The 288358-nt window shown below is 43.9% G+C and overlaps 5 protein-coding genes and 4 long non-coding RNA genes across 14 annotated transcripts; 4 read left to right on the top strand and 5 right to left on the bottom strand.

The window, feature by feature from the left end:
* The first annotated feature begins 15031 nt into the window (after positions 1 to 15031).
* LOC309514752 lies at positions 15032 to 24297 on the top strand. Its single transcript, XR_014212169.1, has 4 exons — positions 15032 to 15151; positions 15804 to 15862; positions 20851 to 20891; positions 24185 to 24297. It is a non-coding gene; the product is annotated as an uncharacterized lncRNA (long non-coding RNA).
* Positions 24298 to 101274: 76977 nt separating this feature from the next.
* Positions 101275 to 126798, top strand: LOC309514746. Its single transcript, XR_014212164.1, has 4 exons — positions 101275 to 102711; positions 112255 to 112406; positions 122114 to 122159; positions 123981 to 126798. It is a non-coding gene; the product is annotated as an uncharacterized lncRNA (long non-coding RNA).
* ENC1 (ectodermal-neural cortex 1) lies at positions 126546 to 140726 on the bottom strand. Its single transcript, XM_082191949.1, has 3 exons — positions 140246 to 140726; positions 131914 to 133715; positions 126546 to 127851 (listed from the first exon to the last, which is right to left on the bottom strand). Exon 2 carries the CDS (start codon positions 133701 to 133703, stop codon positions 131934 to 131936), a length of 1770 nt encoding a protein of 589 aa, XP_082048075.1. The 5' UTR covers positions 133704 to 133715; positions 140246 to 140726; the 3' UTR covers positions 126546 to 127851; positions 131914 to 131933.
* A 28574-nt stretch (positions 140727 to 169300) lies between these two features.
* HEXB (hexosaminidase subunit beta) lies at positions 169301 to 196576 on the top strand. The gene is made up of 14 exons (XM_082191953.1): positions 169301 to 169633; positions 174098 to 174249; positions 178078 to 178143; positions 178734 to 178780; positions 179390 to 179500; positions 180720 to 180821; positions 182400 to 182529; positions 184711 to 184891; positions 193124 to 193210; positions 193457 to 193529; positions 194489 to 194663; positions 195241 to 195331; positions 196100 to 196204; positions 196330 to 196576. Exons 1-14 carry the CDS (start codon positions 169347 to 169349, stop codon positions 196391 to 196393), a joined length of 1671 nt encoding a protein of 556 aa, XP_082048079.1. The 5' UTR covers positions 169301 to 169346; the 3' UTR covers positions 196394 to 196576.
* On the bottom strand, positions 180866 to 217387 carry GFM2 (GTP dependent ribosome recycling factor mitochondrial 2). 3 transcript variants are annotated; one of them, XM_082191908.1, is made up of 21 exons: positions 216888 to 217387; positions 215806 to 215893; positions 215302 to 215347; positions 214675 to 214772; positions 213489 to 213614; positions 211174 to 211262; positions 209283 to 209371; positions 207306 to 207366; positions 206966 to 207151; positions 206264 to 206344; positions 204881 to 205029; positions 204316 to 204456; positions 204126 to 204225; positions 203472 to 203661; positions 201908 to 201984; positions 200664 to 200802; positions 200379 to 200564; positions 199353 to 199468; positions 198330 to 198512; positions 197688 to 197866; positions 180866 to 181169 (listed from the first exon to the last, which is right to left on the bottom strand). In XM_082191908.1, the coding sequence occupies exons 1-20, from the start codon at positions 216948 to 216950 to the stop codon at positions 197741 to 197743; spliced, it is 2334 nt and encodes a 777-aa protein (XP_082048034.1). In that variant the 5' UTR covers positions 216951 to 217387; the 3' UTR covers positions 180866 to 181169; positions 197688 to 197740. The 3 variants fall into 3 exon arrangements, with proteins under 3 accessions (XP_082048034.1, XP_082048033.1, XP_082048035.1); XM_082191907.1 differs by lacking the exon at positions 180866 to 181169 and adding an exon at positions 196259 to 196488; XM_082191909.1 differs by lacking the exon at positions 180866 to 181169 and adding an exon at positions 196259 to 196488 and having other exon boundaries at positions 216906 to 217387.
* LOC309514764 lies at positions 197950 to 198310 on the bottom strand. Its single transcript, XR_014212184.1, has 2 exons — positions 198073 to 198310; positions 197950 to 198030 (listed from the first exon to the last, which is right to left on the bottom strand). It is a non-coding gene; the product is annotated as an uncharacterized lncRNA (long non-coding RNA).
* A 131-nt stretch (positions 217388 to 217518) lies between the features above and the next one.
* Positions 217519 to 222732, top strand: NSA2 (NSA2 ribosome biogenesis factor). The gene is made up of 6 exons (XM_082192034.1): positions 217519 to 217665; positions 219021 to 219208; positions 219599 to 219749; positions 220673 to 220852; positions 221217 to 221409; positions 222475 to 222732. The coding sequence occupies exons 1-6, from the start codon at positions 217663 to 217665 to the stop codon at positions 222540 to 222542; spliced, it is 783 nt and encodes a 260-aa protein (XP_082048160.1). The 5' UTR covers positions 217519 to 217662; the 3' UTR covers positions 222543 to 222732.
* Positions 222733 to 222872: 140 nt separating this feature from the next.
* On the bottom strand, positions 222873 to 228022 carry LOC309514731. Its single transcript, XR_014212143.1, has 3 exons — positions 226378 to 228022; positions 224756 to 226142; positions 222873 to 224059 (listed from the first exon to the last, which is right to left on the bottom strand). It is a non-coding gene; the product is annotated as an uncharacterized lncRNA (long non-coding RNA).
* A 1480-nt stretch (positions 228023 to 229502) lies between these two features.
* On the bottom strand, positions 229503 to 267452 carry FAM169A (family with sequence similarity 169 member A). 4 transcript variants are annotated; one of them, XM_082191925.1, is made up of 14 exons: positions 266467 to 267452; positions 261478 to 261513; positions 247019 to 247156; positions 246220 to 246319; positions 244118 to 244203; positions 243159 to 243330; positions 241335 to 241514; positions 238115 to 238243; positions 237862 to 237971; positions 235527 to 235581; positions 233932 to 234064; positions 232771 to 232933; positions 231766 to 231981; positions 229503 to 231416 (listed from the first exon to the last, which is right to left on the bottom strand). In XM_082191925.1, the coding sequence occupies exons 3-14, from the start codon at positions 247151 to 247153 to the stop codon at positions 230913 to 230915; spliced, it is 1983 nt and encodes a 660-aa protein (XP_082048051.1). In that variant the 5' UTR covers positions 247154 to 247156; positions 261478 to 261513; positions 266467 to 267452; the 3' UTR covers positions 229503 to 230912. The 4 variants fall into 4 exon arrangements, with proteins under 4 accessions (XP_082048051.1, XP_082048048.1, XP_082048050.1 ...); XM_082191922.1 differs by having other exon boundaries at positions 266379 to 267450; XM_082191924.1 differs by lacking the exon at positions 266467 to 267452 and adding an exon at positions 266147 to 266359.
* Between the last annotated feature and the right edge of the window lie 20906 nt (positions 267453 to 288358).

Genomic DNA, 288358 nt, shown 5'->3' with positions numbered 1-288358 from the left:
GCCAGGGCAACCCAGTCAGATGAGTGGCATTTATTATTATTATTATTATTATTATTATTATTATTATTATTATTATTATTATTATATTTACCATTGTGGGGCCAAGTCTTGCTCATTATATGGCTCTCCTCCAGTTGTCACACTTGCGTATCTTACTCCTGTTTATGCAAAAACTGTTTTGAATTCTCAAGATGAGTAGCAAAGGTCTCATTAATTGATAAGGGATATGAGCTTCAGAGAAGCACCCTAACAGATGATGAAATTTAAATCAAAGCACCATTGTAAAGGGAAATATAAATAAAGATAGCTAGGAAAGGGGGGGAATTTCAAAACTGAAAATACAGTTATGACAATTGAGATGATATGACATTTTGCTTACACAAACGCTTTGCATGGAATAAATTGTATACATCAAAACCCTTTAGTTAGGTCATGAAGTATTAACATTTTACAATATACAAAATCCTCATTATCTACTTCTATAACTCTTGCTCTCTGTAGCCTTTTTTATTTTTGCATTGGGTCACTTAGTGAGTAAACACTGGGGCTTAAGAAGAGGCCCAAGATATTGTAATTAAAACTATTATTTGGCAAGACTCTATAGAGGACAAGCAGGAAATCTACCCAGACTAATCCGTCTCCAGCCCCACATGGAACTATTACCCTTGTCTGGCAGTCTGAGTGCCTGGAATGAAAAAAAGCAAGAATATGTTTTTTAAAAAACAAAACAAAACAAAACAAAAATAATAATAAACCCCGGTAGCAGAACATAATTCACTTATAGTCTTATGGGCATCAAATTGGAAGGTGACCTTTTCTTAGCCTTTTGTTCAGCTAGCAGCTAAAGAGGTTTCTTCAGCACACTAATGGCTCTGAGTTCCTTGCTGGCTCAATGGCTTTTGAGAGATGGAGGTGTTGTGTAATGCCCCAAAGGCCTGAGATGAGGAAAGGCCACGCAACTCAGGACATGATTCATGCCCTCAGAAAAGCACTCGGCTTAAGCTGGCCACCTATTTATTTAATAAATGTATTAGCCAACAACCAAAATACAGTATTTTCCCATGCTGGGTTATGACATTTAAAACCATATAAAACATGAACACTATAATCACTGTCATAATACCAGCAGTAAAAAACAAAACAAAACCCCGTTTCAAATCCTTATTCATCATTTGATTTCTTTCCATATAGAGTGGGTTACCATGAAACGCTAGGCCATAACGATGACTCAGCTTGAATCCCTGAGTTTGTCAGCTCCGCATCTTCCTCCAGCTGCTATGCTGCCTTGAGCTAAGCTACCGATTGACACAGAACAAGGGCGGGGAACTGGATCAGGCCAGTGGGACAGATCCTTCCCTTCCCTAAATCTTGCAGCCCAAATTTGATTGGTGAGTGGGGCTGCCCACCTGTTATCGCATGGCATCAAAATGATATTGGGATTTGAGACCTCCCCACAGGGCTTGCCAAGAGTGCCTTCAAAGTGCCTCTGATCAGCTGAGGCTTGAAGCTGCTGCTTATACAGTGTTACATACGCTTCAGGTTACGCACTCTGCTAACCCAGAAATAGTGCTTCAGGTTAAGAACTTTGCTTCAGGATGAGAACAGAAATCGTGCTCCGGTGCCGCCACAGCAGCAGGAGGCCCCATTAGCTAAAGTGGTGCTTCAGGTTAAGAACAGTTTCAGGTTAAGAACGGACCTCCGGAACGAATTAAGTACTTAACCTGAGGTACCACTGTACAGCCACAGGAATAGTTTGGTCCCTCCCCCCCCCCCCCGAAAACAAACATCCCAGGAGTCAAAGGCTGGAGTAAAGAGTCATTCACATACACACACACTATAGTGAAGGTTCCAGACCCCTGTGAGGAGGGGATTTCAAAACTCCCCTGGTAGCTCAGTCGGTAGGGCATGAGACTCTTAATCTCAGGGTCTTGGGTTCAAGCCCCACGTTGGGCAAAATATTCTTGCATTACAGAGGGTTGGACTAGGTAGTCCCTTCCAGCTCTACAATTCTATGATTCTATGAACTCCCACAATCTCTGACCATTGGTCATGACTGATGGGACTGACCTAGGAAGTTCTCTCTGTGTGAACAGTCTAGGTTATGGCTATTACACATATCTGGCTAAGTAATACAGCACACACTCCTGGTGCTCTTAATATTACCACACCATGCAACAGCTTGGTTGCTTGTGAAGTCAGACTAGTCCTGCTTCCGTAAGATATCCAAGTGTCCTCATCGCTGGGGGTAAGCAAGGCTGTCAGCTTGGGGAAGGACTTGCAGGAGCAAAGGTATCGACATATAATAATAAGCAGGCTGCTGTTGACACAGGAACATTATTTAACCTGTCACTGGAGTTTTAAATCTTGGCTTTGGGTGTGACTGGGAACAAGTGCACACTCCCCAAACAGCACAGTTCCTCTATGCTGAAATGCTAAAGGTATCATGAAAAGAACAAATATCCACGCACACACAAACTCGTGTCGGCTGGGAACAACAGCGCACTATGGAAACAATGATGTCAACAGTATTGACTAAGAGTAGCAACAGCCGGAGGTGCAGTTTAAAAAACAGTCAAGCACTCAACGGTTTGGAAATATTGCAGTGCACTAAGAAGTACAGTGAAGAGGTGGGGATGCCAATAGCATGAGATGGAGAATTGGAGACGGGGGAGATCTGCTCTTGAAAATTCCACAGGGGTTGGAGGGAGGAGGCAAAGGCTTCCCCCCCTTTCCCCTGTTTCCCCCCACTTCCTTAAATTAAAATTAATAGATGTTTCATGCACCAGCAAAAATTGCATTTCCCAGAAGCAACAGATCATTCATTTATCCCCATGTACCCCAAATTAGGGGACTCGGGTGGCGCTGTGGGTTAAACCACAGAGCCCAGGACTTGCCAATCAGAAAGTCGGCGGTTCAAATCCCCACGACAGGGTGAGCTCCCGTTGCTCAGTCCCTGCTCCTGCCACCCTAGCAGTTCGAAAGCATGTCAAAGTGCAAGTAGATAAATAGGTACCGCTCCGACGGGAAGGTAAACAGCGTTTCCGTGCGCGGCTCTGGTTCGCCAGAAGCAGCTTAGTCATGCTGGCCACATGACCCAGAAGCTGTATGCCGGCTCCCTCGGCCAATAAAGCAAGATGAGCGCCGTGGACCTAACGGTCAGGGGTCCCTTTACCTTTACCCCAAATTAGAAAGCTTTCCATATCTTGTAGCACATGCAAACTCACTTGCCCCTCTGCCCAATCTTGATATTGCCTTGGATATATGCATGTAATTAAAGCCCAAAGCTCCCTCCTAGGTAGCAGTAAGATGGGGTGGGAAACCTCCAGCCCACAGTTTGCCGGAAGTTTGAATTTCACCCACTAGGATATTTTCCCCAAACCATGCTCTCCTATCAATCAACTGATGCCACTCTGAGGGGCAGGTGCCATCAACTAATGGGTAGGGGCAGGGTTCAATTCTGTTCCACAGGGAACTGGCACATACAGCCAAAGCAGCAGGATTTAACCCTAGGATTTAACCCCACCCACCCACTTTCTTATCAGTTGAGTGGGTAGTTTAATCCTACTCAGACCCTTGCGGAAATCAGGACTGAACTATCTGCTCATCTGCAGAGAGTTTAATCCTGCTTAGTGTTGCTTCGCCCCTGTGGGTGGCAGGTGGGTGGCACTGACCTGTCACATAGTATAATTATCATATCAGATGATTGACAGAAGTGTGGCCCCACCCATCTGTCAAAGCTGACCCACAGAGGTGGGAGGAAATGAAGATCTGGCTCACTAGGCCAAAAAAGTTTGCCAACAATAAGATGTGATTGCTTCTCTTTTGAATACCCCCCCCCCAAAAAACCCTCATCATAACTAAAGCAATACTACCCCTGAAGAAGAGTCACCCAGTTTTAAAAGCAGAGGAGTCTTTTTTTAACAAACAAATCTAAAACATGGTCCTATTTAATCGTCTATTATAACAGTTGTCGAAAGCATAGAACTAATGAGCTCAACAGAGATGGAGGTAAAGACCCAAAGATCCACGAGATTAAGGACAACAGTTGCTGATGCTCTTCTACAAGCATATACAAGTTCCTGGAATGCTATAATAGCAGGTTCTATAGCAGATTTAGATTCCGTTCTGCCTTTCTCGCACGGCAGAGAATCTTACATCCAAGTAGCTATGCTTTCAACTGGGCTGAAAATACTGAATCTGCTGCCACGAAATGTCAAGATCTAAAGAGGCCACTCCAGGCTGTCCACATGCCCGACTAAGTGCACGCACCTGAATCAATTTACTGTGTGTAAGTGGAGTGTATTTTACAGCTCGCTGAGTTCACATGCAATTCCTACCGAAGGAATTTCTGATGATTCATTTTAATTTAATCGGACCACATGCCGGAGTAATTGTGCACCTGTCAAGACATTCAGGCACTTGTCGGAATATCTGTTGATAGTCAAGTTTAATGACTTGCCACTCAAAGAAATGGCAAGGTAGAAAAAAGCAGCCTCCACTGGCATTTAACCGCAGCACCAGACTATCCAAAGTATTTATGATGTGTACCTAATTAAGCAGGGTGGAAAGTAAGTTTTCCCCCATGTCTTATGTGTTATGCAATCGCCCACTCACTTGGGAGCTATGTGCAAAACAACTGAAATTTGCACTGCTGATTTAACAGTGCAGTGCAAAGGGATCTCTCGTCCCTTTCAGAGTCTCAGTGTGCTATTTGGATCAGCTACTCTCCTACAGGAGTAGGGAACCTTTTGGGCTTGAGAGGCCACACACCCTTCCTTATCTGGAACCAACCACCATGGGCCACTTTTGACAAGTGGGCAGGCCACCCTACCTGTCAATCACCTGACATCCCACCCACCTGTCAAAGTCCAATGCGAAAAGCTTCGCAGGCATGTGACAGCCGGTTGCCGGGGGCTATGGGGCTTTGTTGCTCCAGTAGCACCAAGTGGTTTCCATTGAAATAGCTGCTAAAACTGAGCTTTCCCCCTTCATTTTCACAGCTGTTTCAATGGGAAACACTACTGGTGCAAGGCACACTTCCCTCAACCATCAGCTGATGCGCTAGGGAGAGCACACCTTGATCCAGGAAAAGAACAATCAGGAGCTCACTTTAAGCTCCCCTCTGCTCCTTTGTACCCATGTCAGTATCTGCCTGACATGACATATATGACATCAGGTGGGCATCGTGTAGGGGAAATGTCCTTGAAGGCCAAATGGGGAGGTCTGGTGGGCCAAAATAGGCCTATAGGCTGAGGTAAAAGGTAGACACAGGTGGCACTGTGGTCTAAACCACTGAGCCTCTTGGGTTTGCCGATCGGAAGGTCAGCAGTTCGAATCTGCGTGACGGGGTAAGCTCCCATTGCTTTATCCCAGCTTCTGCCAACCTAGCAGTTTGAAAGCACGCCAGTGCAAGTAGATAAATAGGCACCACTGCAGCATGAAGGTAAACAGCGTTTCCATGTGTTCTGGTTTCCATCACGGTGTTCCATTGTGCCAGAAGCGGTTTAGTCATGCTGGTCACATGACCCAGAAAGCTGTCTGGGGACAAACACTGGCTCTCTTGGCCTGAAGCGAGATGAGCGCCACAACCCCATAGTCACCTTTGACTGGACTTAACCATCCAGGGGTCATTTACCATTTACCTTTTACCTTATAGGCTGAGGATACCCAACCCTACTGTACTATGTTTGTTTGTTCATCTATTTATTTATTGAATTTCTATCCCATCATTTCTCCAGTAGGAGCCCAAGGCAGCAAATATCAAGTGTATGGAGCTGGGCATATTGATAATTGTAACAGAGTCAGGGACAGCTCTGTCTCTAGGTAGATGGAGGCACAAGGGGAAGGCGGCGAGGTGCCCGATGACTGATCTCTGTGTGCCTCATGGCCTGCCTTGTACCCTCTAAGCTAACCTCCTGCCATCAAATGTGGTGGAAGGCATTGTCCCATTTCCTGTCGGCTTCTCTGCATGAAATGTGTGGGAGAGGTGAGGGTGGGATCTTGCCTCAGGCAGCAGAATTTCCTGGCCCCGCTCTGGCCAGAGTAGTGATAATATTCTACAATTCCTCTTCTGCTGATGGTGCATCATCTAGATGTGGAGCTCAAAGGCACTTTGATCTCAGAGAAAAAAGAAGCCAAGTGTTTTGATGAGATGCAGGGGGCGGGGACGAAGGGTGAAAAGGTGGAATATATCGGATAAAATTAAATACTGACTTTCTCCAGTCTGAATCCCCTTCGGGGCAGCAGATCAATTTCTCTTCTCATCAAAACTCACCTTTATTGGCTGATCCTTTTCTTCTATTGGATTGCTGCCAGCACAGGGAGCACGGCCTTGATTTGAATTTCAGAGGCAAGATTTGCAGAGAGTGGAAAAGTCATCGGCAAAGTAATGATAGGAGGAAAAGGGGAGGGGAGGGAAGCAGCCAAGAGGTTGAGCTGGATTCAGTATTGAGCAAGCTGCCCAGCTGCTGGCCACCAAGGATGCAAAAGCAGCATGGCAAAATATTTGCTGAGAATTCTAATCTGGAGAAGCAAAGAGGACACTAGAATAAACAGTACAGGGGAATCTGCAAAGGCCACTGATGAAGGAAAAGACTTTGGCATATATTCTAAAGAAGAGAAAATAATATTCCCACCCAGGGAGGCCCTGCCCTCTGCCTGCCCTTCGGAGCCGGCGCATCATGAGGACTGGGCCTCAGTGGCAACAGCCTCTCCTTCTCCTTTCCCACAAGCTGCCCAAGGGAGGAGGCCAGCAGTAGTGGCCATGGAGAGGCACCATGGTCTTCCTTTGCCACTGCAGCCGCCGCTCAGGAAAAGCCCTGGCTCATCTTCCTGCCTAACCTTGGTGGTGGCAGCACTGGCAGGGGAAACAGGGACTTTCTGGGATCAAATCAAATTTCGTAATTCTGGGACTGTCCCTGGAAAACTGGGACACTTGGAAGGTATGCTGCAATTGTAGGCGGAGAACATAGCCCTTGTGTCTTAAGCCATTGACCATCTTATCTTCCACAAATTTGCCTAACCCTCCTGTAATGCCCTTACAAGTTGGTAGCCATCATAAGAACAAATACCACAGTCCACCCACCAGATATGCCCGCCCTACTTTCAGGCCTGCTGGAATCCACGCATGGAATAAATATTTACACAGTGTCTGCACAAATAAAGCTCATCATACATAGGCCTAACTCAGGCATGCATTAACCTACATAACGTCCAGGAAACAGCTTTTCATGCATAGGCCCCAATGCAAATGTTATGTTATGAATAGGTATGCATGCTCAGTCTGGCTTTCTCACTGCGCATAATCATGGCCTATAGGCTATACATGGGTTGACAAAATACCTCCTCTTTCGTTATATCTGGAAGTATGCATAGTGTTTTAGAGAATAATAATAATAAGTTTTGATGTTAGAGGGTTTTTTCTAGGTCACTTTCTGACCAGAATAAAATTCAACCAAAAATATTACTTACAAAATTTTAAGACAACGAAACCTTAATATTTTAAAGAAGACTAAAAGTCAAATACATCTGTGTTCCTGCCACAAATGTCAGAGAGCAAGAGCAATTGGGGGGGTAGCGCCTCTTTAATTTTATTTAATTCATAAAATGTATACAATGCTTAACAGTACAAAACTGCAAGGCATTTTACAAAAAGAATAAAACAATAAAATTACTGATAAAAACAGTTAAAACAACTATTTAAAACATAAAAAACAATGATTAAAAACATTAAAAACACACACCAACATGCTACATATCTGGATAGGCTTGGCTAAACAAAAATGTTTCTTGTTGTTTTTTAGTTGTTTAGTCGTGTCCGACTCTTGGTGACCCCATGGACCAGAGCACGCCAGGCACTCCTGTCTTCCACTGCCTCTCGCAGTTTGGTCAAACTCATGCTGGTAGCTTCGAGAACACTATCCAACCATCTCATCCTCTGTCGTCCCCTTCTCCTTGTGCCCTCCATCTTTCCCAACATCAGGGTCTTTTCCAGGGAGTCTTCTCTTCTCATTAGGTGGCCAAAGTATTGGAGCCTCAGTTTCACTATCTGTGCTTCCAGTGAGCACTCAGGGCTGATTTCCTTCAGAATGGAGAGGTTTTATCTTCTTGCAGTCCATGGGACTCTCAAGAGTCTCCTCCAGCACCATAATTCAAAAGCATCAATTCTTTGGTGATCAGCCTTCTTTATGGTCCAGCTCTCACTTCCATACATCACTACTGGGGAAACCATAGCTTTAACTATATGGACCTTTGTTGGCAAAGTGATGTCTCTGCTTTTTAAGATGCTGTCTAGCAGGTAGCAAAAAGAGTACAGTGAAGGCATCTGCCTGATATCAATAGGCAGGGAGTTCCAACATGTAGGTGCTGCCACACTAAAAGACTGATTTCCTGCTAATATTCTTTCTTACAAGGGTCTCATGGGTGTTGTGGGGCAGGGCAGATGGAACACTTTGCCCATTGATAATCCAGCACAGTATCTTGCCTGTGGCAAATTATATGGACGATGGCAGAAAGGGAGAGGAGAAGCAATGGGCTATGTGAAAAGTAGAATCAACAGGGCGGATTTATACTACTTGATGCGCAATCACAGTCTGTTCCTATATCTGTCACTCTCATGAGTGTATTTATTTATCCTGACAGCATCACAGAAAGTAAGGAACTGCTTTTATCCTGTTTTTTTGAGGTGCAGACCTAAAGAAACTCAATGAGTCACCCAAGCTGATCACAGACAGCCTGTGCCAAATCAGGAAACGAACAGGAAAGTAAGTAAGCGCAAGTTACAAGCTTGAAACCGAGACATTTTTATTTGGCTTTGATCTTACAAAGTAAAAACCTCAGGGCTACAAACCCCTCGGGGGCAGATGCTGCTCGTAATTCGGATATAATGTTGGCACTTGTGAGCAACACAGGAACAGAACATTCAAGGACATGGAGAGATAATTTGCCTCCGGTGGGTCCCAAAAGCAAAGTGGAAAGTCCGCAGTGGCATCTATCTATCTAGACAGAGAATACAGGAGGACCGGAATGAGGGCAGATGGCCAGACAGAAATATGCTCCAAGCAATTAGAACCAAACCGCACAACATGCACAAAAAGACAGGAAATGGAGTAAGCATCAGCGGCAGACATGGCTTAAATTAAGCCAGCAATGCCATTGTGCAGAGAAGTTCAAGGTTCCTCTCTTTGCATCTAAAAACCATTCAGGAGGTTTTAAACACAAGGGGTAGATTGCTTTGCTTTGCTGCAGTGCATCCCCCAGGTTGGGCTTCTTCCTGTTAGTTAAAGTAAAGATGTCTTCGACTTTCCCCCTCCAAAGAACAGGAGATACACTCAACATCCTGTGCCGATGCAGAACTGAGAATGCATTATCCATTGATGAGAACAGGATGAACTTTGTGTTCTGAGCAGAAAAGCAACAAGCAGAGCCAATCACGGGTGCCCTCGAGGAAGGTTATTTGGCAACTGCTGAAGAGATCAAATGGATGCCGCTCTGCGGTGTCATAGCCCAGGGATGCGGAACGGAATAAAAATGATTTTAAAATATGAAACTATCAGGCTGTGAAAGGGAGCACGCCCTTTTCTTTACCGTCCCCCCTTTTTTTCCTTTACTCTGCCTTATCTTATCATCCTGTAGGTATGGTAATCTAATTTCTCATCTTTCCATAGCATTTCCCAGCATGATGTCTGACGAGGCCATTTCTGATAAAAGGTATAGATATAGCAAAGGAGCGGCTGTAAGCGGTAGGAGAGAGAGAATAATCCCATAACATTGTAGATATGAACATCCCCGTGGAACCTCTGCTGTTAACTCACTTTGTGATGATCTGTGGCCTTTCAAAAATAATTGCATTTGCCGGTATCTTTAAAGGCCGCTGAAGAGAAATCTGGAATTAATTAGGCCAGGTGAGCCATTTGTAAGTTACCCAGATACAGGAGCTAAAAATAAGCTTCTGAAGTTAGAGAATAAGAGTTAAGTTACAGGGGAAATGAGACACGCAAAAGTCATGCAACAAAGTATGTCGCAGTCCACAAAAGTTTGTGTGCCAAACCCTCCAAGTGTCCCTATTTTCCAGGGACAGTCCTGGATTTCAGAAGCCATCCCAATTTCTGATTTGATCCCGGAATGTCCTTTTCCTTAGGACATCTCTATTTTCACTGGAGAAATGTTGGAGTGTATGAGGTACCACAAGATGCTTTTTTATATTACTTCCGGGTTTTCGGCGTTCAGGAACCAAAGCGTATGAGTACCAAGGCATTCAAGAACCAAGGTGCGACTGTAAATCCTGAGTGTGAGAAATGAGATGGGTCAGAACATACCGAGCTGAAATAAATTCAGGTGGCTTTATTTATTTAACAAATTGTTTGTTCCCCTACTTCATTTTTCAACCCTCAAGAGGTCCCCAAGGCAGTTTGCAATACAGTCATACCTCATGTTACATTTGCTTCATGTTACATTCTTTCAGGTTACATCCCACGGTGACCCAGAAGTACTGGAAAGGGTTACTTCTGCGTTTCGCCACTCGCACATGCGCAGAAGTGCTAAATCATACTTCGCACCTGCGCACAGGCGCCAAATCGTGCCACGCACCTGCGCAGATACAGTGCTTCTGGTTGCACTCTTTTCCTATTGCGAATGGGCCTCCAGAATGGATCCCATTCGCAACCAAAGGTACCACTGTATGCATTAACACATAACAATTGAGCTGTATACACACCATACTTTTGAAGCATGTGGGAAATGTAGTGTATCCCTCACAGAGCTAGTGTTCCCAGACCCTTTAAAAGCTTCAATTCCCAGGATTCTTTGGGGGAATGTTATGTACATGGTGCATGGTATGTACACAAAGTACACAGTAACTGATAAATAGAAACAGAGAGCTAATACTAAATCCAACTCTATGAGGGAAAGAGGTTTACATACCTTCCAACATTTCCCCAATGAAAATAGGGACGTCCTATTCAATTGTTGTTGTTGTTGTTTAGCCGTTTAGTCATGTCCGACTCTTCGTGACCACATGGACCAGAGCACGCCAGGCATTTCTGTCTTCCACTACCTCCCGCAGTTTGGTCAAACTCATGCTGGTAGCTTCAAGAACACTATCCAACCATCTCATCATCTGTCATCCCCTTCTCCTTGTGCCCTCCATCTTTCCCAGCATCAGGGTCTTTTCCAGGGAGTCTTCTCTTCTCATGAGGTGGCCAAAGTATTGGAGCCTCAGCTTCACGATTTGTCCTTCCAGTGAGCACTCGGCTGATTTCCTTAAGAATGGATAGGTTTGATCTTCTTGCAGTCCATGGGACTCTCAAGAGTCTCCTCCAGCACCATAATTCAAAAGCATCAATTCTTCGGTGATCGGCCTTCTTTATGGTCCAGCTCTCACTTCCATACATCACTACTGGGAAAACCATAGCTTAAACTATACGGACCTTTGTTGGCAAGGTGATGTCTTTGCTGTTTAGGATGCTGTCTAGATTTGCCAATTGAAAGTACTTAACCTAAAATGGCTCAGGACTGCAATACCTCAAGGACTGCCTCTCCCCATATGAACCAACCCAGACCCTGTGATCATCATCTGAGGCCCTACTTCACGTGCCTCCTCTGTGAGAGGTCTGGAGGGTGGCAACCTGAGAACGGGTCTTTTCTGTGTTGGCTCCTGGTGCCTTCATTACATAACTTTAGGTCCCAGAGGAAAAAAAACATTCCTCTTCACCGAGGCCTTTCACTAATTAAACTATTATGGAGGACTTTGGGCTGTGCCCAACGAAATGCGCTCACCTCTTCGCTGGCTTGCTTTGCCACAAGACCACAGAAATATCAGCTCCCAACTGCAAATGGTATGGCAATTGACCCTGCCAAGGACACCCGTCCCTGAGTTTAGCAATTAGCCAAAGCTGCAAACATTATCCAAACATTCTAAAGAGGAATTTTAAACATTCCTTTGCCCTTTGAAGTTTGGGTGCCCCCTCCAAATGCTTCCCCACCCACCTACATTTCTTGCTGAATGACAATGCTTGTGGAAGATGAATATAGAGAGGGATTGTGTTGTGGATACAGGAGGCTGCATTCGTTTCCCCCTTTGATCACTCTCTGGATGGAAAAATTCAGATTCCCAGGCTTGAACAAATCGCACAGGCTAGCCAAAGCGTGGTTTTTCTGACAGCTAAACAAGCAACTTCTTGTCTGTCTTCCTGGCTACAGGGCTAAGGGCTAAGAAAAAGCCAACTCTGTGTTAATGAGAAGGAAAATAGAGGGTTATTAAACGAGTGTTTCATTTTTCAAAAGGTTTAAACTGAATTGCTTGGATTTAATCAAACTGTAGAAACTCCTAAATATAAGAGCTGCAGTGTGCCCTTTCCTGAAATGTCCCCATCCCCCAATTTCCCAGGCTAAATAAGTAAAGAACCTATTTGCAAACCATTTTGCAAATTTGAACTTCATTGACAGATGTCTGATATGTGAAAATGGAAGCTAATGCTTTTAAAAAAATACTTAGAAAATCATTCTTTGTTTTTGTGTTCTAAAACCCCTGCAGCACTTCCAAGAGTTAGGGCCAAACAACAGGTTACATTATTAATGCTTTATTTTTTTATTTTTTAAAAAAGCATGTAGAGTTGGAATGTGCCCTGAGGATCATCTAGTCCAACCCCCTGCAATGTAGGAATATGCAGCTGGATCGAACCTGGAACCTTGGCATTGTCCGCACCATGCTCTAACCAGCTAAGCTATCCAGATGTCCAGCTGGCTGCTTTGAAGAAAAAGCTGCCATGAGGCCCCTATCCAGAAAGTGATCTTGCTCCAAATCAGGTCCAGCATTGGCTTCCTGCTGGGTTTTCTCTGTACACGACTATTTGCCCTTGAATACGCTGCCAGCCACAGGACAATTTCCTGCAGGAAACGGGCATGGGCTCCCAACACATTATGGATCAGGACCCCATGCCTGCTTTTTATTCAAAATGCAAGTGACCAGTTTAGACACACTTTTTTAAAAATAAAATAAAAAGAAACAATGGATGATGTCAGTATGTAATTTCACCCTAAGGTATTGCTGTAAGAAGAAAATGCCCTGTTTGCTTACCTGAGCAGGCAGCAGATAACCACAGCATATAACTATAATGCTCAAGTCAGAGAATTCAGAATTAATCCCAACCCCACCCATCTAGCTCTGCCTTTATCCTTATATACCACAGCCTTTTCTTTGTCAGCTTTGCTGTACAGTTCAAGGAGTGCCGCCACCTTTTGGCAGGTATAACTTGCCTGCATGCTCCAGCAAGGTGAGATCTGGGCACAGAAGCATCCTTCTGCATAAAAAGCCAGGGCTAGGTGTGTCTTTGGATGGACTTGGACATGCATGTGAGACTTGAGGGCCACCAACGGTTAACTGCAACCAGAGCAGAAGCAGGATTCTGTGCCTTTAACAGGCCCACGTGGCAAGCAGAAGCCTCACACCTGCTAGAGATGCAATGCTAAGGAAAGCCTTTTCTGTCAACTTGATTCGCCGTTCTTAAAATCACTGGAGCCCTATTAGTGGTGGGTAGGTGTGAGATGAATGATCTATCATTTAATTCCCTGCTCCTGCCAGCCTAGCAGTTCGAAAGCACATCAAAGTGCAAGTAGATAAATAGGTACCATTCTGGCGGGAAGGTAAACGGCGTTTCCATGCACTGCTCTGGTTTGCCAGAAGCGGCTTAGTCATGCATGCCACATGACCCAGAAGCTGTACGCCGGCTCCCTCGGCCAATAAAGCAAGATGAGCGCTGCAACCCCAGTCGGCTACGACTGGACCTTATGGTCAGGGGTCCTTTTACCTTTACCTTTACCCCTCAACTGCCCCAACTAAATCGGGACATCTTGTTTTGGCGCACTGTGGCCTCGTGCGGGAGCACGGCCAGGAAGATGCACGTCCCAGTTTTCGGTCTGAACTGGTTGGAGGACATCATGGCATGGCATCTAACACAAGAGTGTTCCCAGATATTTTTGTCTTCAAAAGAAGTCGGGGTGCAGGAAGGTGGTAACAGGGCCACCCACTGGTCATGCACTGTCCAGTTTCCAGTGGAGAGGTTTAATATCAAACGGATGCATGAAGGGTGGGGGAAAGGTAAAGGGACCCCTGACCATTAGGTCCAGTCGTGGCCGACTCTGGGGTTGCAGCGCTCATCTCGCTTTATTGGCCAAGGGAGCTGGCATACAGCTTCTGGGTTTTCTGGCCAGCATGACTAAGCCGCTTCTGGCGAACCAGAGCAGCGCATGGAAACGGCATTTACCTTCCCGCTGGAGTGGTACCTATTTATCTACTTGCACTTTGACGTGCTTTCAAACTGCTAGGTTGGCAGGAGCTGGGACCAAGCAACAGGAGCTCACCCTGTTGCGGGGATTCGAACCACCAACCTTCTGATTGGCAAGTCCTAGGCTCTGTTGATTAACCCACAGTGCCACCCGCGTCCCAGAGGTTTAATATCAAACGGATGCACGAGAGGTGGGGGTAAACAGGTGCAAAAAAAGCTATTTCATGTGATAATATTGTGTGAAGCGTGTGCAACGCCCATAATGTGGAAGCACCAAAAAAGTGCCGCCTTATGCACACCAGCTTTGGGTTTTCAGTCCCTTAAACACAGTGGGGATTGTTTCATGCTTAGGATCATGCTGCAAGCAGAGGTGCAAAAGCTCCAGATTTTGCTGCTCTACAGTGCCCATCATCCCTAATGCTGCTACCTGGGACTGATAGGAGTTGGGGGGTTAGCAATATGGGGAGGCACAGCCCTCCATAAGGTATGTTACCCATAATCTCACCCCTCCATAAGGTATGTTACCCATAATCTGCATACTAGGATACATTTGAGGAGGATCCAGCAATTGCAGCAATTGTTTTATATATTGTTTTAGAGGTACACAAGCAGCTGCTAGGAGCACATTCCCCAGCGGTATGTGGAGTGAACATTTCAACAAAAGACAAAGACAAACGACAGATAAAGTGGGCCAGTTCAGTGGCTGTCCTTCCAAAGAATCTAAAGTATGTAACTGCTTTGAATGTGCTGCCTAGACCAGTGGAATTGGCAGGAACTCATCAATGCTTCTGGCATCAACTGCAGAGTTTGCTTGGTCCACTTAGAGAAAGCTGCTGTCCTTTTTCCCACTCCGTGCTGGCAAAGGGCAGGTGAGTATAGTATTAGCTTTTGACATTATCTTCCTCCTACCTGTACTTCAGGTTCTGTGTAGTCAGAAGCATCAGATGTCAGTGGGAGACCAGCATTTAGCAAAATTTTCAGCTGCCACCTCTTTCTTTTGTCTCTCATTTGTCACCAGGTCTACTGGGTTCTTGAAGTACAAACTACTGTGAACTCCTTTCTCCTAATATAGGGAGGTGGTGGGTTCCCCCTCTATATGACCAGTCAGTTCACAGCTGAGTACCTGCATGAACCAGGCCCACCAACAAAAGACTGAGCTAAAAGCCAGCAAGAGGAGAAGGGCATTTGGAGGTTTCTGCTTCTGGGTAACACACTTTGATACACAAAGGGAATGACATGAACACACATTCAAGTACACAGGCAGCTGGAGAATGTGATTCTCCCCCATCACCCCTCCGCCTCCCTAGCCCTTAAAAATATTAACTCTGTCTGGTTTAACTGACAGATGTTATAAATGTAGCCAATTTCTGTCACACACCCATCTTTCATTATTTCATCTGATCCATTTTTAAAGACAGCTAAGCCTAAAAGCCATCATCATATCTTGTGTCGGTGCCAATGAATTCCATAAATTAATCCATGGATTGTGTGAAGAAGTTCTGTCTTTTGTCTGTTCTGCAGGGATGTTGCTAGATGTTTAGAAGACATGAGGCACCGTCCCAGATGACATACATTTACAGGTATATGTACAGATGTCAATTTAAGTTGAATTAAGTTGACAAACTCTAGCCCTTGTTGCCAGGGGTTACTCTGAGCTATGGGATGCCAGCAGGATTTTCTGGGTACACTGCCAAAAAACTGCTACTTATATGTATATTAAAACTAAAAATTTCAACATAAAACATTATCTTTCTATCTATCACATTTATATCCTGCCTATCCCATGGCATACATGTTTCTCTTCCTCCCCATTAACAACCCTGTGAGATAGGTTAGACTGAGAAACCAGCCCAAGCTCACCCAGTGATCTTCATGGCCGAACAGGGGTTTGAATCCTGATCTCCCAGGTCCCATTCCAAGACTCCAACCACTACATCTCACTTACTTTTTATAACCACCCTATCCTGCAATTGCAGGTCCTTAGTAGGCCTGGGTGATGTATCGATACATCCACCCAGGACTGATTTGAGCACCAGCGCACGATGGCGCCTTCACCCGGCGGTATATCAGGGATGAAACATCTGCTGCTCCTGAGAAGTGGCTTCAGTTTCACCCGCAATGTATCACCAGGTGAAGGCACCATTGCGCTCTGGTCCTCAAACCAAGGGAGCAACAAGCTGAGAGACGCCGTGGCCCATGGAGCTTGTTTGTCCCTTGTAGTGCCAGGCCTCCATCCACCGCTAGCACCCAGCCTGCCAAGGAACAAACTAGCTCCATTAGGCCCAGCCCCATGAGGCACCGGGGTGAAACCACCACCATTCCTGCCAAGGGAGTGATGTTTGGCTAGTGATACATCATGATGTTGAATAGCACATATTGCCCAGCCCTAGTCAGTACCATCCAGGGGACAAGGGTGGCACTGTAGTCTAAACCACTGAGCCTCTTGGACTTGCCGATCAGAAGGTTGGTGGTTCGAATCCCCACAATGGGGTGAGCTCCCGTTGCTCTGTCCCAGTTTCTGCCAACCTAGCAGTTCAAAAGCACATCAGTGCAAGTAGATAAATAGGTACCGCTGCAGCGGGAAGGTAAACAGCGTTTCCGTGCGCTCTGGTTTCCATCACGGTGTTTCGTTGCGCCAGAAGCAGTTTAGTCATGCTGGCCATATGACCCGGAAAGCTGTCTGTGGACAAATGCTGGCTCCCTCGGTCTGAAAAGCAAGATGAGCGCCACAACCCCATAGTCACATTTGACTAGACTTAACTGTCCGGGGGGGACGTGGGTGGCACTGTGGGTTAAACCACAGAGCCTAGGACTTGCTGATCAGAAGGTTGGTGGTTCGAATCCCTGCGACGGGGTGAGCTCCTGTTGTTCAGTCCCAGCTCCTGCCCACCTAGCAGTTCGAAAGCACATCAAAGTGCAAGTAGATAAATAGGTACAACTCCAGCAGGAAGGTAAATGGTGTTTCCGTGCGCTGCTCTGGTTCGCCAGAAGAGGCTTAGTCATACTGGCTACAGGACCCGGAAGCTGTACGCCGGCTCCCTCGACCAATAAAGCGAGATGAGCGCCGCAACCCCAGAGTCGGCCACGACTGGACCTAATGGTCAGGGGTCCCTTTACCTTTACCTAACTGTCCAGGGGTGCTTTGACTACCATCCACACAAGATCTGTAGCAACTACAGACCAACACAATCTGTGCTACATCTAGAACACAATTTAAGGCGGTGAGCATGGCATACTGAAAAAACAACAGATGTTGCAGTGCCTCTCTAATATGGAAAAGACCTTCTGTGTATTCCCAGAAACACACACACACACACCACACTGTGGTTGCTGCTTCATGCATTCCAGAGCAATTGGGACTGAGTGGTGTAGCAGTTAGAACAAGCATTGAGGAGTCCTTGGTTTCATCCACCTCCAGCCATTAAGCTATTGAGTGACCTTGGGCCTGCACAATCCATCTCACATATTGGGGAAATAAAATGGAGGGGGGGAGAGTTAAGGTCCTTGGAGGAAGGTTGGGATAAAAATGTAATAAACAAGACGGCTGAAATTAAGCCCCAAGCACAGATGATTCCATGAATTTTGGTATTGGGAGATGAGGATTGCAAGACGATCAGGCCTCGTTTTATCTCTCTCGCTGCCGCTATGTAATCGTCTAGTGCAGTCCCTCTGGGCTGTACCTGATGCCACAGGAAGCCGCTTAGTTAGCTACACTCTTAGCCTGCCAAAGAGAAGAAACCTCAGAACAAATCTGTTTTGTCTAACCCTATTCCCTTGAGTGCCGCCACTCTCCACACGCTCGCCTCCCAGACATGCCGTTTCCAATTAGGTTTAATTCTACATGAAATAAAATGCATTACATGTCGCAAGCTATTGCCAGTGCGGAGCTAAGGTTTCTTTCTGTCTCCCCACCTCTCAAGGGTATGTGAACCAAAGCACATGATCTAGTAGCAGCTCCAGGGGTCTCCTGACTGCCTTTAAGATGTCACGGAGTCCAGGAGCTTAGCAAGGTTTTTAAAAAGAAAGAAAAAGACAGATAGGTGGTGTGGACTGGATAATGAACACACCCAGCGTTTGATAGAAGGATTACTATCGAAGTTTGCAGCTGATCTCATATATTCTTGATCAGTTTGGGCCACACCATATATTTAAAACACTTTGATACCAGTTTAAAGGATAGCCACAGATGCCTAGTTTCATTTTCTGCAATAAGATTCTGAAACATTTGATGTTCTCCCGGTCAAATGGAGAAAGGAGACTGCTAATGTGCTATTTATTCTCTCAATTGGAATGGAAAGCACATACTACTCATCTCTGGAAATGTGTCACTGCAGAGTATGGAAAATAACAGGGTATCTTCAGCAGCAGGCTAGCTTATGGGCTCAGGTTGGGGGACTGTTGCTCGTTCCTGTCATGCCTCAGCCTGGGGACTCCTCATCAAAGGAGAAGTAGGAGGTTAAGTCCTGGGTCAGGCCCCATTTGGGGGTGAAGTGTCAGGATCCTGGGAGGAGGCTGAGAAGATGCTGATTGGAACAGTCTGTGTGAACTAACTCTGTCCAAGAGGATTGGCTGACTGACTCTTGTTTGGCCCTTGCTTGCTTGGGCCAGATAGTGCTCTGGTTACTGTTCCATGGGTGTGGCTGCTGGCAAAATAGCACAAGTCCTCACATTGGCTCTCTTAAATTATATTTTTAATCACACTGGCAGTCCTCTCATGGCACAAGATCCGAGAACTGTGGCGTCTCCCTCTCTGCTACAGCAGAATGGAAGAGAGTGACAGCAGGGTGTTAAAGCCACTTCCGGCCTGGCCAGGAGGTGGGGTTGCGGGCTTCACGCCCACCCCCCATGTGAGCGGGGGCTGTTTTCAGCCCCCACGAGAACAGGGGAATCCCGGCCGTGTCTGCCCCCCCCAGCCAGCCAATCGGCTGGCTGGGGGCGTGGCCTGCCCTATTTAGGGCCGGCGCAGAGGGGGCTCGTCCTCTTTTCGCCGGCTAGCCCCCACGTTTTCCCACCCTCCCTCCCTTTGGGTAGGCTTTAGGTAGGTCTCTGACTTTGCTGTGGACTTCGGTCTGTTGCCGCAAGGGCCATGGTAGGAATTTTTCCCAATTGGCAATTTGCAGCCATTTGGTTTTTCGCCTACCTCGTAGCAACTCGTCACAACTCTTCGGCATTGGCGGTAGGCATTGGTAAGAAGGGGTTAAGAGGATGTGGGGGGGAGGAACACCATCACCTCCCCCCCAGTGAGCGAAGGGTGGTCCGTTAAAGGACTCCGGGGGGCGTGGCCCTGTCCGAAGCCTATGGAGGTGTGGGCCAAAGGCACACCCCCGAGCGGTGACCCGGGGGAGCTCCTAGTTGACGTGCCTCAGCAGGAGTCTCCCCTCCTATGGTGTTAACCCTTCCCGTGTCTCCAGCAAATGGGCTGGAGCCGGATAGTCGTTAGGACCAGTGCCTAAGCCAATGCCTCTCATTCCTGAATTCAATAAAGTTGCGGCCTAATTCGCCCATTTAACCTTAAACTATGGTGTCTCGTGTCTTTATTTATCCTGGTGGGGGGGCGGGAACTCGCCACGCAAATAGGTTTGGGTGGACAAACAGATCCCACTCATGTAATGCTGTCTCTTCTGTCTGGAGAGGGATGAAGGCTGTTTCCTTGCCCTCCTTTATTTCCTCCTGATATCAAACCAATTCCTCAGTTGTCCTCAGATTAGTACAGTACTTAAATCCATTTAATTACCATGATGAATGACACAGCTGCCATTGATCTCCTTGTTCTTACTCGCCCTGAGTACTAATGGGATGTTAATTTTGCCTTTTAAAAGTACAAAGTCTGATGTGGATTTTCTATTTATGCATGTTAATAGCTCTGTCAAAAGGAATCCAGAACTGGCAGTACATGACTAATTGGCCAGTTTGTTTTACTGTCCTCCTTGGTGAGGCTGATCGCATTTCCCCGCCCTCTGGCAGAATGCAAATCAAATCTGCTATCAGCAGAAAAGGAAGGTCTGAATACTATTTAGCAGGGGCAGGGGTGGGGGGGAGACGAGGAAGAAGATATAAGGGTTCCAACAGGAGCAGGAAAGCTGCTCCTATTATTGTCTGCAAGCAGTTCAGTCATTTGGGGTGGGGGGGGGGAGAGCTTAACAGGGGAGGGGCAGAGAAGGGATTTAATGAGCTGTGTTGAGCAGCGAAAGAATTACTGTGTAATTAACTCCCAGAAGATCTTATTGATGCTTCAGCAGTGAACCTGCAAGGGGGAGATGCTTCCATCTCCATCTGAATTAAACTTTAATTTGGTGTCAAAGGGCAATGGAAAGCCCTGAATTATAAAGCAAAGAAATCAATGAACTGTGTGAGGGAAAGGGTCACACAGCTCCCCACCTCAGCCCCCTTCCTGGCTCCTTTCCGCAGAGGTTGCCGATGGCCAATTTGGAGATAGAACTAGGCTTTTATGTTCATACTCGGAGGCCCTTTGCCGGAAGTATTGACTTCTGCAGAAGCTTTGAATCGCCTAATTTACCATATGCTTCTTCTCTCCTGCATTCCTCGTTCATGTTGCCTCCCCATTCAGACTCCTGATAGCTCCAGCCAAGTCCTCTCCTGCCATCCTAGGTAAGAATGCATGTTTGTACTTTACCCTAATGAGCATCCTTCGATCCCGAAATGTGAATCTAAACTGACTGGGCCAAGGGGGCCTGAAGGATTGCCATCTACCTCATGTAGCTAGAGTGGCATTGTGCCCAGCTTCATAGGGGAACAGTCCAACTGGTTCAAGTCCATTTGAAAAATAAAGTACGCTAAGGGGGGAGAGCAGCAGGGGCCTTGCCCATCAACAGTTAGCACCGGGCAGACAACACAGGGTCTTTACCCATTTAGGTGAAAAGTATTATATTTCTATTTAAATTATGGAAATTATTTTGAAATCTGAAACTATCCACACGAATTAACTTATGCCCATTGTATACAAATATGTGCCGCTTTTTGACCTGCATAAATGGCAATCATAGCCTGATTTGGAGTTCTCACTACTTGGGATCACTTGCTGGAGGCAACTAGGGGGGATATGTGTCAGCAGTGGATGTCAGGAATAAATCACATGGAGTAAGTGAAATGAACTCTTTATTGGACGGAAGCAAGGTCAGCTCAAGAGTGCCAGGCCTAATGGGCACAGCAACTCTTCTCAGTAGGTTTTGCCTTTATGAAGCAGTTGTGGAGGCTGAAGGTTACCACCTTCCCATAGCGGCCTTAATCTTTTTCTCCTCCCCGGGTACTTCCCAAGCAATCTGAGACTTCACCAGTGCAACTACCTGTGCTCCTCCCTCTTCACACTTCTTCTGGGGGGGACTAGAGGGAAGGGGAGCTTGTCGCAGCAGCAGCAGGAGGAGGAGTCCCTCTGGCTTCTTCACCAGCCTGACTCATCCCTGCCTCTTGGCCTCCCTCCTCTTCTGCTTCAGCTTCTGATTCTGGACTTCTCTCTGCCAGAAACTCTCCCTACTCACTAAAATCTGTTACCTCTTCAGCTTCCCCCACACCCTCCTCCCAGGCTTCTCCCTCTGACCACCAATCCCTGGGCTCTGAGCCTTCTTCCCTTGAGGATTCCCCAGCTGGTACCTCCTACCATTCTTCTGTGTCCAGCCAGTCCATGACAACGAGATGCTATAGTCCAAAACATCTAGAGGACACCATTCTCCCCTTCTCTGCGTTCTAGAATTCATTCTTGTAAATTGGGTTCTTCCAGCTAATAAGAGAATAATTTGTGGTGGCCTTGGAGTGTGAACTCTTTTGAGAATGGGAGGTGACTGAAAGGGAGCCATTTTCCATTTCAGAAACCATTTCAGACAGTGCTAGTGAGCATAAATTAGAGTCCTCTTCAATGAATATCTATTAGAGGAACGTTGAGTTTCCAGCTCAGCTAGCGAGAAGTGCCAATGGGTTTAGTATTAAGATCGGGAAGCAAATTAATGTGAATGCACACAGAATTCAGCCAGCAGCAAGAAGATACATAACTGTATTTCCAAAGCGTTTACTTTAAGCAATCAAGCACATTTGAAGATGTTTCCATTTGACAGGCCTTTTTAATTGCTCTTTTACTGAATGTGTCCGCGTAGGGTGAAGGAAGGTTACAAAGCATTGTTCACAACAAACATTTCCCCACAGTTTACAGTCATCACTGTTTATCTACGGAGGTCGACACAACCCTACTGGGTTTTTTTTGTACCCATTTACAAACACAAATCTTATGGTAATGAAACCAGGACGGAAGCCCAAATGTTATGCCCCCACATATTTGTTTCAGGGATGGTTTCAGCTGCTTTGGAAAGTTTGGATTTGAAAGTTATCTAGTGAGAGACACACCACAACTTCACGTCTGTGCATTGCTGCTGGTAATACCTAACAAGATGGGTCATTGTGAGTGCATGGAAGTAATTGTGTGCAGCTGGGACGGGGGGTGGGGGAGCAAAGAATCGCACTAAAAAGCAAATTAGTGTAGCATGTTCACCATTTCTGTGTGGCCAATTGTAAACTTCCAGAAAACCACATGCAGCTTTTCCCAGATGCCAAATGAAGAGGAACTAGAAGTGGGCATTATAATACAACTCAATTCCTGTTGTTACTTAGTGACCTGCTGAATGGCCAGCAAAGAATTGCAACCTGATCCTAACCATATACATTCAGTGGAAAGTCCCATTGATTTCGGTGAGTTTAATCTCTCAAGTTAATATACTGCATTGAGAATCTCAACCTTGCCAACCAATGCCACCTCTGGAGGGTTTTGCTCAGCTTCACATATTGCTTCCAATAACTTGGGGAGGGTCGATAATAACCAAGTTTGAATTCCTTGTAGGCTTCCTTTTCTTTACAAACTAATATACAGGGACATCAAAAAATTTCCAGACAGTATTGTGACAACCTTATTCAGGATATTCCCAAGGCGATATAGACCAGCTGGAATGTAATGGGGCACTGACAGCAATTTGAAGCTGCCCTATGGCAGGCCTCCTACAGATAATTGTTGGCTTCCCTGAAGGCATGAGTTGCCATTGAATGCTGTTCTCTCCACTGGCATGGAGGGGTGCAGTTTGCACTGCAGCTGCCCCACTCCAAGCCAATTAATTCTATTCTTCCCTTTACAGGCATGGCAAACTCAGCGAGGTTTGGAATTAAAATGGGTTTCATGCGAGGCACTGTTAATGCTTTAGCTTGTTTCTAGAACAGCAGAAAAGAGCACACACAAAACTCTGCAAGGGATTTAGGGCGATAGCCAGTGTTGCATGAGATGACTTACCCTTCTGCCCCTCCACCCACCTGCAGCAGTAGAACCACTGGGACTGGAAAACAGGACACATGTCCTGGTCCCCACCACCCTCTGGTCACCTCCAAATGGCAGTGCACCGACTGCAACCATCTGCAACAAACTGCAACCTCCTGCAACTCTTTCAAAAAAAAACAAGACCAGAACTTGCCAGTTCTGTCTGTCAACTGTGGAGACTAGGGGGCCTGGTCTGCCTCCCAGCTCTCCAAAAGCGTTGTGTCTCCCACTCTGGGCTCTCCCAAGTGGCAGTGACCAGGTCACACTGAAGGACAGCCTGTACATGCTTCCATTTCATTCTCCCCCTCCCTCCTCCGTGTGTGTGTGTGTGTGTGTGTGAGAGAGAGAGAGAGAGAGAGAGAGAGAGCAGGAGTAGAGAGAGGGTATTGATCAGGCATAGGCAAACTCCGGCCCTCCAGATGTTTGGGACTACAGTTCCCATTATCCCTGACCACTGGTCCTGTTAGCTAGGGATGATGGGAATTGTAGTATCAAACATCTGGAGGGCCAGAGTTTGCCTATGCCTGGTATTGATGAAGACATGAAGAACTTTGTTGATGATGATGATGATGCAGTGCCTCTCCGTCCTCCCAAGGTCTGAAGATGTGGTGGGTGGACTAGACAACAGGATGAAAGCCAGAGAGCAAGGAGAGAGAATGTGGCAGGACCTGCTGCAAAGAAAGCAGGCAAGAGTAGAAGAAAGGAGCTGATCTTAGTGGGTGGCACAGGAGAAAGAAGCATGCATAAGAGTGCACTGCAAAAACTGTTATTTGTTTATTTGTTACATTTATACAGTGCCCTGCTTTTCTTTCAGTGAGCCAAGGACAGTGCACCAGGTCCTTCCCCCACCCGGCGCCTGCCTACTTTATACCTTCACAACAGCCCTGTAAGGTAGGTTGGGATAAACATAGCGAGTGAACAAAAGGAGTGAGTATTTGAACCCAGATCTCCCAATCCTAGACCAACACTCTAGCCATTATGCCACACTGGTTCCCGTCCATCCCTCTGTCCCTCTGTGAGTTACAGTTCTGGGCACTCCTCTGTCACGGGCAGAGGATTCTGTAAGTTTTTAAGAGGACTTAGGAATTTGTGGCTGGAGTGCAGGAGGGCATAACACCAGAAGTGCCATAGAAAAAACGTTCAGTGCAGCACATCAGGAATTAAGCTCAAGCAAGGTTTATTATGGATCAGGTAAACAGTCTGAACAGATGTGCTGGTCTGAATTCATTCAAATTGCTCTTTAAAGTGTTGCTGCTGCTGTTGCTTTTTTCCCAACATGGTAGATATTGGTGCTTCGTGTGTATTCAGTCAGAAGACACTCCGGCTGTTAGGACAGGAGCGAGTTCAAAAGGCTGGCACATTAAGCCATAGGTATCCTCAGAGCATGAATGTTCCACGCCACCCTCAAAAAACCCTGGCATTTCTCCTTCTTCTCTTGTGTGGGCACATCCCCACCACGTGAAGAGTCTGTGCTGTAGGATCCTGCCTTCACCATACCTTCTGCTTTCTAGACTCTGGCTGGTTCAGACGCCAGTCCTTTCAAAGGCTAGATCTCCCCGATAATCTTTGTTTTGGCTCCTCATCCTTTTGACATATCCTTTGGATTTGGCTTCAGGCACCTGACGCATGATCTCCTGCTTTCCTGCCTGGCATCGTCGTTCCTGTTTTAGTGTTGGCTGTTCCAAGTGCCTCTGCCTTTCTCATTCTGGCATTGGGTCTGAAAGGTGTGTCAAACCCTGGTGCTCACCCTAATCCTCCCCCTCCATTTTGTTGTGACCTACTTTTTGCCTTGGCGGCTCAGGCAAGCCAATGAGGACTTGCATTTCTCTGTATGTTGTCTACATATGTGTTGGATCACCTCTTTCTCCTCAGTAGCTTTATCTGTCTAGGCAGAACAGGTACTTTTGAAAAACTGAGAAGAGAGAAGGAAGCTTCAATATTTCACCTCAGAGAAAACCCCCCAAATGCCAATCTGTTTCTTATTGCAATTGTTAAATGTGTGTCCTGTCTTTTTACCAAATTGTGCTCAGAAAATGCAGTGGGCTTGGGATTCAGGCTTGGCTGCCTTGCTCAGATAAAGTGGCAACCCACCCTGATTTCCTATGAGATAAAATGATGTTATACTGCACTAGGTTTGGGCTCTATCTGAATAAGACTGTGGGGGGAGAAGGAAGATGCCAGAGGCATGTAGTCTATTGCAAAGGCAGGAAATCTTTTCCATCAGGCCAGATCCTTATCTTCTCACCCCCTACAGGGCCAAATTTGACAGGTGTTCAGGGCTACCCACCTCTCGATCACCTGATGTCATTGTGGTGTAAGGTGATGTTGTGCTTTGAAGCCCCGACTGCTGGGTCTTCAAAGGGCAGCATAAAGCTGTCTGAAGGCCCTTTTGAAATGTGGAGGTTTGAAGAGTAGCACAAGGTTGTTTGCAAAAGGGCTTTCAAACAGCTTCACATTGAGCTTTGGCTGTGCATGTCTGTTTTCAACAGGGAAACAGGTCTGCACAGCCAAACTGAGCAGGATTTAACCCCGCCACACATTGACTGATGAGCAGTGGTTAAATCCTGCTGCTTTGGCTGCATACATCATTTCCCAGCAGAGGAACTGGTGCATGCAGCCAATGCAGAATCAACCCCTCCGCCTTCCCACCAGCTGATGTCAGCCTCCCCCATTGGAGTGAGGTCAGCTGACTGACAGGTGGGTGTAGGGTGCGATTTTGGCTTTTTGAATGGCCTCCTGGGCCTAATTTGACCTCCTTGTGGTCCAAGATTAGCCCATGGGGTGAAGATTGGCACCCGTATAGCAAGAAGGGAATAAGGAAGGGGATATAGAGTAAATAAGTGAAGTATGAAGCAAGTGTAAAAGTAAAGGGACCCCTGACCATTAGGTCCAGTCGTGGCCGACTCTGGGGTTGTGGCGCTCATCTTGCTTTACTGGCCAAGGGAGTTGGCGTACAGCTTCTGGGTCATGTGGCCAGCAAGACTAAGCTGCTTCTGGTGAACCAGAGCAGCGCACGGAAACGCTGTTTACCTTCCCGCCGGAGCAGTACCTATTTATCTACTTGCACTTTGACGTGCTTTCAAACTGCTAGGTTGGCGGGAGCAGGGACTTCGCAATGGGAGCTCACCCCGTCGCGGGGATTCAAACCGCCGACCTTCTGATCGGCAAGTCCTAGGCTCTGTGGTTTAACCCACAAATCTGTGTAAAGGAAAGCTATAGCAGGACCCCCTGGAAAGCTCAGAGAAAGGGCTTGCATGATGCAGTGGTTAGAGTGTCAGACTAGCACTGGGGAAATCTATCCCCAGCCATCTTTTAGCTTGACTTACCTTGCTGGGTGTTTGTGAAGACAAAAAGGAGAAACACAACGTATGCCACCTTGAACTTCTTGGATAAAAGGCAGGATATAAATAAATGAAGAGGAGTAATCAGAGATCAAGGGAGAGTAGGGGCAGAGGCCTTAGGGGACAGGTAGAATCATAGAATTGTAGAGTTGGGAAGAAGTCTGGGGATCCTCTAGTCCAATTCAGGAATCTCAGCTGAAGCAACTATAGGCATCCCCAACATTTGACAAGCCTTTCACTGGCCGCAAATGAAATTACTGGGGGTTCTTTGTTCTGCCCGCAGTTCCATCCCCAAGAAAATTAATAAGCTCCAAAGCTTTTCACTCGGTGCCTGTCAAGATATTGAAAAACAGCCAACATTGTCGAGCCAGAAAACCCCTCCCAAATAGTTTCAGTTCGAAACAATTAACATCTCGAGTTTATCTTCTCTTTCAGAAAATGGCTAAAAAGGTATTTAAAGCCAACAATGCCACATTCATCAACAAGAGCTCATCTGGACTCATCAGGAGCCTTTGCCGGTACACGTTCTTTCGGTTGATGGCAACAGTAGCAAGGCACCGAGTCCTGGGATGAGAAAGCATTCAGCAGTTCTTGCATAAAAATAGTCAATGGAAGGAGGTTGTCATTGCAAAGAGAAAGGGAATAATCCTGGCTCCAGCAGCATTTGCCCAAAGCCTATTATTCAGTGGGTCAATGCCACCCAAGAAAGACAGGTTCTCTTTCTTCCAAAATGTGTGGTTAATCATCCTTGCGCTTGAATGTTTAGTACAAGAGAAGCAGGAGGAAGATGTTTGCATGTGTACTGGATCATGCAGAAATGCCCTTGAAAGTGAAAAGAGGCTGAACAAGTCAAAGTTGAGCACATTCATGCAGCGGTGGCTGGCTGCCTTGGATGCAGTGGCACTCTCCCAGCACTGGCACTTCCCGGGAGAAGGAAAGAGCGCAAGATAAGGAATGTGCAACAGACGCATAGAGATTCCTCAATAAATAAATCTGTGTCCCCAATGTTCCTGAGCCAGGAAACAAGAATGTGTCCCTTGCAGGGCTGACTAGATCAGTTAGTTGTGTTCAACCCTTTTAAGCTCAGGATTGCCATTGTCGTGCCAGCACCGGAGGAGGAAAAACTTAAACATGTAGCAGAGTTCCCCAAAAATAGACCAGAGGCAATTGTACTTCATCCAGGAGAGCTTTACTTGCTACTGAAGGCAAGTGAGCAGAATGGTCACAAAGGCAGCGCGTTCAGGATTGGCATAGTCCATAAAAATCCAGTAGCAGCACTTACAATAAAACTTACAAACATATAACAAGACTAAAGCTTAACACTAAGCATACTATGTACAAAACACCACACCAGACAAAGAGACAGAAAGAGAAATTAAAACCCAGGCTCCTTCCGGCCTATACAGTGGTACCTCAGGTTAAGTACTTAATTCGTTCTGGAGGTCCATACTTAACCTGAAACTGTTCTTAACCTGAAGCACCACTTTAGCTAATGGGGCCTCCTGCTGCTGCCACGCCGCCAGAGCATGATTTCTTTTCTCATTCTGAAGCAAAGTTCTTAACCTGAAGCACTATTTCTGGGTTAGTGGAGTGTGTAACCTGAAGCGTATGTAACCCGAGGTACCACTGTATTTATAGTAAGCATGACCTTGCAGAAAGAGATAAGAGAACCAATTTAAGCCAGCTGCACACAGCTTCTCTGAAGGTATAACCCAAACAATCATGAAGCGTCTTTCACACAGAGAAGCTTTCAGAAACTTCCAGAAACCCCTTGAATGAATTAGAATAGGAAAGATATCTACACATTAAATCAATATTTTCTGTACTAAGAAATGCAAACTGACAGCTTTCTACCAAGCAAACTACACTTTTGTACCTTCAGGGTCCCATTGGGGATGATGCTGATGTTTGTTTTGTGTTTGCTACCAGTGTTGATTGGCTGTTTGTCATGGGGTGGGCAGTGGTCCCACATACACTGCCAATCCAAAGCTGCCACCACGCCAACCTTGCTGGCCATTGCCCCCCCCCATATCTCTCCCCTGGCACTGCTGCTGTGAGCGTGTCACTCACCCCATTCCTACCCCCTCTCACACTACCTCTGCATCCCATTTTTGGCTCTGACCAAAAGGGAGTGGTCTCTGACTCCCTTTTCTGTGGGTCAATGTCCCATCTTAGTTCTTCCACCCTTCCATGTTTCCACAGCCAGGAAACATGGGCGGCATTTTTGAAGATGAGGGTTCTTCAAGCAACACATAGGGCATGGAATTATGAACAGTGCTGGCAGATTTCAGCAGACTGTTTCAGTTGCTGTCATGAAGGAGTCAGAATGAATAGTCCTCTCCGGTAATGAATCTAAATCAGGAATGTATGAAAAATATGTTACCTCTTTTGTCTCAAGGAAATATGCTAACTCACCACACAAGGAAAGCAAGAGACATCTGCCAACCACCTGGGGGGGGAAGAATCATTAGCATATAAACAGGCCTAAGTCTAACGAGGACATCTTCTGAAAGGTATTATGGAAAGCAGGAAGTGTGCTGGAAGCCTATAACACACCTATCTGCATTCAAAGGGAATCTTTGAAGTTCTGCATATTAATTGAAAGGAAATTGGAAAGCTTACATCAAGGAATGCTGGGCTTTATTATATCTTGGCCACAATAACTAATTATGTAGAAATAGGAAAGGAAGCTTATTCAAAAGTATTATTGTTATTTAATTTCATAGTAATTAACAGCAGGACTAGAGTTTGGTGGTGCAACACGTGCAGGAGGCCTCAAGTTTAATCCTTGCTTCTTCCAGTTCAGAAGATCTTATGGTAGTGGCCAACTACGTTTTACTCAAAGCAGAGCCATTGAAATTAAAGAACACAACTAAGGTTCATTGAGGTCAATGGGTTTATGCTCTCAGAAAAAATTACTTGAATGATACCCATGGGTTGCAAAAGATAAGGGAACATTGCTGCTGTTCGGAATAGACCATCCTTCTCCACCTGGCTCCCCTCCAAATGTTTTGGACCTCAGTGGTTGGAGACAGACAGTGTCACAAGCAGGCGAGCAATATATCACACTGGTGTCAGCAAGTTAACTATTCAAGGAAACAAGGTTGACTCAGGAGGCCAAGTCTGATGAGCACAGCAACTTGTCCTGGTAGATCTTGCTCCTAGGAGGCAGTTGTGGGGTCTGAAGGTCCCCACCTTCCCACAGTTCCCTACATCATCTCCTCCCCTGAGAGGAGTCTCAGATCCCTAAGCAATATGAGACTTTGTTGTCGTTCCTGTCTTTGCTCCTCCCTCTTCATACAACCACACACTAAAAACAAAAACAAAACACCTTGATCCACCATGGTCATGCTGGCTAGGGAGAATGGGAGGTATAGTTTGAAACAAGTGAGGACCATAGGTTGGGAAAAGCTGGGATAAACAATGCTGCACTAAATGAGCCAGTGTAACTTTATGGTGAAAAACATGGAACGGCTCTGGTTTAAACTGGCCTCTTAATTAGGAGCTCAACTGATTACAGAGTAGTTAGATTGACCAAAAATATATATGATGCAATGGAAAATTAGGTTGTTTACAAGATTCTTTGGACTGAGCAGGCAATTCTGGCTTAAGGAATGCTTGCTTGATCTTCTTGGAGATAATTATAGAGAGGATAACGAGTACTGATAAAATACAATGAACTGGAAGACCATGCTTAGTGCTTAGGGCTTTGGGGTCAAAAATCATTTTGAATGTGTGAGAGAGAGCAACGCCCCCATAGCATCAAAAACATCAATTGTCCTGAATGCACATTGATTAATTAATTTTTATTTATTATTATTACATTTCTATATGGACCTTCACGCAAGGATCACAGGGCAGTTTACAATATAAAAACACCAAAATACATACCATAATAACAAATAAGAACAATACCTCGCCCCCTACCCCTCCCCCCCCCAGTTTAAAAGGCTATAGATTGTTTAATTAGCCAAAGGCATGGGAGAAGAGGAATGTTTTTGCCGGGCGCTTAAAGATACATAATGAAGGCTGAGCCTCCTTAGGGAGAGCATTCCACAAATGGGGAGCCACCACAGAAAAGGCCCGTTCTCATGTTGCCACTTTCTAGAGGAGGCACACGATGAAGGGCCTCAGGTGATGATTTCAGGGTCCAGGTTGGTTCACATGGAGAGAGGTGGTTCTTGAGGTCTTGCAGTCCTGGGCCATTAAAAGCTTTACAGGTCAGAACCAGCATTTTGAATTGGGCCTGGAAACTAATTGGCAGCCAATGCAGTTGAGCCAGGATTAGCGTTATTTGCCCAAACCATCTTGCCCCGGTGAGCAACCTGGCCGCTGAATTCTGCTCCAGCCACAGTTTCCAAACTATCTTCAGAGACAGCCCTGTGTGCTTGCCTAGAGGTGCTCTTTTTCCAGTCAGCAGGGCTGTGTACAGCGAGACTGTGTACACCTCATACATTTAAAGCACATTCCTTTGCCAAAGAATCCTGGGAGCTGTCGTTTGCTAAGGATGTTGGTAGTGGTAGTTCTGGGAGGGATACACTAGAATTCCCAGGATTCTTTGCAGGAAGTCATGTGTGTTAAATGTATGGTGTGAACACAGGCTGGATGCAACTCTCAGGCTTCCCCTCCTGTGGATGTTAGGGATTGAACCTGGGACCATTTCCATGCAATGAATACACTCTACCATTATGCTTTGGAGGAGTGGGTGGTACTGTGGTCTAAACCACTGAGCTTCTTGGGCTTGCTGATTGGAAGGTCGGCGGTTCAAATCCCCGTGATGGAGTGAGCTCCCGTTGCTCTGTCCCAGCTCCTGCCAACTTAGCAGTTCGAAAGCACACCAGTGCAAGTAGATAAATGGGTACCACTGTGGTGGGAAGCTAAACGGTGTTTCCGTGCACTCTGGTTTCCGTCACGGTGTTCTGTTGCATCAGAAGTGGTTTAGTTATGCTGGCCACATGTCCCAGAAAGCTGTCTGTGGACAAACGCCGGCTCCCTCGGCCTGAAAGCGATATGAGCGCCGCAACCCCATAGTCGCCTTTGACTGGACTTAACCGTCTAGGAGTCCTTTACCTTTACCTTTTTACTATTATGCTATGGCTCTTTCCATCCCCTTATACAGCCATCTCCCCATTTTGCCCCAACCAACACCTGGTACTCTGATCTATGCAGCCTCTGGGTAGGGAGATTCCATTTAAGGGTGGCACCTCACAGCTTGTGCAACAGGCAAACGGTGTGATCCAGGTTGTGTATTTATGTCTGTTTAGCCTGATGCTGCTGATACCATGTAGTCATTTTACAGAAAAGAAAAACACCCAGGCTCTTGCATATGATTTAAGTGACCGGCACCAGTCTGGCCTTTTTATCATGCCGAAGCCGGGTTTCTCCCCTGCAACTAGTGATAGTGCTGCTGGAAGGCAGAAGAGAAAGAAGTGATTGTAATCATCATCATTATTTTTTTAAGTAGACCCAGAGGACAAGAATAGTCATGTAACTCTGAAATTGCTGTTTACCAGGGAATGGAAAGTAAAACAATGCGAGGAATGCTGAAAGCATAAAAAATATGTGTGGCCTGATCCGCTTCTCATAGCCAGAACAAAAGAAAGACTCTGGATGGCTCCGAGAGTGGCCGCATACACACCATACATTTAAAGAGCACGTGAAACCTGAGGTGCCAAGCATTCACCCACCTCATATACAAAAGGTATAATAATGGCGGACTACTCTCAGTGTTTGTAGCTCTCTTCCAGGTGTGGCTACTTTTTGGTTCATGCTCCTGAATCCAGAGCAATGAGCACAGCCATGTGCATTTTCTCTTCAAGATCTCGGCTCACATGCTAGGTGGGTGGCGTGTCTCCCATGAGACAGCCCTCTCTGGCATCGGCTGGAGAGTTTGGCCCCTGTAGCAATAGTTCCATTCATTATGCACACTCCTTCGAACCATGCAATTTTACACACCCTTTTATGGAGTAATAAAGCATCCAGAAACAGCGAATGTGCATGCACCCTAAACGTTTATAAGGAGAATCCATGATAACAAATTGCTAGGAAGCCCTGAGGCTGACACTGTAAATTATTTCTGTATCTATGCTCCTATAATCAGGCTGTAACTGTAAAATTCTGGGGGAAATTAAGATACCGAACTTCTGTGTATAACACACTGGAAGCAGGCAGTTAAGACTACCTAGCACAATTGCTATTGAGCTATCTTCTCAATGCAAGTCTTTTTTTTTTTTTTTAAGGCAGTTTTCCAAAAAGAAAGAAATTCCTGCTGCCAGGCAGTACAATCTTATACCCACAGTTTGGCCACCCGAGTAAACAGCTGGCAAGGAAAGAGTTAAGCACCCCTTTCAGTCCCCCTTCTTCACTCAAGAACCCTGCCTCCCAAGGGTGCTTTTTCCTGGGTGAGGGGAAATGTTGGGGGTGGGGGAAGCACCCAGCTCTACATGCACACCCTCCCAGTGTCCCAATTTTTCAGGACTGCTCCCAGAATTATGAAAGTCATCCCGGCTTCTGATTTGATCCTGGAATGTCCCTATTTCCCTCTCCAGTGCTGCTACTGCCAGGCTCGGGGAGGAGGGTGAGCTGGCACTTGTCCCAAACAATGGCGGTGGTGGCTATGAGGAAGAATCTCATTGCATCTCCATGGCTGCCGCCACTGCTGGCCTCCTCCCTTGGTAGCTCTTGGTGGCTGCTGGAGAGTGGGCGAGGAGGAGAGGCTTACAAGGCCCAGCCCTGAGTGATGTGCCGCCTCTGAGAGGGCAGGGCCGCCCTGGTGGGAAGAAAGGGGGAGCAGAGCACAAAGAGTCTTGTGTTTGGTTTTTGGCTTTTTTTAAAAATTGCTCTGTGTGTCCGCGTCTTGCCCTTTCCAAAATTTATTTATTGGTGAAGAAGAAGAGTTTGGATTTGATCTCCTGCTTTATCACTACCCTAAGGAGTCGGTTAACAATCTCTTTTCCCTTCCTCCCCCACAACAAACACTCTGTGAGGTGAGTGGGGCTGAGAGACTTCAGAGAAGTGTGACTGGCCCAAGGTCACCCAGCAGCTGCATGTGGAGGAGCGGAGACGCGAACCTGGTTCACCAGATTACGAGACTACCGCTCTTAACCACTACACCACACTGGCTCTCACTGGTGTATGTTTTTATTTTTGTGAATCTACCAAAGAATAAACTAAAATTGGGATTAAGGAGTTTTCTCAGGATGGTGTTGGGTGGGTGTGCTGTGTTCCATTGGTGAATTGGTGGTGTCACTCACCTTTCTTTTGATAGGAAATGCTCTGTGGGTGAGGGACAAAAAAAGGGGGGGAGTTGAGTAGGTTCAGTTGGTGGGCAAGTGAGAAATGTCCCATTTTCATCTGATAAATGTTGGAGGGTATTTACATGTAACATATACTTGACCCTGAATGCACATGACTCAAGCTATGTAGAAGCTGGGGTGTAGACAGAACCAACTAAAAACATGTTTTCCTTCCTTCAAAAGATATAGTTTGCTGATTGCGACATTTTAAGCATTTCTTCGGGGCTTTGTGAAATAGCCGGAATTCTTCAAAAGCCTCCTCAGATCCTGTCTTTCCTATTGTTTGCCCACATAGTTGGCTGTTACGGCACTTATTTTACTGCCAGCAAGAGATTCCCAGGCCATTGCATCGTGAGGTGGGGTGTTTGTGTGGAAGCATTCTGAAGGAGGCGATGATAAATCTTCACAGCTTTGCGAATTCCACTCTGGTAACAATGGACTGTCTGCAAACAAAACAATTTCTTCCTATGGCTGCAATGCTGTGCCAGGGTCCTAGATTCTATAAAAAAAGAGGGTTGAAAACTAATGATGGATTCTGTTGCTGAATTAGCCAGGCAGGGGCCTGTAGTTGCCGCCTAAGGAAGGTCATTAGTATAACAAAGGAGGTTGTTCTGTGCCAGAAGACACCTGTGAGAAGGACACTAGTCAGACGGGAGTGAATGAGTGAGTGCTGGGCTGGAAGCAGGCAGAAGCTTGAGTGGGAAAGCCATGCTTGATTTCTGCTGGAATCCAGGGCTTGACTATATGTTGGAAGCTGCCCCAGCCACTCAGAACAGCTTCCAACATACACTCATACCTTGGTTTTCAAACAGCTTAGTTCTCGGACGTTTTGGCTCCCGAACACCGCAAACCCAGAATTCCAGTTTGTGAACTATTTTTGGAACCTGAATGTCCAACGAGGCTTCCACGGCTTCCAATTGGCTGCAGGAAGTTCCTGCAGCCAATCCAAAGCCACGCTTTGGTTTCCGAACGTTTTGGAAGTCAAATGGACTTCCGGAATGGATTCTGTTCGACTTTCAAGGTACATCTGTATATAAAAACATAATAAAACAATAAACTTTTTTTTAAAAAAAACCCATTTCCCTATACAAGGTTGCCTTCAAATGGCTAGGAGTCAGATAACTCCATACCTTCCAACATTTCTCGAATGAAAATAGGAATGTCGTACAGAAAAGCGGGACATTCTGGGATCAAATCAGAAACCATAACAACTTCTGTAAATCCAGGACTGTTCCTAGAAAATATGGACACTTGGAGGGTCTTACTGAGCCCTACTGCCTCCAAGTGTGAAGGTAGAATGAAGCTAGTGGCAGGAGCTGCTGTTTCTGTCAATGCTCTGGCTTCTGCTTCTTGCAGGATTTGCACACGCTGCCTGGCTGGTGTTCTTCTTCAACAAGGCAGCCTTTGCTTCTTCACTTGTTACGACAGCAGCTTTTCTTGGAAGCTCTCGAGTGAGCATCGGCAAGCAAAACACAACTGCCTGAAAGCGACTCGCACTTTGCCAGATCGGCTGCCCAAACCCAAATCACAATCATAAGCTTCCAATGCGGAATTGTTATCACACACGCAGTGTGTTCTTTGGCAGGGATGACACAGCTGGACAGAGTTGCAGCATTCTGCCAATGAAAACAGAGAAGCAAGAAAAACCCTAAAACTATACATAGCGGCAAAAGGGAACGGAAAGCCACACCGTGAGTACTGCCATTGTGATCTATGACTGAACGTTTGCAGTTCATTCGCTTGCTGAACAGACCTGTGTAAAATGGAATTCAGAGGCCTGGCGTGTCATGGGCAGAGCACTGGATTTAGCTACTCTGTTCCGCTAGCAGAATCCATTCTTGAGGATCAAGAAAACCCCCAGAACAGCACACAGGGAGAGGAGAGCGGAAATGATTCTGCCAGACAAGCAGAAGGCCTGCATTGAAGGAACAATATCCTTAGAGCTATGTTGAATTCAACATGGAGTGACAAACCAGGACTAGAGAGAGCCAGGTTCAAATCCCCACTCAGCCACTCACTGGGCATCGTTGGGCCACTCCTGAAGCCTTAGTCTAACCTCCCTCACAGGGCTGTTGTGATAAAATGGAGAAGAGGCCCATGGGTGCTGCTTTAAGCTTTTGGGAGAAAGAGTGAGATATACACCTACTAAATAAATGTACCTTAGGGTACAGCTCCCTATTGCAAATGCTTTGACAGGTGCAGCCTTGGCCATGCTGTCTAAGCCTATCCTTGCCTCCATTGTAGCCTGCAAAAAGTCACCTGCTGCATTCCTTTAGAATAGGTTTCCAGAAGAGGAAACCTAAACAACTATACATATCCTCAGTCGCAGTCCAACCAGTACAAAGCAAGACTCAATTTTGCAATGTGTTTTAGAGTTTCTAATAACTTTAAAAGCTCAAGCAATAACTTTGAAAACTTCAAAACCTCAAGCTGTAATCAAGTAAGCAACACTGACTTGAATGGGACTTGCCTTTGAATGAAAGTGCACAGAAACAGACTGAGCAGATCACTTCACGTGCGGCATTAGCACGCACACCCAAGTACCTAGCTATGTGCATTGAAATGTCCCGTGTCACCCTATCTATAACATGCACCACTTTTATCCTCACAACAACCCTGGGAGGTAGCTCAGGCTAAGAGATAGTGACTGGCCAAAGGTTGCACAATGAGCTTCATGCCTGAGTGGGGCCTCGAACCCTAGTCCCCCAGGTCCTAGTCCAACACTCCAACCACTGCACCACACTGTATCTATGAGTGTTGTGGTGTGTGTGGCCCTTTTCCATACTCTGGTCCTTCTTCCTTTCTTTCTGCACATACAAGAAAAGGGGCAGTGAATTCCCAGGAATGCATCTCCATGTGTGGCCTTACCCTACAATTCTAGAATGCATATAATAATAATAATAATAATAATAATAATAATAATAATAATAATTTGTTATTTGTACCCCGCCCATCTGGCTGGGCTTCCCCAGCCACTCTGGGTGGCTTCCCAAAAAAATATTAAAATCCTCTAATACATCAAACATTAAAAGCTTCCCTAAACAGGGCTGCCTTCAGTTGTCTTCTAAAAGTCTGGTAGTTGTTGTTCTCTTTGACATCTGGTGGGAGGGCGTTCCACAGGGCGGGTGCTACTACCCTTCATACTGTATGAAAGCTCCAATAAGTCTTAAAAGTAATGGAATCTTCCCATTGCATCCATAGATCATAGATAGATAGATAGATAGATAGATAGATAGATAGATAGATAGATGATAGATAGATGATAGATAGATGATAGATAGATAGATAGATAGATAGATGATGATAGATGATAGATAGATAGATAGATAGATAGATAGATAGATGATAGATAGATGATAGATAGATAGATAGATAGATAGATAGATAGATAGATAGATAGATAGATAGATAGATGATAGATAGATAATTTCTTTCCAACTAGAATTGTTGTTATAACCAACACTGGTTGGTTTTTTTTTTTAAATGATACAGATAGCTTAACACAAAGCTGATGGCATAGCTATCAAATCCAGGAATTATCCAGGAACCCATGTGTGATGATGGAAATGGACAAAGTATTGCAGAAAAAGTATTGTGAATGAATGATATGGTTGTTCCTGATGAGCTTGGTTGGAGAAAAATGCACTTTTTTGTCCTGGAAGACTCACTATAATGAAATACAGCTGGAAGGACACATCTTTGGAAAAATATTTTAAAATGGAAGAACCACATTAAAGGCAAACATATAAAAAAACTCAGCTCCCCTAATTACACTTGAAATACCTATTTAAATGTGATATAGACACCAGGTACAGGCTGGGATGGGAAGGTGTTCCAGCCCAGTACAATGCCGCTGTTTTGTTATTTTGCAAAAGTTCAGATGTTCTGTACAAATATGCTGATTATATAATAGCAGCCTGAGAACAGGACCAATATTTAATTCAGGGAGAACGGCTGCAGAGGAATTGCTTGGAGATTTGCCAGAAGGTCTTAACAGCTGGAAGTTGAAAAGTGATTAAAGCTGACAGCAATAAACGCTTCATGTTCATAAGTAATTAGGTTTAGATTTCTGTACGAATTAACATTTTATTATCCAAATTCAGAGCACTTTAATACGAACCTTCGCTGTCTGAATTTTCTTTCTCCCCACTCCCTCCATTTGCTAGAAGTCTCATTGTTGTTTTTAGTCTGAAATAGGACAGGGCCTTGGGCGAGGTGCTCGAAATCATGTGTACAGTGACAAACAACAAGGTTTCAGCACATTCAGGGCCAGCCTAAGACATTTTACTTGCTGAGACCAAGAACAAGATGGTGCCTTCGCCAAAGGCTGACTAGACTGATGATGGGAGAGAGTCCCGCACTCCCCTTGAGAGCAGCAAACTAGGTTACAGGGGACAGGGGAGGTTGCATGGCAGAAGGTTGGGTCTCTCTACCCTTCACCATTTGCCACCTGAGTTGGCTGCCTAATTTTGCTTCATGAAAGGGCCCAAGCACAGGGCAATTAAAAGTCAGAAGTATTTTGGTATACATACAACCAGTGCTTTTTTTCTGGGGGGACGCAGGGGTACACATACCCCTAAACATTTTGTGAATCTAAAAAAAAATAGTTTCTTCTCTAGCACAGTGAATTGTCAGTTCCATTGCCACCCCCAATGGCGGCCTCATTTCATGTCATGGTGTTTTCTGAGTCTCAGGCAGAAGCGAGCGTTTAATGTGTGAAGTAGTGTGGAATGTAGATGTGTGGTATTTTACCGATGAAAGTTTGGCCTCATTGAGTGGCAGTATTTCTTGAGTCAAAATGAGAGTACCCCTAAAAAAATTTTAGGGAAAAAGGACTGCATACAACGCTCTGAGATGCGTAACCTTCCAAGTGTCCTGATTTTCCAGGGACTGTCCCAGAATTATGAAAGCCATCCTGGTTTCTTATTTGATCCCAAAATGTCCCTGTTTTCCCTGCCAGTGCTGAGCTCAGGGAGGAAGAGGAATTAGCACATGTCCTCAGCAGCAGCAACAGTGATGGCAGTGAGGGAGCGTTCCATTGCTTCTCCATGGCCTCCCTATGGCCACCACCAGCATCTTCCCTTGGGCAGATTGCAGCAGTGGCTGGAGAGCAGGCGAGGAGGAGGGGAGGTTGCCACCGCCAAGGCCCAGCCCTGTGTGATGCGCTCAGTGGCTCTAAGGGTCAGGCAAAGGGCAGGGCTGGCCTGGGCAGGAAGAAAGGAGGAGCAAGCCATCTTGATTTTTTGAAAAAATGCATCCATATCTAATTTTGCACCTTTCTAAAAAATAAAAAAAGTACAGTGGACACTCAGGTTGAGAACATGATCCGTGCAGGATGCACATTCGCAACCTGCAGCGTTCGCAACCCAGAGTGGCACATCTGCACACGCGCGGGTTGCAATTTAGCGCTTCTGCGCATGCGCAACCGCCAAAACCTGGAAGTAACTCATTCCAGTACTTCCGGGTTTCGGCGGGTCCATAACCCAAAAAACACACAACCTGAAGCCTCTGTAACCCGATGTATGACTGCATTGGTGTGTGTTTTTCTTTTTGCAAATACACCAAAGAATAAAATAAAATAAATTCAGGATTAAGTGGTTTTCTCAGGACGGCGGAGGGTATGTGTGCTGTGTCCCATTGGTGTAGTGCTGCTGATGCTCTGCGGGGGCGGGGGGCAGGGGGCGGGTTGACCAAAATGGGGGTCAAGGAGGGTCAGATGGGTGGAGTGAGAAATGTCCCATCTGACAAATGTTGGAGGGTATGTGAGATGTTGCCATGATAGACCAGGAGGTGTGCTTTTTTGGCCCAGTCTATCCCAGAATTGGCACCAAGCCCACAGACTACTCCGGCCTCCACTCCCTCTAGTGTTCTTACAGTCCCGTAAATCAAGGCTCTTTCTTTGCTGAGTCATTAAGTATCACAATATGATCCTGCCCATAGAAGCGCCTGGGTTTGTATAAACTGGTGGAGGTTACATACAGGTAAGCAGTTCCAGGACTGGATAATCAGCCAACAACAAAGAAAGCTGGAAGAAATTACCGAGGAGGTGCTGATTAAAAGCTCTGTTTTGTGTGTGTGTGTCTGGCTTCAAAAGTGGGATTAGTATCGCATTCCCGAGTTCGCAATCAATTAACTCCTTGCAAATCTGCAGAGTGTTTTCTGTGCCGTGCATTAATAATATATACGAAGCAACCCCAGTCAGCAAAGATAACATTTGCATTTCAATAGGAGTTCAAAATGTGATTCTGGAACAAGCAGCAGCCTGCATGTGCAGAGGACTCCAAATGCCTGGGGTTATGACAGAAGACATTAAAAAGTTCCCTAATACACAGGATCGTGAAATATAACTGCTGGGCACAGACAAAAAAAATTTAAAACACACAAACAAATGAGTCACGGCCAGCATCAGCAGTCAGCATCCTTGAGTTTCTCATAGAATCGGAAGAGACTATGAGGGTCATGTAACCCACCCTCTGCAGGAATCTTTTTGTCTAACATGGGGCTCAAACCCACAACCCTGAGATTAATACTTTTAATACTAGCTTGCAGACTTTCTTAAAGGATGTTTTTCTTGTCTTCTTTTTATCTTGACACTTTGCTCCGTGAACAGCAGTCAAATCAAGGAAACTGCCCACGCAGCTATTTCCAATATTGGAAACGTATGCATTCATTAGCAGTTTTATGAAGAGATTTTTCTTTTTCTGCCCTTCTGCTTTCCCGACCAATATTTTGCTGCGTTGGGTTTCAGCTTTGTTTTTCACAGTTTGGAATCGTAATCTTTGTGCATTTCTCATACATACTGGAATGCATGGGTTTTTCCCATCTTAACTATACACTGAAACTGAGCAATTGCACCTGTGCACTCGTAAAATCTATGCAATGTGCCAAAAATAGCATACAGAGGTGGGAAGGGATCTTGAGTCAGAATTAGGTGGTCTGGAGGATTGTGAGGTGTCCTAGTGTAGATTCTACTAAAAGAAATGAATGACACAAGAGTCCAGGCAGCCTAATGCAGAGTAGATGAATACAACTGATTATGCATTTGTTTCTCTTCCATCTGCCTTTAAAAACTATGATGCCTTTGCATGTGGATAATTAACTCAGCCCATGTTCACTGCATGTGGCAGGCAATATAAAACAAAGAACATTTGCAGGATAGAGGCATATTCCATAGGACGGACTTTGCTTCTTAGATTGTTTCCCCAAATGGAGTTTTGTACTTTTCCATCAGAAGCCATTAATAGCCAGTATAAACCAGGCTCAACATCAGAGCCTTCAGCAATTGTTTGTTTATATACCACATAATGTCAAAATAGCTTCACAGCTATTATCATGTATATAAACCAGCTACACAAGAATTTAAATTTAAACATCTGTCATTAAAATGCCCAATAAAAAAATCCCATTAAAACAAAACAGCATTTTTTTCAGTTCATATAAACTTCCTTTTAAAAAATTTTATTTATACTTTTCATTTTACAACAAACACAAAACATAAATTTGATTTATTCCACATCATATTTAGACTCCCCTACCTCCTTTCTGCATTTCTTACATTTATACTTTTTTTAAAACTGCATTCCAAGTTAACCCTATTTATTGTTCATCCCAAATAGTCAATATATGTTTTCTGTTACTGCACATTTTTACTTTAATACTTCTAATGTCTTTGTTTATAATAGTTTTGTAAATATTTAATTTTCAATTCTACATTCAGGTTTCCATTCTGCATTAAAAAAATTATTGTCTTGATTTCTTATTCTTCCAGTAAGTTTAGCCATTTCTAAGTATTCTAACAACTTCTGTTGCCATTCTTCTTTAGTTTGAACGGCAGTGGTCGCATACATAAATAATTTTTTATATTGTCTAGGTAACTCTAGTTCCATAATTCCCAAAAGCAAAGCCTCTGATTTCTTAATAAAAGTTAACTTAAACCTTTTTTCAATTCATTATATATTATTTCCCAGTAAGCTTTTACCTTATTACAAGTCCACCATGTATGGGAAAAGGTACCTTATTTATCTTTACATTTCCAGTAGGTATTTGATTCATATTTATACATTTTTGCTAATCTAGGTAAAGGTAAAGGAACCCCTGACCATTAGGTCCCATCGTGGCCGACTCTGGGGTTGTGGTGCTCATCTTGCTTTACTGGCCGAGGGAGCCGGTGTACAGCTTCCGGGTCATGTGGCCAGCATGACAAAGCCGCTTCTGGCGAACCAGAACAGCGCACGGAAACACCGTTTACCTTCCTGCTGGAGCGCTACCTATTTATCTACTTGCACTTTGATGTGCTTTCGAACTGCTAAGTTGGCAGGAGCAGGGACTGAGCAACAGGAGCTCACCCCGTCGTGGGGATTCAAACTGCCGACCTTCAGATTGGCAAGTCCTTAGTCTCTGTGGTTTAACCCACAGTGCCATCCGCGTCCCTTTTGCAACTCTATTGGGTGTCAAATACCATCTATGCATCATTTTCATGTAGTTTTCCCTCAAACCATAACTTGCTGTATACTGTTGAGATTTCAATATTATAACCAATATCCATTGCCCAATGTAATATTGAGGAATTCACCGCAAATTAAAACAGAATCGTCAGGTCAAGATATCAAGGGAATGCCTGTAAAAATGAAGGAGACATCCAGGTATAATGCCAAACCATTGCATTCAGGTACCAAAATTGAAATGGAAGCTTCCAGTGTCAATGTCATCCTTGTGGCCAAGGGAGGCGTGGCGGGGGGATGGATTTCACGAGCCTAAAGCTTACCCAGGCTCATACATGTAATGCTGAGCCATTGCTTATCATTTGTTACATTACTTACATTCAAACAAGGCCTGTGTGTCACAAATGCACAGTAATTGTTATCTTCACCTGTGAAATATTGAAAGGTATGCTTGAAAGAAAACCAGAAAGCAGACACAGCAAGACAGAAACAGTGGGTGTGGGCTGGTAAATTGGGCTAGTAAGATGTGTCAAGCCATTTATTCCTTAATCTTACCAACTGCTATTTTTCTAGAAAAAGAGGTATCGGACCTCTCCACAAATGCCTCCATTGTTCTCTTATAATGGGAATGGCACCCACTTGAGAGGTGCTGGAACTGAGTTCTGGTGAGTTCCAGCTGAAAAAAAGCCCTGATCTTACCTATTCATCTTACCACAGCTAAGATGAGGGAAAGATTCTTAAACGTAAACCTACCATGTGCACAGTTAAACCTGTTATGTCTAAACCTACCAGGTGCACTTTCCCCTTAAATATCAGCATTGATAGCATAAACCCAGAAACCCCTGTATGCTGTTAAATCTTCCACTGAAAGCAGAGAATCCAGATTGTAATCTTAGTTCCTGAGGACCACACTTCAGGGTGCAATAAAAATGAAAAGCAAACACAATGAATAATGCATGTAATCAAACAGGTGGATTTAGAAAAGCAGAAAGCACCACACACGCATGACCTGTGGCTATGCAAGACCCAGGAAAAGCAGCGTGGCAACATGGATAGTTCTGTTCTCTGCGGTGCTGCCGTGCCTCTTGCACCTGGATCTAGCTAATAAAATGGAAGGAAGTATAATTATCATCACCTATAAACAGCCTGATTATGTGCAGTTGCTTGGGAATTATTTGGGTTACGGAGGCTGCTGCATTGTGTACAAGGCCACCCTGAAACATGGCAGCGTGAAGCGTGATTATCCTTGAAGAACTGGAAATACACTGGGCGAACTGGGCTAAACTGTCTTCTTAGAAGCCCCGAGCTCAAAAAAAGCAGCCATTTGTTTTCACAAATGCCAATTAACAGGACAGAGCATTTGGTCTCAGAGGAAGCTTGGAGCATGGCTTTAGATCATGTTTATATATAACTGAAAGGCTGGCACTGGAAACAACATTGGGGGCAGAATGGAACCCTGCAGGACCCCACAAGGCTGAGTAGAAAATGAGTCCTGCCTAGTTGCTCTGCCTCACCTCTGCTCAGGTGTTAGCTCGGGAAGTTATAGAAGTCTGCTCCAGTGATCTTCCTTTCCTCTCTCTGTAGCAGATGTTGTCAACCTCTCTGCTCTGGTGATCTTCCTTTTCCTCCTTGCTTCAGTGTTGTCTGAATTCCAGACAATATCTTATTATTAATCTGAGATATGCATGAGTCTTTTGCTCGGGCAACCAACCCCTTTGTCCTCCCTTTGCATGAGATACAATTAAACCAGGATGTCTCTAGTTGGGAAACTACACTTAACAGCTTCAGAACATGTCGGGATATTAAAGTGTGGTGGAATCTTCTGGCTTGTTCCAAAGCTGGTAACCTATGGGCCTGTCCACAATGGACCAAAATGTGGACCTCATCCCAGTGTTTTCCTAGACCTTTTACCCTTTAAATGGGCTTTTTGGATTTCCCAAGGATTTAAAAACCCTGCAGTTAAAGGCAGAAAAGTCTGGTTTAACACTGGGCTGGGCGTCATGTGAAGCTCTTGTATTAATGGGGAGGCAGACTGGGCAAGCCTTAGTTTGCTGGTTCAGATGCAATGCGGGACTATGGCTAATTAGAGATCTGGTTTGACTGCTGTAGACCACAGAGAGACGAGCAAAGGGGCAAAAGGCTCATGCATATCAAGTCTTTTGAAGCTATGTTTACTCAGACATGGCCACTACTTGTCAGAACTGACAATACTTGGCCAGTTGGAGAAACCGTTGACCTGGTTTGACGCAGCTTCCTACGTAAAGCAACGCACAGGCCCAAGATCCCAGCACCCTGCAGTTCTTCCTGTCACATTTCAATAACTGCCATTGGGCTAAGGGCTGGGGACACAGACTCTTAGCCCATTGATTTGTGATGACGTCTGCAGAGCCGAGGCAATATATTATGCAATGCTGTCCACTTGGATAAAACGACACTCACTCACCATCTGCTTGCAAGTCCCATTTCATAGAACGGTAGCCTCCTTAACTCCTCCGTGGCTGTTTTGTCTTCCTTTGCTGCCAATGCCTCCTCGTGGGGAGGAGGAGAGGTTATGGGAATATGAGAGAGGGGACTGAGCATGGACCACGAGGCTAACCATGCACCCATCTAGAAAGGTGCCTGAACGGTGGGGTTTTTACTGGGCCCTATCTTTGTACTCAGAAGCGTCAACGTCACCCAGTCCATTCCTGCCCAACTTGTTCCTAATAGGAAGGGACTGCTGCTGCATTACAAAGCAGCATGACAGCTATTGCTTCTGTCACTTTCATTCATCCATAGGTTCCATTGCGTGGGCTTATTATATGCATGCCTGTAAACTCAGCTTGTTTTAAAATGGCACTAAAACACTACGAATATTTTAAGAAAAGCAGACCAAAAACTTCAGGGAAAAAACTCTCTCTCTCTCTCTCTCTCTCTGTGTGTGTGTGAATGTGTAGTATGAAGTTAAAGGTCCTTACTGTTTAATGGTGTGGCACCTCCTTTTGGTACTTTATAGACTCAACCAGGTTCAAAATAGCTCCATGCCTTCTTGCATACAGTGGGTGCTGAATGCATTTATCCACCCGCAGCCAGAGTCTAATCAGTATGAGATATAAAAATTCATTCATGGTCTTGACGGTTTCTCCATTCTTATCACTTCTTTCTATTATCGGCTTCCTTCATCACATGAGACAATGAAGGCACAGAATTTATTCATAGTCTATTTGAATAAAATTGATTAAAGAAATGATTTCCTACTCATTGCGGCCTGGCTGGAAATGTATTATGTACAAGCAGACTTGCACCTAGTTCCTGTAGCTCTTGGGAGAATATTGAAGAGTCCAAACTGAAAACTGCTTTTAAATGCCATACCTCTGCAGCTGTGCATATTGGTGTGTCCTGCCCTCCCCCTTTCCTATTCCGTTTCTCACCATATTGGGGTTTAGACGCATTAATTCCTGCCGTCCTGGGTGGCTATCAAAATTCTTTTCTTTATTGCTGGGTTAAAATTCAGCTGCACATTTATTTATTTCCTCCAAAGGAAGGAAGCCACACAAAGATGTAATATGGTGTAGGTGCGCCCATTCACTCCTGGACCCTGCCCCCATCCCAAATGTTAAAAGTTACATACATACATCCATTTATTTGTATGCTGCCTTTCCGTAGTTAAAACAAAGCTCAAGGCAGCTGAACAGCATGAAAAAAATTACATAATACTGGTCCTGTAAAGAAGGATAGATTATGCCTTTAACTGTCTAAACAGAGGACATAATGTAAGCAGTGACTCAGGTCAGTGTGGAAGTTCTACAGGAAGAGAAATTCAGACCACAAAAGGGAAATGGTACAACACAATGAAGTACAAAGCAACACCATTTCCATACAAGAATTCAGGCATTTGCTACAGGCATCATTCGCAACAGTTGTTGGTCAAGGGTATTCTGTTCGTCATTGTTTTCCTTTTCTTTTGGTGCATCTCCACCCCATCACACACCACCAGGTTCATAAGCAGGATGAAGACAAGTGAATTAGCAATACAGTAACATAAACCTTAGGGATGCGGGTGGCGCTGTGGGTTAAACCACAGAGCCTAGGACTTGCCAATCAGAAGGTCGGCGGTTCGAATCCCCGCGACGGGGTGAGTTCGCATTGCTCGGTTCCTGCTCCTGCCAACCTAGCAGTTTGAAAGCACGTCAAAGTGCAAGTAGATAAATAGGTACCACTCTGGCGGGAAGGTAAACGGCGTTTCTGTGCGCTGCTCTGGTTCGCCAGAAGCGGCTTAGTCATGCTGGCCACATGACCCGGAAGCTGTACGCCGGCTCCCTCGGCCAATAAAGCAGGATGAGCGCCGCAACCCCAGAGTCAGCTACAACTGGACCTAATGGTCAGGGGTCCCCCTTTACCTTTACCTTTAACATAAAGCTTGAACAGTCATACTACTGTAAGAAACAGGAAGCCTCAGAGATCTAGCTTGCTACTGGAAATTAGGAAGCTGAAATATCTTGCTGGAGGTGTGGGGGGGGCAACCTATCTCAAATTAAGCAGAAGGCCTTTTACTGACATTCTCTGGCTCACAGATAATACCTATTTGTTGCTCCCTGGACAGTGCGGTTTTAAAATGTTTTCTTTTTAAACTCCGGCGGGAGTCACGGCTCCATTCACTTTCAGAAATTTTCACCATTCTTGCCCCATTCATTTTAATGGTTAGCATTAAAGAGAGTGCTTCGATCAGTTATTTCTGTCTTTCATTTGGGTGTTTGTTTTTCAATCAAAAAACTCATTAGGGCGGTGAGCGAGCTGTGCTTAGGGAAAGTAATCAGAAGATAATCAGACTGGATTTGAATAATTTTGTCACAGCCTATCTCCAGTGTGCTTTTTTCACGATCTAAGGGATGAGATTAGATTCTCATTATGAACTCCTTATAACTATAATTCAGATGGATGGGAAAGTAATTTGGAGAATTTGGAGCCTGGTAATGAGTGCTCTTTGAAGTTTGGGAGCGCTCTCTCTCTCTCTCTCTCTCTCTCTCTCTCTCTCTGTGTGTGTGTAACAGATTTGTAAATAATCACAGCTTGTCCGCAAGGAGTCAGGCAGCTGGTGGCGTTTCAACTTGTTATTAATTAAAGATTGGCTTTCTCCACCTCATAAAGGTGAAGGAAGGGAAATTACCATACTAGCCCTCCTTCTCAAATTGAAGAGAAACAGCTTGCACATTCCACCAGACAAATGGCAGAACCACTAAGATGCTTTACTGCAGTTCTGCAACCAGCCAGATATGGAATTAGAAAAGTGGTTCTGCTCCATGTTTAACATAGCATTATTTTCTCATTAAAACCTATCATGTTTAACCACATGGTAAGGGGGGAAATGGCTACTTTGAGAACATAATGGTGGAGGCATAGATTTCTTGAATGTCTAGGGAGAAGGGGCTAAGAGCACAATACCTCTCTATTTCACCCACAGAAATTTTAAAATAGAAATGTTTAGCAACAATACAGCCCAAAGGAAATTGTTTGTGTCTCTCCCAACTTTTTAATTTAGAGATAACTGCTTTCACAGCTCAATTTCTTTTATTTTGCAAGGGTACTAATGGGTTTTAACTGAACATTAATCTTGCTGGCTGCTTTTATTTTATTTAGTTTTTAGTGGTTTTACTGGGTTCTGTTTTGATTGAAAGAGGATTGTGTTTTTATGGTGGTGAAACCACCTTGGAAGGCCTTTATGGAAGCCAGAAGGTAATGTACACAGGTTTCCATGAATATAATAAATAAGATTCTGTGCATATGTATGTTTATTGAGATATTTATTGCCTCCAGTGGGAAAGCTGGAGCTGATCAGCAGTGCAAGCTAGGCAGTACAAGTAAGTGTCAGCCAACCACCATCCTCCTCCCTTCCCGAGGCAAATGAACTATTGTAACACGCCACCCCCAATCTCTGTCAAGCAGTAGCAAGATTCCAGGGGGTCCCAGGCAGTTGAAGATAAAAATGGAATGGTGTCCTTAAGTCACATTGACACACTCTTAGCCCCATGCCTGTTGACCTTATCAGTTTAGCATTTATGTCATGTACCCTTCGTGTGTGTGTGTGTGTGTGTGTGTAAAGGACCCCTGGACAGTTCAGTCAAAGGCTACTATGGGCTGCGGCGCTCATCTTGCTTTCAGGGCGAGGGAGCCAGGGTTTGTCCACAGACAGCTTTTCCAGGTCATGACTAAACCGCTTCTGGTACAAGGGAACACTTTGATGAGTGCCCAGAGCTCACAGAAACACTGTTTACCTTTCCGCTACAGCAGTACCTATTTATCTACTTGATCTGGTATGCTTTTAACTGCTAGGTTGCCAGGAGCTGAGACAGAGCAACGGGAGCTCACCCCATCATATGGATTTGAATCGCCAACCTTCTGATCGGCAAGCCCAAGAGGCTCAGTGGTTTAGACCAAAGCGCCACCCAAATCACAATGTAAGATGCAAGCAGAATATGCATCTTTACTTCAAAACATGCACCTCACAGGCACACACAGCAGAAAGCTGCTGTTGAACCTGCAGTCCTTCCTGTGTGTACACAATCAGTGTGTACACACCCATCAGCCTTCAGACATTATCACAGAATACATCATGGACTTACACGTCGTCCATTCTGATTCTGAGAGAAGCCCAACGTCATGTTCTTTTGTCATGGCTCATTTGGCAGTCATTTCTGCAGACAAGCCCAAGCCCACATTGGGTTTTCACTGCAAGTTACATTCTTCAATGCACATCTGTGAGCTGACCTGTTTTGACTGCAGTTGAAATATGTGTGGGTGTGTGGGAATGCTTGATTCGTGGAAAGAGGTTCTGTGACTCAAATCTGTCTGAAAGCCTTATCCTCCATACCTCACTCTGTGGGGTCTGATTGCAGTTACCTGATGGTGAGAGGAAAGAAAATTTTGGAATCATTGTATTGTTACTTTTCAAAGTCCAAATTCATGCTCTAAACCTCAACATTAGGTTCTGGGACTAAGTCCTGGGGAAACAACATAAACTGGGCAATGTGGTGCTTTTCTGCTATGGTTAAAGTTGTTCTACATTTGCAACCTTCTTGGGAAAAGGAGCTTTTTTCCCTTTTTCTTTTTTGCTTATGTTACTCCATAAGATGTGCTGGAGGCAGCAATAACAAATCAAAGAAGAGCAAATTTATCTACTGTAACCATGTTTTCTATTTCTGGTCTCATACATTAAAATGTTCTTAACATCAGGTTATCACCAGATTTATCACCAGATTTAAAAACAGTAAATAGGCATGGATATGTTCTTTGGAATATTATGGTGTGATTCACCCACTTGCTACAAGATAAATTGACATTTGAAATCAGCTTAAAAGTGAGATTATCTGACAGAGTAAACCAAATTAACCACAATAACATAATAGTCCCTCTCCTTTTCCTGTTTACTCATAAAGCAAACTGCTAGTATCCTCTTGGGATTGAACATTTAGGTTTTGGCAGCTGAAACAAGACAGAATTTCCAAAGACACTTTACACATAAAGAAGTTGCTATTAAATGCAAAAATGGTTTATAATCAATTGACCTTGGCATTTAAAAAAATCAAGAAATGTCATGTTTGTGACTTGATAGCTTTAGAGGAAATATATATCTGAAAGAAAGATCTGTCTTGAGTGATCAAGTTATCCTCTCTTTAAAGGCGGAACAGATGTATAAGCAGAAGTGATGGTGTCACTGAGAATCAGTTACATATCCTATGGGGGGAAACTTCATTTATTGGATGAGGACAATATGCTGCACTGCACAGGGATATGCACACATATTTAATCCATTCTTCCTGTACCGGAAGCATATGTGGCAGCTGTTTCCAGTTTACAAATAAAGTGACATGTTGTGTCTAAAATGTTATCTGAGATTTTTTTTTCCCCTGGTACATAGGCATAATGCAAAATGTACTGAAATTGTTAGTCCTTCCCTTAAATTAATAATTCTCAGCTTTCCAGAGGCTTGGGCAATTCTCCCTCCCCCCCCCCCCAAAAAAAGGTCATTACATCTTTCTATTTCTTACCCTCACCCCTTGTTATAGGAGGAGTGACTAAACTTTGGACCTCCAAATGACATTGTACTCCAACTCCCATCAGTGCTCTCACAGGAAAAAAGAGAATGTCCCAGTTTTTCTGGGGCAGTTGACAGGTATGCTAGTACCTTTTGTGATGAAGAAAGCCCTTTATAATTGCAAAGCATTTACACTGATAGGAGGAGGTGAAGGTCACGCCATTTCACTGTATTCTTTGTAAACACTGTTGTCTCCTGGGAATCCGATGCAAAACGGCCAAGAGATCGTCCCCACATCTACTCCTAATATTTATAGACTTTGGCCCCTCCTTCGAATTGGCAACACACAAAATCCCCAGCAACCCAATTAACCCTTTAGCTGTTTGGGTTCCAAATTTGCCTAGTCATGACCCGGTGGCCTGTTCCTCCAACCGCAACACGTGCTCTCTGTTAAGGAGAACACGCTTTCCCAAGAGCAGGCTGCTGGGAGCAGGAATGTTTGCCTGCTTGGCGTAAGGTGTCAGCCAGACAGGTGCAGCTTCCCTCCTGTTTGCTAAGCAGCTACTTTAAAGAAGAGGAAGAAAGGGAGCTGGGCTCATTTCCTTACACCAGGCAAAAACAAATCATGTATTTTGTGCAGGTTGTGCCACAGCCAGAGTGCAGGAGGATGTTGACGACAGTTTAGACAGCCTTCTAACCAGCTAAGCCTTTCATAATTAAATAAAAGGTTTGGGCCCAGGCAAGGTCTTTTTTACCACAGACATAAGAAAGCAAAGTGTGTGTGTTTTTTTTAGAAAGACAGGAAAGGGAGGAACTATCGAGAGAAAATACTTAGTGTTCCTTTGCCATCTTGTTAGCAATGGAACATGTTGCAGCATCGAGACTGATAGCCAGCAACTTCAGTTTTGGGTAATAAAAGACAGCCTTAGAAACATACCCACAGCTGGCCTACACATGGAGGCCTGGCATCAACAGGCAGCTCCCAAGACCCTACTCCCCTGGTGGGGCTGTCCAGTGTTGTCTGACCTGGGTTCCCTTTTAATAATATTTTTCAATGGTGCTGCAATAAACACCAAGCTGGATGGGACTAAGAGCCACCATTTTAATTTCCCACAAAGCCCTGGAGAGACACCACAGCAGAGACAATACAGGAAATTAATATGCTGGCTTTGCAGACCAGCTGCCCAACGTTCATCTGAGTGTGGCGGAGCTCCTGCTAGCTACAGCTGCCATTACCATCATCATTGGGTGAGCCCTGGGGTCAGCAAACTTTTTCAGCAGGGGGCCGGTCCACTGTCCCTCAGACCTTGTGGGGGGCCAGACTCTATTTTGGGAAGGAAAAAAATGGATGAATTCCTATGCCCCACAAATAACCCAGAAATGCATTTTAAATAAAAGGACACATTCTACACATGTAAAAGCATGCTGATTCCTGGACCGTCTGCAAGCTAGATTTAGAAGGTGATTGGGCCGGATCCAGCACCCGGGCCTTAGTTTGCCTACCCATGGGTAAGCCCTTACAGAATGAGCAGAGTGCCTTTTCAATTTATGGAGTTGACTTTTCTATTTAAGCATGTCTTTTGCCATCATATCATTCCATTGCGGGCCAACAGGAAGAAGACATTTGAAGCAGAGATTCAAACGGTGATCTCATCGTTGGAGTACTGCTTAGGTTTTCACACAGCTGGGGCACTGCCACTGCAGTTTGAGTGACTGAGAGCAAAGCTACAACACTCTCGGGGACGTGGGCAGTTATTTTTCCCTGGTCTGTGAATTGTCCTTTTGCAACAAGTATACTTGTAGAGATTCTTTTCTCTTTATTGAACAAAGGAATATTTGGACGTAACTTTGGCTTTGAGACACATGAATTGAACCTACAACTGAATGGGCGACTGCATCATAATGCCATGGATAATATTTTTGCTTTCCCTCAGGATGACAACCTGAGGGCATGATTTGCCCAGCTTTCTGAACTTTGAAATGCTGCCTGTATCGTATTTTTCGCCCTATAGGACACACTTTTTCCCCTCCAAAAATGAAGGGGAAATGTGTGTGCGTCCTATGGGGCGAATGCAGGCTTTCGCTGAAGCCTGGAGAGCGAGAGGGGTCGGTGCGCACCGACCCCTCTCGCTCTCCAGGCTTCAGGAAGCCATCCGCAAGCCGTGGGAGCCTGCGGGAGTTCCCCCCGGGCTCCCACGGCTTGCACAGTGCTGCCTGCACCCCAAAGCCCCGGCGTGCTGAGGCTCCCCCGGCGTGCTGAGGCTCCCCCGGCGCGCTGAGGCTTCCCCGGCTTGCGCAAGCGCTGCCTCTTATCCCAAAGCCCCGGCGCGCTGAGCAGTCACGCCGGGGCTTCAGGTAGCTCTGCGCAAGCCGCGGGAGGGCTCCCACGGCTTGCGGAGAGCAGCCTGTTCTTGGGGCTGGGGTCGGGGGAAGCTCGGGCTTCCCCCGCCCCAGCCTAGTGCCTTGGGGGTGGAATTTTTTCCCCCCTTTATTCCCCCCAAAAAACTAGGTGCATCTTATGGGCCGGTGCGCCCTATGGAGCGAAAAATGCGGTATTTCATTTACTCTTGGTCCCCCCCCCCTTTCTGTATTTATTCAATTTTGCCTGTAGCCAGGACACCAGCATGATAATTTCCTTTCAATTGCCTTGGACCTGCAGTGGAGCATGACCCATATGTCACTGATTGAACCCATTGCACTTCTTTATTTCTCAGAACAATGTACACACCTTACTACCCAAAAAAGGTTTGGATTTATGCTACCATATGGTTGATGTGCTTCGAACATGCGGCCATCTGGAGTATGCCGGCTAGTGCCCTGAAGAGGACATGGACATAAACCAATTTATGTTAAGGCTCAGACTCCAGCCATACGGTCTTCAGTTTCACCATACAGCTGACCCCTCGCCTTATTAATCAAGAAGCTGTGGATTATTTTAAACCACAACTTAATGGGAGAGGAGAGAGAAAGAAGGATGCGGGAAACCACACAGGTACAAGATTAAGAAGCATGTTACAAAGCATGAAATCTCTAAACAAATAGAAGTTAAAACAAAACTCAGGATCAGCTAAAATAAAATTCTCCCATTTTAAGTGCAAAACAAAATGGGACAGGCTGCCGCTGGCAATACGTGTTTCCATTTAAATTACATTAATTGTTTCTAAATTTAAATTTATGCATATAAATAAGCATATGCAACATTTATGCAAATCAATGCCCCTTTTGGGGGGTGTCCTCTTTTGGTTTCCTCTTTTTTAGCAACGCATAAGTGCCCACCCTGTTCAGAGCACTCATGCTATAAAACCGTCTCAGAATACCACTGGCTCTACAGTGAGCCAAACTCCGTGGCTCTCTGCTCTGACAGAGATAATACCCTACTGAAATAATTTCCTTTTTTACACTTGCAGTAGAGGAGTCTTCTGTAGGGAACGACACAACTTAAGCCTTTAATGTGGATGAAATTAATATAATTTCAGTTATTTGGGGCCTCACATCCTTACGATCCGAAAATCTTTCAAATAAGGAAACTTTCTCTCATTACTAAGTTATTATGGCTCAAACTCAGCTTGCCTTTTTTTTTATCTGAGGCACTCTGCTTTAGTTGTAGCCTGCACATGAAATTGCCACCCCACAAAATATTAGTCTGCTGCCGAGTTTTAACGCAGGGTAATAAAATGAAAATGCTGATGTAACATAAAAAAGAGGGGAGTGGAATTGGGACAGAGACAGCAAGAGGAAATGGAACTGTCAGGAAATATGAGTCTTCATATATAGCTCAGGACATGAGCTCTAGTTGTATATAGGATTTTCCCTTCACACAGCAGCAGTATGAAGAGAAAAGGAACTACTGACCTTCCAAATAAAATACAGTAGGGTATCAGAATCATAAATGTGAAGGGGATTTGGAAGCCACAGAGGAAATTGTGAAAAGAAAAAGAAAAAGCTATATTTATGACCCAAGATAAGGCAGACAGGTTTATAAAAATTGCCTTCTACCATCAAGGGAGAGATGTCTTTATCTGCTTACCGCAAGAAACAAATTCTGGGCTCTTAAATCCATGCAGCCCCATTAACTTCCACAGAAATTCAGACATTTTTCCTGAGTGTGATTTAGCTGTAACTCCATAGCCCAGCAAACATTACCAGAGGCTTACTAGCATGGAAGTCAGGAATGCTTCTGCCTGTAGATTAGCGGTGCCAAATTTGACCTTTAAGGAGAGTTCCATCACTACATTTCTATGTTCACACCTTAAAGGTGAGGTTTCCAAGGGAAGACCAAGATGGAGGAGAATTTTTATTCCATGTGTATTTAAAGGCCAACCCACCAAACTTGCACTTTTTAACTGGCATCCTTCAAAATTTGCACAATGACAAATTTTACAACACAGTTCTCCAGCCATGTAATGTGCTACCAAAATGCATATACTACAGTAAAGTGTGCATGAAAATGCATGTGACAATAATACAAAAGTGTTTTGTATTTGGGGAAATTGTTTTGAAAAATGGTATATATTAGGGGGAATGTGCATGAAGATACTTATGAATCTTCCATTAAAGGTAAAGGTAAAGAGACCCCTGACCATTAGGTCCAGTCGTGGCCGACTCTGGGGTTGCGGCAGTTATCTCGCTTTATTGGCCGAGGGAGCCGGCATACAGCTTCCGGGTCATGTGGCCAGCATGACTAAGCTGCTTCTGGCAAACCAGAGCAGCACACGCAAACGGCATTTACCTTCCCTCCGGAGCGGTACCTATTTATCTACTTGCACGTTGTGCTTTCGAACTGCTAGGTTGGCAGGAACAGGGACCGAACAACGGGAGCTCACTCCATCACGGGGATTCGAACTGCCGACTTTCTGATCGGCAAGCCCTAGGCTCTGTGGTTTAACCCACAGCGCCACCCGCATCCCCCTGAATCTTCCATTAGGACTTTTTAAAAAAAGGAACTTGCAAACTTATGTGGAAATGTGGAGAACTGAACTTAAGAATGGAAAAATTGGAAACCGAGGGAAACTGAAATTGACTGAGTAGCCTGTCCCTGGGATAAAGTGCTTTCCTCTCTTTTTCCTCATAGATAGCCACATGGTGCACACATGGCCTGAGTCCTGTTTATTCAAGTGGTACCTGTGTCTTGCCTGCTTGGTTCTTCAGCTTCCTCTCTGTGCTATAGCTCGTAGCTATGCCCATTCTCTCCACACCATTTTTTCATTTGTTTTCAGCCTGTTTCCCCTAAAGATCCTGCACAAAGTCACAGCCAGCTCCCTTGCCTGCCCACTCTCTGCAAGCAGCTCGGTTTATCATTTCTCCACACGCGCCCATCTGCAATGGGGAAAGAATGCTAAACTGTGCTTAGAAAGGCCTTGGTACATTATTTTTCCATCTTCCTGACCACCTCCATGCTGTCCTTTATTCAGTCTCCCTTGGATTGTCTGCCGTCCCCCTTCTGCATGCTAATAGAGTGCTGCTCATGCTCTCAACACGTCCTGTCTCTCCTTTTTTAATCCGTTCATTTTCATGCCGACTGCAAGCATGGCGCCTTTTGTTGCGGTGGGGGGTGGGGGGGTTTCACAGCAGGGAATCCACTAAATGGCTTGTACTGCTGAAGCGCCCAGAGGTTCAGGGGAGCAGCGCAGAGTTTACATATCAGCTCATCTCAGCAAATCTTCTCCCTTCTTAAGTGCCGCACCGGAAAATTGCTTCCAGCTCTTAAAATAAAGGTCACATCATTTCAAAAACAACCATCTGCCAAAGGGTACCATTTTACACAGAGTCAGTAAGCAAATTGTTCCAAAAATTAATTGGGCATCATTACCTTTCTGGAAAATATCGTGAGCCGTTGATCAGTCTCATCTAATGATGTTGAAGTCAGGAAACATATTTGCTGAAACTAGGAAAGCAGCAACTTTTCCGACAGCAATTTGGAACTCCCTATTGATATTTAGATTGCTTTTATATTTGTTGGGAGCTGTTCAGAGTGTCAGGGGCAACCCAGTCAGATGGACACAGTACAAATAAAATTAGTACTAGTAGTAGCAGTAAGGTAAAGGTAAATGACCCCTGAATGGTTAAGTCCAGTCAAAGTTGACTTTGGGTTGCGGCGCTCATCGGAGCTGGTATTTGTTCACAGACAGCTTTCCAGATCATGTGACCAGCATGACTAAACTACTTCTGGTGCAACAGAACACTGTGATGGAAGCCAGAGCGCATGGAAACAATGTTTACCTTCCCACCACAGCAGTATCTACCGTATTTTTCGCCCTATAAGACGCACTTTTTCCCCTCCAAAAATGAAGGGGAAATGTGGGTGCGTCTTATGGGGTGAATGCAGGCTTTCGCTGAAGCCTGGAGAGCGAGGGGGGTCGGTACGCACCGACCCTCTCACTCTCCAGGCTTCAGGAAGCTATCCGCTAGCTGTGGGAGACCCAGCTCTCCCAGGGCTAGCGGAGAGCTTGCCTGCACCCAGAAGCTTGGGGCGCGCTGAGCTCCGCACGCCCCAAGCTTCGGGATTAGCGCAGTGCTCTGCTAGCCCTGGGAGAGCCGCGTGGCTCTCCCAAGGCTAGCGGACTGCTTGCGCGCACCCAGAAGCTTGGGGCGCGCTGAGCTCAGCACGCCCCAAGCTTCTGGTGTAGCGCAGCAATCCGCTAGCCCTGGGAGAGCTCCGCGGCTCTCCCAGGGCTAGCGGACTGCTTGCTGGCACCCAGAAGCTTGGGGCGCGTTGAGCTCCGCACGCCCCAAGCTTCAGGATTAGCGCAACTGTCCGCTAGTCCTGGGAGAGGCGCCCGGCTCTCCCACGCTAGCGGAGACCTTGCCGGCACCCAGAAGCTTGGGGCGTGCTGAGCTCCGCACGCCCCAAGCTTCGGGATTAGCGCAGCGCACCTGGGGGGGAAATAAAAAATTTTTTCCTTTATTTCCCCCCAAAAAAACTAGGTGCGTCTTATGGGCCGGTGCGTCTTATGGGGCGAAAAATACGGTATTTATCTGCTTGCACTGGTGTATTTTCAAACTGCTAGGTTGGCAGAAGCTGGGATAAAGCAACGGGAGCTCACCCTGTCACGCGTATTCGAACTGCCGACCTTCCGACCAGCAAGCGGCTCAGTGGACCAGCAAGAGGCTCAGTGGTTTAGTATTACTATTAGTATTATCCTGCTGAAAATATTTTTATTTTGGTAAGCCTACACAGACATGCATTCATTTTAGATGGTTTACTGGTTTTATCTGTGTTTTAATTATTATTTTGTTTGTGTGTTTAATTTCTTTGTGGATTTTAGCGCTATTTTAACTACAATTTTATCTGCCCACCACTTAGAGAATCCTTTGATTTAAAGTCTTCTGACCTGGGGGTTCCCAAACTGAGGTCTGCAGACCAGCAGCAGTCCATGAGCTTCATTCAGGTGGTCCATGGCTGGTAAAAATAACAATTAGAAATCTTACAGCATCTAGCACAGTGCATTGCAATTGCAACAATGGGCAGAAAGATAATTAAGTTGCCCACCAAAACCCACAGCAATGTTCCCATGGCGGGAGGGAGTTTGCAAACCACTGTTCTAAATAAACCAAGTCTGTCACAGATACAAATAGACCATAAGCATAAATCTCTGTGGGCAAGATCAGGTGAATTTGTGAGGCTTGGGAGTTGGACAGTGGCCACAATCCTACACAACCCAGTCAGTAGAGCATGAGACTCTTTATTGCAAGGTCATGGGTTCGAGCCCCGCAGATGAAAGATTCCTGCAGTGAAGGAGATTTTGGGCTAGATGACCCTCACGGTCCGTTCCAACTCTACCGTTCTATGAGTTTGTGAAAGGCAGTAAGCAAGGATATTTTTGGAGGGTAACATTTTGACCTCCTCTGAAGCACTATGCTGTTTTTTTGTTTCTGTTTTTTATTAAAGATTTTCTTGATTTACAAAAGTGTGTGCAATGTCTCTCTCTCGTATTTTTTCCCCCATGTAACATTTTTACAAATCAGTTTCATTTGTTGAGACATTAGGAAGAAAAGGGGGGAAGAGGTGGAAGGGGAGATGGGGGTGGGGTCGGGTGGCGATGTTTCTATTTTACTTACTATATGTAGGGTTTGGTGTCAGTGTTGCTTCTGCAGGTTCTTTGCTGATCACTTGTGTTCCTTTGGTGGCGAGAGAGGTTGGGGTTGGCCTAGGGTGTGGTTGTTCATTGTGCTTGGCTATGGTGGTCTTTGTTTTCATGTGTGAGTGGGGGGGGGTCTTTTTGGATCAGCTTAGCCATATTGATTTGTATGCTGTTGGTGGGTTTTTGTCGCTGTCTTGTTGGGCTGTGTATGTGATAAAGGGGAGCCATACCGGGGTGAAGGCGTCTTCTTTTATTTGTCCCTGTGTCAGTTTCAGTTTATTGGTTAATTTTTCTAGCAGGGCTGTTTCCCATACTATTTGGTACCATTGGTCCATGCTTACTCCTGACAGGTCTCTCCAGTGTCTGGCTATGATGTGAAGCACTATATTGTTAAAGAAAAAATGAGCAAACATTTATTAGAGCCCTAGTTTTTACAGGGTCTAACCCAAGCCATAAGCAAATCTAACAAATACGAGACCACATGCCTAGCCCAGAAAGGTAAGTAAACAGAACTTAGGTTTTATATTCACCCTCCCCTTCACTCTTGTGATGAATTTTATCCTGAGGCAAATAAGATGCCCCAGTGTTCTTCGCAGAAACAAGCTGTAACAGCAATTGCACAACCAGTGATCGAGGCACTGCACTGGGAAGTAATGCTATAAATTAAGAAGCATGTTTACTTAATGCAAAATGAAGGCACTTAGTCACAGGAGGGTGTTATCAATCTAATCCAGGTGACCTACTCGGCACAGTTCATTTCACCCCATCAGTTTACGTGCCTGGCTGCAAACAAGTGAATGTGAACCTATTCAGCCCTCTTCTCATTTGACTAAATTTTTTGAATACATCACAGCAAGCAGCGCACCTGTTTTAATTGCACCGAGAGAAGCGTGAGGGTTTTCGGTTGTGTAGGCGTCAGGAGAACAAGCAAGCAAGATGGCAGAAGGGATCCGTCAACAGTACGGAACATTTCAACATGAAAACAAACTCCATCCAAAAAAAGCAATCCCTTCTAGGATGTGTTTATCAGATGCCAAAAACAACCTGCCTGTTGTTGTTCCAGGTGTGAACTTTTCCACTGCCAGCACCTATTAAAAAACAAAACAAAACCCTCATACACAGAGTTACTTTTGGGGCTGGAGGGAGCTGGAATAAGTGCAGGGTTGTATATGGAGTTGAGCAAAACCGGAGAATTATAAAGGTAACTATCACAGTGTATGGAACATACTGGTAAGCGATAGGAACGGCCCATTTATAAAGTGGGGCAGAATACAGAGAATATAGAAGGTGCTGCCTTATAAAATGGAATTTCCAACCCAGATTGTTAAGTAAAAGGTGGGCGTTTGCAGCACACCATTCTGATGTTGATTTCAGAGATGTCTCCTGCCACCTATAGCATGAATTTCACCCTTCAGCTCTGAGACATTTTTACCAATGTTAAAAAATAAATAAATCCATTGATCCTTGGCTTAGGTCTGACAACACTTCCTATGCCTAAATTGCTATATTTTTCACAAATTTCCATTTCATTTAATGCACAGCCTACTTGTGCTACCTGCACAATGCAGAGTTTAGCATAGTCTCTGGTCAAGTACATTCCCAGCCACCCTCGTGCTTCCATTTGGGGGGAGCAAATGGCTCTCCAAATCTTGTTGAACTACAACTCCCATCAGCTTTGTATATTGGTCATGCTGGCTGGGGGTTGATGGAAGATGTAGTTCATCAACATCTGGAGAGCCAAAGTTTCCCCACATCACACACACATACCCCCCCAAAAGGTAGATTTGCATATATATATTCATATCATGCATATGGATGGAAATTGAAACACAGCTACTGTAATTTAAAAATAAATGCATCACAGTGTATTGGAGAAGACTTTGATCTGTACACCCGCTCAGTCTATCATTTAGATGCTAACTGGAGAATGTAAAGGACCCTGCTCTATATCTTTAAACTGAACTTGGACCAGAAAGCCCTCCAAATACAAGACACTTTCAAACAGAAGCTGGTCGTCTGACAAATACAGGATTGTGCTCTATAAAATAGGACACATAACACACCTTAGCGTCCATTGGGCACTAAACTGCCTTTGAATACTAGGACTCTGTTATCAGGGATGTCAGGTGTGAGAGATTCCCATGCAACCTTCCCTTTTTCTTTCTTGGTTAGTATTTTCAGGAATACAGTATCTGCATCACACTTGGCTTTAAGCTATCCCCTTTCTGCTTTAGAGAGTTTTTCTTTATCACACTGGTTGAGAATACAGATTAGGATAACTCTAGCATGATTCTTTTGTCTCTGTGAGCTGGAGAGAGAGAGAGAGAGAGAGAGAGAGAGAGAGAGAGAGAGAGAGAGGGAGGGAGAGAATATTTTCAAGAATACTGATATATAAAGATCTAAGCAAGTCTGAACTTCACAGTGCAGGGATTTCTCTTGCACAAGTTTTACTGACATGAATGGGAACTGTATGAGAGCATCTTTGTACCTGATCTTGTGCAATTTCTTTCCTCAGGGCTTCCACAGGGCAGCTGGAGTAGCCTGCACTTATGACCCTGAAAAGATTCTAATGAAATTGGGCCATGATTTGCTGCATCAACAGAAATATAGTGTCTTGATCGAGGGAGGTAGTAGTTCCACTTTATTCTGCCTTAGTCAGGCTACACCTGGAATACTGTGTCCAGTTCTGGACACAATTTACAAAGCTGGACAAGCTGGAATGTGTGCAGAAGACAGCAGCCAAGAAAATGAAGGGTCTGGAAACCAAGCCTTGTGAGGAACAGTTGAGGAAGTTGGGTATGTAGCTTGGTAAAGAGGAGACTGAGAGGAGATATGATAGCCATCTTCAAACATCTAAAGCACTGTCACATGGAAGATGGAGCAAGCTTGCTTTCTCCTTCTCTGGAGGGTTGCACCCAAACCAATGCCTTCAAGTTAAAAGAAAGGAGATTCTGACTAAACATCAGGAAGAACATTCTGACAGTGAGACCTGTTTGGCCCTGGAGCAGACTCCCTAGGGAGGTGGTGGACTCTCCTTCCTTGGAGGTTTCAAAGTAGAGGTTGGATGGCCCTCTGCCATGCATGCTTTAACTGAGATTCCTGCGTTGCAGGGGAATGGACTAGATGACCCTTAGGGTGCCTTCCAATTCTAACATTCTTGGATCAGAACTTAATTGAGACTGCCCCCTTTTCACACAATCTGTTGTTGCTAGAATTAACCTGTGCTGCTCTTACCGTGTTGCCTGTTCTTGTCTCCATTAATCCCTCTCTTCTGGATTGTTTTGCAACCCACAGCTCCTCTTTAAAGAGGCATTGCACCACCTTACAAGCTCCATTGAGTTATCAATCACAGGGCTCTGAGGAAAATGATTTCTTCCTTCTTCCCACCCCACCCCTTCCTTCCCTTTCCATACTATCGCCCGTCTTCCCCTGTGTGAAAAGCAGGGAAGGGAAGATCTCCCAGGGTGAGAGAATGGGAGCAGAAAGGAAAGCTCCCGGGTGAGAGCTGGGAGCATCCTCCACTTTCTGTGCATGACAAAGGTTAAGTCCAGGAGTCAGCAAACTTTTTCACCAGGGGGGCAGTCCACTGTCCCTCAGACCTTGAGGGGGGCCGGACTACCGGTATATTTGGGGAGGGGGGAATAACGAATTCCTATGCCCCACAAATATCCCAGAGATTCGTTGTAAATAAAAGGGCACATTATACTCATGTAAAACCATGCTGATTCTCAGACTGTCTGCGGGCCGGATTGAGAAGGCAATCCTTTAGAAGGCACCTGGCCCCTGGGCCTTAGTTTGCCTACCCATGGGTTAAGAGCTACTTTTGAGAGAAGACTCTGTGTTTTCTTTCTTTCTTTCTTTCTTTCTTTCTTTCTTTCTTTCTTTCTTTCTCTCTCTCTCTCTCTCTCTTTCTTTTGTTTTTATTTAGATTACGGTAGTTTCTTTTATCTTATTGTATTATGAAAAAGCTTTAATAAAACCTTACAGAGGGCGCAGGTGGCGCTGTGGGTAAAAGCCTCAGCGCCTAGGGCTTGCCGATCGAAAGGTCGGCGGTTCGAATCCCCGCGGCGGGGTGCGCTCCCGCTGCTCGGTCCCAGCGCCTGCCAACCTAGCAGTTCGAAAGCACCCCCGGGTGCAAGTAGATAAATAGGTACCGCTTACCAGTGGGAAGGTAAACGGCGTTCCGTGTGCTGCGCTGGCTCGCCAGATGCAGCTTTGTCACGCTGGCCACGTGACCCGGAAGTGTCTCCGGACAGCGCTGGCCCCCGGCCTCTTGAGTGAGATGGGCGCACAAACCCCAGAGTCTGTCAAGACTGGCCCGTTCGGGCAGGGGTACCTTTACCTTTATTATGAAAAAGCTTTAATAAAACCTTACAGAGGGAAAAACTCACTATCTCCCATCTTTCCATCTCCATGCTTCTTAGGTTAGTATTCAGGTAAGCGTGCCCATGTGTGTGTGTGTTGCCAAAATCCTAAAAACCCTCTCTCCTTTCGTTTTGAACCCTTTGGATGTTTTGTAGAAGATCAGCCAAATACCATTACTCCCCCATGGACAACGTGATGGAAATCAGCCAGAATGTTTCATATTTTTACCTGGCTGATTTAGCACAATGGTGCCTTTGTACAAAGAGAACAAGATTTAAGTTTTTAAAAGGAGAATGCAAACGATCTGGTGGTAGTGGTGGAGAGAGGCAGTCTAGATTCTGTACTCGCCATGGGTGCCATGGTCCTTGTGTTGAGCTGTCTGTATTATTTATCATAACTTGTCGCATGAGTCAAGGCAAGCACGGAGGATAAAGGTATCAATGGCTACTAGCCACAATGGCTGTGCTCTGCTTCCACTTTCAGATGCTCTATTTCCACTGTCAGAGCAGGCATTTGGTAAGATGCCACAGAAAGAAAATAGAAATGGTGGTCCACAGGTTCCTCTTCCACTCAATACATCCAATATTTGTTGGATGTATTCAACCATGCTTTGATCAGGGCAGATCCAAAGAAATCAATGAATATGACTTAGTTAGGCCCATCAATTTCAATGGAGTAAAATTTAGTTGAATACCACCCATTATATTTAATCCAGACTTCAATTCCACTGAAACCAGTGGGGCAAGTTAGCCATGGTAAAGGTAAAGGGACCCCTGACCATTAGGTCCAGTCATGACCGAATCTGGGGTTGTGGTGCTCATCTCGCTTTATTGGCCGAGGAAGCCGGTGTACAGCTTGACTAAGCCACTTCTGGCGAACCAGAGCAGCGCACGGAAATGCCGTTTACCTTCCCGCCAGAGTGGTACCTATTTATCTACTTGCACTTTGACATCCTTTCAAACTGCTAGGTTGACAGGAGCAGGGACCGAGCAACGGGAGCTCACCCCGTCGTGGGGATTTGAACTGCCAACTTTCTGATCGGCAAACCCTAGGCTCTGTGGTTTAACCCAGTGTTTCCCAACCTTGGGCCTCCAGCTGTTTTTGGACTACAATTCCCATCATCCCTGACCACTGGTCTTGCTAGCTAGGGATGATGGGAGTTGTAGTCCAAAAACAGCTGGAGGCCCAAGGTTGGGAAACACTGGTAACCCACAGCGCCACCAACTCCAATTGATTTCCATGGGAACCAAGTTCTGGATCCAACTCATTCTCTTCAGCTGCTATAGAAAGCACACTTATCACAAAGTAATGTGTGCTGAACTCTGTGCTTAAGTTCAAACAAACCCATTTAGGACGAGGTGTTAGCGTCATAGGCACTGATTCTGCCTTTATTGTTGTTGCAGTTCAGGCGAAACTTGGATAAGGAAAGAGACGAAGAGATTAGCTCACGATCTCTTTCTCATTTCTCCAGCACTAGCTCGGCACCAGCCACCTAATTAATCCCGAGTTAAAGAGGAAAGAGTTTGCCTTGATATTTTTATACATTGATTCTTGCTCAATGTTAGATTTGCACAGCAACAGGCTTGCCAAAATCACTTTGCTCCTTGCTCCATATTTCATTTGTTAATTACACAGGCTGAACCTGCCAGGGGGATCCAGTTTGAAAAGCAAGAGTGCCTTGCGGCCACCTTGGCATTTGCAATATCAAGCCTCCAGGAAAAGGCTGGAAGGTAGCTGGGGAAAATGCAATCAAGCCCCTCCTGGGCAGAAGACTAATTACTTGGTGCCAGTAGTTCTGGCCTGTTTCATTTCCATAAATGAGATGCAGCTGAAAACACTGTTGTAGCAGAAAATCGGCTGAGGTATGGCAAGCTCTTTCATTGCGCAGTGTTTCACATTAGCATGAGTAATGAACATGAGGCGAGCTCGGTGGAGATGCTTTTTCTCATTCATGTTCAAGGAGCCATAACAAAGCAGGCAAGGCTTCTTCTTTTAAAAAAATTCCTGCTTCCTTTTGCAGGTGAAATATACTCAGAGTCGAGAGTGGATTTCATGCTCTTTATTCAGCTCATAGTGGTGAGGAGGGAATGAAAGTCCCCTCAAAGTATCTGCTTTATATACATTATTTACACAATGGGCTGCACGTGATTGGCTAATTCCGGAATTCTCCTGTAGGCCAATCAGGTTGTGGATTCACTTCTATCTGGAGCTGGATTGGGTGGCTCCTGCCAACCAATCATACTGCTGCATTGTTCTAGGACCAATCAGACTGCTGCATTCTGAATCCTATTGTGCTAGGACCAATCAGACTGCTGCAGTTTGGATCCTATTCAACACAGTATATAACAGCAGGGTTGCTGACAGAGACATGGACTAATGGGGCCACTATGACAGTGTGCTTCTGAATACCAGTTAATGGGAGTCGCAGGTAAGGAGAGCACTGTTGTGCTCAGCTTTTGCCTGAGGGCTTTCCATGGGCGTTGGTCGGTCAGTGTGAGAACAGCGTGCTGGACTAGACGGACCTTTGTCCTAATCCATCTTATTCTGGGTTTACAGAAGAACACTTCTGCACTGCTGGAATGAACAATTTAGGGCCAAACTATCCACGATACGCGGGTGGCGTTGTGGGTTAAACCACAGAGCCTAGGTCTTGCCGATCAGAAGGTCGGCAGTTCGAATCCCCGCGACGGGGTGAGCTCCCGTTGTTCGGTCCCAGCTCCTGCCAACCTAGCAGTTCGAAAGCACTTCAAAGTGCAAGTAGATAAATAGGTACCACTCCGGTGGGAAGGTAAACAGCGTTTCTGTGCGCTGCTCTGGTTTGCCAGAAGCGGCTTAGTCATGCTGGCCACATGACCTGGAAGCTGTACACTGCTCCCTCGGCCAATAAAGCGAGATAAGCGCCGCAACCCCAGAGTCGGTCATGACTGGACCTAAAGGTCAGGGGTCCCTTTACCTTTAATAGGATCTAATGCTTTGTTATTCTTCTGTCCTACAGACATGAACTGCTGTCTCAGAATACTCTTTCTGTTGTAGTAACCAAATAACCGAGATTTGAGACTGACAGGAACGCTGCATAATTTTCTTTCCATCAAACTGAGTTGTGGTAAAATTTGGATATCATGCTTCAGTACAATTCCTAACTACTGATACTTCTGAAAGATGAAAGGAGAAGTTGGTTTAAATGCAACTCAGTCCTCAAAGTTGCTTGAGAACATAATCCTAAAGAAGACAGATCTAAATCACTACTGCATGAGCCCTAGATCTGGCCTTGAATCAAAGCCTCTAAACATTAACTCTGAGGGAGACTGAGGTCAACCTTATGTTACTAGATGGAGAGGCATTTCTATTAATCGTTATCTGCATTTCATTAACAGGTAGAAAAACACCATTAAATGGGGAATTTTGGCCATAGTCAAGATAATATGATTTTCAACACTATAATTTTTAAAAGTTTAAGCAACTTCTATCAAGCCATTTATGAGTTCCTCCTTAATGCTCAAACATAAGAACAAGACCAAAAGAAGAATGATAATCTTCATATTATCATTTTATACTCAAATGTTGTGCATTATCACAGTTCTGCGATGTTCCTTATGTTAGAAACCTTGATTCTGCAGTCCAGGATGAAGCAGTTTGGACTGGCTCCACCTGAAAGAATTAACAACATTTTCGTACGGTAATAAACATAGTAGAACTCTCACAATTGGCCCATGTACTAGTAAACCCTGAGGGATTAACAAAAGTTTGTGCAATGGCCAAAGCTCTTAGCTTTCACAGAGAGGCTTTATTTTTCTAGTCATTCAGAATACAAATAGCTCCACACAGAAATGTCATGAATTGCACGGCTGAGTTCATTTCTGGTGGTGTAACAAGTTACAGAGCAAGACATTGGATTAGGAATAATCGTTCCGTATCTGCAGAAACTGATATGCCAGTGTCAAGCAGCTGCTACATGTGACAATTCAAATTAGATTTAATATATGGAACTGTTCATATTTCAGTCATTAAACTAAAGTGATTTAGAAACAATATACTACAATAACAGAATGCCAGATGGGCATTATCTGTAATATAGCTAACGTAATGGAACAACTATTGCCCCTCATCCGCCTCCTTGGGATCAGAGGTATTTTGATCTTTATATGGTCATAAAACCAATAGTTATGCAGCCATTTGTTCTCCTTCCTGTAAAATGCAGAGAACACGAAAAACGAAACCTCATTCATTTGTACATTCATTCAGATATCTAGCCAATTGATTTGTGGAAGGCCATGTGGGTTACAATTTTTCAATATATTTCCCTTCCTAGGATAGATGGTAATATTTTACTCACAGAGGTGATTAGTGAGGTCGCTGAGCAAACATTGTTTAACACTGGGGTCCCACCTAACTCAACAGTACAGTGCTATATGTATGTTTTATTGGAAGGAGGTACCACTGAGTTGAGTGGAATTTACTCCTAGCAGGGCCAGCTCAAGGCATTTTGGCACCTGAGGCAAACCACAAAATGGTGCCCCCGCCCTCCACACCAGGGAAGAAAGGGCTAGTGAAGATCTACATTAGGAACAAGGGTAGGGGGAGGCCAGGAGTGCCTCCTACTCACCAAGAGGCCACTGTAGAGGCAGCATTGGAGGGGAGGAGGTTGCGGAGGAGACGTCAGAACCAGCATCCAAGGAACGTGCCACAGCTGTCACTGCCATGGCGGCAGCATACATTCCTTAGAAACTGGATCTGCTGCCTCTGTGGATCCTGCCACCCGAAGCAGTCACCTTATCTTACCTCATGGGTGTGCTGGCCCTGATTCTCAGGTAAGTATGCAGCATTGCAACAAAAAATCATCTCACCCGTCAATCGCTGTGCTCTGCAGGTAAGAGCATTTTGCAGATATCCTATTATGAGATCCATTTTGGACAATACAGTGGTACCTTGGGTTAAGAACTTAATTCGTTCAGGAGGTCCGTTCTTAACCTGAAACTGTTCTTAACCTGAAGCACCACTTTAGCTAATGGGGCCTCCTGCTGCCGCCGTGCTGCCACTGTACAATTTCTGTTCTCATCCTGAAGCAAAGTTCTTAACCCAAGGTACTATTTCTGGGTTCACAGAGTCTGTAACCTGAAGCGATGGTAACCTGAAGCATCTGTAACCTGAGGTACCACTGTATAGGAATCAGGCCTTTAGTGTTGTGGCACTTCCCCTGTGGAATTCATTCTCATACAATACTTGACAGGTGCTGTCTCTGTGATCTTTTTGGCACCTATTGAATGCCCAGGGCTTTTGTCTTCATCAGGAACTCACCCAAACTCAGTTCCAGCACCTCATAGGTGAGCACCATTGTGATTGTAAGAGAGCAAAGGAGCCATTCATGGTGAGTTCCCACATCTCTTTTTCCTGAAAAATAGTACTGTGGAGACCCTTCTTTTCCAAAAAGCCCTTTAGGTAGAATTCTTTCCTGGTATGCATGCATACTGGAATTGTTTTCAGGTGTTTTTATTTTACCTAATTGTTTTATTGTTTCTGTGTTTGCCACCCTGGGCTCCTTTGGGAGTAAGTGTGGGATATAGACTTAATAAATTAATAAAATAACCCTGGTGTATCTGAATACGACAAATGTTTTTGCAGATATGACCCTGGAATACTGCTGGTTATAATACTGTTGCTCAAGAGTTAACTATCTCGGTTGTATATGTGATGAAGGTTTGAAAGGATGCCTATGTGAGAGAGGGGGTGGTATTGCATTGATCAAACGTGTAGGACATATATTGGCAGTATTTTTCATGCAATCACCACCACTTGCATTAGGCAGCTAGGATCCAGACAGGTAGTCTGAACTTATAGATTCAACCCACTCAATAGCCATTGTATTTCTTCTCTTTGATGTCGCTGTTCCATCCCGTTTGACAGCTATGGAAATATTTCTTGGCCCAGGATTGATTGCCCCAATCAGATTTTCTTAGTCTCCTTGCATCATCTGCACACACTAGGACTCCAAAACGAGTGTTCAGTTAGTTCTAATATGCATTTTGTTTTCAGTCTTTATTTACATGATCTGTGGGTGACATATATTTGTTTCTTGCTTTGGGGGTTTACTCCTCTTCTGCTGTATCTAAACACTTTTACCTATGAGAAGCCTTTTGCCTCATCTATAGCACCATCGGGGGTTTTGCCATTGACATAGTTAAGTCCTCCAAGCTTCCACAGGTTCTGAAATCATTTCAGATAGGGATGCAACAAGCTGCTCAGGGAAATCCTTGCATAAGCATATGTAATTGCACCTTTCATAAGTGCTGCACAGCGGTTGATAAGAGAGGTTGCTGCATGTCCAAACTGGAAAGACTGTAGTCACAGTACAAATTAGGTTTCCAAAATCAGGAACAATGTGCCATGGGACAACTCAGCAAGCATCAAACGTGCTCCTGTGACACATTTCAGACTCTGCCATTATAATTGCACCAAGAATCAAACTCGCTTGCAGTGCAAATTTCAAGGGTGAGTAGAGCATTGGAGGCCCCCAGCATAAACTCGTCCACACATTTTCAGTGCTACATGCAAGTGACCCTAATGATGTACTTTTTAGTTTTAGAGAAGTGCAATGAGAAGCATTTATTTTTCATTTAGTTGAAAGTCTACTTAAAAATGATGAATTAACACTAATTATCTGATGGGCACCCATTTTATATATATATAAACAAGCACAATTTCAAAGATGTACATAATGAGTTGTCCACCACCATCTTACTGTGTAGAGAAACTTGTCACTCAAACATGTCAATGTAAGTAAAATGTGTATCCATTATTATTATTAATAATAATAATAATAATAATAATAATAATAATGATAATTCCCCGCCCATCTGGGCAGCTTACAGCATATATCAAAACATAATAAAACATCAAACATTAAAAACTTCCCAATACAGGGCTGCCTTCAATTGTCTGCTAAAGGTTGTGTAGTTCTTTATCTCCTGGACATGTGAAGGGAGGGTGTCCTATAGGGAGGGCTCCACTACTGAGAAGGCCCTCTGCCTGGTTCCCTGTAACTTCGCTTCTCACAGTGAGGGAACCAGCAGAAGACCCCCGGAGGAGGACCTCAGTGTTTGGGCTGAACGATGGAGGTGGAGACGCTCTCTTACATTAGAAAATGCACCAGGTGGCATTGTTAAGAATATGAAAAAGCTGTCAGCCCAAAATGCAGTGTGGGGTGTTGAAACCTCATCACATGGGTTGAACTCAGATAGCTAGGAGCTATACCACAGCCGCCTATTTTTCAGTTTTTTCAACTGTATTACAATACACTTGCAACTGTGTAGCTGAGCCAAATGTTACCATTTGTTGCCATCCAGGGAAATGGGAAGGTAAAATAATAAGGCAGGGTTTAACCACATGCCTGCTCTTCAAAGCATCATGTTTCCAGAGTAGCTTATGTACTTGCAGTAATAATAGATTTAAAAAGCTACAAAAAATGAAAAAATGAAAAACTGAAACTGCAAAAGACACAGAAACATAAGAACACCAGGAAGCTGGCAAAGTGCATACAGTTAAATGTGCATTTAAAGCACATGCATTCTCCCAAAGAATCCTGGAAACTCTGGTTTGTTAAGAGTGTTGGGAATTTTAGCTGTTTGAGGGGGTAAACTACAATTTCTGAGGCACTTTATAGGTCAAAACAAGTGCTTTGAATTTAATATTCCTTTTATGTCAGCAGTAACATGTATTACGGCCCGGGTCCACTGACCACAACAGATCCCTTCACAGCTCAGCCGCTGTGCAGCTCCAAATCCTTCGTGAGTAAAGTAATAGACCATTTTATGCCTATTGCCATATTCACTTTCTTTCATTCATAATAGGGTGGTCATGTGTCCTATCTTACAGAAGCAGTCCTCTGTTTGAAGGGTTCCTTTCTTTGAAGATCTCACTGATCCAAATCCAGCTGAATAAATAAACCATAGGAAGGAAAAGCAGGAAGGACTGCAGTTGCCCATTACCTGTCTGAGCAGACAGGTAGATCAGCTGCCTGCAGGTGGTTTGTATTTCCATTTAAGTTATAGCAAATGTTTCTAAATTTGCATCTGTACATGCAAATTAGAGCATGCAAATTTCGTGCAAATCCGTTTCCTCCTTTGTCCTCCTTTTTTGGGCGATTTCGAAGTGGCCAGACTAATTCATTAGAAAAAGGAAACGAGATTAATAGCAACAGGCTATTGAATCTATAATGCATTGTAAGAGAAATGAAACCAGTGATGAAAGCATCTGTTTGGTCTACTCTAGTCAGTCAGACTAATTACAGGAATCCCTAATCACACACATTACCCACAGCTATAAACATAGAGCTTTCCTAACATCAAGGCAGTAGGAATTGTGCCAAGTTCCTCTCAAATAGTCTTCATTTTTGCCTACACTCTACCAGGGACATAAGAGTAGTATTTATGTATGATTTTTCACTAAAGCCATTCCTTAGCCCTTTACTTGATGACAAAAAAGGTCTCTCTGTAGCTAAGGGCCAGGCCCATTCCAGCTTCCAGTTGCTCGAGAATAGCATTTGCCAACTTGGTCCCCTCCGGATGTTCTGGATGACAACCCTCAGCTGTGCTGGCTGGAGCTGAGGAGCACCAGATTGACAAAGGCCTGTGTATTGTAGTGGTCAGAGTGTTGGACTAGGACCTGAGAGACCAAGGCTCAAATCCTCGCTCCGCCAGGAAATAATACACTGAGTCACCTTGTGCCAGTCACAGAGTCTCTCAGGCTAAACTGCCTCACAGGATTATTGTGAGAATAAAGTGGGGAGGAAGAGGACCACGTAAAGCCATATCGAGCTCCTTGAAGGGAAGATAGGATATAAACACATTAAATCATAATAGCATGAGAAACATGAAAATTCAACACAAAGGCCTGACCTTAGCTTTTCAGTGGCTCTCAGCAATTAATGCCCACGTATACACAAGTGTGTTCAGGTAAATGTAGAAAATACAGTCTCAGCTGACTCTATCGGGCACTAAATACAGTGGTACCTCAGGTTAAGTACCGTATTTTTCGCTCTATAAGACGCATCAGACCACAAGATGCACCTAGTTTTTGGAGGAGGAAAACAAGAAAAAAATTGTTCTGAATCTCAGAAGCCAGAACAGCAAGAGGGATCACTGCGCAGTGAAAGCAGCAATCCCTCTTGCTGTTCTGGCTTCTGGGATAGCTGCGCAGCCTGCATTCGCTCCATAAGATGCACACACATTTCCCCTTACTTTTTAGGAGGGAAAAAGTAAGTCTTATAGAGCAAAAAATACGGTACTTAATTCGTTCCGGAGGTCCATTCTTAACCTGAAACTGTTCTTAACCTGAAGCACCACTTTAGCTAATGGGGCCTCCTGCTGCTGCTGCCGCGCCGCCAGAGCACGATTTCTGTTCTCATCCTGAAGCAAAGTTCTTAACCCGAGGTACTATTTCTGGGTTAGCGCAGTCTGTATCCTGAAGTGTCTGTAACCTGAATCTTATGTAACCCGAGGTACCACTGTAGTTCCAAATCCTAAATCCGTTTCTAGCAATGATCTCTTATTCTTCCTTTAAGGAAGTAAATGAAATCCTTCTCACACATATACACACATCTTTCATGGTATTTTCTTTGGAGAAAGAACCCCATTCTTTTTCTTTTTTAAAAAAAAAATATATTATTTATTTTGCAGTATCTGTTGCTGATGATAACCATAAGCACCGAAAGCTTCAAACCAACAACCAGCACGGCTCAATTCTTCATAGAATTAGAGAAAACCAAGCCTGCCTTTGATTTGCATATGGCTGTTTTCATACACAAGTTTTTATGCACATGAAAACACTCAATTATTTTCCCAGAAAGCCTCCACACTCTGCTCCTGGCCAAAGCCATGCAAGTTGTATTCCTGGCAGACCCCACCTTCAGACAGCCTGACCCCTCTGCTGCTTTGGTCTGATCTCTCCAGTCAGTGGAAAGCCGCCAACCCCAAGGCTTCCCTTGGTGCCAGACTCTGTCAGCCAGATGCTTGTTTGCAAATTCTGAGTCTCTTCCTCAGCTGGAATAAACTGCATTTATGAAATAACACATTTAGGCAACCATTCTCCTTATGTTGGAAAAGTGCCATTAAATTCAGACTGCACTGGTCTGGGGTAAGTAACCTGAACTGCAGTTCAATGGATTAGTTGCTGCGGCTATTAGTAAATTGCTGTTTAGTGAGTTGTTACCAAGTTGTTGTTTTTAAGAACTGCACTGTTTTATTGAGTTGTTATGATGCTAACGACCGTCTCATTTTATGGATTATTTTCTATCTTATTTGACTTCCTCGTAAACTGCCCTGAGCAAAAGTGACCCTGATATTTAGTCTGGTGGCCCTGATTTAGTCAACAACACAGCAAGAGGTAAAGTTCAGGCAAAACAAATGTGGGTGGCTTGTTTAGCAGATCACCTTTGTCAGGGTTTCCCAAACCTGAGTCTCCACCTGTATTTGGACTACGATTCCCATCATCCCTGACCACTGGGTCCTGCTAGCTAGGGATGATGCTGGGAGCTGAAGTTCAAAAGCAGCTGGAGACCGAAGGCCAACCCATTAGAATGAGAAGTGAAAAAAGGATGCGTGCTCCAAGAACAAACTTAGCAAAACCATACTACGGGAACATAAACACACATAAGATATAATCCCAGAGAATAGCTCTTATACTGACCATTAAGTCCAGTCATGAACGACTCTGGGTTTGCGGCGCTCATCTCGCTTTATTGGCCGAAGGAGCCGACGTACAGCTTCCGGGTCATGTGGCCAGCAGGACTAAGCCGCTTCTGGTGAACCAGAGCAGCGCACGGAAATGCTGTTTACCTTCCCGCTGGAGCGGTATCTATTTATCTACTTGCACTTTGACGTGCTTTCAAACTGCTAGGTTGGCAGGAGCAGGGCCTGAACAACGAGAGCTCACCCCATCGCGGGGATTCGAACCGCCAACCTTCTGATTGGCAAGTCCTAGGCTCTGTGGTTTAACCCACAGTGCCACCCGCATCCTATACTCCTAGTGGATGCAAAAGCCAGGATGAAGCACATTCTTCGTTGCACCAGTTGGAGGAGCTGACAATGCTGGACCAGCCAAAGAACAATGCTGAGGCTCACACCTCCCTTGGCTGCATCAGTCATAAGCAAACCACTTCCTTTGCTACAGCTCAGGCTTCATATGATTTCTTGCATATGTTATTTGTAGAATAATATTAGTGTTTTATTTGCTTGGACAGTAAGTTTTATTTATTTGGGATGGAGTATTGGTTTTGTTTGACAGATTTAAATGCTTATAAAGCTACTGGTTAAAAAAAATAATAGTGAAGAAGCTCCAGCAGTTTCTTACCCTATAGCTCAAGATAATTAAATCCATCTCCTCAAAGCACATTCTCTGTTCAGCTATGTCATATTGCTATTGGCTAAAGATTTGGAGTTTGCATATTAAGTACCCAAGACAAAGTGTTTCCTGGAATGATTAATCTTAGCCTGAGAGAAGGGAAAATATTATATCATTTAACCAAATTAGATCTTTTTTTAATTATTATTTCTTGCTCTCTCTCTATTCCAATACAAATATTGCATACCCCAGGATATGCAGGCTTTCCACCAAAGATAAACAACAATTTGTGCCAAGAGCTACGCGATAAAATATTGTAACAAAACGAATTCTAGGTGATAATGAATACCTTAAGGACACTATTAAAATGTATTAGACCAAATAATCGTTGATGCAATACAATGAAATTCCATACAAATTAAACTGTGGATGAACCTTCACTGGTGTATTAAAGTAAGTTTATTATTGTGTTAAGTCCTTACATCCTGATGAGGTTTGTTTTTTCTAATTTCATCAGCACCCATTAGTGTCTTAGGCCTGTGACAGAACTGTGGGTAGAGAGAAAACAGGGTTTGGTTATCATGAAAACAAAGAGGAACTTGCAAGAGAGATTCTGGTTACCTGTAAGTGGGGAGTTCTACCTACTTTTAGGTAGATCCAGTTATAATTAGGGGTGACTGGTTTACTCTGCCAGAAAGCATCCCCAAGTCATTAGAACATGCCAAAGAGGGCCTTGAGCGTTATGTGTGTGTGTATAATCTGCTTGGAATTTAATGCTGGGCTGTATTTTGGAGAATCCTTGATTGCTCATTAATTAAATAAGTGCTTCCTATTATGAACCCTTTGGAGATCAGACAGAATTCTCAACTTTCAGCTCTCATAGGGTTGGATTCAGAGGGGATCAGGATCCAGACTTTGTTCTTGTCAGGTGGAGACAACTGCAGATCAATATGGGTTGAGTGGGGTCACTTGAGTGATCTGGGGATGTCAGGGGCAGGGTGTTGAGCAGGAGGAAGAGGCAAACTTTGGGCTGGAAGAAGAATAAGGTTGGGCAGGGAGAAGGAAGCAGCGAAAAGGCCTAGGAGGAGAGGAGAGAGAGCTAGCTGACCAGCTGCTGAACAGAGGATTTGATCCTGTGGAATGTAGGGTGTTCCTTCACAAGCACTTTCCCTACAGGTAAACTATATCAATCCTTGTCCTATTTGGGTTGAAACTGGACCCTAAGCAGTCTTCTTGATCACATACCACTGCCTGGAAGTGCTCCTCAAACCCAAGCATGCAGCTTTAGGTCTGATCTTCTATTTTATTTTATTTTATTATTTTATTTTATTTTATTTTATTTTATTTTATTTTATTTTATTTTATTTATTAGTACTTCGGTACATAGGACACATATGTGTTTGTACTGGGAGATACGTATGGACACTAAAGGGAGAATCAGCATCAGTTCCAAGAAATTGAGGCATAAAAGCGCTGCAAATACTGGTTGATAGTTATGTGTTTGGGGCTCATCATATGAAGTATTGCATGAAATATACGGAGCTATGGAGAGAGACCACAGCTCAGTAGCAGAACACTTGCTTTGCATGTGGAAGATCCCAGGTTCCATCTTTGCTATCTTCTGGCTGGAGGTGATGAGAAAGACTTTTACCTAGGGATAGGCACCATGGTATCCTCCAAATGTTGTTGGATTACAGTTCCTATCAACCCAAGCTAGTATGGACAATGGTCATGGACATTGGGATCTGTAGTCCAAGAACATCTAAAGGATACCATGTTGAAGACCATGGCCTAGACCAGGCATAGGCAAACTAGGCCCTTCAGATGTTTTGGGACTACAAATCCCATCATCCCTAGCTAACAGGACCAGTGGCCAGGGATGATGGGAGTTGTAGTCCCAAAACATCTGGAGGGCTGAGTTTGCCTATGCCTGGCCTAGACCATGGAAACCTACTGCCTATCAGAGTATATAATATTAGGCAAGATGGACAAACAGTTTGACCTGGTATGAGGCAGCTTCCTGAGCTGCCACCAAGAGTTGCATAAGATTAAAAGTAGAACCCTAACATAGGGAACCTCCATCTTAACAACCTGAATCGCATTGTGAGATGCTACAAATATTATTCCCCCATGCAGCACTACCACATGGACTTTTTATGGTCCTCATGTTAGGTCCTTAACGTTTCGTGCAGCAGAGCAACTTTCAGTCTAGAAAGCCTCATGCAAGCCTGAGGTTTGTCATACTAGACAGAGTGGGGGAAAGGCTTCCTTAAATCAAGTGTACATTATCATCAATCTAGAATGGTTCACAATATGTGCAAAGAAGAAGCATACCAATCCCTCTAACGCAACATGGATACATTGTGCATATCTATTTATGTTGGCAGAAAATCTACCATTTTTAAAGGGTGGGGAGGAATCACTGGAGGGACCTAGGGGCATCACACGCTTCAGTGAATACATGGGTCACGTGGCAATGTCATGTACACAACCCATTATTTTATACATTCAAATTGTGGACATCAGAAATGCAAGTATCAATATATGCTTCTACTACCTGGCATGTTCCTAATTCCAGTGGTTTTTTACCTCCTTCCACCCTGCTTCTGGTCCTTCTTCTGTCTGCTTTCTCTCCAGGCTCTAAACTCTTGGCTTACCAGCTCAGTATGGACTTCTGACCTCAACTTTTGCCTGATCCCCTAGGATTCTTGCGTACGCTCCCATTCTCCTAGCTCTTGACCTGGCATGGCTCCTCAGCATTGACTATGATCTTTCTCACGATTCCTGACCTTTTGGTCCCTGACCTGGCTTGACCCTGATTAAAGCCTTGACCTGGGCTTCTGGCAGTCATGCCACAGGTCAGTGGCTGAGTTGAGAAAAACGACAAGCCCTATTCAGGCTCAAGTCAATTATCTGTTTACACCGAACCAGATTGCTCTTTGCATGCTTCCAGCCTTCCTCCCAATGTGTTTATGAAGCTGGGCCACCAAATGGCAGTGAAAATCGTTTTGATCCTCCCTCCATAAAGTTTCAAATAGCAATATCGAACAACGAACACCTCCAGCAGGTGAAATTTCACTACTTGGACCATCCTTTTATTGGATGAAGTCTTTTGGGAATCTGGGTTACATATGCAAAACGTAAGACATGTTGTACGTCTATACTGAATTTATTTTATTGAATCTCTTCCAACAACCCCTCCTTAGCCATTGCAAATGATGGGCTGAGATCTGGGTTAAATGCATCTGTATAATATCACATCCAACATCAGCACCCAGAATCCTCAGGCAGTTGTTGGAACTGTGTGCATCTACCTCTATGTGAATCCACCCTGTAAGCAGTGGCTGAAGAACCCTCTCCGGCACCAGGGGCGGGGCAGCCCGTATGAAGTGTGCATGTGTGGCATCCCGTACAGACTGTGCATGCGCAGCATCTCGTGCGTGTGCACTCCGCACGGAATGCCGCACATGCACACTCCGTACGGGCCACCGCTTGAACGGCGACTGTACGGGCTGCCGCGCGAGTGGCATACTGTATGAACTGCGCATGTACGGCAACCATACAAGATGCCGCACATGCGCACTCTGTACTGGCATACGGAGTGCGCACACGTGGCAGCCCATATGGATGCCGCGTGAGAGCGGCGCCCATATGGACGCCCTCAGCCTCTCTACAGCTAGGGGGAGGCAGGAGCCATCTTGTCACACCCCCCCAGAGTGGCACCCGGGGCGGCCCACCCCCTCCCCCCCACTTCATACGCCCCTGCCTGTAAAGGAGCATAAAGCACCACCCCACCTTCCACTTTTCCATAATCCTGCCACCACCCTGCTTATGAGCCTCTGTGATAATGGGACACACACAGCCTTCAGCCACTTGCCCTGGGAACTGGGGAACTGCCAACAGATTCTCTTCAGGTGCCACTGGACATGAGAGTCAGCCAATCATTTTTCTAATTCCCTGTTAGGCCAAAATGTGGGTCACATTTTCAGATCAGCCCAGCTCACAGGAGATAAACCATAGTGATCTAAAGCAGCCAGCCTCCAGTATTCCAAAACAGTAAAGAGTTTATTTTAAAGATAACAAGTAAGGAAGGGGAAGAGAGGAAAGAGGAAGAGAGATAAGCAGAGTACAGTGCAAAATAAAACAAAAACATAACATCTAGCTAGCCTAACACCAAGCAAGCTGCAAGGTTCGGCTTACATGGTTCTTCAAGATGTACCGATAAAGACCAAAACTAATAAATATTCTTTTATCTATATCTTGGCTGGCAGAGGAATGGGTGGAGGACCCCAAGCAATGTGGAGGGGACTTGGGCCAAGTGCCAGAAACCTTTGAGGTTTCGTGCTTGCAGCAGTTCTCACTTTGCCCAGAGAGGGGAAGAAGTGACGAGTGGGAGGGTTCCTGTCAGGCAAAATTAGCTAAAGAGAAAGCGCTATTGTTTGGGGGGGGGGGAGATGCTCAAAATGTACCTATCCAGTTTTTGAGTGATGGAGTCTTAGATCCAAAGGTTGTGGTGGATGGACAGGCAGGGGTTGGCGCAGGCCATTATGACACATGCACCCCAGCTGATGCAGGCCTTGGGTCATCCTGGAAGCTGACTGTATCATATTAAGTTTCCCACAATGCCCCAGGACACCTGCATCACTCCACTGTGGGAAATTAAAGAGAGCGGCTAGGGATCATTATGAAGAAATTCTTGCCAAGGCTCCCTCAGACTTATGTAGTATAATAGCTAAGAAACTGAACCGCAATGATGGGTGTAGCCAAGAGGGGAGAGGGGGGACTTCTGCCACCCCAAAATAAAAAAAAAAAACCAATACAAATCTGAGGTTCTGCCCCCCAATCAAAAGCCTGCCCCCCCCAACAAAAATCCTGGCTATGCTGATGGCCGCAATCCAGAAATCCCTAATTCAGTGTTTCCCAACCGGTGTTCCGCGGCACACTAGTGTGCCGCGAGACGTTGCCTGGTGTGCCGTGGGAGGGAGGCGGGCGAGTCGGGCGGCGAGAGGCGGGGCGGCGGCGGTGAGGAGAGGCCGCCCAGCGCGGGGCTCTCACCGTCTGCCTGCCTGGCTGCCTGCGTGGCGCTGACGTCACGGGGCTGTAACGTGCCCCACATAGGCACACGCGGGGCGGCGAGCGAGCTCCCTCCCACATCCCATCGCTGGCTCTGCACCAGGCGGTAGAGCTCGGCGAAGTCGCCGCGCTGGAAGGCCAGCAGCGCGCACACCTTGGCCAGGCTCTCGCCCGCCTGTGCCTCCAGGCACGGCGCCTCGGTGTCGGGCGGCAGCGAGCCCAGGAAGCGGCCCAGCCGTCCGGGGTCGCCCGCCTGCAGCAGCGCCTCGCACACGCACGAGACCTGCTCCGCCGAGAAGCGCGGCGAGCGCAAAGTTTGGGGGGCTCGGCGGGACCCGTGGGGAAGGAGGCCATGTTCGCGGCGCGCGGGATCGCGGCCCCCCTCGCCCGCCTCCGGCCCGCTCCCCTCCCCCTGCGCGCTGCCCTAGCCGTGCGGGTCTCCTCCCCCTGCGCCGCCGTCCCCTTTCCACATCCTAGGAGCCGCGGTCCGCCTACCGCCCCCCAGCCGCGGCGCGGCTCCCAGCCCGGGCTGGCCTCCGCCTCCTGGGACGCGCGCCCACCCCCGCGGCCCCCCAAACTTCGGAGCAACTCTCCAGACGCTTCTCCCCCACCTCGGTCTCCCTCCTTTCCACTTCTCTTCCCCCCTTCCTTCCCTCTTTCTTTCTCTTTCTCTCCCACCCGCCTTTCCTTCTATTAACTTTCCTTTCCCCTCCCTTCGTCCTTCCTACTTTTACTCCTGGGCTCCTCCCCCCTTTGCGCAGCCACAAATCAATCTCTCTCTCTTTTCCCCCCTCTCTCTCTTCTTTGCTCAGACGCAAAAAAGCGCCGCTTTTTGGAAATCCGGACTGCTGTCCCCGCTGAAACGATACCTTAAAAAAGGAAGAACCCACTGGCTCTTATTTCTGTTTAAAGCAGTAGATCCCGAACTCTTTTGGCCCACTGCCCCCTTGGTTCCACATCCCCCAGTGTCCCCTATGCTTACTCTATAGAAAGCATTACAGGGGTTAACGCGGCTCGCTAAGGAAGATATTAATAGAATTCTGCATTTGGGGGGAGACCCTAACAGTCATCTACCATTACCTTCTATGCTGTTACTATTTTTTTATTTTTTTTTACATAAGTAAAAAGTGACCTTTCCCCATCTGGCATGGTGGTGTGCCTCGAGATTTTTTTCATGAAACAAGTGTGCCTTTGCCCAAAAAAGGTTGGGAAACACTGCCCTAATTTAATCCTTGTTTCTGCCTGAACAGCTTGCACATCTGAATGCACTGAAATTCCATGTTAGTCTCTCACAGCAAAACCAACAGAGTCCCGTGGCACCTTAAAATCTAACAAATTTTGTATGGCATGGGCTATTTCTTTTTTATTTTATTGCTAAAATGAACTCCACATCATTTTTTGAGGAAATCCTCCACAAAGCATCTTTAAAACACCTTGTCACCAACCTAGCAACCTCCCTGTCCGCTACAGTCGTGCATCTGAGGAACAGGATCGTGGTTAATTATTTTGTGGGGGGTCATTTTCCAAGAGAGCAATTGCCACTTCTTTCCTCGCTCACCTGTGGCATGTGCAGGAAGGGAAAGGTGTGGATAACCTAATCAAGGGGTTTTCAAATGAGTATCAAGTAACTACACACACCCTTGTGGACAGCAGGATCTAGAATCAATCTAGATTGAAAGCAGCATGTTGAAAATGAGTATGAACGATTCTAAATTAAGAAAAGCTGCATTTTCTTGCTACAAACAGGTTAATAATAATAATAATAATAATAATAATAATAATAATAATAATAGATTATTTATACCCCGCCCATCTGGCTGGGTTTCCCTAGCCACTCTGGGCGGCTTCCAACAAAATATTAAAATACAATAGTCTGTTAAACATTAAAAGCTTCCCTAAACAGGGCTGCCTTCAGAGGTCTTCTAAAAGTCTGGTAGTTGTTTTTCTCTTTGACATCTGGTGGGAGGGCATGCCACAGGGCGGGGGCCACTACCAAGAAGGCCCGCTGCCTGGTTCCCTGTAACCTCACTTCTCGCAATAAGGGAACCACCAGAAGGCCCTCTGCACTGGAGGTTGGTGTATATGCAGCTGAAATCCCCATGCGCATGTTCTCCCACTACATTTCCTTGCATAATGTCCAGTGTTTGAAAGAGAAACACGATCCATCCCTATAAGTTCATTAACCCCAATGGAAACAGAGCTAATGAATAACCAACTCCTCAAACACCCAAGACAACCATTTATGTTTGAACGCGCAAATGGGTCTAACACCAGCTGCCTCTCGGCAGACGATTCCTGTCATTCACATCTTTGTGGCTTCCCCCCGTCCTGCCCCCCCCCATCCTTGAGGAGCATTTTTTCTTTTACCAACTCCTGATTTTGTTCTTATGGGCCAGCCTTTAAGACCACTGGCGGGGTTGGGGGAAGGAGTCTTCAGCAGGGAACAAAAGAACGCAAGAAGCTTTTGCTGGCAGGAGGTTAGGCGCACAAATGGCAATTTTACTCTGTATGGCCTGAATACAATCACTTTAGGCAGTGTCATGACCTATGTCAGCTCCCTGCCCTGCCAAGTATCCCAACAATAGCGCACGGTGGCTGCATTCAGAGACAGAATCTTCCCTGGAGGAATAATCTCACAAAAGCCTAAAGCATAATAGGTGAAGAAGCCCTGCTGCACGACAAAGCGCTTCTCTTGCCCCCAGTCGGCAGAAGCAACTGAGACTGGATGGTTGACATTTGAAAATGGCTAGGAATTATTACTGTGGTCATAATGTGCACTCGTGCTACTTTCAGGCTATAGTAACACACTACACCATTTAACCTTAAGATGGCAAGAACAAAAACATTGAAGGTTAGTTCAGCAGAACCTGACAATCCATCTTTCTTCTTGAGCTTCACAAGTCATCCACAGTTCTTAGCTTTCCAAAGACAGCCCATATATACTCTGCATCCTGCTTTTCCTGCAAGAGCACGGCGGCCATTTTGGGCACCATGACCTTGCACTGAGATCTCGTGCAGTGCCCCCAAACATGTATTTTTGGGTGCCGTGAGAGGACAACACCCCCCCAAGTGCATATTTTGGGGTCCATGATCTCGTGTGGGTTGCATGACTCATGCAAGAACACGAATGGGAAGACACGCATCCTGGTTTTGGAACTCAACATGTTCCAAACATTTGAATATGCCAAAATTATCTACAGTTGGGGTGGGCATGCATCCTACTTTCAGTCCTCCATTTGGAGGACTGTCTGGGGATAGAACTGTCCATTCCAAGTCCAGGTTAATCAACCCCTGAATAGCAGACTGAGCAGGCATTCCGCTGTTGGCATCTGTCTGTCTCAAGAGACAATGGAGTGCACCTCCGGGGGTGACACCAAACTACTGGAGAATCACAGCACCCACTGTAGCTGCAAAGGCCGGTTACTTGTAACTGCCTCTCACATAGTTTTTGCTGCAATAGTGGCACTGAAGTGACCTCTCAGGGGCACAAACCTGGGCAGTATGTACGGAGATCCTGGGCTGCCCAGATGACAAGACTGCCTTCTTGGCCTTGCTGATGTGGTCCAAAGGAAAGCAGAGCAATACATTTGGAACCAGCTTGACTGCAAGAGTTGCCTGAAGGAGGCATGCAAGATGCCATCCAACTGTCTTAAGGACTCCTCTCTGGATCCGTGTAAGGTTTACTTCTTTGACTTTCCAAATTGCTCCTCAGGGTTTATTCCTGAAGCCTTTCTCATGAATGAGTATAGCTGCAAGGCAGCAGAGGTTTAGGTTCTGAGTTTTCCTTGACTTAGATGGGCTACCTTTCCAGGCTGACAAGCCCATCTGACCCACATTTCCCTCTACAGCACATGTAGTAACTGCCTTCTTGACCATTGGACCCATGATTGGTCTCATTCACTCAAGCCACTGGAGCCTGTCTTTGCATGCAGAGGAAATCCCTAACTCACTGAGGGTTTGAGATCCATCAGCTACCCTCACCTGGCTTAGCTGGCTAGTCAATGTGGTTTTCTGGAGTGTGGCCCCTGTCACATGCTGACAGCTTCTAGGAGTCACAGGTGGGAGTTGAGTGCAGGATGGGGACCAAAGGTGGGCAAACTAACCCAGAAGGAGGTCATACCAGAGGTACTATCCTTTCCCTAACACCCCATACACTCAAGCATTCGGCTACATTTCTAAATGTTCACCTGTAGACATAAATTAGCACATGCAGATCAGAACACGCAAATCTCTGTGCCTCTTTGGAGGGGGTGTTGAGTGATGCTGCACAAGTGCCTACCCTAACTACAGCTCGGGAAAACAAGTCAAGTGGGAGGGACCTGTTTCTCTAAGCGGAAAAAGGGGCAAATTCTGTACAGAAGAGCTTTATCAAAGTTATTTTAGAATAATGGGAAAAAAGAGGTCTTTCTGCAGAACAAGGGTTTAATTCATCCCAAAAGCTGATAAACTGCCCAGTTCCTCTGGATGTTTCAGCATGGGCATTTCTGCCTTCATGTGGCAAAGCATCAGCACTGGGTAGCATTCCTTCAAATCTAGTGGCTGGAATTCAATGCACAAGCAGCCTAGAGCCAATTTATGGTTAACAGGTAAGATTTGTGTTTTGTCTGCTTCGCTGCCAGTACAATGCAATGGCTTCCCTGCAGTTTGGAATCTTTCTTTTGATGCTATATTGTCTACACATTGTTTGTTTAGATATCTATCCCTATTCCCAGTGCTCTTTATCTAGAAAAAGAGGTGCCGGAACGCACCATGAATGCCTCCCTTGTTCTCTTATACAGTGGTACCTCGGGTTAAGTATTTAATTCATTCCGGAGGTCCGTACTTAACCTGAAACTGTTCTTAACCTGAAGCACCACTTTAGCTAATGGGGCCTCCTGCTGCTGCCGTGCCGCCGGAACACGATTTCTGTTCTCATCCTGAAGCAAAGTTCTTAACCTGAAGCACTATTTCTGGGTTAGTGGAGTCTGTAACCTGAAGCATATGTAACCTGAGGTACCACTGTAATGACAATGGTGCCCACTTAAGAGGTGCTGGAACTCACTGGAGCATGATTTCTGTTCTCATCCTGAAGCAAAGTTCTTAACCTGAAGCACTATTTCTGGGTTAGTGGAGTTTGTAACCTGAAGCGTATGAAACCTGAGGTACCACTGTAATGACAATGGTGCCCACTTAAGAGGTGCTGGAACTGAGTTCCGGAGAGTTTTGGCTGAAAAAAGCCCTACCTATCCCTCTTCATATTATTCATAATAAATAATTTTCTATATAATAAAAACGTAACAATGTCACCACACAGCTCCCATTGGAGGATTTATAGTACCTCGTCACAATCCCAGATTGTGTCAGGCACGGTAGAGGAGCAAAAATGAAAGCCGGTTGGACAACAGCAGTAGCCGTGACATGGAAGTGAGAAGGGAAGAGACACTGAGAGGAGGAAAGTGGTGATTTAAAACCACAATTTTCTTCAGCTTCATGTTAGTGGTGGCTCATTTGGTTATTTCTAAACACTGGATTTTTTTGTGGCAGGGTGGTGTCACCCTAGGAACATGGTATATAGACATAAAAATGTAGTTTATTGCTACCTCATCAAATCCAAATCTCTAAAGACCAAGCATAAGTGGACATGTTTTATGAGGTGTGGCAAACTGTTATTATGTACACAAATAGTGAGGCCTCAGGTCATTCACTGTACTTTGTGCAAAGAGGGCTAATGTGCACTTTGTTGGGTGGGGGCAAAACTGTGGTTAATAGTGTTCTGATAAGTTTGTTCCAGAGCAACATCTTCAGGTAAGGCTGGGAGAGACCCCCATTTGAAACCCCAGAGAGCCACTACCAATCAGTGCACACAGTTCTGAGCTAGATGGTCAGACTCCTATATTTCCAAATCACAGAGTGTTTCAAGCCCATAGATCACAATGAACTGCATTCAGTGTGATGGTCAATCCGAGGGAAAACCAACAACTTGACATGTAACAACTGCGCAAATGTTGTGTTCACCCCTCTGGGGAGTTGCTAACACGCAGGCATGCGTGGAATGACCAATTTCTTGCTGATAGGATTGTTTTTAGGAGTTTCAAAAGGCTTTCCTTGTTAATGCTTATTTTTGTGATTGTTTCTTTGATCCTTTTAATTCCCGTGAAACCACAGTCGCAATGAAAGCCTATCCCTCCCAAGTGTGTCCTCAAGGGAGTCAATCTCATTTGCCTTTCATATAAAACTTCTATTACCTAAAACGCAGAGTAGTCATTCTGTGAATTCTCCAAAGCATTCCCCATCCCATGGGGGCAAATTCATCCCTGATGAAACTTCATTGACCTCCAGGGAGGGATTAACTCCCAGTGAGGTTAATGGGGGTTGCATGCTTTCCTGCATGCAACTTAAAAGAGGAAATTACCCATAAGTTATCCAGAGATGCTACAATTACTCCAATACTGCAGAAAAGTGAAAATAAACAGCAGTGATTCCCCTCACCTCCGCTAATGTCCCTATAAATCTGATTGTTGTTCTTTGAAAATAGACTGTTAAAGATTTCTGTGATTGGGTCTTTTGACAGAAATAGCACAACTTCAATCTCCCAGAAAGAAACAAGTCTGTTACTAAACATATTTGCAGTAACTGCATTCACAGAACAAAAGTGGATTTATATTTTTAAAGGAAGCCGGCCCTAGGAGTAAAAATATAAAGGATCATTTCCTGCCAGAAACTCATTTGGGCTATTGCTGGTTTCAACAGCTCTCTCTCTCCTCTAATCCAAGAAAAACTTTCTCCGGTTTCCTCACTCCTGAAACATTTGTTAACTGTAAATAAATGGTACCTTTTCTGCATTAATATCAGAGAGAGAATAAATGTTAAGCACTGTTCTGGTTGCATAGCAAAAACTCAGATATTCAAAAGCTGCAGTTGAGTCTCTGTCTTTAACCGGCTCCACTTGAGAAACAAAAACACTCACCAAGACCCAGTGAGTTATTCTGGGTCACCATGAAGTGTCAGTTTCCTGGCTTTTGTCAGTTTATGTCAAAACATTTGCTTTAGCTAAACATCAGCTTCTTTCCTGCATGAGAAGCAGCCTTGAAATAAGGTTCAGAGTTACAGTGGCGGTCACTTCAAAGGATCTTCACTTGTAAATGAAATCATGAAGCAAAATGTATAAGGGAATTAAGGCTTCCCTAAAACACATATTCACAGTGCAGTCCTATGCATGTCTACATAGTAGTGAGGCTCATTTTGTTTAACAGGGCTGACTCCAGTTCAGTGTGCTCATAGGGTTGCAACCAAAACTATGGACCCATCCAAAACAGTCAACAAAAAGAGTAAATGATGTAGAAATGCTCACATAATTATTATTATTTCCAATCTTCATATGCTAAATGCCATCACATTCGTTCTTTGAAAACTGCCCCATAAATATGAAAGACCTTAAAATAAAACTAAATGGAAATTATGGGTTTCCAGATGGGCCCAGGGCAAATTGAGATGTACCCCTTTGACTCACTTTTAGAACTGCCTTGTCAGCGGCACTTAAAATCAGCTATAACACAGATTTTCTTCCCTGGGTTTACCTGGCTATAGCATTACCTTCCCAAGAATAAATCAACAGACTACAGAAACCCCATAGTGGCAATCTTGATGGACTGTGCATCCCTTTGCACATCTACTCAGATGTAAGTCGCCTTGAGCTCAGTGGGGCTTACACGCAGGTAAGGTACAGAATCCGACCCCATGTAACTGTCCTGGGAAAATTGTTTTTTTTCAAGCGAGAACACACAGGCCATTTTGGGCGTTGTGGTCTCTAACCACAATCTCGCCCCACCCCCAAGCCTCAAAAGAGGTGACTGGCAATTAAAATTGATGGAATACGCAGAGATGGCGAAACTTACTCGAAGATTAAGAGGTCAAGATGAAAGACTTTTTGTAACAGAATGGAGGGAATTTATTGAATATATGAAAACAATTTGTAAACAATTAAAAACATTAGCAGGATTGATACAAACAAGCAGTAAGAAATATAAAGGAATTATAAGGATAAATTTGGATATGCAGTAAGAAAACGATAGAAAAATTAGAAACCACAAAAGGGGAGGGAGGAAAGTCACAGAAAACATTATTTGATTTGTGTAGATTTATATTCATTGTTGAATGCTGTAAAATGGAAAAATGGAAAATAAAATATTTTTAAAGAGAACTTCCGCTGTTGCAACAGGGCTTCCTCCCTTTCCTGCCCCTGTGTGCCTGCGCGTGTGCCCCAAGCAGCATGCAGGGGGGAAGAGAGAGAGGAGATGTGCTTGCACTGACAGAGCCATCTCCTTAGCTCTATGCCCTTAGTCATTAATGAAAAGTGCAAAAAGGTGAATGAAAACTTTCAATATCAGTTATTACACTTTATGGTGTTTTGATTCACCATTTTTGAACCGGCGGATTTAACTAGCTGTTGTCATAGTATCCAAGCTTATAAAGGTAAAGGTAAAGGTACCCCTGCCCGAACGGGCCAGTCTTGACAGACTCTGGGGTTTGTGCGCCCATCTCACATCTATAGGCCGGGGGCCAGCGCTGTCCGGAGACACTTCCGGGTCACGTGGCCAGCGTGACAAAGCTGCATCTGGCGAGCCAGCGCAGCACACGGAACGCCGTTTACCTTCCCGCTGGTAAGCAGTACCTATTTATCTACTTGCACCCAGGGGTGCTTTCGAACTGCTAGGTTGGCAGGCGCTGGGACCGAGCAGCGGGAGCGCACCCCGCCGCGGGGATTCGAACCGCCGACCTTTCGATCGGCAAGCCCTAGGCGCTGAGGCTTTTACCCACAGCGCCACCCGCGTCCCGCATCCAAGCTTATAGTACTGATGAAAACTATGTGATTTTCTAATACATATTAATCTCCACTGAAAAGAGGAATGTTGTTGTTCTTAAATAAAATCAAGGGGGTTGATGTGCAGGATTGTTTACCATATGATGGTAGAAAAAGAGTGGAACAAATCAATTGGTGGATTTTTTCTTTTGCATGTTGCTTTCTTGTTTTGTTTTTTATGTAACGATAAAGACTAATAAAGAGGCCTCACCACATAGGCTTTCTAAATTAACCAGTGGCTCTAAGGTGCAGCATCTCAGCGTATGGTGTCAGTCAGCGGAGTTGCGAACCACCCCCTAAAATATAAAGTGCCTCCTAAGGAACCTGCTGACTTAGCAATCAGCCACCCTATGGCAAGGCAAAATGAATGGGTTGCTCTGAAATCATTCATTCATTTGAGAGGAGGTGTTTTCCCCCCCTTTGTCAGCCTGCCTTTTGTACTGCTCACAACTCCTACATGCTACTTTGTGCCAAAGTATTAGCCACCCTTTGGAGAAGGCCCTTAGAGCCCGTTTCCTATATCAGATGGAATTTACCTTCATGTAATTTATTTGTTCTGCGGGGGCTTTGATCTTCACTTCCCTTGCAAACTGCCATGTACTCACACTTTGAACTACAAACAAGGGTACCAATTTAAAGGGCCTTGCTGCAAACACCCCTAATGCTTAATCCTAACAATAAGGTGTTAATTGGTCCCTTGGCTATTCAAGTGACAGTCCCAAAAGGCTTTTGTATTTGTTTACAGCCTCTGGATTTCCTCCTGACCAACATGAAGGAGAATGTTAGAACCAATCCTTCTTTTGTGACACCTTAATTCTACACACACACAAACACACACACACACACACACACAGTCCCTTTCTCAATTGTGTTATAATTTGGAATAGAGAAAGGGAATATGGGCATAAAGGATTTAACTCAACAGGTATACAAATAAGGAAGTGAATAATCAGAGCTACACATTTGATGCTATGCATTCAAGCAGAACAGGTAAGCAATTCGCATCTCTCAAAGAAATATTCAACAGCATATAGTGCTGAGCTACCTTGAATTTGTGTCTGAAAAGTACGTTGTTATAACAGATGGTGGATGGATAGATAGATAGATAGACAGATTTCAAATTTAAATCTCCCTTTCCCACATCAAAACTCACCCCACCCCTTTATTAAAACATATAACAATATCATAATATAGATATTGTAAAGGTAAAGGAACCCCTGACCATTAGGTCCAATTGTGACCGACTCTGGGGTTGCGGCGCTCATCTCGCTCTAAAGGCCGAGGGAGCCGGCGTTTGTCCGCAGACAGCTTCTGTGTCATGTGGCCAGCATGACTAAGCCGCTTCTGGCGAACCAGAGCAGCGCACGGAAACGCCGTTTAACTTCCCGCCAGAGTGGTACCTATTTATCTACTTGCACTTTGACGTGCTTTCGAACTGCTAGGTTGACAGGAGCAGAGACCGAGCAATGGGAGCTCACCCCGTCGCGGGGATTCAAACCGCTGACCTTCTGATCGGCAAGCCCTAGGCTCTGTGGTTTAACCCACAGGGTTGCTCAAAAGTTATTGAGCTTTATTTAGGAAGACCCCAAAAATGTTGAGCTTTTTTTAAACAAAAACACCAAAATTGAGCGTAGGTTTTAAAATCTGCATTGGGTGACATCCAGTGTTGGCCATCTATCTGCTCAATGGATTGCTGCTTGTAATCATAAGAGCTTGCTGGATCAGGAGAATGGTCCAGCATCCTGTTCTCACAGCAGCCAACCAAGTGACTGCGGGAAGCCTGCAAGCATGGCAGGAACACAACAGCCCTCTGCTCACCTGGCCTTCAGAGGGATGCTGCCTCCAGACAGTGGAGGTAGAACATAGTCATCATGGTTAGCAGCCATTGATAGTCTAGCTCTCCCCTCCATGTCTGTGGATTTGTGGTTGAAGACAAGAGATGGCGCATTCACTGCATTCAATGTTCATATTTATTTTTAATAATAATTTATTATTTATACCCCGCCCATCTGGCTGGGTTTTCCCAGCCACTCTGGGCGGCTTTCAGCAAAATATTAAAATACAACAATTCATCAAATACTCAAAGCTTCCCTAGACAGGGCTGCCTTCAGATGTCTTCTAAAAGTCAGATAGTTGTTTATTTCCTTGACATCTGATGGGAGGGCGTTCCACAGGGAGGACGCCACTACCGAGAAGGCCCTCTGCCTGGTTCCCTGTAACTTGGCTTCTCGCAGTGAGGGAACCGCCAGAAGGCCCTCGGCGCTGGACCTCAGTGTCCGGGTAGAACGATGGAGGTGGAGACACTCCTTCAGGTATACAGGACCAAGGCCGTTTAGGGCTTTAAAGGTCAGCTCCAACACTTTGAATTGTACCTGGAAACGTACTGGGAACCAATGTAGGTCTTTCAGGACCGGTGTTATGTGGTCTCGGCGGCCGCTCCCAGTCACCAATCTAACTGCCGCATTCTGGATTAGTTGTCGTTTCCAGGTCACCTTCAAAAGTAGCCCCACGTAGAGCACATTGCAGTAGTCCAAGCAGGAGATAACCAGGGCATGCACCACTCTGGCAAGACAGTCCGCGGGCACGTAGGGTCTCATGTGATATATTGCACTCCATTGTGTCACCATTTGAATTCTATGAAATTCAAGTTGCAACAAACTAAAAGAAATAAAAAGCAATAAAAATACAATTAAATATCACACACATCCAGCACAGGGCATTACAATTGCTACGACAAGCACACACACACAAATCATTAAGTAGTACACGAAAACGCTCAGCAATTTTCAAGTGGTGTGGGGAGGGAGTTTATCACATGAAGAAGCAAGATGCCTGAGGAGAGCATTTGTGTTTTTACATCCATCAGTTTGTTTCACTTGCTGCAGCAGATGGAGGAATCTGAAGGAAGTGGGAAGAAGTGGTTACTTATTTCACAATCCAGGAAGTCACAGCGATAGCATTATTGGTTCTAACATTTATACCTCTGAGTCTTGGCTCTGAAAGCTTTTCAGCAGTGTGACTTGGCTCTGTTTCAATATTATTTTGAGACTCTGCTTTTAAAAAAATACTTAAGCATCATTCTGAAGCAGAAAAAATATTGCAGTGTTTTTATGTCCTGTCCCCCACATTTTTCCTCTTTTACACTTTGGAAGAAACAGATGTGATTCTTTGCTCCCCCCCCCCTCCAAAATAAAGGTTTCCATTCCTCACCCACCCAACATTTCACATTTATAAGCAGATTTACGGTTGAAATTGTTTATTTTATAAAGGGGAGCCATTTTGTCCCTCTATAACAGTTCCCTTCTGCCACTTAATACTGTCCATAGTTTTAATAATTACATGGGTATTTATACCATCTGCAAAGGAGCACGCCCATGATCTGTGCATCTGCTTATTGCTCATTATGAACAGCTCCAGTCTGAAAAGGGAAATATGTAAAAATTCTGGACTTTCAAGTCCTCTGCTTATTCATGAGGAGGAAGTATTCAGGGAACACCAACATAAGATTTCTCACATAGCTCTTTTAAGTTAGCCAAGTCAATTTTGGGTGATCACCTAGAAAATTACCAGTAAACTTGCAAAGTTTGCATGCAACAAGTAGAGCAGGCAAGCTTCAAAACCAGAGAAAAGGGATGGGACACACGCAGCCCCAGCACAGCCCGCAGGCTGGATGCAACCCTCAGTGGAATGTCATCAAGCCCTCTGGGCCTCCTCTGGGCTATAAGCTGGAAGGTAAAGGGTCTTTGATGCTTTCCAGTTGCAGCTACTTCCTCAGCAAGGGTATCTGTTGTAAGACAAACCGGTAGACATGCGTTCCTTGAAAGTATGCAAAAAGTCACCCATACGCTTTGCAATTGCACATGTGCAATTTGAGGAATGCAATTGCATTCTGAAGTTTGAGTCTTTACATACCTCTAAGGCAGGACTTGTAGCTCAGCTTTGCATTGGTTTTGTTTGCATTCTTGGGGGGGGTATTACGGCGTTCTTTTTGCCTTTTACGCAGGACAGCTAAAGGGTATTGGAGAATTGGAGGAGGGGCCTGGGAAAGTGAATCTTGAGTGCAGTTACTAAGAATTAAAGCTATGGCTGTTTCGTGTGCGTGCGTGTGCGTGTGTGTGTGTGTGTGTTTGTGTGTGTACACACTAAGGGTGTCTGATTATGTGCCAGACTCACCCAATCCTCTGCTGGAGTCTGGCTCTCAACAGCTTTCCACTGAGATAATATGGCCCTCAGTTTAAAAAGGGTTCCCCATTTGTGCCAAAAAATAGGCTGGTGTTTCATTTTCATTTTTCCATTGCTTAAAGCATTGTTCACAAACTCTGTACTAATATCACCAGATAATTTGAAATGTGATGGTGCTATCACATGCTCCAGGAAGCTTGGCTCCAGGGAGTTATGCTATTAATGAAGAATGAATGCCTGATTCTTGTGAAGCAGGATGTGGGATATACGAGATGCATTCTTGCATTGGGTCTGTTAGAAAAACCAAAACCATTAGTCCTTCCAAATAAATTGTCATTTATTCTGTAGGTCATATGCACTGGGGGGATGTGTTTGTTTGTTTTAACATAAACATGATAAGCATTGTTTTTCTCCCCATGAAGTGATATAAAGCTTAACCCTGAAGGAAAACATGGTAAAGGAAATGTAGAAGCTAGGTTGCAAATTATACTTTAAATAATTCCACATGAGCCTTTTTATACAGCTGCTCACAGACCTTTCTTTGAATTTTGCACTGAGATAGGAAAAATTCAGCCCTATCAGGTAGTCAGTGCTGGGACATGAATAAGCACATACAATGAACAGGGTAGGCAGGGCAGGGCAGGGCCGGCCCTACGATGAGGCAAAGTGAGGCAGTTGCCTCAGGTGACAAATGCTGAGGTGCAGGGAGTAGACAGAGCTGTGAGTGTTGTGTGGCCTGCCCTTACTACCTACACTAGCCTGCTGCCCTCAAGTGCAGTGGAAGATTCTATCTTTTCACCAGTATTGGAGTAAGAGTCAACTACCAGTCTAATTGGCTTCTATATGTGCCTTTGCTCCGATTGTCCCAATATCTGATATACTGGCAATCCATTTAGTTCTCACAGCTAATAGTCATTGATTAACTTATCCTCCATAAATTCATCTCATATATTTTTTAAGCCGTCTTCCCACTTTAAATCAGAATCTGTGATCCTCCAGATGTTTTAAGACTTTAACTCCCTGATCAATGGCTATGCAGTTTGGGGCAGATGGAAGTTGGAAGTCCAACCACATCTGGAGTGCATCTGATCTAACTGATAACAACACACAGCCCTAATAATAATTTGTTAGTCTTTGAGGTACTGCAAGACTCCTTGTTTTTGCCACACCAAAAGACCAACAAGGTTGTATTTCGGGTAGCCATAAAAAAATAACACCCTGATACAGTCCAATGACTATTCAATAAAATAAATATGTTTGGCATATTTTGTATTTTCTAAGATAAGTATCTGATTTTGTAAGATAAATGTTATGTAGGTTCATTTCATTACAACAGCTGTTGGCCATGAGGTGACGGAATGAAAGGCTGGGATTTCCCCCCACATGTTGATAAGGTTTACGGTTCAGGCAGTTCTCATGAGGAGGAACTAAAAGTCACAATGAAGGTTGTTAGTTCTCACAGACTTGTTTTGAATCTGTGCCTCCTTTCCCGGGTCTGCCCCCTATTATGTACTCTGATTTCTTCACTTTTGATCGCTTGCCAGCAGATAAGTAAACAGTGTGATAGATAAAGAGTGATTCTCTTTTAAGCTTTTTCCCTCCCTGTTCTCACCAAAACCAGAAAGTTGTTTGGGCCATTTTTGTAAATTAATATCACAATGCCTCTCCTCATTATATCCAGCCAACAGGTTTTTTTTATATTTTTGGCAAAAACAATGGCTTTTTTGATGACAGTAATAGGATAGCACAAATACTATGAAATCTTGCGTAAGGATTGTCAAGGTTTCGCTCATAGCAAAGCTGTCGCAAAAATAAAGGTGATATGTCCACTGATGTCATAATCTGCTTTCCATGATTCTAATAAGTATTTCACCTTCTGCCCTAGATTAGGCCTGCATGACAGGTCTATCGTGTCCCCTTTCCCATTTGCAGTCCCCTGGGAGAATTCCAAACACACCTTGTGTATGATCCTATCCCACATCTTCCCACATCCTCTAAGGCCTGGCTATACCCATCTAAAGCGTGGATGGGTCAATGCCTGCATCCTATATGTCTGCGGCTCCTCTTCTCCTTGGATTCAGGCTTGGTCTATCCATGGAAGGAATGCAGTGGCAAGCGTTTTAGAATGGATCATACCACTTCAGAGAGCAGGTAGGGGATTCCCGGTCTCCAAGATGCATGGAGTTGGCATCAGTGTTCCCAGTTTCAACCTGCCAGCCAACCTCTCTAGGTACTCCACCTATATCTGAGAGTCCTTCATGGGTGTGCACTGACAGGAGAATGAAAGCCACATGCGCTGTTGCCACCAAACTCAATGACAAGGGATGGACATAATGTGAGAGTGGCAGAAGCAGAACAAAAATAGTGAAGGAAAAGGGAGGAAGCTGGAAAAAAGATGTATGAGATGAGCAAGTAGGAAAAATAGGAGTTAAAGAGATGGGGTGTACAGAGACTGGTTGGAGTACAGAGAGAAAAGGGCATGCTATGGGATACAGACAGAGAAAGGAGATAACATGATTGTGGGTAGCCTAGGAGGCCCATAACTTGAGCCCTTTGCTGTAGGCCCTGGCTCTTCTGCGTTTTACCCCCTTTGTAAACTTCATTTTTGAAAACCATCACGCTTACAGAGTGGCTAGGCACATAACACAATGTGGTGCGCAGTCCCAACCACGTAGCACCTTAACTTGCCCAGAGGTTCATGTAGAAGCTGGAGGAGGTGGGAAAGGAAATGGGTGGGTTAACTGTGAGAGAGGGAGGGAGGGAGAGAAGTCAACTTCATGCTGGAGAAGATCTGTTTTACTTTTAATATATACATCATCATCCATTCTTGCATACGCTCCAACATTTCTCTGACGAAAACAGGAACGTCCTAAGGAAAAGCGGGACATTCTGAGATCAAATCAGAAACCGGGACGGCTTCTATAAATCCAGGAGTGTCCCTGGAAAATAGGGACACGTGGAGGGTCTGTCTGTTCTTGTCAATAGATGGTGAGTGGAGTGAGGTTTGTGAAGCGACAAATCCATAAAAAGGTAAAGGTAAAGGTACCCCTGCCCGAACGGGCCAGTCTTGACAGACTCTGGGGTTTGTGCGCCCATCTCACATCTATTGGCCGGGGGCCAGCGCTGTCCGAAGACACTTCCGGGTCACATGGCCAGCGTGACAACGCTGCTCTGGCGAGCCAGAGCCGCACACGGAACGCCGTTTACCTTCCCGCTGGTAAGCGGTACCTATTTATCTACTTGCCCCCGGGGGTGCTTTCGAACTGCTAGGTTGGCAGGCGCTGGGACCGAGCAGCGGGAGCGCACCCCACCGCGGGGATTCGAACCGCCGACCTTTCGATCGGCAAGCCCTAGGCGCTGAGGCTTTAGCCCACAGCGCCACCCGCGTCCCTTGTGACAAATCCATAATGGCCCCAAAAAACCTGTTGTTACCCCGTAGCTCAGAACAAGTCCTGACAGCAAGAACAAGAGTTTGGTTCTTAAAGTTCTTGTACAGATGCACCTATACATATCTAAACTATATGTTTGTGTGGATATCAGGGGGCACTGCTAGGTACTTAAAAGAATCAGGGCACAGCACAACACTGACAACCCCATTAATTTCAATGGGTGTCAGGGTAACTAATTGTCCCTATATTAGGGTAGATTTCTATGAAGTTTTTCCCTGTTGCAATTGACAGGAGATTATGGAACGTCCATTTTAACCCTCTTTGCTTCACAACCCATTGCTGAGAACAATGCAAGGGAGGAAACAGAAACTCATTAATGAGATCCAAATTTTTCGCTTGGTTCCCTGGGTGTCTTCTTTCCTTGAGCAAGAGGAAGTGTCTATGCTCTTCATGGGTATATAATTCCCTCATTAAACAGGCCTTTGAAATGAGCCAACTGGGTATTCAGGAAATAACTCCTGTACCTGTGAAGTTATTACCTGCCAAAATGCAATTTGTCTGAGAAAAAAATGTCATCCAGCATTACTGATTTTAGCAGCAGCAACCAAACACACACACACACACACAAAATCAAAAAGAAGTCTAGAAGCAGAAGGGTTCATGCCTGAATCATTTCCTTTCAAAAGTCTTTTAAAATTAACTTATTATCTCAACTGTAGCTTGTAACTGTGGCAGGAATTGCCCAGGGCACATTGCTCTGCTTAGACATTTCCCCTCTCTCATCGAGGGCTTGCCCAATTCAACTAAATTGGTTTAACCCTCCCTTTTTTACACAGTAATTAAATGAGTCTTAGAAGCCAGGGCAGGATCAGTGTAAACTGGTGCTTAGCATTTCCTGTTGCTGTCAGAAATGGAGACGTTTGATTCTCGAAGCTGTTGATGTTTCTCTACAATTGTCTCTCTGTGAGTAGGGAGAAAATAGCAAGGTTAAGGAGAATCAGGGGTGATAGTCATATCTAGAGAAGAAAAACCTTTAAACCGAAATGAAAGAAGAGTCTGAGTTAAGTCACAAATACGGTAAGTAAGAAGCCTAAACCAGAGGGCAGATGCAGAAAGAAAAGCACAGATCAAGGAAGACAATATTGTTATTGGACCAGCTAAAATTCAACACATTGCAAGTGAGCGCCCAAGACTCTGACCCTATGCTTGCTTCCTTGGGAGTAAGTCCCACTTCTGAGTACGCACGTAAACATCAATACTGTAAACATCAATACAGTATTGTAAGTCACAAAGAAATCTTGGGACACTGAAAGCAAAAAAAAATATTTAAAATTTTAAAAAGATGACGGGTATTCTTACCCTGCTGAAAATTTGGTGCCACCAAAAACACTCTAACCACTTCACCATACTGGCTCTCGTGACAGGCACATATGTGTCAACCACCTATTATGAAAGGGGCTCCAGACTACCCAAGCACGAAGATTCAGAAATGCGAATAGCTTGATACTAGTATTTTCACTAGGCTCTTGCTGGTGGAATGGGTCAGCAGAAAGGGCTTGTGCAGCTGCAGGGCCTATGATGCTAGTTGATTCATTTTATTTATTTATTGCTTCGTTTCAATATCCCCCTTTAATCCAGGAGGTCAGGGCAGTTGCTTAAGAAGCAGAAGCAGAAAGCCCTTCTATAAATATTGAATGTTAGAAGGACTTAAACCAAATATATTTCACCCAGCCGTGTACAATAAGGTAGGACTGTTTGCACCAAAATGCAATGCAAGAAGCATTAGGGAAGACTAACCCTTTCTGTTCCATTTGTTTATCATTATGCTCTGAATGCTACATGTTTAGGGTTTGGGTCCCAAGGTCAAGCTGAAAAATGTCCGCTGAACTTGTTTCATTTTAAAACATAGACTTAAAAGACTTGAGATGATTGATACAATTGTGTTGCTAGGGAAAGTCATATTACAAGTTAAAGCAGAACAGATTTTTGCTCAGAACAATTCGGTGGAAAACTGAAATCAAATACAGTAGCAAAGCAATCTGTCAAAGAAAACCTGCTTCATTTCTGTAGCGGGACACACTTTTACGCCCATAATTCACCCAGGTATGGAATAAATAAACGACATTTTCATTTCATTTCATTTTTTTTTCATTCCTCCTGTCACAGGGACATTGGATCCGGTGTATAAAATCTAAGTTTATAAATCAGTAGAGTTATTGAGTAAATGACAAGGCGTATTGATTTTAGAGCCAGAGAAACAAAGGGTTCTGTCACCAAAAGTCCCACAAGAGTCAGTAGCCCCAGTCTAGGTGCAGTCATTTCTAACTAGGGTAGTTATGCAGAAGCTGTTAGTTCCCCAGGGAACATCCTCCTCCACCCACTTCAAGAGATCCAAATGAGCAGCATCCTTTCATTTATGTTCCATTCAGAGTTTGCATAAGGGCTATTGTGGCTTGCTGCAGGTGTGGAATCTTGCCTTGCACACAAACCTTTCCTGATGGATTAGAACAGATCTCTATAGTCCCACACCAAGACAGATGCATTTACATCCATTGGCATAAGTGCCTTCAATTCTGTGATGGATTCTAGTTAGTTATGTGTATGTACTTTATAATATTTACCTTTTGTCTTTTCAAAAAGCTCAAGTTGGCCAACAATATATTTTTAAAAATATTATCAAGAGGGAAAAGCCATTAAACCACCATTGTTTAAAAGAAGAAACAGAGCAGCAAAACTTAGAAAGATAAAAGCTTAGGAACACCGATAAAAAAACTCATCCATCACAAGCTTACAAAAATCACAGACAACTAAAGACCTTCCAGAAAAGAAAGATTTTTACACTGCAGCAGAAGACTTTTAGGGAAGAGGCAAAGCAGATCTCTCTGAGCATGAAATCCTATGGCCACTGAATGTGGTTTATGCCAGCAGAACATTCTGAGTATAATGGGCATATCCAGTCAAAGTTATGTACAGTTTATTCCAACAGGAGTGATTTAGGCATATACACACTTTCCAGGTAAGCCCCACTGAATTCGAGTGCACTGAACATGTGGGGTGGGTGGGGGTTGCTTAGGGAAGAGATATGCTCATCTGGCCTTGCATGACTGCTGCCTCAAATGTTCACATTACTGCATACTCTGCATCAAATTCACACGTCAGATTAAAGCTGGTTGGAGAAAAAAAATGCAGCCAAAGGCAGTGTTTGTCAAGAAACTACAGAATCAATATGAATTGTGGCTAACATCAATGGGACTTTAAATATCAGCAGTGGGAGCACACTGGGTGCAGATGTGGCAGTGTGAACATACCCCAAGAAATGTGTGCAATAAATTAACACAGATCCAACCTCACTTGTTTGTAAGGTTCTGATGAAAACAGTTCACACTGACATTTGTGAAGGCCTTGTAAGAGTCATCATGATTCAACTGAGCACACCACTGCTCAGAGACATCTGAACAAAGCTGGTGCCCATATCAATATAACAATGGCAATGGACATATTCATATACAAAATAATTAGCCACGTACAAACCTGGTCAGCAAATTAAGCAAAAGGGGGAAGAAATGGTCCCAATGATTATTCGTTCATCCTCTGGCTTCTCTGAATTGGGCTGGGTTGTTTTAGTAAAATCTTGAGTTTCTTTTCGTTGTTATCAAACGCTACCGAGCAAACATTGGGAAAGAGAGTTGTTGTCATTTGTGTGGACATTTTAAATTTATCAACTCCACATAGATTTCTTTTTTATCTTGAGTATTATCAAGGATTTTATCCTAGGCAAAAGTTCCATCTGGGAATTACAAATCATTAATCAAATGCAAACTTCTTTTCTTTTCTTTTCTTTTTTAAATGTGGCTTTAAAGCTGTCTAGCATTTAAAGAAAAGTATTTAAAGACCTAGTGATCTAGTCGCATTGCTACGCTTGATTAATAACTTCTAACTTTTCTATTTCACACTTCAAGCAACTCCAATTTTCTATGGGAAAAGTCAGACCCTTCTTACCTGTCTGCATGCATCCTGCTGTGGTTCCCATACACAAAGAGAGATGCAATTTATTGTCAAAACACCAAGACCAGGATAGGCAACTGCATGGTAAACTTTTCATCTATTCTGGGTCTATGGAACTGAAGACATGCATCCAAGTGAAGGACCACTGCTAGGGCTCTTGTGTAAAATAACTGAGCTCACATTTAAAAACGTGCACTGGGAACTATGCAACAACTTCCAGACAACTTTCACAGAATGGTGTGGCTATGTTTGAGCAAGCATTTCAAGCCATAATGGAATGCAGAAGAACAAGGGAGGTGACTTGTGTCACTCTGTCACAACAAGCAGTGTCCCCAAATATGTCTACAAAGCAACAACAGCACTTGCACAACCACGATTACAAAGCTATGAATGCAGCTTCTGAGAGATGAACCGAACTCTCAGACCCTCCACATGTCCCTATTTTCTAGGGACATCCCTGATTTAGAGAAACTGTCCCAGTTTCTGATTTAATCCCAAAATGTCCCACTTTTCCTTAAGATATCCCTATTTTCACTAAAGAAATGTTGGAGGGTATGGAGTTATCCGACCCCCCGAGCCGTCTGAAGACAATCCTGTATAGGGAAGTTTTATTATGTTTTTATATATGTTGGAAACTGCCCAGAGTGGGTGGGCCAACCCAGTAAAATGTGTGGAGTAAAAATAGTAAAATTATCATTATGGAATGGGACGTCCCTATTTTCATCAGATAAATGTTGGAGGGTATGCACTCTTTCAGGTACAAAACTGCTCACCTTTGGAATACAAAGTCCTGAACATTTTAGGTTCTGGGTACCTTATATCCCAGCAGGTGACGGAGGGGGGGAGAGGAGAGAGAGAGAGAGAGAGAGAGAGAGAGAGAGAGAGAGATTGTGTGAAAAGGCCTCTATCTACAGTAATGCTGACTGAATTGAGCAAAAGTAAATAACAAGAAGGTGCCTGTTGCTCCTAAGAAAACCCCACACTTCTCTCAGGCAGCTGCTGTTTGACTGCCAAGTGGAAAATAAAAGCCACTCTCCTCCTCCGGACATCTTAAGAACTCGAGCAGCCTGCTGATGTACAAGGGGCCCTCCGTTCCTACTTCATGATATAAGTTATGTGTGCTCACTTCAGCCGGGTGTAAGCAAGGAGCAAAGCACATGTTGCATCCGTTCAGTTTTGTGTGGGTAAGGGGAGGCGTCTGAAGGGGAAATTGTGCAGCTGGAAAATCTGCATTAAAAAAATCCCAGTGCATTGTAAACCTGCGGAAGGTGTGGGCATGGCCTGTGAGTGCCACCATCAGAACCCACAAAGCTGCCCTGTACTAAATCAAACTGTTAAGTTGTGGGTGAACATATCAGACAACACAGCGCTTCTTCAAACAGCTCTTGTTTATTCACAAGCCAGAACAGAACTGAACTGAAGGGTTCAGCCAGCCTGCTTATATGGAGCTCCACTACAACGCAACTGTAACCACTTTCTGTAACTATCCAATCACTGAACAACACTTTCAATCCCTTATTTGCATATGTGGACCTGAGTGAAAACTATCTACAGTATCCCCCTGCTGGCCCAGGGTGAGAACTTCAGTACATAACACAAACCACTGGTCCATGTAGCTCAGTATCGTATACCTGTTGGCAGAGACTCTCTAAGAATTCAGACAGGAGACATTCCCAGTCCTACCTGAAGATGCCGGAGATTGAACCTGAGACCTTCTGCAAGCAAAACAGATGCTCTGCCACTGAGCTATAGTCCTTCAAATGAATGTTCGCACCGAGTTTATACAGAAACTATTCTCTGTGGAAATGAAAGCAGAGATAACCTGGATCTCTTGCCTACTGAGAGTGAGATGCTGAGACTCAGCTCTTTTGGTTGTTTTGTGTCACGTAACGCATGGATGCCCCAAAAGTTTCTCCTCTCACACATGACTGAAAGTCGCTGTTGCAATATCAGTGACCTGAATTTATGAGAGCAAAACTCTCAGGGAGAATTAGATTCAAAGAGGCCTGAAGCTTCCTGAGAATCTGAAAGAAAATGGCATTTGGGTCTTCATGGCCGACTAGAGCCAGTTAAAAGGTCAGAAAGAGAAAGGTTACTGACCTGTGGGTTTTCCTGAGACTAGGAAGGCAGCACAAGAACATTGGGCCTAGCATTCTCCTGGCAACACAGGGATCATCCAGGAGTTTGCAGGTCAGCGACCCCGCCAAAACATTCGCAAACAATATAATGTCGCACATCAGATGTTAAAAAAACCCAACTATACGACTTGAGAAAAGACAATGCACATTTTTTTGTTAACCGTGAAAATATTTAATAAAAAACAAAAAAGCATTCGAAAACAAGATGTACTCTGCATTTTGTTGTGATTTTCATTTAAAATGAGTTTACTGAATGATGTTACTTGACTTGCCGATAACATGTAAACGGCCTCCATTTCAGCTGGATTGTGAACCAAAATATTGGGGGGAAAGGATGGTTGTCTCAAATAAAGAAGTGTTGTGAGATGGACAAGGTTGAGCAACGAATCTTACTAAATTCTGGCGTTGTTATTAATACCTCATAAACTAATGTTACATTTCTAAGCCAGATTTATATTGGAATTCCAGGTCTTAGTGGGCAGGAGTCAAGGTGATAGGCTGTTACAGTGCCATATGGTATTTACTTTTGGGCAGGGTTTTTTTTCAGCCAGAACTTGCAGGAACTCAGTTCTGGCAGCTCTCAGGTGGGCACCATTGCCATTCTGAGAGAACAAGGGAAGTGTTCGTGGTGAGTTCTTTTTCTAGAAAAATAGCACTGCTTTGGGGGGGAAATGCAAACTTCTAGGTTGACTTGAAAGCACAGAATCAGCAGCATGATGTGGATACACTGGAAGTCAGGTTCTAGGGAACCTTATTTTCCCTTTTTTGGGAGGCCGAATTCCCTCAGAACTAGAGACAAAGGTGGCCATGGCCCACTTTTCTCTATCTTTACCCCTTGTTTCCCATTCCACTGTTGGAGGCAGAATGCATCTGAATGCCAGTTGCAGGAAACTGCAAATTGTGAGAGAGCTGTTGCACTCAGTCCCTGCTTGTTGTGGGCTTCCCTTGGCATCTGGCTAGCCATTGTGAGAACATGATGCTGGGCTAGAAGGGCCTTAGGCCTGATCCAGCAGGGTTCGTCTTACTCCCCCCCCCCCGCCCCCCATGGTCACATCCACACCATACACATAGCTGTCAACCTTCCCTTTTTTGCGGGAAATTCCCTTATTCCAGCACCATTTCCCGCTGCTTCCTGCTGCTATCACAGATTGTTAGATATCCCGTAGACTGTCCCCGGGACAGGTGAGGCTGCTGATACCTTATTTTCAAATCTGAAAGTTGACAGCTAAGCATTCGATAAAAATATTTAAAGTCTGAGGCATAATATATGAGAACTAGAAAATAAGAATTGAAATAAGGTAATAAATTGCTGTTTATAACTTTACTACGGAGAACGCAGGAAAGGGAGATGTGAGGAAGTCCAGATAGTTATGAAAAAATGAGGTATGAACGGTTATGATCTTTTTTATTCTATGTTTATGTTTCTGTCTACTTATGTTTCTTTTGTTTGTTACTTTTTGGGGAAGGTATTGTATATGTCTGGTGATTTTCTTTTGTTTAAAACTTGCAATAAAATATTTTTTTAAAAAAAAAAAAGAAAGTTGACAGCTATGACCATACATTTAAAGCACGTAATAATCCTGAGAACTGTTGTTCACCCCTCACAGAACTATAATTCCCAACACCCTTAACAAACTACAGTTCCCAGGATTTAGGGGTGGGAGTTGTATGCTTTAAATATATGGTGTGGCCCATCTCCTTCTCACTTTCAGCCCCTCACTTTTCTACCACTCCTTTATCCTATTTTTCCTTCTTTGTCATCAGCATGAAATTAGGCTAAGGGCCACATGCGACTTCACTGTAAGCTGCCCACTCCTGCTCAAAAGTAAAAGAGCTATAATTAAGAGACTGTTTCGGCATATCCAATGACTATTATTATTATTAAAATTTAATACACACAGATCTGTACCCACAGATCTCAGGGCAGTTCACAACATAAAGTTACAATATAAAAAACACAAAATACATAATAAAAATGAAAACAAAGACAACCCAATAATCCCCACTGTTGTGGAACATTTAAAAGGGGTATAAGATGTTAATCAGCCAAAGACCCCGTTAAAGAGGAACATTTTTGCTTGGTGCCTAAAGGTTTATAATGAAGGCGCCAACCAAACGTTCCTGGAGGCAGCGTTCCATAAACGGAGCCACTGCAGAAAAGGCCTTTTCTAGTGTTGCCACCCTCCAGACCTCTCGTGGAGGAAACAGACGAAGGAGGTCACAAACTGTGCAGCTTTTATTTTTCATCTTAGAACTGCATATCTTCATGCTGTATTGCAATCAGCTTTTGAAAGTTTCAAAAGGCGTTTCCCTTGTGGAACATGGGACCGGGTTTTGAGATATATCTATCCGAAGCTCCAGAAGGTACATAAAGCTTCCTAGCCACCACGTTTTCAGGACTGTGGTGAAAGACTCTGCATTTAGAACATCCCCGTGTCCCTTGCAGCATCATTGACTGAAACTTTCACCAAATCAACTTTGTTTGGCTCTTTCCCTGGTTGCAGTGCAGAGCTGCAAATTATATTTCACAGCTGAAGGAGTGATTGAGTTTGTTGACGTTCTGCCAAAACAGATTGGGAGAAGAAGGCTTCAACATTTCTTTGATCGTAGAAGACAAGCAGCTCTCATTATATGAAAGTGTGCTTGACAGGATGGAAGAAATACAGGAACTTAAATGCTAAACTCCCCCCATAAAATATAAATGGCTTATGAATATTTAAGCAGTGCAAAAATAGCACTGGGCTATCTGAAGGAGAAAGTAACATAAGAAATATTTTTTAATGTCATCTAATATCACTCACTGAGTTGACATTGTTTTTATTTTTATTGCATATTTTTATATATATTATAATTTCATGTTATGAATCACCCTGAGATCTATGGGTATAAACCAACATACAAATTTAATAAATAAGAATAATAATGAATAAAGATCACCTTGAGAAGTTTCCATAGATGCAAGACAGAGTAAAATAATGGCATGGTCTTAAAACATTGCCTGAGTCTGATTCTCCTCTTACAGGGTGAAGTGAAATTACTTTCAGTTAGTTTGCTTATTCCCAGTTTATACTAGAGTAAATCAGGTGAATGAGACATTTACATTTTAATGATGTAAGGACATTGTTTTCCTAAGAAAAAGACAAACGCAGCATTTTTTTTAAAAAAAATCCGATTTGTGTGCGTGTACACACAAATAGAACAATTTCCTTTGCAAATTAAAACTTTGGATAAACAACATTGGATGTGCCTGCTTAGTTTGACCATGATGCTCTTGATATATTGCTTCTGGAATGAAATTCTGCTTAGGGCTAAAGGCATGTTATGCAGATGAAAGGCAATTGTTTAGCCAGCCTCCCTGCTGGCTGCTGGGAGAAAGGATAAGCAGGAGCAAAAATCTTAAATAGAAACAAGAGTCCATTAAGATATGAATATCTTGAGCAAAAGGTTTATGCCTGGGGAATCTTTAATGTTGGCACCCGCATTTTCTGTTACTTTTTCCCCCAGTTAACGCTGGGTAAAATTTTCCTTTCTCCACTGCCATGAGGTTTCACTACTACTTCAGAAAAACAAAAGGGAGATTCCACAGTACATAATGTCACAAAATAGTGTGCATGCTGTAAAGTACACTACCTTGTGACATGTTTGGCTGGCCTAATACTGTCAGGAGTCTGAGCCAGGAGTAGGTTAGTAATAAAGCACCCAATTTCACTAAAGTTAACTCTTTATTAAAAGAAAGCAAAACAGTGCAGACTTAGTGATCATAGCACCTTTCCCCAGTAGGTCTTGCCCACTCTCTAAGACTCCGCCCCTAGGTCCTTCCCCAGCAACTTGAGGCTCGTTCATCTTGTCTCTCTTTGCTCCACCCTCCTCATTCGTCTTCATATTCTGGGAGACCAGGGGGAAGGGGAGCTAGTGACAGCAGGAGGGGTACTTCAGCAGCCTCTCCCTACTCCTCTTCAGCCTCCACTTAGACCTCTGAATCTCGACTGCCTTAAATTTGGTCTGGCAATGAATTGAGAGCTAGTGAAGATCTTGGAGCACAGGCATAATATGCTGAGATTCTTACTCCTTTCAGCAATTGTGCTGCAGCAGTCTGCACTAAGACTGCGTACACAATCCCACTTGCTCCAGCTCTAGCACTGATGTTTGAAGCCAAGTACACGCAACGTTTGCCACAACCCATAGGCATGCGGTAGTATTTCTTGAGAAATACTCCTGTTTGGCACACTTTCCCTTGAACCAGTTTCCATCTGATTGGGAAACTGAGTTGTGTACAATTCAGGAAGCCATTGCACATGTGCACATGCACAAATGTGGCTGGAAATGCTGCAGGGGGGCAGGGGCAGCACCATGCCTTAGGCGAGGTGAAGCTGTTTGCATCAGGTAGCAGATCTGACCCCCTCCTCAATCCTGCCATTGCACCAAAACAGTCCTATTGCTCTCACTGTTGACACTGCACCCTCACAGCTGCTGCTGTGTTGCAGCGGCAGCACGGGTGCAGTCACAGATGAAGGTACAGTTGCAGTGATGGGGCTGGCAGCAGCACTGGCGCGACAGAGTGGGGACCCAGATCTGCTGGGTGGGGGGGAGGCTTTTTGCCTACAGTGGCAAAATGTCTCAGGCCAGCCCTGAGCGGGGGAGAATGGCATTGGTGTGTTTCACGTCACTAATGCATACCTAGCACAGCTGCAGTTTCTGGATCAAGAACAAGGAAAGCTTCAGATGGAGTGTATTGCATTTTTGACAAAGCATAGCCAACCACCCTAGAACGAAACATTATGAGTGCACTTCCATAGCACACTCAACACTTGAATTTTACACATCTGTATGTACTATGCACACCTTGAAAGTAGGGTGCTCCTGCTACAGAAGGCCAGCCTTCAAGTAGGTTGCAGTCTCCACATTGTAATCAGGCAGCTGTTTGCCAACTAATAGGATTAGAGTGTGCCAACTGCAAAACAGCACGGGATGCAGCACTGAGGCATGTTTGGACAAAGAAGGAAAGGGATACAGTACTCAACAAAGGTGACAGATTGAAAGTCACTGGAAACTTCCTGGCACCCAGAAAAGAAATGGTTGAAGATGAGGCAGAATGATTTTGGCCACACAATTTTCATTTGCTGTTTTTGAACCTCTTTCAGGGCCTGCCCACCCATGAGCCAAGATGAGGTGACTGCCTCAGGTGGCAGGATCCATGGGGGCAGCAGATCCCAAAGTTAATCTTCCTTTCCCTCCTTGTTCCTGAAGAAGATTGCCCCTCACCCCTTCTTTTGTGGCAGGGACAGGGGTGCCATTTTGTGGTTCACTTCAGGTGACAAAATGTATTGGGTTGGGCCTGACCTTTATCTCACACCAAGTTTGCAATAAAAACATTTTAAGGCTACAATCCAGTATTTAACTGGGAGTATGCTCTACTGAACTCAGTAGGGCTTACTTCTGAGCAGACATATCTAGAATCATGCAGCTAATGTACAAAAATGCAAAATCTGCAATTTTCCATAATGCATATGCTAAATTTCCAGCTTCTTGTGACTTGTCAGGAGAAAGCATATTGTTGGATTATGAACTCAATTATAAACATGTTCTTGGGTTATTTTAACAACCACAAGGCAAATGGTAATTCCAAGATATTCATTTGCTTGTGGGGAAGAGGAACTCATGGAATTTACATGGCAACCCGATGTTTGGTCAGTCCCTTCCTATTTTAACTAACTTCTTTTATTTAATTCTTAAATGAAAGAAAGATTTGAAAGTGGATCTCCCACAGGTTCCACCAAAGCCAAAGTTTTGGCTCAAACTGGTTGCTCATGTAAATAAAGAGCCTTCACAGCACCTCACTGCTTTTAATTAAGGCCCAATTTAAAAGAGGGTATTTAACCACCCTTCGCCATCAAACTTAAATCTGGTTCCAGTAATTAAAAGGATTTTCTTAATCTAGTTCTCAGTGTTAGGAGGCTCATTTCAGTTAGTTAATTAAAGACTGTTTCTTAAGCTATTCAGTCAAAGGAAAACAAAGGGAAAGAGATTAAAAAGTGTCATGGGTGGAGGGGGGAAGAATTGCATAAACATGGCTGAAATTATCAGTCGGCCTCTTTAATTAAAAGCAACGGGTCTAATTTATTACAAATGGCACACACATTCATGCTTTAAGCTGCTTTTAAACAACTTTCGTATACTTACGAATAAACTGCAGACTCCCCGGCTGTTGCAAAGATATAACATTTGTATAAATGAACTAGATGTCGTAACATGAAAGGGTTCAAAACTGGTGCATGGGGTTTCCTTGTTTTTATATGTTTTGATGTGGTGGTTGTGTACATGAATTGGACTTTGTAGAAATTAGCTTTTCCTCCCACCACCACCCCAACCGAAAAGGATTACAGAGCTTTAGATTTAGGACATTTTGAATAATGCTTACTCTCTAAATGGATGTCACTAAAATGGGCAGGGGTTGAGCAATTGGAGGCATCCCTTCCAATAATAGTCTGCTTGAAGGGGGGGGGGGTTTCCAGCATCAGACTTGACAGAGAGCCAGCACAAATGGTAAGCAATTGCCTGTCTGCTAACCAGCTCATATTGATGCCTCTCTGCCTCAGCAGAAAGGAACAAGGAGGAACATCTTATTCACCAAACAGCATCCTGTTGACAGAGACCCTGTAGGAAGGAAAGTCAAGGAGCATTACCTCCCTATGCTGCTCAACTTCTGCCCACCTCAAAGGTAGACGTGCTTCTGCCTGCCCTCATGGGCTGAACTGTGCCTCCATAAAGACTTAGGTTACATCCATGCTGTATATTGAAACCATTAGCAATCCTGGAGAATCCTGGAAGCTGTAGTTTGTTCAGGATGCCGGTCAGCAACAAACTACAGTTCCCAGGATTCTCAATGACTGCTAAAGAGGCATAACAGTGCTTTAAATGTATGGCGCTGAAGCTGAGGAGGAATCATTGAACCTTAGGAATGTCAGCAATAGATGGGGTAGCTGAAAAGATTAAATACACCATTCCTGGTCAGCACAGCAGTGGGAATCCTTGAGCCTCACCAAGGCTGATGTGTTTGGGTGGAAGTGAGGTATTTTGTAACATAGGAAGCTACACCAAGTCAGACCATTGGCTCCCATCAAGCTCCATACAGACTCGCTAGAGATGAAGGATCAGGGAGGAAACTCAGATTTCATAGTGCGATCCCCGGATTGACAGATCATGTTTGGGAATGGGTTGTTTAAAAACAGGCAATTCAGCCTGAAGAAGTTGGTACATGGGACTTATTGCCATCTGAACAGAAGTGCCCCGGGAGCAACAGGAATTGATTATGGTCCATCATTCTTTAAAAAAAATGTTGCCCAGCACAGAAACATGATAGGATGGATTTATTCCCATCAGCATGCAGATCTGGGATGAACCAGACATCAATGGGTCCCTTCATTCCTACATCTTTACCTGGAGGTGTCAGGAATTGAACCTGGAACCTTCTGCACACTAAGCATATGTTCTACCACAGCTCTTCTCTGTTTTGTTTTTGCATTGTTGCACATAAAAAATGCCTCTTTTTTGCATTGGCCCTACTGGCCCCTGTAGTAGACATTGTAGGAATGTTCAGGGTGGCAGGAGAGGATATATTGTTTATTAATATCCTTCCTAACTTGCGTTAGCAAGTTCCTTTGCTTAGCAGAGTTTACATTCCCCTTCTCACGCACAGCAGAAATCTGGTTGCAGGTTTGTTAGAACCTCTTACTATTATGCAATTCATTCTCCCTCAGATTGAATTGTATGTTCCTAGTAAGATCCCCCTTTGAATCCCTCCTAAAAGAATAAAGACACCACAGTCTTATTCATAAGCAAAAAAAGAAAGTTTATTCACAACCAGGCAGAGCAATGTGTGATCCCTGAAGGCAGGCTTTAGGCTTCAAGTTACAAACTTATACTAACAGGTTTACCCCATAAGGGAGATGACCTGGGGGACTGCTTGGCTGGCAGCCAGCAGTTCATTCCAGGAAGTTCGCAGGACAAAAAGAAAATGGAAAAAGAGAGAGAGCCAGCATGCCTTGGCCTTTTACCAGGTCTGGAAAGGTCACGCCCACCCACTAGTCACATGCAAAGAAGGATGTTCCAGCCAGGAAGTTTTGACTGGCTGGACCAAACATTCCCTTGCATGTCCACTCTAGCAAAACAAGGAATGCTCCCAGTGGATTACATCCCGCAGACTTAAGTAATAAAGCCACAGTGACACAATTTGGTTGTCTTATTGCCAAGGTTTTCACAGTACTATAACTGATGTGCAATAATATTGCTATCATTTGCACCAAAGAGAAAAGGCCATCAAGCATCAGTCTTCTCCCATCACACCATTATTTATTACTTCATAAGACCTGGGTCAATTCTTTGGCCTTCTGAAATGGTAAAGTAGCAGCAATGGTTAATGTAGGCAACTACAGATTGCACATGAATAGCCACAGATTACTAGCATTGCCTTTCTTAGCTTCCTGTTTAGCTTCACTCTGAATGCTGAAATTATCCAAACAGCAATGCCAAATGCACAGTAATTGGCGTGTCATGTAATTACATCAGTCACTACCAGTAATCTAACAGCTGTGATGTTACATGATTTCTTGTGCTTTTCAAGAACAACCTGAAGAATTGCATTCTAGCAAAAACCAAAGAGATTCTGTGGTGAGTACTTAAGATGCTATCTTTAGGTAGAAATGTTTGGCGTTGAGTCTAACAAGGAACAGATTTTATATCTACACTCATATTCATTATAAAACTTTGATGGCCTTTTATATATTGTAAGTAATAACAACAGTAAACAATGGGCACAGACATTTTTTAAAAAAAATCATGTTGCAATATAACAAAACAACAATATGCATTTTGGACAAGGAAGGTTTAGGGCAGGGGTAGGCAACCTAAGGCCCGTGGGCCGGATGCGGCCCAATCGCCTTCTCAACCTGGCCCACGGACGGTCCAGTAATCAGCGTGTTTTTACATGAGTAGAATGTGTTCTTTTATTTAAAATGCATCTCTGGGTTTTTTGTAGGGCATAGGAATTCGTTCATTTCCCCGAAAAAAATATAGTCCGGCCTGCCACATGGTCTAAGGGATGGTGGACCTGCCCACAGCTGAAAAAGGTTGCTGACCCCTGGTTTAGGGCAACAGTGGTATGGGGATGATGTCACCTCATTAATGGGGAGACAAGCTGGTGCAAACCCCCATTTTGCTCTAGTGTTCTCCTCTTCCATGCTGCTTGGGTCACACTGAAGCTACACAGCCCAGCTAGAGATCTCTTCAAACTTGGGTCCCCAGCTGTTGGACTACTGCAACTCCCATCATCCCTGATTACTGGCCCTGCTAGCTAGGGATGATGGGTGTTGTGGTCCAACAACAGCTGGGGAGCCAATTTTGAGAAACATTGGTTCAAAGCATGGAAGCTCAGGTGTGCTTACAGAGATCCTCTGACCACAACAGGTTGTCTAATAAATCCTGGGAGCCTGTCTGTAGTTTGCACATGGAGATGGGGTTACTTATATGTGAAATGGAATGCATACAGAATTTTGGAGTAGATTGTGATGATTCCCCCTCTTGGCCATGATATCTAGGAACACGCAGCACACTGTTTATTTTTTTTACTAGTCTCCAATCTTTTCTCCAAGGAACTCAAGGTTGTGTACACCCTTCTCTCCCCCCCCCCATTTTATCCTCACAACAGCCCTGTGAGGTAGACTGGCCCAAGGTTACCCAAGGAGCTTCATGGCTGAGTGAGAATTGAACCCTGGCCTCCCAGGTCTTAGTCCAGCCCTCTAACCGCTATACAACACACATAATTTATTCATTCCCATTTGCCATGTGGCCAATACTGGCAGGGGCAAGGAAACTTACTATGCAGGAAGTATTCACAGTACCGTGAATGTTCCAGCTTGTTATGGCATGAAAGAGAGTTCATCTCTAGACTTGCTATTTTCAGCATCTCCCAGGGTGAGCTTAAAATATAGCTCAGCTTTTAATCTTAGGTGAACTGTGTCACATCTATGTATTTCTGTGGACACTGAGGTGCTTTTATTGAGGCAAGGTTCTGTTCCCTACCTTGGAATAGTAGCGGTGCAATGAGCAGAACCAAACCAGCCTCAATTTTTTTAAAAAATAGTTAATTCAAGTTGGATTGTTCCTGTGTTTTCAGAACAATACTGCATCCTGGCTTCTCCTAAAATGATATCAGCACAGACCAAACAGAAGCATTACATCATCAGAACGGTCTCTCATTGGATGGTCAATGATGCAGCAACTTCTGTTCCCTAGCAACTTCCCAGGGTGTTTTAACTCCTTTTGCAGGTATGCCACATAGCACAGTAAATCACTTTGCAGGAATATTTTTCAAAACCTTTAGCTCTCAACCTCTCATGCTCTTAAATTCCTAGAGTAAGTGGCTCAGGCCTTCATAGATAAAACATCTATACACAGCGTCACATTTTCCATATTTAAGGGGGGGGAGAAGGGGGGGTTATGGTGACTGGGGGCTCTTGTGCACTTCCCAAAACACCCTGTTTCCCCCAAGAAGGAATGCATCAAATAATGTGACTGAAATATTTTGGTATCTTAAAGATGAACGCAATTATGATGACATAAGCTTTTTGTGGACTACTCTGAGCTTGTGCAGTTTCACATTTTGAATGAACTTATTTCCTGCCTTGGGCCAGTCACCAACTCTCAGCCTAATCACATGGCTGTTGTGAAGATAAAGTGGTATAAAATGGCTGTAAAAGTGTGAATACCACGGGCATCACAGTTCTATTCCTTTGACCCAAGTGATGCATCCTTATTCCGTAGAAGGTTTTTTTGAGATGGAGGAGAGGACATAGAGACAACTCCAATGCTTTAACCAGTCTGGCTTGATTATTTAGATGCCTAAATTCCACTTGTGTTCAGGTAAGTTTACTGCCAAGGTGCATGTTCACAGGGGTTTGATTCCTAAGAGGAGTTGCCTGGGGCCTATAGCCAATGGGGGTAGGGAACTGTGGAAAGCAGTGTAATCTGCTCTCATTTTAAAATTTATTGATTGATTATTTTTTTTTACTATTTCCTATTTACTTTTACAGGCAGAATAGTAAGAGGGGGAAAACACAGAGTTGGTATTTTCCCTAAATGCTCAGTAAAACCTGCACCCACTTTCTAATGTTCTATCCCAAAGTCAAAATCACTGAGATACCTAGCTGGATTATGAAATGTTATAGAATATTTTAAAATTTTATTTAGACCAGAAAGCTTGGTCAGCTCACTCTGACCAAGGTGAGCAGTCCAAAGTCTCATATGCAAAACCACATGCTCAGGACAATGAGTAAAACAGAGTCCTTGCTCTGGATTGTGCACCTTTGAGGCAGAGAGTAGAATCATAGAATTGTAGAATTGGAAGGGACCTGTGAAGGGAACCTGAGCTTACAGGGTTAAACAGCTCAGAGTGTACGCCCTGCCTACTGTTGGGAGGGGGAGACTCGTCATTTCCGAGTCTCTCAAGTCTTTGTTCTGTCTCTCTACTTTCACTTTTGAGGAGAGTGGACGTGTTTTCACGATGCTGTTCGACAATGGATAGTCTGCTGTAAATAAAACTGCTTTTAGCTGCGAAGATCCTGAGTGTGTATGTGTGAGAGAGTGAATGAACCCCCACGAGGGTAATCTAGTCCAACACCCTGCAATGCAGGAATCTTTTGCCCAACATGCTTGACCCCACGACCCTGAGATTAAGAGTCTTGTGCTCTACCAACTGAGCTACCAAGGGCATTAGGTATGCACAAGCATTTGGAAATTCAGTGTTTCCATCTGGACTGGGCTCCATCTTTGCCCTTCCATTTTCTTGACTACTAGTTCTGTAAGAAAGTATGTGAGAAGTGTCTCCGGACAGCGCTGGCCCCCGGCCAATAAATGTGAGATGGGCGCACAAACCCCAGAGTCTGGCAAGACTGGCCCGTTTGGGCAGGGGTACCTTTACCTTTACCTTTACAATGGGACAACCTCACTCCACTGTTAAAACTGGAGGAAGAGGGCTCATGCAAAGAAAATAGTAACAACAACAGCAACAACTTTATATACCACCCATCTTACTGGGTTGCCCCAGCCACCTAATACATTATTGGAATATATTTTGTTGATAGTCTAATGAAAAATATTTTTGAATACATTTTTATTTTAGTCCTCTGTCAAAAACATTTGTGCAAAGATAAGCTCAGTGGAAGAGCATGTGTTTCATATGCAGAAGGTCCCAAGGTCAATCCTGGCACCTCCAGGTCAGATTGGGAAAATCTCCTGCTCTGAAACCCTAGAGAGCCACTGCAAATCAGTGTAGACAATACTGAGCCAGACAGACTAGTGATCTGACCTACTGTGAGGCTGCTTCCTATGTTCCAGGTGTCGTACATATTAACGTTTCTATGAAAATTAGATCACTAGTCATTCTGTGCTAATCACCTGAAGTAGAGTAAAAACACAACCCGGCGAATCTCCTTCCTAACAACCCATCAGTTGCTAATGGATTTTCTGCAATGTGCTATATATGCAATAAATGTCAAACAATGCCTAATGGAACTTTGCCTGTAAAAATATTATTTCCCCTAGAATTGCTGGAACCTGCCATTACTTTGACTTATTAGAACATTAGAGAAATTGGGAGTGACTATCATACCTTCTTTTAAATCTAGGAAACAAAGCAAGGACCCTTTATTCTGGCCCCCCTCAGAATTCTGCAACCACCCTCCATCTTCCCTCCTTGTTCTCCACAACCAGTTTATCCGTCCTAGATTCTCCCATGCCCTTCAGATGACCAAATTACTTCTTTTCATGCCAAATACATTTTTAAGAGGCATTGCCTAAGCTCCAGCTAAGGCTTTTTTCTTTTTCTTTTTTTGTTTTCTGATAAGGGATTTCATTAATGGCAATTCTGATTTAGTTGTACACTCTAAACATAATTGTACACAGTGTTTTATGAGAGCTTATAACAATGCACTACATATGCAGAACTTAATTAAAACAATGATTACGTTCAAAGGAAATTGCCTTCTGATGAAAAACTTTTAAAATACCAGGAAGGATGTTATTAGAATGTGGCATGTCTGTGAAAGGGCTGGAGGCCTCACAGTTATCGGGATGTTGTCGTTACCACCGTTCTGCCTACAGATTATTTGCATTTGTGGCTTGCTGAAAAGGAGCAAAGTTATTCAGCCTACAGGTTATGTGGTCATGAATAAACATATAGAAGCCTGTCTCTGATAATATATATATTTTTCCTTAAACAGGAAAGAACTACCTTCCCTGTGGTTTGCATTTAATTTCTGTTATGCAACGCAGATAAACAAGCAGCCTCTGATTCTGTTTGCCGCTTGCTCTCCTACTGACTCTCCTGCAGGAGAAATCCTGTCTTACGCCAGGGGTGGGGAAGCTTTTTCAGCCCAGGGGCTGCATTTCTTCATGGAGAACCTTCCGGGGGCCACATGCAAAAGTGGTCAGAATAATAGGTGTGACTCTTATCAGTCTCACAGTTCAAGAGTCCATTCCAACAGGGGAAAGTACTCACATAGGATGCAGAGCACAGTCTGTAGGAATGTGACTTGAGGAGGGACCATGGCCTAGGAGAGTCCTGGGGGCCTGACAGAAAGCCCTGGAATTTGGCCTTCAAGGCTGAGGTTCCCCCATTCCTGTCTTACACAGTTGTTTTTCTATAGTGCTTCAATAGGTTATTTTTCCAAGAATGCGGCTGGCCTACTAGTTCTTAAATTGACTGTCCTGCAACCAGGATCTTCTTGAACCATAGGTAGGGCCAAGGAATGGATCTATCATATACACACCATACATGCCTCTATAAAATCAACAAATAGCCAAGTGTTTTGTTCTTGGTAACTGTGTTTCACCTGATACAATCCACGTCCCTGCAAGCCCCCCGAAAACAAGGAGTACGTGTTACCATAGGTATATGGTACACACATACTCTTAACATCCTTCAGTAAAGCCTTGTTCAAAGTACTTTAAAGATTAAATACAAGAATAACTGTCTTGGTGGTCATTACTATGCTGTAAAATGTCTGGCTCAAGAAGGCCACTTGGCTTGTCTTCTGGCTTCTTTTAGAGGAATAGTCAGCACATCTATTTAGGCAAGCTTTTGTGCTAGCAGCTGGTTATTATCCCCCCCCCTTTTTTTTACAGCTCCTTCATAAATAAGAGAGCCAGTGGCAGATCAGACTAAAGATCCAGCTAGTACAACATCCTGCTTCCCACAGTGGCCTATCAAATGCTGCTGAGAAGCCTACAAGCTGGGCATGGAGGCATTAGACCTCTCTCATTGTTGTTCCACAGCAACAGATATTCAGTGACCTCTGACCTTGGAGGGCTCATATAGCCATCATGACTGGCTAGCATTCATAGACTTGATATTTTATTCTGCTTTATTGTAATTTAAGAAAGGTGGGGAGAGTGAAAAGGCCATGGTCACCCAGCGAGCTTCATGGCTGAGTGAAGATTTCAACTTGGGCCTCCCTGGTCCTAGTCAGACACTTTATTTATTCATTCATTCATTCATTCATTCACTCTCTCACACATACACACTCACTATTTACACACACACACACACAGAGAGAGAGAGAGAGAGAGAGAGAACAAGTTGGCATACAGTATAAAAATATAATACAACAGCACAACCTTGGTTCTCGAACGGCTTAGTTGACGAACAAATCAGCTCCCGAACGGCGAAAACCCAGAAGTAAGTGTTCCAGTTTTCAAACGTTTTTTGGAAGCCAAACGTCTGATGCGGCTTCCGCTTGAGTGCAGGAAGCTCCTTCAGCCAATCGGAAGCCGTGCCTTGGTTTTCTAATGGTTTCAGAAGTCAAATGGACTTCTGGAACGGATTAAGTTTGAGAACCAAGGTACCACTGTAATCTAAATAATAACAGCAATAAATACGAGATGGTTAAAAAAAGCAACATTGCAAAGTCTGAATAGCACAAATTTCAAACAGCATCTAAAAAAAGGCAGAAATGGCTCCTGATAGACTTCTACCACCAAATATTTCCACAGGGTAGGCTCTGCTACACTAAATGCTCCCCAATAGAAGATCTCACTGATTGAGGTGGAACATGAAGAATCAGTCAGTCTTTAAAGTACTACGGGCCCAAGTTGTTTAGGAGGATGATTCTTTCCATCTGCAGCTAGAAATCCCTTTGTGGCTGTTTCAGAGGAAACAATTTCCTTTCCTTTCATGCCACCGAATGACATAGGTATCTTTATGCGCCCCAGGTATCTTTTCATGATGCCACATTCATTGAGGGATGTGGTGAAATCAGCATGAAGTTAAAAAAGATATTGGGGGATAGTTTCGAGTCAATCTAAGGCGGCATCGCAGCATCAGTACCAGCTGCCTTTCTGTAAGATAACGATTTAATGGCCTCTTCGGTTTCAGCCATATAAGATTCCTGGGCCAGAAGCTGATTGTATCACACTGAGGTAATTCCTGTATAGCCTTTTAGCTGGCAAATGAGTCATGATTCAGGATGTTCTTAAAGGGTTCTACCCCCTAGAATTTGATTCTTATCAGTCAAAAGAGTGTTACCATTAGAGTTCATAGCAGGGGCTGAACCTAGACAATGTTATTAACTGTTTATTGAGCAGAATGGCCACTTATGTAACGCCCCTCCAAAAGAGGACAGAATATGACAGATTTTCATTATATATATATATATGCTACTTAGTATGTAAAGATGCAAATTTAGAAAAAAATACTGCAATCTGAATAGAAATACTGTACAATGCATCTTGCTATAGGGGGAAAGACTGTAGCCAAGTAACCTGTCCGCTGTGAGGGCACTCACTATTGACAGGCAACTTTAAGGTCCCTCCTCCTTGCCCTTCCTAAACTTATTTATCTTTAAACTGGCATTGGACCAGACATCCCTTCAAGCAGAGGATTTGTTCAAATAAAGGACTATGAATAAAACAGCAAGGCATCAAAATGAGCCCCAATGTTCTTCCATTATTGTTGAATAAAGTCTGTTATATTATCTGCAAAGTTATGGCCAGAACTTGGCATTATAGCTGTTGAAATACTGCTACAAAAAACTTTCCTTCCATTGCAAATTGAAGGTTGAGAAGGGGGGCATTCTGATTATGGCTATGGTGATTGCAAAGGGTTAAAGCCCCCGTCCCCAGCTCTGATCCAGCATAGCCCCTTCCATACTGGTTATTTTGGGAAGAAAAATCTCTTGCACCAATGACAAAAATGTTATGTTTTGCCTTGAAGTCTCCATGTCACTCTTCAGAGCTGCTTGGCGGCAGTTACTGTGGCTTGAGATGTTATAAAGCCTTCTCTTAACTTGCAGTTTTGGCCTGATAGCTCCTGCTGTCTTCCTAACAGGAGCTGGGCCTCCTCTTTAAAACATCCAAGCAGCTGGGAAGATCTGTTTCAATTTATTCCAAGGTTTGTTCATAATAAAAAACAGGATGACCCTATTCTTCCCCACACACACCCATCCTAAGCACATTAATTACTGCTCTCAATTCAATAGTAGCTCTCAGTAACAGGAAAATACTCCCATGTATTACAGCAGTACTTACTCTCACTTACTAGACTTGATCCAGTGCATCATCAGATACACTTACTTTTGACAGCAGTAGAAAAGGATTTCTCACTACCAGAATAAAACCTAAATTTTCAACCTTGGCATACATGGAGCAAACTTATCTCGACACATTTCAAGTCCTGGATCTGTGCCTGCTTTTCAACTACGTATTGTGCATAAGGGAGTTCTCTTCTCACTTGACATATTTTGCTGGCAGCAGCATGGAAGGCTGGTGGTCTTTTAAAGACAATGAGAAAAAGCCAAGTTGGTGCATTTGGGCAGCAGCTACAGATGAGAAAGATAGTTCAGTCCAAGTGACATCTCTCCTGGGTACCTGCTGAGAACTCCAATCTTCCTGTGTGTCCAGATGAAACTGAGAAGGACCACCTCCAGCCTTCTGCAGAAGACCGCCAAAGGCCTTTGCAAACAGCCCCACAGAAGTGGCAAGGCCTGCTGGGATTTAATCCCTTCCCTAACAAGGCTTTCATTCAGGCCTTCATCCAGATTAGAAGGTCTGATTTCTCAGAAACTTCTTTGAGTCACCTCCTGCTTTCAGAGAGGTCAAGGTCCAATTACAATGCTAGAGAACTTATAGGGGGCTGCAGATCATGACTCTAGACCTGTGTCCAGCTTTAGATGGTGACAAATAAAGCTGCTAATCAGATAGAGAATCCTTCTACCACCCTTGTGTTCCCAGAGCCAGATTTAAGTCAGACTCAGTTTCTATTGTTTTTATCAAAAGAAGTGAAAATGTAACAAAAGGTACCCAGAGACTTTAAAACTGTGTGGTGCAGACTGACATTATTCTTGGCAATGTGGCAAATGGTCTCTACCATTGCTGGTAATACAAATGCTCTCTGAACTCTGGTGCAAACAAGAACATAATCACGAGGGAGAGTGTTTAATAAAATACATGCCACTCTTTAAAAAGAAAAAAAAAACAGTGCATAGCTACTTGCCCTTATTGGTAATGTCTCTCTATAACAGGACATTTTCTTGTCTTTTGAAGTTCCTCTTTGGAGTGAAATTGACTGTTTGCCATCCAATAGTGTCAGTTTATTGCTCTTCTGGCAGTAAAGGCCCTGACACTGATTGATACAGCAGCATTAAATGTTTGTGAACATTCTAACTGCTTAGGACACAAAACTGTCAGAATACATGCAGTCCAAATTCTGTGAGGGAAGGGGGAAATTGTCACTTTGAGCTTTAAACCTACACAGGTTCTAGAAACAGGAGTCAAGTCTCACTCTCATTGTCTTGTTATATAATTATCAAACTTCCATGTTCTAAAGTACTGTAGCTGAATGAAGATGTCCCTCCCATAGCAGTTCAGCTTGTCTATACACAATTTTTAGTGTGCCTGAAACCAATCTCCAGGTTTCTCTACGTATCACACGATAAGATTGATGGGAGGGAACAAGGAAGTGAATGGAGCTAAGGAAAACTGAGGAAGAGTAAAGGGAAAGCCAAGGCAGCCAGAGGATGGATGGATGGAAGGATAAAAACAAACAGGTGAAGAACAGAAGGAAGTGCAGTAGAAGGATGCTGTGCTCTGCTAACCCCCAAAATAGTTGCCCTCCAACCTGGCCTGCTGCTGCTGCAGGACCTGTTCAGGTAACAGTAATAATGATCATTATGGTCATTATAATAAATTAATATAATAATGTTGATATCCATCTGTCTTGAGAGACAATGGAGTGCGCCTCTAGGGGTAAAGTCAAACCACTAGAAAATCACTGCACCTGCGTTGTTGTGTTAGCAAAAGTGAGGTCCTGGGCTGCCCAGACGACAATACCTCCTCCTTGGCCTCACTGGAAAGCAGAGCAATACGTTTGGCACCAGCTTGGCTGCAGGAGTTGCCAGAAGGAGGCATAGAAGACACCATCCAAGCAGCTTAGCAACTCTACTCTACTCCCAACTTCTTTGGTGCCCCAGTCCAAACTTTTAGACTGGCTTCAGACCTGCAAGGGATGACCTTGAGCATCGCCTCCTGTGTGCTAGGAGGACAAAGAGTAGCATCACATTGAGATCCCTCAAATTTCCATCCATCCACTGTCCTTGGGAGCTGCCTGACCTTGCCAGCTTTCGGAACTGACCACCACAACTACACAGAGGTTTCCACGTATTCTTGCAAAATTCTTCCAGCTCTTCTGACTGGCGGTGCAACAGCTGGGATAACGATTATCATTTATGTGCTGGATTGTATAATTCCACTGAAATATATCATCTGAGTAGCACCCGGCGTGAAGCCAGCCGTGAGATTTTTCTGTGAAATCAAAGCATCAAACAAAAACCATGCAGCATCAGCACATCATCTCAGAGGACATTCCCCAGTACCACCTAGTATGCGAGTGTAAAATAATAGCAGCTGAAATCTGATGGCATAAGAGGAGGGATTAGCAAGAGTCTTTGCTGCAGTTTCTCCTGCTTTCCTTCTTTCACGGCTCCCCATCTCTTCAGAGATAAAGATTATGGTTGCTAAGGTAACTGATCAAAGTAGCATAGGGGAGAAAATGTTGCCTAAATTAGTTCCTCCAAGCACAGTTAGTTCCAAAGCGTAGCCCAAACCTGATTATAATGGGCCTGTAATTTACTTAACCAAACACATTAGAATGCCTGGTCGTGTCTTACACACATTTCTGCTCCTGAGGTTAACTTACACTCTTAACTGTGGGGTCTCCAACCGAAAAGGATGCTCTCCATTTGTGAACTGTTATGGAAGTCACATACAAGACAGATGGCCTTGTTGTCAATATGCACATTTTAGGCGCTGGAGCACATGGAATCTTTTGCATTTTTACAAAGGGAGCTTTGTGTGCTTAACTCAGGTGGCACATGCATGCTTTGCATGTAGAAGAGCATCAGTTCAATCCTTGCCAGATGCCTATTGGCAGGGTAGGGAAGGTCCTGTGTCTAAGACCTTGGAGGACTGTTTCAGTCAAAAAAGATGTGGACCAGTGCAATGTGGACCAGGGAGTTGATTCTATGATTCTAAGACAGTCTGAGGTTGGGATGGAGGAGAAATTTAAAGATGAACTTACCTAATTCATCCTTTCTGAATCAAACACAGACAGTAATCCTTTAAATTTTGCACTTCTCCTGATCTTGCAGTGCAGCTGCCCAGCCAAGTGATGTGTACAAAAAATGGACATACTGTTGTAAAGTGTGCATACAACATACAATAATATTTGGGGGGAGGAGGATTGCTCCCAGAAATGTGTACATTAGTCAAAACTGCATACAAAAATGTGTTTACTAAGAGAAATTCACACCAAAATGCTGGTGAGTTTTCATGAGGATTATTTTAACTAACATTTGCAAATTGCTGCAGAAATATCGAGAACTGAACCAACAGGTTGGCCCATCCCTAAGTCAGAGGGCCGAGCTCCATGCAGTGCTAACTGTGGAGCCTGCAATCATGTTGTTGTCTTCCTTGTTTGATTACAGGCATTGGGACAAGACAATTTTCATTGGTAACGCAGCATCTGAAAAGGTAGGCTTAGCCCTCTCCATTGTCACCATGATCACAATGAAAATCCCCCCCCCCCCGTGCTGCAGTTAGGCTTAGAAGGAAAGACTTCATTGGCACCAGTGGTTTTGCTTTGGCCATGGCCACTTCTGGCAAGTGGGCATCAGAGGGTTGCCCTGTAGTGAAGGTAGCCACCCCTGGCCTAGGGATGAAGTATGCCTCCATTGTACATTGACCCAAGGATTGGCCTTGGCTTGTTCTTGATGTTACATCTGTTCTGTTTGGCACAACACATTGCTGCCATCAAGCCCTTGACCTGGACCAATTATAAGGAGCACGTGATTCCCAAGTTGCAACAGCTACACTGGTTGCCAGTCCATTTCTGGACACAACTCAAAACGCTGGTTATGACCTATAACAGAGTCTTTTAATATGTCTGTAGGGTGGCAACACGAGAATGGGCCTTTTCTGCAGTAGCGCCCAATTTGTGGAATACTTTCCCCAGGGAGGTTCGCCTGGCACCTTCATTATACACCCTTAGGCACCAAGCAAAAATGTTCCTCTTCAACCAGACCTTTAGTCAACTAGCATCCTATAAAATTTTAAATGTGTTTATGGGAGGGAGGCTGTTGGCTTGTTTTGTTCTTGTTTTTATTATATATTCTGTGTATTTAGCTTGTATTTTTATGCTGCAAACCACCTGGAGAGCTACAGGTGAGGGGCAGTATACAATTTAATAAATAGTAATAATTTATTAATAAAAACTCATACAGTATGTAGAAATATGGGAAGAAATTGCACCTCAGAAGGCTTAAAATAAGAGCCTCCTGTAACATTAGAATACTCTGCATGTTTCAGTGTGCAGTCTTTAGCTCTTCAAATGTTTATGTGATCACATTTATGATTCCTGAGAACCTGAACATTGTTTTTGTTGGTTTGTTGTTGTTTTAAACAAAAAGTGTGTCCTTCAAAATAAGGGTACTTAAGAGTTGATCTCCCTTCTTTAATTTAAAAATAAATAAACCCCAAAGGCCTCCCTAACCAAAATTAAGTACCGGTAACTTTCAATCCAAAATTAAGCATATTTGAACTACGTGAAATTTCATTCAGAAATAAATTAAGACATTGGGACTCAAAACATACCTATCTTTGACTGGATTTCACAGTTTGTTAACCGAAAGACTAAGAATGCTTTTGAAGTTCAACTCATCCAAATTTCTCCCTGGACTTTAGTGTTTTGAATTTCATGGTCTCTTATTTCTGCACTGCCACCAAGGCTTTCAGAATTTACCATAGCTTAGTTGATTATTTCCAAATTTTTAACATAATGCAGTGCATGCAGTTTACCGCAGCTTTCTGTTCCTTTATGTCTTATCTACCACCACCCCACTGTAAAAAACAAAAACCAACCACATCTATATGATTACATCAAGATTACTGTGTCATAATGCTGACTTTGCCATTTCCTGAGCAGATTATCCCATGATGGCAGCAGAATTCTTTTTGTAGTTTTACCTGTGCGCTTGCATGAATACATAAAACAATGTAAAAAAAAAAGTGGATTTGCAGAAGAGCCAATGATCAGAAAGGGGCCCATCCCTGATTTGGACTCGATGAGTGCTAAGGAGATAGGAAACTCAGCGTTATTTACGACACATTAAAAACTAAAAGGCATGCATTTTATAGAAACCCACATTATCTTTTTTTCCCTTCTCCCCCTCAGGAATAATACTGCAGGATTTGACTTGCATAATTTCCTTCTGAAGTAATATCAGTCACTAAGCCATGCTTCAAGAGCTATGGGGCAGGGGGATTTTTACAAACTCTTGCATTTCCTGTCCACAGAGCTGTCTTAAAGCTCCTGTCATTTTAGCTGTTGAACTTTCAGAGCTAGTTCATAGCAAGAGTGACAGGACAGGACAAAGGGGAGCATTCCAAGTGTAACTGAAGCAGACATTTAAAGGAAATCTGCAAGCTCCTTGTTGGAGATGCCCTGTTTTTTGTTAAGGTGAGTGTCTAAATGGACCCAAACATTTCTGCTAGTGAAATAAAACCTCAGGAGAACTTGTTCATTGAAGAGAAAATCTCTAATAATTTATTGACCTTCAGTTTCACATTGTGAAAAAAAAAATGCAGTTTTACAAAACCTCAGAATGTAGTAGCAAACAAAGAGAGACAACATAGATATTTTACTTCTTCACTGGTACGGATTTCCTCCCCCCTCCCCCACCCCCGTTTTTTTGTACGTGAACCGCATCTTCAATTGTCAGACAAGGGACACTATTCAGCTCTAATCACTCTTATTCAGACAGGTGTCAGGCCTAGAAAAAAGGGCCTACACAATTATACCAGAAGTGGTAGGCTGTCTTTTGTTCCACGTTTCCACAGCAACCAGCCCACAAAATAAGAACTTTTCTCGTCTTATGCCAAGGTTTTTGTGTGTACTCTGGTGTGAATTGCATTTCTCTCAGAAGTGTAGGGTGTTTTTCGGACTGGAATCGCCAAGTAGTAAGCCAGGATTCCCACGTCTATTCAAAGAGCGGGAACCCAAAATATTTGCCTGCAGGGCTAGGGGCCACCCTGGTTTTTTGTTTTCTTCAACCTAGGCCCAGGAATTAAATCCAAGGACTTGAAAGCAAACCACTACTTTGAAATACAACTGTGGAGACTTCAGGCGCTTCAGGAAATTAGATGGTATTACAAAACAGATTTGTGTCATAAGCTAAACAGTTATAGAGAGAGCTGCTGCAGACAGGATTCTGTCACTTCCCTAAACAAAGGGTTTTGAGCCATTTACTCAAAACACCTTGGGAGTAATGCATGCCTGTGTTAAGTGAATGCAAAAACATGATTATAGTTCGGCAAGGCTTTACAGGTTACTTTTTCTTTTATGGGAGGACAGAGGCACCTCCAAACCAAAAGTGAGACACAACCCTTGCATAAAGGGTTTGTGGTGGTAGACTTTATACAAACCAAATTTAAGTTTGGGTAGTTTTTTGTTTGTTTGTAAAAGCAATGTTCTATAGCTTTCCCCAGGTTTTTAAGTCATCCACTATGCATTACTTGAAAGAGTTTCCAAACTTTCACAATTTCTTACTAAACTTACTGGCATTTTATGTTGTTGCTGTGTAGAAGAATCCTTTTCAGAGCCAACTTCAGCAGTGATTCTTAAACTAACAAACAGTAAATGCCAACAGCCCTTTCTAGAGCAAAGAGTGACCTGCAGCAAATCTTATCACCTGTCCTACTGCACCCCAGTGCAGCTGTCCTGAGGGTACTGGCCCTCAATAGCCAATACACTGAAAAATGATCGATGGCATTTAGGAACACTTTCATTTTTCCTCCACCCCAGGCACTCGGTACATTTGAATCAAAGTTTGAAAAGAGTTTTGTTCTAGAATCCACTCAAACAGCCTCTCTTGATACAGCTGTAATACCTGAAAATGTCAAAGCTGGTCAAAAACATGCAAATCAAAACAGTGGTCTGCAAATCAAACTTTATGGTGCATACTGTTCAGTGTTTCTTAAAAACCTTTCTGGCTAGCCATGCTAAGAACCACTACTCGCTATTTGCAAAATTGCACACACACCCATTTCTCATTAAAGCGAATAGGAATACATAAGAAATGCACATAATTGAGTCTGCAGAATTAGCCTATGGCAGCATGAGAAGAGTCTTAAGACTGATAATGCCATCCTAAACATACTTACTAAGAAGTAAGCCCCACGCAATGCGGTGTGGGTTTACTTCTGTGTAAGCACTCAAAGGAATGCAATGTAAGATTACTGTGTTTCCCATATGGTGAAGAGTGTGAAGAGGTGAGCTACATCATCATCATCATCATTATGTAGGCAGGCATCATCATCATAATTCCTTTTAGGCATGCATGCATGCATTTTAAAGTAATTTTGCTTATACAACATTAAGACAAGACAACCAATCACAATGAGGACTGGCAGCTTTACGCTGGTTGAGCTGCACCGATTCTCATGGGTAGCACAACTAAAAGTCTGGCAAAGACACAAAGTGGGAAAAAACAAACAAACCAAGAATGGAATGATCAGGCTTGAAAGTAAGAACTAAAAAAATAAATTCCAGGGGATGGGACTTTGATCAGGATCCTATGTGATGCTTCCAGATAGTATGCATTTGAAAGCTTTACTTGCTAATTAATGAAGGAATTATTATTATTATTATTATTATTAAACCAATGCTTGAGCAACTTTTCTCCTTTGTCATCCTAACAATCATGCCAAACCTTGTAAGACACTGATGGTGTGTTGGTGTGTGTGTGTGTGTGTGTGTGTGTGTGTGTACAATTCAAATTCAAAAGTGGATGGACAAAGAGTCGGTGTTAATTTTAAAAAATAAAGGATGAAAAAAAATGCTTCCCCACTTATTTTGCTGTGTATCTCTGAATCGAAAATACTTCCCACGGTTGGATGAAGTGGGTCCATAGTAGACATCCCATCGGCTAACTTTAAATAAATAAATAAACAAAAATAAAATGTTGGATAATGCCATGAACAGGGCTCTGTGTAAATTAATTCTGCAGGGGCTTTCCACACACACCCCTTTTCCAGTAGCGATGAGGCTGCACAAGAAGAAAACTGTTAAGTGACAGTGGCTACTTCTAGATGAGTTCCTTCCAAAAAAAGAAAAGGTAACGCTAGGCAAATCAAGTGTAACAGGGATACCATTGGCAAGCCACGCAAAACAGTGGCCTGAGAAAGTGACCTCCATGGCTTCCTCCTTCAGTATACGTGTAATTTAAGATGCTACCTTGTAATCCTTCAATTTCCTTACCTCATTTCTCCTCTCCCCAAATATTACCCAGCACTTTTTTCTTCTTGTGCAGCACAGCAAGTCACGAGACCACAGAATGTGCAAAACATACGATTCACATAAGCCCTTAAAAGACAACTGTAGGCATCGTTCCCTCCGCATGCAAGCACTGAACAATAAATAGCTATATCTACAACAAGTAACAATTTAAGAGTAGGACAGTCGTAATTAATAAATACAAGAGGAAATCAAATGCGTGGGGAGTGGGGAAAATGGAGTTATTTCCCTTCGCCCACAAAATGCTGCAAAAAACCTCCTTTTTTCCCCTCTCTTTTTTAATAGGTGTGCTGCTCTCCTTAGCAAGTAGAAGGTCACTCGCTGCAGCTACAACAATGCAGCTCAGCAATTTGAACCGATGCTCCAGGCACTGCCTAAGAGAACAAGCCCTTCCCTGTGGCAGGGGAGATACAGCTGCATCTTCATTCACAAAGACATCTTGCTGCTCCAGACCTGGCCCATTTCCTCAGCAGCTGCTGCTGACACTTCAAGCTGTCACAAAGGAGAGGTGACAACCATTTCAAATTTTGCACACAAACAGCAAAGTCCATGAAAATCGAGGGTTTGTGCTGTGTTGTGCAGCTCTGAAAAGTTCAGCTTCCCCCCGCTTTGAAGGGCTGATTAAACTTGACATTAATCCACAATTACTAACACAGGGATCGGATCATAGGTTCATTCATTCATAGTTAAACTATGTGCTGATATACTGAAGACAATATTCTCCCTCCCATTCCTTCATTTCCAGCTTTTTAAGAATTTAGAAGGTGCAGAATATTTTCTTCAAACTCAAAATAAAAAGGAACAGTTTTTTTCTTCTTCATTAAAGCTGCTTCTCCACAGTTCCAACATTTCTTCACCAAATAATGGAACAAGCTAAAAGAAAAAAAGAAAAAAGAAGGAAGTTTAGGGGGTTCAATGTAACAACATACCATAAGACTTTCAGTGTCAGGCCTAGTTTATGCTGGTGCCTTTTTTTTAGAACTTGTCCAATAACCAGCAGCCGATAGCTCACAGACTACGAGTATCAAAGTTATATAGACTCCAGTTAGGCCGCAAACCTATGCAAATTTGCCTGGGAGTAAGTCCCATTCAGCTTAATGAGTCTTATATCCAAGTAAACATGTATAGGATTGCACTGTTAAGCATTCCTTCTGAGAGCATTCACAGCAAAGGTTTCTGCCTAATACAGTGGTACCTCGGGTTAAGTACTTAATTCATTCCAGAGGTCCGTTCTTAACCTGAAAATGTTCTTAACCTGAAGCACCACTTTAGCTAATGGGGCCTCCTGCTGCCGCCACCACACAATTTCTGTTCTCATCCTGAAGCAAAGTTCTTAACCCAAGGTACTATTTCTGGGTTAGCGGAGTCTGTAACCTGAAGCGTATGTAACCCGAGGTACCACTGTATAAGTAACACGGGGGGGGGGGGTTCAATTTGATTGATTGATTGATCCAGTATGGAACTCTCCTGTGAGCTGCATGAACAGATAATGTGACAGAGACAGAATAAAAATTCATGTAATGCAAAGTTGCTGGCAGAAGTAGCAAGACAGTCATTTTGGTCATGAGCCAAATCAAACTAGCCAAGGAGAGAAGGGGGGGGGGGGAGCCAGCCTGTTGGAAAGAAAATCTCTAACCAATGCCCTCTGTTAACCATGGAGAATCCTGAATAGAATTGATTCAGCATATGAATGGCAGACATATTAATCCCCTTATTTAAAACGTTTCTGCTATTCATTATGTCAGAACTCTGCTTTGCTGTGCTTTGTCATGTGACAATGTAGTATGCTTCAATGCCTCTGCACTGAAGCCTTCTCCCCACCCCCAACCCCCCCAACCCCATGCGTTGATTATGCAGCACAAAATATTGGCTTTGGACCCGGCCGTTTTTTTTGGCGTCCAGACTCCACCTTCTCACTTCATTATTATGCTCGGAGCCAGTTTTCAAACCAGGCACCACGCTGGTTTTTAAAGTAGCAATTAATAGCTCTGCCAGAATGTATGAGGCAAAGTTTGATGGGATTTCCGCTGGGGTAATTGCAGAACTGCTCCAGTTAACTTGGTGCGACTGATTTGAATGTACATGTGTGTTACTGAAAGCTCAAGTCAACCTTAAACTAAAAGCACTGTACTAGAACCGCAGTACAGAAGAGCGCATTCAGGATAAATCGGCAGCCCTAGCTCATCGCCTCTTGCAGATTAAAGATACAGTACAGCCCCTTCATTATTTTTGAAATATTTCCTGCTGATCAGAGTCTTCTACACATTCTTGTGCCTGGTGTGTCATTCCCCACCCTCCCACCCCTCAACTTCCATTCCAGCCACTGAAACCAGTATTCACATTTTTGTGGGGGGTGGGATAGGGTCCCCTGCTCCAGAGCCTACAAGTCTGAGAGAAGAGACAAAGCACACTTAAGATCTTCCTAACTGCTGTCAGGCTAGGGCCACACAAAACCATGAAAACAGAGCGCAATCAGAAGCAATTTCCTTTCTGTCCCTCCCTCCCACTGAGAAAGCAGCAGGAGACAGTAAAAAAAAGAAGAAGAGAAGAGATCTATTTGCTGGATGTATATGCAGCCCTAGAGACTGAATTCTACAGTTATCTTAATGCATTACAGAAGCTAAGGAATGGCTTTGTGTCTACAGAGTGTATGGGAGAGCAGACATCTGAGATGGGCAGCACAGCAAGCAAATTTGCTCTGTGCCCTTGCTAACATGAAAGGGCAGTCCTCTGATTATGTACACGATACCCATTTGTTTTATTACGGTTGTTATTTTTAGAACAATTCGGGGAAATCTTGAAAGACCGCATCACTGTCTCTCTGGGGACAATTTGGAGTGAAGGATTTGTTACTCGCAAGATAATCACATCCATGGCCGCTAAAACAATAGACTACAAATGGCATGATCTGAAGAATCACTACTGCACTCTAGGAAGGTTGATGCGATTTTTGTTGTCGTTGTCGTTGCTGTTGCTATTGTTATTTTGCTTAGTCAAGGGAGTCACAATTATCATCTTTGGCATGCAGGTTATTCTCAAATACAAGTGATATCAGTGAATGGTCTGAGAGCATCTATAGGCCAATGGTTGAGAACCTCAAGCTTGCAGGTTCCCCACTATGAGTTCTTTGGAATTAAGGCTGTGATCCTGCAACCATATTGGCTGGTGTTTCTACGCTTCGGTGGCCCAATTTGCAATAGTTTTTATTGCTATGTGTAATGGCTCTCCTTGTTTGCTATTTACTATGTTACAGAGGCAATAGTTTGTCCAACTTTTATTGCAAAAACCACTTAGCTAGTTCCTTTTAATCTACCCACCAATTGTAACCTTCACAAGGAAAGAATATCAAAGAGCCTTTGCAACCTGGCTGGCTTTACAGGCCTATTATGCAGCTTCCAAATGTTGGAAGAAAATACAGTGCCAGCATCTTGTAGCATGAACTGCACTTCTCACACTACTTACACTGGAGTAGCCTCACTACTAGTTAATAACCAAGTCTGGCTTTTGTTGTTGTTGTTTTTAAATGATTTTTTTAAAGGCAACAGTCAGCTATGAATTGGATTGGGCTGCACACATCCCAGGGAAAAAGGAAAAACACCCACACTTGGGTGTTGGAAGTACAAGTTTAACTTAGAAATAAGCCCCTCTGAGTTCTAAGGGCACCAATGCACCGATTTCCAAGCAAATGTGTTTAGGATTGCAAATATACCTTAAAATATATTTTACCAGTTTGGAACAGCAAAAGACAGTGATAGGAGGCTAACTGTTAAGAAAAGGCTATGTTTTGAGGAAGCTTCACTGGCATTTCAAAATTGGAGAAAAAAATGGGGGGGGGGGAATGTTTGCACCAGCAAGAGAACAGTACAAGCACCTGCATGACCAAGCTGAAATTCAGAGTTGCTTGTAGGCAGATGCCATTCCGCTGAAGTCACCAGCAATGCACCTGCCCACATCATCAGGTGAGAACTTGGGCCGCTGCACTATACTATAAAGTAGAATTTATGGGCTTTGGAACGCTCTGAGTTTGCAGACCAAATTATTACTTGAACCAAATGGCATGTCTTCTTTTAAGCATAAGGTCAGCATGATCCACCATCGGGCACAGGAACTAAACTCTTTTTTTCCTTCACAAGCAGAAGCTTTCTACTTAAATGTTATAAATAGTCGTGTTTCCACCAAGTTCAACTACCTAAGCCCACAGCTTTTCCCTTTGATGTTATATACCAAATGCATTTTCGAAAAATGTAGTCCATGCAAACAGATGATAGTTGCCTATTTATACTTTACGGTCAACAACTATCCTGCTTGCTCCATGATTGCAAATATATTTCCCTGCAATTAGTCAATTTAACTTATTTCCAGATAGTGTAGTTAGTAAAGCAGTAATAGGAGTTGTAACAGGAGTCTAGTAGATAATTTCATGAATAAGCTAAATCTCAAGTAGTTCAGACAATGCTATCCAGTATCAAGGAAAAAAAGTTTTGATATTTTCATTTTTATATCTATGTGCAAGCGGTCTCCAACTACCCTCAAGTACATACTTGCACAAACGGAGATAACATGTGAAGCAAATAATCATAAATACATCCAAAAGCAATTTTTGTGCCATGAATTACTAATGGTTGTTATCTATGATTGACTAGTCCATCATTATATTGCCCACACAAATGCATAGCTGGGGACAATTAGGACTGCTCACAGTGCTGAACAAAACACCTTGCGCAAACTGATCTTATATTGCAAGCCAGTGAGGTTTAATTAAGACAGTGGGGTTCTATTCCTGATTCTGTCAACATGATGTGGCATTGGCTGAATCACACCAGCCTTTTCTGTTTCCTATTCCACTAACAAAAAGCATTATAATCAACATTTGAATCTCTTGAGCTTATGGGTAAGATATATAGCAACTTGTAACTTGCAGGTGTGGTTTCTTACCTGTATAGGCACACATGCAGTTAAGAAGGGAGATGCTTCCATGTGCTCACAAATGCAGTGGGAATTAGGGAGTAGGGCACTGTGGTTATGCTGTTCCATACATCGAGAGTGGGGTCATAGCAATCTAGCGTCTTGCATCTCTGGATGCCAAAATATCCCCCAACAACATACAGCTTGTTTCCCGACGCTACTGCATGGCAGCTCATTCTCTTAGCTGTAACATCTCCCACTTTAGTCCACTGGTAAGTTTCACTGTTGAATTTATAAGCCGAGCACGCGGAGAATTCAGTATCTCCACCCATAATAAAGATCTGGTTGCCCAGAACAGCTGCAGCTGTGTATCGCCATGGCTGGGGGCAGGTGGCTGGTACTGTCCATCTGTTTTCGCAAAGGTCGTAACACTGAACTTTGGGGAGCTTATCATGGCTGACACTGGTACCGCCAAAGGCAAACAGCTTCAGCTTTGCACTGACTACAGCTGCATTGCTTACTCCTTCTCGAAGTGGAGCAACCATTGTCCATTTGTTGGTCACAGGATCATACTGTTCTACTTGCTTTAAGGATACTGAAGGAGAAGCTGGGAGGCAACCAGTGGCTGCTGTGTGTCCTCCAACAACATACAGACAATGTTTGAGTTCAGCAGAACCATGCCCAAACCGAGCTACTAGCATGGGAGCAGCCTTGGACCACTCTTCATGAAGTGTATCATACACCCAAACATCTTTAGAGACGCCATTTTCGGATCCCCGGCCACCTGTAATATAGACTTTACAGCCGATAGCGCATGCACTGAACTCTTTCCTTGGGCTTGGGATGTCAGCTTTGGGGATGATCTCCTTGGCTTTTTGGTCAACCAGGTACAACTTGTCACACATAAAGGTTTGTCCTCCTAAAAGAAATAGGGCATGGCCAGTTTTTCGAGGCCTCGCACACAAACTGGTGACTACACCGTCATTCTGCAAAATCTTCAACTTGCACCTTATTGCTTCTTCCACAATCTCTTTGCTCTTCCTCTGCTTGGTGATAAGCTCCTCGGTAGCCACATTCTCCATCAGATAGATGGCTGGCAAAAGGGCCAGTCTCACCGTCTGCAACAGTTCGGGTAGATAACAGTAGCGTTTGTTCAGATCATAGTTAATCCAGTTCATGGCAGACTCATACACCAGACGCTCATCTTCAGTCTCCAATTCTTCACTAGACAGGAGCTGCACAACCATGTCTTTTGGGAGCTGGAGAAAATCTTCGCTTTTGCTGATAGCCTGGAAGTTGCTAAGGCACATCCTCCAAGAGAGCTCATAGAGTTTGGTACACTGGTGAGCATCCGATAGAAGCAGCATGCCGAGGCAGTTAGTAGGATGGAGATTTTTCTCCAGGAATTCTGCACAAGCATCTCTGATGTCTTGAAACTCCAACATGTCTCCAGCCTCCAGAAGAGACTCAGCATTTTCTTCATTGATGATGACCCTTGAGGAGTATGCATAGTCCAGGAGAAGTTCTAGAACCTCTGGGTGGATGGAATTATGGAAGTTGACTTCACTGGCTTGGCTCTCCTTGAGTCCTCCACTGAACATGGCTTCAAAGTATCGACTGCAAGCAGCTAAGACAGCTCTATGGCAAGGGAATGACTTGCTCCCAGCATGGAGAAGCACATCCGTAAAAAGACGTTGTTGGCGCAGAAGGTTTAGATGAGTGAGAACGCTATCAGCATATGAAGATTTGTGGAACAGATATATGTTTATGGAGCCAGTGCTGGCTCTAGATTTGCGATTTTCATGCATGCTGACTGACATTTTCTTCCACACCTAAACATAAAAAAATACAGTTAAGTCACAGGAGATAACAATGATGATGATATTCTCTTTTCCTCCACCACCCACATCTTACAAAACGTAACCAAATTCTGAGCAATTCTAAACAGAAGCTGAAGACACAGACTATTGAGCCTGTTTGTGTTTTTCTGATACAAATTTCTTAACTGGCATATTCTGAAAATTGTTGCTTAAGATAGCAGGTTTATCTTGGCAAACTAGATATCCTACTTTCATGGCAATATATGTTGGAACTGTAACTCAGAAAAGAGGGGAAAGAGACAGCTCTGATTTTTGTCACATCTCCCCAGTACAGAGCAGCTGATTCACCAAATATGCAGATACACATATTTAACACATTGTTGTGCTTTGAATCATAGCAGGATGAGCAACAAGACACACTACATTCAGGAATGTAAAAATACTGCTTGGAGCACCATCATCCACAAATGAAACTCATTAAGATACTATCCTCATACAACCGTTCCAAACACACCAAAAAGGTATGTAAAAGGAAAGACCGAAACTATGCCTAGCATATTTTACTTTCTGTTATGAGTAGCAGATATTCTAAGATAGCAAGCACTGCAATTTAATAATATGCTAAAACAAAAGGAGTATCCTTCAATTTTGAGAGCAAAAACAATTGCATTAATCTCAAGTGGGTTATGCCCTTGCGCATGTAAGTTCAGATTTGGTGACAAGGGATACAAGGCCATGGCAAGAGAGATCTATAAGCCAGCACCCTAACAAAATAGAGCCTTGCAGCCTGATAGGTCTTTATTAATGGTTCCAGGTTCAAGTCGAGACATTTTGTCCCATTAGGAAGACACAAGAGATAGAGGAGGCTTTGGGGCACCAAGAGAACACAGGTAGGAGAGGAAGATTTAACACACCACAGCAAAAAGTTCTCTCACTCATAACTGAGTTTAAAGTCCAGTGGGGTTGGGTCTACTTGCTGTGCAGGTCAGACTAGCTCTGATTCAAGTTTCATAGAAACAACCACAGCCCACAGAATAAGAGCCTAAGTAAGTCCTCACAGTCCAGAGGTAGGAGTGAAGGAAGTCTGGAGAGCAGAAAGTTATAATTTGCATGGCCTCCATGAAACTTTCCCACAAGACTAAGCCTGTCACCCAAGCAGAAAGTGTCAACAGAAGAAAGAGAAACTGAACTATTCATTAATCTGCAACTGGGTGATGAGTCAGATATGAAAGGACACCTGAAAGGACGCAGCCAGTGACTTTTTTTTCCAGGGGGCTCTCAAGAGTATGGAGTACCGGCATCTCTCCTTGTTGTTAAAGAGCGTGGCACTTACTTTAACAACTTTGGTGAGTACCAGCACCTATTTTTATTGAAATAAAGCACTGGCCGTGACCATACCCTAGACATACATAAAGCTCAGGGAAAGTAGGTATGTTTCATAATACAGTATGTCCACAATGCTTGATTAGAAGCACAGTGCCCTTGAGAAAAGGGAAAGAGCCGCTACACGGGAGGAGACAGTCCACCAACCAACTCATATTTGAGTATTTAGTTGACATCTCTAACCTCTGGCCAGCAACAGTGGAGAAACGGCACCATCATGGCCCTACTGGACACACCAACTAGGGCACAAAATGGGAGGCCAGGCTAGGACAAGAGGTCCAGACTGGGCCCACAGTCATCCCATCGTGATGACACCACCACCAACTCAACCAGCCTGCCACTTGAGTAGGTGTATTGGGGGTATTCTTTGCTAGTGGTAGTGGGGGCTCCTCTGCTGGTGGGGGGTACACCTCCACTGCATCCAAACCTCCTTCAACATGGCAGATCAGGGGTTTGGACTGCTCTGCAGGTTTTTCTTATTTGATATTACCTGGTGGAGAAGGTGTTGGCTGTCATGCTAGCTTTTGAAGCATCTGTAGTACAGGTGCTGATCCCTGCTAAGCACTTGTGGAAAGTGCTACGAGACTAGAACCTTTTCAAGCGTTACAGCCCAATCCTAGTAATATTTACTCAGAACCAAGTTATCTTTGATTTGGGAAATAAAGCCTCAGTTTGAGTGGAAATCCATCAATGGGTCACCACAATGTACAGTTGGCACATATCAGCATTACAGATGTGGCGTACCTTGATGGTGAAATATGCAGTAATCCTTTTATTACCTGGATTTGCGGCCTTCGTATGGAATGAACAGCACTGCAAGTGAATTTCTGAGATACATCTTGCAAAGCAGTCGCATAATCTGCATGCTGAGTCTAATGTTTCACATTTCTCCATTAACATGGTACAGTGTGAGCAATTAAGAAGTAAATGCAGACTCGGGCTGCAATCCTAAGCACAGTTACCGTGGAGTAAACCACACTGATTCTACTTCAGAGTAAAAACGTTTAAGATTGTGTTGTCTCACCATATATATCAAATTAAGACACAGAGAATAAAATTGTTATTAGCTCTTACAGCTAAGCAAATTATCTGACAAACAATCATACATTAACCTGGCATTCAAAAGCCCCAAAAACTAATCTTGGATTACCATTTACCTAGTTGCCTCAAGGAGTCCCCGGTATACCTACCGGAAAGTTAGATGATGTTATCACCCCATGAGTTAGAATCATCAAGTGAAAACTTGCAGCTGGAACCTAATATGTACAGTGCAACTAGCCTAGTTTTTCCTTAGTATTTATAACTTACTACTGCCAGATGGAGGAATCCCCCAAAACCTCTAAGGCCTAGCCCCTGAACTCAGTTGGCATCATACGTCTAGAAGGAATCCATTCCTCATTTCAGCCTACTGCAGAAAATCATTACGATCTGAATCCAGATTTATGTCACCAGCAGAAACCATGAGAAAAAGAAGCCTAAGAAATTTGAGATACCTGCTCAGATTAGGTATGTTATCAAATCTGATCCTACAAATAATATTGACTTGACCTCTGCAGATAGGTGCTTGTGAAACAAACTCTAGACAGACCAACTACTCTACTCACATAAAAGTTTATGAAGGGATCAAACCTTCCTAAAAGTAGTCCTGGGCAGGAAGACAGAAAGTCTGTGGCTTAACACACAGTGGCCTGGTTTGCACGACACACTAAGCCAAACCTTGGTTTAGTGAGCATACACAAATGTTCCCAGAGAGTAGCCACTTGGCTCCTCCTCTGTCCCTTTTGCTCTTGCAAAAAAGCAAACCATGGCTACGGCTTGTGGCTAGCGATGAGAGAGCTTACCACACCTTGCGAAACCTGGGCTTAATTCAGTGCCAGCACAGGAGCAAAGGGGACAAGGAAAGAGCAAAGCAGCTGCGAGAGCCGGCACATTCACGTGCTCCTGCTAAGCCAAGGTTTTGCTTACTGTGCCATGCAAACCAGCTCAAACTTAAAATATACAAAAAGGAATACTTGAAGCTGCAGCAGGTCTGGTTCCATGTAGTACTTGTAAGTCAAGTCTCTCCAAGGTGTGGCTATACAGCATCACGTAAGAGGAGGTCCTTAACATGTAAGTTAAAAGCCTGAAGCTAAACAAGATAATGTCTCAAGTTTAAAAATTCCTCTGAGCAGAGATTAACAATTTGTAATCTGTCAGCATTTGCATAAACGGAACAAAAGCAGGAAAGAGCCCATCGATACAGATTGCTGAAGGTCACCTGCCAGTATGGTTTTTCAGCAATCCATGCCCTTGTAAAGGGGTGCTGTGTCAAGCTTTTGTGAATCCGAAAAATAATAAAACTGCAATTTCAGAAGAATTCTGAGCAGAACAAGTAAACCTGGATTTTAAAAAAAGCACACAACTTCCTTATGCTCACTTCCTTATACGCTTCTAACAATAACTCAAAATACACTGATACAAGAGTATCATTGTTATTTTTGAAATAATGCCTAAATAAATATTCTAATGTTTTTTAATACAATTTCATTACAGAGGGTTCTAAGAATGCAACAGAACCCTGTTCCGAAAAGTATGACCTTATGGCTAACTGGTTATCTCTTATATGGCTCCATCTCAACACATCTATTTCTATGAACTTCTGCTTATCTGGACATATGGGGGTGTCCTACAGTCCACTAGAATAAGTCATTTTGCATTCAAAGCTATCAGTTGAAACACTTTGCTCCTTTGTTGCTGCCGATTACGCAAGCCACAAATATTTTAGCTAAGATAGCTTGGCAAAGACACTGAACAAAAAAGATGAGGCAACACCCTTCAGGTAATTCCCCCCCCCCATAAAATTAACAACATGTAATCTGCACATAGTGCATCTCATACTGAAACACTGCTGCATTATTAGGAATTCGGTAGGATGCATATCAAAGCAACTACACAACTGACTGATGGCTCATGGTCCTCATTCTTAAAGCTCTCTAGAATGCAATAAATACTTTGCTGGACCAGACAAATCTAGTCTGATCTGTTTCCAGCACCAGCCTACAAACTACATAGCATTCAGATGATTCTGAAATCTCACAAGCAAGTCATGGTGCCAATGGCTATTGCCTATTCATTGTTCCACAAACCCACCCACCTGTTATTCACAGATATATTGCCACTGAACAGGGAGGCTCCACATAGTCTCCAAAGAGAAACTGACAACTGGGAGCCTTGGGCAAATCAATGAGCAAATGAGCAGAGAACAGATTAAGAGTAGAGACAGGTAGAGATAAAACAAACATGTTATTGAAATTCTATCTCCAGTGACTATTCAATAATTCAGCTGAGTGTTTATTCCTGAGTAACTTTTAAGAAACACATACTGGTAAGCACAGTCTAGCTGAAAGTTTCAGAGTTCTTTGGTGTTAGGATGAAATCTGGAAAAACTAAAGATCTGCACACACACCTTGCTCTAAGCAGCTGATCCAATAAGGGTATCCCCTTACTAACTTTCTGTTTTTCATATGCAGCAATAATACCTTACCCAATGAAAAAGAAAATACCCTAAGGCTAAAATCTTCTTTTGCTTCCTGTGTGCAGCCCCCTCTCAAACTGCACAGGAGCTGCGTGAGGGGTGGAGTCAAGTCAACTGCCTTGAGAACTGCGGGTGTAGGGCAGTATATAAATTTAATAAATAATAATAATAAGCAAATTCTGATACAGTTCATCATTCTTTATCACATGTACTCATGTATGGTCAGGAAAATATTCCATTATATTGTTAAATAAACTGATTTTGGTTCAAAAAGACCTCCTGGTCAGTGCAAAATATTAATCTTTTTCTGGTAAACAGAAATGCATAGCCATAGTTCAACGGTTCATACAAATACCTGTCACTATTCTATCATCTTATCAGGGTAGCAATAAACGTAGTAATGCAGAAACAGATGAGCCAGCTTTCTTGAACCAGCACAGGAAGTTATTGTTTCGATAATATTTTGCATCGGGTTTTAAATATTCAAGTGAAGAACAGGTAAATATATATTTTTTTTACTTTTTAAAAGACCCCTCCATAGTGACCACAAGTGAAAAAGTGATAACTAGGATTTCCCAATATCCTTTATTTTTAAGTTTTCTTTATTTCAGAAAACTTGAGCATAGTGGATAGAATCCCAGCTTCATAAAATTATATAGAACACACACGCCTCCGCCTCTTATTATTGAAATAAGATACTTCAAATTTCCCAGTGATTTGGAGAGAGAGAGAGAGAGAGAGAGAGAGAGAGAAGGGGGGAGGTTTCATGTTTCAATGGATCACGTTGTTACTTCGCGGTTCCGCCGATCAAAACACTTCTTGATTATGACGCCTGAAATGCTAAACATGTAGAGCCCACTTCCTCGCCTAACGTGCCCATTCAGCAGCTGCCTGGAAGAGCCGCGCGCCATGTGCGTCTCTACGAAATACAAAAGCTCTGTCAACGGCTGCCTCACACTTCCCTCCGCTTTGAAGTGAAGCTTGGGGGGGGGGGGAGGGAGAGAGAAAAGCCAGAGCCATCTCTCGGAAGAGAGAGGAAGGAAGCAAGCAGCACACCCTCTGACCTTCCCTCTTCCTGTGGGACGGAAAGGCAGAAACGTGCCCTGTCTGCAACCCGGCTCCCTTTCTCTGCGCTGTATAAACAATTGTCCCCTCGGAACAAAACCCCAGGCGCATCACACACAGAGAGCTGCATTTCCAAAAGCGAACTACAGTGCAGGGGGCGGGGGCCTCGATCCTACATTCAAGTTCTACCTTCCGACACCGCCCTCCCTTCACTATCCCTCCATCCCACACTCGTGGATGCTGCTGCTTCTGGGTGCTCACTCGGCGGTGCGCTCTGTGCATGCTCAGAAGGCGCACGTTGCAACCCTTCGCGAACGTGGGTCGCAGGGCTGAAAGCTGCAAATGCTAGGCGCGTCCGTCTGAATTCGGAGGGGCTTGCTTCCGAGTAAGCCTGCCCTTGCTCGGGCGGGCAGCATGCAAGGGCTGCCCGCTCGAGCAAGGCAGAAAGTGGAACGTCGTCCGTCCGTCCATCTCCCCGCCCCCCCCCCATCCACTGATTGACCCGGCGCGCGCCGCTCCGGGCACCAGCAACCCTCGCGCGGCGCAACAGGTCGCAGGAAGAGGCTAGAGAGAAACTTACAGCCGGCGCTTCCTCGTGGACGCTCCCGTCCAGCCTTCCGAGACCGGGGCAGCTCACGGCATGGATACGAGGCCGGTCCTTCCTCGCCCCAGGTTCCGCCGGCGCCTTTCTCCCTCTGCGGGCGGGTTCTTCAGCCGCCTGCTCCCGAGCCAGGAGAGGCTGTCTTCGCTCTTCCAAGGTAAGGGACGCGGCGCCGCTCCTGCCTGGGCAGCTGCCTCAGAGCGTCTGAGGGAGACGCTGGCGGCGGCGGCGCTGCTGCAGGAGCAGCAGGAGGAGGAGGAGGAGGAGAAAGAAGAGGAGGCGGTGGCGGCGGCGAAGGAGGTGGGGCTGCGGCGCGCTGCCTGCCTGCCTCGCCTCGCACTCCTGCTCTGGCCTCGGCTGGCGCGAGGGGAGAGCCTATAAAGGGGGCTGCCGGCGGGGAGCGCCGCCTATGCAAAGAGCGCCTGTGACACGCAGGGGGCGGGGAGGCCAGGCCGCCGAGAGGCTCCGGGAGGCGTAGGCAGGGTGTTCCGTTGGGGGCCGGCGGGCGGCGTGTGGGGAAGCCGGGAGGAGCGTTGCTGGCCGGGCTCCCGAGGCGATTTCCTGCCAGCTGCGCTCGTGGTCGCTGCGTGCAAAATGAAGGCGCACAAATCTCAAGGGCGCCTCAGTGTGTGTGTGTGGGGGGGGGGTATTCAGCGTTAGTCCCCAGTATATACAGAAAACTGAGGCAAAGGCACCCAATTTTAGAGTATATTTATGTTAAGTAATTTATACCAAAGGTAATTCATGAAAAAAGCCGCATGTGCCTGGGAGATTCTGTGGGAGGCTGCAAGGCCAGGAATCACAAGCGAGGAGAGCAGAGCTCAGGGAAACTTCCCCATCCCAGTATTGTCTACGACCTTCCTGCCCTTTAAATGTGGGGGTCCCGTGCTTTTTTTCTTTTTAAAGTGCCAGTAATCACCATGAAGTTGTTACAATAAGTGCCACACTTTTAACTTGGGGAGGGGGGAAGGTGTGGGTACTGTGTACCCTTGAGTATCCCCAGAAAAATGCACTACACAAGATGGCCATTTCTGACTTTTCAAAGCTTGAAAATCTTTGCATTTAAAGGGGGAAAGATCTGGAACAACACTGGGATGGGGAGTACATCATGTGGACATCCCTGTATTAATGAGACAGGCAGGTGCAAAGCCACCTATTCAGGTGTTGGACAGGGGCGTGGTGCGCATCGCGAGGTCGTGACGAACCACCTGTGGGGCGTGGCACATCACCCATGGGGGTGAGTGGTGTGTTCCCTGGGGGGTGTCGCCGATTGGGAGTAGGCATTTTGCCCCTCCCCTTTGGAATGGCACCCGGAGCGGACTGCCCCCCCCCATAATGCCCCTGGGTGTGGACAAGCCCCAGGATGCTGGACTAGGTGGCCGGATCCAGCAGGGATCGTCTTATGTTATCATGTTACAATCTCATCCGTATGGGAGGGTGATATGTGCTGCCGCTGCAGTTTTGAAGAGTTAAAAGGTACGTTTCCCTATTTCTCTGCATCCTGGTATATTATAGGTTGCTTCCAGACAGGTGTTTATTGTGGGACTGGTACTGCTCTCGCATACACGCCCATGACACCAGCATAAAAATGCTAGGCTGTGTTTCATACCTTTTATATTCAGAGTCACAGTTTTCACAGAAAATCAGGTTGGTTTTTTTTAAAAAAAAAGAAAACAGCAACACCACACCTGCTGCCAATGTCCCATTTGCAATTTCAGAATGGTAAGTTTGCAGTATTAAGCCCCCGGCTGGAAGCACACATAGACATTTCAGTTGCCTCACAACTGGGGTAAGGATAGGGCAGGATGCAATAATATTGTGCATTTCAAAAGTTTGTACAAAGCACCAGTGGCGTAGCGTGGGTTGTCAGCACCCAGGGCAAGGCAAGTAATTTGTGCCCCCTAACCCGTGGATTTGCGCCCCCTAACCCTAACCCCCAGATGTTGCGGCCGGCCCCCCCTGCACCCCCCACGCTACGCCACTCCAAAGCACTAGCAAAGCTGCAAAATCCTGCTGGTGGGTAAATATGTATTGGAAGGTATATGCTTGAGGGTTTCCTATAGGCATCTAGCTGGCCACTGTGGGAACAGGATTCTGGTACAAATGAGGTTCAGCAGGGCTCCTCTTTTATTCTAGGTAAGCTCTTTAAGAGTGGGGGCATATCCGCACTATTACTTGTTTTTGCAGTTGTACTCACACAGCACCTCAGCTTCCTGCAGTACACATCAACAGTAGGTTTCAGCCAATTGTGGCACCTCTCCTCATTTACACAGTCAACAGAAGAGCTTGTGGCCATCTGTGCAATTTGCATGGCTGGTCTTCCCCAGTTGTATTCTAGAGCACCAAACAGAGAGCACAGGGGTTGCTGTAGAGATGTAGCCTCTGGTACAAGTTCATTGCATAGCAACAACTTAAAATACAGCTTATTGTTTAGTGGTAGTGAACTCAGTCCTCTGTGTAAGCTTGAGGCAATCCAAGGTTTGCAGAAACTCTTCAGGGGGGCGGGGAACAGCAAGCTTCTCAATGATTGCTGAGCAGTGTATGATCAGGAGCCACACAAATGCCTTTTGACTGTTGGAGGGGGATGAGAACCCACAGAATCAGGTAATGGGGTATCCTGGGAGAGGATGATGCTTGTTGGCTAGAACCCTAAATAGGAGCACTGCACACTGACGTTTTGTTGCAGGCTCTGCTTATTTATTTGTGATCTCCTCCCCTTCCTCCATGATGATCAGGGCAATATGGTTGTTTACCCTCAAAAGATCTACTGTATGTTGCTTTCACTGCACCTCCTACTGCCTCTGCTTCAGGGGACTGACAGTGATGTATCCCTTTGCAGCTTGTAACTGATTGGTAATTACAGTGGTACCTCGCAAGACGAACGCCTCGCAAGACGGAAAACCCGCTAGACGAAAGGGTTTTCCGTTTTGGAGGCGCTTCGCAAGACGAATTTCCCTATGGGCTTGCTTCGCAAGACGACAGCCCATAGGGAAATATCAGGGACAGCGGGGAAGCACAGCGCGTCTTCCCCACTGTCCTCGGACCTCCTCCGAAGCCGGGCGGCGGGGCGGGAACGCCTCCTGCCCCCGCCACCCGGCTTCGGAACGCTGCTCCGAAGCCGGGCGGCGGGGCGGGAACACCTTCTGAAGGCGGGCGGGGGGCGAAAGTCTTTGTCCCCCCTGCCTGCCTTCCCAGGGGCTTTTAAATCACCCCGGACAGCGGAGAAGTCCTCCGCTGTCCCGGGGCGATTTTAAAATGCCGCCCGCCAGCATTTTAAGATCGCCCGGACAGCAGAGAAGTCTTCTGCTGTCCCGGGGTTTTTTAAAATGCTGGGGGTGGGAAGAAAAGCCCTTGTCCCCCCCCCCCAGCCTCCAGAAGAGGTCCGGGGACAGACTGTCCCCGGACCTGGTCTGAGGGCGGTTTCCCTAGGAACGCATTAATTGATTTTCAATGCATTCCTATGGGAAACCGTGCATCGCAAGACGAAAAACTCGCAAGACGAAGAGACTTGCAGAACGAATTAATTTCGTCTTGCGAGGCACCACTGTATAAGATAATGTGGTAATAGTTCCCCCATAGTGAGTCTGAAAGCAGCAGGAGTTGCAGGAGGATGGTTGTTAGGCTGTTGGCTATTCATGACACAATAATTTGGGGCAGGGGAGAACAGGGAGTATCAATGTACCCCAAGAAGAGAAAACAGCAAAGAATGCAGAATAAAGATTATCTCAGGAGCTTCTCGGATGAGAAACCATAAAAATGATGGTCATTCCCTTCCCATCAATATCCAGAGGCCAGAGGAATAGTTCTGGCCCCAGGAGGATATACTATATAGTCTATTATCAACTAATTTTAAAGCCATGTGCCACAAGACCCTGTTAGACTGTGTGATTCAGTTGGATAGACTGTTGTGGTTGTTTTATTATGAGTGATATTTTATTGAAAAGGTGAAATGTGCACAGGGGCTATCTAGGATAAATACCTATTTGTGAAAGCAATAGGAAACAATACTTTTAGGGGAACTGTCTACACTGTGCAATGTACAATGGCTGCACGCAGTGATGGAATCTTGATTTGTCAAAAAGCAGCAAAGGAAAAGTTCGATTTTGTTTGAGAGAGGTAAAGTGGAGGGAGGAATTTGAAACAGAAGATATAATCCTGTTTAATATATTCGGGGGGGGGGAACGTTTGCCCAAATACGCATATCTATCAGCATTTAAATTCCATTAAAGAACAAAGCAGTTGATTGTGATTCCATCTATTTGGAACTTGCCATGATCCTTCTGGTTTTGATATAGATGTCTCCTCTCTTTAGGAAACAACCAATCCCAGAAAAGCAAAAAAACAAAAACTCTCCACTCTTTTTGCTGCAACCAACACACTTTCCCCAGCCACTTTCCCCACCCCACTTGTTTCCCGGCCAATAGCTGGCAGCGCTTGAATCAAAGCAAATGGCTCTCATATGTTGCATGCTGGATGGAGTATTCTGCAGAGATAAATTTGTTGCTCTTTGAATGCCCTTTCTTTGCAGTTGTAACATTTTAATGGCAATGCCTAGGCCTTAATGCATATTACACGAACACGCTTGCCCCTCAGAGGGCTAGGCAGAAAGAAAGAAAACTGATTCAGAAAGCAAACCACCTTCATCAGGATTATTCATTTACTTTCACCAAGAACAGATAGGAAAAGAAATAAATGAGATGAGGAGAAGGTGGTTTGTTTGTGCACACATAGATAGATAAATTTGGTGAAGACCTTTATTTCAGCAGGCAAGCGTTTCTAAACTTATACACCGCTTAGTAAGTAAAGCACTAAGCAGTATATAAAGCATACATAGGTTTTTATGATGTCATGCATGCTGCATAAACTGTTGGTTTTTCTTTATCTTAAGGTGGTCAGTGGTGCTACTCAAGTGTATGTTTGCAGTTTGACCTATTTAGCTGCACACCTGTGGTCTCTTGACTATTTGACTAATTAAAAGGGGAGTTTACTTTCTGCACCGGATGCAGGAAGGGATGTGATAGGATAATTTATTATTTGAAAACTGTATTTAAGTTGATTGAATGTTTTGTATGCTGCTGGTGAGGAGGAGTGATGGCTTGCAGAGTTTGGTTGTTATGTTTTCAAAAATAAAACTAAGCAAAGATTTTGCGAACAGCCGTTTATTTCTACACTCCAGTTGCTGTGCACACTCTGTGTTGGTGAAAAAGTCCAACATAATATCACTGTAAAAAAAAAAAAGATAGTGGACAAAGGTGCTCCAACTGACACTTGTTTACACACTTATTGGAGTTTTGCTGAAATCAACTGAATGTTCCTTATAAATTAAGCATGTGGTTGAATGAAATTCCACACACATACCCCCAACCCTGGCTGACCTACAGTCTTACTGGATTTGCACGTGAGAGCACATCTCTCAGGCCAAAGTTTTGATGCAACATCCTTGAGCCTTTCACAGAAAAAGCAACAACTGGCTGAGACTCTTCAGTCCCAGTGGAAGACAGCTCACCAGCTGAGTCTCCACAATCGACATAACTAAATAACTTTCAAGAAGGCTGCTGCTTCTTAACTGATGATTGGCTAGCACTGTTAAAATACTTAACGTTTAACACTTGGACAGCTTGAGTGGTGATGTTTTTCTGCCTCCCTTAAGTCAGAGTTTTTTATTTCCAAGCCCGGGTATAGGAGCCTCAGGCCAGCTAAGAGGTGGCAAACCATCCTAGAGTTTAAAAATAACCCAACAGGAAGGGAGAATAAACCATTTAGGCTTCCCCAGGAGGTAGTTCACAATTTAACTTGGCTATTTGCAGTTTCATTTTTTCCCTTATGCAAAAAAAAAAAAAAAAAAAAGGAGAAAAGCATGCTGGATCATAAAATAATGGCAATGCCATTTGAACTCACTTTTTTAAAAGTTTTTAATCAGAATTCTATTTTCAAATATCAAGAACAACAATGAGATATATCAAGAAGAACCCAAGGCATAATGTACTCTGTGAAGTATACTCTTCGTTGTTGTTGTTTAAAAAGTGTACCCTCTGATTAGCAAAATAAAACAAAACAAGTAAACTCACCAAAACTAAATAGCAATCTATGTATAGGCAAGCAACCAGAATTCAAGAATTCTGTAATGTCTGAACAGTCAGGTACAAATCAGTAAGTGGATAGCATGGTGAGACTGGTAAGAGAGACTGGTACTGTGCAAACACACCAGCAGGAACGTTGAATTGGCTCTGCCAGTGGATTTGCACCACATTGACCTCCCCCATTTGTCCACCTAGCTCAGTGTTATATACACTAATTGGCCGCAACCATAGCACTAGGGGCCCCCGTGTTTGCATTCCAAGACCACACCATAGGATTTTTATTAGTAGTAGTAACTTACTGATACTGCACTATCAATGTATATAACACCTCACAGAGCTGCATGGGCGACGTTGGTCCTGTTTTCAATGCCATTAAGCAGATAGATCCTGAGCTTTTGCTTTGTCCAACCATTTTAACAAAATGATTTTTTTTTAAACTGCTGAGTAAACAACACGAGGTTAAATGTATTAGGAGCCTTCAAACATAATTTAGTTTCATGGTTTCCTAATTTACACTTTGAATTAATTAGACTGATCTAATTAATGCTAGGCTACAAACCTAATAGGGTCAGAGGCCTCCTTGGGGAATACAACCCCACAGACCCCCACAGTGGCTAACACTTGCTTTGCATATCAATTTACTTTTTGTGAGTTTTCTTTAGGTTGCCTCTGTATCTTGTGGTTACACACACACACACCTCTTTCTCTCTCGTACACAACTTTCTTGTGGCCATGTTTACCTCTACCAACCTCAGTTGCCCCCAAGTGCCTGCCGCCTTTCTTACATTCAGTAGAGTCTCAGTGTTGCTTTTGTAGAACTCACTGGCTTGGGGACAAAACTGGAGCTAGTTTAGCCTCTACCTGTCATTGGATTTGGGTCCACTTACTTCTGGGCTTCCTGCTTTCTGCCATTAACCTCTGTTGTCAGAAGGTGGCAATATGTCTCTGAATACCGTTTACTGAGTATCACAAATAGGAAGGGTGCTGTTACCATCATGCTAACAGGCTTTCCACAGGCATCTACAGTGGTACCTCTGGATGCGAACGGGGATCCGTTCCGGAGCCCCGTTCGCATCCTGAAGTGAACGCAACCTGTGTCTGCATGTGTGCGGGTCGCGATTCACCTCTTCTGCGCATGCGCGTGACGTCATTTTGAGCGTCTGCGCATGCATGAGCGGCGAAACCCGAAAACGCTCAACCCAAAGCTACTTCAACCCGAGATATGACTATAGTTGGCCACTGTGAGAACAGGATGGGACTTTGGTTTAATCCAGCAGGGCTCTTTTTATGCCAGAAAACAGGGATCAGATACAGCTCTCAGTTGAGTATGCCCTCACTGCCAAATCTGCTTTCGTTACTTCATCATAACAGAACTGCCCTTTTTCATTCCCCAGACTGCGTTTCTGTCCCTTTTTCAAGGAAGCACATAGAGCTGTGTTTCCTAAAGACACCTAGACAATGAACATTTCCATCTTCTGTGCATGTTTTTATAGCACTGAAAGGACACATTTGACTCTGGGAAATATCCCTAATGACATGTCACTGAAATGAAATCTCAGTGCAGTGCAAACATGATTCACAGACATCATTCTGTTCTGTTGTACTAGGAAGCACTGAGGCTGGTCCAGTTAAAAGTATATAATTTGTTAGGCCAAGGTTTGTTTAAATGATGGAAGTCCTTTTCCTTGGTTCAAAAGAGAATTGTAGTGTGAGGTGTACTACATAATTGTGAACTAGAATCTATAGACACTCACACAGGACATTCACCGCCTTCACTGGTTCTGATTTAAAGGCGAGGTAGGGGTAGTCCTGAAGCAAGACACTGTCTCTCAGTGGGAGCTCTCCTTTTTCAAAATGGGGGTGACTGTACTGACCCACCGTACAGTGTTGTTTTAGTGAAGACCTTTGACCACTTCTAATGCTGAAGATGAAGATGATTTATATCTGGAAGTTAAAGGAGGAGTAAGAATACTCCTGTTTTATGTGTGACACCCACCAAGAAAATATTAATATTATCAGTCAATCAATCATTATATTTGTATGCTGCCTTTCCAAAGTTAAAACCATGCTCAAGGTGGCTTACAGCATATAAAAAGTATATAACTACAAACATAACAAAAGTAGCCATGAACAATAAACAATACATAAAAAGTACTCAACCAAATGTAACAATTTCCACATAAATAATAAGATCTGAAATAAAGATACAAAAAATTAACATCAACAAACCCCACTAAGCAATACCCCAGCCCATACAATCTAGTGATCATCACAGCTTTGGGAATTTTGGCATCAAAAGCATGAAATGTTTTGGCTCAGTGTTTTTCCTATTTATATAAAGTAAGACACTGACATTTTCCAGACTATGATTCCAAAAGTATAGTTTATAAGGTGTGACTTCAATAAAAAGTATACTCTTCTGAAAGAAAGAAAAAATCAGTATAATATGTTAACTCCATAGTTAGATTCTAGTCCTGTTTTACTGATATATATTTACCAATGTTTTCAATTGGCCTTATATGGGTATAAGGGATTGGGTTCTAAATGTTGTATTAACATTTTTTGAAAGTCAGTTTGGGAGGGTATAACTCATAGCTGGGGGCAGGGTGAGTGAAATGGTGTGGGAGGGGTTATTTAATCCCCAAACAGCCCAATGAGCACTGAAATGGATACACACATACCCCCAGTATACAAATTTCAGTAGCTCTTTCAAAGTGTTACTATAAATGCTATTTTGATCTCTCCTATGTGTAACAGGGATGGGGAACCTGTGTCCTTCCTGATGTTAATGGACTCAAACTCCCATGAGCCACAGCAAGCATGGATAATGGATGATGGGAGTTGGAGTTCAACAACATAGAGAGGCCCATAGGCTCCCAATCTCTGACTTACATCACTAAGCTGCCTTGATAAAAAATAATATACCCAGAAAAAAAGTTAGGAATTACTATAAATGAAAATGATCTCATATGTTTTATTTCCATCCTGGGAATAAGATATAAAGTCTTTAGTTTGCAAGTCATATATTTGCATACATTAGTAACAGTTGTGAAATCACCAACCCATAAGAAGAGCCATTAGTGGTGGCAGCAGGAGGACGAAATGGTTTCAGGATCGTGGCCATTATTTTTGTGTTCTTCTAACTATTGATTAGATGTAGCAACTCTTAGCCCCTAATGAATATTTTGCTGGCAGGCCTTTGAAAGGCTTTGTATAACATGATCGATCAAACCCATCCATACAGTCTATCGATCCGAATCCATAAAACTGTGTGACCTTCATAGACTTGAGTTTAGTTTAGTTTGGAAACCAGATGATTGGCTTTTAATTATATTACACATCTGATTGCCGCTCAAAGCAGCAAATTGTTGATATTTTGAGTTTGTATACCATTTGGCAATATGCAGACCTTTCAGGCACGTCCAGACATGCCCGCACCTGAAAGAAAAGATCTGTAGGGAACAAAATGTATGTGTATATATTGGTCTAATTAAAGGGCTCCATTCAAAGCTGTTTGGAAATGAAAACAGCACAGCTCTTTAAAAGGCAGGTACTGGATCACTGCAGAACATAGAAAGCAGTGGTTACATAAGACCGTGTGAAAATCTGTGTTTAGATAGCAGTCCTATTATTGCCTCCTGTCATCTAAAATGATGGGTTATGGCGTCTGGAGTCGTCCATAAGCTACGCACTGAAATGTAGAATTTGCTTGTGTGCTGCAGATCCCGTGGCCAAACTTTTTCTCCGAGGGCCAAACAAGACATTACAGACATGTGTAACTTTCGCTCAGCAGGTTTGGGGCAGTTCTACAAGGAAAAGCAGCCTGAGAAGGCGGCTGCAATAAAGGAGTGGAGGCTGATGGGAAGGGTGCTTAATTATTTTCCTGTCGGCTGTTTTTCACCTTCAGAACTGAGGTGCCCAGCCCCTTTCTTCTTTCATGGGGGGATAGAGCATAGGGATCTGTATCCCTTCTCCCCATGAAAACAAAAATATGTATGCCGATGACACCCAGCTCTGTTACACCTGAGTCAGGTGCAGCCATGCAAGTCCTGGACTCATGCCTGGACCCAGCAGTCGGGCCAGTAAGCTGGATCCTGATAAGAGTGGTTCTCAGGTCCAGGGACTGGGCAGATTGCCTGTTCTTGATGAGGTTGTGCACTCCCTGAAAGAACAGGGTGTATCATTGTCACAGGAGATCCAAGTAGCCGTAGTAGCTATGAGTGCCTTTTACCAGCTTCAGTTACAGCCATTCCTGGTCAGGGATAGCCTGGCCAGAATGATCCATTGGTAATCTCAAAACTGGATTTCTCTGTGTGGAGCTGCCTTTACTACTGGTCTAGAAGCTGCAGTTTGTGCAGAATGCAGTGGTTAGGCTGCTGAGTGGAACTATTACAAGCAGCACATAACATTATCTCTAAAAAAAAAAACTGCCCTGGAGCTGGGGCCAGTTCTCCCCCAGGCTCAGGTGTTGAGATATCCACAAGCTGTTGCTGGGTCTCCAGCAATTTGCTACTGGTCCAAGTTTAAGCTTCTGTTCCAGACTTAAGGTGCGGTGAACAATTTAGGACCTGGCTACCTGGCAGATATTTTCCCACAGAGGCTTGCTTTGGATGCAGCCCTCCTGATTGCTTTAAAGTCGGCTGAAATTCATCTTGCAGCAACTTGGGAGAGGGCCTTTTCTGTTGTGGAACCCATCTCCATCCTGAAGAATAGCTGTCAACTTTCAGATTTGAAAATAAGGGATCAGCAGCCTCACCTGTCCCGGGGACAGTCTACAGGATATCTAACAATCCGTGATAGCAGCGGGAAATGGCGCTGGAATAAGGGAATTTCCCGCAAAAAAAGGAAAGGTTGACAGCTATGTCCTTAAGTTCAGGAAGTTGGCAAGCACCAACTCTCATGTGTTTATCTACGTATTTCATTTCATTTTGAAATCTACTATGCCACTCTCTTTAGCAGGGAAGGACTGCAGATCAGTAGCAGAGTGTGTGCTTTACATACAAAACTTCCCAGTTTCAACCCCAGCATCTCCAGCTAGGGCTGGTAGGGTCCCCTGCCTAAAACCTTGGAGAGCCGCTGTCTGTGTTGACAGTACTGAACTAGATGAGCAGTCACAGCGATACTCCATGTCTCCAGGATTCAGGTCAAAGACTTTCCCCCTCTTTCACATTCCTTCTCTCCCTCCTTCGTTCTGGAGGGTGGCAGTTAAAGTCTGAAATAAACAGAAATTGTACAATAAATATAAATAAACACACACAGACACAAATCCACCATACATTTAAAGCACATGTCTTCCCCCAAAGACTCCTGGAAACTGTAGTTCACCCCTCAGAAAGATACAATTACGAGCGCCTTTAACAAACTACAATTTCCAGGAATCTTTGCTTCCTCCATTGTGCTTTAAATGTACTGTGTGTATACATCCCAAATGTGAAGTGGTATTCTCTCCCTTAGTCCTTCAGTTGTATCTTGTAACATTCCGGGGGGTTAAAAACTAAGAATTATCAGCATGTGGAAATAGCTCCAGAATAATTCCTAATTAATGTATTCATTTGGAGCATTTGTGAAGTGCACTCCTTTTTTATGTGCCCTTTTTAAACTGCGAGAAGTACCAAGTTTAGGCAGGCAAGAAATATGGTCTTGCCATATTTCTTGACACTTTCTCCTCCGGACAGTAATGTTACTGTGAAAATGCAACTTTAGCCTTTTTGGGTGAAACAAGAGCGCCCCCTAACGTCTTCAGGATATGAGGATGTACAAAGAACAGGTGCAGGCGGGGGGGGGGGGGGCGCGGCAGAATACATAGTTAACAATGAAGACAGCACAGAACTTTCCTTGTTGCTAGCTGAAATAGTTAGCAATAAAACCAAAGGTCCAGGAAGTCACACTGCAAAGAGAGAGAAAATGTGCAAATCTCCACGAGAGCCATAATCCGCAGATAATCTGAGACTGAGTGTTATTTCTACTAACACTGCTAAACTTCTAGTGTGCCTTGAAGGTCCAAGGCAGTAATGTTTCTGAATGCCAATTGGTGGAACAGAAAGTGCTCTTCTTAGGTCCTACTTGAGCTTTTCCCCACAACATCTGCAGGTGCTTCTCAGCTTAAGGATTTACTTTGGCAGCAGCAGTCTTTTTCGAGCCTTCTTGCAGCTCAATCCTTTTTTCATTTTGCTTCCTTGGGGGAGATCTCCAAAGCAGCGCCAATATTTAGTGGCTCTAACTGGCTCCCAGCCTGCCCTCCCCAGCTGGTCAGTCCCAGCTGCTTCCACACCACCTGTCTCCTGGCACTCTCTTCAATTTCTCTGTAGAGGCTGCCTCTGGGTGCAGGAGGAGGAGGAGAGGTGCCCAGGCCCCAGCCAACACCCTTCCTGCTGCCCTTGGTCACTAGCTCAGCCGTGCCAGCCCCCAGGGCCATCCCTACCCAGAGCCCCACCCAGAGTCTTGACTGATGCCACTGCCGATTCTGCTCCTGCTGCTGCTCAGTGCGGAGAAGGCAAGAGGCAAAGGAGGGGATTGACTTTTCATTATCTATAAATATTTATATCTGTTGTTGTTTAGTCGTTTAGTTGTGTCCGACTTTTCGTGACCCCATGGACCAGAGCACGGCAGGCATTTCTGTCTTCCACTGCCCCCCTCAATTTGGTCAAACTCATTTATATCTATGCACTCTTTTTAAAAAAACTCCAATTCCTGAGGAGGCATTTTCTGATTCACCTCAGGTGGCAAAATATCTTGGGCCAGCCCTGACTAGTCATGATGGTTTTATGCTACCTCCAGTGTCAAAGGCAATACAGTGGTACCTCAGGTTACATATGCTTCAGGTTACATACGCTTCAGGTTACAGACTCCGCTAACCCAGAAATAGTGCTTCAGTTTAAGAACTTTGCTTCAGGATGAGAACAGAAATTGTGCTCTGGCAGCACAGCAGCAGCAGGAGACCCCATTAGCTAAAGTGGTGCCTTCAGGTTAAGAACAGACCTCCGGAACGAATTACCATATTTTTCGCTCTATAACACGCACCCGACCATAACACGCATGTAGTTTTTAGAGGAGGAAAATCCGTAGGCATGCCACCTGTAGGCATTCCCTCCATAACACGCACAGACATTTCCTCTTACTTTCTAGGAGGAAAAAAGTGAGTGTTATGGTGCAAAAAATACGGTAAATACTTAACCCGAGGTACCACTGTGTAGCTTGAATACCAGTTTCTGTGGAGCACAAGTTGGGAGAGTGCTGTTACACTCATGCTTTGCTTGTTGGCTTCCCATAGGCACCTGCTTGACCCCTATGAGAACAGCATTCGATGGGCCTTTTGTCTGGTCCAGCAGGGCTCTTCTTGCATTCTCACAGGAGCCTGCCTTATACAGCTCTACGTCTATATTGTCTACTCTTGACTGCCAGATGCTTTCAATGGTCTTGGACAAAGGTCTTTCCCAGGTGATATCCTTTTAACCAGAGGTGCTAGGCTTTTGAACCCAATGTGCAATGCAGAATATAGCAGGAAAACTGAATGGGTAAGGAAAGAAGATACCCTACTGACCTTTAAAATGTTCTTGAAAACAGCAGTCAAAAGCTAAGGTAGGCTGAGTGGATTTAAACCAGCTCTTTAAGACCCATATGTTAAATTCACCCTGCAGAACCCCCAGCGGAGGTCTGTAAAAATGGATATTTTGCAGGTGGCTTTTGTGCAAAGTTATTATCTTAATGAGAAAATGGGAAAGGCTGAAGAATAAGCATAAAGAAGTAATTATTTCATAGGGCAGTAAATGTAACAGAACACAGGCCTACGCAGGATATAAACACAACTGTAAGATCAAAAGGATTCATGGATCACCTTCATTGGAATAGTCAGTGGAAATTTATAAGAAGCATTCCCCCTAGTTTGCCAGCTCCCCATAAGTGTACAGTTAAACTTCCATTCAAATTATACCTATTGTTTTCTAGCAGATACACTCACTTTTCAAAGATTTATGCGTGACATATTGACAGCCTCTAATCACTGTGATACAATTCCCATTGTGAGTTATTAAAATATACCTTACATTTTAAATGCAATAAAAGGTATGAGCGAACATGCCTCCTTTCTTCATAACACATAAATGCCACATCTGGACCATAAAATTGTGCATTATGGAGAGTTTGTATGGATGCCAGATACTCCAAACTTTGTGCTGTTTTCTCCATTTACTCTAATTTTCCAGATGTGTTGTAACTTGCAGACACGAGTGTTGTTGAGCAGTTGATTGAAGTATATTTATTTGAAGAAGTGAGGGGTAGGGTTAAGCTAAAGGAAACAGTTAACTGTTGTCTGATGGGGACCCTCATTTAATTCACTTGTAATTTTATTGCATGAAAAGTTGCTTTTAGCCTGCTCTACTGGCAAAATTTCCAGATGGCCTTGCAAGCAAAATGTATAACATAAACAGTGGCACACTTCCCTGCAATATCATCATTGCCTCGTATGGTCCTGCACAGCATTATATGTTGTGGTGCAGTGCTATATACCACACTGTAGCAGTCACCCTCAAGAATCCTGTGGGCCAACTGAAATTAAGACTGTCACCTAGCATCTTGATATTTAGGTGATTACTAAAGATGCTACTTTGACCCAGCCATTGTAGAGCTTTTAGCTTATTGGCTCTGTCTCTTTTCTCTTTTACCTGATTTTATTTTGCTGTGCACCGCTTTGGTACTGTTTGTTAAGCAGGTTATAGATCTGTAAATAAACAGAAGTAAAATAAATGTAGGAGGGCCAGTCATTTGCCAACCCCATTCTAATCACAGCAAATGTTAGAATGTGTCCACAAGTGAGTGGTGGCTGGTGTCCATTGGTGGCTGGTGTAGGGTAGAAGGTAGGGAGACCATCAACAGGTAAGCCAGAGCCAATCGCAGGTAGAGCAGGTGAATCACGGGAAAAGAAGATTAAACAGTAAGCGTAACTGAGCTCTGGTGATTCTTTTGCTTCTTGAAAGTATTATTTATTTATTTATTTATACATACATACATACATACATACCCTGCCCATATGGCTGGGTTTCCCCAACCACTCTGGACAGCTCCCAACAGAATATTAAAAACACGATAAAACATCAAACATTAAAAACTTCCCTAAACAAGGCTGTCTTCAGATGTCTTCTAAAAGTCAGATACATTGGTATCATAGGTTACAAACACCTCGGGTTAAAAACACTTCGGGTTACAGACTCCGCTAACCCAGAAGTAGTACCTCGGGTTAAGAACTTTACCTCAGGATGAGAACAGAAATCATACGCTGATGGCACGGCGGCAGTGGGAGGCCCCATTAGCTAAAGTGGTACCTTGCATTAAGAACGGTTTCAGGTTAAGAACGGACCTCCGGAATGAATTAAGTTCGTAACCAGAGGTACCACTGTAGTTGTTTATTTCCTTGACATCTGATGGGAGGGCATTCCACAGGGCGGGCACCACTACGGAGAAGCCCTCTGTCTGGTTCCCTATAACCTCACTTCTCACACTGAGGGAACTGCCAGAGGAGGCCCTCGGAGCTGGACCTCAGTGTCCGGGCAGAATGATGGGGGTGGAGACACTCCTTCAGTTATATTGGGCCGAGGCCATTAAAGGTCAGCACCAACACTTTGAATTGTGCTTGGAAATGTACTGGGAGCCAATGTAGGTCTCACTCAAGGTGTATTTTTGCCATTCTTGCTATCTAGAGGTGAGCCTCAATGATCTATTTAACCGTTGAAGCAAACTATAAATGTGATAAAATGCATATGCGTAGTAAGCCCACGGATAGGTAATGAGAAATTCAATATTAAATGCAAACTGAAATGAATTTCTCCCTCATCCCTACATATAAGCGTACCTCTGTGAAATATATGTTGGGTTGAGGACCAAATTTACACACCCCCTCTCTCTCTGTCTTTCTGACCCACATCTCTCCTCCCACCTCTCTCTCTCTCTCTCTTTCTAAGAACCCCCTCTGTCTGGCACACCCTCTTCCTCTCCCTCCCTCCCTATTTGCTCTCTCCCACACCCCTCTCTGTTGCCCCCCTTTCTCTCCATTTCCAGCATACACCTTTCTTTCTCTGTCCATGCCCAGAGTATGATGGCTACGCTCTGCCTCCATGGTCCGAAGCAGTAATGCTTCTGAATACAGTGGTACCTCGGGTTACATACGCTTCAGGTTACAGACGCTCCAGGTTACAGACTCCGCTAACCCAGAAATAGTGCTTCAGGTTAAGAACTTTGCTTCAGGATGAGAACAGAAATTGTGCTCCAGCGGCGCGGCAGCAGCAGGAGGACCCATTAGCTAAAGTGGTGCTTCAGGTTAAGAACAGTTTCAGGTTAAGAACGGACCTCCGGAACAAATTAAGTACTTAACCAGAGGTACCACTGTACCAGTGGGTGGAAACCAGGGGATGGCAGCGAGTGCTGTTGTGCTCAAGTCCTGCTTGCAGGTTTCCCACAGGCATTTGGGTGGCCCATGTCAGAGATGGACAAGATGGGCCACTGGCCAGAACCACCAGGCTTTTCCTATGTTCTTCTCTTCTTCCCTCTCTGGCCAGCACCTTCCCCACTGCTGCACAGCTGCTGTTGCCATCACCAAGAAAGCAACCACCGCCATGGGCCTACCCAAGGGGGGGACAGGGGGCAGCTGCCTCCCCCCAATCAAGTAAAACAATATAAATATTTAACTAACTGACCAGTCATGATGGTCCCTTAACAAAGTCCTGTCTCCCCTAACAAAAATCCTGGCTATGCCCATGACCACCGCCCCTTCCATTTCCTGCCTGGGCAGCAAAATGAGTTGCAAGGTGGCGGGGGGTCCAGCCACATCCCTGCTGTCAAAGCATTCTGCTCTCCCTGCTATGCCTTTTGAAAGTTCTGCCTGGCCTCCACTTCTCCACAAGTATGGTTCAGGATTGAAGGGGTTGGGTTATGAGAGACACCACAAGACACATGAAATCCATTCACTGGTCACATCCTGCCCACTCTGTCTTAGAGGTGGAATAGAGCAAGACATTCCTACAGTGGCACCGCATCTGGAATCATGATGGAAAATGGACAGGACCGCAAATGATATTCAATGGGGGAGCTTGATGGGCAAGGGCCTGGGTCTATATTTAGATAGGTTGCACTGAGCAGCTTTGCAGCAGGCCTCCCAATCCAGCCAGCATGCAGCGTGGGTCCCATGCTCCTAAATTTCTATCCTATGCCATCAGGGCAGCCTGCTAGAAGAGGGAGTTACTCACCTGTCATCTCCAGTGCCTCAAGAACATCATTACAGAGAGCGAAAGCTATATATAGCAGCCTTCCTCAACCAAGTTTTTTTGACTACAACACCCATCAGCCCCAGCCAGCGCGGCCAATGGGCAAGGGTGATGGGACTTGTAGTCTAAGAACTCTGGGAGTGCATGGGACAAAAAGGCCCGTAGGATTGCACCTGATCCTTTTAAAGCTGCTAAATTTGGTGTGACTATTAAAACAATTCATCATTCAGGTACAGAACAAGCTCTTAAGAGTACTAATCTCTATGTATTTACTCAACTGTTTCCTGGCTTATCTCTAAACTGCCAGCCTTGACAGGGACTTCACAGTATTTGATCTGAGCTCAGGATTCCATTGCTGAGTCATCACTTAAGTCCCTTATAGATTTTTACATGTTTCCTTGTGGGAGGTCAGGGCATTTGGTAGGAAGAAGGAAACCCACCACAATTGTTGCTGGTTAAGCTGCTCCTTATATAACTTTTTACACATTGAATCCATAGTAACACAACCAACAGCCGATTGGACCCAATCCAAAATGTACAAGCAAAAGCTCATTTTCTACTTGTGCTGTGAAATAGAATTGTTATTGTTTTCCTTATCACCATCCTAGATCCCTACTATTGGTGTGTGTGTGTGTGTGTGTGTGTGTGTGTAATTCCTTCCTTTGCCCTTTGCAGGTGCCTCTTTATTAGATATTTTGCAGCAAGTTAAAACAAATAAACAAAAACCCTACACATTTCCCCGTTTGTTTCCATAAAGTCAAGCTTGTTTCCATGGGCGCAGCCATGGGGGGACAGGGAGGAGCAGCTGCCCCCCCGAAAAATCAATAAAAATACATAGCAAACTCAGGTTCTGCCTCCCCCCCCCCCAACGAAAGGCCTGCCTCCCTAACAAAAATCCTGGCTATGCCCATTCTTGTTTCCAACACTGTGACTTCCCAATCTCTGTTGTTAGAAATGCATGTCTCTGGCCTATGCATCCCCAAATAGGATGACTGGAAATTAAATTATATCAGGAGAACTGGTGGGTTTTTCTTCCAGATATATGGAGGCAATCTGTCACCATTTTCAGCTCCTCTAGGATATTGCATGGATTGAGCCATACACTATGGCTACTTTGTTATGTTCTTGAAATTCAATACAGATGCAAACCTGTTCCGACTGTGTCACCAGTGTAGATTTTATGGCTGTTTTGCATTACCACAGCATGGCAAAGCAGATGGCTGGCTGCGACCACATAGTTGGGCATGGCCTGTTCGCAGAGAGCATGTGCTTTACATTGCTCCAGGAGATCTCTCTGCATATGGCAGCAAGAAGTCCCACTTGCAAGGAAAAGAAAGCATTGCCGTCGTGTTTGTGCACCTGTTCCTTATTTCAAGGAACGGTTCCTTATTTATGAACCTTATTTACTTGTGAGATGGGCCATAACTGCAAAAAGCCATTTTAATTCAGTACATTAACAGGCCAGTATATTTTAATAAAGTACTATTAATGTTCTGACTTGCACAATACATCAATTTCTTACATTCTCACCACGTGCTCCTTATCTTCTTTCTGGGATTGCTCAGTCAGCAGAGCGTGAGACTCTCTTAATCTTTGCCCCCACATTGAACAAAAAGTCTCCAGTTTTGTAGGGGTTTGGACTGGGTGACCCTCATGGACCCTTCCCACTCTACAATTCTATTCTTCTCCTTTTCATTGATTTATTAAAAGATTTCCAAACCACATTTCAATGCAACAACACTAGAAGAAGACAGCTAGACTATGCCACTGTTCATTTTTGTGGCTATCCATAAATGTTATGTCCGTCCTCCACTGTCGAAGGCAGTGCTGAATACCATTTGCTAGGATTCACAGGTGAGGAGACTGCTGTTGCACTCAGGTCCTGCTTGCAGACTTCCTATATAAGCATTTGATTGGCCATTGCAAAAACAGGATGCTAGATTAGATGGGCCTTTGGTCTGATCCAGCTGGGCTCTTTGTATGCCCACTGTGTCATGTGTGCTCATTGTCTTGCACTGTCCTATGCAAAATGAAGCTTCTTGGAGTCAATGTGGTAAGTGCTAGGCTGAAATGCTTGGTATCAGAGCCCAAAGTATCTACTCAGAGGAGAAGGTGGCTGACTCTGATTGCTGGGCTGTGGGAACCTGGAGCTGTGGAACAAGCCAGGAACCGAAGAACATTTCGGAAGTCAGAACCAAAGACCAAGCAATGATGCAGCATAGATCATGGGTAGGCAAACTAAGGCCCGGGGGCCAGATCCGGCCCAATCCCCTTCTAAATCCGGCCCGTGGATGGTCCGAGAATCAGCATGTCTTTACCTGAGTAGAATGTGTCCTTTTATTTAAAATGCATCTCTGAGTTATTTGTGGGGCATAGGAATTCGTTCATTCCCCCCCCCAAATATAGTCTGACCCCCCCACAAGGTCTGAGGGACAGTGGACCAGCCCCCTGCTGAAAAAGTTTGCTGACCCCTGGCATCGATCAAAACTTTGTGGCTCAGGCAAGGCTCAGTATGAACCAGGAAGACCTTTACTGTCCAGGAGCAGGCCTGGTGCAAGGCAGTTAGGCACCTGAGGCAAACCACAAAATGGCGCGTGTGTGTGCGCGCGCACACACACAGAGCTAGCCTAGAGAAGAAGGGGTAAGTGAATATCTATATCAGGAAGAAGGGGGAATAAAGATCTGCCTGAGGCAGTCTCCTCACTTTGCCTCATAGGTGGGCCGGCCTTGTCCTGGAGGATCCAATGGCCAACCTGGGTGGGCATGGGCATAGCCAGGATTTTTGTTAGGGGGAGCAGGACTTTTGTTTCACAGGGAGGCCTTTTGTTGGGGGGGGTGCAAAACCTCAGTTATCTTTGTATTTGTATCAAATTTTATTGTTTTAGGGGGGGAAGCTGCCCCTCCCTGCCCCTGCTTGGCTACCCCCATGTGGGTGGGAGACATCAGTCCTTCACTATGAAACTGCTACCTGTAGTTCAGTTGTTCACCACATGGGGCAGCTATTCCCTGCTTCTGTCTATCCTGATAGTTATTAATTGCTCTGCCATGAGCACTCTTTTTTTATATATACTGTACCTCGGGTTAAGAACTTAATTTGTTCTGGAGGCCCGTTCTTAACCTGAAACTGTTCTTAACCTGAGGTACCACTTTAGCTAATGGGGCTTCCCGCTGCCACGGCGCCGGCGCCATGCAATTTCTGTTCTCATCCTGAAGCAAAGTTTTTAACCCGAGGTACTATTTCTGGGTTAGTGGAGTCTGTAACCTGAAGTGTCTGTAACCCGAGGTACCTCTGTAATACAAATATCAGGAAGTAAACATGGTGGGAGATATGAGTGAGGATGAGTGTGTCAACTCCACCCTTCTCCATTGACATTCTTCTCACACTCCAGCTTGTGTGAAGCACTCATGGAAATTCCCAGCACATTTTGGAACCCTTCCTGGTACCGTATTTGTAATGACTCCTTCCAGTCAGTTCCCAGTGAACTTCCAGTGGAAGGATCTCTACACCTGGCATGACTAAACTTTTCCATCACTCATGCAGCAGCATTACCAGTTGTGCCAGAGAAGGCACACCTAGAATGTATTTCAAAGGTAGACCTTTTGGGATATAAGCATGATGCTCTGTATCTCATTTTAACGCTGTAACACTGGGGTTTCTCAAGAATTATCCACCTCATCTTCTTTATCTTGAAACGGATGCAGCAAATTCAAATAGACAACTAATTGGCCATCATGCCCTTGACTTTCTGTTGTCAAATTGCTCAATTAGATGTGTAATAGTTTCATGTAATAGTGGCCTTAAAGAGTTTGGTCTTCTCAGTTTGAATGGGGCCTCTCCTAGTGGTTCTTGCCAGCTGAGCAAGGCTAACTTATAGCCAAAGGAGCCGGGTGATCCTTAAGGTTTGGGATCTTTCCTTCAATCCAGTGAATATAAACATGATAAGAATTTGGGAAAGGAGAGGGAGACACTGTTTGCAAAGTGACAGGGACCTAGTTCTCAGGGCAAATGTGGTGTAGTGGTTAGAGTTTCAGGCTAGAACCCTGGAGATCAGGGTTCAAATCCCCACTTGGCCATGATGGTCATTGGGTAACTTTGAACTAGTCTTCAACTCTCAGCCTAACTTTCCTCACAGGTTTGTTGTGCAGGCCATATGAGATGGGGAGAGCCACATACACCGCCTTGTGTCTGGGCAGGATCATGTCAGATTGCAGGAGAGGGTCTACTTGACTGAATGCTCCTCCTAGGGCAGGAACGGGGAACAGGTGTGACCTTCCGGATGTTAGGCTACAGCTCTCGTCATCCCTGACTATTTTGCCATGACAGTCAGAAGGGACTCACCAGGTGACATTGAGCTGCTATGCTAGCTTTCTAGAAAGTAAATGTCTCTTGCTTACCAAATGCATGAGAGCTGATGTGACAGGGAGGTCAGCATGGGGACATATCACAATGAACAGTAGATTGGCTCCACCGGTCTGTTTCCACCATGCTGCTCTCCCCAGCTCTCCCCTCCTGCCCAGTAGCACCAGCTCCACTGTACCCGGAAAGCCACTTCTGAAGCCAACAACACCTGGAAGCACAATGGTACCTTAAAGTAAAGGTAAGGGGACCCCTGACCATTAGGTCCAGTCGTGACCGACTCTGGGGTTGCGGTGCTCATCTCGCTTTATTGGCCGAGGGAGCCGGCATACAGCATGTGGCCAGCATGACTAAGCCGTTTCTGGCGAACCAGAGCAGCGCACGGAAACGCCGTTTACCTTCCTGCCAGAGCAGTACCTATTTATCTACTTGCACTTTGACGTGCTTTCGAACTGCTAGGTTGGCAGGAGCTGGGACAGAGCAATGGGAGCTCACCCCATCACAGGGATTCAAGCTGCCGACCTTCTGATCAGCAAGTCCTAGACTCTGTGGTTTAACCCACAGCGTCTGGCTAATTACAAAAGAGGACAGAGTCCTGGGTTTTTAATACTTACGTTGAAGAGGGCATTTCAGCAACTGAGGGAATTTCACCAACTGAAATTCTTTATTTGTCACAACTTTTAAACCAGACTTTTTTTGCAACCAGACACCCTACTTTACAAAGGGCTGCTGGTGTATGTGTACAGCAATGCAAGATTCCAGAAACATGTTTCCAAGATAGCCATAAGGCTGAGGGTGGAGAATGAGAGGCGGCTGAGGACTGATGAACAAATCTTTGTGCACCTAACCAAACCCTGATTGTTTCAGGGTTTGGCAACCCCCAAAAAAGCTCATTCCACAGTTTATCCTACAGTAGTACCTTGGTTCTCAAACTTAATCCGTTCCAGAAGTCCATTCCAAAACCAAAGCATTCCGAAACCAAGGCACACTTTCCCATAGAAAGTACAGTGGTGCCCCGCAAGACGAATGCCTCGCAAGACGGAAAACTCGGTGGACGAAAGAGTTTTCCGTTTTGGAGGTGCTTCGCAAAACGAATCTCCTATGGGCTTGCTTCGCAAGACGAAAATGTCTTGCAAGTTCCTGCGGGGTTTTTTTCCTCCCCCACCCTTTTTCTAAGCCGCTAAGCCGCTTATCAGCTGATCCTAAAAGCCGCTAATAGCGCTAATCCGCTAATCCATCAATGGGCTTGCTTCGCAAGACGAAAAAACCGCTAGACGAAAAGAATCACAGAACAGATTCTTTTCGTCTTGCAAGGCACCACTGTAATGCAAAATGGATTAATCTGTTCCAGACTTTTAAAAACAACCCCTAAAACAGCAATTTAATATGAATTTTACTATCTAACGAGTCCATTGATCCGTAAAATGAAAGCAATAATCAATGTGCTGTACTATAAAATAAATAAGGCAGTATTGTAGATTATAAAAATTAAAATTATTGTTTTTTCTTACCTGCACTGATGATAGTCAGTTTGGATGGGGGGCTTTTATCCATTTCTGCAGTCACACAATCAGTCAATCAGTAGCTAAACTGGGTTCCACACAGTCACAAAAACAAATTAACCAAAAAAGCCTCAAAAACAAAAAGGCAAGATAAATAGCAAAAACAAAAGCGCCAAACTCAATCCATTCTGGAAGTCTGTTTGACTTCCGAAATGTTCGAAAACCAAGGTGCAGCTTCTGATTGGTGCAGGTGCCCCAGAAACAATAGCCGACAGCCACATCGGAGGTTCAGCTTCCGAATAACATTTGAAAACTGGAACACTTACTGGTACTTCCAGGTTTTCAGTGTTTGAGAACCAAGGCATTTGAGTACCAAGGTGTTTGAGAACCAAGGTACCACTGTACCTGAAATGAACTGAAAGCAACCTACAAAACTCGTAGGTGTCTATTGCCACCTACTGGTTGAGATTTTACACTGATGACTCTTTGTCTTCTCATTTGGAACCTTCAAAATGATTCACAAAAGTTTTATGTTGGTGTAGTGTGAGCTGCAATCAGGCTTCCATGTTTGACAAGCTTCTCATATGCATAGGTGCATTTCTCCAAATAGTGTTCATAATATTAATAAGTCTGTTCCTCATGATATTTCCACTTTAGTCAGGAATACACAGAAAACTACCTAGTTCAAGTAAGTTCATTATTTGGATTCCCACCTTTGCTTCTGGCATTTCTGTGGCCTTTAGCAGTGTATGAGTGGGACCATTTCCCCCCAGCACTGAGATGCTATGATGTGTACAATTGCCAAACTGATCGGAATTCAGGAACTGATCTGTGGTGAAGCTGACAGAACTCTCTCTTCCTCTGTGGGTGTGGGTGGGTGTCTGTATCCTTGACTGTCAAGATGATTGATGCATTTTTATTTTTATGAAGCCCATAAGCAGAACCTAAGTGCAACAGCACTCTTTGCACCTGTGATTCTCAACAACTGGTATTCAGAGGCATACTACCGGTACCTCCCACAATGAAAGTAGAACAAAGCTATTGTGAGGAGGAGGAGGAGGAGTTTATTCCAAGCCCACATTCCCAGTATGTTCACACTCCGGTCTCAGCAATGTCTACACTGGCTTGGTCATGTCCACAGAATGGAAGATGGCAGGATCCCCAGGGACATGCTTTACAGGGTGCTGGCTTCAGGCACCAGGCCCATGGGCAGACCAACTCTGCATTACAAAGATTTCTACAAACGTGACATGAAGGCTGGCAACATCAACCCTGCCATGTGGGAATCCCTTGCAGACGACCGCAGTGCCTAGAGACAGACAGTCAAGTTATGCATCCATAGCAGTGACCAGAGGGGAAGTGACCACTGGGAGGAACGCAGAGAAAAGAGACGCCATGGTGCATCTGCGGCAGCACAACCGGACGCCTTCATCTGCCCCAGCTGCAATGAAACATGTCTCTCTCATATCAGTCTCTACAGCATTGGTCGGCAAACTAAGGTCTGCGGGCCGGATCAGGCCCAATTGCCTTCTGAATCTGACACGTGGACGGTCCGGGAATCGCTGTGTGGACCGCCAGCGTGTGCGTTCTTTCCCTCTCCCTCACACAGCAGCGGTGGCGCCTCCTCCTTCCTGGCTTCTCCCCACCCTGCCTAGAGGAGGAAGGGGGCTGGGCTTTGTTTGTGCCAGCAGCAGCAATGCTCAAGAGGCCGCCGTTTTAAGCAGCCCCTCTCCAGAGCCCTTTCGCGCACCGCTCATTGTCCCCCCGCCGCCACCAGCCCCTGCTGCTCTCAAGACACAGGTAAGCAGCCACCGGAGCTCGTCCGGTGTTGTGGAGAAGAGAGGGGAGAGTCGGGGGGTGGCTTATAGTCTGGCCCCCCACAATGTCTGAGGGACAGTGGACCAGCCCCCGGCTGAAAAAAAATTGCTGACCCCTGCTCTACAGACACAGGTGGTGCTGTAACATTCCAACAGTTTGGCTTCGCCCGCAAAGGCACACTCCACTAGTCTCCTGAGACAGACGGATGCCAACAAACAACAATTATCAGTTTTATTTATTTCTTTATTTACTACCTGGCCTTCACCCTAAGGCCCCAGGGTGGGTTACAACATTAAAAACAAGTAGTAGCCATTGATAGCTTTATCCACCATCTTTATCCACTCCCACAACTTACTTATGGATCCCAGGTTTGCAGTTTTAAAAATTTTGCACCTATGGAGGCATTTCAAACAAAATTCTATCGGTGTTTATTGGGGATCCCCCCTGTGTATCTAATATAGCTGTCCGCTTAGAAGTTGGACAATCACCCGTTAACGCGCGGTTGTGGATTCTTAAGATACACTACTGGTTAAAACTTATTTTTTCCCCGGTCGGTTTGGCTCCTTTAACACTCTTAGACACCTTTCACTCCACCTGGAAAGCTTCCCTGTTTGAAAAGATAAGAAGCTTGGGATTCTCCCCGCAGATCTTGATAGCGGCAGGATATGAGAGAGCCAGAAGTCAAGTGCTCCAACGCATTAGGGACATAGAGCTGCAATGTCACATGGGCAAAATGGATAAATACACCACAATTAGAGACTTTGGGAGAGGGTTCTCACCCGCAAATTATCTGGCTGATTTACAAATATCTAAGTACAGACACTCCTTTACCCTGGCCAGATTTAACGTTTTGCCCTCTGCCCTGTTGCTAGGCAGATATGAGGGCAAACCATATGCGTCACGTGTTTGCCCATGTGGCTCATCAGAAGTGGAAACAAGTCTGCATGTACTGCTGCACTGTAGATACTACGAGGATCTACACCTGACCTTTATTGCCCCAGTTCTACAAAAGCGTAAAAATGAACCAGAACTCCAACGTCTGAGAGCCTTGATAGAAGATAAGGTTCCTGAAATTACGACCAATGTGGCCAAATTTTGTGTAGCTGCTATTAGGCGCAGGAAACAAGAGCTTTCCAATGTCAATATGCAGGCGAAGGCAAATACTTAATTTTATGTATGTTGTCTAATTTTAAATTGCTGTTATGGCCTAATTTGTATTGAAATTGTTCTTTGTTTTTTCCGGTGTTATGCTTCGTTGACTAGCTGTACAAGTTAATCTGGTCTGTGACCGTTTAATAAAATTTGATTTGATTTGAAGTCTCTGATTCATCTGATGTCTTCAGGTGCGGCAGATCCTGATATAGATCTTTATATCCGTCTCTGGTGCACGTGCTTGTCCCTTCTTCCCTGGCAGGCATAGGGGTGCTATTTTGTGGTTCACCTCAGGTGACAAAATGTCTTGGGCCAGCTCTGCTGGGTGGGCATTGTACTCTGCACTTCAGTCTCTGCTATATCAGATGATATGGTTCCAGGCTGTGTACAGTGGTACCTCGGGTTAAGAACTTAATTCGTTCTGGAGGTCCGTTCTTAACCTGAAACTGTTCTTAACCTGAGGTACCACTTTAGCTAATGGGGTCTCCCACTGCCGCCACTGTGCAATTTCTGTTCTCATCCTGAAGCAAAGTTCTTAACCTGAGGTACTATTTCTGGGTTAGTGGAGTCTGTAACCTAAAGCATCTGTAACCTGAGGTACCACTGTAATGCCTATGCTACCAAACAGTGAAATCTGGTAATTATCATGCCAGGCAAATGTCTGCTCTCTTGGAGGGTTGGAAATCTGAACAAAGCTTTTAATCCCATGAAAATAACCAGGGAAAACTGCCTTGTGGCCAAAATTAATCAGATAATCTACCGTAGCTTTTGGGACGCTGGTGGTACTGTGGTCTAAACCACAGAGCCTAGGACTTGCTGATCAGAAGGTTGGCGGTTCGAATCCCCGCAACGGGGTGAGCTCCCATTGCTCGGTCCCTGCTCCTGCCAACCTAGCAGTTCGAAAGCACATCAAAGTGCAAGTAGATAAATAGGTACCGCTCCAGCGGGAAGGTAAATGGCGTTTCCATGCACTGCTCTGGTTCGCCAGAAGCAGCTTAGTCTTGTTGGCCACATGACCCGGAAGCTGTCTGAGGACAAATGCCGGCTCCCTCGGCCAGTAAAGCGAGATGAGCGCCGCAACTCCAGAGTCATCCGCGACTGGACCTAACAGTCAGGGGTTCCTTTACCATTACCATTAATCTAGCTGTACATCAAGTCCCAAGATTCTTATTTCAAGTTGCAGAGGTAAACTTGAAACCTGACTGCAGTGTTGAGGTCCCAAATTCAGAAATGAGCAAAATCAAATCATGCACTTATTGTCTTAATAATATTATTCTTAAGCAAACCTTTCTAGATTTGGGGTATGTGTAGCAGAATGGGCAATCTAGGAACACACACAACACCTTTTGCCATTATGTCTTCAAATTTGTGCAATCATAATTGATAGAAATAACTACAATAATGCCCCAGTCCAATTGTCTTGGACATGTCTGTTGGGGGTTTTGACTTTGCCTCTTCAAGTCCTCAAACATGAAGGAGCTCTCTGGATTGAACGTGACCACGAAACAATCTCAGTCAAACAAACAACACACCCTCCTTCTTACATTTAAATACAGTACTGAAAACATATTACAAATATGGTGTGATCCATAAACCTAGAATGAGTCACAGACAGAATGGAGCCTGGGAGTTTTTCTTCCTAAAACAGGAAGAGCCTCTGGGCAAATATTATCTAGGATGCTTTCTCAAAACAATGTGCTAATAAATGAATCCCAACTTCACAACACAATGGTGAGGGATGCTGACAGAACACTCTTCCCTGACAGCTTCCAGAGTTCTTGAATTTGACATGCAACCACGGGGGCGGGGGGGGGCGGCGAGTTTTCCATCTTATTTCTTGATTGTGGCATTATCTCTTAGCAGCTGCATGACAGGCAGTTGTAGCTTTTGCCAGTATGGAAACACGTTAGGAGAACTGCTGATCATAATGGCTAGAAAAGGGGCAAACGTGAAAAATCTGATCTTTACTGAGACCATGTGTTTACTGCTCCGGCAGAATTGTGACTCAGTGCTTACAAATACATTTCCTTGCTTTCGTTTGATCTCTACACTTTTCATGTAACCTTCCATATTACTTATGTTCATTGCCATAAATGTTCACAGTCAATTCAACCCATTTCAGATGATCTGAAAGAGCAGAGAAGCCATGTGCAGAAGCAGGGCGGGATTTAGGTTTGATGAGGCCCTAAGCTACTGAAGGTAATGGGGCTCTTTATGTGTCCAGCTGTCCTTTGTCAAGAACAAATTGTCGCTGTTTTTTTGTGCTGGATATATGCTATATGGTAATTTATGGACCTAATAGCCATTTGCACATAACAAATAGGAGCCTACACAACACAAAACTCTGAAACCTGAAGGTGGTTTCTGTGTGCTTCCTCTGCCTTGAAGACAAGGACTGGCCTTTAAGTCAACCTATTTTTGTGCTGTAACCAGCCCTGGGAGCCTTTAGGATTAAGATCAGCTAAATAATAATAATAATGATGATGATATTATTTGGATGGGGGGTTGCCTTCGGGTGCAAAACGCCTTTGGGTTGTCTCCGGGCAAGCCTCGTCTCCACGCCTCAGTGGGGGAGCGGCGCGGGTGGGAGAGAACAGAGCGGTCATTGTTTTGTAATCCGACCTTCTCGAGCGCTCGCCTTTCCTTGGGTGGCCGGGAGATGGGCGCGCGGGGGGGGGGAAGCCCATCTCCCTGAGCACACGAGGCGTTGCCTGGGCTCTGAGTTCAAATTCTGCCTCCCTCTTCCTCTCGAGGAGCAACTCTTGGGGGCGGGGACCCTTCCTCCTCGCGGCGTGGAAGTAGGATGAGTAAGGCTTCGGCGCTGGGCGTTGCCGGGGAGAGCCCGGCCCCCTGTCCGTCAGGTGACTGCGGCGGCGGGGAGACCTCGGCGCTCCTCGGCTGCCGGCAGCCAGAGGAGCCATGGAGCTGCTGCTGGCGGTGGTGCTGTGGGTCTCGGCGGCGCTGGCTGCCTCCTCGTCCGCGCACCAGCCGCAGGGGCCGCCCGAAGCCGAGGAGCTGCTTTGGGGCCCGGAGGCGGCGAGGCCGCCGAGCGCGGCTTCCTCCTCCGTCTCCCTCTGGCCGCTGCCCCGCTCGCTCCGCGTCTCCGCAGCCCGGCTGCAGCTGGCGCCCAAGCAGTTCCAGATCGTCCACGGCCCGGGCTCCTCGGCGGGGCCGAGCTGCTCCTTGCTGCAAGATGCGTTCCGGAGGTGAGCTGCGGGAGCTTTCGGTTTCAACTCGGGCAGGGCTCCCTCCTCGTACTGCCCCAGCCCAAGCCGCCCTGCTCTACCTCAGCTCTTCTTGCAAGCTGCACCCTCTCGAGTTGTTTTCTTGTCTTTCCACGGCAGGGCTGTTGTGTTTTTCTCCCGCGGCATGTAAAATCTGACAGGGGACGCGTTGACCCTGGAAACGATGCCTTATGAGGAACGGCTAAGGGAGCTGGGCATGTTTAGCCTGGAGAAGAGGAGGTTAAGGGGTGATATGATAGCCATGTTCAAATATATAAAAGGATGTCACATAGAGGAGGGAGAAAGGTTGTTTTCTGCTGCTCCGGAGAAGCGGACACGGAGCAATGGATCCAAACTACAAGAAAGAAGATTCCACCTAAACATTAGGAAGAACTTCCTGACAGTAAGAGCTGTTCGACAGTGGAATTTGCTGCCAAGGAGTGTGGCGGAGTCTCCTACTTTGGAGGTCTTTAAGCAGACAACCATATGTCAGGAGTGCTCTGTCATATGCTTGACAGCCATATGTCAGGAGTGCTCTGGTGGTGTTTCCTGCTTGGCAGGGGGTTGGACTCGATGGCCCTTGTGGTCTCTTCCAACTCTATGATTCTATGACCCTGTCATCCATTTAAGAGCATATACATCTTCCCTCCTCCTACCACAAAAAGAAAAATCATGGCAATTGTAGCTTGCATAGAGCTGCAGATATCAGCACCCTAAACAACCCCTTGTGTCTCTTTTAGGAGGTGTGATGTGCTTTAAAGGTGTAGCTTTTAAATTATTATTGAATTTATATACCACCCTATACCTGAAGGTCTCAGCGCAGTTCACAGAACAGAATCAAAATATAAAACCACAAAATATATAATCAAAATAAAGCAACAACCCAATAACACCCCCAACCCAACATTTTAAAAGGGCATAGGATGTCAATCAAATCAAAGCTTAAAAGGGAACGTTTTTGCCTGGTGCCTAAAGGTGTATAATGAAGGCACCAGGCGAACTTCCCTGGGGAGAGCATTCTAGACAGGGAGCCACTGCAGAGAAGGCCTGTTCTCGTGTTGCCACCCTCTGGGCCTCTCGAGGAGAAGGCACACAAAGAAGGGCCTCAGAAGATGATCTTGGGGTCAGGGTAGGTTCACGTGGAAAGAGGCAGACCAGGATCAGTGTAATATGCTCAAACCATCTTGATCCAGTGAGCAACGTGGCCGCTGAATTCTGCACTAGCTGAAGTTTCTGGACTGTCTTCAAAGGCAGCCCTACGTATAACGCATTGCAGTAATCTAACCTGAGCCCGGCTTCGGCTGGGGAGGGCGGGATATAAATAAAATTTATTATTATTATTAACCTTGAGGTTACCAGAGCACAGACAACAGTAGTTAGGCTATCCCTGTCCAGATAGGAGTGTAGCTGGGCAACCAGCCGAAGCTGATGGAAGGCTCTCTGGGTCTTACCTTCCGTGGTGAGATGTGTCCATTCATCTCTTTTGTTACTAACATTCAGAAGCAATTTGAAAATGCTTCTGTTCACCAAGGCAACTATATATACCATATGTGTTGTTGTGCTGCTTGGTTGTTTGCAGTCCTAAGATCTTTTGGGAGGAAGGCCAGGATAGAAATCTAATAGATAATAAAAGAATGACACAAAAAACCCTGACATAAGAAAAAAATAATTGGCTACCCTTAAGTTGAGAGAACCGTCCTTTAAATGAAAACAGATGCAAGAGGGGGTGGAGCTCCTGTACCTTTGAGTGTTTGTGTATGTAGGCAAGGGAAATCTCACTGTAACAGCATCTCTCTCACCTGTAATACTTTGCCATGACAATTTGCACCTGCTCCAAATTCTCTTGCCTGGATAATTTTTAAAGGGACAGGATTCATGCCTCTCTTCCATCTATTCACTGAGTCCTAAGCTCTTTGGGAAGGAAGGGTAGGATAGAAATCTAATCGATAATAAAAGAATGACACAAAAAACATTGACATAAGAAAAAATAATCAGCTAACCTTAAGTTGAGAGAGAACCGCCCTCTAAATAAAAACAGATGCAAGAGGGAGTGGAGCTATTCTTACCTAATATGAATAGTTGGAGGATCTGTTCTCAACAGTAGAGTTGCACAGAATATTTTTTATTTTCTAGCATCAAAAATGAAAAAAAAGCTTATACAAATTTGGTGTCGGAGGTATCCATTGTTCTTCAGTGAGCCACCAACCACCACGTTCTATTTTGTTAACCTTACTTGCTCTCTTCCCTTTTGAATGGGTAGTTGTAGAGTACCGTAATTGCTGCTTGGATAACCTAAGGGCATCAGCAGAAATGATACGAGTCAGTATCTTTTGACAGGATCAAAGTTTCTTTAGTTGCCTCTTTCACCATAGGATAAATAATGGTCATGTAAACAAGAACAGGGTTGTCGTGTACTGGCACAGAGATAGGTGTGCTTAGATTCATTGGCTACACACGGCAATGAATCTTGTGTTGAATGATGGCCAGTGTCATGTGAATTATTCAACAAAATGAGCAAACACTAGTACCCTAAACACTGCTGTTTATACAAACAAGGAAATAATCATCCTGATGAAGTAAAACAGTGGCTTTCAAACCTTTTCTTTTTTATTATTTAAAAAAATGCACTTTATTGGTTTACAACACATAAAGTATCACAAACAAGGAAGTTCTCCTTCCTAATACAGTAGATATAGTCACAAACACAAGGCAGTTAGGGAAACAAAATGGACAATGTTTTGGATTGTGGATCTTGATCTTGAGTGACTTTGGTAGACCTAATGTGGAAAGTTGTCAAGATCCATTACAACTGGACCAGGTTTGCGTGTGTTCAGACTTGCCATGCTGTGGCAATGTTGGTACATCATGGAATGGTTTGTTCTTAGGGAGCACATCCCATTCAAGCAGCATGCTGTCCAGACCTTATAGCCTGTCCTTGTTTTCCTGTGTAAATGGGAAAGTGCAAGCCCAACACAATTGTGGGATTGTACATTCCCATGGAATATTGTGAAATTTCTGTCTCCCAAGAAAGATGGACCTTTGGGGAAGGGCTGTGGCCCCAGATCCCATCTACAGAATCTCCACATAGAACCATGAAAGACTCTTGTTTGAAACCTTGGTGAGCCACTGCTATACAACCAGGGGCAGCCCAAAACATTTTACCACTGTAGGAAACATCTTGCTGCACACACACACACACACACACATCACCTTCCTGCCTGCCACAGATCAGGGCCTTTTTGCCCACACTGCCAACAGCCTTGTACCCTTTGTACCCTCAATTGAAATACAGTGGTACCTCGGGTTAAGTACTTAATTCATTCCAGAGGTCCGTACTTAACCTGAAACTGTTCTTAACCTGAAGCACCACTTTAGCTAATGGGGCCTGCTGCTGTTGCTGCGTCGCTGGAGCACAATTTCTGTTCCCATCCTGAAGCAAAGTTCTTAACCTGAAGCACTATTTCTGGGTTAGCGGAGTCTGTAACCTGAAGTGTATGTAACCTGAAGCGTATGTAACCCAAGGTACCACTGTAGTTTTAAACATAATTTCCCTGAAGCTGCACCTATGACGCTGCTGTTATGATGCTGCGGCAGCAGTGAGGGCAAGGCACTGTGGCAGCAGTGGCACAGGGGAAGCCTCAGTGGGGCTGGTAGTGGCACAGTGGCAGGGAAGGGCAGGGGTCAGATCTGCTTCCCGAAGCTAATTGCTTCACCCAGCTTCATGCATATGGGGTGACAGCACTGAGCCCAGGCAGAAGAATGATTTGACTCTGTTTAAGAAGGCCACTTCTAGTGTTCCCGTAACCTTCTCGGTGAAACTCCTGATAAAATTTTAGGATTGTCCAGAAGGCAGCTTGGAAATCTACTTGTCTAAACCATCCTAGTGAGGAGTTATTCTTCCAAAATATGTGAAACCAGCTTGAATATTTTCATCCACGACATACTGCTATGCTGACCGACACATGGGTTTGCAAAACATGCCCATCCCTCAATTCACACTCCGTATCAACTTAAAGTCAAGATGGGGTTTAAAAACTGCACTCATCCTACTTTGTGGTTTCTGTAAGCCTGTGTAAGGAAGCATTTCTATAAATCAGGGATTGCTAATCTTGTGCCTTCCAGATGTTGTTGAACTCCCAAACCTCATCAGTGCCAGGCAGCATGGCCAGTGATCAGGGATGATGGGAGTTGCTATCCAGCAACATCTGGAGGATCACAGGTTAGCCAAGCCTGATAGGAGCTCAGTCGGTAATAAATGTAGTCAAACTGGAATACATGGGTGTAGCCAAGGAGGGACAGGGAGGGGCAGCTGCTCCCATCAATAAAAATACATAGCAAACTTAGGTTCCCCTCCCCCCCAACAAAAGACCTGCCTCCCCTGACAAAGATCTTGTTGGAATATATAGATTTGTGCTGTGCATAACATCTTTCTGGGTTCACTTCCAGGTACTATGAATACATATTTGGGTATTCCAAATGGCAGAATGGTGATGAGACGAAACCTCTTTTGGAAACGGAGCTGTCTTCGCTTCAGGTGATTATTACTTCAGAAGATTCTGAATGTGATAAATTTCCCAGCATCGCATCTGATGAATCTTGTAAGTATCTGATGGTGTAAATGTGTGTGGCGCCTTCTTTCTTCCTAGCTGTGAATTAATTACAGCGTTCTATCGATCAGGGTGGGGAAACTGTGGCCTTCCAGATATTATTGGACCCCCTCCTCCAATTCCCATCATCCTTCTTGACCATTGACCATGCTAACTAGGACCGATGGGGTTGAAGTCCTGAGAGGCTATAGGTTTCCCACACCAGATCATCTTATTTCTTATACTGGTTTGTCTTGTAGAAACTTGGTTTTCCCCCCTAGCACACACAGCTGGCTATAATAATGAACTTTTATCCTGTGAGTAATTGAAGAAAATAGATTGACTCAGTTAAAAATAAAAGTCTTGAATATGTCTCACTGGTATTAATATCTGTACTGTATTCATAATTCATTTTGATGCATTTCCCCCCAGCAACCAAGATTGGTTGGGGTGCTAAATTATGGGTGTGGAGACTTGCATTCTGGAAAATCAGGGACAAATTCCTGACACTTGTTGGTGCTTTATGGAGTAATCCAATATATACCCAGCCACATCGCTGATTCTTCCTCATCAATTGAAACTGAGTACACCTGTGTAACTGGAAGTTTAGAAGAACACAGGTGGAGCCTCCACAGAATATTTTAGCATGGAATGCTCCTGTTCAGTGTTCCAGCCCTGAGCCATTCCTTCTTTTTAAAATCTTTTTTTCCCCTGAACAGTTTGCATTCCATAGTTAATGAACACACTCAATCCTAATTAGGCTATTTTGGGGTCCCCTGCTGAGGGTTTGTTCTAAACATCTTTTGTAATTCTGGGAACCTTCAGGTTCATCCAGACCTAATGAGGCTTCCTTCTTTTGAATGGTTTGTGTTGTTTTGATTGCAGAAGAATACACAATCGAGTAAGTTTTGGAGATAGAGGCAATTATATGCATTGGGCTGTCTTGGGATGGGTTTGTTTGTTTTGTAAAAAGCATATCCTTTGTTTTTATGTTCATTGCTTTATCGAAACTGTTGCATGTTTTATTTAATAAGCTCCCTGGAGAATGTGATCCAAATGGTGGTCTAATTTTTTAAAAAAATTAAAATTGCTTTGTGTTATAGTGATGGTTGCTATGAGATAATGAGACAGTCTTGACTTCCAGATTTTGGATAAATAGTGATGATTCTACTGATTTAAATATAGGAGGAGTGTCTTGCAAGTTCTGAAGGTGCTTGTTTACATTTTCCTAGTTTTCCTGTGTTCACAGGAATGGGGCATATTTTGAGGACGGCTATACGGGAGCAGGGAGAAACTGTTTGTAAATATTGCAGAATATTTGTAGGTGTGCTGTGCCTACTGGATATACATGATGACCGTGAGCCAAAGAAGGTTTGTCACAGAAATGCCATTGAAATCAATAGGGTGTCAGAATTACTGGCTTTCTGTGGACTGGAGCTGCTGAGAGCAGAAATACAGGAAGGCAGGGGCTGCCTCTTTGGAAGGTTCTACTCATTTCAGTTCTCCTTTTCCTTGGCTTAGTCATCTAATGTTGTTTGTGGTTACTGTCAGTCTCAGGGGAGGGCCCTGGAAAGGGAATCTCAGGTCCTCACCCAGGGCTTTGAAGCAGACAGAGGTAGCACAAGATAGTTGTGCTGCTTTTCCCTGCTCCAGAGCCCAGCAGGATACAAAACATTCCCCTCCCCAATAGTTTATGGAGACTTGGGCTGCTTCTCCCTGCTCCATGTGTGCATTCAGCTTTACATGCTTGGCAGTTAAAAAAAAAAAAAGGTAGAAAGGGGGTGGGGGAAAGACTTTGATAATCCCACCCACCATTGCACCCAGTGTGTTTGGACTATAAGCGGTTTTGGCTTTAGGCACGATCCCCAGGACATAGGTCCCATGTAATAATAATAATTTTTATTTATACCCAGCCAAGGCCGAGCTCAGGGCGGCTAACAAGCAATAATAAAAACAAGTTGAATGAATACAACTTAAAAACAAGATTAAAATACCACATTAAAATATTAAAATATGGCCTCAGCACAGGAGGAGAAAGGAAAAAGAAAGAGGGGGAAGGAATCAAATTGGCTCCAAGCCAAAGGCCAGGCAGAACAACTCTGTCTTACAGGCCCTGCGGAAAGAAATCAGATCCTGCAGGGCCCTGGTCTCGTGAGACAGAGCGTTCCACCAGGCTGGAGGCAGTGTTGAAAATGCCCTGGCTCTGGTTGAAGCCAATCTAACTTCCTTAGGGCCTGGGGCCACTAGGGTATTGCTATTGATGGACCTTAAGGTCCTCCGTGGGGCATACCGGGAGAGGCGGTCCCGTAGGTACGAGAGTCCTAGGCCGTGAAGGGATTACAGTGTGGCATGAAGGACTGGGACAGCAGCAGCAGCAGCAGGGGGTGTCTTCTCCTGATGTGCTGAGCTTTGGAGCAGGAAGGGTGGAATTGAACCAAACAGTTCAACCAAATCTGCTCCAGAGTACTGGGGGAGCCCCCAGAACAGATTTAGGGGGGACGTTGGTGGAGGAGAGGTGGAAAATGTTCCGTTGCGCAAAGAGAAATCCTTGCACCGATGGAACCAGTTACTTAGCGCTAAGGAGCCAGTGTCATGTCGTGGTTAGAGGGTCGGACTAGGACCTGGGAGGCAAGGGATCAAATCCCCACACAGGCATGAAGTTCACTGAGCGGCTTTGGGCCAGTCATTGTTGTGTTTTTATATTCTGTCGGAAGCCGCCCAGAGTGGCTGGGGCAACCTAGTCAGATGGGCAGGGTAACAACAACAACAACAATTTCTGCACCCATTTTTGCCTCTGGCCCCCAGAAGAGAATGTAGCTCTCAAGCTGAAAAAGGTTCCAAATCTGTTTTAAAAGATTGCTGGCTGTGCAGATGAAATGGTGTTTGGCTTATTTTAATTGAGAGGCATGCATCATCATGGCACTTAGGCAGCCAAGAGTGATAGTGCATACTTCTCTCTGACGCAGGAAAGAAGTGGTTTCTAAAATAACGGCACACTTCCACTTGCAGTTTTGTTCAGCAGCGTGGCTGTTTTTAAGAAACTGCTCAGAGTAGGCTTGCACAACTTCATAGCCCTCTTTGTAGTCCTATCAGGGCTTTTGCTGCTGTTAGTGCAGAAACGGAGGAGTTGTTAAGCAGCATTCAGGTGGCTGCAGTATGTGGCTTGGGCCACAAGTGAGGCAGGCCTGACTTGGAGAAATCCTTATTCCTACAAGTCTTTTTTATAGTTACATGAAGACCAGAGGTGCACTAGAATTAATTTTCACCTTTCCTTAATTGCCAATGGTCTTACTTTAAAAGGGCACATAGGACTTAAAACGACTAGTTTATTGTGTTGCAATCCAACCCCATAGGTTTGGATCCTAAGGTTAGCCAACCTAGGGAGTTCCTACCACACTGGCCACCCAAAAGCTTCTCTAGAAGACTTGGGGGCCCTCTTGAACAATGTGGGGTGGGTAGAGGAAAGTTGCCTGAGATTGGGCTTAGATCCTGATACAAATTAACTTTCAGAAGTTAATGAAAGGAAAATTTCCCATGCCCTCTTTTCCCTGCAACCTCCCAAACACCGCCCCATGTTCTCTGGAGGGGAGGGGCCCCTCTTGAACAAACTTTTCATGGTGCAAGATGGTTGCTGAAAAGGAAGGAGAGGATGGCTGAACTTCCTTCTGTGAATGTATTTTCAGTTCCAAGCCAGAGAGTGCTTAAGACACCCTGACTTCATTTGGATCCAAGCAGCCTTTGTGCAAGACTGCTCCCAAATTCTTATAATTGGTTGTCTTTATAAGTAAACCGATATTTTCATTACTAAAACTCATATTTAATTGTCATTTGCTCTTAAAGATCAGCTCCAGGTATCAGGACCTACAGCTGTGCTGAAGGCAGACAAAGTTTGGGGAGCGTTGAGAGGTGAGTAATGAAAGGTCTTCTCCTTCCATCAGGCCCTCTCAACAGAGGGGGCTCCCTTCGTGTTTCCAGCGGCTCAGGGGTGGGGGTGTTGGCCCAGGAAACGGCATTCTCCATGGCACCCCCCTAAGCTGCAGAATTCAGCAACTTACAGTCATGGCTGAAGCCGGATTGATATGGCCTGTTTTCCAGTGGTGTGTGTTGTAATCAGGGGGGAACATAATCTCTGTCTTGATTGGAATAGGAGTCCCAAATTTTCTTGTGTAATTCAGCCATAAGTGGTTTGTGTGTTAGAGATATTTAATCAGTGGCGGCCATCATCTTATCTTCATGACTCAAAACAAAAAAGGGTGGAGCTTCTCCAAACATTTAAAAAGTGGTGATAAAAAAGCAAACATTCCCACACAGGGGCCCCATCTTCTCCCACTGGCCAACCCTTGGAAGGCCAGCCTAGAAGCTAAGTTAGAAAAAAGTGCTAGTCATTCGTGCTCTCGGGTTCTTGGCACTTCTGTGGAACATCCAAAGTAGCTGTTGGATGACATCCATTTTATTTTGCCAATTATGTTTACAGTTCAATCTGTTCTGACTTCCAGGTTTAGAAACATTCAGTCAGTTAGTAAATGAAGACGACTATGGAAGTGTGAGTATTTCTTTTCATGGTACAGTGGGCTAATTTGGAGTTTTTCCCAAGTTTGGACTTCAGCAACTGCTTATTAATTTTTTCAGGCTGCTCTGTGTCCAAGGTTGCCTCAGAGACTGTTTGGAAGCTGCGGTGTACCAGGTGGTGGGTACCAGCAGCAGATTAAATCTGTTCTGCAGCATCTGTCCTGACTTGCTATATCCTTGCTGAAATAAGTCCAGTTGCCTGTTTTGACCAGGAGCTAATAGCTGACTGCATGGCTACGTCTGCATGTCAGACCATAGAACTGGGATTCCAATGTCATATTCTGCCCATTTTCATTTCAGATTCTAATTGCATCTCTTATTCCTTACCTTTTTCTTAAATGTATTGCACTTTGAATTATATGGAATACAATAAAATACAATAAAAAGCAATAAAAATATTATTAAAAACCATACAGCATCACACACCACAGTGAATTACAGCTGCTACCACAGGTAGAAAAATCATTAGTTTTCAAGTGGTCCTTGGTGAAAAAGAGTTTGGGAGCTGTTGCTACAGTATCATATCACAAAAATTAATTTGGGAACTTGTTGAACCTTCTCTTCCTCTCTTATATTTTAATAGCTGTTTGTCAATGAATCCGACATTACTGACTTCCCAAGATTTGCTTATCGAGGGATCTTGATTGATAGCTCAAGGCATTTTCTGCCTTTGAAAACTATCCTAATGACTTTGGTAAGTTGGCAATCGGCATGTTCTCCCCCGCCTGTCTTCTGCTACTGTGGCAAGTTTAAATGAAGCCACCTGTTTCCTTAGTAAGAAAAGGATTAAAGTTCAAATCACTTGAAATACGTGATACTAATAGCCTTGTATTTGGTGTTGCTCGGGAATTCTGGGAAGCAAAAACATCAACCCAGTTTTGTAATTGGTGGCAAAAATCAGCCAGCCAGAATGGCTGTGTTCCTTGTTGCTGACTCTGAAGTAGTACTACTTTCAGTCCATTGTTTGAATCAAATCCCCCCATGGAAGTTCACACACCCCTTCTCTCCTTGACAGCCATTGAGTCTCATCCCTAACACCCCCCCCCCAGACTGACTAGGGTGGGAAATGGTGCAGAAGGCTGAGGAAATCACGGAAAATCAAGGCACAGGTACCTTCTGAGTGGGGCTTCCTTTCAGTTCAGCATATTTGTCCTGGGTCAAGGATAGCTATTTCAAGCACCTGGGTTTTACTCAGTGCTAGGAAACAGGAGAAGTGCTTACTCTAAACGTCTGTGCCCTCCCGCCTCAGCCTACTGCAGTATCGGGAAAAAAGGACCTTGAATGCTTGCTTTAGCAACTATATTACTGTCACCAATTACAATCTTCTTCTTTATTGGCTGCTTAGTAATGGAACCATGGATGGTGAGGAACAAAGAGCATTGCAGTGGCACTTCCTTAACAGCAGATTTAATGTACATTTATTTAGGATTGGGGGTTAAGGCTTCACCTTGTTATGGTGTTTCAGAATAATGTAGGTGTTGGAGAAGCAATAGTAAGGTCATTTTACTCTGATTTATGTAGGGTTGCCATATTTCAAAAAGTAAAAAAACCCAGGACACCCCAAAAGTTGTTTTTGGAAAGACTTTCAGGAAAAACCGAAAGTTTTTGAGCTTTTTTAAGACACCAAAGCAGTTGACTTTTTATTTTATGAAAATGCAAAACAAAAAAACCCCACCACGCTTTCTCTGTTTACTTCCTGAAGATTCAGGATAAACAGCCGACAGGACGTCACTTCCGCCTTTGAAATCCCAGTATTGTTTGGAAGTATGGCAGCCCTAATTAATGGCACTGAAGAACACAATTACGGGGGGGGGGGGAGACTTTGCTAAGTGCTCTTTTAAAATCCCTCTTTAAAAACTACTTGCCTCTCCATGCAGGATACCTAACTGAAACACCATATTTTTTCCTCTTAGGATGCTATGGCATTTAACAAGTTCAATGTCCTTCACTGGCACATTGTAGACGACCCTTCCTTTCCTTATCAAAGTATCACATTTCCTGAACTTAGTCGCAAGGTAAGTAAATGGTCCTGTAGAACATTCTGAAAATTTAGTGCCCAATAAATTTATTGTTATTTTAATAAATAGCCTTTTCCATACATGAGTCTATTACGTTGTATTAGTTGCTGTTTAAAAGTCATAATACAAGGAAGAGGAACCTGTGGCTCCCTGGATATTTTTGGGCTTCAAACCCAATCAGTCCTATCCAGCATTACCAATGCTCAGGGATGAAAGGAGTTGTACTCTCAACAGCTTCTGGAGGGCCAATGGCTCCCAGTCAGTGGGAAAATGAGAAAGTTCTTGGCGCAGACGGTTCACTGGAATAGCATTGTTGCACCTTTCTGAGAGGCGACCATGTTAAGTCTGTTGGAACAGATGCAACAAAGAGTCAGTGAAACATTGAAAGCATGGAAGGCGCACCTGGGGGAGTCAGATCGCTGCCTCTGGCTCCCTAGCAGCTCGGCACTTTGCAGCCTGGCTCCAAGAACACCACTGTGATGGGCTGCTGATTTTTAAGATTCATTTCCTTTGGGAAATTTAAAATGGCGGAGAAGGGACAGGACAACACAAGAAAGAACGGAGAAGAAAGGAAATGAAGAAAGTGGGCAAAAATGGCAGCGAAATATATAAGAAACATTATATAATGTACCCGGTATATCTTGGATTCAAGTTTCTTATAAATCTTAGCACCATTTTGAGACTTTGCCTATTTTTTGCTTTCTGGAGCAAGCTTAAAATTAACAAAATTTTGATTAAAAGTTGCAAGAGCCAGTGTGGTGTAGTGGTTAAGAGCGGTAGTCACGTAATCTGGGAAACCGGGTTCGCGTCTCCGCTCCTCCACATGCAGCTGCTGGGTGACCTTGGGCCAGTCACACTTCTGTGAAGTCTCTCAGCCCCACTCACCTCACAGAGTGCTTGTTGTGGGGGAGGAAGGGAAAGGAGAATGTTAGCCGCTTTGAGACTCCTGAAGGGGAGTGAAAGGCGGGATATCAAATCCAAACTCTTCTTCTTCTTCTTCTTCTCAAGCCCTATGAAATGTGTGTGTTTGTGTGTGTGTGTTCAAAGGGCTTGCAACTTATATATATATATGACATTTCAGATTGTTCAGTCACCTAGCTACTTTCCCCATGGTTGGTACCACCTCCTAAATCTTAAGGACATAAGTGGAGCCCTTTTACATCAGATTGAAAGCCCACCTAATCCAGCATCCTGTTTTCCCCAGGGGACAACAGTTCAGGTTAAATAACCAAATAGTCTTGGTGATTCCCGCTTTTGCTTTGTTTTCTCAGTTTGCTTTATATAATATACTGGCATGGGCTACTATTTTGAACCAGTTGTCACCCAGGCCTTTGTACAACATTATCCAGCCTTGGAACAACAACACTGGCCAATACCAGCTTCAGACTGCATCTGCAAAAGTGCAGGCCTATCCCCCCGATGGGGACACTGAAACTACTCAAAAGCTAGACTACACTGCCAGTAGTCCTTGGGTGCTGTAACACGACCCTGTCAAGTGTAATTGGCTCTTCAGCCTTACTGGCATATTCTTGGCATCACATTGTAAAAGAATGACATGTGTGGACATTTTCACAGGGGGCCTATTCATACAATCATGTTTACACTCCCGCTGACATCCGTTTGGTGATAGAGTATGCTCGGTTACGGGGGATTCGAATTATCCCGGAATTTGACAGTCCAGGACATACCCAATGTTGGGGGAAAGGTAAGATGCATATTATTCTGAAATGCTATTGATACTGTAAACATGTAGGGACTGGCTTTAGTTGGGTGCATTTATGTTTTTTCATTTTATTTTATTTTACCCACTTTGTTCTTATTTTCAAGATGCTTCTATTATTGCTATCGTATTCATTTTTATTGTATTTGCATTGTTATTAACTGCCTTCAGCACCATTTAATAACAAAAGGTGGGGTATTGAACCTACTATAGGAAGTAGTCTAGCCGAAGGATTTCACCCTCCCATTATGAAGAAAGGAAAAGCAATTGAGTGCAAGTACAGATTTATTGCGAAGTATAATTTAATTCTAAAACAGTTGAGTTTTCACCATTCTACATATAGCTTAACTATATGTTTCAGGGTTTTTGAGATTGGCCTTTAAATATATAACCTAGAAATGGGTTGAAGCTCTTAACGTTGTTGTGATAAATCTGCCTTTGTACTATATTGCTGATCAGCTTTTATTTTTGTTCTGACATCTAGTAAAATAGTATTGTAAACTGTCATAGCTTAGCATAGCATACTTAGATAAATTGACCAATGGTCTGCCTTAGGATAAGGCAGCTTCCTATGTTGCTAGTATGGGCAACATTTCTAACAATGCCAATAATAAAAACGTAGGAAATGGGGGGGGGGGAGTATTTAGTAGGGAAACAAAATGTTCAGTAGCCCAGAATGTGAAATAGAAAGTGCTAATCTCTGGAATAAAATGACAAATCTGGCAGGTGAATCCAAACCTCTTGTGACTACTGGTCCATACTTTTCAGAATCTGATCTTCTATAGAACGCTGCAATTTTTAAAAGCTTTTAAAAAAAGTGTTCTTGACCACATTGGGGGGGGGGGCATGTACCGTAAATTTTGCTCTATAACACGCATATTTTTTCTCCTAAAAAGTAAGGTGAAATGTCTGTGCGTGTTATTGAGCGAATGTGTGGTCCCTGGAGCTGACTCGCCGGAGCGCAGGGGCAAAATAGGCAAAAATAAGATTGGGCGGGCGGGCGGAAGAGGGAAGGCAGAAGCTTTCCTGCATTCTGCCTCAGGGTCTTACTGCCCGCCCGCTTCTGTTGCTGCGTTTGCTCAAACTCAACAAAGAGCAGGGAATCCCCTGCCCTCCTGGCAAGCAGAGGGTTAAGGAAATGATCTTGTCCTTCCTTCTAATCTTCCCTAGTCACACTGCGTGCAGGCTCCAGCCCACCACTTCCTCCTCTCCATGCTCTAGGGACTCGCAGGCAGCCAAAAAGCATGCAGGTGGGAGAGAGAGAGAGAGGGCTGGCTTGGGTGGTGGTGGGGGAACGACTTTTGCTTTACAATGGTAGGTTTCTCATTTCTTTTCCAAAAGCAGAGAGCCCTGCCCCCAGGCCCCCTCCAAATTACAGCTTCTCCAAGCAATGTACTGCTAGAGGGAGACAGTATGCTTGTTTGGAAGAGAAACCCTGCTTCCCTGCTCGTAAGTAACAGCAGGCTGGATTGCAGAGTGAGACATGGAAATCTCTGGATTTATATGCTGTATATCAAATATCTTAATCTATACTTTCTACACGCGGCTGGTAAATCAGAATCTCCTGAGCCCGGAGGATTACAGCATCTCTCCTCTCCCCTTCATTAAAAGCCTAATACATGTCCATGGCTACAGTCTGTACCAAAAAAAGCACGCACCCACTGTTGCCTGGGGCTGCAATGGTGCAAAAACGTGGTTACAAAGCATGGACCCACAGGATCTTTGCATTGGGTCACCCCAAATTCACCATCAGATAACATAGCATGTCCATGGCTACAGCCTGCACCAAAAAAATCACGCACCCACTGTTGCCTAGGGTCGCAGTGGTGCAAAAACGTGGTTACAAAGCATGGATCCACATGGATCCTCAGGATTTTTGCATTGGGCTACTCCAAACTCACTGTCAGATCACATGTCTGTGGCCACAGCATGAACCACAAAAATCATACATCCACTGTTTCATTTAGAATATTTTTTTTCTTGTTTTCCTCCTCTAAAAACTACGTGCGTGTTATGGTCTGGTGCGTGTTATAGAGCGAAAAATACGGTATTTAAGTTCTTGGAATTGTTTTTAAAACAAGCATAAGAATGCAACTTTATATGGTGCAGCAGCAACAACAAATGCACCTTTCAAAGCTAATCTTGTTTTGATGTATTTTATTTTAGGACAAAAAGACATCCTCACACCGTGCTACAATGGAGCGCATCCGAGTGGGTCTTACGGGCCTATAAACCCCATTTTGAATACAACATATGATTTCATGGCTAAATTATTGAAAGAAATTGGCAGTGTATTTCCGGATGATTATATCCACTTGGGAGGAGACGAAGTGGACTTCAGTTGTTGGTACGGTATAACATGAAGAGTCTACATTGCTTATTCACCTGAAATCTGTTGAGTTGGAAACTGTGACAGGAAAGGTAATAGGATAGGCAAGGATCCTTCAAGCCCTTCGATTGTGGCTCTCCCCCACCCCACCCCCCACCCGACTATAGCCCTTTGCACTAGATTGGGGTCTACGTTCCTCCAAGCTTGTGGCTTGTTAGACAAAGTGGACGGTTGTACAATGGTGTTGTACAATAAATTGGAGGGGTGCAGCTGATTGTACAGTGGACGCTCGGGTTGCGAACGTGATCTGTGCAGGATGCACGTTCGCAACCCACAGCATCTGCAACCTGCAGTGGCGCATTGCGCACGAGTGGGTTGTGATTCGGCGCTTCTGCACATGTGCAAAGCGTGACTTAGCGCTTCTGTGCATGTGCGACCTCCAAAACCCAGAAGTAACCCGTTCCAGTACTTCTGGGTTTCGGCGGTCTGTAACCCAAAAAAACGCAACCTGAAGCGTCTGTAACCTGAGGTATGACTATGTAGTGGGACTTGCCAGTGGCTCACATTGGATGAACTGAATCCTGGTCTGGGTGTGGCTAGCAGATTGGGGAAAGACTTTGCACAAGGCAGCCCTACATGGCTTCTGGCTACCTTAGAACTTCTGTGCATACTGTTGAAAGCGGAGGAATTGCAATACTGGAGCAGACTACTGGTCCATCTAGCTCAGGGGGGTTGATACTCATTTTTACCGCAAGAGCAAATTCATCATTGACCAGCCCTCCAGGGGCTGCATGTCATTGGTGGGCGTGGCCAAAATTGCAAACCAGCTGAAGGGGAGGAGGAGGTTATTGCCCCCTCCCCTGCTCATCTAATGGTTGATTTGATTATTGGGGAGAGGATAATCCCTTAAACTGTTGGGCTGGGAGAGGAGAGGTTTAAGCCTCTCCACCCAACCCAAGGCTTTGTCTGCTTTAACCTTTCATTTTGCTGCTACTGTCTTGGGTAGCCAGAAAAATAAATTGTCTAGGCAGCCAGATGAAGCCCCTGGCAGGAGGTGAACTACTGCTCATCTAGCCCAAGAGCCTTTCCAGAGCCAGTAGTTTGGATCACTTCATTAAGTAGGGCATGGACTTGCTAGCATTTGATAGATGCTGGGAAGAGCAACGTCAAATCTTAATAGAGAGAACAGCTTCAGTGTTTGGTTAAAGCACAGCAGGCATGTAGAAGCTGTGCCCCATAAAGATAGATAGATAGATTTATTGCGACCATTGGCCCATATCGAAAACAATACATCAGAATTTATCCACAAACCATACAGTTTAAACAGTTCCAAGTTAAAACACCCATATAGAACCAATTTTACTTCAGTTAAGTAAACACTATACACAATAAGCTCCCTCTATGTAAACCGCAGTTCAGATCCATCAGATTTTGGGGGGGGGGTGTATACGTCTTAGTTCTGGCACTTATTGATGGTTCTTAAGATTAGCTAAGCTGTCAGAGACAAACAGTGATCCATTTCTCCTCTTTTGAAATAAAACATTAATCAGGTATCTAGCGACTGCAAGGGATCTACTTGTATCTTCGTCGTTTAATAAGTATATTATTTGGGCTTCCTGAGGACCGTCAGCAATTCTCGATAAATATGGGGCCAGAAACTTGGACCGTGCAGTCGAATGTAATGGACAACAGAAGATTATATGATATAATGATTCTATAGATCCACTTTTACAGTCACAGAGGAGTGAGATCTGTCCGTTGGAGAGTCTATTACCCAACACGTTTGATGGGAAAACATTAAATCTAGCCTTTATAAAGGCATACCTGTGCGTCACCACAGATAAGGTAGTTAAGTAAGATGGAAGTTCCGTTGGTGGTATTAAGCCAAGGTTTATCGGCAAACAGGTGCCACCACCTGTCGCAATATTAAATTGTAAATCCATCTCCTCTAATTTGTGAGTTATAATTCTTTTGGCAGAAATTAAATCCAATTTTAATAGTTCAGATGGAGATAGTCCTAGGGACACAAGTTTCCCATGTATTATTTTTGCCCAGGGGCTAGGGAAGACATCTCTCCAGAGACACTGTATCAAGTGGAGATTTGGAAGTTTATGCCATAATGCCAACCAGTAACAGAGGATGCATTTCCATAATGTGGTTTCTAGAGATGTAACATTTAGTTCCAGTCGTATAGCAGTATTGCTTACACACCTGGGTAATTTTAGCAACCTTCTTAAAAGCTGGTTTTGGATTACCTCCAAATGGGTTAGGTTGACAAAGGACCCCCATAATGGGATTGCATATGCTATTGTTGCAATCACCTTTGCCTTGAAAACTTTTAACACTGATGGAATATGGAAAGCCCCATCTGAAAAGAAAAAACGCAATAACGCATAGGAAAGGGCTTTAGCTCTGTTTAATACATATGCAATATGGACCTTCCAGCCCATGTTGTGTTGGAGAAAGACTCCCAAGTACTGAAATTTAAAGACTTGGTCAATAGCTATTCCGTCTATTCTCCAATTATAGGTTTTTCGACTCTTGGTGAAAATTAGGACTTTGGATTCTTAACGTGGTTAATTGTAAGAAAATTTGATTTGCAGTAAACATCGAAGATTTTTAATGCCCTCCTGAGGCCGACTCTTGAAAAGGATAGGATCACTGCGTCGTCTGCGTAGAGTAGAAGGGGGCAACGATATTGGGCAAGACGGGGGGCGTGGATCGTTTCTTGAGACTCTATCAGAGACACCCTCATATCACTTATAAATAGATTAAAGAGGGTCGGAGCAAGGATACATCCTTGACGAACACCTCTATTGATAGTTACTGGATTTGAGAGGTCTCCGGCCGGAGTGATTCTCACCCTCGTGGCCGATCCGTCATGCAATTTAGTTATTAGCCACAAAAGTCTTTTGTCTATTCCCCATCGGGCTAATTTCCCCCAAAGTAATCCTCTGGGGATGCTGTCAAAAGCGGCCTTTAAATCAATAAAGGCCGCACAAAGTTGGCCTCTATTTGGGGAGGAATATTTCCGGGCAAGGTGGTATAAAACTAAGACCTGATCAACCGCTGACCGATTCGGTCTAAAACCAGCCTGTTCAGGCCCAATCAGGTTGTTCTCCTCGGCCCACTTAGTAAGCTTAGTTAACAAGAACTGTGCATATATTTTCCCAATTAATAACAATAAACTGATATTCCTGTAATTTCCCGGATCATCTGTCGAGCCTTTTTTATAAATTGGAACAATAATCGCATCCTTCCATATTCTTGGTACCTTCCCACTGTTATTTACGGCATCAAAAGTAGCGGTCAGGATTTTCGCCCACCAGTCTGCATGAAGTTTTATAGCTTCCGCCGGGACTAGGTCAGGACCGGGGGCTTTTCCGATTTTAAGATTAGAAATGAGTCCGTGGATTTCTTCTGGGTCAGTGGGTGGCCAAAGAGGGAGCTGCTCATAGACTCCATCGATTGTATTAATATTAAGGTCTGGTAAGGCAAAATAGTTCCTTAGAAAGGATTCCCAAATTGGGGCAGGAATAACTGTTAAGGGGTATCTTTTAGATTTTCTGTTAACCAACAGCCAGAATTTTCGGGAATTACGGGTGCTTGAGGCAGCTATAAGTGCTTGCCAGTGGTTCAGTTGCCATTCCTGTTTGGCCTTTTTTTTTTGCACATATTTATAAGCTGATTTTGCCTGATAGTACTCCTTGGGAAGCATACTCGCCCCTGAGGATGTGTAATCATTATAAATAGCACAGAGATGTTGTTTGGCTTGCTTGCAATTTCGGTTAAACCACGGTGCACCTGTCTTGGAGTGGGCCCAATTTGCCTGGTGGGTTGGAATAGTAAAGAATGACGTAAGGTCATTCAACAGATTGGCAAATAGATTAATAGTTTGATCGTGATCATATGAAGTTTTGCCAAGGGCTGAATAGGTTTGTATGATCTCCTGCTGAAAAAATTCAGAATATTTTTGAGCCTGCGTTACAGACCACTTTAAACCCTTCACTCGTAATGCCGTATTAATACCCTCTACCGGGTTTTAACTGAGTTGGATGACTGTGCTCGTCCCCATGCCAGTCTAGAGCAAACGTAGCAGCAAGTGGAAGGTGATCACTATACTGAATATTGTCAATCTTAAAAGAGAGAGCTTTTGAAATCAGGTCACTCGAGGCTAAAAGGTAATCTAGTACACAGTTTGATTTTATGCCTAGGTGGGTATACTCCCCCGGTATATCAGGAGGGCAGCAGCCATTCAGGGGTACTAAGTTTAAACGAATAGCCATATGGTAAAGAAGTACTCCAGCCTCGTTTACATTAGAGTCTTTTGAGGCTCTCCCTAAGGCATGTCTCAAATCATAATTGTCGAGGCATGGAGCAGTCCACCATTTAGCTTTAGTTAAGTCGGCCCAATTTGCTGCTATAAGTGCGTTAAAGTCACCACCAATTAAGGATTGGCTATTGGCATATTTGACTCGGCATGATATTAAATGATCTTCTAATATTTCCCATCTATCATGCAGTTCAAGGGACGAACCCCCTGGTGGGAGGTAAACATTGGAGATTAGCAGTGATACTTTTCCCCCCGACATCAACCCGGATAAAGCATAAGGAGGAGCAGTCAAAACTAATGAAAATTTGAAATGCAGCTTCAGTGAAATACCAATTACTAGACCACCTTTCGGCTGTCCTCCTTTCTGGGAGGGATAAGCTGGGAGAGATAATAGGTCGAATCCGTTTATGACAATTTCACCCTCCTCCCAAGTTTCTTGCAATAGAATGATATGAAACGAGTTGATATACGACTGGAAATCTGGGTCACATTTTTTTCCTATGCCAGCCAGCTATGTTCCAACAGAGGATTGATATTGGTGGTTTTCTGGGTTGTCCGACTAACCGTCATTTAAATTCTTGTGGGGGGCTCTTATGCGGCCAGGACGCTCCCTTAAAGTAGTCCGTTATTTTCCTTTGCTGAAAGTTATCGTCCTGGTGTGGTGAATCTTTTGCTCTGGTGCGCACCAGTTGTGAGGAGTCTTTTACTCTAGTGCGAGCCGTTTGTGGCACGATCGAATCACGAGGGCCAGAATTTTGGGGGGGCAGAAGAGAGTTAGCATCCTGGTGGGTAGAGATAATGATTGGCGTTTTTAGCTGTCGGGCCCAACTAGGCTCTGAAGAGGCTCCTGCCAAGTCCGCTGGAGCCGTCCTTTTTGGGGATCTAACCAAAACACTTGTGATCATTTGATTTATATGTCCTGCTGGGTCTTCAGTCCACTCTGTGGTGACTCTCGACACTGTAGTGTCTTCCTCACGTAATTGTTGGATTTTTGGTGGACAAGAATGCGCTGGAGAAGCCTGACTTGGAGTGGCCACTACCGTCTCAGGTCGTGGATGGTCTTCGATGTATGTTGATTCCAAGTCCGGCATGGAGGGATGAAGGGACAACGATTTATCCAGGGGGGAGTTATCCTGAGTTCCATTCTTTCCATTCTTTGATCGGTTAATCACGGAGGGAACAGATAAGTCTATTAGAAGCAGGGGTGAGTTACCAGCGTGTAGGGGAGGAGAAGAGTCTGCCTCCAGCAGTGAGACCTTCCCATCCAATGCAGAAGGCACCTTATATGCTGGGTATTGGGGAATTGTTGATTCCACCACCATGGGGCATGGCACCGCTAAATTAGAGTGAGTATTATTCACCGAAACTCCATTGCAGGCGATACTTAATAGCTGAAGTTTAAGTAAGTCTAGCCTATTCATAATTTCTTCTTGTTCCCTCGCTGGTAACTCACCAAAGGAGGCAATAAGCTCTCTTTCCTCCTGGGGTGTCAAAGAGTTACTGGCACAATCATAGTGTTTAGTTATAGGAGTGGAGGTATTTTGGGACTGGCCCAGGCATGGGGTGTACAGCTCAGCCCTCTTTTGTGGTTCAGGACGGGAAGGTAGTACCGTCTCCTTGATTAATCTCTCCGATAGGAGGGGTCTAATTATGGAATCCATGAAGACTCTCGTTGGAAAAATGCCATGACTATTCAAAAACACTTTTTGCTTAATAATAAGAGAGGGGATTTTTGCAGAGTGGAAAGCCAGCAACATTCTCTGATATCTGTTCTGGTGGATTAATGGAAGCACAGCACAAAGATCTATTTGTGATGTCTCGAGTTTTAGAAGCCATCTAAGGTGCTCTTTAGTCCCTTGTAGCATTGCCCAACTTGGGTCCCTTTCCCGGAAGGTTAGGGAAATCTTCCTTGGATGTAGAGTCCGGGATTGGCGATTCAGTGATGGGTTGAGATTGTATTTGTAGTTCTTCATGCGATCCGTGTTAGGTGGCGCTTTCTGCCGGCACAATGGAACATCTACTGCCCCATCTTGGGCTGTCTGTACCGGCTGGTCATCCAGTTTTTGCTAAAGGCTATGCAGCTGAGAGGATAGGCCGTCAATTCTCTTAAATGTACAGTTTAGAGTTCTAATTATTAGATGGAGTTGCTCACAACCTGTGCAGTCCGCAGATTCGGCTACCAACACCTCCTTCGGATAGGGACCATCCCCATTTGTGTTACCATTAGCTTTTCCAGTTTGTAGCGTCTCAGGGGCCTCATCTTTTGATGTTGTTTCAAGGGCAATTAGAGGATCGAAACGATTTTGAATTGCTATTGAGTAGATACATTCCTCGGGGCCTCTCCCACCTTTAGGTGAACCCTTCCTTGATTGCTTAGGCCTCGGAGAGGATAATGCCTCGTCAGGGTCTCTTGGGCGTTTTCCATGGCCCATAAGTCAATTTTGCAGGGGAACCGTCGTAAACACTGTGCTGGGGAGCTCCTTAAATCCTTTAGTCTTCCTCACAGGAATACTGCCACTTCCAGGAGAGTGGTGCCGTAAAATTACTCATGGTAAGGCAGCCAGTTCAAGCCTCTTCCTTTCCCCTCTTCCTTGATCCTAGGATTTTTGAAACAGCCCGGTTCCAGCAGTCGGGCTAACTTCACTTCGCAATATGCAGTAAGCTAAAAACTAAAAGGAAATAGCTGGTCGACAGGACAGAGGATTTATGCCCAGGAGAACCTTTCACTTATCTCTCCCGGTTAGGGAGGCGGCGGCAGCCGTGGCGGCGAGTCCGGGGGGTCGGAACAACCCAGATAAAACAAAAATAACACAAGTGGAGAGATATTAAAAGACAGCCAGCACCGCCAGCAGATCATTAAAACTCTCGGATAAAAACAAAGGAGGATAAAACCGCTTAAAACCACTTAAAACGTGGATGGGGGTAAACGAAATTACTTGGTAACTACCTTCGTCGCCATATTGGATCGGCAGAACGCTGTGCCCCATAAAGCAAAACACAGCCAAAGTGATAGACGCTGCCCCCCCCTTCTCTCTCTCCTGGAGCCTACCTGGTATGGCAACCACAAACAGGTTGCCGTACATGTGAGGTAGACAGTGTCTTAGCTTGTTGGGTCACAAATCTGGCCATTACCATGGCTTACAACCACTGATCAGCCTGCCTCCATGTATTTATTATCCTATGCAAGTTACAAAATCTCATCATAAGCTGACTTTATCTGAATTGCTTGGTTTTTGTTCCTCTTGCTCTTCTATCGTGGAGATGCAGGGTCACTGCCAATACCTCAAGGTCCGCCTCTCCCCATATGAACTGACCCAGACCCTGTGCTCATCTTCTGAGTCCCTTTCTCGTGTGCCCCCGCCATGGGAGGTCCAGAGGGTGGCAACATGAGAACAGGCATTTTCTGCAATGGCTCCCTGTTTGTGGAATGCTCTCCCCAAGGAGGCTTTCCTGGCGCCATTCTTACATATCTTTAGCTGCCAGGCAAAACCTGTCCTCTGTTACCAGGCCTTTGGCCTTTAACTATCTGTGGGTTTTTAGAAGCAGGCAGGATGTTTTTTTAATGCATTCCTTTTTTAATGTATCCATGTGGGGTTTTTTGTCTGTCTGGTTGGTTGTAAGTTGCTTTGGGTTGCCCTGGGTAAGATAAAGCAACTAACAAATTTAATAAATAGTAATCATTTAGTTATTGTTTATTTTTCCTTCAGTAAAGCCATTGTCTGTGGCCATCCTCTGCCAGATATTTCCTATTCATAAGGGCTGAGAGTTCTGAATGAATGCATATTGGAGGATTCTGGTGGTCAGTGGGTAACATGTTATTTCCTAGCAAGTCTTGGTACAAAATCCCATTGGTACTTCTGTAGTATGCTGCTGATCTTGGCAAGAAGCATAATTGTGTTTTCTCTCTTCCCTTATAGGCGGTCCAATCCTGATATACAAGAATTCATGAAGAAGCAAGGGATCTGGTTTACCTATGCTAAACTGGAATCCCACTATGTTGAGAAGTGAGTTTCTCTTTCAGGCAAGAGCCTGCTTATTGGCTGTTTGCACACAATGCCTAAACCATGGTTTAGTAAGCCATGGTTTAGTAAACCATGTCCTTGCATGTTTTAAAGTAGATCACAACCACAATTAGTGCTAGTAACTTGCTGTTCTTAATCATTTGGAGCCAATCATGGCTGAAATAAGGGGTGTAAATGAAACAAGTAAATAGCAAGTACATAACATCTTTAAAATATTATTACTACTAGAATATTGGAGATGGTGTCTTCTCTGAACAAGAAATCCATAGTGTGGCAGGAAGTCTTTGATCATGGGGCAAAGGTAAGGACTGAGAGATGATCTGTGCTGTTCTGTGAAAACTTGATTTTCATGTGCTAGAGTAACCCAGAAGACACCTGTAGCACTATCTGAAATGTTTAAGCCTTTCAGAATTGTGTGATCTGATCTAAGGATCAATTTCATCAAGGCAATATAAGAAGCAAATACATTATAAGTCAAATGTAATAGAAATGTGACTGTCCTGTATATTTCAAAAGTACATACAATATGATGCTGGAAAGGTGACATACCATATGTGGCTGTCTCATAGCTTATGCCTTTCTAAAATTGCATCAGTCTTGTAGAACTTAATATGCCAAAGCAACCCTTAAAAAGGCAGACTCTCTCTAAGCCTGCTGTTTTTATGTTAAGGTTAATTATTCTAGGCAGTACCAGTTAAGTTTCTTTCACCATTTCATCTTAGCATAACTAAATGCTCTTGGCAAACCAGTCACACAAGTGGAACATGCAACACTAAATTGTGGATTCTCATCTCTTACATGAGTGTTTCTGTTTAGCCTACCAGCTTGCCAGCCTTCTTTTCCACAGTACTTTAAGTTGTTGGTGGGGAGGAGGGGTTGAGCAAAGCAGCAGTCCAAGTGGTTTGATCACCTGCTTGTATTCCTGCCTTGACCTCCTCCAGGCTTGACAGCCCTGTCTCAGCCATCTGTATACAGTCATACCTCAGGTTAAAGTAGCTTCAGGTTGAGCGTCCACATATTAGGATTTTTAAGAGGCTTCTTTGAAATCTTGTCACTGGGGTAATTGCAAAGATGCTATAATTACCATGGAACAAGTTGATGTCACACCAATATGTGGACAAATCCCAATGGGACTCGATATGAGTGACGTTAGTTTTCACATAACCTGGCATGCTACTATCTGCATATGCTTTGGAGGAGATGCCTGTAGCTGAACAGATTGTTTTCATGCTGTCTGAACGCTGTTTTTGATGTATTCAGCTACAGTCAGACACAATAGTTGAAGTGTGGATTGGGACCTTGTATAAAGAAGAGTTAAGAAGAGTAACCAAAGCAGGGTACAGCGCCATCCTGGCAGCACCATGGTACCTAGACCTCATTAGTTACGGCCAGGACTGGAAGAAATACTACAGCGTGGAGCCACTAGACTTCCTTGGTTTGTAGTTTCCTTTTTCTTTGAGCGTTATCCAGGCATTGGTTCCAGTGGGAAAGTTGCATGGCCTTGTTGCTGTGACTCCCAGTTTTAATGAATGATAAAATTATATTCCTGTACACTCCTCCATACTCTTCTTTCACCCAAGTTATCTCCCCAGTTTGTTGGTGGAGATGGCATTCTATACTGTTAATAAGGGGAGAGAAATTATTGGTGGTGGTGTTTTTTTAAAAATGAACTATTTCCTTTTTATTGATTTCAGTTCTGGCTGCAGGGGAATGAACTTTGTCACTGAAGTAGAGTTAAATAAAAGATAGTGAGCTTATAAATACAAAGAATATTACTATGTTTGGTTTTAATAATAATGTATAGGCTATATAGATAATAATGTATAGGCTGCAACTCAAATCATCTGGATTTATTTTAATAGTCATGACATTAAGATTTGGTATGACTTAATTAACACCTAATGACTATTTTCACGATACTCAACTTGCAAGTGTAAAATACTGTACCTGTATCAGACTGAGCCTGCTTTTAAAGGAAGACACAAGCCAATACTTCTTTTCCTTAAACACAGGGTGGCAATCCCAGAAAGAGTTGGTGCTTGGTGGAGAAGCCTGTCTTTGGGGAGAATATGTGGATGCAACTAATCTCACACCAAGACTCTGGTATAGTTAATCACTCACCTGATATTTTTTTCCAACAGAAATGCTAACCATCTTGATCTAACCTTATTGATACTGACATCTGACAAAACTACGCTTGCATCATGATTTTTAAACTTTACTTTCCCAAGTTGTCTTCCTCCCTTCTTCTTAATTCTGTCTATATTAGTGATTGGCATAGTTCCCACTTACCCATGGATACTGCATGGCACTCGGGTGTACAAAGGCCAGTTGAAAAAGATGGCAAGGCTCTTGCTTTTTATGAAATGACCAGCCTCAGCTGGTAACAGAAAAGTGAGGTTTCCTTGGAGTGACGCCCCACCCCCCTCACCTGCCTGCATTGAGTTCCTGATCAACCAGCCGAATTGCAGAATTCAAGGCTGCAGTACGTAATTTAGTGCAGCCTTCTCCAACCTTGTGTTTTCCAGGTGTTTTGGACTACAAATCCCATCAGCCCCGGCAAACACGGTCAATAGGCAGGGATGATTAAAGTTGTTGTTTAAAAGTCCTGGAGGCCACCAGCTTGAGGAAGGCTGAGCTAGTGTGCCACTTTTAATATTACATCTCACTGTTTTGCTCTCATTTTGCACAGAACAATGCTGTAATGTGGTGTGCTTGATGAAACAATCTGCCCCCTCCCCTTTAAGAAATGGAGTACTGGCATACGTTCATGTTGCAAATACTTCTATTTTGCATGGACAGTAATCAATTTATATTTAAATTAGATTTTATTTTTTAAAAAATTGTCTTCTATTCATATTCATATTCCAGGCCTCGGGCAAGTGCTGTTGGGGAGAGACTCTGGAGCAGTAAAAATGTAACTGATATTGAAGATGCTTATAACAGGCTTAATGAACATCGTTGCCGCATGCTCAGGTAAGCAATACAATCTAGTACAGCAGGTACAATCCCATCAATAATCAGTGTAGGTTTCTTACATCAAAACTTGGAAGTTTATTAATCTCAAAAGGCAAAGCAAGTCACACTTCTCTCCCCCACAGGCGTGGAATAGCAGCGCAGCCTTTGTTTACTGGATACTGCAGGCACGAAGCAAGAGACCCCTAACAGCTGTAGGAGGACATTGCCGGAAGTGCCTTTTGGGGAGAAAAACCTGCACATTCCTATTGCATACCGCACTGGAGCACTCTCATTTTGAAATGCTGAAATTTAGAGAAGGTTAATTTCTTATAGATGTGGAAAAAATAAATGATGTTGAACTTTTTAAGAGAAAGTAGCTCATTCGAAAAAGGAACCTGTGCGTATGTGTTTGTTGCAGATGGCTGGGTTGATCTACATGACTTAAAAGCTTGGGCCAAAGAAATGGGTGGAGAATTATTGAGGCAAGGACACTATAATGCAAGGGTTAGAATGCATATAATAAGGAACTTGTTCCTCTGAGTAGGGAACATAGCATACACATTTGCCATTGTAAATTACCGTATTTTTCGCTCCATAGGGTGCACCTAGTTTTTAGAGGGGGAAATCAAGAAAAAAAATCTTATTTTCCCCCCCAGCCCCAAACAGCAGCGTACAGGCTGCTCGCAGCCTCTCCCTGCCAGAGGGGTTGCGCGCGGCTATGGCACAAGCCAAGACAGCAATCAGGATGGATCCCGCTCACTGTCTTGGCTTGTGCCATAGCCGCGCGCAACCCCTCTGGCAGGGAGAGGCTGCGCTGGGTTTAAGAAGCCATAGCCCCACGCAGCCTCTCCCTGCTGGAGGGGCTGTGCGTGGCTATCCCTGAAGCCTTCCGAGCGCAGCGCAAGTTCCCGCTGCGCTCCTCAGGCTTCGGGTTCCTTTTGCTGAAGCCGGGAAAGCAAGAACTCTCCTGGCTTCAGCGAAAGGAACCTGAAGCCTCTGGAACGCAGCGGTAACTCGCGCTGCACTCCAAAGGCTTCAGGTGGCTATCCCTGAAGCCTGGAGAGCAGGAGGCCTCGGTGCGCACCGACACCTCTCGCTTTCCAGGCTTCAACGAAAGCAACGTGAAGCCTCCGGAGTGTGGAGGAAGCGCTCCCTCTGCGCTTCGGAGGCTTCTTGTTGCTATCACTGAAGCCAAGGAGCCTGCATTCGCTCCATAGGACGCATACACATTTCCCCTTAATTTTTGGAGGGGGAAAGTGCATCCTATAGAGCGAAAAATACAGTATTCAGAATGAGACACAAATATTGCACAGTGTTCTACGTAAACACTGAAAGCAGACAACTGCAGTAATACAGCAGCCTGGAAGAGGTAGTTGCTTCTGTTTTACTACTTCTGTGAAAATACTCTGCTCAAATTTTGTAACTAGCAAGTATTTTACAAGATACTCCCACTGTGTGCATGCTAAACTGAAGCCATATGCTTTGATGGTAGGAAACTTACAAAAATCCACTGCTGCCTTGTTAGAGGCAATTCCTTGTTCCTCCATGCTGATACTACTGTAAACCACTCCTCTTAAGCAGAGCAGCTTGCTCCGGGAGGCTCATCACTTGGTAGCTTGCCAATTCCAATGTAAATGTTGCAGAGCCAGATGTCAAAGAGCGCAAAGCTGTTGAATAACCCTACAACAAAAACCAATAGGTAATAATTACTTTTATGGAAGTTGATCCATACTAGGTTACACAACTACTACCTTCATTTAAAAAAAAAAAATCATTCCACTGGAACCATTAAGTAGGTAATTCCTAGAAAAGCAGCCACCACTCTGGTTTAACTCCAGTTAAAGCTCTCTGCTAAAGCAAGTCTAGAAACGTCTGCCTCTTAGTACTGCTGCCAATCAAACTGGACAGTATGAACTAGCAAGATGGATAACCATCGGTCTACCACAGAATAAGACAACTTTATACGAAAATCTCAGCACCATCAAAAATTATAGTTCCTACTTTTCATGAAAAGCAACAGTAGTTAAATTCCACACTTGTAGTGTAGGCATGCCTTGGTTTGTTTAACAGAGCTGCAAAACGCCCTGGTAACACAAAACAAAATAAATATGCAGCATCCGTTTTGAGCACCTTACGCACATACCATCATTTCAGCCAATGGAACAGATGCAATTACAACTTGGTTGTCATGGCGACCCTGAATTTCCTGAATGCTGCCTCTTCTCTGTGCAAGGTCACCCAGTACGGCACCAAGGTGATCTTTGCCCACTGTTATTTCCAGGTTCATGAGAGGCTCCAGCACTTGTTTATCAGCTTTTTTCAGAGCCTAACAATTAGAATAAGAACATTCTTAAAGGCAAATGCTTTTTCAGTACAGTCATCAATATACATGACACTAACATATCACAAGATTAATTTGTGATCGCACCTTTGCTTGTTGTGCATGAGAATATCAACAGAAGTAAAGCAAATAAATAATCGAACTGAATATACAATAGGCCTGGAACTTAACACGCAATTTACTTATGCCATCACAGCCTTGTGCGTGTCATCAAAAAAGAAACAGAAGGAAGAAACCATTGGAAGGGGTTGTGCGAGATCTCAAGAGAGCCTCTAAGCAAGGCTCAAGAGAAGCTGCTAAGCAAGGCTTTAAAAACTTTCTGTGGCAGGCAAAGCCTTGCCTAGCAGGCTCTGGGAAGGATGCAGTAAGCAAGGAGGGACAATGCCTGCTCTGGACAGGTAGGGTTGCTTGAGGAGTGGTTTCCAGGGGTCTTCCTGACTTTACATGATTTTGCCTTTTCACATGGACCCCTGGAATGTAGCCCCTGTGTAAAGTGTGGGCCTCCTGTACATCTGAAAATGGGCATATTACAATCCTGAAGATGCCACCAACAGACTATACCAGTGGTTCCCAATTAGCTAAGTACTGCAGACCCCCTGTTTTTCGAAAGCCAAGCCATGGACCCCCTACTTTGGAAAGTTTTGATATGTCGATGGTAGTTTTTGTTATGTGAATGGTGCCATGGACCGCCTGGGGTCCGCAGTCCACCATTTGGGAACCACCAGACAATACCATTAAGGGAGAATCTGTTTAACCCCTCTGTAATTCTGTTACTTTGAATGAAGACTGCTGCAAATGACCTCAGAAAGACAGTTGGACTTATACCTTTTGCATGCAACGGGAAACACAAGCAGAAACCATTGTCAGAGATGTATCGGAGTTTACAGTCACTGCATGTACCGTCACTACTACATCTTGAACTGGAAACCCCAGCAATGGTCCTACAACATGAAAATACAAAGAATGCATTAACACCAAATGAACATTTCTTAGGAAGCTAGGAAAAGAATATTTCTTAATGTCTGCATAACATTTAGTTGACACTGATAGGAGCCAGGAACACAGAAATCTGCATGACTCCGAGTTAAGCCATTGGGCATTGGTCTACACTGACTGGCAGGGAATCTGTTGTTTGGGTCATCTTACTAGCCTTGAAAAAGTAAAAGCACCCCAGTCATCACTAATGATAATCTACCTATCATTAGGTAAGGACAACACTGGCAAACAGCACCAGACACACAAGCTTCGTTCTTTTTCTTTTTTAAAAAATAAACTGAGTAATCAAACAAAATAGGGGAATATATATTTGCATTAATTTACAGTTTCCAATTTTCTACTAACCCATGGAATGGGAAAATAATAGGTATGAAGAATTCAATATTTAGGCATGCTGAGCTGACCTGTTGCACCACCAAAAGAACACCAACTCTGATCAGAAACCAAAACTGACAGCCATGATTCAGCCATCAACTGACTGGATTGAGCTACCTCAGGCAACTTTTATCCATGGTTACTGCTAAGCATACTTAAAATCTCTCTCACAGAATTATCAGGGTTGCAGAGCTCAGAGTCCAGGCCACGCTGCCATATGTGTTTAATTTATTTGTTTTAAAAAAAGAAACTTAAAAGATTTTCACATACAAATTTCAGAACACTTATTTTTTGCAGTATTTTCTTCATAACAACTCAAACCCAGAACAAGGGGGTAGGGACAGGCAAGTGGGGTGCAGGTGGGGAGGAAGATCCTGATCATTATGCTGGATCCATTCCACGAAATGTCTCGGCTTGGGCTAGGCACTCAGAAAATAACAATTCTAATAAATTCAAAATAAGGATTGAGGTGGCTCTTACCTTGAAGGTACGATGTATGGATTCCGTTTGCTATAGCTTCACGAAGGTCTGGCTGGAGTGAGTCACAGATGTTCTCTGCATACTCAATGATGGGTGCTGTTGCTGACGTTTCTCCCTCCCACGGTCTCACTCCCAATTCTACAGTCACCTGGTGGCGTTTCTCTCCTACAGTTCTGTCCAGCGTATCTGTGACAAAATAATGAAAATCCCACAGATCACACTGAACTTCTTGCCAACAAAATTTTAAGTCGTTCACTTGCAGGTCCAAGATGACAGTTACTTTACCCATAGCCTTAGCAGAGTTTTGGATTGTTTCTCGGTAAGCTATCTGAAGAGGTCCCAGATAGGTCTCAAGTTTATGTTCACGTCTGATTCGGTCCTGAATGATCTCAATGTGCAGCTCTCCCATGCCACAGAGGATAGTCTGGCAAAAAATGTGAAAGTATTCTTAACAGTTACATCAAAGTCATGGGGTACAGAGGTGAGCTACTTTTATCTTCTTTCAAAATGGATAATTCAGATGAGATTTTAAAAAAACCTAGATCAAGGGGAACAGCAACACAGCAGGAAGCAGATTGCATTTTTCAGTGACTTCGGCCTACGTTGGTTCATTTAACTCAACTGAGAATAGTGGGAGAACTCTGCAAAACAGATTAGCTGAAACTATGTTGTTGTTAACAGATCTCAAAAGTATATGGCAAATCCAAAATTTCAATTTGCAAGCCAGAAATGATCTATGGGTTGGAGAATTAAAGGCATGGAGAATTAGAGGCATATGAAAAAGTGACATAATATAAAGGGAATATACGAGTTTATAAAATTTTCTGGATTTAAAAACAGAATAAATAAGGACAGCTTCATAATCTAAAACAGAATGCAGGTCAGTATTAAAGTTACCAGTTTGAGATACATGTTTTTTATGCCACAAAACAAGGCAAAAGAACCCTCAGAATATCCTTTACACTGGTAGCATTCATGTGGCTTCATTTACATTTTTCTCAATATTTAAAGAAATATCACATGTTATAAACTTATGGCATCTTAACATATCTAAACAACTTCACAATGAAGTAAACTGGTGCTGAGTTAAGCTGTGTGCAGTTTACAGGTAAAAGGTCACAGCTTTTAATGCAGCTATAAAAAATAAAGTTGTAAAATTTGTAACACTAATACTTGCTTGTTAAACCTCCGTTTTTGTTTCTATTTTTAAATCACATCTTAGTAATAGATGTTTCTAAGGTTATGTTACAAACCCAAATCGGTTTTAAACCAGTTTAATCATAATGGCTTCCACAGAAGCAGCAGAACTGCGTATTTATGAGAAGGGAAAATAATACTGTTACAGAAAACAAATTCCCAACATTTCTCATTGGAAAGCCATGGCACTTAGGATATATCTACATTACAGACTTGAATTGGCCTAAGACAGCACAATAGTTGTTGCATTCACAGACATTAAAAACACAGTCAAGGAAGCATCGACATTATAATATTGGGAGAAGTTTAGTAATTGGCACTAAAGGCCTTACCTGCCCGGTGTCTGAATCTATCTTGACTTTCAAACTTGGATCCTCACGTTGCAGGCAAGCCAAGGCATTATCTAGATCTAAAATAAAAGTATTGACTATATATTAAGTATGAAGAGCACAATTGAGGTTTAAGTAGACTCTGCTGAGGATTTAAATAATCTGTGGAAATGAAAAGTAGGAGAGGAAAGAGGCAGCTGTGTTGCTGTGTTCCTGCTCCCCTTCCATCAAAGAAAGGTTGGAGTAAATGGCAATATCTAGGAATAGCAAAGCCTTCCAAATATAGCTAAAGTATCTTTAGCTGTAATCAACCTATTAATGTTTCTGTACTGCTATACTAAAAGAATCTAGCTTCCAACAAAACATAGATCAAAACTCCACCGATATGATGGAAGGAAAATAATTCAAATGCTTATGGTCCCAATGATAATTTCTCTCTCCCTCACTTCCCCTTTGAACACTATGTTGCATCGTAAGCTGGTTTTGAAACCCCTGAATCCATTTCAAGAAATCTTTGGTCACACAGGGAGCTGCCAACCACGTCCATGCTTAGGAGTACAGAACTTGTTCCTAGACCAGAGCTTTCCAAACTGTGTGTCACGACACATTAGTGTACCAGTTGCAGTGTGTGTTGCGTGAACACTCCCAGGACTTGAAAGGGGTTCATTTAACCTCCAGTTTGCTAGTAAAACTAAATTACTGTGTCACAAAATGATGCATGTCTAAAATGTGTGACACCGGCATTAAAAGTTAGGAAAGCTCTGTCCTAGACTCTGAATTAGGCATTTTAGTCAATACTGCCATCCCTTGGAAGTAGAACAGAACTTCCAAAATGTTCAGAAACCAACACGCCTTGTGATTGGCTGCAGGAAGCTCCTGCAGCCAATCAGAAGCTGTGGAAGCCCCGTCGGACATTTGGCTTCCCAAAAAACATTCAAAACCCAGAACACTCACTTCTGGTTTTCGATCATTCAGGAGCCAAAACATTCAGCAACTAAGCCATTCAAGAGCCAAGGTACGACTGTACTTTAAACCAGTGTTTTTCAACCTTTTTTGGGCAAAGGCACACTTGTTTCATGAAAAAAATCACGAGGCACACCACCACTGTGTGCGGAGAGGGAGATGTCAGAGCCCCGCTGCTCTCTATGGGGAATCGGATGAGAGCGGACCGCCTGTCCGCTCTCATCCGATCCCATCCAATCTGATCCCCACCCAGGATGGATGGAAAATAGGGTGGACACAGTCCAGCGCCCGCCTAATGGGCGAAAATTTGACTTTAAAAAAAAAAAAATATTTCGAATTTTTCCATTTTTCCCACGGCACACCAGGCAACATCTCGCAGCACACTAGTGACAGTGGTTGAAAAACACTGCTTTAAACAACTGTACTTTAAACTGGCAAAGCATATTCCTCCCCTCCCCCATCCTGGATCTACCGTAAATGAGAAGACTGGGCCTTTTTAATATGTCTTCTTGAACACATTCTGCATATTGAGAAACCACAGAACGTTCCATTTCTTCAGGACTATGTATGAATTAAGAGCACACTTTCAGTAATTGCATCATACCTGGTTGCCTGGCCATGGAAGGCGGCTCTATGGTACAAAAGAAGACTGGCTCTGGAATCTCAATGCCAGCCAAGATAAGATTCTCAACTTCGCTGCTTCGACCGTGCTTTGACCCCACATTTCTTCCAGCTTGTTGAGCTGCAGCCATTGCTGACGCCTTTGACGAAACAATGGTGTCGCCAGTGGCACTCTGGGGGATGCCAAAAAGCACATGGCATGTCGTTTGTCAACATGTAATTGGTTTTCATTATTAAAGAGCACAGAAAATTAGCCAATTGCCGAAGGCAGTCTTTTCCCAGGCAATCCCAATTTAGGATGACAGCAATTAGAGCAACTTTTTGCTTTTGCTTCAACTCACCTTCTCTAATTGTTTTTCTTTGCCAGTAGAGAGAACCATATTGAAAAAACTGGGACAAAAGCTTCTTTGATGTTTAACACATTGTTAAACAAAGTGAACACTTTGCTAGTCAGCTTATAGCTGCAGAGAGATTCCCTAACAGAGCCAACCAAAAACGTACGTTATTAAAAAATAAAGAAGTCACTAGAGAATTGGGTTCACTTTTTCCCAGTAATATTGGGAATCAGCAAAATGTAATTCTCCACATTAATGTTGATGGACTTTTTCAAAAATGTTTGGGCTTCATATTTCTTCACCTGTTTCAATCCAACTGTGAGGGCAATATTGCCAGCCGTTAGCGAAGAGATTTCTATTTGCTGATCAGCGAAAGGAAGAAGCAGGCGACTCATTCTCTCCCTGCAAGGAATGGCTCAGATTAAATGCTGCTCCTATTGAGGAATCCGAACAGTTACACTCGCAATCCTTTCCTCACCCTTTTTTACTCACGTGCAGTTTTTGCTAATATTATAGACAGCTGACTGAGGCTTCATTGTGCCAGAGTAAATACGGAAGAAAACCAGTGGCCCACGTTGTTTGTCATGAATAACTTTAAATGCTAGAGCACACAGATCATCTTTATACCACTGCCTGCAAAAAGTAGTGAAGGAAAAATATAACATTAACGGATATTTTGGATGATAAAAAGTAGGGCATTTTCTCTGGCTATACGAATAATCTGTTTATTGGTACTAGTTTAGCAGAGCTAAAATAAAACTGCTTAATAGAAAAATGAGGGGCATGCACCATGTACCCTGTATCCTTTTAGGAATCTGCCTAGGAATTACCGAGTCCTGGGCTATGAGTTCACATTGCAGCACACCAGCTGCTACTTACAATGTGTGGTCTGCGCATGCTTCCTAGATCTATGCCTCACTAGAGCCTCTCTCTCCTTCCCAAGAACCCAGCCTATTTTTAATCTCCCATAAGAAGTTAACAAACGGTTTCTTTTTCATGGCTTTCTACTTTCTAACACATGCTTAAACTTCTTAAAACGCGTCATCTTCTTACTCACACGAAGTCGTAGCTGCGTTCATCTGGTGCAGGCAAATACCTGGTGACACCATCCAATAATGGCTGGACACCTTTGTTTTTCAGTGCACTTCCACAGAACACAGGGACAGCTTTCTGTGCTAGGGTTACTCTTCGTACCGCAGAATGCAGCTGCAGGGGCACAAAGATTCATAATTTTAACAATGATCTACTTAAGAGTCAAAGGAAGAGTATACAGCTCAAGCATTAACTGAGTTGCACCTTTGGATGGTATTTTGTTTTGGTCATAAGGTGTTTATCATATACATTATTCAAGGTTCTAATGAAAAAATACTTAAGTTATGGGTTTCTGCTTGATATGCATTATGTGATATTTATCAAAGATCTCAGAAAATTTCTTTTAGGGCTTATTCTTTTCTCAAGCCACCCTAAAAAACAAAGCAACCAATGAGTGCTATGGAACAGGCTTTCTGGCCATATTCCTCAGTCTTCACCTTGCAGGCATTGCAAGCACCTTCCTGAATATACCCTTGACCCTCAGGGTTTATAATTTTGCTGCCCACAAAAAACCCTATCCTTTCTATGGCTTTGTAGCTGCCATTTGGTTTTATGGCTTGTGGCTCTTGTTTCAACCTAAGGATTGTTTCCCATTATAAACAGAACATATTAGTAGGATATCATTTTAAAACATTTTATGATCAAGTCTTCCCATAAAACCATGCAGTTTCTAGAAAGAATTGCCTTCCTTATTAAAAAGAAAAAATGTTTTAATACCAGTAAGACATGCAGCTTAACATTATGCACCCCAGTGCTGCCTAGGTACGCCCAAAGACTTAAGGGCACCCAATAGCTTTTTAAAAACTATTTTTATTTGCACAGTAGGCCCTACCGACATCCACTGTGTCCCAGGCTGCTTGTAAAACTTTTATCACTTTCAAAAGTCATGGGACTGTATGGAAGGGGTGCAGGCAACTGTTTGCAGCCTTCCAGTTCAAAGTTCCCCTGGACTCAATGAGCTAGTTGTGTGCATGTTGACTTGTATCAATATTTTGTCTGGACTAAAATACTGACATGGAGCAAAAGATAACTATCCAGTCAACTGCAGGGGGAAGTACCCTTTTATTAACTATTTCTAAATACTGTCAATACGTGTCATGCACCTACTGATTCACAACAGCTTTACTCTCGTCTTCCTTCCTTCCCTGCCTGCTGCCATCTCTTCACTCCCTTTACCAAATGACATTCCTGCAGGTTTGCCACAGTATCCTAGCATTCTCTACCAAGCGTTAATAATTTGGTTGCATCACACATGCAGGAAAAAGGCACTCTACCCTGTTATGTACAAATACAATAAAACTGTAATAATATGCAGTTCATATAATAAACAACCCCCAGAGCCATGTACCTTATCAGCTGGCAAGGCATCAAAATTCTCACTGAAATCCCCAAGGACCAGCTCAGCAAATTCATCATCCAGGTCTGCAACCTTATGAAGAGAAAAATAATAATCTACACTACTGTCATCACACACTATTCAAGTTAGTCCACCAAATGTCTGTTTGACTATCTGCAAATCACCAATTGGCATGTAAAAGAATATATAAAATCTAAAAATATAGTATTTTAGAGTATTCAGCAAAGTGAAAATATAAACTTCCCTAATTATGCTTTTACATTTTTAGCCTCTTTATCTCCAACCCAGAGAGAACAAGGGTTGGGCAAAGGGGGGGGGGGACTCTCATGGGCAGTTCAGGTTTTCCTTGGAGAATGACAAGGCTGCAGATACCACAACACCACTTATACTAACTAAACAGGGAACATTGTTCATATTGAACCAAAATTCAAAATTGGGTAGGAGTGTACAATTAAAATGCAGTATGTACAAATGGAAATATAGAACTTTTATCTCTCCTGGTAGTCAAATGTACAACATATGATAATTAAAGTATCTAGTGTATCATTATTTAAAACATCCCAATATACAATTTTATCAGAATCTCAACTTGTATGGCTAACAGTATCAGTCACTTGAGTTTTGGTTTTCAGACATATTTGCATTAATCAAAGGTCGCAACTGTTTTATATCATATTTACTTTAGAACTTTACTTGTTCTATTAAGGCATTTCTTGCATCCCTGGCATCCCTTAGCAAGTCAGGATCATCAGTTTCTTCCAAGGGTTTCTGATCAAAGTTCTTTCCATCATCCAACTCAGTTGCAGCTTTCCAAATAATTTGGTTCATGGTCACCATGTCAACTATTCCCCTAAAGTTCTTTCCTTCTCCAATTGGCAACTGGATGCAGTGGGAAGGAGAGAAGAAAAAATAAATAAAATAAACCCAATTAGATAGTAAGACATAGTAATATGAAGGAAACACCAAAGTTAAAATGCATCATGATTTGTAACTAACGCTAATTGTTTAAAAGTAAAAGTTTGTTTTACATTACCTGTAAAAGCAGAGGCTTAGCCTTCAACTTCTGCCTGATACTCTCAACTGCATAGGTGAAACTAAAGACAAATTATTACTGTTAGGGAGAAAATCACATCCTTATCTTTATCCAATATGTCACTCCTCCCAACCAAAAAACACCACCTGAGCCATAGATAGGGAACTAAATAAAACTGCAGTGTTTTAGCTTAAAAACACACCAAAAAACTAAACATCTGAGAAAGGATCCAAATGTGGATATCTCAAGTTCAATAACAACTCTCCCAATTCATTGAACAGTCTGATTTTTTAGGTAAAGGTAAAGGTACCCCTGCCCATACGGGCCAGTCGTGTCCGACTCTAGGGATGTGCGCCCATCTCACTTAAGAGGCCGGGAGCCAGAGCTGTCCGGAGACACTTCCGGGTCACGTGGCCAGCGTGACAAAGCTGCACTGGTGAGCCAGCACCAGCGCAGCACACGGAAACGCCGTTTACCTTCCCGCTATAAAGCGGTCCCTATTTATCTACTTGCACTTAAGGGTGCTTTCGAACTGCTAGGTGGGCAGGAGCTGGGACCGAAAGACGGGAGCTCACCCCGCCGCGGGGATTCGAACCGCCGACCATGCGATCGGCAAGCCCTAGGCGCTGAGATTTTACCCACAGCGCCACCCGCGTCCCTATGGGTCCAGACAGCGCCCGCGGGTCTCAAACCACTGTAAGCGATTAGGGGATCCAAGCAATGCTTTGGTCGATGGAACCGCTGGGCTGAGCTGAGCTGGCCTGATTTTTTTAGCCACACACAAAAGAATTCATCTTTAAATAATATGCACTTGTGGTTCATTAAGTTAGAATGCAAGAAACCACATGCTAATAACCAAACCCCTGGCTCATACCAGCAGCAAGACCCATCAAACCCAGCACATCCACCACAACATGTAGCTGTACTAACAAAGAAGTAGAACCTAGGCCTGAGCATCAGCAGCCACAGCTACTGGTTGGGCAGCAGCTTGCTATACTGGCCAATAGTAACAAGCTGCTGCCAAACCCCCCTTTAGTAATAGAGGTGATAGCCTGGAGTCAGCAGGTAAAGTCATGGTGCCGAAATTGTGCCCATGTACACAGTCACATGTACCACTCTGGCATGTATGAAGCTGCTAGACACACAGGAAAACCAGGGCAATAAATGAACAGACTAACACTTTCACCATCAGGGAGTCCTGTTTGCAAGGCAGGCTGCCATAAACATTTGAGACACTGCATCTCAAACAGCTCAATCCTTTAAAGAAATTTCTAGGTTGCCTGTTAAAGAGAAACTTTCACAAACGAGCTTCTAATGTGTAAAACACAATACCAAAATTGAATCTGACAACAATATAACCAAATGCAGTTAACAACCAGCATTAGCACCTTAAAAATAGTTAATTTCCAGCCAACACAAAGCCTATTTAAAAACAGCTAAGCCCATCTCAGTCCGAGAGAAAGCAACTCAAAACAACCTGGGCCTTAGAGCCTTTCTGAAGACCTGAATTGATGGGACCATATGTACTTTAGTTGGGATTTTCCGCAAACATGACAGGACCAGGGTGTCAGTTATGCAGATTAAGTACATATTTTGCAAGCATTTAACTTCCTTATCTGAATATTTAAAAACTGTCTTGCAAATATCCAGGGTTTTTTTAATTCACACCATTCTTTTTTCAAGCCCACCTTTTCATACATACTTATACCCAAGTTATTTGTAGAATTAAAGGATGAATCAAACAAATATTGTAAAGTTACCCTGTCTGGTGACCAGGAAGCATCCCAAGCAACCAGGCAAGTGAGCATTTTTGTAAATTTCACATAAAATGAATTAAAGCAACCACTGCACAGTTAACGTTCATGTGTTGTTAAGTCACACGAATCTTGTATAATCAGAAACCACCCTAAAATATAATACAATCGATCAGCCTTTCCTTGCTTCACCAACCCTGGAAAGAAACAGACATCTTAGTACCTTGCTCCATTTTTGTCCATCTTGTTTAAGAAGCAAATCCGTGGAATGTGGTGCTTGTCTGCTTGTCTCCACACTGTCAAAGACTGAGCCTAAGGCAAAGATGGAAAGTGTCAATCCTTTCGGCAAAACGGGTGCCTGCTGTCACCTACAATTGTGTAAACGCTTATTTAACACTTGCAATGTATGAGGCATCAAAATGGACATGGCTCCTACTCAGAAGGTTTGCAGTAAGACAGATGAGACAAGATGTAGAGAAGTCAAGAGACTGAGTGACAAATGAGATGGATGAGGAATGGAGCGGGGGAGTTGGATGGCAGCTGGCAGGCACCTTCAAAGAACTGGAGCTCTTTTTAAAAAAAAACTGTAGTCAATCTGCAATATATGTCACTGAAATCAGTATGTCATTAAAACCTCTGGGTACGGTACTTGTTGGGCAAACAAGGGAACATGCTCTTCTTGCATACCGTAGTTTTCGCTCCATAACACGCGTTTTTTCCCTCCTAGAAAGTAAGGGGAAATGTCTGTGCATGTTACGGAGCGAATGCTTCCCTCCTCCGTGGTTTCCAGTGGGAGAAGAGACGCTGAATGGGGAGGAGAGAGGGACAGAGTGCCTGCTTCTTTAAAGGAGCAAAGCGGGAGGGGAGAGGAGCCGCTTACACGAGTGTAAGCGGCTCCTGTCCGGTTGGCTCCTTTAAAGCAAGCAGGCTCTCTTGTATCTCTCTCGTCCCTACTCAGCAGCTCTTCTCCCGCTTTGCTGGAAATAGCAGGAAAGATTTTCAGCTCGCTAAGGGGGGGGGGGGAGGAGGGAGAGAAGCAGAGCCTGCTTGCTTTAAAGGAGCAAAGCACTGTAAGCGGCTCCTGTCCGGTAGGCTCCTTTAAAGCAAGCAGGCTCTCTGTCCCTCCAGCAAAGGTTTTCAGCTCGCTAAGGAGGGAGAGAAGCAGAACCTGCTTGCTTTAAAGGAGCCTACCGGACAGGAGCCGCTTACACGAGTGTAAGCGGCTCCTGTCCGGTAGGCTCCTTTAAAGCAAGCAGGCTCTCTTTCCCTCCAGCAAAGGTTTTCAGCTCGCTAAGGGGGGGGGAGGAGGGGGGGAGAAGCAGAGCCTGCTCCACGTGTGCTTCTTGTCCCTTGAGTGCTTTTCCTTCCCTCCCCACTTAAAACGTGGTTACAAAGCACAGATCCACATGGATCCTCAGGATTTTTGCACTGGGTCACCCCAATTTCACCATCAGATCACATAGCATGTCCATGGCTACAGTTTGCACCAAAAAAATCACGCACCCACTATTGCCTGGGGCTGCAGTGATGCAAAAACGTGGTTACAAACATGGATCCACATGGATCCTCAGGATTTTTGCATTGGGCTACCCCAAACTCACCGTCAGATCACTTGTCTGTGGCCACAGCATGAACCACAAAAATCATACATCGACTGTTTCGCTTAGAATATTTTTTTTCTTGTTTTCCTCCTCTAAAAACTACATGCGTGTTATGGTTGGGTGCGTGTTATCGAGCGAAAAATACGGTACTTCAAGAGGCATCTCACTAGCTTCTACTGGAGAAAGAATGCTAGTCCAACACAGCATTTCTTATGCTATCATGCAGATGCTGCCATTTTGGATCCTCAGATTAGATCCTCAGGATAAACGCTCATAGCTGTGGGGATTGCATTTTGCAGAAATGGGGGCAGCTTTGACACATGGGCAGCAGATCACTAACCACCCCCAAAAGGCTCTTGTCCTGCCTTTACCTCCATCTGATGACATACGCTCTCCTTATAATGTGAGGCAAGCATTTCCTGGTGGAAGTGAGCATCTAGGCCTTAAATTCTCATCAGTTAAAATCATGGACTAAAGTGAGGTAAAGTCACAGCACACTGTGGTCATTCTTACTTCCACACCAGCCGAGGCATCAAATACAGCCACTGCTCCATCCAGCACTCTCAGTGAACGTTCCACCTCCACTGTAAAGTCCACATGGCCTAACATACAATTTACACAGAGAAGTAACACAGGTCATAAGAATAGTAACGCTTTAACAATATTAGAAAGGCAGCATGTCTTCACCTAATAACTTTTTACTGGTTTGTGATGAATAGGCACTCAGTCTAAAACCACAACAGACCCTCTTGGATGAAACTGATGATCTACACCCATTCCAGTCTGCACCAAGGCCTGGTTTGGGGACACCCTGGTGGATGAACTTCAATAGAGAGCAACAGCAGGCGCGTGATCCTATTGATTCTCCAGGATCTCTCAGCAGCTTTTGACCCAGCTTATCACGGTCTCCTCCTGGATCATCTTTGTGAAATGGGAGGACACCGTTTTACAGTGGCTTTGCTCCTATTTACAGGGTCAGTTCCAGAGACACCGGAGCCCTCTGTTAGCTGATCTGCAGAGTGCCAAAGGGGAGGATTTCCCCCCCCCCCAATTTAATATTTATATGAAGTTGTTGTGGGCTGCCATTAGGCAATCTGAGGGAAAGTGTCACCAGCATGCTGACAATATCAGATCTATTTCTCTGTAACATCTGAATCAGGAAAAGCCATGCATGTCCTAAACCAGTCTTTGGGTGCAGTCACGGGACGGAAAGTAACTAATAAGACTGAGATCCTATGGTGGGTAGTTCCAAGTTCCTAGAATTGAGTTGTGTAACAGTTCTGGGTGGGTTTGCACTGCATCTGAAAGAGCAGAAGTGTAGCTTAGGGGTGATCCTAAATACAGTGGTACCTCGGGTTACATACACTTCAGGTTACACACTCCGCTAACCCAGAAATAGTGCTTCAGGTTAAGAACTTTGCTTCAGGATAAGAACATAAATCAGGCTCCAGCGGCGCAGCAGCAGCAGGAGGGCCCATTAGCTAAAGCCGTGCTTCAGGTTAAGAACAGTTTCAGGTTAAGAACGGACCCCCGGAACGAATTAAGTACTTAACCTGAGGTACCACTGTACCACTGTAAATCACTGTCACTAGCCTGGTGAATTCAGTGGCTTACACATTACCTGCACAGAGATAGCATAGCCAGTATGGTCCATGCACTGGTTGTTGTGACTAAAGTCTTTGAAGGCACAAACTGGGAAATACTGGTTCATTCTGGAAAGTTCTGTTCTTTTCTGCTGAGGCAGCTGGAGATATTCTGATTTATGTTCTGTTATCTCAAGGTTACGCTGAACCAGACAGATAAATCTGTGAGCTCAGTGGGCTGGTTTCTCATTCTTAATTTTGTTTTCTAACCCTTCTGAAGGGTTTTTTCTTTTTGTAACAAAGTTGGAAAACCTGTAGTAAAATTTCTTCTTTTTCTAATGAACTTTGCCTCTGCGTGATTTATCAAGAACCAGACACATCCACTCCAAACAAACTTCTGCAGCACTGATATCCACCAGGACATGAAGTACCTTGGAATTTAAGGCCAAATTGTGTCACTGGTAACTTCACAATTACACTACCGTAACACACTGTATGTGGAACTACCCTTGTGTCTGGTTCAGAAGCTGCAGCTGATGCAAAATGCAGCTACTAGAGTGCTTAGTGGGTTGAAAGATCTGCACTGGCTGCCTATTAGCTGCCAAGCTAAGTTCAAAGTTTTGTTGCTGACATTTAAAATCCTAAACAACTTGGCACAATGGTACTTAGCAGACTACCTCCCATGGTACAGACCAAACTGACAGTTAAGATCTTCTAAGAAAACCCTACATGTCATTCCATGTTCAGTGGATTGTCACTTGGTGATAGCACCCACTCTCTGAAAAGAGCCACAGACAGTAATGCTTTTAAATGTCTGTTAAAAACTTATGTCTACCCAAGTTTTCCTGGACTCTGATCCTGAAATAGACAAAATTATAAACACAACATGCATCAAACAGATGATCCAAGAACAAGCATATGGCCTTTGTGGATTTAGCCAGTTACATTATGAAACCAACTTGCTTAATGATGTGAGGGTTTTTATAGTTAACAGACCATAGTCAGCAGGAATTTCTCCAGCAGATAGAGAACTTTTACATTCTTGCACAGCTCCTATTCTTTTTAATTGACATGATACAGGGGAAATTCCCAGGAGAATTACACTCACTATATAAGTACATTAATTAAAAAGTGGAAGTTTCCAAGACTTCATCAAAATTTTCAAAGCTACACATTTTCAATGCCATCTGAGGTTACTTGGTCACGATTGCCTTGACTTTATCTCGCTCACTCAAAATAACATACCTGGTGTGTCTATCAGATTTATTCTGTAGCCCTTCCAATCAAAAGTTACAGCAGCAGATTGAATGGTAATGCCACGTTCTCGCTCCTGTGCCATGAAATCTGTGACTGTGTCGCCATCATCAACATCTGATTAAGAAAAAGAATGTAGCTTTTTCAGTTTGGCCACTGTAAAATGATCTTAGCTCTTGATTCATTTTTCAGAATGCAATGTATCACAGGGGAAATGCTATAAAACAAAATGCCTAAGGCCCAGTTCTCCTATCTAATGTCAAAGACCGGGAAAGCTGGTTAGGATGCCAAGTACGTGGCCTTGTATAAGGGCAGCAGTATTCCTGCACCAATGGAAATAGAGGTCCTATCCATTGAATGGATAGGTGAACCATGCAAGGTGCTGGACAAACATCAGGTGGGAGAGGTAGAATGCATTGCAAGAAAATCATGGCAGGGGCAATGTAAGTAAATAGCTCATTTTTATTTTTATTTTTCTTTTTCTTTTCCTTCTACTCCTGCGATGAGGCTACATTTTAATATTTTAATGTTCCATTATTTTAATGTTGTATTTTATTTTTGTTTTTAAGTTGTAATCATTCATCTTGTTTTTATTATTGCTTGTAAGCCGCTCTGAGCTCGGCCTTGGCTGGGGAGGGCAGGGTATAAATAAAAAATTATTATTATTATTATTATCCCTAATGACACGGTCAAAACCTCACTTTGTATGTGTGCAACGCTGCATTTTAAAAATGCAAATGATAACTTAAGCCAAACCTTAGTATCAGTGCAGAGCCCTGTACAACAAGCAGAACAGATCCTCCTACACACACAGGACAGAAATACAAAGACCAAAACAAAACAAAAAAACTACCTGCAAACAGAGCCCCATAACCTCCATGGACATGCCCAGAAACTCTTCCTGTCCCAACATGGGACAGGGCGGTGAGCACACCTCATAGGGAAAGCACCAGGATTATTACTCAGGAACCCTAGAAAGGGACCCCAGAAGGGGGAAAATAAAATGACAACTAGGCAAGTGGAAGGATAGGAGACTGCCCAGTCTGCACCAGCACAAGAAAGGTGACAGCCAAATTAACCTGGGGTAGAGGCTTGAGTGGTGCAATACTTTATATGTGTGTTCTCCCTCTATAAGAATAACACCAATTTTAAACCGTAGCAGGTTTTGTTAACTAACCTCCTAGGTTTCTTATGTACCCAGAATAATACAGCATCCTTTCGGTGGTAGTTGTTTTTCCTGCATCTATGTGAGCCATGATGCCAATGTTGCGGATTCTGTTTAAGAAAAGCAAAGAATTCCCATTTAGCACCCAAGTATTTAAGGCAATTGTAACTTTACAAATAATACATAAGAAATAACTTTGCTCATCTGTACATGAACAGTCTTTAAACCCTAGGGGCTGCATTCCAGTGATGAGTAGGATCAGAGGCACAAACAGGCAGAGCAATAAATTTGACCTTTACTTTTGTACCGCAGCCATGCAGAAGACACCCATTTCTTCATCTGGGCAAGTAAGAGGCCTTATAGTTCAATGACATTCCAGCCAGACAAAACGCAAAGAGAGTATGGAACATGGCTGGACAGGGGCTTGGCCTACAGAGTTGCAAGGGCCAAACAGAGAGACCTGGAGGGCCACATCCAGCTGCTTGGCCTGGTTCCCAGCCCTTTTTTAGTACAATATTTCTTGTGGTTTTACTGAATTAATTCTTTTCTGTTGAATTTTAATGTAGCCTCCCTAATACCAATGTGTGAAGGACAAAAAATAAATAGGAAAAATAGAATATATGAAAATTTTTTACTTACTTAGAGGCAGGTGGAGTGATAATAGAGCGCAAAGATTTTACTTCACCTGGTAAAAGAGAAGCAGCCAGAGCATTTATATTTCCAATGAGTAGAAGTTATGTTTCACAGCACAAGCATCTACTTGCGTCTACTACTGAACGTGAGGATCACACACACACACACACACACACACACACACACACACATTTTTCTCTAGCTGATGTGATTATCAACACTGTCAACTCTGAAGGGTGTCTCCTCACCCACATGAGAAAACCTGGATAACTCTGTAGACAATACCGAGTTAGACAGATTGTCTGACTTGGTATAAAGCAGTTCCCTATGTTCCTATTATCAGCTACAAAAATAATTCCACATACAGAACCTTTACATACAGCAACAATAATACTGACATGTAACAGTTATGCACAGAAGCATATTTTCATAAGTACATCTCATTCCTTTTTATCATATTACAGTAGATCTGAATAGAAAATGTAAGCTGGGAGTGGGGGAAGGAATTACCTGCTGGATAACTGTAACTTCTCTGAAGAGTCAAAGAACCTTTGAAGCATTTTACAGCTATAATTCTTGATTTTCTGCAATACATACACTTCAAAAGGGGAAATCAGAATTAGAGAAAGCCAACACACCTCACCAAAATAATTTTATCTACACAATACATGTCACCGTCAGAAGACCAATGCTGATTTTTCCAGCTAGATCTAGCTAGTTTTAGATATCTTAAGCATGTCACAGATACAGCCTAGGTCAAGCAAACGTAGAATGTTAACATCCAGCAAAAAAACTCGTAAGCTTGGTTAATTACATACTCGCCCTGAAAAAGCAGGTTCATAGATCCACCTGGCACTAGAGGCCCAGGTGTCCTCAGTAGATATAATTGAGTTTTAACAGCTTCAGCTGATAACACACTTACAGCTGTTTGTGGGCCAGGACAGCCATCATCCATGCACTGGTAACCTCCAGTTTGGATTACTGAATTGGGCTGCATGTGAAGCTGCCCTTGAGGTTGGACCAGAAGCCGCAACATATTATAAGTCTACTATGAAAGAAATTGCACTGGCTGCCAATTAGCAACCAAACTAAGATCAATGTGTTGTTTTTGGTATACAAAGCCCTATGCAGTTTGGGGCCAGGATATCTTATGGTGACCTCAGCCCTTATATATGCAATTAATCATACAGGACCTCCTGTGGATACCATCTCATCAGAAGGTCTGTCCAGTACAGAAATTGGGCCTTTTGTGTGGTTGCACCCTTTGTAACTTCCTTCCATTACAAATCGGACAAGCACTATTTATGTATTCTCTTTCTGGCACCTACTGGAGACCTTCATTTTCCAATAAGAATTTTAAGTGAAATATCTTTATTCAATCTGAAATAGAAAAAAATGCATATGCTGTTTACAAATGGAATTTTAAATTGCTTTTATTGTTCATGTCACCTTGAGATATTTTCTGGGAGGTGCTTAATAAATAGAAATAAATAAATGCAAAAACAGTCTATATAATATTATCTGTGTAACACTGGCTATTAACATACTTTCTAGGTTAAAAAAAAAATCGATTGGGTGGGGGGGGGACTTACCACACTGTGTAAACATACCACTTTGAGGGGACCCAGTAACAATTTCCTTGTATCTCGCAGCATATCTATCTAGTATCCTGGCCACATAAGCAACTGCTACGGGCCACGGCGCAGAGTTGAGGCAAGCGCTTTAAAAAGCCTGCTGAAATCAATGGCCAAGTTCTCCTCAACACAAACAGGCACCGAATTAAAACCGGCTTTTGTTTCTTTCTTTTTGGTAAGTAAACAGTCCAACCATTCCTTTTAAGAAGCGGCTATTCGGCAGCCAAAACGCCGCCTCCGTCAGGTTACTGTTGCGTGAAATCCTGCCTCACCGCCGTCCGTCGCTTCGCTCTTGGGAATAAAGCAAAATCTCCGAGAAGAGCAGAAAAGGTCTCCTTGCGCATTCCTAGAAACTTCCGGTTTAGTCTCAGCGTGCCACACGCGCCACTTCCGCCGGATGCTCACCCTTCTAGTCCGCCCTCCTTACTATTTCGTTCCGGAAGGCGTTTATTTTTTTTTAAAAAAAGTCCTTGGATTTCGCAAATCAGGCTCTGTCCATTTTCCCGGACTCCAAACTGAGCAGAGCAGCGGGTGGGGAGGAGAAGCGCGGCACCCGAGGACGCCCGACGCCTGGGTCTCCTTCGTTGGAAGCGGAACGCCAGGAAGCGGAACGGGTTGCGAGCCGGGGCTGCTTCGCGGTGGAACCCTCCTTTCCCTTTCGGGTCCGGCGGCCGGGAAGGAGAATCGCCGAGTCCCGCGCCGAGCCTAGTCCATTCCGAGGCACCGCGGCGCCATGGTGAGTATCAGGAGTGCGCGGGCTCGGCTCCGAAGGGCTTCTTCGAGGGAGGGCGGGGGCCAGAGACCTCTTCCTTTAGATTTATCAGTCTCCGCCTTACATTAAGACGTGCGGCACCGGTAGAAAGCTGTTTATTTGCTTATCAGTAAACGAAAGCCAGGCCCATTCACTAGCAGTGCTGGCCTATGTTCCGCTCTCCGCTGTTGGAGGGCAGCCTGCCTCTGAATACCCGCTTGTGGGCTTCCTTAGAGGCATCTTGTTGGCCTTGCTGGACTAGGTGGGCCTTGGGTTTGATACAATTGGGCCCTTACGTCCTTATTTAACTTTAAAACGCATCAAAAAACAAACAGCTTATGCTCATTATTATAACGTAGACAAGGCACATCTCTCATTACGCTATAGCTAAGGCTGCTTCCCTGGAGAAAAAACCAAGAGCAGAGGGGTGACTTACATTAGTACACTGCTATTTTTTAGGATTTTTGTATGGTAACTACTTTTGTATTAGTCATTTGTTTTGGTTTTCTGTACACTGCTTGAGAGATATTTTTTAATATACTAAGCAGCATAGAAGTAGTATAAATAAATAGATAATCCTATCAAGCTCAATGGGATGGACAGCCAAGTAAAAATAAGCAGGATTTCTTACACCATCATCAACTGACAAAGTAGTTACAGTGGTACCTCGCAAGACGAATGCCTCGCAAGACAAAAAACACGCAAGACGAAAGGGTTTTTTTGAGCTGCTTCGCAAGATGATTTTCCCTATGGGCTTGCTTCGCAAGATGGAAACGTCTTGCAAGTTTGTTTCCTTTTTCTTAACACCATTAATACAGTTGCGACTTGACATCGAGGAGCAACTCATAGCTTTTTTTGAGGTTTTTAAAGACTGGTGATTTTTGAAGCTTTTCCAAAACTTTCCCAACACCGTGCTTCGCAAGACGAAAAAACTCGCGGAACAAATTAATTTCGTCTTGCGAGGCACCACTGTAAACCAGTTTGATTTTTATCTATTATTGTCTACTGCATCAATTTCTATGGGCAGCCTTTGACCCTTGAACCCTGGGTAATTTCAGGACTCAATAAAAACATAATAAGCTAAAATAACAGTGCATAGTGATACAATTACATTGAAATAATTGGAACTTATTAGGATGAATAAGGGATTTTTCTTACTGAAACATTTCTGAAGTGAAAGTGGTAATAGTAAATACAACTTTCACAAAGTATTTCATAGTTATATGGTTGTTATATCTATATATGGTTATATATAGATAGAAAACAAAGCTCTTACAAATGTTTACTGTTGACATTTTTTAAAAAAACTTCTGAACATTTAATTTCCTTGCACTTTGCAGCCACAAAACGAGTACATAGAGTTACATCGGAAGCGATATGGTTATCGTTTGGATTACCATGAGAGAAAGAGGAAGAAAGAGGGCCGTGAGGCTCATGAACGCTCAAAAAAAGCTAAGAAAATGATTGGACTAAAAGCTAAGCTTTATCATAAACAGCGCCATGCAGAGAAGATCCAGATGAAAAAGACGTGAGTGGGCTTTTTTTGTTCAACTAAACTTCTTTGGTATAGTGAAAAATTGATATAGTTCAGAACTAGCTTCACTGGAAGACAAACTATTGATTACTCCTTGAAACTTACTGTTTGCCTATTACTGGGCTTTTATAAACCTATGCCAAAATGTACGCTTTCTTCTTTTTAAGCACTGTGTAACTATCTCAGACAACCGTTAGTCTTCAGTTGACATTACTTTTGCATAGCTTGTTCTGCTGATTTAGTCATGTTCTCTGTTAGGAAAACATTGTGACTAGTATAAAGCATGTGTTGATGTTACTATTTTCGATTGACTTTGATTCCCACCTGAAATTTTGCTTTTCAATTTTAAAAAAATAATAATTTGTGCACATTTTATTTATCTAGTATTAAGATGCATGAAAAGAGAAATACCAAGCAGAAAAATGATGACAAGACCCCAGAAGGAGCTGTGCCAGCATATCTGCTGGACAGAGAGGGTCAGTCTCGAGCTAAAGTTCTCTCCAACATGATTAAACAGAAGCGAAAAGAGAAAGCTGTAAGTATTGCAGAAGTTCAGGTTATCATTATTTGTCAAGCTGTAAAAATACTGATTTTCAAGGTGGTGGCTCTGGTATCTGTTCAGGGTATGAAGTACACACATACTGTTCTCCATTTTCAGTTTTAACCAGGCAAACTCTCCTGTGTATCCAGTGAGGAATTATTGGACTTGCTAAGACAAATCTATGACTTGCGCTAATACACTGCGTGCAGTATACTTGCAGTTTAGCAACTCTCTGCTGCATATCATACTCCAAAAGCCGATTTAACTTCTACTCATGAACGTGTGTGTGTGAGGGTTTTTTTAAAAAAAAGGTTGCATGTGGTTGTATCAAGACCTAGATGATCTAGGTTTCTGGGTAAAATCCAGTGTTGTGCAAACTCATTCAGTGGGACTTCTCCTCCCCATGGTAGGGTCATGCACACTGCCTAGTCCTCCAGAGCAGATGAGAGGCGAGGGACAGTGCATTGCAGAAGGGGAAATGTCCCTTTCTGTTCATGTACCAGCAGCATTGGATTCAACCCTCTAAAAGCAAATTAAGGTAGCTATGGACTTGCACCTTGTCAGAGATGACCCGCCGCCCCAAATAAGTTTCAACACGCAGTGGCAGTATAATTCCTTTCTCTGCAAGGTAGACATTTCAAGGAGATCTGGAGTAGGTAGAAGCTAAAGCACTGTACAACATTAAAAAATATCACCTCCTGTGCAGGTGAGAGTGAAGAGGGTAGCAGCACTGAACTTTGGAGAAGGCAAAAGCACTGTAATACATGCTGTGCTTCTCCCGGCTTTTTTTTTTATGTTATCAGATGGCAGTCAATTTTTAACAAGTAGTTAGTCTTGACTAGTTAAGACAGCATGTTGTTCATTCTAGTTGTTCTCTGACTTTAGCAGTCTAACCATTTCTTGTTGTTTCTTTGCAGGGGAAATGGGAGGTTCCTGTACCCAAGGTTCGTGCTCAGGGAGAAACAGAAGTGCTAAAGGTGATCCGTACAGGAAAGAGAAAGAAGAAGGCTTGGAAGAGAATGGTTACTAAAGTGTGTTTTGTTGGGGATGGCTTTACCCGAAAGCCACCTAAATATGAACGTTTCATTCGGCCAATGGTAAATGATTTGAGTGTTTGATTATTCTTTACATAAGTTGTTGCTCACTTCATGATTATTATCCTTGAGTGGAGAAAACATTAGCAGTTTCAACAATGTTGTAATAGAACATTTTTCTTTGAACTGATAAGTCTTATCTACACTTCAGAACTAGGTAGCCAGTAAAACCTTCTGTTATTTGCAGGCATTGGATAGCACAGTAATTTACAGTAATATACACACTAAAAAGTTAGCATTTAATACCAAACATCTAACAGACACGCCTCTAATTTTCTGCCCTGTTAATTTGATTCTTGAAGAGCGTTATGGCTAGTTATGTTTTCATCTCTATTTAGTGTTACAGCAATCTTTTGTTACCTAACAGGGTTTACGATTCAAGAAGGCCCATGTAACACATCCTGAACTTAAAGCCACCTTTTGCCTACCTATTCTTGGTGTAAAAAAGAATCCCTCTTCTCCTCTGTATACATCTTTGGGGGTAATTACAAAAGGTACCGTCATCGAGGTGAATGTGAGTGAGCTTGGTCTCGTGACACAAGGAGGCAAGGTCGTCTGGGGTAAGTATTGAAATATCAGTTACCAATCTTAATGTTAAACTTATGTGTAGGGTTTTTTATTGCATCAATAGGGAGGGGGGATTTCCTCTCAATGCAAACAGTACCTTCAGATGATTTGATTTTCCTCAGGCCTGCAATAGGAGAACAAAATTATATTCTGCCGCCTTGTCTAACTGCCCAACACCAGCATGAAGGATACAAAATATTTTAACCCCCCCCCACTCCCATGTACAGTTCTCTCAATCAAAGTCAGAATATATTTTTACATGTCTTGTGGTATCATTAATTTGGCCTGAAACTACATTGTGAATGAACTAGTCTTATTTCTAGTCAAAATAAGTCTAGCATCATATTACATGTTACATAAAACTGCATTTTCCATAGCTAATTGTAGGCCCCAACTCCAACTCTTACATCAAGACCTAACTTAATTGGCCATTCAGTATGAAGGCTTATTATCTTTGAGCTTGGTGGAAAGGTGCACTCACAGGTGGCTATGTCTGGATAACAGCCACAGAATCAGGCTAACTAGATAATGGATTAGTTCAGTGATAACAGAACTCTCCTCCTTTAGGATGTGAAATTTGAAGTTCCCTTTTCTTCCAACTTACTCCTCTCAAAACAGCTTATTTCCTTGGGTTCTCTGTTTAAATTTCTTATCTTTTCTTTGTTTCATTTTTAAGTGCTGCCTCCTTGCCTTTAAGGCCTTTTAAGGTTTCTATTTGTGTATTTGATAAACATATCCACATAAGTGGAGACGGGATTCCTTTTCATTATTTTGGGAGAGGGTGGTTTAGTGTTGTGGACCACTAACACTTCTGCACAACTTGACATCTGCACCTTTTGCATCTCTGAGATGAGGCATATTCCCATGAGAGGGAGTGAACAGTGGAAACTTCTCATCTCCACTGTAGACCAAGGACCAAAGTTGACTAGCCAATAGGCCATGCCTACATTACAATTGCTGTTTAGAAAATAAATGCATGAGCATGTGCCATTTCTATGAACTTAAGTGCAGCTTATTCTCACTTTAGTAAGTGCTAATATAGTTCTTTCCCATTTCAGGAAAATATGCACAAGTAACCAACAATCCAGAAAATGATGGGTGCATTAACGCAGTTCTGCTTGTCTAAGTGGCATCTTACAGTCTTGGATACACACAGTTACTTTTCCAAGGAGAACCATGACTTCCTCAAAACATTTGCAGATAAAGAACTTGTTGTGTCAAAGCATCAGTACGCGAAGTCAGGAAATGGATTCTAAGAACTGTTTTTCACTGAACCTTACAATCAATAAAAGGAAACCATTGTGGGCCCAAACTAACTAATCCATTACAAGTGTTTGACTTCTTGGAAGTGGCTTATTCCGCATTTAGCAGTTAGATAAATTCTAGGAGACTACTCTTGGTAAAGACATGAGCAGAGGTTGGTTAGAATAGAACAGAAGGGACAGTAATATCAGATACTTAAGACTTCAAAGACAAGTGAAGTTGATATGGGAAACACAAAGGGGGGGGATTCACATTACTGTCAGTGTTTGTGAATGCATGAAGATGGATTGCAGGCATTGGCCATGCATGTGCCTGTTGTCCTGGCTATATATGTTTGGCATCAGAAACATGCAAGGCTCCTTCAGCCCAAGAAAATCTTTTTGTCCTAAAATTTGCCCTCAATAGAGGAACCATACAAACGTCTCCCCTTGATGCTGGTAAAGCTAAGGTGTATAGTCCTTTCCCACATAAATGAAGTAGGAAAGAAACACATCTGCCACCTATTCTTAATTTTAAGAAAATTAGAAATGTGCCAAAGATGGAATTCTTTGAAAATGCTACTCAAAGGCTAATAAATAGGTACAGAAATGCCAAATGTCAAAGCAAAGATTAAGCAATAGTTTTTGTGGAACAGTGAAGTGAAAAGTGTTACAGCACATTTAACAAGGCCTAAATACATTTCAAAGTTCCACTTGTCTACTCACTTGTCAAACTTTAGCAAAATTGTCTAGCATAATAGCCCTATATCTTGTACAGTAGGATACAGAATAAAAATTCAAACTGAAACAAAGAAGCTCAAAATAAAAGAAACAGTAAAAAATACAAATGCAGTTAAATAACAACATCAACATTAATAGTTTCAAAAGCAGCAAGACAGATCTAAATGGCAGAGCAGAGAACACCCAACAGGCTTTCAGGACAGCCTTTGAGCTCAGTTTAAAACAGTGAAGTTGCAATGGACCACTACAGTCCTCCCTATAAACCATCCCATAGAACTGGCACCAGAACCAAGAAGCCTCTTGCAGCTAGTCAGTACCCAAACTTCAGTAGGTGGAGGCATACACAGCATGGCTTCAGACGTTAAAGAAAAAGAACAGAAGTGGGTACATAAAGTGTGTTTTGTAGTTAGCTAAATAGTTTGAGGTGGACTACAGGTAAGTGTTTACCTACCTTTGCCATATGCGCTAGCATATATCCAAGTGCTTGTGTGATGCATGAATATTGCACATATGGAAGTGCAGGTGGAACACTGATACCTGTGACTTGTTTAATAAATAATCCACTAGCTGCACATTAAACAGAAAGATTAAGCTTAAAAGCTTTCAGAAGGCATTTTAAGATTTTTAGTCTGGCTAAGAATAAGCAGTCTCTATCTTGGAACTGAGTCTATGGCAGTGTTTCCCAACCTTTTTTGGGCAAAGGCACACTTGTTTCATGAAAAAAATTTCGAGGCACAGCCCCGTGATGTCAGCGCGCAGCATCACGCCGGGAGGGACGCACGAAAGTAAGTTTCAATTTTTTTCCCTCCCCCTTGCCTTCCTTCTGTGCCAACCGCCAAAAAGCCAAGAATCGCGGGACCACTGGCGGAGGGGGGGAGGGCGAGCGGAGGCAGTGGCGAGCCCCGTTCCTCCCCATCCGCCCCATTCCGTGCAAGGAGCGCGAACAGGTGTGAGAAGGGGGTCAAACCTGCGGGCCGGCGCCGGGGAACCTCCAAGCTTTGGGGGTGGGGGGGGAGGCAGCAAAGCGAGGCAGGAAGGAGAGCGCGGCTTGGCTGGGTGAGCTTTGGCAGGGGCAGGGAATTAGAGCCGCGAGGCGGGCGCTGCGGACGGAGGCGCTGCCCGCCGAGCTCGCAGGCAGGCAGGCAGACGGCGAGAGCCCCGCGCTGGGTGGCCTCTCCTCGCCGTCGCCGCCCCTTGCCGCCCGACTCGCCCGCCTCCCTCCGGGGATGGCGCCCCAATCGAAAATTTGACTTTAAAAAAAGAAAAAAAAATCTTTCGAATTTTTTAATTTTTCCCACGGCACACCAGGCAACATCTCACGGCACACTAGTGTGCCGCGGAACAGTGGTTGAAAAACACTGGTCTATAGTACATGCTAACCTCATGGCTATAACATAAGAGCCTAGGTTTCCCCCTCCCCAGCCATTTGCTTTTGTGTAACAACTTGCCTCATCAAGAGTCCTGGAGACCTCACTTGCCAACAATGTTGTGGACATTTTGATTGGTCCTTAAAAAAGGTATTTCCCAACTGGATTTTGAAGTTGCACTGGCTGCCTAGGGACAAGAAACAGCCAACATTATTTTATACAAGGAAATATTTGGGGAGATTGTGTGTTGTCTATTAGTGGGGTAGTAGAAGATGCACAGCATCATAACTCCTAGTAGTAGTAACTGGAGTACAATTTCTACCCTAGCACATCAGTTTATACAAGTGGTTTATTTAGATGTCCTTTTTCTCATATCAATGAACTGTTATCACAAGGTATTGACAGAAATCATATGCAGCCCTACTTGGGATTCATTAGAACTGTTTCCATTCAGCACAGGTTATCTGATCCAATGTTTAACATGATGTAGATGCTATGATGTAGACTAGCACAAACAGTGCCAGTCTACAACTTTCATCAGGCAGTAGCTACTGCCTCCTGGATGAGGAGGAGGAGTTTGGATTTGATATCCCGCTTTATCACTACCCGAAGGAGACTCAAAGCAGCTAACATTCTCCTTTCCCTTCCTCCCCCACAACAAACACTCTGTGAGGTGAGTGCAGCTGAGAGACTTCAGAGAAGTGTGACTAGCCCAAGATCACCCAGCAGCTGCATGTGGAGGAGCAGAGACGCGAACCTGGTTCACCAGATTACGAGACTAATGCTCTTAACCACACCACCACACTGGCTCTCAATATGGTACCCAGCAGCTGTCAGTCATGGCGGCTATGGCTGATGGGTGTCCAACCATCTGAAGGGCATCCTGTTAGCTTACTGCAGGGTTTCCCAAACTTGGATCTCCAGCTGCGTTTGGGCTACAACTCCCATCATCCCTAGCTAGCAGGACCAGCGGTCAAGGATGATGCAAATTGTAGACCAAAAACAGCTGGAGACCCAAGTTTGGGAAACCCTGGCTTTCTGAGACTACCACTGTATTAGCTATTTGGGGGGTATACATTACATACATCAGTGAGAATAAAAAGCACATTAACGTTTAGAAGAGAGAAGACCTCAAGCCACTGAAACCAATGAGAAAATTACAAAACAATTTTAATTACTGCTGAAACACAAAAATATATACTAAGAAGGGTCAAACTGAAAGACACCAAATAACACTACTGTACAACAGCATCACATGAAGAGATTGACAGAACAACAATTAATGCCATGTTTGTGACGATTCCCTTAAACTGAAGACTGAATTTTGCAACAGTACTGAAAACAAGGAGCTGAAACCTGAACTATGTACAGTGGTGCCTCGCAAGATGAAAATAATCCGTTCCGCGAGTCTCTTCATCTAGCGGTTTTTTCGTCTTGCGAAGCAACCCTATTAGCGGATTAGCACTATTAGCGGTTTAGCGGATTAGCGGCTATTAAAGCCCATAGGGAAATTCGTCTTCTGAAGCAGCTCAAAAACGGAAAACCCTTTCGTCTAGCGGGTTTTCCGTCTTGCGAGACATTCGTCTTGCGGGGCACCACTGTACAGTGGTACCTGTGGTTACGAACTTAATTCGTTTTGGAGGTCTGCTCTTAACCTGAGGTACCACTTTAGCTAATGAGGCCTCTCACTGCTGCCGCCGCATGATTTCTGTTCTCATCCTGAGGTAAAGTTCTTAACCCGAGGTACTACTACTGGGTTAGCAGAGTATGTAACCCGAAGTGTTTGTAACCCAAGGTACCACTGTATTGCTTTTGTTTGCGTACCGAGATAGCACTGAGAAACAAAGAAACAGCAAAAAAGCTTATGTTGAGCTAAAAGGGCAAAACATTTTATTCCTAACACAAGATGAGGTCCTACATTATTTCATGCAACAGATTCAGAAGCAAAGCAGTTCTGCATGAAATAAAACCTTCTGGAAATGGTGAAGTGAGCATGGGATGTAAAGCACATTTCAGACATTAGGAGAAACAGTAAGACATTCAAACATGTAGTAGTGAGATCCAGAAGAACTGCACAGCTAAAAACAAAGTTGAGTCCACACACTAGCATTCTTTAGGCCAGCTCCAACAACTTAAAAAGTGATTAATACTGTGTTTGAATTGTATGCAATGGTCCACATGTTTTATAGTCACATTTGCTCTGAACTACAGTGAAGAATTGGTCCTTTTCTTCCTTTCAAGGAGTCAAGTCTTCTATGGTTGTCTACAAAACCTCAGTGCTGAACAAGTAAATAAACTTCAAGCACTTGCTCTTCAATGTTGCATAAACTTTCAGTCACATAGCCTTCTTTCAACTTTACAGACATGTTCTTAACTGATCTTTTCAGCATAGTTCTAGTAATTTGATGTACTCTGTAGCAATAGGTACATTTTTTAAAAATACAAGCTGGTGAAAAGGAACAAATATCTAGTTGTGGTGCTTACTAGACTGAGACCATCCAGATGTGGCTCTGCAAGAAGGAGAAGCTGTAACTGCAGGGTACACATTCTCCATAGAGGGTCTTCACAACTTCTGAGATCCTGGTGTCTTCCAGATGTTTTGGAAGGCAACTCCCATTTGCCACAGCCAGCTGGGACCAATGGTGTTGTCATCCAAAACATATGGAGGGCAGCAGCTTCACAAAGGCTGACTTATGTGTTTAGTTTATCAACAAAGTATGGTTTGAGATATATTTATCTTGGTCAAATACATGCAAACAAGAATCACTCACGGCTAATTAACATATGATAGGCTCTTCTTCTTCTTTGGCGATCACTTATAGCCGAGTAATATTGTCTTCCATAGACACGGTTTTAACAATGAGTCCTGATAGGCTATGGCAGATGGGCAAGCCTTTCCTATGTTTGCATAAAAAGAAAAAAACTTGCTACTCCGGTTTATGCACAAAGCAACCGCTCCTGGACCCACTTCATGAACATTATGGTACAGTGGTGCCTCGCAAGACGAAATTAATTCGTTCCGCAAGTTTTTTCTTCTTGCGAGTTTTTCGTCTTGCGATGCACGGTTTCCCATAGGAATGCATTGAAAATCAATTAATGCGTTCCTATGGAAACCGCCTTCAGACCAGGTCCGGGGACAGTCTGTCCCCCGACCTCTTCTGAAGGCTGGGGGGGGGGACAAGGGCTTTTCTTCCCACCCCCAGCATTTTAAAAAACCCCGGGACAGCGGAGGACTTCTCCGCTGTCCGGGGCGATGTAAAAGCCCCATGGAAGGCAGGCAGGGAGGACAAAGACTTTTGCCCCCCGCCCGCCTTCAGAAGAGGTCCTGGACCTCTTCTGAAGGCGGGCGGGGGGCGAAAGTCTTTGCCCCCCCCCCCGCCTGCCTTCAAAAGCCGTCCGGGACAGCGGAGAAACGCGCTGCCTTTCTCCGCTCTCCCGGGAAGGCAGGCAGGGGGGAGCAAAGACTTTCGCCCCCCGTCCGCCTTCAGAAGAGGTCCAGGCCGGCGGGGGCCGAAAGTCTTTGCTCCCCCCCACCTGCCTTCAAAAGCCGTCCGCAATAGCGGGAAGCGCTTCCCTGCTATCCCGGACTGCTTTTAAAATGCTGGCGGTGGGGAGCAAAGCCTTTCGGCCCCCGCCGGCCTTCCTGGACCTCTTCTGAAGGCCGGAGGGGGGGAAAGGCTTTGCTCCCCACCACCAGCATTTAAAAGAGGTCCCCGGAGATTTCCCTAAGGGCTTTCGTCTTGCGAAGCAAGCCCATAGGGAAATTCGTCTTGCGAAGCGCCTCCAAAACAGAAAACCCTTTCGTCCTGCGGGTTTTCCGTCTTGCGAGGCATTCGTCTTGCGAGGTACCACTGTACCTTAAAACACACCCAAGTAGTGTGGAGAAGCTGAGCTCTAACTGAAGAAATACACATTTGCAATAAGATGCCACCACAGACCAGTTGAAGTTGCAGAATGAAGACAAAAATTTGACTCCACTAGCAAAGTTCCACAGCTTTAAATGCAGATGGACCAATGTCTGGTGTGGGGGAGAACACACACCGATTTAAAAGCACACTTAAAACTGTTATCACTGTAATCCAGAAGCCATGACAGGGATACAGACTCGAGTCACCTCACAAAACACAGCTTTGATTTACAGAGCAAGAAATGTAAAAAGGTAAATACCCCTGCCCGTACGGGCCAGTCTTGCCAGACTCTAGGGTTGTGCGCTCATCTCACTCTATAGGCCGGGAGCCAGCGCTGTCTGCAGACACTTCCGGGTCACGTGGCCAGCGTGACAAGCTGCATCTGGCGAGCCAGCGCAGCACAAAGAACGCCGTTTACCTTCCCGCTGGTAAGCGGTACCTATTTATCTACTTGCACCCGAAGGTGCGTTCGAACTGCTAGGTTGGCAGGCGCTGGGACCGAACGACGGGAGCGCACCCCGCCGCGGGGATTCGAACCGCCGACCTTTCGATCGGCAAGTCATAGGCGCTGAGGCTTTAACCCACAGTGCCACCCGCGTCCCATGGCAAGAAATGTAAAGTCCCACAAAATGTTTACTTTAATAACGCTTAGCCCAACACACCTAACATTCATAGCCTATATTTGTTAAAACTCTGTACACAAGGTTCTAACCCACTCCATCATCACCCTCAAAAACTCCAGTCCTAGTGACGTGGCAAAAGCTGCAGACAATTCTTCAATTGTCAAGGTGTTGTATTTTACAAAAGAAGCTCTTAGTACTACAAGAGACAAGCCTTAAACGGTTTTTAATGTGCTTTGTAAGAAAGTATTTAATCAAACATTAAAAATGCTGAAGGTTCACTTGAATATATTGTTTATAAACAACAACTAATATTTCTGCACATACACTCCTAATCCACAATACAGAATGTACATTGGTAGAAAAAAGAACACCCTGAAAAACCCACTCAACTTGGCAGTTCTATGCATGTCCCAAACCTTCTCACGACATGCTTTAAAAAAACCCCAAAACCCAGCACTTTTGTCAAGACAAGAAAAAAAAGTTTAAAAATAAAAAAGCCCTACCAGTCAACTGAGCTATTAGAAAATAGCCAGAAATTCTGTACAATCAGAAAGCCAAAACAGACCAATCCTCAGCACATTTAAATCAAAATCTTTCCACGCTATTCAAGTGAACCTTTATATTAATAAACACTAAAAAAGAAATTGCTTCAAATTTAAAACGTAACTTTTACGAACCTTACCAATTGCCGCTACTTATAAAAAGGTGTAACCGTACAAATCTGAGGTTCTTATCTTACCGTTAACTCTTAATTACTCTTCAGTTTCCATCTGTTATTTTAGAAGCTTCGTTAGTTAAAACAATCTGCTTTATTCACAACGTGAAATAACAAGAAGACTCCCAATATAAAACAGAATTCAGGATTAGCTGATCCATAGTTGGGAGTGGCTGACACTTGACTTAATGAAAGTGGATATAGCATCCGTGAAGAGCCAAAGATGCAACAGGGAACAATGCTCACAACTAAGCAGAAATAATGTCAGATATTTTGCATTGTGTTAAAACAGGATTTTAATTCGCTACAAAATATTTCTCCAGGCTTGAGAAATAACTAGTCATAGCTTCTGTTCCCAATAAGCCTATGAAAGTTAACTCTGAAGTTACCAGGGTGTGTCTACTTCCACACCATAAGGGGCAGATTCACAGCATGTTCTCTAAGCTAGAACCAGAGAAGTACACATAATAAGAACATACAGGACAAATAGGTGGCACTTACTTACTTCTAGGGGAACGGCTGTTGTAAATAATGGCTTACGAATCAAAAGCCACATCAGACGGCTTGGTAATTTACAATTTGTCGTGTAATTTGTTTGGCCTCTCCACAACTCTACTGTGGCCTGATGGAAAGCTTTTTTTGTGGCTAAACAAACTGGGCTAAAATAGATCCTACTGGTTTTTTAAAAGACTAACCGTTTACCTCCAAATTTCTTCTCCTCATATAGTGGTTAAACACACAAAACGAATAACTGAACTGGGAAATGCAGAGTGATTTCAGTGTTTGAATACACGTGTGTTCTGGTGTTCCATGTAGTTTCATATTTTGTTTTTGTTTTGTTTTTTTAAGAAAAATACGGAAAGTGATCCAGCTGGGTGGAAACAATGCTCCTCTTCCCTTTTCAAATGAGCTTTCCTTTTTTCTTGGGTGGTCCTTTGTATCCTTTGGCCTTCCTTCTTAAGGTCCGCCTATCCACTACGGGCACTTCGATTTCCACATCCTCTGAACTGCTGTCTGCGGCTTTCTCAGAGGCGGGCTCAGCTGACTCTTCAGACTGTTCATCCAGTTGGTTCTTTTGCCCTTCTGGGTGATGCGAGTACGAGATATCCTCCAGTTCAACCATCATTAAAGCGCCCTGGCCTAGAACAACGGGGGCCTCTGGAGTGTCAGAACCTCCTTCTTCACTCTGTTCCTCCACAGAGGAAGTTGTGTTAGGAGACACATTCTCAGAAATGGTATCTTCCAGAGCCTCAGTGGTTGCTACAGAGTTCGAAAGGCCGTTGTTGGAGGGTTCTTCCTTCTCGGCTGCAGCGACGGGATCTGCATTTGGAACAAGGGTCCTTTTCCTTTGCGTTGCTTGTTGTTCTTCTTCGGGTGGAAGTTCTGCATCTGCCACACTGTCAACCTAATGGAGAAAAACAAACTCTTGTTAGCCATTTTAAGTCAAAGTCGAGGAAACTTTTTGACAATATTCTGAGGGCTGCAGATGAGATTCTTAACTTTGTAATAATAATAATAATAATTTATTATTTATACCCCGCCCATCTGGCTGGGTTTCCCCAGCCACTCTGGGCACCTTCCAACAAAGTATTAAAATACAGTAGTCTGTTAAACATTAAAAGCTTCCCTTGTACGGCATGCTACATTCCAATGGGCTGGATTTAATTATTATTATTTTTTTATAATATTGCCAATGATTGTACCAACATGGCAGAGAAGAAACTCTTAAGCATCGCTTATATATTTCCCCTCACCTTATCAGAAACGTTGTCATCACTGTCTTCAGTGGATTTTACTGACGAATCAAGGATTAATGGGACAAGTAAGGTTAGGGTTGTTTCCTCTGGATTTTCCAGCTGCAGCTTTGACTCTCCATCCACCGCTTCACTTCCTGTTTGTCCTTCAGCCACTATTGAGACCTTGATAGCATCTTCCACAAGCTCTCCATTGAGTGGCTCCACCTCCATTTCCTATAAAATGGCATGTACACATTAAAATGGTGCAAAGCCACTTTTATCATGTAACGTTAACAACAGAATTCAATACATCAGTGACAAGACTCTCAAATTATAAAAAGCATAGAAAACAACAAAAGAAAAAAATATTGCTTCCTGGTTGGATGCACACATTATTCAGTCAACTCCTTTTCCACTTGTTACAAGTAAAGCTAGGTAAAGGGACCCTTGACCATTAGGTCCAGTCGTAGCCGACTTTGGGGTTGCGGCGCTCATCTCGCTTTATTGGCCAAGGGAGCCGGCGTACAGTCATGTGGCCAGCATGACTAAGCCGCTTCTGGCGAACCAGAGCAGCACACGGAAACACCGTTTACCTTCCTGCTGGAGCGGTACCTGTTTATCTACTTGCACTTTGACGTGCTTTCGAAATGCTAGGTGGGCAGGAGCAGGGACCAAGCAATGGGAGCTCCCCCCGTCGTGGGGATTCGAACCGCCAACCTTCTGATCGGCAAGTCCTAGTCTCTGTGGTTTAACCCACAACGCCACCCGCGTCCCTTCCAAGTAAAGCTACCTTGCACATCCTTTCCAGAATTTAGATTAATATATAAACTTGACACCATGAGGGGGTCATATGTACCCTAGATTTTTCTAGATGCTTATCTCAGTGCATACAAAGTCTTCTGTCCAAGCAGAGAAGGCAATAGCAGGCAGAAGCCCATGGCTTCCTCCTCTGCCATACTTGGCAGAAATAGGGTTGTTAGTGCCTCAAACAGACAAATTGTTCGTAATATATTCAAATCACACCTCTTTATCCTCTTGCTTCTCAGATGCAGGACACATCTGTGGCACTTCTTGGGCTGGTTGTTTCTGGTTTTCAACTAACACCTCCTGCTCACTTTCAACCACATTTTCTTCCATCTCCATCACCTCTTCCGAACTTTCAGATACACGTGCATCAGGTTCTGGTCTGTGCAGCAACAAGAACATTGAATGTGAAATACTCAAGGTATATGTAATATTGAAATGCACACTTTTAGTGTGAGGGACGCAGATGAAATTAGGCAGCGGATAATAAAACAGTGTGACATACAGACAAATCCAACCAGTAACTCCATCGAACGAAATTTTTTTAAAAATCAAGGAAGTATTTCATTTCAAATGACGCTTTATAGAAATCAATTGACTGCATTTGTTCCTATGAGCAGAAATTATTGATGCCAACGCCTGATCCCATGGCTTCTTCAGAGAATGAAAGGGGAATGGATCCAGTAGATCCAAGGCTGCCTCTCTCCTATACTGCCCCCGAAACACCTGTTTTGGGGGCATAACACCAATGGTGGTAGCCAAGCATGTGGAGCTTTCTGCAGGTGAAATAACGGCTTCCACAGTGGAGTTTCCCACCATGCTAAATGAGCTCTTTTCTACTGCTCTTCTCCACTGGAAAACACCTCAACACAATCCTAACTCCCTCCAGCAAGCAGACCTTGCTCAGTGAGGCTACAACCCTATACACACTAAATTGGGTAAAGGCTCCATTCCTATTGAATGCAACGAGACTTAATTTCAAGCAGTCATGTATAGGATTACATTGTCAGAATCCTAGATGGGTGAAAAATCAGGGTTAAAAACTTTATCTGGCATGCAGAGTCTCTTTTAGTTCTGATAGGTTGATGATGAGGAATAAAAAATAAACATTAACAAGCCTTTCCTTCCAACAATTTTCCTTTGTTTTAAACTGTTTTTAATACTGTATTTTAAATTGTTGAAATAATCAGCTGAATAAATAGTATGAGTAGTAGTAATAATAATAATAATAATAATAATAATAATAATAACAACAACAATCACATACCAAGATTTCAATCCATCTACAACTACCCAAGTATATTATCTATTCCTTTGTACAATTCAATACAACAGAGACCTTACATTTCTTATACAACACATACACACACATAAGTATACCTGCTTTCTGGTGTTTGAAAAACACTTATATCTTCATCTTCAACCATTTCAGGCTCTTGGAACCTTTTCCCCAACTTTGGACGTTTGAGATTATTGCCTCGTGATCGTGTAGAAAGCTGAGCAGCATTAAGTTCTGAGGGGAAGAAAAACCCCACACACTCAGATTTGAATACAGGTAAATAATGTCACAAAGCTTGAACATGCCTAGAAACCCAGCCTGCGCTAACCTTGTGCTGCTGGCACTAGAGATCAAGTATTTTACAGTTTTGTGTAGCCATCTAAAAAATCAAGTGCTGGTTCCTAGGAATTTGAAGCATATTTTCTTATGCTTTTTACTTTTTGCTACAGGCAGTGGTTCCTCCTTCAGTGACATCCACAGGAACAAAGATTTTACATACGCCTTTGCAGGTTCAGAGGGGAGCACCATAAAGAACTGCCCGTTCCCCAAAGCAAATGCAATAGACAGGTAACACTATCATCTGAGCATTCTTCAAATTAAGAATCTTTACTCTGTGTATAAGGGCAGACTTGCTGATGACCAATTAAGCAAGGGCATTTGATCAGCAGCACCTATCTACTGCTTAGTCCCTTAATTCCTATGGAAGCAGTAAGGGTATACTTATAGTTTCTCCATTTTGGCTTTATTTCTGTTAAATAAATCATGAGACGGTGTAATATGTTATGTGCTGTTGTTCCCCTGAGGTTGTATTTACCCAATTTGAAGACCTGCTAAGGAACAGAAGATTGTTATTATGTCTTCGTATGTAAACCACAAAATTCAAAGAGGGTGAACTTTCTTTTTCCCGTGACTGTGCAAGTTCCACACTGCACTCCTATTAATGTACCATGCACTCAGAAGCAAATTCCATTGAGTTCTATGGGTCATTTTATCTTTGAAATAAACCTGCACTTTTACATACTGTTTTGACAGCAGTGGGTTCAAGGTGCAGCAAGTGGAATCAAGAAAATGGCCTAAAGCAGAGGGCTGATTGGAGCCTATTTGGCAAATCCTCTACATGGCTAAACTCATTCATTTAGTGAGGGTCAGAGATGATTGGGATTGTATTAGGAAACTAAGGATTTGTGTTATAATTGGAACAGTTTTGTAACAACTTTTTGGAACCTGAAAAACAATCAAGATGTGCACTCATAACAGATATTCCAGGTTAAGTAGAAATATTTTGGAATTAGTTTATATTTTTAATTTTCTGGATCACAAGCTACTCTATTTCCTACTGAGCAATTTAATTAAGTATTCTGAATCTTGGTTCTTATTTGGATTGTACTCAACTCATTGGCATTTTGTGCTTTATACGATTAAAAAAACCCCACTACCTAGGAATACACAAGTTACTAAGCACTCTACTTAATTTCTCTCCCCCACCACCCAGGGCTCCATTAAAGTAAGTTAAAATGTGCCATTTTTTTTCATGCATGGTTTTTAACTTCTTAAAGAAATCTCTCTTTGGTATTGCATCACTGAAATGCAGAGGCATTAGTTAAAAGTGAAGAACACAAAGCTTAGGTGGTGATGGAGCATATTATGGACTGCAATAAAGTTCTAACAGAAATCATGCAAGCTAGACTTCTTTTACCTTCAGATGTGCCTTCATATACTTCTAAGCCATCTTTGTTTTTATGAGCATCAGCCTGGAAAAGAGAAACAAAAAACTTAAAAATAAATAAATGACACACTACTGAAGATCCTTGGACTTATGACATTATTGGCACATTTTCTTGCATTCGTATTATTCTTCAATTATACACACCATCTGGATTTTGACAAAAGTTAATTTAATTCCCTTTGTTGTCTGCGTGAAATACTTAGGCTACACGAGAGGTATTATCTTACCCTTTTCATATATACCACCCTGTGCCAGCTGCTTCCTTCCTTTTCACAGGCAAGCTTATGAAAGGGAGTCAAAGTTTCCCCTCCATCACCTACCTAAGGCAAAGTCTTCACCCAATTCACCTCTGCCCAGGTGGCTGCTCTGTGGCAACAGCCAAAGGTCCCTGAAGAGTCTGTGTGTGCCAGGACTGCTTGAACTCTGGGTTCTGCCAGAGACACTTTTGGGCAAACTTCATGGCACCCACAAGCCCCCTTTTTCTCAGTCTCTATCCTAATCTCATTTCTGTTCATTGTTCCACTTCCACATCCCTCACCCCGTATTTCTTTTCCTGATCCTTTAGAAACTGCTGCTCCCTCACCCCCCTAGTCTCTATACCTTATATCGTAATTAAGCTGAAGTATGTGTAATTTATATAATCCCATTCTTTCCCGTACATTCCATCCCTCCATTTTTCCCCTTACTCTAGGTCTATTTTAGACCATAAGCCCTTGTTTGTTGTGAAGTGCTGCTTGTCTAGCAACACCTTTAGGTGGTTTTGACTAAGTATGTGCCATCTGGATGGGTTAGATTGGACCTTGGGGCAACAGCCCTCTGCAGACTCTTGGGCTGGAAAATTGTTTAGGGGAAGTTGTTGCTATTATTGATGTTTATTTTTTGTATCTTTGTTTTAGATGTTATTATGATGTATGTGGAAATTGTTTAATTTGGTTGTGTACTTTCTGATGTTTTAGCTTATGACTACTCTTGTTATGTTTGAAATATATTTTTTCCATGTTGTAAGCTGCCTTGAGCGTGGTTTGAACTATGAGACGGTGATATACAAATCAAGTTATGTATGTATGTATGAGACATCACCTTGCCAACAAAGGTCCGTATAGTTAAAGCTATGGTTTTCCCAGTAGTGATGTATGGAAGTGAGAGCTGGACCATAAAGAAGGCTGATCGCTGAACAATTGATGCTTTTGAATTATGGTGCTGGAGGAGACTCTTGAGAGTCCCATGGACTGCAAGAAGATCAAACCTATCCATTCTGAAGGAAATCAGCCCTGAATGCTCACTGGAAGGACAGATCGTGAAGCTGAGACTCCAATACTTTGGCCACCTCATGAGAAGAGAAGACTCCCTGGAAAAAACCCTGATGTTGGGAAAGATGGAGGGCACAAGGAGAAGGGGACGACAGAGGACGAGATTGTTGGATAGTGTTCTCGAAGCTATCAGCATGAGTTTGACCAAACTGCGGGACGCAATGGAAGACAGGAGTGCCTGGCGTGCTCTGGTCCATGGGGTCACAAAGAGTCTGACACAACTAAACAACTAAACAACAACAACAACAAATGTATCCATGTATGTACAGTCATACCTTGGAAGCTGAACACCTTGGCACTCGTACGTCGAAGTGAGTGTTCCGGTTTGCGAACGTTCTTTGGAAGCTGAACGTCCAGCACGGCTTCCGCAGCTTCCAATTGGGTGCAGGAGCTTCATGCAGGCAATCGGAAGCCGCACCTTGGTTTCCAAACATTTTGGAAATTGAACGGACTCCAAACGGATTCCGTTTGACTTCCGAGGTACGACTGTATGTCTATGTGTATGTTTAAAGTCTTTTACCTAGCCACTTTTTTCTGTTTTTAATGGTTCTGTGTTTTGTTATACACAACCAAACATAGAACCATTAAAAACAGAACAAAGTAATCCTTAAACTGTCTGGCTAGGTAAAAGGCTTTAAACATACACGTGTTGCTGAACAACATGTGCATCACATGCACGATGATGTTTTATGAGGGGGCAAAAATGTAAAAAGCCTGTCACACGCTTACACATGCAGCACCTGTTACCTCCAAGAACAACAGAAGCACTTCACATATCCTTTCCAAACATTAATTTTTAATTATAGAAGAAGAATTTCACCAAATGTAGTTGAAGTAAATTTGGGAGGAAGGGCAGAGCACCCAAATTGAAGTAAACTTGCTTTTTAGTGTTTCCCTGATGTTTCTTCCCACTTCAATAAAACTGCTCAGAAGTTAAAAATAAAGGGGACACACAAGTTCCAAACTAAAACAGAGAAAACAGCTTGTGTACCTACACTTAACTGTGTTTCCCTGGGCTCAGCTCCCTGCTCACTTGTGGTGTTCACAGCAGTCTGCAGAAAACTGTCATCAGCCTGGGAACCACTGTTTTCTTTCTGTGAGCCTTCTGTTCTTGGAAAAATTCAGAAAAAGAATATGCAAACACCAATTTAAAACAGCCTCTCTCCAAGGTCCACATCAGCAACCGTGTATTTTTCAGCACCTCATCCCCTCCCTTCCCCCAGCCATGCTTACACCATGCCATCATACCTGTGCATTTGAAACTTTCTCTCTGCAAAATGCTAGCTACAGTTTTCCGCTGGTGAAAGTTGCCAGTGCCTTCAATTTCCCACAGAAGGTCATGATCCCCTGGATACCGTTCAAAGTACTTCTGGCAAGCTGGGAAAAATATTAACAAAATAGGTTCAGTACTTGTATAATTCTTTACAAAATACTTTTCCTCCTCAACATGATGACAAACTTATTTTAAAGACTTCTCCAAGGAAGTGTTACAGAGATTTAGCTCAGTCACAGACAGGATAATTGCCCTACATAAGAATATTTTGATTTTTTTTAAAAAAATATTTTTTACTATTTGCAACACCACACCAGCTGTCTCGTGTAAATAAGCACAATTAGTTTTCCAATAAGCATTTAGCAGCCTATATCTGTAAAACATCTGTGTTATTTGCTTTCATGAACAGCTAAGAAGGAACCTTTTAACTAATGAATGTTTTGGAAAGTTGTTTGTTCACTATACATTTGGATATCTCTTAACTTATCGTACCTAAACTTTGCATGACAGTACCTGGTCTCAAGGAGTTAGTTTCTCACTAGGATTGGATAAAACTGGATGCTATGCAGAATCAAGATGGTGGACTGAACCTTTCAAAACTACATTGATTTTAACCCAATTTTGCATGATAGTTCCTGGTATCAAGGAGCATGTTTTCATCTATGTTTGGATACAACTGGATGTCGTTTTGAAACAAAGGGGAAGATGGAACCTTTCAAAACTACTGATTTTAACCACCAATTTCAAAACTGCAGATTCTTGTTTGCCTTTTAGAATTCCCAAGCAATACAGTGGTACCTCGGGTTAAGAACTTAATTCGTTCTGGAGGGCCGTTCTTAACCTGAAACTGTTCTTAACCTGAGGCACCACTTTAGCTAATGGGGCCTCCCACTGCCACCGTGCGATTTCTGTTCTCACCCTGAAGCAAAGTTCTTAACGTCTGTAACCTGTAACAGACGCTTCAGGTTATAGACTCCGCCAATCCAGAAATAGTACCTCGGGTTAAGAACTTTGCTTCAAGATGAGAACAGAAATTGTGCGGCGGCAGCATGGCGGCAGGGTGAGACCTTATTAGCTAAAGTGGTACCTCAGGTTAAGAACAGTTTCAGGTTAAGAACGGACCTCCAGAATGAATTAAGTTCTTAACCCGAGGTACCACTGTATACCGTATTGGCCTGAATATAAGCTTCACTTTCCCCCAAATCCCAAACATGAAAAGTTAAAGTGCGGCTTATATTCGTGACCTTACAGTGCGCGGCAAAGCGGCGTCTGCCCCATGCGTAACCCCCCCCCCCGACCTTTCCCCACAAGGCTGGGAAGGGAGAGAGCAAGGAAGGGGAAAGGCAATGAAGTGTGGCTCCCCCCCCAACCCCCCAGTATGCAGCCAGGAGCAGCGAGGAAGGGAGTGGCTTATATTAGGGTATTTTTTCTTTTCCCCCCCTCCCATTTTAAAGGTGTGGCTTATATTCAGGCCAATACGGTAACTGAAAAGCAATGCTAAAGTAACAGGAGCTTCAGCATCTATGAAATGCCACCAATTTAAATAACTTTTGGGACCCTGACCCAGTGGAACAGTAAGCATATCTGCAATTTTTTCTCTTCTATTGCCACACCCAAGGGATTTCAGACCCTAAACTTTCAGAACAGCTCTTCGTGGCAGACTGCATGTCTTATCTTAATTGCCTAGTCAGGTCTTTGAAGTATGCAAAAGGATACAGCCAAGTCTAATTCAAGTAAAGCCAACAGGAATGCAAAAGATCCGATCCGGTAACTGAGGTATGAAACATCTATGTAAAAACCTATCTTCCTAGCAACTCCCCAAGTTGTGTGCAGATACCGTTTTGAGGCATGTGCCCGATTCTGATGTACAGTGGTACCTCGGGTTACATATGCTTCAGGTTACATACACATCAGGTAACAGACTCCGCTAACCCAGAAATAGTGCTTCAGGTTAAGAACTTTGCTTCAGGATGAGAACAGAAATCGTGCTCCGGCGGCGTAGCAGCAGCAGGAGACCCCATTAGCTAAAGTGGTGCTTCAGGTTAAGAACAGTTTCAGGTTAAGAACGGACCTCCGGAACGAATTAAGTACTTAACCCGAGGTACTGCTGTACTTGATTCCTACGCTGCTTGAAAGTTATGAGCAGAGAAATTATATGAGGACCAAAACCAACATTCCCATTCAGTATTTCCACAGGTCAAGCAAAACAAAAACATACAAATCTCCCAAACTAGCCACGGGCACTCAAAAATGTAGAACTCACAGTGATGACTGCAGAAGGAAATGGGGTGTTTGGTGGCTGTAGCTGGTTCAAGGAAGGGAGGGAACATTCAGTACAAGGATGGAGAACTTGTGGCCTTCCTGTTGTTGCTGGACTAGCTATGCTGGTTGGGCTGATGGAAGCTGGGAATTCAACATCACCTGGAGGGCCATGGGCTGCCCAATCATGATACGGAATATATTTCATTTGTCTAAGAGAACTGCTGCATCTTGGGCTTTTCTCTCTTCTTCCTTGTCTGTGTACTTCCTGCTTTCTTCCCACCACAGGCACCAACTCTAAGGGGCCCTGGTCCCTTGGGCGGAACACACAGTTCCAAACTGGGCCAACTGGGATGCCTCTGACGATATAGTCAGCCAATTTGGCATGACTGTTCCCAAGATGGGAGGCGCAGGTTTTGTCCTAGAGAGCCAGTGTGGCGTAGTGGTTAAGAGCGATAGACTCGTAATCTGGGGAACCGGGTTCAATTCCCCGCTCCTCCACCTGCAGCTGCTGGGTGACCTTGGGCCAGTCACACTTCTCTGAAGTCTCTCAGCCCCACTCACCTCACAGAGTGTTTGTTGTGGGGGAGGAAGGGAAAGGAGAATGTTAGCCTCTTTGAGACTCCTTCGGGTAGTGATAAAGCAGGATATCAAATCCAAACTCCTCCTCTTCTTCTTCTTCTTCCTATGTTCAGAAACCTTCTGACACCATTTTGAATCAAGATGCTGGTCAGAACCATTTCAAACAGTGCTGATTTGGACAACCTCTGAAGATACCGTCGCCCAATTTGGCCCTGTGGTTCCTGAGATCAAGAAGGTTTCTGACTCTGTCTGGATATAATTGGATGCCCTTTATGCAGAACCCTAGAAACTAAAAAAATATATATTATCCCTATCAGTATGGTTTGATGCAATGAGACGAACAGAAGGGCTTACCAACAAGCATAAAAGACGTGAGTGGGAACCGCAGGCCAAGAGCATCTTCTGTGAAAGAATCCACAAAATCTTCCAGCATCAGGAGCCCAAAATCTTTCCCTCGATGTTTCTTCCTCACAAACATTGTATCAAGGACCGGAAGCTGGTAGCTCTGGGTCAGAAAGGCACCACATATGCTTCCTGCAATCATAACAGCAGCTCTGATTGGCATTCATTCTATTGCTGTGTCCAAGGTGTTCTTCAATGACAACTAAGCAACCCTTTCTCTCCCGCCCTGCATGCATTTCTGTAACACCCCCAAAATCATTATCTGGACAGCTTATGAACTTAGCAACTTATGGTATATTTTTGGTTATGCACCTCAAAAATGTTCTATTTTCTTGTTGCACCTTCTTCTCTAAACCCCACCAGACCCCTCAAAAAAGAAAAATCTGCTGCCCAGGCATATAACTTCTACTTTGACCAGCTAATTACTTTTCTTTTGCCCTTTGAGTTCAAGTTGTATCTAAAACATTGCTGTGAGTAAAAGGTAAAGGACCCCTGGACGGTTAAGTCCAGTCAAAGGCGACTATGGGGTTGCGGCGCTCATCTCGCTTTCAGGCCGAGGGAGCCGGCGTTTGTCCACAGACAGCTTTCCGGGTCATGTGGCCAGCATGACTAAACCGCTTCTGGCACAACGGGACACCATGATTGAAGCCAGAGGGCAGGGAAACACCGTTTACTTTCCCGCCGCAGCAGTACCTATTTATCTACTTGCACAGGCATGCTTTCAAACTGCTAGGTAGGGAGGAGCCGGGACAGAGCAACAGGAGCTCAACTTAATGTGCGGATTCGAACTGCCAACCTTCTGATCGGCAAGCCCAAGAGGCCCAATGGTTTAGACCACAGTGCCACCCGCATCCCTGCGATTGCTGTTAGTCCTACGTTAACACTGGCAAGTATCAACTTTTTACCTTTCTGTTCTTACCCCATTACTCTTGATTCTGGCACTGCCAGGCTAACATAACAAACCTGGGATGCAATTAGGGGTGGCAAGGTTGGACAAACAGTATTCAAAGTAACTTACTGCAGAACGTTATCCTCACTACTTCTAGTCTCAGGTGATGGCAAGGGGGCATACTTGGGCATGCCAGCTTATTTGGATGATTTTATAGCAATCACTTTCCTACCCACCAAGAGGAACAATTTAAAAACAACAACAGGCTACAAAGCCCTGAGACCAACTGTAAACTTCAAATATACTTTGAAATAGTGTATTCCGTTCACAAAGGTCAAAGTATCAACAGGAACAAACACACAAAAAGACTGCCATCTGCTTACTGCCTTCCCCTAAGATGCGGTTAACTATAGCAGGCTAGAAACCCATCTGCCCAGGTATCAAGTTTCCAACAGACATCAAGGCTATATAACATAATCCATTCGGCCCCCCAAATACAGCAAGAGCAATTAGTTTCGCAGACATCCATTGTAGGCTTATTTGTGGAATTAGATTGGCATTTGATGTTAAAATAAGTATTTTTTTTATACTGTTATGTTTTTAAAATGAACTTTAGTGTCCTTTCAGTGTCCGGCAAAGACCTCATTATTTCCCCAAGCTTCATAGATGCCATTTTAATTCTGCTTTCTATTTTATGCTGCTTTTATAATGTTATGGTTTTCAGTTTGTGCATGGCCTCCATTGCCACTACCACTTATCACCCTGAACGTAAAAATCCAAGAGAACTACAAGCATGGTTCTCAAACAATGTAAAACTATGAACTTTGTTTCTCTCTGCCTTGCATTAAACAGCATTTTGTGATTTTATTTTAAAACGGAAGTCTTACCTGGAAGCTTAACAGAATAAAAACCAATTGCCTCTCCTTTCTTCCATAGTATTTTTGCATAATCATGGCTACCATGACAGAGGAATGGGCATTCATTTTTCTCCATTTCTTGCTTGCGATAAATTAATCTATTTAGCACATAGAGGACCACTCTCTCTCCAATGGAGTTCACCTATAGTAAACACATAGAAAGAATATGATTATGATTGAAGAAGAAAAAAATATTGTTCCAAAAAGGCCATATGGCTAAATTTTGCTGAAATCCACATCCCTACTTTCAAGGTAGCAAAGAGGGGTAGATTAATTTTTTTCTAAAAATATGTTTGGGTTTTGTGGTTATGACACACTACATTATTCCGTTTGTTTTTATCTTCATTTGTAAACTAACTTGAGAGAACTGTAATACTTTAGATAATATAAACATAATACATACACCATAAACCCAGGAATTAGAGGAACACCTGATGGTAGGGCAGACCCACATTAAAGTGTTAATTTACTTGTTAGTTGTTAAATTTGTATCCTAACTTCCCAGCAAAACAGTGCACATGGTTAAGCTATTGTCACTTTTTTCACGAGACTATGGGACCGGGAGGTCCGGGGAGAGGGCTGCTGATTACGTGAGGCAGCCTGACCACTCACTCCAAAATATTATCTGCCAGGATTTGCTGAGGAAAAAGCTGTTATCAGCAGAGCCATCTTAAATTTGTAGTGTATACATGCTTTTAAAAAAAAGAGTCAGCTTCCTGCGACACATACAAGACCCTTGCGCCACAACCCGAAAACATAATCAGAATTATAGAAAGCACTGCCTGCACATCTGTGTGCATGGACACACACCAATTCTGCTCCAAGTAAATATGAATTAGACACTCTGAATACATTACGCAGTATCTCTGTTTGGATTAGATGGCTCCTCAGATTACAGACACACTTAACAGAACAAAAGCTTTACTTACCTGCAAAAGTCCTTCTCTGGAAGGATCAGATGTTCTCACAATATCATCAACAGGCCACCACTGATCAGCAAGGAAAAGGGCAACAGCTTGAATGAGAAAAGAGAAATATGAAGCTAGGACGATGGTGGCGATGGTCTTAATTATGTTGAGTAAGTGTGAAGTTGCATAAAAGTAGGCATAACAATGCTACTACAGTTGCTTTTTTTTTAATCTACACCTGTTGATTGTAATTTATCTCTAAGAAGTTTCCAAAAATTAAAACGGTCGCCAAAGAACAGTTTAAAACAGGTATTTTAAAATATTCAAATCTGGTTAAGATCAACAGTAGCTTAAAAAAACCAAAAACATAAAACATATGTAACTTTTGTATATCTGGAGAGACTTGCTTAACCAAAAATATTCTAAGCAAGTGCTAGAATAAGTATAGTAAAGGTGTCAGTATTTTCCACTGCCACTATTGCAGAGGGTCACGTGATGGGATGATTTCATTTCTTATCACTGTGTATGAGCAGAAGTCAAGCCGACAAACTTCCACTCTTTGCTCTCTGTCCAGCTAGAGAGGATGTGTGAGAAGGAGCTCACACAAAATGCCATGTTTCTTTTCCTGTAAATAACAAAATGCTTGATGCCACAATTCCTACACAATTTTGCTTTTGCTGACTCTGCTAATACGCTTTATATCGTGCCCATGTCTTTTGGATGTGTGCCGATATTTTCTACGGGACTCTAGCAAGAGGCACCTGCCGGATGTCAACTTTGGGAGTTCCTAAGCGTATGTGGGGGTCACAGAAAAAGATAAATTTCTTGTGTGGAACAAGTATTCTGTCGCATCTGTAACTGTCCTGCTGCATATATGGAATAGGTCAATCTTCCAAGTAGACTGGTCCCAAACTGCTACTTTAATAGAGGACACATTTCTAACTTGGGAGGAGTGATGAGTCCACTGCTGCATCAGCTCTGACAGGCTTACGCCAGCCAGAGAAGAAGTGGGGGCTGGGTCTTCCTTTTGGCAATGCCAGATCCTGGCTGCTGTAGCTGAGGGACTGAGGGATTGGACCTCTTGGGGGATTGGAATCCAAAGATGCCAAAGCTCTACCTCCATCCTGTTGGTTTGTGAGTTTTCTTGCTTGCTACTGCTAGCAGTAGCTTTCTCCCTGCTGGTCCAGCTCCCCTTCAAGCAGCAGTCCTCTCTGCAGGTGGAGAGGTACCTATGTACCTAATCCTAATCCTTTACCTCCTCCAAAAACCCTCATCATTAGGAGCATTGGGATTGCACTCTAAGGGTTATTTTTATTCACAGTGAACACTTGTTCAACGCATTACGTTTCAGTCCTCGCCACTTATTAAGCCTTAGCCAAAAGGGTTCAACAGGAGGGGCAGTGTGGGGAGAAGAGAAGCTAGCTGGCCTTTACAGTAGTGTTGATGGACACAGGCCCTACGTCAAGCTGCAACAACAAACCATGGCCAGTTATGAGGACGAGCCAGATTGCTACCTCTTTGCTTCGGTGTGCAAGGAAAAGAAATTCAAAGCTCCTTTTCTTGGCTTGCTCTTGAGGTCAGTTTCCTGTTCTGTCCGAACTTGGAAAACTGTGGGTTGGGTGAAAAAGGGACACCGTGGTTTGAAACAACCAGGAACAGAAACTTTAAACCTCTTCTGTTCTTGGGTGGAGAAGGAACGCATGACATCAAGGCTCATACTTGTAACATCCAACCTCAGGTTACATCTGAACCTCAGGCTCTTTGCTTCCATTCAGTAATGGCAATCTGCTCCTGCTTCCAAAATAACAGTGAAGGGGGCATAGCAGCACTATTCCATCCAACAGCCAGGGATGTTCTCTGGGATAACCTCCTTAGGTTGTATAATCTGTCAGTGCCCACAAGGCAACACTGACAGACAGGTTGCAGGTCTTTCCTACAGACCAAATATTACACAGCCTAGTCAGCTGCTCCGCACCCTAGCTTCAGTACCAACTAAAGTTATTATGGTTCTGAAATGCACAATTACAGAGAGATTCAGGAGCAAGGACAAGAAATAAGCATAGTAAAAATAAAAAGACTGAGAGCAGAACACTACAATACTGAAACAAAAATTTAAGTGAAACCTGTGAGCGAATCCTCTGGCGCAAACAAAGCAAGGACTTTGTGCCTTTCCTCTCCGCCATAAAGGGGGACGAAGCCTATTGTGGATAGACGAATTGGGATCTGGGGAGTGGGGGCAGGAAGGAGAAGAAAAACATTACCATCTTTTCATGTTCTTCTTCTGCTGTAAAATTGTTAGCACAGTCACACATTAAAATATGCTACAGAAGAGACAATAGACTCATTTGTTCTGCTGCAGTCGTCAAAGGTTTTTTAAAGAAAGAACCCAACTAGACACGGTCTCTCCCTCTGCTTTGCTGCGTATCAATTTACCAAGGACATGCCAGGATCCAAGAATGAAAGATTTAGCTGTGGCATTAAATTAGAAAGAGAAAAGCAAAACAAAATTTGGAAATTGTGAGTGATGGATGGGGGTGTCCATCTCCTTGATTCTCCTATGACATTGGTCTTTTTTAAAAGACAAACAGACAGACAAACAACTGGGCCCTCAGCATCTCCAAAACAGCCTTTCTCAACCTTCGGTCCCTAGGTGTTGTTGGACTATAAATCCCATCATCCCTAGATTCAGCAGGACCAGTGGTCAGGGATGCTGGGAGTTGAGGTCCAACAACATCTGGGGACCAAAAGCTGGGAAAGGCTGATCCAGAACACACAATGCCTGTGACACAGGCCATATATACCCCATCTGACAAATACTGGGAGAGTAAAAAAGTATTGAAAGCCATTATAAATGTACAACTAAAGTCCACTGTTAACAGACATATAAAACACCAAGATGCCAAGCTAATTCTCAAATCTTACTTTGACATTACTGGCAAGAGACAGGAACTCTGGGTTTTCTGGATCCCCACACCTGAGATCAGACATATAATCTTCTCCAGAACTTTCCAGGTCTTCATGACTGTAGTTTTCCAGTAAGTCCACAGGGAAGGCCATCCCCTTGAAACAGAGGACATGTTTTATTGCTGTTGCAGGCAGACAACTAATCACAAGAATCCAACTTTTATTTGATTTCAACTCTAAGGCTATAAAATTTCGGAGAGGACCTCAATTATATCCCAATCTAGTCCAGCAAATACAAGCACGCCTGCTCACTGCAAAAATTTATTCGTGACTATTTTTCCTTTCAATATCTTGTGCCTCATGTTCCACCATGGACAAACATGCTGGCTGCAATCAGGCTATTTAGGCTTTCAAAAAGCATTTTATGAAGTCCCTAACCAGCAGTGATTAGTCTTTAACACTAATCACTGTATTTACTAGTAAACTCAACAGAGGGAAGATTTGTTTACATTTTTATATCCGGAGCTCATGGCAATTAAAACTAATGAAATTAACACAAATATGATAAGAGGATGTGCAATGATTGCTTCCTTTTGTTTAACCAGCAACCAGGCAGCAAGAGTAAATACAGCCTCACCATGGAGAAAAGCAAGAAGCGAAGTCTCCCAAGGATCTGCACTGGGACTGTTGTTATTCAATTTCCTCATAATTAACTCAAAGTAATCGCCCAAATTTGTGGAGGACTCCGAATAATCCAGGGTGGTGAAAATCCAAGCAAACGGCAAAGACCTTCAAATAAGGACCTCTCCAACAGAGCAGACCGGCAACCACAAGGCAAACGAGATTCAAAGGATGCATACAGAGATAAGGGGGAACTGCTCAACACCTACTTTGCCTCTATCTTCACCCAAAAGGAAAGCAGTGCCTAAAACTAGTGGTAAGAGAATAAATGATGCAAGGAGGGAGCTGCAGCCCAAGGCAGGAAGAGATGTGGTAAGGGAACACCTAGCTACTTTTAATAAATTCAAATCTCCAAGCCTTGATGAGAAGCACTGTGAGGTTCCTGATTAGCAGCAGGTTAGATTAGATGACCCTCAGGGTACCTTCTAACTCTACAATTCTATGATTTTATACTGGGGCGGGGAAATAAAAACGCTATCCTCACACATGTACTGACGAGATTTGCAGTTCACTGTTACTATATCCGCTCAAGTGAAACAGCTCGGCAGAACAATTCTTTTGTCATTTCTCAAAGCTGGCTGAATTTTTGCAGCTCCCAAAAATGAAATAGTTATAGGAATTCTAAGGTCTCAAATATAGAATGTTGATAATTGCGCAAGGTAAACACACATACCTAAGTATATAAACCACATGTCTAAAATAGAACAGGAGAGCAATCCAAAAGCCATCTTGGCTCTCCTAAAGACTCTAAGTATTTCCTCTGCCTCCTTAATCCCCCTTGCCTGAGAACACGGAGGCAGAAGGGATTCATCTCCTAGATCTATGAACCTCCTTTGGACAGTGGTGCCTCGCAAGACGAAATTAATCCGTTCCGCGAGTCTCTTCGTCTTGCGGTTTTTTCGTCTTGCGAAGCACGGCTATTAGCGGCTTAGCGGCTATTAACGGCTTAGCGGCTTTAAGAAAAAGGAAACAAACTCGCAAGAACTCGCAAGACGTTTCGTCTTGCAAAGCAAGCCCATAGGGAAATTCGTCTTGCGGAACGACTCAAAAAACGGAAAACTCTTTCGTCTTGCGAGGCATTCATCTTGTGAGGTACCACTGTATTAATTGTCATCGTTTGCCCAGATGCTCTGCATTGAGGGATGTCTGGCCTGCATTCTGGTTGTCTTATCAAATGCTGGTGTTTTGTGTAAACTGTCTGGAACTATGTAAAACTTGCTAAATCCTCAGGAATATCATACCTTGGCCTGCCTGAGCCACAGTAACCCCACCTTATGTGAGATGTAATTTCTGACACTTGTAGAGGGGGTGTCCTTTTTCTCCACACCAAAATGCAAACCCTTAAAAGGGATGTTTCTTCGCGGTTCTGGGTCTCTCTTGCCTCCTTGCTAGGAGGGGAGGGAACTCAGTTGCAACAGAAAAATAAAAGATCTGCCTTGCTTTCACTGCCTCCTGCCTCCATCCATTCATCTCTGACCCATCATGGATTTAGGGGACTCTGTCCTTTGGGGAGTTGGGCAGCAAAAGCCAACCACCCCTATTTTTCTGTATCAAAAGCAAGGATGAATAAAACATCAGCAAAAGTCTGCAAATGATACGCCATAGACAACACTTGTAATATCCTGTTTTCCTGGTAGCTCACTCCCACACGTGGTACACTTAAGTAGTGCCTACACCTGGTACAGCTGTAATTTTGATATTTCATTGATAATGTAAGCTATGCAAAGAACATTTTTAGGCAGCATATATGCCCTTGCTTACAGTGCATAGTGTGCGTATACGCTTATTATGGACAAATGATTCATACAAAGCTTTGACGGATAGCAGAAGCTACTTCTCCCAACTCCAACTGAAGGCAGAAACTACAATGGCAGCTTTGCAAAATGACACGCCTGCCAAGGATGACCCAAATCCTATGTAGGCCCATTTCCATAAAAAGACAATTAAGGTAGGATTAAGGAGGAAATCGTTTGCATCACGTAGCACCAGGAACTAGTGATGGTAGGAAGCCTGGGAGGCAGATTAATAGCTTCGTGACATTTTATTCTTAACACCCTGCCCTTCTTCCAAAGAGAATAGAGCAGCTGAAGGAATGGTGCCCAAACAGTCTGGCTGCTTGCAGTGTTAAGACCTGCTCAGTTTTAGTAGTGTAACTCGGTCATGTATTTTCAAAACTGCACTCTAAACCTAAACGCTCAAGGCTGAAGTTCACTAGAGTAGAACAGAAGAACTGGAAGCAAATGAAAATCACTCTGCGCTGTATACAACCGAACTAAAGGACATCCAATAAAAAAAGTGGGAGAGGGTAAGAACCTGCGAGTTACAGTGGAAGTTTCCATCAGGCTTACACAACAGTGAAATATGTGAACCACCTGCCCCATCAAAAACCCTCTAGGTCATCATCATTCCTGACATTTTTAGAATAAAGCAGAACTGAAGCAGAAAATGAGCAGCAGCAACTGCTTAACTGCTGCACTCTGGCTTCATTTTCAATTACGGAAACGTTCCAGGAGAAGAAAAATGTTGTGCTTCATTTGTGTGTTTGTAATGAACCAGAGGTTTGCATCTGCATTTCAGGAACACAAATTGATAGTTCTTCCTCAGCTTCTGCTTCCTTCACAGAACCAGAAAATCCAAATGAATTCCTGTCATATATTTCATTCCAATACGTAGTGTAAAAAATGGTTAAGTTCTCTCATTTCAATCTTTCACAATTCTCAGGTCAAATACACTGGCTTTGCTTCCAGGATTTGGTGATACAAACAAGACTGACCAGACAACATACACACCTTTCTAGGAAAGGTGTTTCATTGTCATGATCATCAATAATCTTAATAGGTACTGCTTTACTTTAAACAGGGCATAGGGTTTTTCCGGTCCTGAACACTATCCATTACAAAAGTGAACTCACTGCAATTAACAAATTTAATCTGTGACTTTTAAGCCTGTTTGTAAATATACCAAGGACTTCTGAAAGTAAAAATGTACAGTATTTTTTGCTCTATAAGACTCACTTTTTTCCTCCTAAAAAGTAAGGGGAAATGTGTGTGCGTCTTATGGAGCGAATGCAGGCTGTGCAGCTATCCCAGAAGCCAGAACAGCAAGAGGGATTGCTGCTTTCGCTGCACAGCGATCCCTGTTGCTGTTCTGGCTTCTGGGATTCAGAATAATTTTTTCCTTGTTTTCTTCCTCCAAAAACTAGGTGCGTCTTATGGTCTGGTGCGTCTTATAGAGCGAAAAATACGGTAAGTCTAGATTCAAAAGCTGACGTCTGGTCCATATTGATGCGTATCTGTCACTGCTTAGCTTTCTTTTGAAGTTACATAATAAGCCTTTAAAATATGGAGAATATTAAAATTAGCGCTCTCTGATAGGAGAGAAGAAATGTCATGGTGCATCTGTAACAGTGAAACCAGACGCCTTCATCTTCCCCAGCTGCAATAAAACATGTCTCTTTAGTACTGGCCTCTACAGCCACAGCAGGCGCTGTAAGTCTCCTAACGATTTGACTTTACCCCCAATGGTGCATTCTTCCATTGTCTCTTGAGACAGACGGATGCCAACAATGATCCATGATAGATGATAGCTAGATAGCCAGATGGATGGATGGATGGATGATGACAGATGATGGATGATAGATAGATAGATAGATAGATAGATAGATAGATAGATAGACAGACAGATGAGCCAGACAGAAGAAGCTGGAAAGCATCTTGCATCATTTCTGACAACTGAGGACAGCCCAGATTCCTCCTACAACACCCAGATGGCTGCTTCTCCTTCCTCTTGCTTTAAAACCTCTTTGCATTGCATGACAGTAAAACTGTCAGATCAAATCCTCGTCATGCGCTCGGGGTTGTGCTCTGTTCATGAGATAACTACCCGATCGGTCAGTGAATATTCTGGCTGCCTGAACAAACGGGATGTAGCCTTAAGCAACACAAATTGTCGCAGCCATTCATGCAGAACGGAAATTTGAAAAGGGAAGAGACAATAATTCCAATAAATCCCAAACACAACCCATTATTTAATTAGGAGTACGGCGCTTTTGTATGAAACAAGCAGGCACTCTCATTTTTATCACACCGTTAAGAGGAGAGAGACGCCACCATGCGCGCTTACATAACAGCATTAAAAGGTTCTTTGTGCTAAGACCCCGAAGTCGTGCCTGCTTTCACTGTAATAGCTACAGACCTTCCACACACTCCGTGGCCGTGCAAAGTGACTACGCTACAAGCAGCACGTCCATCACTAACAGAATGTGCCATTGTTGTGGCTTCTTAGACTGAATTCAATGCAGCACAAAATAAGCAAGTATGGGCACCCTGATTCACTTCAGCATTTTCAATGTCAATATGGCTGATTACAGGAATATCCTGTAATACAATGATGAGCTATACAATGAGCTAAAGGGATTTACCTAGGGGAAAAACCAGGGCTGTGGCTGGACAAGAGGGGGAAAGGGCAGAATGCGACAAGCACAGAATTCAGCTTTGAGGGACACAAGGCTATAGCCCATAAGGCTGCAACGTTTGTATGAGTAATAATAACTGCTGAAGTCTGAGAGCAGAGAGGCGCTGAATAACATTTGTTCAGGTTGGGAGATTCAAGTATCCTTTCCACTTCTGTGACAATTATGCAAGACAGCAGCAATCACAGAACAGTTTGCAAAAGGAAGAAATCGTGCAAACATGATCCCTTATTTGCAGAACAGGCTGCAGATTCCCGCTCATCTTAGCTTACATTTTTAATTTTAAGTGCATTATATTAATTGCCACAAAATCTTTTTTAAAAAAAACGCAGTTCAACAAGCGCATCTCACAGGCAGCCCATTAAGGACCAAACTGCTGTCACTGAAAATAAATGGGAGTTGCCTGGTCATTTATGTTACTCCCACTGCATTTCAGTATCACACGAGAAAATGAAAGAAATATAATAAATACAGCATGTTCAAAGACTGCTCAGCCTACAAAAGTGGTTTTCCAGCTGTGTTTGGAGGAACTTTGGGGTACCTTATTGGCACAGTCAATAACGGAAGACAGGCACTATTATTCGTCTTCCACGTGTGGTGTAGAGCCAGTGTGGTGTAGTGGTTAAGAGTGGTAGTCTCGTAATCTGGTGAACCAGGTTCGCGTCTCTGCTCCTCCACATGCAGCTGCTGGGTGACCTTGGGCTAGTCACACTTCTGTGAAGTCTCTCAGCCTCACTCACCTCACAGAGTGTTTGTTGTGGGGGAGGAAGAGAAAGAAGAAGAAGAAGAGGAGGAGTTTGGATTTGATATCCCGCCTTTCACTCCCCTTCAGGAGTCTCAAAGCGGCTAACATTCTCCTTTCCCTTCCTCCCCCACAACAAACACTCTGTGAGGTGAGTGGGGCTGAGAGACTTAAAAGAAGTGTGACTGGCCCAAGGTCACCCAGCAGCTGCAGGTGGAGGAGCGGAGACACGAACCCGGTTTCCCAGATTACGTGACTACCGCTCTTAACCACTACACCACACTGGCTGGAGAATGTTAGCCGCTTTGAGACTCCTTAAAGGGAGTGAAAGGCGGGATATCAAATCCAAACTCTTCTTCTTCTTTTTCTTCACTGCAGCATGCAACTGCCAGAAAGTGTTGGGAATGTGTACATTCTAAGCAACTAAGCCAATAACTTGTCCAGTATAGTCAACTCTCTTCAAAGCTCTGAATGGTCTCAGAACAGGGCAGGTTCTCAAGGCGTATGGTACAGCAACTTTGCTAAAGCTAAGCAGGGCAAGAGACAGCCTGGCAGCCCCTATGAATACCGTCTTGAGTTCCATCATACCAGAAAACCAGGGTGTAAACATAGTAAATAAATGCTTTGCCCTGGGATAGCTCCATCAGCAGAGCATGAGACTCTTAATCTCAGAGTCGTGGGTTGGACTGGATGATCCTCAGGGTCCCTTCCAACTCAACAGTTCTGAGATTCTATGATAAACATATATGGGTGTGGGATTTGTAGTACAATATAACTGAAGGCTGCTGCAGTTCTAAACTTGACCACTCATTGCACTGAGAGAGCTAGAGGAAGGAGGGGGGATAGATGCCCTTAATAAAAAGACCCCTAGCTCTGGCAGGCAAGGCTATGGTCATATGCAGTACAGTATAACTAAGCTTATGCAACCCTGCAAAAGTCTTGCGGTGGTCACACTGCTTCATTTGCAATCAGTACATATCCCCTACTCCCTGCTGAAAACTCATAACTATCTATCTATCTATTTATCTATCTATCTAGCCAAATAATATTTACAGTGGTACCTTGGGTTAAGTACTTAATTCGTTCCGGAGGTCCGTACTTAACCTGAAACTGTTCTTAACCTGAAGCACCACTTTAGCTAATGGGGCCTCCTGCTGCTGCTGGAGCACAATTTCTGTTCTCATTCTGAAGCAAAGTACTTAACCTGAAGCACCATTTCTGGGTTAGCAGAGTCTGTAACCTGAAGCGTATGTAACCTGAAGTGTATGTAACCCGAAGTACCACTGTATTAGTTTTCCATTAAAAAAAAACAAAACGAATCAATGCCAAATTACATCAAATTTAATACAATTTTTCCAAAAGTTGACTTCCCACTCCTAGTCATAGTTACGGTCCATAGTTTCCCCCACTGCTGTTTGATATTACATATTTATCTCTAATTCACATTTCATAGAATCATAGAGTTGGAAGTGACCACAAGGGCCATCGAGTCCAACCCCCTGCCAAGCAGGAAACACCATCAGAGCACTCCTGACATATGGTTGTCAAGCCTCTGCTTAAAGAGCTCCAAAGAAGGAGACTCCACCACACTCCTTGGCAGCAAATTCCACTGTCGAACAGCTCTTACTGTCAGGAAGTTCTTCCTAATGTTTAGGTGGAATCTTCTTTCTTGTAGTTTGGATCCATTGCTCCGTGTCCGCTTCTCTTATATTCAATTTACAATTATTAATTATTAATTTTATTATTATTTTTTTATTTAAGTAACATTATACAATACCACAAATGTTTGGGTTTATTTTCACCCCCCTTTTGCTGCATTATATCCTTCCGGAAAGCAACGATGAGCTGGCATTAGGGAAGGATCGCAGAACAAGGTAAAGAAGAATCAACCCAACACTGATGGACCATGATTGTGTCATGATTCAAGAATATGTCTCAGGAGGCACCTGAAACAAAACATAAGTCTGGAGGGACCACCCCTACATTCCCAAAATTTTAAAGTTCTCATTCTCAGCCTAACTTTTAAGCCTTTACTCTCAACTTGCCAGAAGATATGCCCTTCTTTGGTTCCTACATCACTTACTACCACCAGCATCCTATTTACTTAATAATTCATAAATTTATAGCCCACTTTCCCTTCACACCACCTCACCTGGCTCAGAAGATAAAGGAGGAAGGTCCTCAGTACACTGATATCACGTAATCACAAATGCCCAGGCAACCTATTCCGGCACTTTTGTGTAAACACGAAAAATCATGGGATGGAAGAAGATCTTCCCTAGATCTTCATACAGCTGAATGCTACAACAAGATTACTTTCCACCGTCTTGTTTATCAGATTTAAAAATAGGTTGTCAACATCCACCAAGAAGCCCAGATTAATGCACCAACCATATTATTTGTAATCTCTTCCCAAGGAGCTTACACTGCTCTGTATTAGAAAGTGAGACAAGTCATAGCTTCCGATCTGAATTCAAAGGGAAATTAATGAAGACCCAGTTCCTACTCCTCCTCGCCCTCGGTTTCAACAGATTTTAAATTATGTCAAGGCACAACTATTTATGAAACCCGAGAAACAGCAGCTGCCATGCTTCTGGCTCACATGAAGGTTTCATGTTTTTAAGAAAAGTTTGTTCTTCTGAAAAACAAAGTTTGGTAGAAAAAACCTCTGACATGTAACGCTACAAATATATATCATGTTGAATTGCAAAAGGAAAAATAAAATGGGCAAGAGACAAACGTTTATTCAGCAGCAACCAAGGGGAAATGAATCGTGAACCAACTAAATGGCATATTTCAGAGCTAAACTAGATGAGACAGCAGGAAGTCTGACCAACCACAATTTTTTTTTAAGCTAAGAGCAGCATTGTTGGGGGTCGGATCACAGAATGGTTGGGTCATGACGCTGGAGGAGAGGAGCGAACTTCTACAGTGTAGAATACATCAATTGCCCCAATCAAAACTCTTTCCTGAAGTTCAGAGTCCAGCTAAAAATCCCACATGCCAGAAGGTTTCCCCAATAGAATTTACCCCACCCCCCAGTCACTTTTAGGATCACCAGAGAAGGTCCAATCAAGATGGCGTCAAAGCCAAGGGATAGCTGGGGAAGAAAGAAACACGACATGATTCTTACGCTTGTTATCAACATCTCCCACAAGCGTGGAACCCAACTGTCCCTGAAAATTATTAAACCTGCAAGAGAGCGTTCCAGGGGCTATAGCAAACATCGGAGGTCATTCTTCAAGGGGGGAAATGTGGCAAGGAAGCATCAGAGGTTGTTCTGCAAGTGTGGAGGGGGCAGCAATCGTGGCAAGGGAAGTCTGGTGTCATAGAGCTCTGACATAGAGCTCTGACATCCCTAGGTCCCAGAGGGGGTACTGTGAGGAGAGGGCTGGGGAAAAGGCACAGCTAGACCCGGCGCCTGATTCACCTCCAAACCAAAAGAAAACACACAACATCCCTGGAGGCTGGTGTCATTGATTTCCCATCCATAGTTCCCAATGGGAGGGAAATCATTAAAGAAGGAGACAGAAAAGGACAGAGGACCACAAGAGCTCATACTTCTGTCCTGAAAGCACAAACCCTGCAGAGCGATGGATGTGGCACTTCAACAACAGCCAGCTCTCTCTCCCTCCCCTCTTCAGGATTGCAGACTAGCACTGTGATCCAAAAAACCCTCACACCATACTGGAGCAGAAGCAGGGTGGATAAAAATAAATGACTCAAAAAAAGAAAAATGTTTTTTTTATTATTTAAAAATGATTTTTTTAAAAAAAATGCTTTTGGATGAAAAATCTTTCTAAAGATAGTTTTCTATTTAAGTTACATTATAGTCCAAAGTAGGGATGCGGGTGGCGCTGTGGGTAAAACCTCAGTGCCTAGGACTTGCTGATCGTAAGGTCGGCGGTTCGAATCCCAGCGGCGAGGTGAGCTCCCACCGTTCGGTCCCAGCTCCTGCCCACCTAGCAGTTCGAAAGCACCCCTAAGTGCAAGTAGATAAATAGGTACCGCTTTATAGCGGGAAGGTAAACGGCGTTTCCGTGTGCGGCACTGGTGCTGGCTCACCAGTGCAGCTTCGTCACGCTGGCCACGTGACCCGGAAGTGTCTTCGGACAGCGCTGGCTCCCGGCCTCTTGAGTGAGATGAGCACACAACCCTAGAGTCGGTCACGACTGGCCCGTACGGGCAGGGGTACCTTTACCTTTACCTTTATAATCCAAAGTCTATTCATCAGGAAATAAGTGTATGTTTTAAGTTTTTCAGGTGTTCTAAAATGCAGTCTAAGTTGTTGTTGATTTTTAATGTTTAACCATATCAGTTAACAAACATGGATACATATGCTATAATGTTATTGTTTTAGTTAAATAAATTGTTTAAATTGTTATTAAGGAAATGATTATTTTTCTCCTTCCAACAAAGTATAGCAGAAAAGCTGTCCAAATATAAAGAGTTAACTTATTAAACCTCACAATAATTTCATAATTATCTGTCTATGCATTTATAGTAGTTTAACCAAATCAGTAATTCTTGATACAACTGTAAAAACTACTCTGAAAATTGTAAATATTAAGATTATAGCAGCAAGAATGAGCCTTTCTGTAAAAAAGAAAAGAAAAGGATTTAAATCAAGTGTGACTGACTAGAGATTTAAATCATGATTTAAATTGATTTGATTTAAATCAAATCCTCCCTGAGCGGAAGTGTCCCTCTCAACTTGTGGCATGCTGGCAGGTTCTTCGCCAGAGGAAAGTCTCAAAACAGGTAGTGATAAAGGGGGATATCAAATCCAAATCCAAACTCCAATAGGGAGGGGCAGGGCTGAGCTGGCTTCCCGGGATCTGTTGGGTCCCAATCTGGTCTCACTGCCGCTGTATGATGACATTAGGCCTGATCCAGGCTTGCTCACTATGCTAGCCTTGAAATGGCATAGGAATCGGACCCAAACATCCGCATCCTGCACACCTTCCACCATGGTCAGCAAAGTCTGCAGATATGGGATATGGCAGTAAGCTCTACCACCCTGTGGGGGTTGGGGTTAGGATTGCCACACAAGAAGGGCCGGGTGATATATCAACATATCATCCAAAACCGCTTTGAAGTCCGTATCGTGATATTGGTTTCATAATTTTTGACCTGGCAATAACACGTGTGTGTGTGTGTGTGTGTGTGTGTGTGTTTTATGAGAAAATCACAATGTGGGGAAAACAGTATAGCTAGCAAATGCTTCTCCCGATTCCTGCAGGCGCTATTAACTCTGCCAGCTCAGCTCTTTCCTGCCTCATGCAGGGGACAGTGAATCACAAGAGCAGGCGCTGGCAAAAATCACGATGCAGGAAAAACCATGAAGCCAGCCAAGGCCTCTACATAGCTCCTTCCTTATTTTATACATTGCGATACATCAATATATTGCGGTGTTTAGCTAGTGATATATCACACTGTTGAAAACCACATATCGCCCAGCCCTACACACAAGTGTTATCAACGCCATCAAGATGAGTTGAAAAATCCACAGAGAAATAACATCTTATTTGATTCATTCCTTCAGCATTATTTCCCACCACATTTCCAAACTTCCTTCAGCCACCATGAAAGCTAGCAATTTATAATCATACACAGTGGGAGAACAAGAACTCCCAGGACTTTTATGCACTTTTACATTGTAGAGAATACAAAACTGCCCTAATGAACTTTCACACAGCTTGTAAGCTACAGACAGCCCATCTCTGGGAAACCATAAGGCTTTCAAGCAGAAACCATATGGGTCAAAATCAAAAATTGACATCTTTTTACGGCTCAAGCAGAACAATGACCTTCTGTCAGATCAAAGTCTAACTCAAGGCAATTGGCCCCCCTGGGAATGCTCTGCCTAAGAACTGCCACATGTGTTAGAAAATGGCACAGGGAAGTAAAAAGTTCTGCTGGCTCATCTCCTCAGTGCACCAGGTTAAATATCCTGCTAGATATTTTAATCCAATTTAAATTGGCCAATATTTGAAATGTGCTGCTTTGAGTGTTTTTAGCATTATAAAATCAACAGGTCGAATTTTACAAGGCAAAATTAATCTAGATGGGACAATCTAACGTCACCCAAAGTAGTTTATCATTATTTAAATATTTATAAACCGCACTTTAGTATAAAATATTGCAAGGCGGTATATAATATATAACTTTAAAACACAATACTGGTTTCATGATCCCACAAAGTCTTGTGCAAAGATACTTATGTCAGATTAAAGGTATCTGGAGCACATATGTGAAACCTAAAATAACAAAAATGCAAGATTGATTTAAATGAGTTATAAGATTTATATACATATATACTGTATACAATTTTCTCCACTCTCGACGTAGAGTCTATATGAGAAACAACAATCATGTGGTAACCAGAATTAATTACTCTCATGAAAGCACACAGCTCTTTCAGTCTTCAGAATAGTTTAAATGCCTTGAATACCACAAAGGCAGGTTAACAGGGCCAGGAATTGATAGGAACACAGGGACCTTTCCCGGGTCAGAACTTCTACAGATATGCCTCCTTTAAGGGCACACAATTTAGAGTTGTACACACTGCATTGGTAGGGAGATAACTCCCATAGCTCTTTGAAAAACTGAGCCCCTTTAAAGGCACAGGAAAGGGAAGAACGCTGTGCATTAAAAGTATATTAATTCAGATAATGGTCGTCAACTGTGCTTGCCAATATCAAGCAACATCAAAGCGAAGCTTCCAACTTCTTTGAACTCTATGTTGTGTTGCTGGTGTAGCACTATGGTGCGGAACCTTTTTTCAAGCTGAGGGCCGCTTTCTTTCTTGGTGTGTTTCAGGGGGCCATGTGGCAAGGGGTGCAGCCAGAGGCAAAAGCTTGCAAAGCAATGGATGTGAATTCTACCTCTGCACAGTAGGCTAGTTTGCATACACACTCACACACCCCTCTCCATCTTCCACCGAGGCAACAACAGGGACACATGGACTTCAACAGAGTTAATTTCCTAGGATGATACCAAACCAGCCGAAACTACCATTGCAATGCAATCATCTCAGGTGCGAGAACAAGAGTGTCCAGAAAAGTTCTTAAGCTCCTGCTGCTCAAATATGTTGCTGGTTGCAGCCATCTGAAAGCAAATGCTTTCGTCACTTGTCAACTTTACATGGTCAAAATGGTCTTTGCCATCACGCTACGTCACGATCAACGGCGCAATCAACAAACACTCCATGGGTAGCAGCCCCATGCCACGCACCTCCTCTTGCACTTCCAAAGGAGCCTGGCAATCTTTAGTGTTCCAGCCGATGCACACATGTGTACCTGAGCTAACGTTTGTCAGGATTTAACTGGGAGCAACAACCAAGAGAAGGATGAAGACAAACATATCCAGCTGGGACAGCTCAGTAGATACAGCACGAGACTCTTAATCTCAGGGTTGTGGGTTCAACTCGGACAAACGAGTCTTGCACTGCAGGGGGGTTGGACTAGATGACCCTCATGGTCCCTTCCAACTCTATGATTCTATAATATAAAAGAGAGCTCACACCACATTCCTCACCCACAAGGTGCACCTTGGCTGATACAAACTGAATGCTTGTTCAGATCCAACTTCTGCATCTCCTTCAAGGCTTAGACAGGCAACCTGCCTGATATTTTTATTTGCTTTTATAAGCGTAACATGCATATTTATCCTTGTTTTAAAAACTGTGGCTTGGATCCTAAGAAAAGCTGCTGTACTAAGGAAATTCACAGGAAGTTTCACATGCACTCCATATGCCATTGCCATCCGTGCATCGCGAAAAGCCCCCGATGGGCTGAGGAGACTGACAGGATGCAGATGTGACGCTCTGCCCATCTTCGCATAATTCCCCTCTGCCCCACCACATCGTTCAGGAAGGTCCCCTGGCCCTACATCAAAACTTTTCAGGGGACTGGAAGTTATCCTTCTGTGAATTTCCTTAAGCTAATTTATATTAGGTTCCAAAACAGTGGTCTCCCCACTATACCCACCTTCCACCCTCAAGGTACAAGCACTGCTCCAGAGATTCAGGGCCATTAAGTGCCTTGATTCCATACATTATGGGTTCTTCAGGAAGGAAGGCTGGGATAGAAATGTAATAAATACACAGGGAGTGCCAGTCAGTCTGTCAGTGCTTCCTAACAGCTGGCTTCCATTGCAAACATCCAGAGCACATCTGAATTGGAATCACAGTTCCCAGCCCACCGCAAAGGAAATTTCAATATGCTCCAGAGGGGTTTGCTTCCAAGGAAGCAAGCTTAGAATTCAAATGGCGGCAACTTTTGCAATGAGGCCCTTTTATTTTCTGAAAACTTTTATATACTTTTTTTCCAGATATAAACAGCCCTTGTTCTGCATATAACCTTAGCAGATTTTGCACCACACACCCACGCTGCACAAAGCTGCCAGACAGATAAATGACCAGTTTACAAAAATGCTTGGTATTCTGCCAAGCATGGGGTACCTCTGTTGTACAGCCATTTATTTTATTATTTTTCACAATTGTTGTTCCCCACACAATGGAGGCTGGATACAAACAGATTAGAGAAAGTAAGAGAGTAGTAAATGCTAACAAATACTCACAGTCCCTGGGGATTTGATGTGGTCAGACAGTTTATGCTGGGAAAAAGAAAAACAGAATTATTAGGATCCAGAGGTGAAATTTACTGAGATGAATGGAGGTATGGCATACCTCTTGTCAAAGTTATTCTGCCAGACCCATTAAGACAGCTTAAGACTCTCACTTCCTAACAATGAGTTTGTTTTCTAGCCCATTGGTTTGCAAAGTTCTGCGCAATATGAGGCATTCTATGACAACAAGAATGGAAGCCAGTTTTCCCCCCGGATTCTGATCTTCCCTTGCAACAGGAGCTATTCTAGGGCACTGGTCGTAAACTGGTAGATTAGGACCCACAACTGAATTGGATCCTGATTTCATGGGGGTAGCAACAAGAGAACTGTCCCCCCCCACCCTTCTCTGCATTCCATCTTTAGAAGTACAAAGAAAGGGTCTTTTCTGTGGTGCAGCCTAACTATGGAACACATTCCTGAAGGAGATATGTCTGGTGGGAAGTGGGACTCCCCTTCTCCAATGCATGTTCTGGATGAAACTGGATCCCAGATCTGAAAATGTTGAAGGCTACTGGTTCTGATTTGCACAGCCAGGCTAGAGATTTTGAGGGCAAATTTTGAATGTATGCAATATTTATTTTATTATCAACCCTAAAGCAGTAAAACTTCAACAATGTCAAATAATATAATAATAATTTATTATTTATACCCCGCCCATCTGGCTGGGTTTCCCCAAGTCATGCATTGTTTATAACTTAGCACATAAAATTGTACTAGTTGGCATATTTAGGGAAATCTACAGATGTTTACTCCACAATAAGGCCCACTCTACGTAATGGAGCTCATTTCTAGGTAAGCGTACATAGAATTGCAGCCTTGTCAATGCCTTAAGTTTTGTACATGCAAAATTTAAAATATACCACCCCTAGAGAGAGGGAGCTGCACACTACTGCACACTATGCTCCCCTAGGGTATCTGCGTCAGTCCTTTGAGAAGAGAGGCGGAAAGCTCCACCGCAAGGGGTCAGCCATATCAAAAGGACAGCAGATACAGGGTGCTTGCATCTACTATCTCCAAACTAGATCAAAGGTCACCAGGAGGAAGTGGCAAGCTGCAGCTAAGGCCTTGGCAGTATCATCTAGGATGCATCTTGGACTCAAATCTACAGAATTCTGAGGAATTAACCTTCTCTCCAGCAGTATTTTGTCTTCCACAAATAAATCCACACTAAACATTTTGAGTAGATAAAATTATTATCTTAGAGAGCATTTCACTCCTTCCAAAACAGACAAAATATCTCATAGAGGGTAGGAGTTTTTTTTGCATTTCCCCAAATGGCCATTTGGTGGCGGCTGGGAAATCTGGCGAGGAGGAGAACAAGTCCTTCCTTCCTACCCACAATTTTCAAGTCCCACCTCCCCAACCAAGCAGATCTCTGGCACACCCACACAGACTAAGAATGCCCTCTAGAACTAGGGTGATTGGGTGCAAATGAGGTAAGAGCTCAGGCACCTTTAGTAACTGTGCAGAAGAGGGAGCTGCAATACCTCCTCAAATCCTCCCTTCTTCTGCACCTGGCCCCTCCTAGAGCAAGGTTCTTAGTGGGAGAAGGAAATACCTCTCCTGCGCTTCTCAACAGCAGTTCTCTTTTAAGGAGAAGTTATTGCTCATCTAAGCCCCTACTCTAATGCCATTCACATGCTTTAAAATGGTGGCAGCAGGTGATGCTGTAAACACCATCCATGTGCATGGTGCTTTAGAGAATACAAGAGGACAGGTCTTCATTGCAGCACTGCCAGTAATTGCAATGCAATCTGAAACTGCCAAGGCCCTGGTATGAAATCAGTTTGCATCCATCCAGGTCCCAAAGCCTGGGGAACAGAGATGGATGCATGCTAAGTAATTCTCAATTAAGAGCCCCGGTAATTCCTAGGATCAAAACAGAATTTTGCCATGGTGCAGAAGTTGTCCAACTTAGTCAGAAAACCAGTTCCCAAGGCTGTAAGAATTATGAGGCTCCTCAACTTTGAGACATAATGTGAAACAGATGATTTGGCTGAGGCAAATTGATAAAATGACCAAGGGCACGTACAAGACCCATGAGCAGAAGGGTATGAGGGATACTATGGCAATGGAGAACTTTGCGAGGGAAGACAGGACACAAATTGTTTGTCAGCCTTGAAATCAACCCAAGGGAGCATGGGGTATTAGACATACTGTACTATGAGTAGTCACTTACCACCACGCAAATTGGAGAAGCTCAAGGCAGGCCACTTTGGAAACACATTCTTCATTTATAATGCCTCTGCATGGTGCTTCCCTTCACAGCAATATGCACAAAGGCAGGCACACGAGGGACACCATCATGTCTATTGTTAGTAGCACACCTTAATTTATTTACATCAGCAAAAGGAACATGGCACACAAAAACATCTTGCTAGAATCAGGTATGAAATCCCTCAAGAACAGCTGAGAGTACTACAGCAAAGACGTAATAAAACTTGCTACTACAAACACACACACAAAGCCCCAAGAGCCCAGACCTCCCTAGAAACTTTCCTGCACACACTTTGGGAATCACCACTCCTGGTAATTAACCTAAATTTAAACTGCACTCCTGAACTTACTTGCCTGGGAATGAAGCCGACCAGATTTGTCTCTAAGTAGGATTGGACTGTGCTGTAACCATGTGCAAGACTACCCATTCCTATAAGCCAGGGTGCCCAAACTTTTTTCAAAGAGGGCCAGATTTGATGAAGTGAACATGTGTGAGGGCCAACCAATGATGTTGAGCTTTTTTTAGGATTTAGGTTGTTGAGCTTTATTTTTTTACAATTTCACCCCAAAGTTGTTGAGCTTTTAAAGGATTTTATCCCAGGACATACGCTGCCACAGGGGCCGAATTTGGCCCCCAAAATGGACTTTGGACATGCCTGCTATAAGCCCTATATAAATCACAAAGTTAACCTGTGACTTGTTAAAAGATCCTGCCAAATACTTTCATGTAAACCAGGATAGGTAAAAGGTAGATCCTCAGGATCTACAACTCTAGGTGATTTGCAGTTGATAAAAGTTAGTTCTTACGCCGTATAATTTAAGGCAAGTGAAAATACATATTTTCTGGCATGGCTAGTCTTGTTCTAAGTTTCCTATAAAATATGATTAAGTGTTTGCTATTATGCCAATAAAGGCTGAATGAATGAAATGTGTTTGCTTTTGACTAGGTCTTTGTGCAGTTCAACTGGCCAGCTTTAAGAGTCCTATGTTTAAGTAAGTTCCTGATCTGAAGTAACTTAGATGTAGATTTGTACTCTTATATACAGTACTTTTTTTCTCAGCGTATAGCTTACAGGACATGCTGCCAAGTACTGGGGTACAAAGCCCTACATAGCTGGGAACCAGGAAATCAAAAAGATAGTCTCACCACTTCACTTGTATATCCAATTGATCACTGTGCTCTGCAGGAGAAGGCCCCCTGTGGATACCATGTTATCAGGAGGTTCCTTTCCTGGGATATAGGAATCAAGCCTTTAATGTGGTAGCAGCCTTTGGGAAGCCTTCCCATTCCATATTAAACAGGCAGTCTCTGGTGTGTGTGTGTGTGTGTGTGTATGTTTTTGGCACCTACTCAATACCTTTTTTCACCAAGCATTTGAAGTTGAATATCTTTACATCCCAGTCTGCATTGGAACGAATTTTAACTGTTTTTATATATGTAATTGTTTTATCCATGGAAGTGTTTTTCATTGTCCTTACACTTGTCTTCATGGTTGTTAACTGTTTTATTTGGTATATACAGTAATTGCTTATTTTTTCAGTTGCTATTACCCGCCCCGGGACCTTATGGTAAAGGGAAACCCAATACTAAAATACACAGCTGCTGACTCCGCCGTTCACACTACTTTGAATTTCTTGCAGAAACAGACCTCACAACCCTGAAACCGACCCACCCCCGACATAAACAATCCAGAAAAAGCAAACCTCTCTCCCACCGACATTTTTAAAATGCACAGATGTTTGCAAATACCTCCTCAGAGTCCACCATCCTTTCCCTCCAACAGGCTTAAAACGAGTCCTGGGCAAGAATAACGCGCACCAACAACCCTCCCACCACAATTATTGGCCTACATACAGTATCACAGTAAGAAAAGGCAGAAGGGGGAGGGGCGCCAAGCCGCCGGAACAGAAAAGGGAACCTTGCCAATTAACGATTATTATTTCCCCCCCCCTCCGGATTACACTTGAACCCCTCGAAATCCCATGCGCCCGTTACCTTTGCCGCCGCCCTCGGTGACCCCACGCCCAGCGCTGCGCCCGGAGCGCGGGTTTAATTCATTCTCCACAGCTGAGGCCGGCAAGAAAAGGCTGCAGGCACACGCCGCGCTCCAGAGAGGAGACGTGGGCGGGCGAAAAGCCGGAGGGAGCGGACGGGGCGCCGGTGCGAGGAGGCACCTTTGGTCGTCCCTAGCGGGGGCGGTGGGGGTCGGAAGCCCCCCGTGCTGCGCCCAGGTTCCTTCGGGCACCCGAGGGGCGCAGGCACTCGGAGATATCATGCAGGCGCAGCGCAGGAAGGCCTAGAGAACATGGAGAGGGTGGGCTTAGAGCGCACGCCAAGGGGGAGCGCAGGGAAAGAGGGACGCGCGCACACGCCAGCGGCCGGGTCTCCGCTGCCGTCGCCTACCTGGCTTTACGCGACGACAAGCGCAGTCACTTCCTTTCGAGGAGGAGGAGGAGGGACCCCGACCCCCAAGATGACCCCCACTCCCACCCGGGCTGCCTAGCAACAACTAGGAATCCTGGATCCGGTGCTTGCCAGGCCTGGATTACCAGGGAGAGTGGGGAGCAGGTTGTCACCAGCCGAAGGCTGCCCCATCTCCTTCCACGCCCCCTGCATTCTGCACTCACTCACTCACCTCGGGCAAATCTACCTCCTCCGGGGCTGCAAAACGGGCCGGGGGTGGCGGCGGTGGCTGGGCCGGCTAAGAGTCCACCTAGGCTCACCTTCTGCTCCTCTCGCCGTTGCTACTGGGCGCCTGATAGCATCATCGGCGTCCCTCCCCCTGCCGCGCTCGCCTCTCCTCTCCCTGTTTCTGACGCACTCATTCTGCAACGTCTGGAGCTTTCAGCTGCACCCACTCCAGCGCGCTTGCAGCTCTCCCTCCTCAGTGCATCGCCCAGCCGGCAAGAAGCTGCTGCCGCCGCCGCCGCTGCTGCTCCAACAACAAAAGAAATCCGAGGACAAACGAGACCTTGTGCGTAAAATCAACTCAAGCCTTCCTTTTGTCGTGCTCCAAAGACGGCACAGCTGGGCGAAGGATTTATGAATGCAAAATGAAGGGTAACGTTGGCACAACACACCACCTACCTTTCCTTCCAAAAGTCCCCCAATCTATTGCTGCTGCAGCAGTGCTCCACTACATCAGTCGCTGCAAATATTCCAGAGAACAAAATGACTGATAGCTGTCAGTGATGGGCAGGCGGCAAAGAAACGCAGAGATGGAGAAAGACATTTGGAGAGGGTTGGCGGCATTGCGATCTCTTGTTTGGGTATGGCAGAGTAGCGAGGGCTATAACGTTAATGACAGCCTTTGTTGAACGTGTAGTAGGGAAATGCTTAGAAATTGATTGGAAAGATGATTTTACAACAAAGGGGGGTTTGGAGCTGGAGGAAAGGCTGTTCATGTATATTACGTACTGCAATGAAGAAAACAAAGGACAGGCATTAGTGATGGTCCATGTATTTAAATAAGCCATAAAACTGGCATAGGATAACACAGAAAGAAAGTCTCCGTTTTATTTAATAAGAAACAGTGCATTTAATCATCTAGGCTCCTGGACTGCCTGTTTGACTGTGTTTTGCAATGTCTCCCACAGAAGTAAATATCACTTTGCTCAGTGGGATTAGGTCCTGGTAAATCAGCAATCTATACATGCTTATTGTGGAGTAAATTAAATGGAACCACAGGGACTTGCAGCTTGATTCTCCACATATTTACTCGAAAGTCAGGTAAATCCCATGAAAGCAATGGAGTTGACTCCCTAGTAAATATGCATGAGCCTCAGTTACAATAAATACAATGTGTGCTTACAAAATCAGGTATATATTTCCTTTGGGACCTTTATAAATTTAAATGCATCTGCCCCATTGGGCTTGTTGTAAAGATTGAGTTTAGGCTAAGCTTGCTTTCTAGCTCTACGCCAGGTATGGGGAACCTTTGGCCAGGGGTGATGGGAGTTGTAATTCAGCAACATATGGGGCTCCCCCATTCTGTTGTTTAATATGAACGGTAAAATTCCAGTACCTCCATTAATTTTCCATTGGCCATATGACGTTCTCCTTTAATCAACACTTTGCCTCCACCAATCCAGATTTTCTTAAAGCAGGGATACTCCAGAAAGGAGAGGATATGAACAAATATGGATTGAGGGAGAGGAAAGTGTGAGAAGGCAGTGATTTGAAGGAGAGCATCATATGGACCATGGAGTCTTAATGGAGGTTGAGGAAGCTTACTATTCACATTAAATGACATACAGATGAGTCCCTGGAGGAGCAAAGGTTCCCTAACCTGCTTTGTAGTTTTACGTCCCTGAAAATGTGAAATAAACTATAATTCTAGAGAACCGTCTAAGAATTTTGTAAAGATAAATAAGTAAAGATATATTAATAGGATCCTGTTCCAGATCAGAGGGCAGTCCCTTTCCAAACTTATATGCCTTTATCTTTAGCTGTGCATTTTGTGGAATTGTACCCAGTTAAGCACCACCTGTCCTCTTCTGATTAAAGCTTGCACAAAAGTGTCCCAGCTTCTTCACTGTGTCCACACACAAGCACAGCTATCCATGAAGCTGAAGTTGGTGCCTAGTTCCTTACTTGCAAATATATATATTCAAAATAGAGCTCAGCCTATGGTTGCAAAGCAGCTGAGGTGTACATGATTTGTTACTTGGTTTATAAATTGATTAAGAAGGCTTTGTTGATCCAAATAGTCAATTTTTTAATTTAATGGTATTAGTACACTACACCTCAAAGTGTTATCAGATCAAATGTATGATTTCCCAACTTCCATATGGACCTTTAAAGAAAGCATTGCCATATTTGAGCATTTTATGCTACCTTTCTTGTCCCTTATGATGTTGCCCAGGTGAATATACATGCACACTCAGACTTCATTCTCTATGAAGTGTGTATTCAGAATTTCTAAGCATTGCGAACAAGTCCAACTTTTTTCAGGACAGTGTTCTACTGCCAAGCAGTTTAAACTGTCAGAAGTTTTTCCTAGCATTTAGCCAGTCCTCTTTCTTGTAATTTTGACCTTTGGTTCAGGCCCCACCATCTGGAACAACAGAAGACAAATTTGCCCCTTCAGCTACAGGCACGTACACAATGCTTGTGAGATTGCTTCCCCCCACTGCCTTTCAAGTCGTGTTTTACATTGCTGTACACACCATTATCTGATTTGTTTCGCTGTACTTGCACACACACACACACACACAGACACCTCAACCGAACTCCTAATTCAGTGAACCCATCACATGTTCATGCATTGACATGTACAACAGATGTGTGAAATGCAAACACATTAACTTCAGCTTATGTTTTCAAATTGGATGAAAGCTGGTTTGAGGGGAAACGCATCAAACAATATTTCTTGAGAAACTGCAGGGTACATACAGTTGGTTGGTGGGTAACATCATGTGTACTTGGTTTCCAGCAGAGGGAGCACACTGGAGTTTCAGAAATGGCAATGTGTACAGAACCTATGCCTCAGCCCTTCAAATATTTAAAGGTGGCGATCATCTTGACCAGACATCCCCAAACCCGGCCCTCCAGATGTTTTGGGACTACAATTCCCATCATCCCTGACCACTGGTCCTGTTAGCTAAGGATGATGGGAGTTGTAGTCTCAAAACATCTAGAGGGCCGAGTTTGGGGGTGCCTGATCTTGACTATTAAGACTTCGGCAAGTGTTCATGGAAAATAAAGGAACTAACACACAAATTAGGAAGTCAAGTAGCTATCGTATGATCACAATTAGTAAGCTGTCAAAATGATTTTAGCATCCACACATACTAATCACATGGGTTTTGGTGATGCTGAGCCTTTTTTTAATTTCACTTTCCCAGAGGTATTCTAGGCCTTCACATGCATACCACATTCCATTCGTACCTATACCATGCCACTTACTTTATCATTCTTTTGCAGCCATACACAAACACGGCTCATTCACCTATACTCAGATTCCATTCCAAAGCTCCAAACTGTTCTTCACGACTTGCTATCTTTCTATTCAGAGGAAAATAGATAAATAAACAGATGTGCTAGATGAGAACTCCATGCAGTCTTATACCTCAAGTTTGAAGTGGAAGTCTTCTAAGAAAGACAATACCACCTGCTGGTTTTGTGTGTTTAAGGTGTGTGAAAGCTCATGTCTCGGGGCTGTTCATGATCCTGCTGCCAGCATGTGGCAGTTATGGTCCTGAGTGTCGCCCCGGCTTCTTCTGAGGAGGAAAAAACTTAAACACGGTGCAGAGTGCCCAAAAATGGACCAGAGGCAATTGTATTTCATCCAGCAGAGCTTTACTTGCTACTGAAGGCAAATGAGCATAATGGTCACAAATCCAGTCCAGTACATTCAGGATTGGCACAGTCCATAAGAATCCAGTTGCAGCACTTACAAAAACCTGTAAACTTATAACAAGACTAAACCTTAACACTAAGCATACTATGTTCAGAACACCACATCAGAAGTAAGAGCGAGAGAAAGAGAAAGTAAAACCCTGGCTCCTTCTGGCCTATATTTATAGTCGGCATGACGTTAATTGGAAGAGATAAGAGAACCAGTTCAAGCCAGCTGTACTCAGCTTCTCTGAAGGTATAACCCAAACTATCAGAATAGGAAATATTTCTACACATCAGATCAAAACTTTCTGAACTGAGAAATGCTAACTGACACTGAGTCAGTCCGTTCTAACTTCCAACCTCATAAGCATCTACCAGCAAGACATTTATATGCTTGTTGATCCCATATGTATAGCTTTCAGTCTGCCTAGGAAGGTCTGGAAAAAAACAAAAACAAAGACACGTGTGTGTGTGTGTGTGTGTGTGTGTGTGTGTGTTTGGGTATGTTGGGAGCTGCCTTGACAGGGGCAAGCAATTCTGAAAGGCTACCTATAAATGCAAAAAATCATCATCATCATCATCCCATCAGGGGTGATTCATAAAACCCAAAGTGAGATCTGAGCATGTTTTCAACAAACTCAGCAGTGGCTGACCATTCAATTAAGCAATAGAGTAAGTGCTTTAAAATCAATGGTGTTAAACTTCATGGGTTTTGATGGGTCTGCTCTGAATACGATTTAATTGGATCTCACCCAATGAATGTTGAGGTGGGTCACATAATAAGATAAATGGTATTCTGATTGCTCCGCTTGGCCATATCAATTTCCAGCGCACGTTAAGGTCAGCAGGAAACAATTAATCCATTTCCGTGCTTAAAACTTCTGGCCACAAGGTGGAGCTATCAGATTAACAACTCTTCTTCACTGGCAGAATTAATGTGCATTGAACATCCTGCCCATTAGGGTTAATTTGAGTTCACAGACACTTATGAGTGGCGTATGCATCCATCAGAGGATTATTTGAAAGCCCATCCAAGAAGTGATCCAAGTGAACCACGCCAACCTGGTTGCTGCTTCTGTTGGATCCAATGCTACACTTTGTTTGTTGTTGTTGTTTAGTCATTTAGTCGTGTCCGACTCTTTGTGACCCCATGGACCAGAGCACACCAGGCACTCCTGTCTTCCACTGCCTCCCGCAGTTTGGTCAAACTCATGCTGGTAGCTTTGAGAACACTATCCAACCATCTCATCCTCTGTCATCCCCTTCTCCTTGTGCCCTCCATCTTTCCCAGCATCAGGGTCTTTTCCAGGGAGTCTTCTCTTCTCATGAGGTGGCCAAAGTATTGGAGCCTGAGCTTCACGATCTGTCCTTCCAGTGAGCACTCAGGGCTGATTTCCTTAAGAATGGATACGTTTGATCTTCTTGCAGTCCATGGGACTCTCAAGAGTCTCCTCCAGCACCATAATTCAAAAGCATCAATTCTTTGGTGATCAGCCTTCTTTATGGTCCAGCTCTCACTTCCATACATCACTACTGGGAAAACCATAGCTTTAACTATACGGACCACTACAGATCTATTGTGATATAAGCTTTAGAGGCTAGTTCCCACTTTGTTGGTTGCATGATATTGGCCTAAATTGGCATGATCACCTACTAATACTGGTCTGATGTCCAGATATTAAAGAGACAGGAATGGGCCAGAATGCATTCTTTCAAGTTAGCTGGCAGCCTTATTCCTCCTCCTATTTATTTATTATAGCCCATCTTTCATCTAAAAAGCTCAAGGCAGTTTTTGGTTCACTGTGCTTTTGGAAATTAGAACTTTAAAGAGAGCTTGAAGAAGACACCAGAACAGCAACAATAACTTCCAGTCAACTGTCATAGCTCAGCTAAGCTACACAATCTTAGGCCATCATACTATGCACCACCATTCAAAAACTGAATTATTGTTTAACTAACAAAAATATATTGACTTATATTGATAAGGAAAATAATTGACATAAGGAATGAGCAGTGATTTGTCATGTAAGGCGCTCCATAGGATTTAGCATCTGGTTTTTGTGAATCACTTGCAATAATCAAGTTGGTCTGCAGATGGTGCACGTCTTCTTTTCTACGATGATCAGTTAAAGCAGGCTTCCTCAACCTCAGCCCTCCGGATGTTTTGAGACTATAATTCCCATCATCCCTGACCACTGGTCCTGCTAGCTAGGGATCATGAGAGTTGTAGGCCAAAAACATCTGGAGGGCCAAGGTTGAGGAAGCCTGAGTTAAAGCATTCTACTTCCTAATCCTTATATACAGTGCTATTTTTCTAGAAAAAGCCCCCTGAATGCTTCCCTTGTTCTCTTATAATGACAATGGTGCCCACCTGAAAGATGCCAGAACTGAGTTCCAGCTGGGGAAAAAAGCCTTGCTTATATATATTTTTAAAATGCACAGGCCCATTCTTAGGGTGCTTCCCAGACTGTCACTATTTTTGGATCGGATTCAGTCACCAGCAAATCCGGTTTGCTCAGTTATAGTCAATTGGGCGCCATTGCGCCACAAACCCACTTTCCCCAAAGATAATATATTTTTTGCCACAAGGAAACAGAAGGGAAAACTGGACATTTTGCGGTAACACTTGATCCTATACATTTTGGAAAGTTCTTTGTTTGTTTGCTATGCATTTGGACACGTCATAAGATATCATAACCAAATTTTGCATGTTGTTTCCTGAGACCAAGGAACAGGTTTTCATCTATGTGTGGATGTAGTTGGACATCATTTTTGAATCAAGATGGCAGGCAGACTGAACCTTTCAAAACCACTGGATTACCAACTGGTTTCAAAACCACAAATACTTTGGCTTCTTACAATTCCTAAGCAATGTGGGTGTGAGGCCTGCTAGTGCTCAATAAATAGGGTGTCTGGAAACAACCTTATGCAAATTCAACAAGTCCAGACAGCTTAAGGTTAGAAGAGGGTGGTGTCATCTTGCCCTTTGTAGAGCAGGTGGAACATTTTGCACAAATCTTGGTATCTTTTTATGTGAACCATCCTGAGACCTCCAGTATATAGGGCAGTATATAAATAATAATAATAAATAATAATAATAATAATAACTATCTTGCTCATGATACCAGAAAGCAGCAGTATTACTTTCCTACTTTAATAGTAAAAGCAGTACATGAATGATGGACCTGTTCCCCTCCTCTTGAAGTTTAACTCCCCTGAGCTTTGTTTCTCTGGGCACTTTTTCTCATTTTGGCTCACTTCTTGTGAATGGATAAAATTTGCCAGAGCAAACAACTTCAAGACACCCAGAGGTTACTGGAGCATAGACAGCAGAAGTTAGGGGCGCACCTGGACCACCAGCCAAAACTGATGGGAAGGCATTCTGCGCCACCCAGGTCACCTGAGCCTCAAGCAGCAGCCAAGGATCCAGGAGGACCTCCAGGCTACAGAGGGAGTGTTGTCTGGAATGGGACAGGGTTCCCTGCCTAACAACAGAGCCGGCCTTCTACTCAACCCTCTGTATTTGGTTATATGTGGCATCATATTCTCTTTGGAATGCTGCTTGTGAATTTTTTTCCAGTATTATTTAAAGTTGTCAACAGCCATTGTGATGCCTTGTGTTAGAATTGCATACCTGTGAATTACATTTTCTTTTCATATATGAGAAAACAGGATTAGGATCTGTAGATGGGTTATTGGACGCATGGCAGTAGATCGTAACATTATATTGTGATTCTATTAACAACTCCATAATGATTTCCCTTAATACCAAAATGATAAATAGATATTTAGATATAGTTTCACATGCTGAAATAAAAAAAGAATACTTTAATCACCTGCTTGTGATGCATTGTGTGTTTCTCTGTTTGGAAATATTCAATTAGTAATATGTATATTTTAGACTTCCTGGATTTCAGATGTGCAGCATGGACCCAATTTATGCAGTAAGTAAATCTGCAGATTAAATAAATGCCGAAAGTAAGTTAGAAAGATTATCAGTATTGTATAACACTTCTTGGGAATGTGTTGTTGTTGTTGTTTAGTCGTTTAGTCGTGTCCGACTCTTCGTGACCCCATGGACCAGAGCACGCCCGGCACTTCTGTCTTCCACTGCCTCCCGCAGTTTGGTCAAACTCATGCTGGTAGGTTCAAGAACACTATCCAACCATCTCGTCCTCTGTCGCCCCCTTCTCCTTATGTCTTCCATCTTTCCCAACATCAGGGGCTTTTCCAGGGAGTCTTCTCTTCTCATGAGGTGGCCAAAGTATTGGAGCCTCAGCTTCATGATCTGTCCTTCCAGTGAGCACTCAGGGCTGATTTCCTTAAGAATGGAGAGGTTTGATCTTCTTGCAGTCCATAGGACTCTCAAGAGTCTCCTCCAGCACCATAATTCAAAAGCATCAATTCTTCAGCGATCACCCTTCTTTATGGTCCAGCTCTCACTTCCATACATCACTACTGGGAAAACCATAGCTTTTACTATACGGACCTTTGTTGGCAAGGTGATGTCTCTACTTTTTAAGATGCTATCTAGGTTTGTCATTGCTTTTCTCCCAAGAAGCAGGCATCTTTTAATTTTGTGGCTGCTGTCACCATCTGCAGTGATCGTGGAACCCAAGAAAGTAAAATCTCTCACTGCCTCCATTTCTTCCCCTTCTGTTTGCCAGGAGGTGATGAGACCAGTGGCCATGTTCTTAGTTTTTTTGATGTTGAGCTTCAGACCATATTTTGCGCTCTCCTCTTTCACCCTCAATAAAAGGTTCTTTAATTCCTCCTCACTTTCTGCCATCATGGTTGTGTCATCTGCATATCTGAGGTTGTTGATATTTCTTCCGGCAATCTTAACTCCGGCTAGGGATTCATCCAGCCCAGCCTTTCGCATTCAGCCCAGCCTTTCGCAAGGCTGTAATGTACAATTGGGAATGTACCTTGTACCTAATCATAGCCGGCATCTTGGTAATTAAAGGGATGGAGGTAAATATAAAAGCAGTCTTTCTGTGTTGTTTCTTGAGACACTGTCAGAGTGTACAAATTCCTCTGCTACCATACTTTAGATATTTAGGTCACCGTCCAGCTCATTTAATACCATGTTCTTGAACAACTCCTACTCATTTTGTGGAATAACTTTTCTAAGAACATGCCTGTGTCTTGCCAAATGCAAGGTGGTTCTTTTAAAAGAGATTCAGAAGCAATACAAAACACAAGTGAGTGAGAAGAAGAAGTCCATTCAACTTCTGAAAACTTTTGAAAATCAAGGCACAGCTTCCGATTGGCTGCAGGAGCTTCCTGCACTCAACTGGAAGCCGCGTCGGACGTTCGGCTTCCAAAAAACGTTTGCAAACTAGAACACTCACTTCCGGGTTTGCAGTCTTCAGGAACCAAAACGTTCTAGAACCAAGGTACAACAATATAAACATACTAAGCGTGCACTTCTACCTGCCACTTGGAAGCCCTCAAGAAGTGGTGAAGTGACTCCCCCAGGTGGCCTCAGTTTGCATCAGTCCGTGCATGAGCTTCTGAAAAACTCTGCCCATCCAGATTTTCTAGGTAGCCACCTCCTCCCAGTGCCTCACTTTAACCATTTCCAACATCAAATAAGTTTTCCAGCACTATCCTCCCAGACTGATTAAGGCAGCTGGGGGGGGGGGCTTCACCTCCTCCCAACTGATTAGGACATCAAAGACTATTCTCACACCTTCAAAAACTTAACTGTTGCGAGGGAGGGGTAAGGAACAGAGGCAGGAAGGGTAACCATGTTAGAATCACTAACTCCTCGATATACATTTTGTCTTCTGGTTGAATTTCCCATACAGCCTGTTTTCGAACCTGATTTGCATAGGAGCTCATGTTTAACTTAATTCTCTCTAGCCTTTACCACATTATTGTCCCATTTAAAAAGCTGATCTTAAGGAAGCGGCTATATTATTTATGTATTTATTTTTAATTTACCAGATTTTTAGACCGCTCTTCATCTCACACACACAGTGATCTCTGGGGTGGTTTCCAACGTAACAGATGCCTTTCAATAAAATTTTATTGAACGATGTGACCAAACCTTTTAGTTTATTTATGGCTTATTCCATTTTTTGTGGTTTTTTTACGCTGAACTAAAAGTTTCAATAAAAACATTTTGAATATATAACTATAATATAATATAATACAGCAATATAATGCCTTTTTAAGAACAGATAAATAAAATTCAGTGTGTAAACCAAGCATTAGGAAAACACAGCTAATTATAAACATTAGCTTAAAAATGACGAGAGCCCTAGAGCAATACTGGACAGTGGTGTAGCATGAGAACGCGGCCACAGGGGCAGTTGTCCTGGGTGCAAAAATTTGTTAGGGGCGCAAAAAATTGACACGTGGCACTGCTTCAATACAGCTGTGTGCTTCCATTGCTGGGCTCCATTGAAAACAGCTTCTCCATGTGAACCAGGAAGTGACTTCTCCAGAATGACTCTTCTTATCTCTGTGGCTGTGATCTTCTGGGTGATGCAGACCTCATGGCCCTGAGCGCTAGCAACCCACTCTACACCACTGACACTGGAAGATACATCTTTTGAGCTTCCACTTAGTGATTGGTCCAAACAATTGGGAGCAATTACAATAACAAATAAATTAGTGTTTTAAATACAGTATGTGAACCAGGCAACATGTCAGGTTCCTTCCTATGTGGTTTCCAACATCAGTCATACTCAGATTTACCCAATTGAAAAAATAATAACAAGACCAAACTAGGCCCATTTATTCCAGTGTCAGTAAAACTTAGACCCAACCCTAGTGTAAAATAAACAGGTGTGTCAACTTAGCTGTTCAAAAAAAGGTGACAAAAATATTGTGTGTATTTGCTTAATTTATTATAAAAGAACTGCAAGATGGGAAGTGGGAGTGAACTGAGCAAGAAGAAGAAATAGTCCTGCATTGTGGGGTTTCTATATTTACTGAGACATTTTTGCCAGCAGGCACACTGACACCTGCAGACACCCCAATGGCAACCCCTGCTTTAAGGGTTCAGTAGGCAAATACTGGGTTGTGTGAAAAACTGGATCAAGAGAGAACTAGTTAAGGGTTATCTGCTACTACGCCCACACATCCCTCTCCCTAAATTTGTATTAGGGGCTAGTGGTTGTCTTCAGTTTTGCATCTCAGGGGCTGCCATTCCTAAGTCCAGATGAATGACCGCAGAGAAGTGATTGCTGGGCTGAACTTCTTACTAAAGATCCTGAATGCACAGGGCGTTTTCTCCTTTAAACCATGGAAACTGATGGCAATCTCCTCACCTTCCCATCAATGGAAGAGGCGAGCATGGAAAGGAGAGGTGGACCAGGCTGCTGAAGCAATTACTGCAGCTCTAATTATTTACACGCAGAGACACATCGATACAATGCTCCTATTAGGAATAGCCACTTTGCTTGATTGCAAACATGCATGGCCAGCGATTTCAATAACAGCTGAGTTTAGATCTCGAGATAGATTTCTGGGAGTGGCACAGATTAAGCCCTGCCTAATTTCAAATAAACATGTGTAGGAAAGCATTATAATAATTTCCTAATCATTATTAAATGTATATCCATAGATAACCCTTTTCTGCAAGCGCAGCTTTTACTCAGTGCTAGATGTTATACAGTTTCCTCCCCTGCTTCCTGCATATTTCCTTTCCTTTGTGAAATAATGTGATCAATCCTCTTCTCAACTCTTTCCAAAGGTTTTTTATTTTCTCCAGCTATGATTTAAAAGGGGGAAAAAACTCCAGCTTTGAATTAAACTTGCATTCAATGGTGCGATGCTCCCATTATCTTTACTAATATATAGATATCTGAAAAACCACACATCAACAATGCCAAACTGCGAGCAAGACAGCCGCACAAACCAACACCTGAATGTATCAGACAATAAATAATCTATTGCTGTTCTTGTTATCAGATATTAGGCTGAAACTCAGTAACGCTCATTTTCCACAACAACTGCTAAGCATTCTGCGTGTCCTCAAGAAAGGACACCAAAGGGTGCCAAGATCTCCCAGGAAATGTTCATTGCACTGTTTGTATATTGCTACTAAGGGGACTGAAAACAAATTCCATTATGAAACATACTGCAAATGAAATCTGTAGAAATATTGTCTCAAATTCTAAAACTATAATTCCCCCTTCATTCTAGGGCTTGTGCTGTAGTATTGCTTTATTTGTTATCTGCTCGCCTTTGGCAAAACTGCAAATAACTTATGTTTGTATACAAGGAGGATAATTTTTTTAAAAAACTAGGGTACACATCTGTTTTGCTGCACTGATATGACCTCCCAGCCAGAATACTGCATGACCCAGTGACCCTCTAACAATCTCCCCCACTGCTCTGACAGGTTCGAGTCGTAGCTGTTTCTCAAGAGCTCTTGGACAAGAACTCACTCATCTCAGGTTCTTATTTCTTCCATGACGGAGCCCTGCCTGAAAGCTTTTGCGGCTGTTTAGTTGAATGCTTCTGATTACATTTGAAGGCCCAGGAATAGGAAGCCTCTGGTGCCCCAGGTTTTGGTCAAGTCTATACACAGTGGCGAAGCAAGCCGATCAGGAACCTGGGGTCGTGGCCAGCTGGGGCAGGATGCTCCGCAGGGCCTCCAAGGAGTCTGCCTGCCTCCTCCACCTCAGCCGCCCTACAGCTGGGGGGGAGGCAGTGGCAGAGCTTCATGCTCCGGCACCAGGGGGGGCGGAGAGCAGGCGGGGGCAGGGCTGGTGCATGTCCCGGGGGTGTGGCACGCATCCTGGGGGCGTGGCGTGCCGTCCATGGGGCGTGGCACACTGCCTGCGGGGGCGGGGTGCCCAGCACAGGTGGGGGTCTGCCGCGATTGCACTCTGGGGATTGTGCTGCCGGGGGCGGTGTGCTCCCCCCGCACTCCTCTTCCTCTGCCAGTGGGGGAAGGCGGCGGGTGGATCGTTTGGGGTAGCGCGGAGCCTGCGGGTGCCCAAGCCAGGAGAGACGTGTGGCTCTCAGGAGAGACATGTGGCTCGGGCGTGTTGCAGGCCCCACAGTGAGTGCCGCCCAGCATTTTGTCACACACACACAGCCCAGTGGTGACGCCCAGGGCAGCCTGCACCCACCACCCACCCCTTCCTCTGCCCCTGTCCATATGACCTGTTTAGTGAGCATCCATCCTGATTTTGTTTGAGGCGAGGTTATACAGCATTGTTCAAGAATTATGCTATTTCAGTGCAATTTCCAATTACTTGGCAAAATGTTCAATCCCTAGGGAAAGCTGGCTTCTGGCACACGACCTCCCCCTCAGCTTTAGGCTGCACACACACTATATCTTTAGAGCACATTAAAAGCACTCCCCCTCCTTAAAGAATTCTGGGCCCTGTAATTTAAGGGTCGCTGGGATCTGTAGGGGGTAAACTTCAGTGCCCTGAACTCTTTGAGGGGGTAAATGTGCTTTAAATATATAGTGTGTATCATGCCTTTAATATGCAGCCTGAATTTGCCAGGATGCGACTGAATCCCAAGCGAAATAGTGACAGTCTGGACGTGTCCATTGCCGGTCGATAGCTCTCATCTTCCACGACCATTGGCCACACTGGCTGGGCTTAATGGAAATGGAGGCCAACAAGCAGCTACCGGTACAGTGGTACCTCGGGTTAAGAACTTAATTCATTCCGGAGGTCCATTCTTAACCTGAAACTGTTCTTAACCTGAGGTACCACTTCAGCTATTGGGGCCTCCCGTTGCCGCCGCAGCACGATTTCTGTTCTCATCCTGAAGCAAAGTTTCTGGGTCAGCAGAGTCTGTAACCTGAAGCGTCTGTAACCCAAGGTACCACTGTACTTCATGGTTCCCGTGCCACTATTGTGCCATAGGACACTCACATAGCCTTAGAATATATTTTTTCCCTTATGATTTAAAATGCTTCCTAGAAATCCACACATACACCACTGAAGTGCAGCATGTTCATACAAGTTCATACAATGTAACTGGCCAAAGGCAACCCCTTTTCTCTCAAGAAAGGGAAGAGACTGCGAGCCCGTGCACTAACCCCCCCCCCCCGCCTGGGAGCCAACGCATAAATAACGAGACACGACAACAGATGTATGGGATAAAATGGGAGAGATGGGTCGGCTGGAGCCCTGCAATACCTGGTCCTTGCTCCACCCCACAGCCGGCAGCCAATTGGGTACCAAGGGAGGGGGCGGAGCAACAGCCAGCAACCAAAAAGGGGGTGTCACCCTGGCACAGGAAGCCCAGGATTGCAAACCCCACCCACTGCCTTGATGTAAAGGTAAAGGTAAAGGTACCCCTGCCCGAACGGGCCAGTCTTGACAGACTCTGGGGTTTGTGCGCCCATCTCACATCTATTGGCCGGGGGCCAGCGCTGTCCGGGGACACTTCCGGGTCACGTGGCCAGCGTGACAACGCTGCTCTGGCGAGCCAGAGCCGCACACGGAACGCCGTTTACCTTCCCGCCGGAGCGGTACCTATTTATCTACTTGCCCCCGGGGGTGCTTTCGAACTGCTAGGTGGGCAGGCGCTGGGACCGAGCAGCGGGAGCGCACCCCGCCGCGGGGATTCGAACCGCCGACCTACCGATCGGCAAGCCCTAGGCGTTGAGGCTTTAGCCCACAGCGCCACCCGCGGCCCTCTGCCTTGATGAGTGAACAGTAATTATAGAGTTTTACTTATTTATTTATGCAGGGATGTGAGGGCATCTGGACTGGAGCCAAATGTGGCCTTATCCAGACCTCTCTGCCCAGACCACACCCTTCCCCACCTATGCTCCGCACCTTCCTTAGGTGCTTTTGCCTGGCTAGATGTGTTATTAACTGTAATAAAGAGTCTTGCTAATGCAGAATGTAGAAATCTCAAGCTTTTGCCTGGCTGGAATGTAGCCTGGTGGACAGTAAAAGTCATATCCTTTGCTACTCCCACTTTTGCCTCTGGCATGATGTGGCTCTTGGAAGGCTGGTCCACAAGGGAATGTAGGCTCTCTGGCTGGGCGAGATTTCGTTCCCCCTCTTTCAAAAGTTCAGTTCATTGAGAGGAGCACCTACACTTCCACTCCCTTCCAGTGTGGTGTAGTGGTTAAGAGCGGTAGACTCGTAATCTGGTGAACCGGGTTAGAGTCTTCGCTCCTCCACATGCAGCTGCTGGGTGACCTTGGGCCAGTCACACTTCTTTGAAGTTCCTCAGCCCCACTCACCTCACAGAGTGTTTGTTGTGGGGGAGGAAGGGAAAGGAGAATGTTAGCCGCTTTGAGACTCCTTTGAGTAGTGATAAAGCGGGATATCAAATCCAAACTCTTCTTCTTCTTCTTTGAGGGCTGCACACTGGCGGCTCTTTTGAGCATGAGTGAGCAATTCCCACAGTCTTTTAAAGAAATTCCAGAAAGAAATGAACAAACAGATTATTTATTATCTTTTACCCAGCAAGGCAACTTCTCCCACCTGTTCCAAAGACGAACACAAAGGGAGAAAACCTCTTTAAAACATAATATGAAAAGCCACACTCTTCAAACCACTTCTCTTGAAAAACAAAACACAGGCCTGCTCTGAAGTTAGACAATTAGGTGAAGCAGCCTACCTTCCTTATGTAAACCTGCAGGCCTGTGTCAACAGATGCATCCACATTAGGAAGAAAAGCTGCAGATTCTGCCAGGACAATAATTCCCCTCCCTTTAACGCTCACAATTAAATTCAACTAGGAAGCTGTTCCTTCAGAAGCACGGCAGAGTTTTTCTCAGTCTCTGAGAAACCATTACTCTGCACCAGCTCCCCACAAACTGCTGCTTTCCAGATATTTGAGACTACAACTCCCATCAGCCTCAGTCAGTGGATGGAGTGCTTATGCCTTGATTTGGACCCATTAGGACCCACAGTACGGAGTGAGCTTTCCTCAGAGCAATGAAAAAGAGTCAGAGAACGTGTCCTCCAGAACTTCTCAAGAGCTTGCTCACTATTGTGTAACATTTTAGATGTTCATGCTAAAGTGGATTTTGGATAATTTTTCTAACCACAGCTGCATCTGTGCATCTATGAGGAATATGGGGTCATTGAGCAGTAGGGGGAAGAGCAGGACAATGTGGATTTAGTTCAGGGTTTGAGGGGGTCAGGGAGAAAAGTAGGAACTGTGAACCCTAAGCCCCTGAACTAGGGGGGTAGCTCTAAGCCCCTAAAGTTTAGGAACCCGAAAGCCAAATCACCTAAGAACCCGCATTCCAATGCACAGCCTCCTAAACTTTGCTATATATGCTTGATTTGATTTGAAGAAATTCTGGCCTTCTTTTCAAAGCAGTATCACATGCAAAATATGATGAAAAGCGGTAGATATTGTTCATTACTTCAGTTTCTTTGCTAATTAATTGCCTGTTGGTATAGCATAATTTTATACTTTACCCAAAGTGGTTGTAGCATGAACCAGCTCCCATCTAGTTTAAGACATTAAAACCCACATAAATTCATGTTACTTTTCTACACATTGTTGGTTAGGTAGAGCTTTCCACAAAAGTAATTATTATATTGTGACTACTTGGGATCAAAGAAACCACAACGGCACTGAATAGCAAGGAATAGCACTTTTAATCTCTTGCCCCACTCCCGTTCAAATTAGCTGTTGCCTGCAGGTCCTTTCCTGGAGATTACAGTGGTACCTCGGGTTACATACGCTTCAGGTTACAGACTCCGCTAACCCAGAAATAGTGCTTCAGGTTAAGAACTTTGCTTCAGGATGAGAACAGAAATCTTGCTCCAGTGGCACAGCAGCAGCAGGAGGCCCCATTAGCTAAAGTGGTGCTTCAGGTTAAGAACAGTTTTAGGTTAAGAAAGGACCTCCAGAACAAATTAAGTTCTCAAACTGAGGTAGTTCAAAAAATCGCCTTAATCCCACCAGCTACAATGGGACTTAGTTTGGACCAAAAAACACATAGGATTGCACTCAGGTCTTTAAGGTGCCTTGGGCTTCTCCTTCTTTTGCATTTCTTGCTACAGACTAACAGGGTTATCCTGGAACAAATAAGTGAGTACTCTTAAGTAATTAGGTAAATGTTTGGAGGCTTTACAGTCTGTTAATCCAGGCTGTACATAGCATGTTTGAGGAAAAGGTCAAGACCAAGGAAAGATCAATACCTTTTGAAAATAAGTTAGCAAATATGTAGCCTTCTTAGGCTGTGTACACTTTATAGTGTGGTCCCACTGCTGGTGTTTGAAGCTGTGTACACATGACATATTTGTGCTGTAGTTTCTTGAGAAATGCTGCTGTTTGATACCTTTTCCTTACATCCAGTTTGAAAACGTGAGCCACATTCACGTCGCAGGTAAGCTGAAGTGTGTACATTTGAGACAGCTGTTCCATATGCACATGCACAGTGCACAGCTTCGTGAATAGGAGTTTTAGGGAGGGGTTGCAGGCAAAGAGAAACCAAACGGGGGTAATACATATGGGGTTAAGACATCACTGTCTTAATGGGGTAACTGTGCCCCTGAAGGACCAGGTGCACAGCCTGGGAGTCATTTAGACTCACAGCTGTCCATGGAGGCACAGGTCAATTCTGTGTCCAGGGTGGCTGTCTACCAGCTCCACCTGGTACGCACGCTGAGACCCTACCTGCCCGCGGACTGTCTTGCCAGAGTGGTGCATGCTCTAGTTATCTCCCGCTTGGACTACTGCAATGCGCTCAATGTGGGGCTACCTTTGAAGGTGACCTGGAAACTGCAACTAATCCAGAATGCGGCAGCTAGACTGGTGACTGCGAGTGGCCGCCGGGACCACATAACACTGGTCCTGAGAGATCTGCATTGGCTCCCAGTACGTTTCTGAGCACAATTCAAAGTGCTGGTGCTGACCTTTAAAGCCCTAAACGGCCTTGGTCCTGTATACCTGAAGGAGCATCTCCACCCCCATCGTTCTGCCTGGACACTGAGATTCAGCGCCAAGGGCCTTCTGGCGGTTCCTTCATTGCGAGAAGTGAGGTTACAGGGAACCAGACAGAGCGCCTTCTCGGTAGTGGTGCCCGCCCTGTGGAACGCCCTTCCTTCAGATGTGAAGGAAATAAGCAGCTATGTTATCTTTAAAAGACATCTGAAGGCAGCCCTGTTTAGGGAAGTTTTTAATATTTAATGCTGTATTGTTTTTAACACTCGATTGGAAGCTGCCCAGAGTGACTGGGGAAACTCAGCCAGTTGGGCAGGGTATAAATAAAGTATTATTATTATTATTATTATTATTATTATTATTATTATTATTACTGCCCCCTCTCTGGTTTGGACAGGAATATTCAAATGCAGCTTGAAACACTGCGAGCGGTGGTGAGCAACTTCCCTGAGTTTTAAGCCACTAATGTATGTGAACATAGCCTTAGTGTTCATTAAAAAAAGTTCAGAATGAAAACAAAAGTTAGACGGAATCTGTGAACACAATCACAAGACCTGTTTAGACACACTGAACCAATTATGTGCAGAACAAAAAATATCTCAAGAGTTTTGAATTCAACTAGTTTTGAATTTCTAATGCAGTTTTCCACAAAGGAGTGAGGGATTCTGTTTGGAGCGTTTGTGTGCCAAACTCCAGAGCCATTAGAAGAATCATCGAATTAAATTGTTTTCTGGAGGCTGGCATTTGTCTTGAAGCTTGCCACTTCTCTTTCGCTTTTAAAAAATGTGTAATGATCAATGGACAATGCAACCATTCAAGTGTTTCCAGTCTGCCCATTTGCTCATGAAAGCATGAATTGTACACAGTTTAATGCATGGGGGGGGGGGATGGACGTGCAGCCCATTATTACTAGATACACACACACAAACACAAGCAGCAGATTAGAGCTGGAAAGTCTCATCCTGCTACAATACATATTTTCTCCCTTGATTGTGATATTCTTCTGCAATGCCCTTGCTTTATCTAATCCTGACATAATTTTGAAGAAACTGTCAATGCATTTGTATGTTAATATACAGTAAGCCCTCAACAGTTGGGACGCGGGTGGCGCTGTGGTCTAAACCACAGCACCTAGGGCTTGCCGATCAGAAGGTCAGCGGTTCGAATCCCCACAATGGGGTGAGCTCCCATTGCTTGGTCCCTGCTCCTGCCAACCTAGCAGTTTGAAAGCACGTCAAAGTGCAAGTAGATAAATAGGTACTGCTCTGGCAGGAAGGTAAACGGCATTTCCATGCGCTGTTCTGGTTTTGCCAGAAGCAGCTTAGTCATGCTGGCCACATGACCCAGAAGTTGTCTGTGGACAAATGCCAGCTCCCTCAGCCAGTAAAGCGAGATGAGCACCACAACCCCCGAGTCATTCGCGACTGGACTTAATGGTCAGGGGTCTCTTTACCTTTAAGCCCTCAACATAACTTGCAGGCTTACCGTAAATCATTTTGAAATTTTCCCTCTGTAGCTCTTAACAAAGATTGGCTTTAAAAAAAGAAAGCTAACAACACAAAATGCAAAGATATGCAAACTAATCAGTATGTGCAGTTCATCCACACATCTGTCCTAAGTTTTATAGCACACACAAGGCTGAGAATGCAAGAAGTGCCATTAACCCTTTCAAACTCACCACCCTACTGCAGCGACAATGGAAACACCCCACCCCACCCCCATTTCAAAGCTGCTATTTGCTTCCCTCCAGCACCAAGTAGCAGTTTTGAAGGGGAGCAGGATTTTCATGAGGACTACAACATGGAGAAAGGATTAGAGTGTCTGCCCTTCCCATGCCCATATGCCATAGCCCCAATCCTTATTAAACCCCTCACAAAATATTCTGCTAAAAAAAGACCAGGCACGTATTAAAGGCAACCATGCGTTTCATGCATCATGTAACTTGTGAGTTGTCTTTGGTTTGAAAGGGCAATTCCAGGCCAGCCTTGACATTTACAACCCTTCTGTGCACAGTTTATGTTTCTCCTACGTGGCCTGACAATCTGAGAGAAATTATTACCCTAGTTTAGCAGTGCTTAATAATCCTTCCAGACTGAAGGTGCCCTGAAAATGCCTCAGGCAACATTTTAATAAGCTTTTGCCGGATTTTCATACACATTAAAAGCAGAAGCCTAATGGATGTTTATTATACTTTCTCCAAATAAATGTATCTGTTGTGCCTTCTCTAATTTCAGCCTATCAGACGCTTTGAAAGCAGTGATCCTCTAACCTTCTCTCTCTCTCCATATTTGAAAGCATTTTATGCAACACCAGCAGTGTAAAGGCCTTGAGGCGCTAAACAGACATGGTAAGGCATGAAGGCCAGGGGAAATTCTCCCCCCTTGTTCTCCTTCTGCTACACCACTGAGTGCGACACTTCCTTCTGTTAACACAAACGGCCCAAAGGTGGCAGGGAGAGAGGTCAAAGGCTGCAATCCTCTATACACACTGTTGTACACACCAGGAAGGGGCCAGATATGTCTGCAGATTACCTATTTGTTTCTCCACCTCTCACAATGTACACAACTCCTGTTCATGATGCAGTCATTTGCGTATTCACAATGAATGTCTCAGAATGTACACACCTCAGATTAACTGCAGGGTGAATGTGGTTTAGGTTTTCCTGAAGCTGGTTTGAGGCAAAATACACAGAACAGCAGTATTTCTTATGAAACAGCAGGATATCTCTGCATTGTGTGTAAAGTTGTGCACACAATGATTGAAATTCCAGTGAGCCAGAGTAAAAGGTACAACGCTATGTAAGCAGCCTAATATATTCATTGTATATTTGTTTACCTATTTTCAGAAGGTATTGGTTTTCCCTTGGTTCCCATATCAAACATAGCCAAGGATGATTAATTGGTTGTAAGTCCTTTAAACATACCGTATATATGAAAAAAGAAATCAAATATTTACCTAATTGAGAGTTCTCACATTTAACATGTAACATAGCCCTGCCTGCTACAACAAATGCAAAAAAATAGAGGGAATGGCTTGTGGAATCTTAAGAACCTTACTGCAATCCTATGCAAATTTGCTCAAAAGGAAGTCCCACTGTAGCTGATGGGATTTACTCCTTTGCATAGGATTGTAGCCACTTTGGATGCACTCAACACAAGAGGAAAATATGGGGTGGGTGTTATTAAAGAGCACAGAAAGAACCTCATAGTGACACAGCGATGTGACAGGCTTGCTTTCCCAAGGCTGATGTCCAAAGATAATTCATTTATATACATTATTGTAGCAAGACAAACTTTCTGCTTCCCCAAATAAACATCCCATTAGCTGTTCCATTATATACAAAGTGTGTGCCACTTGAGGAAGCATGCATTAAAAAGAATGAATCAAGTCACAGAATCATAGAAACACAGAATGGTAGAGTTGGAAGGGATCCCAAGGATAATCTAATTCAAACTCCTGCAATGCAGGAATCAAGTGTTTATTCATGGAAAGCTATCCATCCTGCGTGGGAGACACAGGGACACGCCAAACATATGAGCTGCTGAGAGATCTTCATTTTGTTAGTTTGTTTTTATACAATATTTAGTGGTGAGAGCTTCCTTTGCTTTTGTATACACCGCTCAAGATTTCATCACCTGATTGCCCAACACCCAGTGATTCACACAGCTGAATGTGTGAAATGTTGCTATTAAAAAACATGGAAGTGAGAGATTATTCATAGAAAGTTATTAATATATGTGATGCCAGGTTCCCTAGGTGCAGCAGTAGCACTACGAATTTCAGTCACTGAGTCTTTGTGAACTCACACTAAGAATCTTTTAATCTTTTAATATATTTTTTATTTAATTAGCACAAGGCCAAACAATAGAACTCTGCCACGAACATCCCAGCACTTCAAGCTGTCATGAGCTCAGGGACTTAGCAAAACTTTGCTTGTTTTGTGTCATCTCAAACAAAACTGTTCCAAGGGTTTCCTGTTATGTTGGGCTAGGAACTCTGAGTCAGAGAAGCTCCACAGTCACAGAAGGTGGAAAGTACGGTAATCGGAGGGAGTGGTGGTCCGTGAGCACTATTGTGTCAGAAAGAAAGTATGCAAAGGCCACAAAAGGGTCAAAGGGTCAGACTGCTGATCAGAAAGCATTGCAGGACCTTTAAACCCTCTCAAAAAGCAGGAAACCCAGCAGCGACAATTTCTCCCCCTATCCTCTCTTACCTGCTGCAGTGAGTAGGACCCTAGGTATGTCACATAGTAAGTATTTTGGTGGGAGTGAATAGACAGAAGACACCATTAATGAAAGGGGCAGAGTACCAAAACCAGAGGTTAGCCAAGCCAAGGTTACAGCTGAGAAATCTGTTCAGAAGAGAAAGAAGCTTAGACTGGGAAATAGAGAAGATTATGAAACTAAAGGCAAGGAGATAGAT

The sequence above is a fragment of the Podarcis vaucheri genome, assembly GCF_965113315.1.
Source record: "Podarcis vaucheri genome assembly, chromosome: 11".
NCBI classification, from domain to species: domain Eukaryota; kingdom Metazoa; phylum Chordata; class Lepidosauria; order Squamata; family Lacertidae; genus Podarcis; species Podarcis vaucheri.
The sequence above is the reverse complement of the archived record's forward strand: the minus strand, read 5'-3'. Positions and strand labels throughout refer to the sequence as shown.

What these genes read in the sequence shown, in the direction of transcription:
- ENC1 (XM_082191949.1), bottom strand. Translation starts at nt 133,703, where the DNA reads ATGTCAGTCAGCATGCATGAAAATCGCAAATCTAGAGCCAGCACTGGC.
- NSA2 (XM_082192034.1), top strand. An exon ending in AAGATCCAGATGAAAAAGAC is followed by an intron (nt 219,209 to 219,598) that starts GTGAGTGGGCTT and finishes TTATTTATCTAG; the next exon opens with TATTAAGATGCATGAAAAGA. An exon ending in AACGTTTCATTCGGCCAATG is followed by an intron (nt 220,853 to 221,216) that starts GTAAATGATTTG and finishes GTTACCTAACAG; the next exon opens with GGTTTACGATTCAAGAAGGC.
- HEXB (XM_082191953.1), top strand. Translation starts at nt 169,347, where the DNA reads ATGGAGCTGCTGCTGGCGGTGGTGCTGTGGGTCTCGGCGGCGCTGGCT. An exon ending in TTCCTGAACTTAGTCGCAAG is followed by an intron (nt 180,822 to 182,399) that starts GTAAGTAAATGG and finishes ACATTTTCACAG; the next exon opens with GGGGCCTATTCATACAATCA. An exon ending in CATCGTTGCCGCATGCTCAG is followed by an intron (nt 196,205 to 196,329) that starts GTAAGCAATACA and finishes TCTCCCCCACAG; the next exon opens with GCGTGGAATAGCAGCGCAGC.
- GFM2 (XM_082191908.1), bottom strand. Translation starts at nt 216,950, where the DNA reads ATGCTGCGAGATACAAGGAAATTGTTACTGGGTCCCCTCAAAGTGGTA. An exon ending in TGGTATGTTTACACAGTGTG is followed by an intron (nt 215,894 to 216,887) that starts GTAAGTCCCCCC and finishes CCCCTTTTGAAG; the next exon opens with TGTATGTATTGCAGAAAATC. An exon ending in AAACTCTGCTAAGGCTATGG is followed by an intron (nt 200,565 to 200,663) that starts GTAAAGTAACTG and finishes ATTTTGTCACAG; the next exon opens with ATACGCTGGACAGAACTGTA.
- FAM169A (XM_082191925.1), bottom strand. Translation starts at nt 247,153, where the DNA reads ATGGCCTTCCCTGTGGACTTACTGGAAAACTACAGTCATGAAGACCTG. An exon ending in CACGTCTTTTATGCTTGTTG is followed by an intron (nt 238,244 to 241,334) that starts GTAAGCCCTTCT and finishes TATTTTTCCCAG; the next exon opens with CTTGCCAGAAGTACTTTGAA. An exon ending in TTTCAAACACCAGAAAGCAG is followed by an intron (nt 232,934 to 233,931) that starts GTATACTTATGT and finishes GTTGCTGCACAG; the next exon opens with ACCAGAACCTGATGCACGTG.